This window comes from Juglans microcarpa x Juglans regia, chromosome 2D (assembly GCF_004785595.1).
Source record: "Juglans microcarpa x Juglans regia isolate MS1-56 chromosome 2D, Jm3101_v1.0, whole genome shotgun sequence".
Classification (NCBI taxonomy): Eukaryota; Viridiplantae; Streptophyta; class Magnoliopsida; order Fagales; family Juglandaceae; genus Juglans; species Juglans microcarpa x Juglans regia.
Window position 1 is genome coordinate 28440666 of NC_054596.1, and position 288358 is coordinate 28729023.

General features: G+C 37.4%; 8 protein-coding genes, 2 long non-coding RNA genes and 4 other non-coding genes across 17 annotated transcripts; 8 read left to right on the forward strand and 6 right to left on the reverse strand.

Annotated features, from left to right (window-relative positions):
- Positions 1-18526: 18526 nt before the first annotated feature.
- LOC121251326 lies at positions 18527-18637 on the reverse strand. The gene has a single exon (XR_005937993.1). It is a non-coding gene; the product is annotated as a small nucleolar RNA R71 (small nucleolar RNA).
- Positions 18638-24871: 6234 nt separating this feature from the next.
- On the forward strand, positions 24872-45262 carry LOC121248696 (E3 ubiquitin-protein ligase MARCHF1-like). Its single transcript, XM_041147235.1, has 2 exons — positions 24872-25545; positions 44830-45262. Exons 1-2 carry the CDS (start codon positions 25082-25084, stop codon positions 45047-45049), a joined length of 684 nt encoding a protein of 227 aa, XP_041003169.1. The 5' UTR covers positions 24872-25081; the 3' UTR covers positions 45050-45262.
- A 25171-nt stretch (positions 45263-70433) lies between these two features.
- On the forward strand, positions 70434-70540 carry LOC121251304. The gene has a single exon (XR_005937972.1). It is a non-coding gene; the product is annotated as a small nucleolar RNA R71 (small nucleolar RNA).
- Positions 70541-87351: 16811 nt separating this feature from the next.
- Positions 87352-91731, reverse strand: LOC121250336 (putative pentatricopeptide repeat-containing protein At4g17915). 2 transcript variants are annotated; one of them, XM_041149438.1, is made up of 4 exons: positions 91489-91731; positions 89106-90870; positions 88043-88172; positions 87352-87795 (listed from the first exon to the last, which is right to left on the reverse strand). In XM_041149438.1, exon 2 carries the CDS (start codon positions 90832-90834, stop codon positions 89464-89466), a length of 1371 nt encoding a protein of 456 aa, XP_041005372.1. In that variant the 5' UTR covers positions 90835-90870; positions 91489-91731; the 3' UTR covers positions 87352-87795; positions 88043-88172; positions 89106-89463. The 2 variants fall into 2 exon arrangements, with proteins under 2 accessions (XP_041005372.1, XP_041005374.1); XM_041149440.1 differs by having other exon boundaries at positions 88039-88172.
- Positions 91732-113969: 22238 nt separating this feature from the next.
- Positions 113970-117722, forward strand: LOC121248990 (60S ribosomal protein L11-like). Of its 2 annotated transcripts, XM_041147630.1 has the most exons (5): positions 113970-114129; positions 114225-114332; positions 114505-114547; positions 115428-115623; positions 117291-117722. In XM_041147630.1, the coding sequence occupies exons 1-5, from the start codon at positions 114127-114129 to the stop codon at positions 117487-117489; spliced, it is 549 nt and encodes a 182-aa protein (XP_041003564.1). In that variant the 5' UTR covers positions 113970-114126; the 3' UTR covers positions 117490-117722. The 2 variants fall into 2 exon arrangements, with proteins under 2 accessions (XP_041003564.1, XP_041003563.1); XM_041147629.1 differs by lacking the exon at positions 113970-114129 and having other exon boundaries at positions 114219-114332.
- Positions 117723-124021: 6299 nt separating this feature from the next.
- On the reverse strand, positions 124022-145421 carry LOC121248991. The gene is made up of 3 exons (XR_005937560.1): positions 145411-145421; positions 128815-128822; positions 124022-124446 (listed from the first exon to the last, which is right to left on the reverse strand). It is a non-coding gene; the product is annotated as an uncharacterized LOC121248991 (long non-coding RNA).
- LOC121251302 lies at positions 129731-129837 on the forward strand. Its single transcript, XR_005937970.1, has one exon. It is a non-coding gene; the product is annotated as a small nucleolar RNA R71 (small nucleolar RNA).
- A 2946-nt stretch (positions 145422-148367) lies between the features above and the next one.
- LOC121248992 (chaperone protein dnaJ C76, chloroplastic) lies at positions 148368-159562 on the forward strand. Of its 2 annotated transcripts, XM_041147631.1 has the most exons (9): positions 148368-148842; positions 150403-150531; positions 150630-150759; positions 151388-151508; positions 152278-152359; positions 154293-154346; positions 156539-156577; positions 157745-157844; positions 159332-159562. In XM_041147631.1, the coding sequence occupies exons 1-9, from the start codon at positions 148606-148608 to the stop codon at positions 159460-159462; spliced, it is 1023 nt and encodes a 340-aa protein (XP_041003565.1). In that variant the 5' UTR covers positions 148368-148605; the 3' UTR covers positions 159463-159562. The 2 variants fall into 2 exon arrangements, with proteins under 2 accessions (XP_041003565.1, XP_041003566.1); XM_041147632.1 differs by lacking the exon at positions 156539-156577 and having other exon boundaries at positions 148498-148842.
- Positions 159563-162799: 3237 nt separating this feature from the next.
- LOC121250715 (ras-related protein Rab11D) lies at positions 162800-167084 on the reverse strand. Its single transcript, XM_041149909.1, has 2 exons — positions 166648-167084; positions 162800-163362 (listed from the first exon to the last, which is right to left on the reverse strand). The coding sequence occupies exons 1-2, from the start codon at positions 166866-166868 to the stop codon at positions 162930-162932; spliced, it is 654 nt and encodes a 217-aa protein (XP_041005843.1). The 5' UTR covers positions 166869-167084; the 3' UTR covers positions 162800-162929.
- Positions 167085-171930: 4846 nt separating this feature from the next.
- LOC121249418 (gibberellin-regulated protein 12-like) lies at positions 171931-183081 on the reverse strand. The gene is made up of 2 exons (XM_041148129.1): positions 182922-183081; positions 171931-172218 (listed from the first exon to the last, which is right to left on the reverse strand). The coding sequence occupies exons 1-2, from the start codon at positions 183079-183081 to the stop codon at positions 172037-172039; spliced, it is 342 nt and encodes a 113-aa protein (XP_041004063.1). The 3' UTR covers positions 171931-172036.
- An 8663-nt stretch (positions 183082-191744) lies between these two features.
- Positions 191745-194895, forward strand: LOC121250251 (pheophytinase, chloroplastic). Its single transcript, XM_041149304.1, has 6 exons — positions 191745-192242; positions 193611-193722; positions 193841-193934; positions 194062-194239; positions 194320-194389; positions 194476-194895. Exons 1-6 carry the CDS (start codon positions 191764-191766, stop codon positions 194785-194787), a joined length of 1245 nt encoding a protein of 414 aa, XP_041005238.1. The 5' UTR covers positions 191745-191763; the 3' UTR covers positions 194788-194895.
- Positions 192222-207296, reverse strand: LOC121250253. Its single transcript, XR_005937737.1, has 4 exons — positions 207287-207296; positions 206033-206038; positions 199018-199037; positions 192222-192353 (listed from the first exon to the last, which is right to left on the reverse strand). It is a non-coding gene; the product is annotated as an uncharacterized LOC121250253 (long non-coding RNA).
- Positions 203894-215892, forward strand: LOC121250252. Its single transcript, XM_041149305.1, has 7 exons — positions 203894-204057; positions 204436-204549; positions 212336-212458; positions 212539-212776; positions 213652-213766; positions 213988-214152; positions 215650-215892. The coding sequence occupies exons 1-7, from the start codon at positions 203962-203964 to the stop codon at positions 215684-215686; spliced, it is 888 nt and encodes a 295-aa protein (XP_041005239.1). The 5' UTR covers positions 203894-203961; the 3' UTR covers positions 215687-215892.
- Positions 215893-246172: 30280 nt separating this feature from the next.
- On the forward strand, positions 246173-246279 carry LOC121251306. The gene has a single exon (XR_005937974.1). It is a non-coding gene; the product is annotated as a small nucleolar RNA R71 (small nucleolar RNA).
- Positions 246280-288358: the final 42079 nt, after the last annotated feature.

Here is a 288358-nt window from a genome sequence, read left to right on the forward strand (position 1 = left end):
TATAAACTTTTCGTTTTCTTTTCGTAATTTCTAGAAAACTCCAGAAGGGCATGAACGTAATACTTACCTGGACTCCATGCTACTTTCATACCATGCAGTCCATTCATGTGCGTGTCAGCTGGTAACCTACATGCATATATAACCTTAACGCCATTCTCTATCTAATGCATAAGCAACTTAAACTATAAATAGAATTACGCTATACTTGGAACACTCTCCTTCTATTACGTGCACTTACATGCCCTTAACTACGTTAAAACCTTCAGGGACCCATTGCGGTCACCGCATCTTCCAACTCAGGTCTTGCCTCGAGTATTCATTCACTAAAGTGAACCCATGGTTCACCTTAGGATTAAGACACTAAGACCTTTGTCTCATTCTTCTTATTAACCACGTTCCGACGCATGACTCAGACCAACTAAGTCACGCATCCCTTCTTTAGACAGTACACTCGTTATCTTCATGCATCTTAGCCCATACTAATCCTCATTCTCATCCATACAAGCCACACAGCTCTAAGCCAACTCTAAGGTTTAATCACTACGCAACTCTATTGTGGACAGATTACCCATTACGTATGGTGAATCCGTCTGGTACACGTGTCTCACCAGATTACACATGTACTTTACTCTTTTTATCACCTAAGATCAATATATAACATGTTGATCACCTGCCCGTAGGGATGAGGACCATATTCCGATACCAACATTCTCTTAACCTGGCCAGCATGACTCTTCATGCTAGCCGTTCCTTCTTACAGTTCATCCCAACACTTAACACAACAAGACTCTGTTCACAACTATGCCTTGCGTCACGTCACATAGCTCGAGACTACTCTCAAGCTACACCGTGACCTTGTCACGTCACCTGACATCCTGTTACGTCACTTATACGCCAACTTTTACTCATCACGAGTACGATTCCTCACGTTCCCATTACGCCATTCAAAAGCTAATTCCTTATCCATCATAAGCATGACTGTCAAAAACCACGTCACTTCGTGACGTTGCCTAATCATGCTTCCATTGCGTATTCTTACACTTATTCTACTACTTCACTCATATTCCTAGCCATAAGTCCATCACGGTGACACTTGTCACCATAGACTACAGGCTATGCCATAACTATTTCGGGACACTGTTCCACAGTTCTCGACACTACTCATCACGTTCCACGTCCATCAACCACAACCATCCTTTTGTTTGCGACACGTCACACGGAGTGTCGCTGCCTTGTGGAGTACACTCCACGTATACTCCTTTTCCACATGCTACAACCTATCAGTAATATGGCAAACCCGCCATACAATACATCACTCTACCACATGGAGTATACTCTTCGTGTACTCCATTCATACACGCCATGACCCATCACCTATATGACATACTTGCCATATGGTGCATCAATCCACCATATTGAGTACATTCCACAAGTACTCCCTTCATACCCATCACGCCACATCACCATTATGGCATATCTACCACAAGGTGCATTACTCCACCATATGGAGTACATTCCACATGTACTCCCTTCATACACACCACGCCACATCACCATTGTGGCATATCCGCCACATGGTGCATTACTCCACCATATGGAGTACATTACACAAGTATTCATCTCGTTCCACAATACGCTAGGAGGGTATATTTTACATATGCTCTCCTTATCTCACACTACACCACACACAGAGTACACTTAGCGTGTACGATTCCCACTCCACATGCCACGTCACCAATACCGCACATACTCCACAACCGCATTACACGGCACAACCACGCCATAATTACAGCACAAACTTCACAATCATACATCATCGCACACTTCACAACACAGAATGCCCAACACTTTACAGCGCACTACACAATAAGCCCAACACTTCACAGAGCACTACACAGCGCATCTCAATACAACCCAGTCATTCCCCTAATACTAACAGCACAGTCCATAACCTAATTAACTAATCAATATCTAACATAATTAATGAGAGATAGAGAGTTATACCATCGACGGGATAACCCGTGCATTGCTCACTGATCGTCACAGCCGATGACGTCGGAGAGGTCGTACGTGGCAACTAACCCACGTACGTTGACTGTTTGGGCGTTTGGATAGCTAAGTGTGGTCTTGGAAGGGCTCGTGAAGGACTCGTGATGGTGGCAGTGAAGGGCAGTACACAACGTACCTAACCGTGTACAGTGGTGGTCTGTCACATGCAGTGATTGTCCATCACGTGCAATGATTACCCACTACGTAAAGTGGTGGTTTGAACCTAGGAATTGGCTAAGAAAAATGCGGTGGATCTCGTGGTGGCGTCGAGGTGGCGCCACGGAGGCTCACAGTGGCGGTTCAAGGCCGTGAAGGGGAGAAAAGGCCTTGGGAGAGTGAGAGAGAGTGTGCATGCATGGGTGACAGATCGGGGCCGTGGTTGGTTGGGTTGACTTGGTGGTTGCCTGAAGAGGCTGATGACGGTGGTTGCCCACCGTGGGTGGAGGTGCACGGGGTGCAACCCGTACGTGTGAGGAGGAATGTCCGTGCATGGAGGAGAGGCCATGGGCCTCGGGTCCAAGGGAGGAGGAAGGGGAAGGGGAGGAGAGGTCCATGGTGGCCGTGGGAGTCGCGCACGGCGGCGCTAGCAGTGTCTGTAGCTCGAAGCCGTGCTAAACCCATAAATGGGTTTCGTGCGTGCGTGCGACGGAGGGGGAAGGGGGGCTTCCCGAGACTTGGGTTCCATGGGAGGGGTTCACTTGTGAGAGGGGAGGCCGTTGGTGGCGGTGGTGGCGCCGGAGGACGGCGCACGGCGGCGCTAAGGACATCAAGCCCATTCGGGCTTTATGCTTCCAATGGAGAGGAAGAGAGAGCGAGAGAGGGAGAGGTTGCTACGGGGAGGCTCGCTGGAGGGAGATGAGTGCGACGGTGCCGGCGGTGAGAGCTGACGGCGCACGGCGGTGTCGGGCTGAGGCATGAAGCAGTTCAGCGTGAAGAAGCAGCATGCTGCGTACGCCGAAGGGGAGAGGGAGGAGAGAGAGTGGGGAGGGAAAACTGAGGGAAAGAGAGAGGGGGGTCTGGGTATTTAACCCAGTCCTTTCGTCTTGGGGTCTACAAAACGATCCAACGTTGAGATATTAAAATGCTGATTTGAAAATGCGTAAACATTAACTTAATTAAAAGCACTCAGAGGAATTAAGGTAAATATTATTTTAAACTAACTTTAGTTTATGAAATAATATTTCTTCATCATTAATAAAATGATGAAGTCTTATTTAATATCTTTAAGAGAATAAAACCATTAAATTAATTAAAGCCTTCAATATAATTTAAATCCCATAATATTTCAAATAACGGGAATCATTTTAATAATTAATATTAAAATGATCTCCGACAATTATAATATTTTGGAGCTCTTCAAAATATTATAATTGTCTCATTTAAAAACAAGTTTAACTCAACGATACTAGAAATACCTCATATAAATATTTTCAGTACATTTTAAACACTGGGCGTACCTTAGAAGTCACGTAATATCTCGAGAGACACGTCGTCATGGTTTGGCACACATGACGATGCTCGCAGTCTCCAGAAAGAATGACAGACTGTTGCATAATTCTGTCATCGGAATTTACTTACGTCAGAAATGATGAGTCTTACATAAGAAAGAGAGAAGCTTATGTAATAAAAAAGGAGCGGGGGTTACACGTAACCTTTTTGCATCTTTCCATACCAAAGGATCGTGTGGGGGTTGACGCTCTTCATGTGGTAAGGCTTTCCTTAGAAAAATATTGCTCCGTAAATCTGCATCTAACACATAAGTGCGATGATGCTCCAACCATTCCATCTGCTACCTGTGAGCACTCATCATTCGATCCATCCTTACTAGTTGATTTCTGCGACTATGTTCACGTCTCGCTCTAATCTACGCTACCGAGGATACAGACATGCGAGGGGTATTCCTATTATGAGCCATGCCCTGTTCATGAGTATGGTAGGTGCACATATCATCACTAGAATTCATAGACAACAATGAGACATCCACACACAAGAAATCAAGGTACAATCAAACAATCATTCATAAATGAGATTCATGAATACACAAGTTCTAAGTTACAAACAAATGAGGATATTTTGTCCTCATCAAATCTTCTCTTTCCCACGTCGCTTCTTGAAAAGCTGGGTTGTTCCAAAGTAATTTTACTAAAAATACTTTTAGATTCCTTGGCTCTTGGTCTTTGTTATCCACCATCTGCACAAGCCATTCTTCATAGGATAGATTTGGCTGAAGTTGTATACTCCCAGCTTCCATTACCACAGGATGCCTTTCCCTAAAACTCTTCTTTAATGAAGATACATGAAAGACAGTGTGCACTCCTTGCCTCTCAGCTGGTAGATCCAATCGATATGCCATTGCACCAAATCTTTCCATAACTTCGAATGGTCCTACATACCTGGGACTCAATTTTCCTTTCTTCCTAAACCATATGACTCCCTTCATGGGCAAAACCTTGACATGCATCCAATCTCCCACATTAAATTCTAAATTCCTCCGTCGTTTATAGGCATAACTCTTTTGACGACTTTGGGCTGCTTTCATCCTTTTACGGAATAGTTCCACCTATTTTCGTACGTCCTGAAAGTATTTCGGTCCTAACAACATTCATTCACCAACTTCATCCCAATATAGAGGGGATCTGCACTTCCTTCCATACAACGCTTCGTAAGGTGCCATCTGTATTGTAGCCTAAAAGCTATTATTGTAAGCAGATTCTATCAATGACAAATGGCTTTCCCAATCGCCACTTAATTCCATTACGTAAGCATGTAACATATCTTGGGATGTTTGGACAATACGCTATGTCTGTCTATCTGTTTGCAGGTGATAGGCACTACTAAATCTCAGATTTGTGCCCAATATCTTTTGTAAACTTTGCCAGAAATGTGAAGTGAACCATATGTCCCTGTCAGATACTATAGACTTAGGCACTCCATGAAGCCTGACTATCTCCTTAACAAAAAACTCAAGAAAGCTTGTCCAACGAGTCTGTATTAGCAATCGGTAGAAAATGTACACTTTTGTTCAATCGGTCAACTATGACCCAAATCAAACTATTCCCTAAAAATGTCCTTGGCAAACCTATCACAAAATCCATAAACACATCTTCCCACTTCCATTCTGGGATCAGTAATGGTTGCAACTCTCCAGCTAGCCTCTAATGCTTAACCTTTAGCAGCTGACAAATTGAACATTTCGCAACAAACTCTGCTACTTCTCTTATTATTCCATCCCACCAAAATTGTCCCTTCAATTCTTGGTACATCTTGGTGCTACCAGGATGAGCAATATATGGTGTGTAACGAGCTTCCTTCAGAATCTTTTCCTTTAATTCAGGAACAGTAGGGATCACTTTCCTCTCCTTGTAATACAACATCCCATCTTTACTAATCAAGAAGTGTGTGGTCCTTTGGATTTCAGAATTTTCTATGGAAGTTTTTCCAATTTATCATCCTTACCCTGTCCTTCCCCATCAGTTAATGGTACAATCTCATGCACTACCGTTAACCTAATATCTCTTGGCGGCTTTCCTATCAGCAATTCTTGCATTCCTACCAAAAGTGATTGCACGTCGGCCTGAGTCTTACGACTAAGGGCATCTGCTACCACTTTGGCTTTTCCAGGGTGATACTTAATCTCACACTAGTAATCACTGATCATCTCAATCCATCTTTTCTGCCTCATGTTCAGGTTCTTTTGACTAAACAAATACTTGAGACTTTTATGGTCAGTGTGCACCTCACACTTTTCTCCATAAAGGTAATGTCTCTAGATCTTTAGCAGAAAGACTACGGCGGCAAATTCCAAATCATGAGTAGGGTAATTCTGCTCGTGATCCTTGAGTTGTCACGAGGCATAAGCGACGACTCGCTCTTCTTACTTTAATACGCACCCTAAACCCATCTAAGAGGTGTCACTATAAACCACATACGGCTTATGAGGATCTGGTAAAGCCAACACAGGTGCTGTGGTTAAACTCCTTTTGGCTTCCTGGAAGCTCCTTTCATATTCCTCACTCCAAACATACTTGGAATTCTTCTTTGTCAATGTCGTTTAGGGACCAGACAATTTAGAAAATCCTTCGACGAATCTTCGGTAATATCCTGCCAAACCCAAAAAACTACATATCTCGTGGGCATTGGTCAGTTTCTACCATTCCATTACTGCTTCTATCTTAGCAGGGTCCACAACCACACCTTCACTGGAAATGACATGTCCCAAAAATTTCACCTCTTTGAGCTAGAACTCACATTTGTTGAGCTTAGCGTAAAGCTGATGTTCTTGTAAAGTCCTCAACATTATCCTCAAGTGCTCCCTATATTCTTCATCACCTCAAGAGTAAATCAAAATGTCGTCAATGAACACTACTACAAAGCTGTCCAAATACTGCCTAAATATCTGATTCATCAAATCCATGAATGTTTTTGAGGCATTTGTCAGTCCAAAAGGTATTACTAAAAATTCAAAGTGTCCATAACGAGTCCGAAAAGTTGTTTTAGGTACATCTTGATCGTTTATCTTCAATTGATGATACCCTGATCGTAGGTCTATCTTAGAAAATATTGACGCTCCTTGCAATTGATCCAACAAGTCATCGATCTGAGATAAAGGATACTTATTCTTAATAGTTACTTTATTCAAATCCCAATAGTCAATGCACATCCTCATAGTCTCATCCTTTTTTTTTACAAATAGGACTGGTGCACCCCATGGGGATGAACTCGAGTGAATAAATCCCTTTTTGAAGAGTTCTTAGATTTGAACCTTCAACTCGACCGGGGCCATTCAATAGGGTGCCTTGTATATTGGGGCCACAGTTGGCTCCAATTCAATTACAAACTTTGTTTCCCACTTTGGGGGTAATCCAGGCAGATCATAGATAAAAACTTCAGCATACTCTTCTATCATAGGAATCCCTTTGACTCCTTTAGGTTCCTCTATTGCACTAGTCATAACCACTAGATATGCATCGGCTCCTTCCTTCAAGCCTACTTCACTCGTCCTACAGTTAAGGTTGAGGGAATTGACTTCACTACTTCCCCCATATAACAAATTTTTTCCTTCGAGGGTAACTTGAAGATCGCCTTCCTTCTTTGACAATCTATTTCAGTATAGTGCCTAGATAGCCAATCCATTCCTAAGATCAGATCGAATTCCATTAAATGGAAAACGATCAAATCTGCAGTTAAGGTCAGTCCTACGACTTCCAACGGACAATTCCTAACTATACGAGTGCATCCAACTACCTTCCCATCCAACACGATGCTCCAGAGTCAAACAAAGCACAAGCCAACTGTTGCATCAACTTAACCTTGCCTACAAGGGTAACTAAGGTTACTTAGGAATTTTTAGCAAACACAAGCTACCAACTACAATAGGGTTGGAATGTTACCAGTGATTACTCTGGCATCCATAGCTTCCTCAGCTTCCAAATCCACTTCTCCTGGAGTGATTGCATAGACTTTAGCCTTCACAAGGGTCTTTCCTTTGCTTCCTAGCGTCGATGCTCCTCCCGTCGTATTACATGGACAATCTCAAATCATATGGCCAGTTTGACAACATCTAAAACATGCTTTGGTGGCAAAACGATATTCACCATTGTGTCTTCTTCCGCAACTAGGACATGGTGGTGGCGTAATAGGCACCACATTACCGACTACCATCTCTTTTCCTTTATTTGAAGTATACAAGATCTTCTTCTTTCCCATATTCTTTCTGGAGAGTAGGGCATCCCTTTCTTACAATCATTCTAAATTTGAGAAACCGAACTCCGCTGCTTTGCCTCTACTATTGAAGCAACATTTGCCAGCTCTTGGAAATTCTCAATTTGCAAGCAAGCAACTTGGTTCCGTGTTCTTGGTTGTAATTTGTCTTGAAACGTCCTAGCTTGTATTTTCTCCGTACTAATCAAATGTGGGGCAAATCTTCCTAACTCCATAAATCGAGCTACATATTGCTATATTGTCATACTACCTTGAGTCAAGTTTGTAAACTCTAATGCCTTTTGTTGCTTAGCTATTTTTGGAAAGAAACAACTATTGAATTCCTTCTTAAAATGCTCCCAAGTGAGAGTGGTGACATCTTCCAATTCTTGCACCAAAAGTTGCCTTTTCGTATCCCACCATATGCCAACTTCTCCCTATAGTAAGTGTCTAGCATACTGGACCTTCTGATTCTCTATTCATCCACTGATATCAAAAGTTTTATCCAAGTCGATAAGCCACTTATTGGCTCTTAGAGCTCATTTCGTACCCATAAAGTTAGGATACCGATATACCAGAACTCTCTCAAACGGGCATCCTCGATTCTCGCCTCTAGGCGGCTTTTGCCTCACATTCTACCCATGCTCCATTTGATATCTCACTACCATAGTCATTTGCCATATGGTTTCTGCAATTGCTTGACCTCCTTCCAATGAAGGGTTCCTGGCCTCCTGATCTCGCTACCTCGGAGAAACATCATCGTGTCGTCTGCACACCATTGGGTCCTTTCCTCCTGAAATGCACAAAACCAATACTTATTGGCTTCTCCTAAAAGTAGAGAGTTACTCTTTCTTCACTTCAAAATTTGAGTTCAACTGCATGCTTATACTTCGAACGTGCCTCCTTAAGGATTGAAACCTATAGCTATAAAGTTCAAGCCTATAACTATTGGATTTCAATCCTAGCATTACGTACCATGTATTCCTAGGACAACTTGTGGTTTATCCAAAGACGTAACTGCTTTAATATCACCACTTATGTGACGCTCCTAGCTCTTGCTTGGGATTGAACGATGACTGAAGCATCGAGACATATAATATAAAGCTACATACCCCTCGTACACGATGGTTAAAATGCAATGCACTTGTTGATATCTAATAGTATGCAATATATAGTAGCGAAAATTCTACTTAGGTCAAATAAACAAGACATATATCATGGTACCGAAGCACATAAATCCCAAAGCAGAAATTTTCATAATAGTCATCAAAAGACTTAATTGTTCCAAAAGAAATTCCCAAAACGTGGGACCATCACATTAAGTGTCATCAAAATAAGTCATTCATCAAAAGGATCCCATAATATAAGTCCTTTACTAAGGCCGATCCTACTTGGCCTTGTCCTGATTCATAATCCTCCTCAGTTGCTCAAAAAAACTGCAATCCCCTAATGATGAATTGGTCGGCAGCTTCCAACCTTTACAAAATAGATGGCTCCTAAGAGACCTCGTGTCTCTTCGGAGTCTCCTTAGGAATCTGGGAGCTTATCTCTTGCATTTTCCCATGAATATCCTCTTGGGTTCCTATTACAACTTCTACTATTCCGAGTAAGACAATGGTAGTGAAAATTACAGCAGTGTGATTTCGAGAAATCTCAGTAAGTCAAAAAATAACATATAACAGATAACGTAAGCATATATAAGCAAATGAAAGCAAACTCAAAATGAATGCATGGACATGAAACTTTACTTATGCATTTGACTTTTTGAAAATATAGTGTACATTATGGCTTTCATAATCATTTTATTTCGTAAAACATCTTTTTGTCATTTCATACTTGTTCATTTAACATACTTGTGAGCTCGGGTTCTTGTTCATATAACATAGTATAACATAACTTGGAGCTTAAAGACTTTCTTTGATTTTTAACTTATAAATGGATACCTAACGGCTCCCCTATGCACCGTGTGTTCCCCGCTAGTTACTACATCAATCATTGGCCCACTTTGACCAAGGTGAATATGTCTGACTTTTAATTATTCATATTATGGCAGTTCACTTTTTGCCTTCACCGTAGGGCACCCACTAGTTTTAGGTGCAATCCTGCTACAGTATCCTTTTCTTTTAGGAACCATTCGAGGTCCGCCAACTATACTTTGTTGACTCAGGGGTAACCACACCATTTTAGACACTACTAAGTGGACAAATGAGTTCCACTAGGGAATTTCTCTATCCTAGCCTTTGGGGTGATGACAAAACTTTTAAAATACTCATTTTATTTTTGAAAGATTTCACAAACCCAAGCATGTGGCATGAACTATGAAACTTTGGACTTTCATGGGACACATGCAATGCCGAAAGTTAATCATGACCATATAACAAACAATCATGCATATCCATGGTACATTTCACATTTTTCATAAGTCTAAGGCATTCGATCAACAAACAAAAAGCAAACATTCATAACTTCACATGTATCATGCAATGACCGAGATACATAAACATTAGCATGCATGAGAATTAATTTTATGCCTTTAAAACTTTAATCATATCATGCTAACCCTTCATCTATGGTCATGGCTCAAATCTATTATTCTTGAATATACATTACATCAACTTTCATGAAATTAGAATCTTCTAATGTGCTTAACAAAACTTTATAAATGAACTTCCATGTATAGCTAAAACATATGAGTGAGCATGCTTAGGAAAAACAAGCATTTCTTTGAATTTAATAATTTTAAAAGATTAGGGCCCCGTTTAGATTCATAAATTGTTTCATCTCATCTCATCTTATCATGACAACTTTCTCAAATTTCGACACAAAATATAATAAACAATTCAACTTTTCAAATCCCAATTCAACTTTTTCAAATCCCATAATAATAATAATATTAAAAAAAATAATATTCGAACAATATTTTTTTAACTTTCATCTAAAATCATCTTATCTCATATTTGAATCCAAACCAGCCCTAGGTAATGCGACAATCTTCATGAATATGTTAAGAATCATGCAAAAATATGAAACCCTAAATATGGCTTTCCACTCCATATTCATGATATAAGATAATCACAATGAACCATCATAGGTTGATCATTCACACAAGGATCTGATTATATCACATAGAAGAACATCATCATATCAAGCATAATCATACAACCAAACAACAAGTAAGTTCACATTGCATATACATAAAATACCAAGTACAAGTTAGAAGTTTACTTATAAAAATCAACAATCGATAAATAAGCAAGTTGAAAATATATATACAAAAATCATTAGGTTCGGTTATTTAAAACCCTAACCCATGTTTATGTGTAAGCTCATGACATCTAGTCTAAGGAAAAGCTCCCTAGATTTCAGACCTCCATTCCTCAAGTCTGAAACTTGCATCAACTCAAGCCCTAGTTTAAAATAAACCCCAAAACCATGTGTGTATATATGTGAGCTCATATGGGAAACTCCACAAAATAAGAGCTAATTTCCTCTAGCTCGAGTGTGTGTGTGTGTGAGAACATGAGTTCATGGTGAACTTGCTAAAACCAAAACTTGTCTCTCATGGCGGTGTGTGGGGTGAAATGGAAAGGTGGTTTTTGGCTTCATACCTTATGTGATTTCCTCCTTAGAAAGTATCCTTTAACTTTGATTGCCCTTAAAATGATATTTGAAAGAAAAGAGAGTAACTTGGGTGGTGTTTGGATGGTGAGAAACTGATGGAAAGTAGAGCGAAAGGTGGTGGCCGAATGCTTCAAGAGAAAATCCTCCAACTAACTAAAAAAAAAAATAGGGCTTTCTGGAACCTCTCCCTTTTATAGACATCAGAGGCTTCTTGTACAAGCTAAGTTTCCTTGCATGGATGCCATTTGACACCTAACCCTTGAGCCTCTTCTCTTTCTCCATCATTTGATTGTGTTGGAACCACAAGAGAGCTTTTAGACAAGTGGTGCCTCCCTCTCAAAATCAAAACCTCCATCCCCTAATTGCCCTTCATCTCGTGTCTTGGTTCAATGAACCTCACGGTAAAATAGTCTTTTACCTAACTAAGATCTTCCTCAATCCTCTACAAGTGTGCATGTGTGCCAAGTGGCACATGGGGAGTGTGAGTGTGCATGATGGCCGAAAAGTCCATTTCTTCCACCAATTTCTTGGACATTGTGTGATTGGTCATAAAGGTGGCAAAAGTGCACAAACCTCCTTGCCCTAGCCATCCACCTCAAGGGATTCTCTTACAAAAATCCTTCTAGAAACCCTGTAGGCGTGTAGCCCCTTCTTCCAACAAGATCTTACCTTTTCCCAAGACGACACTATTCACCTTCCATTTGCCTACATGACACATGGCAAAAATCAAATCATGTCCCTCTATGGTTGTCGTGCATGCCCTTTGGGCTTCCCTCATGTTCCAACTTTTCATGTCACTTCATCTTCCTTCTAGAAACTCTCTCCCATAGTGACAAGTGTCACCATACTATCACCTCACAAGAAAGCCTTCTTGCATGTATGACACATGGCAAGAGGGAATCCATTCCCTATGGTAAGCTTGTACCCTAATTCCAATGGGCTCCAAAGAGCGTTTCAACCCTAAAGAAACCCTACACACTTGTAATCTAATTTAAACCCTAAAAGCTTCGAGAAAACCGAAACCCCACATGGTTTCCCCAAATCCCAAAGTTTGCCTCCGAACCCTAAATGAACCCAATTTTAGCTTAGTGTTTAATTACTTGATTAAATAACTTTCCACATGCTAGTAACCACTCAAAGTCATGTTATTATATCATTATTTACTCTTTTAAATCTTGAAATTTTTATTGGGTCAAGAAAAATAGAATTTGGGCTTGATAGCAACCCAAACCGCATTGAAACCCTAAATGGAAGTCCATTCAGTGAAGGCCCATTAAGGCCCAAGAAATTTAGCCACCAAAGCAAGGCTTGTGGGGGAAGTTCCCCCTGCCATGGCAGTCCTATCACTGCCCAAAGCAGCCCCAAACAGTGCATCTTGGGAAGGCCAAGGGCCACCTTTCCCCTCCCTTGAAATTTTTATTGGGTCAAGAAAAATAGGATTTGGGCTTTATAACAACCCAAACTGCATTGAAACCCTAAATGGAAGCCCATTCAGTGAAGGCCCATTAAGGCCCAAGAAATTTAGCCACCAAAGCAAGGCTTGTGGGGGAAGTTCCCCCTACCATGGCAGTCCTATCACTGCCCAAAGCAGCCCCAAACAGTGCATCTTGGGAAGGCCAAGGGCCACCTTTCCCCTCCCTCTCACATAATAGCTTGTAGCAGAAAAACATGGGCTGGTTTTGCCTAACACTGCCATCATTCACACTCCTCATATCACCCTCCAGACGTTGAAGAGGCATCTAGGTCCTTTCCCCATTCATTTGGTCACTTTCCAACCCTTTTCTTGGATAGAAAACCATATAAGCTCTAGGAAAGATTTTCTGCTTAATTTACTTCACTTTTTGAAACTAATTTAAGTATTGTCTCATAAAGTACTCTTGATTAAAGTTATTCCACTTTGAGTCTAGCTTCTGTTTGTATATTTTTTGTAAATGTTCATGGTCATTTGTGGGTCACAAGTTGGTTTAAGCATGAAGAGGTCATTCTAAAAGATAATCTGGATAATGTGTGATATTTTTATGATTTTGTCCAAATTATTGGCAAGATCTTGGTTTGATTGTTATGTGGAGTATAGTTAACATGCTAGTATATAAGTTTGATGAAGATTTGTTGCATGTTATAAGCTTTTGATGAGAGTTTTACTTAGATCTAAAAAGATGAAAACAAGAAGGTTGAATACATATTATGTTTTGACTAAGCTTGAATCTTTTGTTTTGAAAGCATACTTTAATGACTTTAATATTCACATATGATGTTCCTACCACTTTAATTTACATGTTAGGATGTTAGTTTGAGGATTTAAGGGTAAAATTTTCACATATAGAGGGATAAAATGATAATTTTACTCTAAGATAGTATTTTTATGTTTCTAAATTGTTAGTGATGAGTTTCCGATGTTTAGAAATCTCTAATTATATTTTCTCATATTTCATGCATTTTAATCCATCACGCAACGATCACTGTAAGTTAGCTTCTAACTTATTGTCAGATTACTTTGTATGTGTGTTGGTAAGGGAATAGTTGTCTATGTTCTTAAGTTATTAGATTTGCCATGCTATGCCATGTCACTACATGTATGTCTGTTACATATTATATTCTGTCATGCAATGTTTATCTATTATACTTTTTATTCTTTCACAAAATGTTTATCTGTTACACATCATGCAATGCCATGAAATGTTTGTCTATTTCATGTTATGCTATGTGACGAAATATTTGTCTATTTCATGTTATGCCATGTGACAAAATGTTTATTTATTTCATGTTATGCCATGTGACAAAATGTTTATTTATTTCATGTTATGCCATGTCATGAAACTAATACATATAACAAAGTAAACATGTAACAAAATATCATCTTTTCGTTTCTTGTAAAAACTTAACAAACTTAATACATACAATAATATGGGTGGACACCTCATGGCTACCCTACAAACTGTGGGCTCCCTACGAGTTACCACATCACATTGCCGACCCTCTTGACCAAGTATGAGTACATCAGAATCCATATGATACGATACTTTGCAATTTGCCTTCACCGTACTTTACAATGTGTTACAACCACTAGCATTAGGTGCGGTTACTTCGCTCCATAATCCTTGAAAAAAACTCATTTGAAGTTTTTTATTGTACTTCATAATTCAAGGGTTACCACTCCAATTTATTTATTTCAGAGTGGATAGAGTAGTTTTACTAGGATATTTTCCCATCCTAGCGTTGGGGTCATGACAAAATCATTTCTTTTAATGCATAACCCGAAAACATGTGACATGTGACCATGTAATTTCCATGTAACAACTTCATGTATTGATGCCATATATCAAGATTGCATCATGTGCATCACGTTCATCACGTATACTTTGTACAACATGCAAAAGTTCAACAAAGCATATACCATTTCTCAGAACTCAAAACATGTCATTCGAACCAACCATTGAACAAGCAACATTTGAACATAGCATGCCCGTATAAGATATGAATAAGTCATAGCATGTAACAACTAGCAATTCAATAATCCAAATTAAGCAACTCAAAATGTAGAGTTTACACGTAAACATAAATACATTATTCAAGAGTAAGTTAGAGGTTAACTAATAAATTTTCCAAAAGATTTTCTAATGATCAAGCAAGCTGAAAGTATATATTTTCAAACTATTAGACTTTGGATAACAAGCATCAATCTAAACATGTGTGGTGTGTACTAGGGTTTATGCTCTTAACCCTAATCGACTATAAACTCCTTTTGTGACTCTTATAACTCATATACACGGTTGGAAGAACACAAGTGTGTGTGTAAGATAAGTATGGTTGCCTTCTAGTGGTCGAAACAATTACTCCTTCATTCTCATGAAGCTTACAAGAAGGTTACAACACAAATCTGAAACAAAAAAATGTCCATTTGCTCCCTCTAGCAAGTGTATGGATGCCGGCTAACAATGCCCCATATTTATTCTTCCCTTAGCTCCCACTTACTCTCTCTCTCTCTCTCTCCCTCTCTCCTATCATTACTTTGCTGTAGAATCTGAAAAGTTTCTGATGCATAGGCGCCAAGTGGCGTCCCTTACTTGCTATGGCCGAAAGTCCTGTCTTCATCTCCTCATCATTGTTTCTCTTAGAAACCTAAGGGACTCCTCATGCATGAGGGACGAGTGGTGCCTTCTGTTCTAGCCGAATCCCTAAGTGTCTCCCATCATTCCCTTATGGTCTAGGTACAATGAACCTATGGAAAGAGACATGCATGGTTGCCAAGTGGTGTGCTCCCTAGAAAACCAAACCTCTCCTCATGATTGCATCTTCTAGAAATTCCAAGGTGTTTATGCATGAATACCATGTAGCGAAATCAGTGAAGGTGGCGAGTGTCCCTTAGTATTTTTGAAACTCCATTTTATCCTACCTTCTTCCCTTTTTGGTCCAGGTACAATGAATCTATAGGATGAAGTTACATGACTACCAAGTGGTATTGTGGTTGCTAGGGCTGGCATGTGCCCTAGATGAGCCAAAATCCCATGGGTTTCTTCCTTCTTCACATGACTTGTTCTAAAAGCTTGCAACTTCATTGCATGAGAAACAAGTGGTCAGTGTCTCTTAGAAAGGCAAAACTCCCTTTCCCTAGGAGCCTAATGATTATGGCTTATGAAAACTCAAGAGTCTTCTATCCAAAGGGGCGCCTCTCACTCATTCCAAAACCCTAGTTTGGGCTTCCAAAACCCTAAATTCTTATAGGGCTGAAAATTAGCTAGGTGTTGGGCCTTTCCTTAGGCTTGGTTGCTTATTGCACCAAAACAACATAGTCTAAGTCAATCTCACATTCTTAGCTTTCTCCAACTGTTAGACTTAAGTCCATCTAGATCAAAATAGAAAATGAAGATACAAGTGATAAGTTTTATTTTTATGTGATTTTTATTACTTTTTTATTTATGAAAAGTGTCATTTTTTCTTCAATACTATTGATTTTATTTTATTTCTATATATTTTTCTTTATTTTCTTGGATTTCAAAGAATGAGAAGATTTAGTGCAAAAGGAGAGCATTTTTGTATAAAAGAAGAGACTACGGATCCAAACCGATGAGAGCCGACGAGATCTGAAGAGAGCCGAGGAGATTTAGGCGACGAGACTCAATGGCGACCAAAAGGTGTGACTAGAAAGCGCAACCAGAATTTGCGACAAGAGTTAGGCGATGCGAGAGATTTTACCTCATGGGCGCGAAGACTTGGCGCAAGGCTCCGGGTAGTTAGATTAGTCGACCAATCTAAACGACCAAGTTAAGCAACCAAGCAAAGGCGAGCAGGTTTACCGCTCGTTAGGTTGGCGAGATGAGTCTTTCATCCCTGTTGAGAGTCTTTCCTCTCGGTAGGCGAGGAGACCAATTATATTCAGCGCACATAGGCATCTACCCAGTGGGACCCTTACGAGTTCCGCAATCTATCTGCTGACCACCAAATCCTCCCGAACTCTGCTAATCAAGCTGCATATCACTGAATCTTCCATTTTAGACAATCCCATTATTCTTGAGATAATTTCTTTTATGTTAACTTTTATCTTTAGAAACTATTTTCTAGATCTTTAGGTTAGATTGTAGCAGCATTTATCTTCTTTCAAGATTTAAATTTTGACATCTATTAAATCCCATCCTGTGGGAACAATAGGGGGAGTTTTTAGAGTTTGAGTTCTAGAGTAAAAATAGTCCAGAGTTTATTTTTTAAATTTCTTTCAAGGAGGCATATCAGGGGAGCAGAGGCGACGGTTGCATGCTTCATCAACTGACTCCAACGAAGAACACTAGTTTTATTGATTTTGTTTTCAATTACATTATGAACTAATTTTATTTCCTAGAACTGTGATGTAGTCTAGCATTGAACACACAATTTATATTCTAATTTATTTTATTTTAATATTTCTATGATTGAGTGTTTATTCCTTTTTACTAATGCTTATAATTTTCTAGCTAATTATTGTTCGACCTATTGAATCACAATAAGACTGAGATGTGATTTGTGATTAAAACTCTAGGATTAAGCACCATTAGTTGAGCGAAAGTAGAGATACTTTACCATAATTAGTGTGATTTTCAGGAAAAATCCAAAGAACTTAATGAGTCTCAATTTAATTAAATTCACATAGAGTCATGGAGTTTATTAATTGGACATGATCTTGGTATTGTTTGAGTGAAAATATTGAATAGTTATGAAATTTTTATCATCAACTTGGGATAATTGGAGTTCTATAACGAGGAAGAATAAATTGTGTGGGATTTGTTAGTGAAATCAAACACTGTAGATCTATTCTTATTATCTTTAAAATCTTAATTTTAATGGTATTGTATTCAGTTTAATTTAGATAATCCTCTTTAAATTTCAGTTTTTCAAATAGTAATTAATTAAGTAAATTTTAATACTCAATAGTATAATTATTCCTTGTGGGTTCGACATCCGTTTTATTTAAAACACTTTACTACTTGTTAAGATTCTGTGCATTTGCAGATATATTTTTATGCGAACAAATTTTTGTCACCGTTGCCATAGAATAATTATTTGTTATTGATATTAATACTAGTTAGATTTAGCTAGATTTTTACTACTTTGGATTTTATTTTATTAATTTAAATAAGATTTTAGTTTATTTTTTCTTTTTAGGAATTCGAAGTGCTTGCCCCAATCTAAATCCTTAGATCATACACTTTTCGATCCCGAGATTGAAAGAACCTTACATCGGATTAATAAAAAAAAAAAAAAAAAAAAAAAAAAAAGGAGGTCGCCACATCTAAATTTAATATGGCCAACCAGGAGCATAAGACGTTAAGAGACTATGTTATGTCCTTTGTTAATGTGGCAACACCTAGTATAAGGCGGCTAGTTATACAAGCCAATAACTTTGAGATCAAGTCGGCCATCATTCAAATGATTCAATAAACCGTCCAGTTTGGGGGGCTGTCACAAGAGGATCCTAATGTCCATATTGCAAATTTTCTAGAAATTTGTGATATTTTTAAGCACAACAGAGTGACAGATGATGAGATTCGACTGAGACTTTTTCCTTTCTCACTTAGGGAAAAGGCAAAAGGTTGGTTGAACTCTTTGCCGCCCGGTATCATCACCACCTGGGAGCAGTTGGCACAACAATTATTTAGCAAAATATTTCCCTACGGCCAAGACAGCAAAGTTAATGAATGATATCACTACCTTCACCCAATTTGAGGGTGAATAATTATATGAGGCATGAGAGTTATACAAGGATGTATTGCGCAAGTGTCCATCCACATCATAACCTCCCAGCCTGGCTTCAAGTATAGACATTTTACAATGGTTTGAGACTCACAAATCAATCTATGCTTTATGCAGCCACAAGAGGAACATTAATGAGTAAGACCCCTAAAGCTGCATATGAACATCTAGAAAAGTTTGCGTCTAACAACTATCAGTGGGTTGTAGAGAGAGCAATGCCAAAAAAGGCGGCAAGCATCATTGAGCTTGACTCAATGTCTGGGATTGCGGCTCAGTTGGCAAATCTATCCAAACAAATAGGTAAAATGAACATTAATGCTATTCAAACTAATGTTGTTTGTGATCATGGAGCAGGAAATCATTTAAGTGTAGATTGCTAAGTGGGAAATCCTTTTGCCCAACCGAATTATGAACAAGCCCATTATGTGTGTCCAATTTTCAACGTCAAAACAATCATTATTCAAACACGTTCAATCCCGGATGGAGAAATCACCCTAACTTTTCATGGAGTAATAACCAAGTACCGATTAGACCACCTCAACAGTTTTCACAGCAAGAGAAGAAGCTGATACTTGAAGATATGTTCATGCAGTACATGCAAAAGAATGATATGGTGATCCAATACAACTTGACTTCAATCTGCAATCTTGAGGCACAAATCAATCAGCTCTCAAACATGCATACCAAGATGACAATAGGGACTTTACCGAGCAACACTATGATCAATCCGAAAGAATATGTCAAAGCCATCACATTGAGAAGTGGGCGGACATATGACCAGCCAAAGATAGTAAATACTGAGTGAGGTGCAGAAGCTGCGAAAATGTGGAGTACAAAAAGAAGGAAACCGAGTACGAGGTAAAAGAAGCAAAGCAGGATGCGACCGACTAGCAAGCTGAGAAGACTAAAGAGAATAAAGGGATTGCAAAACCCAAGAAATCCAGGGAATTTATTTCTGAAACTTATTATCCTTCAATTTATGATTCCTCAATTCCTTTTCAACAAAGATTAAGAAAAAAAGGGATTGATAATCTATTCTCTAAAATTGTTGGTGTTCAAACTTAACTTCTTGCTTTGTTTGAATCCTACATTTTCTTTCTATCCCTCACCCTAGCCTTACATTACAATCTTAATAAAAACCTATTGATCCCTGGTGATAGTTTCTGTTCTACATTAATAGATAGTGATTTGAAAAGCAAGGCTATAGAGTGTTTAGAGATCCTTTATTTATTTACTTGTTTACATAAAACTATCCAGAGAGCTAATGATGAAGTGAGAATGATGGGTATGCATGAATGTGGGGATGTATAATACAATGAAATTGAGTTTTGAATTAACTTTTGGGACTTGATTAATTGTGAATGATTCCTTTGAATTATAAATTTTAGTCAATCTTTAAGGCAATAAATTTTATGAATCAAACCAATACTTGTTTTAATTGTCTTTCTTTCCTTCTTTGCTCGAGGGTGAGCAACGCTTAAGTTTGAGGATATTTGATAAGTATTATTTTTATGTGATTTTTATTACTTTTTTATTTATGAAAAGTGTCTTTTTTCCTTCAATACTATTTTATTTTATTTTATTTCTATATATTTGTCTTTATTTTCTTGGATTTGTAGGAATGAGAAGATTTAATACAAAAGGAGAGCATTTTGGTACAAAAGAAGAGACTAAGGATCCAGACTGACAAGAGGCGACGGGATCTGAAGAGAGCTGAGGAGATTTAGGCGAGGAGACTCAATGGCAACCAGAAAGCGTGATCAACAGGCGCAACCAGAATTGGCGACAAGAGTTAGGTGGTTAGATAAGTCGACCAGTCTAAATGACCAATTTAAGCAACCAATCTAAACGATATTGTGTGACCCTTTCGAGTTCCGTAATCAATCTGCTAACTACCAAATCCTCTTGAACTCCATAAATTAAGCCGCATATCATTGAATCTTCCATTTTAGACAATCTCGTTATTCTTGGGATAATTTCTTTTATGTTAACTTTTATCTTTAGAAACTATTTTCCAAATCTTTAGGCTATATTGTAGCCACAATTATCTTATTGCTGGATTTAAATTTTGACATCTATTTAATCTCATCTTATGGAATGAATAGTGGGAGGTTTTAGAGTCTGAGTTTAGAGTAAAAATAGTTTAGAGTTTATTCTTTAAGTTGCTTTCAAGGAGGCAGATCTAGGGAAGCTGAGGCGAGAGCTGCATGCTTCATCAACTGATTCCAATGAAGAACACTAGTTTTATTATTTTTGTTTTCAATTTCATTATGAGCTAATTTTATTTTCTAGAGTTTTGATGTAGTCTAGCATTGAACACACAATTTATATTATATGTTATTTTATTTCAATATTTCCATGATTAAGTGTTTATTCCTTGTTCTTAATGCTTGTAATTTTCTAACTAATTATTGTTCGATCTATTGAATCACAATGAGACCAAGAGGTGATTTATGATTAAAACCCTAGGATTAAGCACTAGTTGAGTGAAAGTAGAAATACTTTACCGCGATTAGTGTGATTTTCAAGAAAAATTCAAAGAACTTAACGAGTCTCCAATTAGTTAAACTCATATAGAGATATGAAGTTATTAGTTGGAGAAATTTTTTATTTTGTTCAAGAGAAAATATTGAATAGTTAAAGGATTTTTATCATCAACTTGGGATAATTGAAATTCTATAACGAGGAAGAATAAATTGTGTGGGATTTGCTAGGTGAAATCAAACATTCTAGATCTATTTTTATTATCTTTAAAATCTTAATTTTAATGCTATTGTCTTCAGTTTAATTTAGATAATCCATTCTTCAAATTTTGGTTTTCCAAATGGTAATTAATTTAGTTAATTTTAATACTCAATAGCATAATTATTCCTTGTGGGTTCGACATCCGTTTTCTTTAAAACACTTTACGACTTGTTACGGTTCTTTGTACTTGCAAATATATTTTTATGCGAACAATAAGAGTATGGAGCTAGCTTAGATCAGGTTGTCACACTTTATTTGAAGCTAACCTACCATTCTATGTTGGAAATCCTCTTGTCACTACTCTGCTCCTAGCTTTCTAAAGTAGTTGACTTCTTGAGCTTTTTGGTGAATAAAGTCTAAAAAATTAGTTCTCGTCCTACGTCCAGGTCCTTTAAATAGGGTGGGATTGTCATATGTCCTTTTTTACTCCGGATCTACAGTAAGGATTTCCTTTAAATAGTGTGGGATTGTCAATCTTTCACCTTTCATCGCAGAACCACTTTGGATGTGACTCTTTGGACGAAGTGCGGCTTCAGCATAGAGTATTGCCACTTTTCATAGCACTTCTATGTACTTTCGGAAAGCTCTATCACTTACTCAGTCTCTTGTTTGGCGGGTAACTCTTTATCTTGTCAGAGTTACTGGTTTCCATGGCTTCTTGTTCTCGACTTCTCGTTAAATGGCATTTTCGTGCTCGGCTTTAGTGAAACTGCACACTTATCTCCACTTTGCTTTGGGATGCTTCAACTGGGCATTTGCAAGATGCTTGCTCTCCAATGTGCTGGACTAGTTGCACTTGCAGCTCCTACTGCTAATTCTTTAGACGATTGGAGTTTTTCTTATCTTTGCCTTCCACTCAACTCCAATAATGGTTTTTCCCCTTTTGCGCTTGGCGGTCCCTCACAACAATGGGTTTGGTATTCTAAGTGTTGTGACTAGAAGGGATAGTTCGATATAGTGGGAAAGTACATTGATGTACATTATCACTATATTATAGATATAGTGAAAAATATGAGGTCAAAGTTAATTTTTTTCCTCAACTTAGATGGTAATGGGTCCAATGACCAAATGGTTGTCTCTAGAGAAATTTAGAAATCATGTGGCTAGAATGGGGTTGAAAATACCTTATTAAAGTAATCTCATGGCTAACATACATAACTCTAAAAGTTTTGGGATGCCTAGATTAATGTAGTTATAAGGAATTGCCCAAATAATGGGTTAGTCATTTGTAAAGTCACTGATAAGATAATTAAGAAAAGTCTCAAGAATGGCCTTTAGAGGAAGTACTAATGAAAGTTTAATGTAGGTTAACAATATATGCTTTATTTATTCGGTTCAAGTCATCAGATGTGTCAAGAATATTTGTTATGTCATGGATAATTGATGTGGTTCACTAAGGATATAATGAATAAAAGTCTCCCATAATATGTGATCAATGGGAGAACATATGGTAAAGGGTGTGGTCAGATAAGACAATGACAAACGTATGCGCATGTAAAGGCTTGTCATGCTCTGATGCCAATCTACAGGAGTTGAATATGAGAGTTGAGTAATAGAAAATTTATGTTGGTATTAAGGTAAAAATACTCAACTATATTCATCACCATTGTTGTGTGTTCAAGTAAAAGATGTAGATGTGAGGTGTCATCACACCAAACAGTGTACCCCATGGATTTACATCATCTCCATGGTGATAGTTCTCATGAGAGTATTGGTTGAGGAAGTGTCAAGAGAGCCAACTATTTGATTTGAGTCAAACGGTTGTGTCAACTAGTACTTGTGGTCTATAAATAGGGACTAAGTGTACACAATTAAATCATTTGCATTTCCTCTATCAAACACCAACTTGTAAGACAAACACCCTAACGGGGATTGTCACCATTTTCGTTCAAACACCAAACCTTAACCTGGTTTAATTTCACAAACTTTTGAGATTATCTCATCTCATCTTAACATCCAAATACCAATTTCGAATTTTCAACATTTTTATCTAATTATTACCTAATCTTAACATCCAAATATCAAATTCAAATTTTTAACTTTTCCAAACTTCTAAATAAAACACAAAAAGTAATTCAAATTTTTTAAATTTTAAAATAAAAATAATATTAAAAAATTACATTATAACCCTCTTTTAACTTTATAATTTTTTTGTTTAACTTTTTGTCTCTCATTTTCCAAAATCTCATAAAAATCTTAACTCAAACTATTTTACTACTATTCACAAATTATGTCATTACTACTAATAGATTTATCATCTTATTTCATCTTATCTGTGTAATCAGCCAGACCTGAATATGTACAAAAATTACATTTCAGTTAAATTATTTTAGAAGAAAATTGTTCATTGTGATTGTTTGTCATTTCGTGTGTGTGAACTGCCATGGAATCTTCATTCTATTCTCAATCCGCCGATTGGAATCATGTGATCAATATATGTATTCACTTATAATTAAGACGTACGCATCAATCTCCCCAATTTTTGCATTAATCTTGTATATTTCCAACTTCAAGTTGACTTTTAGGTTTCCAGCTTATAAGTTTGAAGGGGACGTAATTAGAATACTAATTATGTTTGTTTTTTCCTTTGTAAACCCATGGGCTAGTCTGGTTTTGTTCTATATATGTTGCTGGTTGCCATCATTTGGTGATGTTATCACATTAATCGGAACCAAACAAGCTGCAATTAGGCTGGTTTATTTTCAAGATTAAATTCAAAATTTTGAAAACTTTGAAACCCCTCATCTTATCATTAGAACTTTCTCAATTTTTTACGCAAAATAAAATAAATAATTTAATTTTTTCAAATTTCAAAATAAAAATAATATTAAAAAATATATTCTAATAATATTTTATTCAACTTTTTAACTTTAATCTTAACTCATCTCATACCTCAAAATAAACGAGACCTAATTTCTACTGAACAATATTCTAATCTCTCTCTCTCTCTCTCTGGAAGTTGATCCATTAAATCTATGCCCTCATCGACTACATATACCCGGGATATTTAATTGGATGGTGCCAACTTCCATCCACCAAACCCGCGTTCGGCCTTATGATGTAAGTAGGAATATTATTCGGTATGTACAAGGTTTCCTTAATAATTAATTTGTATTGTATTATAAATTATTACTTAATATAATATTAAATTTTAAAATCTTATATAAATAACTATATATTATTATTATATTCCATTGTATTAGTAGTTATATTAATGCTATATCACTATATATTATAATATTCTACAATATATTAACACTATATAATTATTATATACTATAAAATATATATATATATATTATATAATTTATCGAAAAAATCAAACCGAATCGAACTGGAACCAGTAAAACTTAATATATCGGTTTAAGAGTGTAATCGGTTTGGTATCGATTCTTCAAATCTCAAAATTAGTATATATCGATTAACCTGTACACCCCTAATTTCTCATGCGAACAGTTCTTTCAAATATTTTATATTGAACGAATTATCAACGTGGAATTTAAGCATTGGGCGGAGTAGCCATTCACGAAGTCTTACCAATTTAAAAAAAAAAAAAGAGAGTTTGTATCTTTTGTATCAAGTCTGATTACTCTTTAAAATATTAGCGAAATGAATTGTCTGGTCATTTTAAATTAATCCTTTAAAATATTAGATGAGATCAGGATCTTCAAGTTTTGGAGGAAGTTTGATGAAAGAGAATATCAATTCGAAGCTAAAGAGAAACTGAAAGTGGAGAAACAATGAAATGAAGAACGAAGTCAATCTTTCTCAGTACAGTGATTCAGGGAATGAATTAATGGAGAAAGATAATGACAAGATCAAGGCAGGCATCGAGAGTTTGCAAATTAGTTCAGAACCAAAAGGAGCGAGCGGTAGTAGTACTACTACTTCATCGAATCCACAAAAATCAGAGAATATGATCATTGGGATAAGAGATCAAGAGATCAACAAGTTTTTAAGCACAGAAGATGAGAAATCAAAACCGGATCAGACCGATACTACCATCAATATTGACGTTGGAAGCAACTGCAATGAAATGAGTGCTGAATTACTTGATGCAGAAAAAGACTCCTGCAGAATATGTCATTTGAGCTCTGAACAGCTGTCTAGGACTACGAGTCTAGTCCAGCTTGGTTGTGGCTGCAAAGGTGAACTGGGTATTTCACATCGGCACTGTGCCGAGGCCTGGTTTAGGAGCAAAGGGAATAGGTAAGTTTTTCTACTTTTTCATATTTCCCTGTTCCCGATATTCATGCTTTTCTACTTTCGAAACAAATATGCTTTGTCTCGCACTGAACCATTATTTCAGCTATTTTAGCCCCTTGGTTTTCTCATTACCTAGGACGCTTAGGACTACAGAAGCTGCGTTTCTTTTTCCCCTTTTCCACTCTCTCTCTCTCTCTCTCTCCCTCTTGTATACGATATAAGAAGATGGGAAGTGTTGCTCTCCGAATCGGGTAGGATTGAATATAAAACCTAAATTTCTAAAAACTCTGGTACTAATTAAGACAATCATTAAATACCATTCCGACTGCCACCTCGAGAAAAATGTCAGAATAATCACAAAAGAATTTACTCTGACGTTTTTTCGGGTGGAGCCATACCGTCCACCTACCGCCAGCCACAACCACCATGAGCGGAAATCGAAGCTCGTCGGAAAAACAATCCGACCCCTGATCCAGCCTTGAAATGGTTGGATCAACCTTGAAGGGGCCTCCAAGGCCGAACCGATGTCACCACAGCACTAGACTCCACCGGTCTGATCTGCCAAATTCAGTGCCACTACGATGTTGGATATTGCATATCTAGGGTAGTGCCAGATCCTATAAATTCAGCGCCATGGAGGTGCTGGATTCTGCTTGTCTGGAGCTACCCAACCGTTGGATTGCCCTGTTGATTTTGGCTATCTTCACGAGAGACCATGGTGGCCGGCTACCACCTCAATATCGAAGGTGGGCTTATAGTAAGCTCCAATGGAGAGCTAATGTACCAGGTTTCCCAATGGAAACCAAGTCCTAACTTTAGATTTTCTCCAAGAAGAAATAGCTTTTCTCACTTCGACTCATGCTTATCTAGGAATAGGCTCTAGCTAAGAGACATTTTCTGCTGCTAGATGTAGTTTCGTTTGAATATGAGTTTTAATGAGAAATCTATAAATAATAATGAGATAGTTTGTGAATAGTAATCAAATTATTTAAGTTAATATATTTTACGAGATTTTAGAAAATAAGAGAAAAATATTTGAGAAAAATATTATAAAGTTAAAATATTATTAAAATTTAATTTTTTTCTGAGATTTGAAAAAGTTGACTTAATTTTTTTTTGTTTGAAAGTTTGAGAAAGTTGTAATGATTATGTAATGATTTGATGAAAAAAATTTTAAAATTTGAAAACTTGAAATTGATTTTTTTGTATTTAGATGTTGAGATGAAATGAAATGAGATAAGATTGGTTAACACTATCTGTGAAACCAAACAGAGCCTTAGACCTCATTGTATTTATTACAAGAAGTGTTTGGGTAAAATATTAAAACCGATATTAATCCTCATATGATGGAGGTCCTATCATTAATACTGTTAATATAAATAAAAAAAAAATGCACAACAGGCTCAAAGGAGAAAAAGAGTCATTCACAGCCTACAATGATGATTCGGGCCTCGATCGGTGTTGTTTGGAACCCTTGCAGTGGTCGCACCTTGCGACTATACAAGGTCGGTGTGTACATCCATTGTGATGGCTAAGAAGTAAATACAAGGAAAATAAAGAAAGTGTGACACATAAATTTACGTAGTTTAGCATAATGCCTATGTCCACGAAAGTTTGGAGAGGAGAAATCTACTATAATATGATTGTTTACAATCTTTTATAGCCTCTCTTTTCTCACTATACAATGGAAGTCACATATCTATTTGTTAGAGGAGATCTTCTAGCTGGAGCTCTCGTCGTGAGGTTGAAGATGCTGAAGAGGTCGAAGTCCCCCCGAAGTCAAATCAACACGTTTTCTTTTATTTGACCATCCTTTCCACGCTTGGTAGTGGTAAGGAAGATTGTTTTTTCCCTTACATGTTTGCCATCCTCTCTTCTTTCTACTTTTTCCTCTTTCTATTACTTTCTTGCTAACACCTTATCTTCTCTTGTTCCCTCATTGTCTCCCCTTCCTCTCTCCTTGTTTTGTCTTCTAGTGGGATCATTTGCTAGGTTGGGCTGGGCGTGGTTATCTGGGTTTGGGATATTTTATCTCATTTAGTTACTCGCGATTCTTAAAGTCGATTTATTCCAAAAAAGACATTGAGAATCTTTATAGATAAAACATGTAATCAAAATAATCCGTTGAAGTCCATAGATAAATAAATCCTGGGAGCGAGTTCTTGGTTATCTGCTTCACTTGCGTTAGACGGGAGATGGGCTCGACCATGTGAAGTGCGAATTTGGAGATTGACTTCAGTGGGAGATGTGCAGGAGATAGGCTTGACCTCATAAAGTGTGAATATGGAGCTCGGCTTTGGCAGGAGATGTGTGGGAGATAGGCTTGACCGCGTAAAGTGCAAACATGGAACTCGACTTTGGCTGGAGATGTCCGGGAGATAGACTCGACTACGTAAAGTGCAAGTGTGGAGCTCATCTAGGTGAGATAAGCGGGAGCTGGCTCCACCGCGTTAGGTGCAAGCGAGGAGCTCGTCTTGGGGCACGAAGACCGGACAGTCAAGTGACCTTCCTGCCTATTGGGTGCTTGAGGAGCTGGGTAGGCCCTAGCCTTTCTCGTTTGTTGACTCATTACCGAATATAACTTTGCATTTGCTGAAGGAGATGTAGTTTCAGGAGTAATGCTGGGCAATCGAAAGGCTGGATCCAAATCACAACAAAGTCAACCTAGTTAGCATAAATAATCCAAATCACAAATGTGAAGTTTGCAAACCTGAATAACTTTGCTAGGGCATGGTGAGGGTTGGAGGTGTGCTGACAAGGCCAATGGGTAGCCATGTTTTGGCGATGATGAAGATTCGGGTGCTCGCGATGCCAAGCAGCTTATTCTGATGGAGTCATATTAAAATGCTTAGGCGATGCCCAAGTGGGGCTATGTAGCCGGTGTTCCACACCACAAAACCAATTATGTTAGTAAAATTAAAATTCACACAAATTTTGGGAGAGACAAACCGGGATGTTTTAGCCGTCGTAGCTAATTTTTGCTTGCTGCAATTGTTTGTTGTTGATTGTTGTTCCTTCCCCTTATTATTATTTTACTTCATCACAAAGCAAAATCCACTATGATCGTGTAAAGCACTGTGGCCAAGCATGTTGTGCCCGAGGAAGGCTGTGTGGCCGCACAATTGCTCAGCTCTAGACCGGGAAGCCTGTTGTTGTGGAGCTTGTGGCAAGAAACTTTTTGTCCAAGTAATTGAGGTGAGAAACTTCATGTCCGAGCAAGTGGGGTGGGGGAACGTTATTGACCGCGGAGCCCAACCAAGCTCAAGTTGTGCAACTTCCAGTAGCCCAGAAACTTTGTGCACAGCAAGTGCCCGCCTATGTGCATGGTGGGATGGTGGTGGCCAAGGAATCCTGTTGCGGGCGAGGTTGGAGCTAATTGTTGCTGAAGAGTTTGGGTCGTGACTGAGGAGTGTGATGCATGAGTCTAAGCTAGTGAGGCCTTGATACATGAGTCTGAGATGTTGAGGTCGTGATGCATGGCGGGCTGGTTGCCTGTTTGCATGTGGCCAAGATGATTGTTGCCTACTGCATGCATGTGGTCCAACGTCGACATATGTATTTGTTCAAGGGGTACACATGGTCCACTATTGGGATGTGCAGCTGTCTGAGGTGTGCATGTGATCCAACGCCGAGACAAGCAAGCCAGAACACGCATGGTGGGGAGGTGTATGGTCATGATGCATATGGCCGCTCGTTTGCCCGCGTGCAGTGGTTAGGATGAGTGGTTAAGACTCGTATGGCCGGGACGCACATGGTGGGAGGCTTAAGGTCGTGATGCAGATGGTTGTTGGTTTACCTGCATGCAGTGGCTGAGATGAGTGGCTGAGACACACATGGCTAAGACAAACATGGCCGGGATGCACATGGCGGGACAAAAATGGCTGAGATGCACTTGGTGGGAAAAAAAAAAATGGTTGAGATGCACCTGGCAAGAGATGCATGGCCGAGATGGTGTCCAAGCAACTTGCCTTTGGCCGAGCACCTGCTCAGGCCGGGCAGTTGTGCCCGCCAATGGGTGGCTGAGGTGGTGGGGTGCCCGCCACTAGGAGGTCGAGACTCATACTCTATGGTTCATACTTACCCTGCCGACGATAGAGATCATAGACCATCTTGGTGGTGGTGGCCAGCTACCTGCCGGCTTGCGGGACCCACAAGAAGTGGGTCTCCCTTTGGGGTGCGCGGTGCAACGTGCACGACCTTCATTGCCAGGGGCCACCCCGGTTGTGGTAGAAAATGCATGCAACCCATATGGTGGCCGCTAGTCTCCACCATTTGGCACACTAACAGTGGGTCAGGAGCATCTTCGGCGCACAATGACATGCACCCTTTGGCCACCATGTGCATGGCCTCCATGGTGGGAGACCCTAGAGGGAACAGAACCCTGGTGTTGCTCATTGAGCTCATAGGGGGAAGCCCCAAGCCATTCGGGTGCACAAAAACGTGCACCCGTTCCACACTCTAAACAGAAACCATCGGCATGACATAACATGTAACAGACTCTACGACAACACGACGTAGTAGAGAAGCGAGATTCGCAGCTGCCAACCCTAAACCCGCAACGTCAAGATCATCTATGTCAGCGACTCGCTACGGACATTGCTATTGGTGAGGCAAGTACCAGATAGCGATGATGAAGAGGTTGAGTTGCGCCCCTGCCCAAGTCATAACGTGTTGTATGATTCGGACGACGACGCGTTCTACTACTAACCCTAGGACGTCATGTCGATGGATATCAACGCACCGCCACTGCCATCGACCAGCAACGATATGTCCAGTAGGTCAATCTTTGGTATGCCTCCTAATCTTGACACATGGTCTACCATTCCAGGAGAATGTTAGTTGAGATTATTACGGTGAGATTTGATTATAAATCTCAACAAGTTAGATAACTTGACATACATTATACATTATACAAATGCATGCATGCCAGTAACGGCATGAATGCATAATCATAATCATAAAAAAGCATGGCACAACTTGACATGTAAACATGGCATGAACTGACATGATTTAAATTGAACGTGGACTGAACTTGAAACTGAACTTGACATGACGTGAATTGGAACGTGAACTGATAGGCGAACTGAAACATGATTTGAACGTGAACTTGAAACATGACTGAACGTGAATTACATGGACTTGAACTGACATGACTAAACATGAAATACATGCACTTGGAATTGACTAAAATAGCGTGACATGAAACTGATCGTGAAATAACATGAACTAAAACTGAACGTGAAACTAAAATGAACTGGACGTGGAAGTAAAATGAATTCTAACAATCAAAATGATTTCACCAGTTGTTTTGTCAGAAATAGTGAACAATCAAAATGATTCAGGCCAACATATTCCGTCAAAGATACTCAAACAATCAAAATGGTTATGGCATGAGTATTTTAAATGAGATACGATAACAATCAAAATGATTACGTCACAAGCATTTAAGTAGATGTATTCTAACAATCTAAATGATTACGTCGGAAGTACCTCACCTGAATTATAAATGGAGATGCTCAGAAAATTATAGTGATTACGTCACGAACATCACAGGCATGACTGACTGAGAAAGTACTATTTTAGAGAAACACTCTATACTCATAACATACGTGACGTGAAACAAAATGATAAATGACTTGACATACGTAACGTGACATATACGTGAGATCCATGACTTGACGTAACATGAAACAGATAAAAATAATGAAACAGATAAATAGATAGCATTACGTGACATGGCTTAACATGTAATAGGTAACATTACGTGACATGACATAATATGTAACAAATATTATCATGTGACATTGCATAACATGTAACAGATAACTATTGCGTGATATAATATAACATGTGTAATAGATAAACATGTAGTGATACGGAGAAAAGCACGAAACACGAGAAACTATAAGTAGGTGTGATGCCTCCAAACTCCTGCTTGGGATGTAACAGAGACTTGGAGCTTTAGGACATGCAACACAAGGTTACATATCCCCGTTCATGATAGTTATTATGCAATGCATCCTAGTATACAACTAGCAATATGCAATAATCGCAGCGAAAAATAGCGTGACCTATAAAAATTTATGCCAGAATGCACTAAACATCCCAATAATATTAATAACCATAAGTTCAAACTTGAGGACAACATTTCCTTAATACAAAATACATAATTCAAGTTCTATGGTTAGATCAACTCTTTCATATGTTCTAAAGTATGAAGAGTAAATGCGTATGAGCATCAAAATTATATCTAATTTTTGCTCAAGGTTTGGCTCATCTTCAACCATCTGTATCTATCAGTCCATCCTGATCTTCTTCTATCGGTCTTGACACAACTTCTATCATTTCAGAAGGAATGATAGTGGATCCACAAGGATGAGATTTACTTGAAATCTTAGTAAGTTAAACAACAAACTTGCGAAGAGGTAAGATATGCATGATTAATGACAAACACGATATGCGATTAATGATATGCAGAAAAAATCCGTATGTCTCCCATCTAGGTTCCTCACTATTTTTTAGAAAAAATTTAATGCACATTTCTTTTAGAGAAAATTTTTCACTTTCTCGTTTCAAAAACATGATATTTCGAAAGAGAGTATTTTATACCTCATTGCTTTCAAGAGTATAATGTTTCATCATTATTAAAGCCATCATTAACATACGTATGGTAGTAACACGGTTCCCCATATGCACCGTGAGCACCTGGTGGTGATCGTAGTACAACTCATGTTGACACTATGCCTTTGTCTGCATACATTGTTCTCAATGCATTGGTAACATAACATAACATCTTCATAACATCATAACAAATACACCCATTAGCTTTAGGAGTTATAAGATTTGACTTTGCTTCGATGTTCTTTAAAAAGAACCCATTTGAAACCCGTTGACTGTTCTTCGTCAACCCAGGGGTTACCACTCTATTTTTACTCACTCTAGAGTGGATGAAGGAGTTCCACTAGGATAATTCTTCATCCTTGCCTTTAGGGTCATGATAAAAATTATTTTCATGCAATACTTGAATAAAATCTATTTCATGACATGTGCATATGTAGTAAACTTCATGAAAAATGACATTTATATGCAATATGCTAAAATGGTGAGAATTTCACATGTCATGTAAGCAAATAATCAAATGTTAAATGATGTATCATATGATGTTTGATGCCCAAAGTGGCATATAAAATATGAATGTGATGTTTATCTAAGAATCATAAATAAATTATCTAAGAGTAAATTAGAAGTCAACTTACAAACTTGTCGGATGCATAGAAAATTGGTGCGATTATAATAAGAATTGTTCTAAGTTAGGAATTGCATAAGGAAGATGTTCATAATAAAAATGGCTCAACAGCTGGTATTTCCAAAACAACCCTTATACATAGCAAAATTTCACTAAGGCCCCAAATTTTTACTATTTGCATTTCGGCCTCAAAACTTACCAAAATTCACATACCCTATATTTTCTATATTCTACATCCATATATGATCTTAGAATTTTAGGAATCGAAGTGCAACTATGCTAATCATACTCAACATGTGGCATGCATTTCATTAAGGCCTAGATATGATTTCAACTATTCAACCTCTATGGATGCATGTGTACTCAAATTCATCAAGTGCCTAATCTTAGCGATGATTAAAACTTAGGCATCATGTCACACAAGTTCATCCCAAAACTTAAACATGGTTGTAAGACCTTAATTCTCACTAAACCATCCATTAAGCATATGCGTGATGTTTTCTAGCTTTCCTTACCCAAAGATATTTCAAAACTTAGTTAAATCATGGTTTTTCGTTCTTATCTCAATCACAAGGCTTTTCTAAATGTACATTATTCAAATCTAGGTAAATTAGTCAAAACTTCATAATTCATCATGGAAGAGAGCTAGAAGATGTTCATAAGTGCAAGGGTTGCTTGATTCAGATTTTTGAAACAAAAATCCATAAGACGAGCATGCCATAGCCAACAGTTTTGGGTTTCCTTCAAAGTTGTCCAGATTTTGATCCCTCTTTTGTCCGATCCTCTTGGTCTGTAGTGGGAGCATTATAACAATCATTTGAAGGCCTTTTCAGGTCAGGAAGAGAGGCATGGGTGTCAGCCAAGTGATCATGCTTGGGTAGAAAAAGAAAGGGGTGAAATGGGTGATGGTTCAACCAAGTGATTTCATTGACTGCCTCTCTTTGAGCCAATCGGTTGGGCGGCCTTGGGGAGGTAATTGGGTAAGCTTTATCTTGAGTGCTTTGAAGCACTTCCAAGGGAAAAAAAGGATAAGGAGGTGGTGTGGGGTAGTGACCAATATAGGTGCAGAAACTTCAATCGAAATCCAAAGCCACTCAGTTTGGTTTCAACTTAGCTTGTAATGGAATTGGTTGGGTTTCTTGGCTTGGTTTCTTGGAGCCAATTAGTCCAATGCTAGAAATAAACTAGGAGAGCTAAGGAGAGGTGTAATTGATGAAATGGTGTAAAAGTTGTGGACTTGGGGCTGATTTTGTGCAATGCACATGAAGGTGCAGCAAGATGTCGATTGGTGGTGACTTGGGCATTGACATGGCTTTGCTTCTATTAACATGTGTTTGGTCCAGTCTAAACTTCTAAATTAGTCTAAGAAAAAATAAAAATCAACAATAAAAATAAAAAAATTCCAGATTATATATGTGGAAAATAAATTAAAGAAAAATGAAGCTAAAAATATGGTTTAGAGGTTACTAATCATTTTTTAGATGATTAGCATTTCTTAACTTAAGTTAGAAGCTTAACCATGGTTAGATGGAAACCTTAGGGGCATGTGACACAACTTGGGTTTGAGAGAAACCAACGGTATGGTGTATGTGAGCTCCAATTGGAAGAATGAAATAAAAGACAAGGCTTGGGCTTCAAAGGTTGGGCTTTGGTTGGGCCAAAAGTTCAAGCCTTGGATGTGGGTTTTGGAGTGAGTTATTATATGGATCTTATATCCACATTTGTGGGGCCTATCCATGGACTCAAAGTCATACTAGGTTGGATCCTAATCTATGGGTCTTTCCTCAATTTGGTCAAAGTCTTGAATCTTACTAAATTAGGCCCAATGGCCTTATTCTTACTAAGTTGGGTGTAATACCTTGAGTCCAATAAGTTAGGCCCATAGTAATTATGCTCGTGGCTCCTAAGTTGTCAAGAAGCATAAGCGACAATGCCTTCATCTTGCAAAAGCACGCATCCAAGTCCTAATTTAGATGCGTTGTTGAATACCTCATAAGGCATAGGTTGTTCGTTCTGATAGCACTAAAACTTTGCTCACATCTTTCAGCCCAGACATACCTGGCATTCTTCCTTGTTAGGGTGATGAGCGATCTTGATAATTTAGAGAAACCCTCTACTAACCTTTGGTAGTAACTGACTAATCCTAAGAACATTTGGACCTTGTGTACTTTGGTAGGATGTTGCCTATTCACTACGACTTCAATCTTACTAGTATCAATCACTACTCCTTTACTTGAAATCACATGCCCTAAGAATTTCACTTGCTAAACTTGGCGTACAACCTATGTTCCTTCAATCTTTCTAGCACTAAGTTGAGATGTTGCCTATGTTCCTCTATCTGAACCTTTGGGGCCATGGTATGGTGCTCTATGAATGCGAAGTGGTGGTAGGTGCCAATTCTGTAATGAACTCTGTTTCCCTATTGGGGGTAATCCTGATAAGTCGTCTGTGAATTCCTCAAAAAATCCTCAACTATAGGTATCCCCCGAATCTGCTTATCCCTACTGGAGTCTTCAACTGGATAGGCCAAAGTACCGTTAGCAATGCAATTTCTAACTAAAGAGGGAATAACCTTTATAGTTCCTCTACCAACCTCAAGTGAGTCAAATACAATCTTTTTCATCCGGCCGTCTAACTTGGCATAGAACTTGGATACCCAGTTCATTTGTAATATCAAATCAAACCTCAAAAGACTAAAGGTAACAAGTTCTGCTTCCATAATCCTTCCATCTAGACTTAGAGGGCAATTCCTAAGGACTCAAGTACACGCGACTATACTTCCATCAGGAATCGTAACTACTTCTATTAGAGGTAGTGATTCTTATATTGGTTATACGTTCGTTGCAGGCATGAAAGACCTCGTTGTGCAGAGTCAAATAAGGCAGGTCATAAATTCGTATAACGTGATATTACCTAAAGCATAATCATCAACTACCATATACCTAATAGCTAAATTAAAAAGGCTAGTTTTTATAAAAAGAGAAGGGTACTAACGAAAATACCAATAACGACTTCTGTTTCTTCAACTCCTAGTGCTTCCTCATCTATATCACCAGTGGTAATAGCATAAATGCAAATTTGGGCAGGTGGCCTCTGATTCAGCTTATTACTAGGGTTAGGATCATTTTTTCCTTCTTGTGAATTTTTAGGGCAGTCCCGAATCATATGGCCAGGCTAACCACGTTTGAAGCATACCCTTAATACAAATTTGCATTCTCTGCCATGAACCTTTACACACATTCAACAAGTAGGTTTTAGGGTAGGCATGATGCCCTTTCCCTTGTTAACTCCTTGCACCATCCTTCTCTTATTGCTACTTCTTCTTGCAATGAAGGGAAAAGGCCTCTTTCGTTCTTGGCTAATCTGAGCTACTATTTTTGTTGCTGTGCTTCTGTTATTGCGGCCGTAGTGACTAACTCCTGGAAGTTATCAATGCAAAAATTGGCTATGTAACTGCGAATTCAGGATTGTAGTTCACTTTGAAACTTTTGAGCCTGCATCTTTTCGGTGGCTATCAGGTGTGGAGCGAACCTTCCTAACTCCATGAACTTCGCAACATATTGCTCGATTGCGAAGTTTCCTTGTACTAGAGTTGCAAACTCTTGTGCCTTTTACTGCTTCATCGATTTTGGAAAAAATTGATTATCGAACTCCTCTTTGAACCTTTCCCCGGTCAAAGCTGCCTTTTGGTATCCCACCAGATACCAATTTTTCCTTGTAACAGATGCCATACGTACTGCACATTCTACTCCACACTATAGCCATTGATCTCGAAGGTCCTATCGAGATCGAGTAACCACTTATTGGCCCTCATGGGTCCTTCAATTCTCATGAAGTTAGGGTATCTATATATCCTAAATTTCTCATACGAACATACTTTATTTTCCACTTGCTCTTGCCTTTTCATCTGAGGGTAACACTGCTGCTAATTTTGTCTAAGGATAATCTCTTGTTGCTGCTTCATTATCTCCGTCATTTGACAAATTGCATTCACCAGATCATGTCCTCCATCCAACAGGTGATCTTGCTCTCTGCGGGTGTTAAAACCTTCAGCGTTCCTTTCTTATCTGCCACATGCAATCTTGCTTTAATCCTTTACCTCTGGAGATGCATGTTTATCATATCGAACTCCAACTTCAGGATTCAAACCTATCCACACTAAAGATTCAACCCTACATTATGGCATATCATTCCTAAGGTCTTGTGGGTTTAACCAGAGACAAAATTGCTCTTATACCACCCTAGGACGCCCTCAAACACGCGATTGGGATGTAACGGAGACTTGGAGTATTGGGACATATAACATAAAGTTACATACCCCCGTTCATGACAGTTAATATGCAATACATCCTAGTATGCAATAATCGTAACGGAAAATAGGGTGACTTATAAAATTTATACCAGAATGAACTAAACATCCCAATAATATTAATGACCATAAGTTCAAACTTAAGGACAACATTTCCTTAATACAAAATACGTAATCCAAGTTCCATGGTTAGATCAACTTTTTCATACGCTATGAAGTATGAAGAGTCAATGCGTATAAGCATCAAAATTACATCTAGTCTTCACTCAAGGTCTGTCTTCTCTTCAACCATTTGTATTCAGCGGTCCATCTTATTCGTCCTCTACCAGACCTGATGCAACTTGTATCATTCTGGGGGAATGATAGTGTGTCCACAAGGATGAGATGCATGATTAATGATAAACATGAGGTGCATGTAATGACATGCAAAGAAAATCTGTATTTGTCACCCATCCAGGTTCCTCACTATTTTTCAAAAAAACTTTAATCCACATTTCTTTCAAAGAACATTTTTCATTTTCTCATTTCAAAAACATGATACTTTGAAAGAGAACATTTCATACCTCATTGCTTTCAAAACCATAACATTTTATCATTATTAAAGCCATCATTAACATACGTATGGTAGAAAAACAATTCCTCATATGCACCATGAGTACCTGCCTGTGATCATATCACAACTCATGTTGACACTATATCTTTGTCTGCAGACATCATTCTCAATGTATTGGTAACATAATATAGTATAATCATAACATCATAACATATACACACACCTGCTTTAGGTACTATAACATTTGATTTCGCCTCAACATTCTTTAAAAAGTACCCATTCAAAGCACGATTACTGTTCTTCATCAACTCTGGGTTTACCACTCTATTTTTACTCACTCCAGAGTAGACAGATGAGTTTGACTAGGATAAGTCTCTATCCTAACTTTAGGTTCGCGACAAAAATTATTTAATGCAATGCATGAACAAAATGTATTTCATGACATGTGCATATATAGTAAGCTTCATGAAAATTGATATTTATATGCAATATGCTAAAATTGTGAGAATTTCACATATCATGTAAGCAAGTAATCAAATGTTAAATGATGTATCATATGATGCTTGATGCTCAAAATGATATTTATAGTATGAATGTGGCGTTTATCTAAGAATCATAAATAAAGTATCTAAGAATAAGTTAGAAGCTAACTTACAAACTTGTCGAGTGCTTAGAAAATTGGTGCGGCTATAATAAGAGTTGTCCTAAGTTAGGAATTGTAAAAGTAAGGAAGATGTTCATAATCAAAAGGGTTCAATAACTAGTATTTCCAAAACTGCCCTTATACTTAGCAAAATTTCATTAAGGCCCCAAATTTTTACTATTTGCAATTGGGTCCCAAAATTTACCAAATTTCACAAAACTAATATTTTCTATATTTTACATCCATATATGACCTTATAATTTTAAGAATCAAAGTACAACTATGCTAATCATACTCAACCCGTGGCATGCATTTCATTAAGGCCTAGATGTGATTTCAAGTATTCAACCTCTGTGGATGCAAGTGTACTCAAATTCATCAAGTGCCATTAGCAATTATAACCTTAGGGATAATTAAAACTTAGGCATCAGGTCATACAAGTTTATTCCAACACTTAAACATGGCTTCAAGACCTTAATTCTCACTAAACCATACATTAAACATATGCATGATGTTTTCTAGCTTTCCTTAACCAAAGATATTTCAAAACTTAGTTAAATCATGCATTTTCATTCTTATCCCAATTACAATGCTTTTCTAAATGCACATTATTCAAGCTTAGGTAAATTAATCAAAACTTCCATAAGTTAAGCATAAACTAATAAAAAGCAATGCATGGCAGACAATCAACACAAGATAGACTTAAAGTCTACCATGGTATGCTTCCAACCTCAAAATGAAACCTTCAAAATTCATTTCAAGATGTTAGTGAATCATATAAAATCATATTAAGTCATGACATGGTTAAAATGTTAACCCAAAGTAATTTATTTCATCAAAACATCGAAGCTGACCCGGTTTGACATTAGCATGCTAGAACTTAATTAAAATCAATCAAAATCTCATTCTCATGCCGTAAATTAAAGCCTAACATGCCATTATAGCACTTAACAAAAGAAAGGGCAAGATTACTTACAGAAATCATGACCCTTAAAGCTCCCAAAATAAGAACACTCAAGAACTCTCAAGAACTTCACTCGGTTTCACTCTATTACTCACTAAGGAGGAGAAATGCACTCAAAACTTAAGAGAAGGTTTGGAGGAGAGGTGTGGAGAAATGAGGAAGTGATGGAGGTATTTGTAGGCTTCATGGAGGGTGAGAGGCAAGGGGGACATTGGTTTTGGCTACAAGGAAGTGAATGTGAGCGGTGGAGGTGGGAGATGGAGTGCTTGAGTGCAAAATGCCAAGGGTGGCATCACTTGGTTCAGTTCAATATCATCTAAAGTTTCATAACTTAGTATGGAAGACAACTAGAAGACGTCCACAAGTTCAGGGGTTACTTTATTCATATTTTTTAAACAAAAATCCACAAGACAAGCTAGCCATAGCCAACGGTTTTGAGTTTCCTTCAAAGTTGTCTAGATTTTGATCCCCTTTTTTGCCCCATCTTCTTGGTTTGTATTGGGGAATTATGACCATCATTTGAAGGCTTTTTTAGGTCAGGAAGAAATGCATGAGTGGCTGTCAAGTGATCATGCTTAGGTAGAAAAAGAAAGGGGCAAAATGGGTGATGGTTCAACCAAATGATTTCAAATGAGTGCCTCTCTTTGAGCCAATTGGTTGAGCTGCCTTGGGGAGGTAATTGGGTGAGCTTTTTCTTGAGTGCTTTGAAGCACTTCCAAGGAAAAAGAGGACAAGGGAGGTGGTGTGGGTTAGTGACCAAAATAGGTGCAGAAAATTCAATTGAAACCCAAGGCCACTCTGTTTGGTTTCAACTAGGCTTGTAATAGAATTGGTTGGGTTTCTTGGAGGCTTTTCCATTACTAGAACTGATCTAGGAGGGTTATGGTGGGATGTAAATGATGAAATTTCCCTTGAGAAAATGGTATAAAAGGCGTGGGCTAGGGGCTGATTTGGTGTAATGCACATAAAGGTGCACCTAGGTGCCAATTGGTAATGACTTGGGCATTGGCATGGCTTTGTTTCTATTGACATGTGTTGGGTCAAGTCTAAACTTCTAAATTAGTCTAAGAAAAATAAAAATCAACAATAAAAACCAAAAATTTCAGATTATATATGTGGGAAATAAATTAAAGAAAAATGAAGCTAAAAACATAGTTTAGAGGTTACTAATCATGTGTGAGATGATTAGTGTTTCTTAACTCGAGTTAGAAGCTTAACCATGGTTAGATGGGAACCTTAAGGGCGTGTGGCACAACTTGGGCTTAAGAGAAACCAATGGTATGGTGTATGTGGATTCCAATTGGAAGAATGAAATAAAAGACAATGCGTTCGGCTTTGGTTGGGCCAAATGTTCAAGCCTTGGATGTGGGCTTTGAAGTGGGTTATTATATGGACCTTATGTCTAGATTTGTGGGACCTATCCATGGACTCAAAGGCATACTAGGTTGGATCTTAATCTTTGGGTCTTTCCTCAATTGGGCCAAAGTCTTGAACCTTACAAAGTTAAGCCCAATGACCTTGTGCTTACTAAGTTCGGCCTAAGATCTTCACTCTTACTAAGTTAGGCCCAATAACTTTATGTCATTTACATGGGACCTATTTTCTAGTGTGCTCCAAGAAAGGGTTAAAGCTTTATATCTCCCAAGTTGGGCCTAAGGCTTTTTAACACCTTATCATTAGCCCATCACATCTTTTGTGCATTAGAGCCCTAAAGTCTTATATCCATCAAGTAGGGCCTAAAATCTTATGTCTATCAAGTAGGGGCTTAAGTCTTATATCCATCAAGTAAGGACTAAAGTCTTATTGCCTCTTCTAAGCCTTTATACTTAAAATGCTTGGGCCTTAGTAAACCCCTATTTGAATGGGTTAAATCCATTCAACATTTAACCCAATTGCTTAGCCCATCAACATGCCATGTATCATGCTTCCACGCCTCTCGGCATTTATCCTTAAAATTAATAAATTACTAAAAATTCTCCAAAATAATATTATTAAACCAATCAAGTTCCAAAAAATTAGTTTTCTTCAAAATCAATATTGCATTAGAATCTTCTAATAATACTACTAAAGCCAAAGTATGTGGCCCTTTTGCCAACTCGGGCATCCTAAATTGCTCTTATTCTCAAATAACCCAACTCCTAATTAACTAGGATTAAGGCTACTAAAGTCAAAGCCTAACGACTTTTTTAAGCGGGGTGTTACAGTAGGGATTATCACTAATAATTTAGTAACATGAAAAATGCTAATTTAGAGTAAAATTACCATTCTACCATCTACATGTGAAAAAATGACTATTTTATTCCTAACTTAAGGATTTCACATCCTATCTCCAAAAATACCAGAATTTACATTCCTCATGTAAATTTTGTTATAAACTTAAATATCTAATTAGATAAATTTAAAACTAATCACAATTATAAAAAACACCATAAGGCCAAAATTTTCAAAGCCCATATCTCTTGATTTTGTTACAATTTCATCCAACTTCAAAACTCATGACCAAACCAAAAACTCCATGATATAACACACTATCTTGTTTATTGCCCAAATTGACATTTACATGGTTAAAATAACCAACCAATGACCACGAAATCAAACATGAAACATACCCACCGGAAATAGATTCAAATAGGAAAACTTTCATGAAGGAATCTTAGTGAGATAATACTTTCAAGGGCTTCAAAAATTGGTGGCAAGAAAGCTCAGAAAACTGGCCGAGAGAGGATTCTAAGTGTTCTCTCCAAGAACGGAAATGAAAATGGGTGAGATGAAATGATGACCTACACACCTAATACACTTCTGAAGAGTAAAATATGGGCTTGAGTGAAACCTTGATGGATGGTGATTCGGTTACAAAAAGGTGCAAATAGTGAGTGGTTTTCGATTAAGGAAACTTCCAAGAGAAGGGTGGTGGTGAGGTGGCCTTTGGCCTTCACATCTTGCACAACTTTGGGGCTATCATGAGCAGTGGATGCTCAACCCTGAATGGGTGGAAACTTTCTCAATAAGCTTTGCCAAGGTGGCCAAAATTCGTGGGCCTAATGGGCCTTAAACAAGTGTGCTTCATTTTGAGTTTTAAAGAAGGTTTGGTTAAGGTTTGAGATGCTATCAAGCCTAAATCTAATTTTTCGTGGCCCAATCAAATTTCCAAGGCTTAAAAAGTTTAATAATGATCTCATAATAAAAATTTGAGGGATTAATAGCATGTGGAGGTGATTTTATCGAGTAATTAAACATAAATCTAGAAATCGAATCCAATAGGGTTTTAAAATCAAATTTGGGATTTGGGATAACTGTTTAGGGTTTTCGTTTCCTCCAAACTTTTGGGGTTTCAATTTGATTCTAAGTTTTTAGGGTTTGAAACTCTCTTTGGTTTGACACAAAATGGATGATTAGATGGAATAGTATTTTGCTTAGAAGGCATGATCTCACACATTGATTTCCTTCACATTTCCATCTCATGGTTCCTTTTGGTGTCAAGTGTCCAATACTATTCTCCAAGTGTTGCTAAGATCTTGTCAAGTGTCCAAATAAAACTTCTCTAACCTAATTTGGATATTGCACACTATGATTTTAAAAATACTGCACTTGATACTACTATTAAGGTTACTATTCACTCTAGTAAAAGTGAAAATAAATTTTACACTGTAAAATTCTAAACATACACACTAAACTAACTGTGCAATTTATTTATCGAGATTCAACTTTGAAGTGCCTCGAAATAATCAAAACGTGTTTTCGAACTAGCATTTTGTGGGAAAATTGAAAATTAGTTTATTGCACCAAAAAATCCTAAATATTTCTCTAAGTCTAATGGCACAAACCATTCTGACATTTCTTACTATCTCAGATAAATAAGATTGCAATTTTGGCACCATAGTGAGAGGAAACACTGACTATACTGATAGACTAAAACTTACGCGATTGATCGATCTGTGAAAACTTATTTCATAAGGTTCATAAAGCTTATAGAAATTCCACCATTGAATTTCTAGTGGGCTGTTACACTCTCTGCTCGTAATTCACTCGAAACCACCTCCTAGAAAACAAACCAAATCCACCCATACTAGTAACTAGACCATATACCATTTTAACCCGATCAAATAACTACTAAAATCTCCAATGCTTGCGGTACAAATCCAAAACTACTACCAAGTATTCAATCATCTGAAATCTCTCCCAACAGTGCCAATTCAACTTGCTTAGATTTTTGCAAAATATCAAGAATCCATTAAAATCTCCATTAATTGATCAAACCAAACATCAACTTAACACTAATAAAGTCTAGGAATTTACCTACTGTCAATGGTGACCTAGCTTGTCAATGGTGACCTAGCTTCTGTTTGAGGGGTTGGTTCAAACTTGAAAATGAGGAACTTCCGTTTGATTGGACCACGGTTTCGATGTGGTCGAGTTTCTATCATGGTGACATCATGAAAAGTGTGTCTGGTGTGAGAGAGTGATAGATAGATGAGAGGGACAGAGAGAGAAACTAGGTCTCGTTTGCATTCAAAACACACCTCAACTCATCTCATCTCAACATTATAACTTTCCCAAATTCTCACACAAAATATAATAAGCAATTCAACTTTTTCAAATGCCAAAACAACTTTCCCAAATTTCCACATAAAATATAATAAATAATTGAACTTTTATTCTACTATTCGCAACTCATCTTTGAATCCAAACCACTCCTGAGTAGATGAGAGAAACAATCGAATAGAGAGAGAAACCGAGAGACTTATCGGCACCAGTGTGCTCGTGGTGCAAGGTTTTGGGCGGCAATGATGAGCTACGACAAATGGGGTTTTAGAGAAAGAAAATAGAGAGACAAAGGAGAGAGAGACCATGGGAGGAGCTTACTAGCTTGGTGGTGCTGAGTGGTAGTACGACTTGTAGTGTGGGTGTCATGGAGTGTGGTAAAGGCATGACGCCGATGAAAGAGAAAATAGAGAAATGCAACAGTGGCATTTGACGGCGGAGGAGTTGGACGAACATGTCTAAAAGAGTGGCCAAATCATGGGAAAGGGAGGGAAATTGAGTGAGAAGTAGAGAGAGAGAGAGAGAGAGAGAGAGGAAGGCTTATAGGTGCGGTGGAGCATGGTGGCAACGTGCAACCTTTGTTTATGTAACGGCGGCAACGGAGGAGAGATGTGAGAGATGAGATAGAGAATAAGAGACAGAAACAGACACTGACTCTCCTTACGAACCCTAACTACACATCTGTTAGTCCTCTCACAATAAGACTCTCCTTACGAACCCTGACTACTTGACTGACTTAACCATCACTTACTATTGTTCTTAGTCACTAATTTGTCAAGAGGGGTAGCTAAGATCAACATTTACAATAATATGAATAAAATACACGTTTACTTCTGATATGAAAAAAATTGCTTGGGATATAATGTGTTAGAAAAAGGGTTTCATGATACTTTGCTGAATTGTTTTGTGTACATTTGAGCACCATGGTTCATGTTTAGCCATCAGCTATCATTTAAGATTAATACGTAGATTAAAGTTATGCATATCTCCTCTACCATACGTCTTATCACTTCTTTGATCTCGTATGCAGACTTTGTGAAATTTGTGGCGAGACTGCAAAAAATATAGCAGCCATTGAGGACACTACACTCATATTAGGGATGAATGGGATTAGGCCGGTAATGGCTAGCACCAGGAACTCCTCAGAAAGTGAAATCTCATGCTTGAGAAGACGTCATTTTAAGGAATTCCTAATGGCTTGTCTGATTCTAGCCTTTATACTCCCATGGATCTTTTCACGCCGACTCTAGGCTCATGTCATCCATTATTTTCAATTTTGCTTTACAAGGGTAGCTTGATTCCTTAGATTCAAATCCTTTTGCTTGCTTGTGGTTTTTATATGTTCGGTATTGAGTGTTTTGCAACGACATGGCTTTTCTTAAATTTTCGATGGGCATAGGTATCAACTGGTCTGAAAACATTTCGTATTTATTAAAAGTTGTTGTATAATTTATTTCCTTTAACATATTGTTGTTTTTAATTAATACTTGGTCATTAGGAGAAATTTCCTCCTAAATGTATAGAAAAAAATAACTCATGCTAAAATTTGATTTTAATTATCTTCTTGATGGGAGATGTGTTTTGGTGTGTCTTGCTCACGTCACAAGTGAATCAAACATGGGAGATGTCTACTAGGGGCCGTACTGACTTTTGGAAGTTTCGACTTTATCCAGTTTTTAGAAATTTTGGTCAGTAACCTCTCGTATTGCCCAATTGACATTTGCCCCCTCCGTTATTGATTTCATTCATCTCACTTAACAAAATACATGTGGAAATATGTAAGGTTGACACGAGTAAAATTTTTTATTTATTTTAAGAAAAATATTTGTATTTTGAAAAAATAAATAAATAATTAATTAATTAAGAGGATAGGCGGTAGGCCACTATTGAGGGGGCAGAAAACAGTCACCCCATAACGTCCCAGGTCATAGGGTGGCCTAGAACATGGCTAACACTTGGCCTTGGTTGTCCGAACCACGTAGTTCAGCCACCATTGGATTCAGCCATTATGGCGGTGGCTCTTTTCATGGCCATCCTATAGGTGATAGAGTTCAACCTCCCACATAGTGGCCAAGACAAAATTCGGTCACCGGAGTCAGCACCCCATGGTGGCCTTACCACCTATTGTTTCTTACACTTTTTATTTTCAATTTTTAAAAATGAAAAGTTTTTTTCTTATATTTCAAAATATAAAAAGAATTTTCTATGTTGCAATCTTACAAACCCCACTTGTTATTCATTATGTCAAGTGGAATGAGTTAGTAATGGTGAGGGAAAATCTCAAGCTTGTCATAGTAAGAGGGTTATACCTTAGAAAAAAAAGTACATGGGACGAATGCAAAGCAGGGCAAAATACTAGGGATTGCTCTATTTTTTTCCTAATCATGGTCCATTTAAGGAAGATAGCTTACTACAACAGGTTCAGAGGTATATGTTATATACGTGAAAGGAGTTTTTGCCACTGGGGAATGCTAATAGACTAGGTTATTTTTATTAGAATCCTACCAAACATTGAATTGGTTACTTACCGTTGCACAATAGAGCTTGCCAGTTAATTTTGATGTGTTTTCTTAGCTTTCCAACATTCCATGAGCTAAAGATGACCACTAATTGCTAGAAGTGTTTTTAGGTCTGCCTTTCGAAGGAGGGATGGTGTAGGGTATTAGTTATTCATGGAGGAAGGCACTAAATGATGAGTAATTTCCTCTAAATCTAACAATATATGAGTAGAACTAGAACCACCACCACCAATGGGTATTGTACCACTATCATTTGTAACCACTTGATCCAATATAATTAGGGATGGAACATGGATAATTTTATTGCACATAAATTGGGTTTAATGGACCACATTGGATAAGCCCATGAGCTATCATTAATGAGGTTGGTTAGCCTAAAAGTACAATTTAAAGGCCCTTTAAGGTTTAGTGGATGATGTTGGGATGATATCAATGAGCCAATATTTTTAGTAGCCTAATTGAGGTTTATTGGACAATTTGGAATAGGCCATGGGCCCAAAACATACTATGGTAGATTATGAAATTTTTATTCGGTTTATTAATTAGGATAAAAGCCCGTTTTAATACTTATGGACTAACTGGACCTATATTTAATTGGTATTAGACCCACAAATTTATTTATAAGCCCAAAATTATTTATTGGACGAGTTAAATTCATTACGGACTATAAGATCAGCCAATTAGGATTGTTTAGTAACTTGGCCCATTAAATTATAGGCAAATCCTAGAAATTAGCTAGAACCTTCATATGGCCCAACCCAGTGAAATTATAGGTAAGCCTTTAATAATAAGGACCCAAGAGCAACACTTAGTGAATCAAGGACCAGTTGAGGACCAAAGCCTATGAAATAAGCCCAAGACCCATAGGAAAGGGCCCATGACCCAATTGCAAAAACCCTACGATATTGCTATAAATTCCTAGACTTGTTGTGAGGATCGCACTTAAGCAATGAAAAAGACCCCCTCCTAAGGAGGAAAGGCAAGCGACAAGAGATAGTCGGGTGAGTAAATTGCAGCTAGTCCAAGAGAAGGGTGAGCAACACAATGTATAAAGCCTAGCTGACATAGTCTAATATTGGGTGATAAAGGACTTTTCATCCTGTGTCAGGCAAGCAAATATTGTTCTAACCATACCAAGACGAGCAATGGGCAAGGACAAACTTGACGAAGACGTGGGAGCTCACCGAGATAACCCGAAGTTGCTTAGAGAGGTGGCAGGTGTAGTACATAGAGGCCCATACATAAAAGATGTAACATCTGGAGTGAGCCCGCAAGAAAAGAATTAAAAACCTGCATGCCATATTGTCTGATCTTAGAGGTATGGTCTAGCGCCACTTGGGAGACCCTTACTAGGGAAAAGATTGCAGGGTTTGACCTAAGGTAAAGTATAGGACACACCTTGTTCCAGTCAGTCTTTTCCATCTTATAAGACCAAAGGGAAAATGGACGGTTGAGATTGAAAGTCTCTCATTCAAGCATATCTGGAATCAAATGAACATCAAATCTAGGGATGACAATCCTATAGCATAAAAGGCATCAGACAAAAGTCAAAATTTCACTTTTGAGATTGTCAAGTGTTTACCCTTTCATCCAATCAGAGTCTTCAAAAAAGCAAGTGACTTCAAAGCGTGCGATTGAAGGATCGACATCAGTGCTACTGTAAATCTAGTACTATTTAGGTCGGTTAGCTCCTACGACCAAACTGGGAATGAGGAGTAAATGTTTGTAACTATGTTTGTAATTTTAGGGTTTTATATATTCTGTAACTCACATCCTTCTTACATGAAAGTACATTTCTTCATTATGTTTATCAGTTATCTTTAAGCTGTGAATTTGAGATGATGGTTTTGAATGATGCAAATTGATGATGATGTAAATTATGGGTATTGTGTCTTACCGTGTGCCAATAATTATGGACGGGTTGAGGAGTCCCTACGCCATTCCAACAACATGTTGTCACGAGTTTCATATAGGTAGAGTGATACCTTCTTATGATCTAGGTGGAACGTCTTCGTATTGGACTCACTTGATAACACAGGTGGATAGAGACCCCAGGTTGATTATGCATGGTGTCCTTGTGTGTGTTGACAGGTTTGAGTGATTCTCCAAGTCAGTTGGATTGGATTTGGTGAATGAGTTCACACGTTGGCTATAATACCCCGCCCAAAAAGCTCCTTAGGCCTTGACCTTAGTAGTCGTAATCCTATTTAATTAGAAGATGAGCTACTTGAGAATAAGAATATTTTTGGATACTTGAGTTGGCGAAAGGGTCGTATACTTTGGGTTTAGTTAATTATTAGAAGATTTTAGTGAAATATAATTTATTTTGAGGATATGAAGCCAGGAGGCCAATAAGGGAATGACACATGGCATATTGAAAGTTTGCCACATTAATGGGCTAAGTAATTTATGTTAAAAACTTGATGGATTAGGGGAGGCCTAAAGAGTGGTTTACTAAGGGCCCAAGTTTTTTGGGTATAAAGGCTTAGGAGAGACACTAAGGGCATAGACCCAACTTGGAAGACATAAGACTTTAGGCCTCACGTGATTGACTCAAGGCTATGGGTCTAACTTCTTAGATCCAAGATATTAGGCCCAACCTAGTAAGTGTAAGGTTATTAGGCCCAACTTAGTAAGGTTTAAAGCTATTGGCCCAATTGAGGAAAGACCCAAAGATGGGACCCAACTTAGTGGACTATTTAGGCCATGGAAAGGGCCAATAAATCTGGATATGAGGGCATACAGAGGTTCACTTCCAAGCCCACACATAGAGGAATAAATAGTTGGCCCATTTAGGCCCAACCGATGCCCAAACCTTGTTTTTCATTTCAGTCATCCAAATGGGACCCACATACATGATATCATTGCTTTTCCTTTTTCCACAACTCAACCACATGTCCCTAGGGTTACCAATTCAACCATGGTTAAGTTATTAACTTGAGTTATGATCACTATTCACCTCACCATGAATAGTAAGTCAAGCATCATGATTTTTTATAATTTTCTTGGAACCATTTTCTTCATAATATCAAATTTGAATTTTTTGTTTTATGCACTTGTTTTGCTTCACTCTTAGATAACTCTTGAACGATAGGCATGGACCAAAGACATTTCTTATGAACTAGAGGCATGTCAATGCCAACCAAACCACCAATCAACACCCTTGGTTCTTCATTATATTATGTTATTTAGGCAACCACGGCCCGTGGTTGGGTTCAAAGATTCTCGGCCCACTCCACTGGCATACTTTTTAACCCTTCCGACCCCGCTAGTTGCTTAGTCTTTTGTTCGTATCTTTAATATCGGCTTCCTTTCTCCATGTTTCCCACTGCGCTCTATGCAAGTCTCTGGGTTCTAAAAGCGGCTACAGACTGTCAGGCGGATCGGTCCTGTTGACTATTCGACACCCCTTCCTGACAGATGTTCCGTCCCCTACGCAGACTTGGGGACCCTCGGGCCAGGTATTGGGTCAAGGCCCAGTGGGCATTAAGTAGTGGGGAAAATCCCTTACAATAACCCTACCAATTCCTCTCGGAGGAGTCTGAGGAGAATTCTCTCTTCATTCTTTAACCGTTCGCTTTACAAGATCTTCTAGCCCTCTTTACTGTGTGCCAAGTGACCTTTTTTACACCCACGTGGAAATTGTAGTGTCAGTTACACTTTTGCATTGAATGGTGCCCTTTCGATTTCTACGTCATGACTTCACGTTGTACAACCATTAACTCTGCACATCGTATCAGCAGATATACTCTATAACGGCTGCAATAATTGAGGGATTCTGGTTCTCTAGGGGGACACGTGGTGAAACGTGCAGTTATGGCACCTCGGGAGGTCAAACATCAACCCCAACTATATAAGGACCCTTCTCCACATTGGGAAACCCATTATACTCACTCTAGCTTTTCTCCTTCATTTTGTGACTCTTACTCTGTTGCTTGAGTTCTCAGTTCCTTTGTCTTTCTTCACTTTCCTTCCAAAGTTTCTTTGCATTTTCTTCTATCTTTCATGGCTCCGAAGAAATCTTCACACCCTAGTGGGTGACGGGTCCTCTGGCGGTGCTCAGGCCGCTGCTGGCCGTGGCGGTTCCATCCTGGATGATTTCACAGGGTCGAACCACCAATCCTCCGTTGTTGGGGTCCTAGACCCATAGTTTTCGTTCTTGCCCTTTTACTTATTGTGCCTCACTCGTTCTCGTCCTTTTGCTTACAAGGCTCAACTTCAAAGCCATTCTCCATAGCTGTCGGGTGGTTTCAGGAGTCTCCTGGGTGATGGTCATCACTTGTGCAACTCAATTAGTTGCCTCATTACATCCCTGGAGATTTAGCTTGCTGCTCGTACAGAAGCATAATTTGATCAGGCTTGGTTGTAGTGGTGAATGGCTTTTGTCTGGTAAGTGGTTCTCAACGTAGGAATCAACACCGAGATGTTCTGATTCTTGGTGGTATCTTCGTCGTCATCGGAGCTTTTCAGCCTACCCTATTTCAGACGGGTCCGAGATAGTGTGGTCTTCTGGTCCTTTTAGATTATCCCTAGCCATTTTACGGTCTAGGTCTACGGTTGTACATTGGAACTTGTTGCGACTTGTTCCCTGTAGTTCTACGGCTTTATGATGTAATTTATTCCTTGTAGCTCTGCGACTTTATGATGTAATTTAGTCCTTGTGGCTCTCAGTATTCAATAAAATTATTTTTCCTTGATTCTACCTGGCTATATGATTTCTGAAATTTTCTCGTTGTATCTCTTTCTTTTGGGTTCTTCTGTCTGTATTGTTCCGCACTTATAGTCCTCCCTGCGTGTTGTTGTTGTCCCTACTTGTATCTTTTGTCTCGGTATTTGGCTAGTTTACAACCTCGACCTACTTCTTGCTTGTTGGCACATGTGCGGCCTTCTGTGGGACCTTTCTTCCCTTTTGAAGATCCTTCTTACTTCGGGCAGTCGTGGGACTACAACCCACACTCCATCAGGGAGAGTTCAGGCTACCTCAAATTAGCCCGCCCCTTTTGGTTCCCCAATGAGGTAACTTCTTCAGGCAGCAACTGGGGTAGTCCGCTCTTCCATTGTGATAGGAGCTGGGGTAAATTCTTCGGGCCGCCTAAAAGCAGGACCCACTCTCCTATGCGGGAGGGATAAAGTCTCCTTTAGGCCGGCCTTTCCCTATTGGGTCCCATAGGGAGGTAAGTTGTTCGGGCAATCTGTTACTGGACCCACTCCCGCTCGTTAACATCACAGGGGTAGGTAACTGTTGTGCTGAAAATATTTGCAAGTGCATAGAATCATAACAAGTAGTAAAATATTTTTAAAGAAAACGAATGTCAAACCCATAGGGAATAATTATGCTATTAAGTATTGAAATTGACTAAATTAATTACTATTTGGAAAACCAAAATTTGAATAATAGATTATCTAAATTAAACTGAAGAAAATAGCATTAAAATTAAGATTTTAAAGATAATAGGAATAGATCTAGAGCGTTTGATTTCAACTAGCAAATTCCACATAATTTATTCTTCCTTGTTATAGAATTTCAGTTATCCCAAGTTGATGATAAAAATCCCTTAACTATTCAATATTTTCTCTCGAACAATACCAAAAATATCTTTAACTAATAACTCCATATCTATATGTGAATTTAACTAATTGGAGACTCATTAACTAATGGTGCTTAATCCTAAAGCTTTAACCACAAATCAACTCTTGGTCTCATTGCGATTCAATAGATCAAACAATAATTAGCGAGAAAATTACAAGCATTAAGAACAATGAATAAACACTCAATCAAGAAAATAATAAAAATAATACAATAACTTAGAATATAAATTGTGTGTTCAATGATAGACTACATCAAAGCTATAGAAAATAAAATTTGTTCGTAATGAAGTTGAAAAGAAAAACAATAAAACTAGTGTTTTTCGTTGGAGTCGGTTGATGAAGCAAGTGGCTCTCGCCTCTGCGCTTCAGATCCGCCTCCATGAAAGAAACTTAAATAATAAACTCTAGACTATTGAAATCTAAAGCTCAGACTCTCCTCCCCTATTCATCCCACAAGACGGGATTAAATAGATGTCAAAACTCAAATCTAAAAACGAGATAAATGCGGCAATAGTCTAATCTAAAGATCTGGAAAATAGTTTCTAAAGATAAATGTTAACATAAAAGAAATTATCCTGAGAATAACGGGATTATCTAAAATGGAAGATTCAGTAATAAGTGGCTTGATTTACGGAGTTCAGGAGGATTTGGTGGTCAGCAGATTGATTGCAGAACTCGGAAAGGTCCTATAGGGTAGATGCCGTGTGCCCTGAATATAACTGGTTTCCTCGCCCAATGACCAAGATGTAAGGTTCCTGACCGAGATGAAAGACTCATCTCGCCAACCTACCGAGCAGTAAAACTGCTCGCCTTTGCTAGTTGTTGCCCACGATGTCGTTTAGGTTGGTATTTTAAGTTAGTCGTTTAAACTAGTCGTCCAGTCTAACTGCTCGGAGTCTTGTCGTCAAGTCTTCTCGCCCAAGAGGTGAAACATTCGCTCATCGCCTAACTCTTGTCGCCAATTCTAGTCGCCATTGAGTCTCCTCGGCTTTCTTCAGATCTCGTTACCTCTCGTCGGTCTGAATCTGTAGTCTTTTCTTTTGTATCAAAATGCTCTCCTTTCGCACTTAATCTTCTCATTCCTTCAAATCCAAGAAAATAAAAAATTATATATATATAGAAATAAAATAAAATCAATAGAATTGAAGGAAAACTGACACTTTTCATAAACAAAAGAGTAATAAAAATCACACTTATCAGTAACATTTTGGGTAAGGTTGGTGCCTACCTTTCCCCATTGTATTCCGTTGGGAGGTAAGTTATTTAGACAGTTTGTTACTTTACCTGCTTCCGTCTATTGACACTTACAAGGAAGGTATAGTTTCTAATTTCTAATAGATGAGGACTAACCCGCAATCCATCGCGAAAGGGATAAGGCAATCTTAAGGCTTACTTTTCATTGTGGTATCCCACGGGGAGGTAAGTTTCGACAGCGATATAGTTGACCGCTCTTCACTGTGATAGGCGCTAGGGTAAGTTGTTCAGGTTGCCAGGGGAGCATAACCCTCTCTCCATCGTGGGAGGGGTGGAATAGCCTTCGGCCTAATTCCCTCCTTTCGTCCCGCAAGAGGTATGTTGCTCGGGCAGTTTGAAACTAGACCCGCTCCCGCTTGTTGATATCGCAGGAAAGGTAAGTGTTGGGTCAGGCTGGTGTTGATACCACTCTTAGTTGTAGGGGAGGTCAGGGTAATTTATTTGTAGAGTTGAAAGGCCGATCATGCTCTCCTCTATGGGAGGGATAAGGCCACCTTTGGGTCAACCTTTCCTTATAGTGTCTTAAGGGGACGTAATTTCGAGCAGCTTGTGACTGGACCCGCACCCGCCTGTTGATGTTCGCAAGGAAGGTAAGCTTTCATGTTCGGGCCACTGAAGGCTGACCTGCACTCTGTCACGAGAGGGCTAAGGCAACCCTTAGGCCTGCCACGAGAGGGCTAAGGCACTCTGCGGGGAGGTAATCTGTTGATGACCTTGGTGCAGTAGATTTCGTTAATTGCGCACCACTTTTTTTTGCTGGCGCTTTACTGGTAATATGAAAGTGTGGCGTAGATGTTTTGTATTGTCCTGAAAAGTTGTATTTTCATTAAATAAAAAGAAAATACAAGCTAGACGAAGAGGTGTTACAATATTAAGGAAAATGGAATCCCGGGCAAGCAAGGTCATCATCCATCCTTCCTTCCAAAGCCTTCATCGCCCCTTCCCCCCTCGAGACTGGTAGGGCAAGTTGTAGATTAAGGCCTATCGTGACTTCTTTGGTGGTGCCCACCCTACTCTGTTCCATTAATGTCGTCGAAGGACGACCCTCCATCCTTCTATTTTAGCTCTTGGATGTAATATTCTCTTGCTAAGACCAGCTCTCCTTGGACTTGGCCCAAACCTTGGGAGTTGGAAACTTCATTTTGAGGTGGTAGGTCAATGTGACGGCCCTTAAACTGTTGAGGGTGGGCCTCTCGACGATGGCATTGTACGACGATGGAGTCTTCACTACTAGGAAATCGACCATAACAGGGGCTGTCTAGGGGCTACTCCCCACAAGGATGGAGAGAGTGATAATTCCCATAGGCTGGACAACAGTTCCAGAGAAACCTTTCAAGGGCATAGGGGCGGGTTGCAGCTGAGCGGCCTCAATACCCATTCTGGCAAAGGCTCCCCAGAACAGGATGTCCACGGAGCTCTCGTTATTGATGAGGATTCTGCGGGTGGTGAAGTTGGTAACAAGCATCGTGACTACTAGCGCGTCATCATGGGGGTACAGGACCCCTCTTCATTGGCCTCCTTGAATGAGATTGTCGGGGTAGGGTCACCCCTCCGTTGTTTGGCGGGATTATACTCAACCAAGTACACCTCGTGGTATTAGGCGTGTTTGGCATGATACCCCACCCGCGATTCCTCCAACTATGGTTCGAATTTCCCCAAGAGGGTGCTCTTGCCTTGGCGGTGAATGGAGGTGACCTAGCGGTGGCTCTGTCGCTTGGGGCTATTTGCCTACCTATTCTGGTCACCTCGGTCCCAACTCCTTTCTCTCGATCTTCCCCTCTCTTGCTCCTACCTCTAGGCTGGGGAGTGGTGTCACTTTTCCTGTTCTGCATATTCCCTCCTCCCTTGCTGGGAGAAGCAATCTTCGATATTGTGTGAGCTGGACCGATGATACGTGCAGTAGCAACTCACTGTCCCCCAATGGTGCTCCTTTGGAATGGCGAACATGGGCCGGTCGTACCGTAGTCCGGGTCCTTTTGCCAGGACTTCCTCTCTTCGCTTCTCTTGGGAGCCCTTCTCCCTTTTTCATAAGGCTTGGCCTTGGTTGGGACCTTCACCTTCTTCTCTACGCACTCCACTTCCTTCCTTTGCGGCTCCGTCAACACCTGGAGAGTGTCTTCTGCAGTGATGAAATTGTCGACCTGGTCCATGAACTCTCGCCACGTCGTGGGAGTCCTTCTGGCTTGCACCGCATAAACTGGGATCATGGCCAGACCCCTCACAGAAGCGCTGTCAAGGTTATCTTCTCATCTTGGTTGTCGGTGGTCATGCGCTCTTTGTTGAACAAGGCTAGGTAGGACATCAGGCTTTCATCCTTTGTATGTTTGATGGTGAGGAGGTACACGCCGGACACCGTCTCCTTCGACTGGACATGAACTAGGTTAGGAATAGTCTGACCAGTTCACTAAAGCTATTCACTGATCCAGGTGCTAGTGACCCGAACCATGCACATCCTGACCCTTTCAGGGTCAATGGAAATGCCCTACAAGCTACTTCCCCAGGGAAGCCATGCAACATCATGTGAGCCCTGAAAGTTTCCAGGTGCACAAGGGGGTCCCTTCCTCCATCATACATCTCCATAGTGGAGACTCTAAACTTTGGCGAGAAAGGCACCACCATTATTTCTTTAGTATAGGGTAGACCCGTGCTTGTGAGCAATTGGTCCACCGTTGACGATGTGCCTACTTTCCTCGCTATCTCCTCATATTTTCCTTTGAGGCTGCGAAGCTTGTCCTGCATGTTCTTCTGCTCCTCTTCCTTATTAAGTCCCGCTTGCATGTTTCGAGATCCTACGGGCTCAGTGTCGCTGGATCCCGCCTCGCCGTCTTGCTCCTGTTGGGATTTTCTAAGCTCATCATTCTCCGTGTGGAGTGTCTATACTGTGGAGTGTCTATACTTCACTGGTTAGTTTTGTTACCCACTCCTCTATGGTTTTCATCCTTACTTCCATAGTGTCTCTCGTATCTCTTTTGAGTTGTTTGGAGCGGGTTGTGGCAGGCATTAGAAGGACACGCAAGATCCATTACGATCCCAAAGACGGCGCTACTGTTAACTTCTATGACTTGATGCCTAAGTTTTAATTATCCCTAAGGTTATAATAACTATTGGCACTTGATGAATTAGAGTACACTTGCATCCATATAGGTTGAATGGTTGAAATTACATCTAGGCCTTAATGAAATGGATGCCATGGGTTGAGTATGATTAGCATAGTTGCACTTTGATTATTAAAATTCTAAGGTTTTATATATATATATATATATATATATATATAAGAGGATGGTACCTCAATTTTATTGATTGCCTCAAATATGGTGGAGGAATACCGTGGTAACAAACAGGATATTTGGGGTTTACATATAATCCTAACAAAACCTAGCCCAAGTATCACAAACAAATGAAAAGTAAAGAATTCCTATACAATCCACTAATAAACCAAAACAAGTTGTAACAAGAATAAAAACTACACCTTAACAATAAAATCATGCAACGTGTCTCTTGTGCCGAAATGACTTACTATATGTTGTTCAAATCCCACAATCCACCTCCACTTTAAAACCCAGCACCATACCTCTTGCTCCGAATTGAAGGAAGACCCCATTTGTCGACTCTGATCAAGCCTCGCAGAGTCATATATGGATGCAGAATATAGAAAAGATAGGATTTGTGAAGTTTGATAAATTTTAGGGCCCAATTGCAAATAGTGAAAATTTAGGACCTTAGTGAAATGTTACAAGTACAAGAGCAGTTTTGGAAATACTTGTTCTTAAACCCTTTTGATTATGAACATCTTCCTTCCTTACGCAATTCCTAACTTAGAACAACTTTTATTACAGTCGTACCAATTTTCTAAGCACACGACAAGTTTGTAAGTTAGCTAACTTATTTGTAGATAATTTATTTATGATTCTTGGATAAACATCACATTTATATTATAAATATTATTTTGAGCATCAAACATCATATGATACATCATTCAACATTTGATTATTTGCTTACATGACATGTGAAATTCTCACCATTTTTGTTAACGTTGTGTTTCGCACACCTTTGGGTCAAGCTCCGACAACTTAGTTCTTTGAAAACGGGCTTGCAAAAGGTAGAAAAGACTGTGGTTTTGAGATGGTAGCCTAGGGGTTGGGTAACCTCCAATGCCAAAGTTAGTAAATGTTCTTGGTGGGTAGTGAATAAGTAAGAGAGTTTAGGGATCAGATAGATATTCTCGTACTTGGGATTTGCTATTATACTTCAGGTCTAAGGAGCAGAGAGTGCCAACTCCCATGAAGTCCATGCCCTCCGTACCAACTTGTGTCAAAGTCTTTAAATGCGGTGTAGCTGTGCGACGGCGTCGTTGATGTGGCGTGTTGTCCGGGTGGCGGAGCCATTAATGCGGCGTGGTAATCCAACCTCCTTATCTCAGTCTCTCTCCGCTCTGGTCCATTCATGCCTTCTCTATCAATAGATCAATGGCTCTTCGTATATCACACCTGCTGTGTGGCTGGGCACTTGAGGACTGGACACTACTTAAGGGGTCTTAAGATCGACGAGTCTCATCCCCTGCAACACCATCCCTCTTACAGGTCATGTTCAGAGGAGCTCTCCCATGGGCTTGGTTAGGAGCTCTCTACTTTGGGCCGAGCTTTTGATCTTGCTTCCTTTGCATAGATGGGCCTCCTCGGCTTAGTGGGGAGAAAATCCGCATACAATTTTAGCATACTGCATATAAATGTCATTTTTCATGAAGCTTACTACACATGCACAAGTCATGAAATACATCTTTTTCAAGCATTGCATGAAAATAATTGTTGTCATGACCCCAAAGGCTAGGATGGGGGATTATTCAAGTGGAACTCCTTTGTCCACTCTAGAGTGGATAAAAATGAAGTGGTAAATCATGGGTTGATGACGAATAGTCAACATGCTATGAATGGGTTCATTTTAAAGTATGCCGGAGCGAAGGCAAATGTTATAACACCTAAAGTTGGTGGGTGTATATATTATGATGTTCTAATGATGTTCTGATGATATTATGTTATGTTATGTTACGAATGCATTGAGAATGATGTTTGTAGACAAAAACATAGTGTCAACATGAGTTATGCTACAGTCACTGGCAGGTACTCACGGTGCATATGGGGAACAATGTTGCTACCTTACGTATGTTAATGAAGGCTTTAATAACGATGAAATGTTATGTTTTTTAACGCAATGAGATATGAAATGTTCTCTTTCGAAATGTCATGTTTTTTAAACGAGAAAGTGAAAAATGTTCTCTAAAAGAAATGTGCATTAGATTTTTTCTGAGAAATGTTGAGGAACCTAGATGGGAGACAAATACAAATTTTTGTTTTTGCCTATTATTGCATGCATCACATATTTATCATTAATCATGCATATCTTATCTCTGTGTAAGTTGGTTGTTTCACTTATTGTGATTTCAAGTAAATCTCACCCTTGTGGACCCACTATCGTTCCTTCTAGAATGATAGAAGTTGTGTCAAGACCGGTCGAGGACAAACAAGATGGACCACTAGATATAGATGGTTGAAGAGGAGCTGGGCCTTGAGCGAATACTAGATATAATTTTGATGCTCATAAGCATTGACTCTTTATACTTCAAAGTGTATGAAAGAGTTGATATAACTATGTAGCTTGGATTAAGTATTTTGTATTAAGGAAATGCTATCTTTAAGTTTGAACTTATGGTTACTAATATTATTGGAATGTTTAGTTCATTTTGGCATAAATGTTTATAAGTCCCCCTATTTTCCACTGCTATTATTGCATACTACTATTTGCATACGACGATACGCATATTAAGTGTCATGAACGGGGGCATGAAACCTTATGTTGCATGTCACAACACTCCAAGTCTCAGTTACATCCAAAGCAGGGGTTTGGGGTGTTACAAAAAAGGAGCCAAAAAAAAGTCCCAAAGATCAAGCCAAAAACCTAACTATTCACATAGGAAGTGAAGATGAATTCAAATCGGCTACACCTTGATTCTTCATAGAATTTCTGCACCTACTTTCCTTACTTCCCCACACCACCACCATTGTCATTTTTTCCCATGTAAGTCCTTGCTTGTCCACTTACCTCCCTAAGGTTGCCCAACCGATTGGCTCAAAGAGAGGCACACCTTTGAATCACTCGGCTAAACCACCTCCCTTTTCATCTCTTTATTTTTTCAATTCAATCATGATCACTTGGCAGCCACTCATCCCTCTATCCCTCACCTTACAAAGTCTTCAAATGATGGTCATAATGACCTCAATTCAGACCAAGGAGATGGGACAAAAGGATGCAAAAATCTGGACAAAACTTGGAACCGCATACCGTTGGCCATGGCTTGTTTATGGGTAAGTTTTGTTTTATTTTTCTGAAGCAAGCCATCCCATGCACCTATGGCCTTCTTCTAACTCTTTTTCAAGATTTAATCAAGTGCCTTAGGGTATTATTCAACTGAACCAAGTGATGGCACAATGGCATCTTGCACTCAACACTCCACCTCCCACCTCCACCAATCAACTCCCTCTCTCTTCAAGTCATTGCCATGCCCTCACCCCTCCATGGAGTTCTATAAATACCTCCCTTCACTCCTCACTTCTCCACGCTACTCTCTCTAGCTTACCTTTGGTGTTCTTGAGAGCAAAATGTTCAAAGTGTGAGGAAGGGTTGAAACCGAGTAGCTTGAGTAAGGATCTTGAAGTGAGTTGAGTTTTGGGTGACCAAGGGCCACAACTTTTGTAAGTGATCTTACCTTATCTCTTGTTGAGTGTTAGATTAACATGTTAGGCATCAGTTTATGGCATGAGAATGAGACTTTGATTGATTTATAAATGGTCTTACTCAAGGTGTTGCATATCGGTTCAGATTTGGAGTTTTGATTGAATAAATTGTTTTGGGATGAAATTTTAGCCATGACATGTCTTAATATGATCTTATAGGTTTTACTAATGTCTTGGTAAGGCCACTCTATATACTACTGGGCCTACCTTTACCAATACTTGATATAGCCTAACATAACTTGGGCTCAGCTTCATTGGCAATACCATGAGGTATACCCATTCACCTTCTTCGAAGGTTAAATCCCTTCTTCTTGTATTGGCATAGCTCTTCTGCCTACTTTGTGCCATCGTCATTATCGTTTGCATGACCCTTACTTGCTCTTTCATTTCATACATTAGTTCTAGCCAGACGAGCTTACTTTCCCCAACCATCCCAACATAGACGCAACATACACTTTCTTCCGTATAAGGCCTCATACAGGGTCATTTCGATAATCCCCGAGTAGCTGTTATTGTAGAAAGACTCAATAAGTGGGACATGGTTCTCCCAAGAACCCTTGAAATCTAGCACATGCGCCCTCAGCATATCTTCCAATGTCTGGACATTCCATTCCGACTATCCATCAGTCTATGAATGGTATGCAGTACTAAACCTTAACTTGGTAACTGTCGCCGTTTGCAGACTCTTCCCGAAATGGGAAGTAAATCTCGGGTCTTGATCTAACAATATGATCTTAGGCACATTGTGAAGCCTAACTATCTCCTTAACGTATAGTCATCACCGTGTTATATTTAATTTTGGGTCAAGCAAGAGGTATAGAGCACTTAGAAACCTTGGGCTTCAGTTAATTATTTATTTGTCTTGTTGCATTGAGCATCTAAGCCCATAAGAAAGGCCCAATAGGCCATTGGATTTTGGACAGCCGTGTTGTGCTAAAGCCTAAAACCCTAGGGGAACAAGGGGCACATGCCCAACACTCCAAAGGTTTGGCAACATGTCACATATAAGGCACAATGAACCTAGACTTGATTAAGGGAAATAGGGGTCAGAGACTTTAGGGTTTCGATAACCCAAAAGCCCTAGCACGCCTATCATGACAAAGGCCACCTGTTTTCTACATTTTTCACACATGAAGAAGTTTTCTAGAAGGAAGAAATCATGAGATGCCTAGGGAAAGATAAGATCCATCCCCCTAGACTCTCGACCAATGCACCCACTCAACAATCACCCACATTTCTTGCCACTTGTCAAGACTATGAGAGTCCCTAGATGAATGCATAGGGAAGTGGTGCAAAGGGGATCTCAAGAGACTTAAGCACATGTCTCCAAGAAGCCTTAGGATTTCAGCCAAAAGGGGGTTCACACCTATCTAAGAGAGACCAACCCACTTTTCACCAAGTGTCACGCATGCATTGGATGGGGTTCTTTTCTAGAGGATGCGAAGATTGGAATGGGAAGGGAAACTGTTGTGCTAAAAATATCTGCAAGTGTTCAAAATCGTAACAAGTAGTAAAGTGTTTTAAAGAAAACGAATATCAAACCCACAGGAAATAATTATGCTATTGAGTATTGAAACTGACTAAATTAATTACTATTTGAAAAACCAAAACTTAAAGAATGGATTATCTAAATTAAACTGAAGACAATACCATTAAAATTAAGATTTTAAAAATAATAAGAATAGATCTAGAGCGTTTGATTTCACTTAGCAAATCTCACGAAATTTATTCTTCCTTGTTATAGAATTCCAATTATCCCAAATTGATGATTAAAATCCCTTAACTATTCAATATTTTCTCTTGACCAATATCAAAAATATCTCTAACTAATAACTCCATATCTCTATGTGGATTTAACTAATTGGAGACTCATTAAGTTTTCTGGATTTTTCTTGAAAATACACTAATCGCTGTAAAGTATCTCTACTTTCGCTCAACTAATGGTACTTAATTCTAGAGCTTTAATTACAAATCACCTCTCAGTCTCATTGCGATTCAATAGATCGAACAATAATTAGCTAGAAAATTGCAAGCATTAAGAACAAGGAATAAACACTCAATCATGGAAGTATTGAAAATAAAATAACTTAGAATATAAATTATGTGTTCAATTCTAGACTACATCAAAAGTCTAGAAAATAGAATTAGTTCATAATGAAATTAAAAAGAAAAACAATAAAACTAGTGTTCTTCGTTGGAGTCGATTGATGAAGCATACGTCTCTCGCCTTTACTCCCCAAGATCTGCCTCCTTAAAAAAACTTAAATAATAAACTCTGAACTATTGAAATCTAAACCTCAGACTCTCCTCCTCTTCTATTCATCCCATAAGACGAGATTAAATAGATTGGAAACATGATAAATGCGGCTACAATCTAGCCTAAAGATCTGAAAAATAGTTTCTAAAGATAAAAGTTAACATAAAAGAAATTATCCCAAAAATAACGAAATTATCTAAAATGGAAGATTCAATAATAAGTGGCTTGATTTACAGAGTTCGAGAGGATTTGGTGGTCAACAGATTGATTGTGGAACTCGGAAGGGTCCCACCGGATAGATGCCGTGTCCACTGAATATAACTAGTCTCATCGCCTACCGAGAATAAAGACTCTCAATTGGGATGATAGAACCCTCTCACCAACTTACAAAGCGGAAAAGCTACTCCCTTTTACTAGTTGTTGCCCACAATGTTGTTTAGGTTGGTCTTTAAAGTTAGTCATTTAGACTGGTCGCCCAGTCTAACCGCCCGGAGCCTTATCGCCAAGTCTTCTCACCCAAGGGATAAAATATCTCGCTTATCACCGAACTCTTGTCGCCAATTCTGGTCACCATTGGGTCTCCTTGCCTAAATCTCCTCGGCTCTCTTCAGATCTCGTCGCCTCTTGTCAATCTAGATCCGTAGTTTCTTCTTTTGTACCAAAATGCCCTCATTTCGTTAAATCTTCTCATTCCTTCAAATCCAAGAAAATAAAAATAATATAAAGAAATAAAATAAAATCAATAGTATTGAAGGAAAAATGACACTTTTCATAAATAAAAGAGTAATAAAATTCACATAAAAATCACACTTATCAAGTACCCCCAAACTTAAGTTTTGCTCGCCCTCAAGCAAAGAAGAAAAGAAAGACAATTAAAATAAGCATTGGTTTGATTCATAAAATTTATTGCATACAAAATTGTCTAAAATGTATAATTTAAAGAAATCATTCAAGATCAATCAAGTCTAAAAGTTAATTCAAAACTCAATTCCACTGCATTATCCATCCTCACATTCATGCATACCCATCATTCTCACTTCATGAACTCCACAGGCTCGCTTTTCAAATCACTCTTCACTAATGTAGAATAGAAACTATCACCAGGGATCAATAGGTCTTTATTAAGCTTGTAATGTAAGGTTAGAGAAAGGGCAATAAAGAAAATGTAGGATTCAAACAAAGCAACATAACTTAATTTTGAACACCAACAAACAAATAGAGCATTCTCACTTCTAACATCTCTTCTCAATCATTGTAAATCTCTCAACATACCTCTCTTTATTGTTCTTTCAATTATCTCTCTCTTTACCCCTCTATTCGGCAGGTTGGACCCTTTCTTTTCTTTTCTTTTCTTTTCTTCTTTATGGAAGTATTCCATACCTTTTCAACTTCCTTTGTGGATGACTCTCGTCGGCCTATTCTTGTTGGCCACATAGTAGACGAGTTTACTTTTCACACCCACAAACTTATAATTTTGATAATATGGCTATAATTAACTTTACTTGTAGACCTTCTACCTCTCTTGCCTTTCATGCTCTTGTGAGTCTGTGACTTTGTGTCTACTTAGTTCTCTTGAAAGGTAAGGAAATCAGTGTTTAAACTCAAATAGGGTAGGGAATATGAGGTTTACAAGAAAGAAAAATATAAGGCCAAAATATAATTCAATAAAGCTCAAAAGGGTGGCTAGGGATAACGATAATAAACAAGTAAGCTTGAAAGGCTTAATTGATCCAAAAAATACCTTAATCATTTCCCTAGTAATATTTTGTAACACTCAGACCCAGTCAAGCTCAATTTTTTTTGTATTTATTTTTTTTCACCGTCACGCACGATTGCACTCCCATGCACGTATGCCTCTTTACTCCTCAGCTTTAGGGTTTTTGAAATCATATCCTGGAACTCATAGAAATCAACGATCTTAAATCTCATCAAAATCACTTTTAAAGTAAATTAAATTGGTATTAAGCAAGGTTTTCTTTAAAAGAGTAAACAATATTGTTGTGTTTATTATTATGATCTAGCTTATTATAGATTTAGCTATTTAATTTTAAAATATTTTGCGATAAATATATTAGCTAGAATTAAATTTTATAAGTTGATCTCATTAGTAAATAAGTTAGATTTTGTGTTCTGTTCAGACTTATTATTGGGACATTGATGAATTTAGAAAATGTGATGATATTTTAGGGTTACGTGAAGTTAGGTTTCTGAAGAATTAAAATAGTTTATTTTAGCATCTTAGGCTTAAATATTGAAATTGTGTTCGATTGGAAATTTATGATAATTACGTTGTTATGTTATAGATGACAATTAATAATTGTTCGGCATTTTGAGGAAATTCCTGAAAAGCTAAGAAGTCCAGGTAAGCTGGGTTCATATGCTAGACTTTGCATTAAAATAAAATGAGCTGAAGTTGATTTTTGGAAAATATACATATTTGGTTATGAAAATAAATTTGAACTGCCTCAGTTATTTGTTCTACATTACCCATGAGATTCCGTTTAAGAAGAAAGTAGTTTTTGTCATGACTGGTGTAGACATGAGCTTATTTTTGACATTCTGTTTCTAAACTGTGCAAAAGAGAGCGAATACGTAATTTTGTGCATAAATTATATTTTTTTTGAGATATGATTATGTTCTGTTTTGAAGGTGTTTTGTACTATGATATAATATGATGTGATTTCTGAAAACTTCTGGCATAACATTCTGTTTCTGCTTCCGTTCCGTTCTGACCTTACCACGGGTGTAAAACTGTGGCCTCTATTCGGGTTGGTACCAACGTTTTTGTTTTCTGGTGCACTCACTTTGGAAACAAAGTGGTTTTTTGCGTGGTCTTTCCTATGTGCACACTCAGGGCTTTCGCTCTGATATATTTTAAAAACATATTCTAACTCTGCATTCTGCATTCTGAAAGAAAGTATTTTATTTTGCATTCTGAACTCTGTAAATGCTCATATTTACACACTAGTATATGTCATTTACTTACTGAGTTATTGATAACTCACTCCTTTTCTCCAAATATTTTTCAGATAATTTTGATGGTTCAGTTGGAGAACAAGAGTAGGAAGTCTTAGTAAGGTGTGATGATCATAGTGGAATAAGTGCTTAAGAGTACAAGTGCTTATTTGAGAGTCGTAGTTAGTAAACGGATTTATTTTTTGGTTATTTTGATTTGATGAGTTAATAGTATTTTTTTGAGTTTTTGGAGAGTCTTTCTAATTTATTTTATTGAGAATTTCTTAGTTGTCCCTATGAAGGAACTTAAATATTTGGGTTGATTAAAAGGATTAACATTTTATGGAGTTTTCTGGATTTTATAGTTGCGTTATTGAAGTTGATATTAAGTATTAAGAGTTAACTCTTCGGACCTTCAGGATCAGGACGTTACATATTCTTTTTAGGATTTCACCTCGAGTGTAGTCAAATAAGTTTTAGAGTAAGTTGAGACCATAAAAATTCACAAAATTCACATAAAATTTCTCTAGGTATACAAAACGATTAATGATTATAAGAAGCATTCATTGAACATAGAAAATATCAAATTAAGTAAGATAAAGTAAAAAATTAACAAGTAGAATTAAGCAATGAGAATTTTTCCTAAAAACTATAATCAATTTCAATCATATTCTTATCATAGGCTTTTTATTCATCAAACCATACTGATTTCATCATCATCATCATCATCATCATCATCATCATCATTATTATTTATTATTATTTTTAAAAAAGATTAAAATAATATCACTTCCCCTCAAACTTAAATATCACATTGTCTTCAATGGGAGAAAGGAAGAGAAACTAAAGCAAAGAATGAGAGAAGGTAAGAGATGCTCCCCTGATTTTTTCCAGTTCTGCCAATTGAATATTTTCCTTGAAGGTGTAGCCGTATACTCCTTGGAGATCTCCTTGCCTCTTAATTCCTACAAGATGAAAGCAAAAGAATAATATTAGGCAAAAGAAATCAAACAAAATAAAAATTTGGGTTGCCTCCCAAAAGCGCTTTATTTAAAGTCTATAGCTAGACATTGTCCTCTCATCATTTATTACTGGCGAGATCGATGGAACACGTTTCCTAGTTGAAGTCTTCATCCACATAGGGTTTTAATCTCTGTCCATTTTCTTTAAATGTGCCTTTTGTCTCATGATGAATTTCAAACGCCCCACAGGGAAAGACACGGGTCACCACAAACTATCCCGACCACCGAGAGAGCAACTTTCCTGGGAAGAGTCAAAATCTTGAGTTAAATAATAGAACTTTCTGCCTGACTTCGAGTTCCCTTCTCAGAATATGCTTATCGTGCCATTTTTTAGTTTTATCTTAGTAAATCCGTGCACTCTCATAAGCATCATTGCGGAACTCATCCATCTTGTTGATCTACAGTATTCTCTTCTCAATAGTCACTTGTAAATCAAAGTTCAGTGTTCTCGTCGCCCAATAGGCTCTGTGTTCTAGCTCCACGGGTAGATGGCAGGCTTTTCCATAAACGAGCCAATAAGGTGACATCCCAATCGGTGTTTTGAATGTTGTCCGATAAGCCCATAGCATGTCATCTAACCTTCTCGCTCAGTCTGTCCAAAAGACACTCACAGTATTCTCCAGTATGCGCTTCAACTTCCGATTAGACACCTCGACCTGGCCACTTGTATGAGCATGGTATGGTGTCGCCACGTGATGGATAACTCCATACTTAGTCAGTAGCGTTTCAAATTGGCGATTGCAAAAATGCTTGTCGCCATCACTGATTATGGCCCTTGGAGTGCCGAATCGGGAGAAGATGTTCTTTCGCAGGAAATTCACTATGACCCTCGCATCATTGGTTGGCAAGGCAACCACTTCCATCCATTTGGAGACATAATCTATGGCCACTGAAATAAATTTATTAGAATATGAGGATGGTAAAGGACCCATGAAATCTATACCTCTAATATCAAATAATTCAATCACTAAAATATTGTTTAAAGGCGTCTCATTTTTCCTAGAAATGTTGCCAACCCTTTGACAATGATCACATAAATTAACAAAATTAAAAGAGTGTTTAAAAATAGTTGGCCAATAAAAGCCACATTGTAAAACTTTCACTGCTGTTTTTGCTCCACCAAAGTGGCCGCCCGCTTCCAATGAGTGGCAATGTCTGAGTATGCTCTACATCTCCTCCTCGGGCACACATCTCCTGATTATCTGGTCCGTGCAATGTCTGTATAGAAAAGGTTCCTCCCAAAAATAATATTTCAAGTAGGAGAATAACTTCTTTTTTTTTTATATGTCATCTCGGCAGGTAGAATTCTAGACACCAAATAATTTACCATGTCGGCATACCATGGAACGACTTGTATGGCCATTAATTGCTCGTCCGGGAAGGTTTCATTAATTGGAAGTTTCTCCTGGCCATCCACCTCTTTAAGCTCAAGACGAGATAAGTGGTCAGCCACTACATTCTCGGTACCTTTCTTATCTTTTATTTCCAAATCGAACTCTTGTAATAGCAAAATCCATATTAAAAGTCTTGGTTTGGCATCCCTCTTCGACAGGATGTATTCAAGAGTTGAGTGATTGGTGTAGACGACCACTTTTGAACCTATCAAATAAGAACAAAATTTTTCAAAGACAAACACAACTGCTAACAATTCTTTTTCAGTAGTAGCATAATTAAGTTGAGCTTCTGTTAAGGTCCAACTTGCATAATAAATAACATGAGATTTTTTTTCTTTTCTCTGCCCCAAAATAGCCCCTATAGCATAATCTCTAGCATCACACATTAATTCAAAAGGTAAACTTCAATCTGGTGATACAATGATAGGCGCTAAAATTAATTTCTTTTTTAATGTTTTGAAAGCATGCAAGCATTCATCAAAAAACTCAAACCGAGTATCTTTCTAGCATTTGATCAATAAAAGGTAGGGGAAAATGATTTTTCCAAGTTGCACCATTTAGTTTTCGATAGTCTATGCATACTCGCCATCCCGTGACCGTTCTCATCAATATGAGTTCATTGTTGTCATTTTTATCACGGTTATCCCTCCTTTCTTTGGAAAGACTTACACTGGACTTACCCATGCACTATTTCAGATTGGATAAATGATATCGGCATCTAAAAGCTTCAATACCTCTTTATGCACCACTTCTTGCATCGATGGACTCAATCTCCTCTGGGGTTGGACGATCGGTTTAAAATTATCCTCTATTAAAATCTTGTGCATGCAAATCGAAGGACTAATTCCTTTGATGTCCTAGTGGTCCAACCCAAGGCCATCTTGTGTTCCCACAAGACTATCAGCAACTTCTCTTCCTCTACATCACTAAAGGAACTATTAATAATAACTGGAAAAGTAGAGTCCTGGCTAAGAAAGCGTACCTTAAATTTGATGGAAACGGTTTGAGTTCTAGCTTGGGTGGTTCCTTACTTGGAGATGTCGGCCGATATGAGTTTAGCTCTTCCACTTTTGGTTTTATTGAAAGAGAAAGGGATCGTGTAGCTTCCAAATATCTCTCACACTCTCTAACCTCTTCATCTTTGGATTCAATAGATGTAGAGTGAGTAAGACATACCTCAAGTGGTAGCTTTGAAAATTCAGCTCCATAAGTCTCGCCGGTTATGACCACGTCTCTGTCACTTATTTGAAAACAAGAATGTACTTCAGAAGGGAATTCCATAAATTTCAGTACGTAAAAAATGACATGCTCCTCGCTGACCCTCAAAATGAGTTTCCCTTGCTGGACATCAATTAAGGTTCACCCCGTCGCAAGGAAAGGTCAGCAAGTATCAAAGGGAGCTCCTCGTCCTCCTCCATATCAAGTACAATGAAGTCGACCGGGAAGATAAACTTATCAACTTTCACCAGTATGTCCTCAATGAGTCTTCTCGGGTATTTAATAGATCTGTCTGCCAACTATGGAGAGATAGTGGTCGGCTTTGCTTCTCCAAGACCTAGTTTCCTAAAAACAGAGAGATGTATTAGATTAATACTTACCCCTAAGTCACATAAAATTTTATCAAAATATGAATTTCCTATAGTACAAGGGATCGTGAAACTGCCCAGATCTTTCAACTTAGGCAGCAGCTTCTTTTGTAAAATTGCACTACTATCCTCGGTTAGCATTACAGTCTCATGCTCTTTCAACTTCCGCTTGTTTGATAATAAATCCTTCAAAAATTTTGCATATTTAGGGATTTGCTCTAAATCTTCAATGAGAGGAATATTAATATGCAGTTACTTAAATATACTCAGAAATTTAGAGAATTGATTATCAATCTTATTTTTTCTTAATCTTTGCAAAAAATGAATTGGTGGATCATAAATTGAAGGAGAATAAGTTTCAGAAATAAACTCCCTGGATTTCTTGGGTTTTGCAACCCCTTTATTCTCTTTAGTCTTCTCAGCTTGCTGGTTAGTCGCATCCCGCTCTACTTCTTTCACTTCAGACTCAGGTTCCTTCATCTCGGATTCCATGTTTTTGGCAACTTCTACATCTCACTTGGTATTTAATGTTTGTTGCTGGTCATATGTCTGCCCACTTCTCAATATTATGGTTTTGACATGTTCCTTCAGATTGGTCACAGTGTTGCTCGATAAAGTCTCTACCGTCGTCTCGGTAAGGATGTTTGAGAGCTGATTGATTGGTGCCTCAAGATTGCGGATTGAACTCGAGTTGTCTTGGATCACCATATCAGTCTTTTGCATGTACTGCATAAACATATCCTCAAGTGTCGGTTTCTTCTCTTGTTGTGGAAACTGTTGAGGTGGTCTAATCGGCCCTTGATTATTGCTCCATGAAAAGTTAGGGTGATTTCTCCATTCGGGATTGAACGTGTTTGAATAAAGATTGTTTTGACGTTAGAAATTGGACACGTAATGGGCTTGTTCATAACTCAATTGGGCAAAAGGATTCTCCACTTGGAAATCTACACTTGCATGACTTCCTACGCAATGATCATAAACAACATTAGTTTGAATAGCATTAACATTCATCTTATCTAGTTGTTGTAATAGATTTGCCATCTACGCCGCCAATATGGTAATAGAATCAAGTTCAAAAACTCCAGCCGACTTTCTTGGCACTACTCTCTCCGCAAACCATTGATAGTTGTTGGATGCCAATTCTTCTAGAAGTTCATATGCAACTTCATGGGTCTTACTCATTAATGCTCATCTTGCAACCGCATCAACCATAGATTGATTTGTGGGTTCCAAACTATTGTAAAATGACTGTACTTGAAGCCAAGCTAGGAGGTCGTGTTGTGGACACTTGCGCTATAAATCCTTGTATCTCTCCCATACCTCATATAATGATTCACCCTCAAATTGGGTAAAGGTAGTGATATCATTCCTTAACTTCACTGTCTTGGCCAGAGGGAAATATTTTACTAAGAATTTTTGTGCCAACTCCTCCCAAGTGGTGACGATGCCAGGTGGCAAAGAGTTCAGCCAAGCTTTTGCTTTTTCCCTAAGTGAGAAAGGAAAAAGTCTCAATCGAATTGTATCATCTGTCAATCTATTGTGTTTAAAAGTATCACAAATTTTTACGAAATTTGTAATATAGACATTAGGATCCTCTTGTGACAGCCCCCAAATTGGACAGTTTGTTGCATTATTTGAATGATGACTGGCTTGATCTCGAAGTTATTGGCTTGTATAGCTGGCCGTTTTATACTAAATGTCGCCCCATTGACAGAGGGCATACATAGTCTCTTAACGTCTTGTGCTCCTGATTAGCCATATTAAATTTAGATGCGGTGACCTCTTTATTGTTCTCTTTATTAATCCGACGTAAAATTCTTTCAATCTAGAGATCGAAAAGTGTATGCTTTAATAATTTAGATCGGGGCATGAACTTCTAATTCCTGAAAACAAAAAATCAAATTGAGACCTAATTTAAACCAATAAAATAAAATCCAAAATTAAAAATCTAGCCAGTATCAATATCAATAACAAATAACTATCCCCGGCAATGACGCCAAAAACTTCTTGTGATAAAAATATCTGTAAGTGTACAGAATCGTAACAAGTAGTAAAGTGTTTTAAAGAAAACGAATATCGAACCCACCGGAAATAATTATTCTATTGAGTATTGAAATTGACTAAACTAATTACTATTTGGAAAACTGAAATTTGAAGAATGGATTATCTTAATTAAACTGAAGACAATAACATTAAAATTAAGATTTTAAAAATAATAAGAATAGATCTAGAGCGTTTGATTTCACATAGCAAATCTCATACAATTTATTCTTCCTTGTTATAGAATTTCAATTATCTCAAGTTGATGATAAAAATTCCTTAACTATTCAATATTTTCTCTTGAACAATACCAAAAATATCTTCAACTAATAACTTCATATCTCTGTGAATTTAGCTAATTTGAAACTCATTAAAATCTTTGGATTTTTCTTGAAAATCACACTATTCGCTGTAAAGTATCTCTACTTTCGCTCAACTATTGGTGCTTAATCCTAGAGGTTTAATTACAAATTACCTCTCGCTCTCATTGCAATTCAATAGATCAAACAATAATTAACTAGAAAATTACAAGCATTCAAAACAAGGAATAAACACTCAATCATGGAAATATTGAAAATAAAATAACTTATAATATAAATTGTGTGTTCAATGCTAGACTACATCAAAACTCTAGAAAATAGAATTAGTTCATAATAAAATGGAAAAGAAAAATAATAAAACTAGTGTTCTTCGTTGGAGTCGATTGATAAAGCATGCGGCTCTGGCCTCTAGTCCCCCAAATCTCCCTCCTTGAAAGAAACTTAAATAATAAACTCTGAACTATTGAAATCTAAAACTCAAACTCTCATCCTTTTCTATTCATCCCACAAGACGAGATTAAATAGTTGTCAAAATAAATCCGAAAACAAGACAAATGCGGCTACAATCTAGCCTAAAGATATGGAAATAGTTTCTAAAGATAAAAGTTAACATAAAAGAAATTATCCCAAGAATAACGGAATTATCTAAAATGGAAGATTCAGTAATAAGCGGCTTGATTTACGAAGTTCGGGAGGATTTGATGGTCAGTAGATTGATTACGGAACTCGAAAGGGTCCCATCGAGTAGATGCCGTGTGCATTGAATATAACTGGTCTCGTAGCCTACCGAGAGGAAAGACTCCCGACCGAAATGATAGAACCCTCTCGCCAGCTTATCGAGCAATAAAGTTGCTCGCCTTTACTAGTTATTGCCCACGATGTGGTTTAGGTTGGTCTTTTAAGTTGGCCGTTTAGCCCAGTCGCCCAATTTAACCTCCCGAAGCCTTGTCACCAACTCTTCTCACCTAGGAGGTAAAACATCTCGCTTGTCACCTAACTCTTGTCGCCAATTCTGGTCGCCATTGAGTCTCCTCGCCTGAATCTCTTCAACTCTCTTCAGATCTCATCGGTCTGGATCCATAGTCTCTTCTTTTGTACCAAAATGCCCTCCTTTCGCACTAAATCTTCTCATTCTTTCAAATCCAAGAAAATAAAGAAAAATATATAGAACTAAAATAAAATGAATAATATTGAAGGAAAAATGACACTTTTCATAAATAAAAGAGTAATAAAAATCACACTTATCAGACACCTAGGATGATGCAAACCCTAGTCCCTAGGAATCTCGGCCACGACACTCACCCTCTCACGCCACTTATTACTCATTAGGGTTTCAAGAAGGCACATTAAAGGAAAGGGTGCCTAGGGAAGATGAAAGATCTTTGTACAGAAAAAGAGGTGGCAACAACATACACACACGACATTGCCAAGTGGCAAGCATGCACTCGCCCACTGTCCCAAGGATGATTAGGGTTTAGTGAAAATACCCTTAAGCCTTAAAGGTTCATTGAACCTGGACATAGAGGAGGGACTCAAAAAGGCATTAGGGTTTTAGCTTTTGGAGTTCAACACACCACTTGTCAAGAAACCTTTGAGTTCCCAATAAAAACAAAGATATGGGAAGTTGAAGAGGGAGATTCGCCCAAATGATGAGGGATATGCCACATGGCGCCCATGCATGAATTTCATATATTTCCAAGGTGAAGTGTGAGAGGAAACTGAAGGGGCCTATAAAAGGGTAAGGGTCGATGGTTAAAAGGCTTTTTGGGTGCCATTTTAGTTCATGCTTTGCATTTTTGTTCTCCCACATGCCCAAATCCACTTTCTCTCTATTTTATCTCCAAACAAACACCATTCCTCACTCTCTCTTCTTAGTCACAAGCAAGGAACAAGGTGACAACGACATTCTCAAAGAACACATTGCACGGTACCACTCTAGCCCTCACAAGTCACACACACAAAAGGGTGATGGGGTCACTAGGGCTTCAGATCCAAGGAACACCACCACCATCATGCCCAAGTGTTCAACCTTTCTTTGGGAGAATTTCTTGAGGGAAAAGTAGGGTTTTCTTAAGAGGGGAAGCCCAAACTAGGAGAAGAGATTCCAACCTTATTTCTCAGGAATCTCGGCCACCTTGCACAACACGCACCTCACCATGCCCTCATACACAAGCCTAAGACCTTGCCGAGGTCAAAAGGAAAAACACAACCTCCCTTAACCAAGTACCTCTAGGTCGAATGCTTGGAGTATCACCATGAGTAAAAAGAAATCCTAGCACGACCACCCACGTTGAATTTAGATTATGTCTTCTTGTTTCTAATATTTTGAACAAACACGTTTATAGCTTGCTTGATCATATTTCACTGCTTTGAATTTTTATAAGTGGACTCTCAACCTACTTTGGATAATATTTGTATACATCGTGTGAACTTTGCATTCTTATGTGCTATCATATGAACTAGTTGATTGATTATAATCTCTTGCTATGCAATACCTTGCAATTGGATTTGCATGATGTTCTTGCTATGTTTACTTGTACATGATGTTTCGGGTATGCTTAGAAAAATTAGCTCGAGTTGCTTGTTATAACATGTTTGTGTAAGTCTCAAATGATTCGGCCATGCATATGTATTTGGGTTTAAGATATTGCTCTTTTACTTTGGCATCTAATGAATGTTATTGCCTATGTTTGTGAAAATTGAGTATTTGAATGTTCTAATATTCAATATTGTATCACATGGTTAAATGATTCTTGGCATTTACATGTCCACATGATGCATTAAAAGAAAAGTATCACAACTTTCATGTCACATTCATTTGGGTTGTGTATTGTTTTCAAAGAAAATAGTTTGTACATGTTTTATCACAACTCCAAATGCTAAGACGGGAGAATGTCCTAGTGGAACCCCTCTGTCCACTCTAGAGTGCATAAATTGGAGTGTAGCCCTAGGTCGACGAAGTAGTGTCAATGGGCCTTGAATGGATCCTTGTGGGAAGAATACCGAACCAGGATAGCATCTAAAGCTAATGTGTGCCACATGTGTTATATACAGTGAAGGCGAAATGGCGAACTACCGTATAGTAAGGACTATGATGTAATCACAACGGTCAAGTGGGTCGTTGGGTGATGCGGTAAAGAACGGGGAACCAACGGTGCATAAGGAAGCCATGAGGTATCCAAATTACATGTTACAAGAAGTGTACAAGGCAATGAGTTAAATATGTGTTATTTGTAAAGAGAAATGTGCAAATGGAAAAAATGTTTTATTCAAAAGTCAAAAGATCTATGTTACACATCTTCAAAAAAAGTCAAATTGCATGAACTAAGTTTTGTGTCAAGTACATGTCCATTCCTTCAATTCATGGCTTGCCTTTATATTCTTATGTTATCTATTGTATGTTGTATGTTTGCTTAATAAGATTTTTTCAAATCTCACTGTGGTAGTTTCCACTACCATTCCCAACCCGGAATGGTAGAAGTTGTTACAGATCAAGAGACCGGATATGAAGAAACTGTGACGCCCCTAATCCCCGCTTAGGATTGGATAGTGACTGAAGTGTCAGGACATGTAACTCAAGGCTACATACCCCTCGTACATGACAAATAAGATGCAATGCAGCTATAAATCTAGTAGTATGCAGTAATTCAGATCGAAAAAATTCTTTTAAATACATAGGGCCGGTGGTAATGTAATATCATGGTATCGAAGTGTAGGCATCTCAAAAGTTCAAATTTCAATAAAGTACTCCCAAAATAGATAATTGTTTTCAAAAGTTTCCCAAAACACGAGACCATCAAAAAACTGATTTCACAAAAAACCCTTAAGTCATTTCTTTTTCTACTACTCTTTCCATGGCCCCTTTTTCCAAAAATACAACTTTAGTCTGGCTTCTTTCTTTTCTCCAAAAATCGGTCATTGTCCCAATTCCTTAACCTCTTCATCTCATTAATGAGCCGCAATGCCTCAGTAATGAGCCGCAATGCCTCAGTAATGAGCCGGTCGGTGTTCTCTACCCTATCCAACAAAGAGGGCTCCATCGAGCTCTTAATGTTCATGGGTACCTCCTTGATGGTCGAGGGTGCCATCCTCTTGCGTTTCGTCATGGTTTTCTAAACCTGTAACAACTTCTACCATTCTAGATGGAAAATGGTAGTGAAAATTACCACAGTAAGATTTCAAGAAATCTCAGCAAGTAAACAATCAACATACAGCAGATATCACAAGCATATAAAATAAAACCACAAATGAATGCATGGACATGTACTTTGACGTAAAACTTTGACATATGCATCATAAACTTTTTCATAAAACATCTTTTCATCTTTTAAACTCCTAACACATGTTCATATCATTTGAGCTAGGGTCCTTGTTCTTGTCATAACATATCATGTCATTTCTTATCAATTCATAACATATCATATTGTGATCATATCACATTCTTTTGTGTCATTTCATATCATATCATAACATATCATGTCATATTATATCGTATCTATGACACGGAGCTCAAATGCCTTATTCATTTCATAATTCACATGGTTGGATACTTCACGGCTCTCCTAAGCACCATGTGTTCCCCATAAATTATCGCATCAACTAATGATCCACTTGATCGAGGTGACTACATCATAACATAAACATATTCTTTTACAGCAGTTCGCTTATTTTGCCTTCATTATATGACACCCACTAGGTTTAGGTGTAACCTTGATCTGATATCCTTTCCATAAGGAACCATTCGAGGCTCGTCGACTATATTTTGTCAACCCAGAGGCCTCCACTCGACTTTGAACACTCCAGAGTGGACAAGGAGTTCCACTAGGGCATTTCTCCGTCCTAGTATTTAGGGTCGTGATAAAACATGCTTTGACCTTTCTTTTTGAAAAATAGACTCAAATGCACGAGACATGAACACATGATGCTACACTTTATCATACTCATGCAACATCGAAAAACTGAAACATATAGCCTAATCAGCAACATGCATCTCACGATATGGCTTGAAAATATTAAAAAATGCAATCATATGACGATTACACATAAGCATAGTCTAATCATACTTGCCAAAACATAAAAAAGATTTCTATACCCTTAATATAGCCTTGGCCGATTCATACAAGTCCTCCAAACATGGATTTTCATTATCACAGCACATGTACTCATACTTCTACGCATTCATATATCAAAACAAGCATGCATAGCACATATACATGTCAAAACCGAAACCTCAACATGGCATATTCGAAATATACTTCAACAAATCATCATGAAAACATGGCATCTCATCCTTTTATCAAAACTGAGCATATATATAACAAGAAAACAATATTCAAGCAATGATAAACAAATAAGAGTTCACAAAATATATACAAGTGTTGTCAAGAGTAAGTTGGAAGTTTATTTACAAAAATCCAACGTATAAAATAGCAAAATCTGAAAAACATATTAAGACATATTAGAAGATGACTTGAGAAACCCTAATCTCGAAATAAGGGTGAGCGTGTGTCTAAAGTTTTTTGAAAATGCTTTCTCATGGAAAAACCCTAGAATTCGAAACCCTCAAAGGATAACACCCTAGCCTTTCTTCCAAGTGGTGGTTGTGGCCTTCATTTACCCTAGACCTCATTTTCATGTGCTTAAAACAAGAAGAACATTTTGGGTTGCTTCTTTCCTTGAAGAAAAACCCTAGTTTCTAAATTGAAAGTGTGTGTTCATGTGAAAGAAACCTTAAACCGAAACATTGTGTGTGTTCTCTCTCTTTGGCCGTGTATTGGGTAGCAAGAAAAGTGAAATAATCCTTACCTCTGTGTGCTCTTCCTCTAGTTAAAAAGTTGAAGGAGAAATCTTGGTGATTTTCAAAATAGTGAAGAGAATGGTGGTGTTTGGTTGGTGAGAAAATGTTAGAAAGTTTGAGAACTAGAAAGAAAAGTACTGGTGGCCGAAATCCTTAGAAGGAAAGTTGAGAACTTGAGCAAAAAGGCCTCCATGACTTTCGGCTATGTTCTTATATAGAGCTTTCCCTCCTTGTTGAAAAATCCAAGAGCCATTGCATGCTTGACACTTGGCAAAAAGACTCTTCCCATTCCATCATGATAGGATTGCATGGGAAGCCTACAAGTTGCCTTGTGTGGGTTGGCGTGTGGCTCTCAAAAACCAAAACCCTCTCTTGCCTCACCTTCTAATTTTGCCCTTCTTCACTTGTCTAGATACAATGCACTGGGTGTCTCAAAAGTAAAATCACCAAAATGATATTTCTTGAAACTCTACTCGTGTGCATGGTTGCCACGTGGCAAAAAGGGTGTGTGTGTGTGTGGCTTGCCAAAAATCCTAGGTCACTTCAAGTTACTTTTTTCTACCCAAGGTGTCCCTTGGGTCTCCCCATGTAGTTGTCGTCGCCCCCCCCCCCCCCCCCCCCCCTCTCTCTCTCTTGCTCTTCCAAAAAGCTTCTTCTAGAACATGCCTTTCTCTCTTCCCAAACAAGATATTCCTTGGAACTCCAAAAGTCCCTTTTCAAGCTTGACAAGTGTCACTTTTAGGGGAATGGGACATGCAAGTGGGCATGTAAGCCCTTGGCCGAAACTCTCTCCCTCTTTTCTTGATTCTTCCACTCATTCTTCTAGAATCCTTTTGCATGATGGACATGCGTCACACTTGTTTCTTTCCAATGTTCCAAATGATGAACTTTTAGAACAAAAAGGCTCCTCTTGCCATGTGGCGCCTCCTTCTTCCTAGAAAGTCATCTTGGGCTTTCCAAAAACCCTAATTTCTCTTGGTGGCCGAATCCCTTATGGGCCTTCACCTCTATTTTCTCTTGTGGGCTCTTCAAGCTTAGAACTCCAAAGTCCAAACAAAATAGAACATCCCTCAAGGCATTCCTCTAACACCTAGCACTTATCCAATAACTAAAATAGTATCCAAAATAAAAATATGAACGGAGACTTGGTAAAGCTCGGGATGTCATAGAAACGCAAGAGGCCAGCACCCTAGATAGTCAAGGAGGCCACGAAGAGCCCTGAGCACTCAGTGGAGCCATCCTTAATAGAGAGGCTAGAAGCCACTGATCAATTCATAACTGAAGTGTTACAGCTCTTTAAGGAGTTGAGGAAGATAATGAACAAGGACAAAGCAAAGTAGAGAAGACCTTGTATGATTTTAAGATGGATCCTTAAATTTGTAGTTAAAAGAGGGAATGGTTTTAGTTGTTATCCTTTGGCCCTCTTGTATTTTGGGATGTTCAAACAATGAAATCTTTTTGGGATATTTAGTTTTATGGTACCATGATATTTTACAAAATTGGTCTAAATCTTACTTAGATTTACATGAATTTCCAATGCGATTTATTGCATACTGCTAGAGTTACAATAGGTGCATTGTATCTTAACCATCATGTACAGGAGTATGTAACCTTGAGTTACATGTCTCAACGCTTCAATCACCATCCAATCCCAAGCGAGGGCTAGGGGGATGTCACATGATATAAATGTCATTTGAGCATGAAACATCATGTTATATGATACATTGAGTACATGACTACTTGCTTACATGACATATAAAATTTTCATCATTTGAGCATATTATAGAAAATTGTCATTTTCACATTAAGCATACTTACAAACGCATGTCATGAAAAATATTTTCAAGCATAGCATTAAAACTTAATTTTTTTCATAACCCCAAAGACTAGGATGGGGAATTATCCTAGTGGAACTCCTATATCCACTCTGGAGTGAGTAAAACTTGAGTGATAACCTATGGTTTGACGAATAACAGTCAACGGGCTTTGAATGATTCTTTTTAAAGAATACCGGAGTGAAGTCAAATTTTATAGCACTAAACACTGGTAGGTGCATGATGTTATGATGTTATGATGATAATGATGTTATGTTACCAATGTATTAAGAACGAGTCTATAGACAACGTAGTTTCAACATGAGTTGTACTACGGTCACCAGCAAATACTCACAGTGCATATAGGAAACTGTGATGATACCATACGTTATGATGTTAATGTTAGTGATGGCTTAATGATGATGAAGTGTAACGTTTTTTAAAGTTGAATTGAAAAATGTTCTCTGTAAGAAAAAGTACATCAAAGCTTTTCTGAAAATGTCGAGAAATCTGGATGGGAGACAAATACTGATTTTCTGCGTAGCATGCATTTCATATTTATCATTTATCATGCATAATTTTTTTTTTTTTTGTGCACGTTGGTTGTTAACTTACTGAGATTTCAAGAAATCTCACTGTGGTAGAAGTTGTATAAGGACTAAAGGAGACCGACCAAGATGGACCAATGGATAAGATTGGTTGAGCAAGAGCCAAACCTAGAGAGGAGATTAGATCTAATTCTGATCTTCATAGCACTAACTCTGCATATGATAAAGTGTATGAGAGTTGATTTAATTGTTGAGACTTGGCTTTAAGAATTTTGTATTGAGTATATGCTACCTTTAAGTTTTGAACATGTGATGGTTATTAATGTTATTGGGATGTTTTAATTCATTCTGGAATGAGTTATGTTTAGTCACATTTATTCCGCTAAGATTATTGCATACTGCTAGTTGCATTCTACAATACATTACATATTAACTATCATAAACAGGGGTAAGTAACCTTGTGTTGCATACCCCGACACTCAAAGTCTATGTTCCAACAGAGGTTTGGGGGCATCACAACAAGTGTGGTCTTATTCCAATCAAGCCCTAGTGGCCAAAAAGCATATATTACCCAAGATTGTGCTTCCTGAATGGCGGGTAAGTATAAGTCGCAGTGGTGGTTGAACACTTTCTTAAGTATTTAAAGGATTCCTTCTTACTATCTACCCATCATGGACTCAGACTTGGAGAAAACCCTAAGGGTAAATGTTACTCAAATCTCGATTTTGAGTACGGTTCACCCCTTCATGGCCAAACTCATAACTCTATTATTTCCATGATCTCCAACAAACCCCCTTTGCATGTGCATGTGTGTAGGAGAAGTGAATGAGGTTATGGCTTGAAGGCTCTTACCATGCAAATCTTTCCAAAAAGTATTCTTGAATCTTCCTTATATGCTTGCATGAAAGAGTGTTTGGATGGAAGCCATGTGACGTGTCTCTTCACTTTCCCTCATCATTTCTCTTCTATAAATTCTAAAGGTCACTCAAACCATGGACACCATGTGTCAAAGCCCCTCTGATTCTCTCTTCTTCATGCCCTAGCCGAAAGCCTCTTCCTTTTCCCTCTCATCATTGTTTTTGTTCGAAACTTAAGGGACTCATCTGCATGGAGGACAACTGGTGCTTCCCTTTAGGTGGCAAAAACCCTAAGCTTCCCTCCATCCATTTTTGGTCTAGATGCAATGAACCTACAAGGTTGGAAATGCATGAGTGCCAAGTGGCATTGTGGGTGGCATGTGCCCTAGCGAATGCCAAACTCCATCTCTTTTTCTTCTCATTAGATTCTTCTAGAAATCCCATGAACCTTATGCTTGTATGACAAGTGGCAACATGGAAGTTGGCTTCCATAGGGTTGGTATGCACCCTAGTAAACCAAACCCTAAAGCTTTTCCTCTTCCTTCTTATCACTTCTTCCATAAGCTTGGTTGTTCATTGCATGCTTGCCAAGTGATAAGCCCATTGGCAAAAACTGAAACTCCCATTTCTTAGGTGCCTCATGATTGTTTTAGAAACTCAAGGATTTCCCTTCTTACTAAGCTCCAAGTGGCGCCTCCTTCTTATTCCCAAAACCCTAATGGGCTTTTCTCAAACCCTCATCTTTAAGTGGCCAAACATCTGTGGCCCTAGGACCTTCCCTTGGGCTTGGGCACCTACTCCACTAAGTAACAAGGTCGAAAGAAAAACATTTGCTCTACCTTACCAAATTCTAGTTCTAAGGCTCCTTGGGTCATCACGCACTTAGGCTCATTTTGGGAACTACTTCCAAACATCCCCTGATAGATCATACAATCAAGATCCTATGGTTACAACTTTGCTAACATGTATGATCCTATGGTTACAATCGTACAATCATTTTAGGAACAAGATTTAAAAAAGTTGTAACCATACAATCAAGATCCTATGGCTAAAGTGACAAACTAAACCAAATACAAACTCATTTTGATCAATTGGTTTCTATCACTTAATAGATCATGCAAAATCATTTTATAAAATCCTAACATGTGACAACCCAAACCACAACTTACACAAAAATCATGTAAACACTTAATAGAACAAAAATCTACAAAAATTTCATCAAAACTTCCAAGGTTCAAACACCCAAACCGAACCTTTCCATCATCAACACCAACTTTCATCCATCTAACCTCCAAAAACAATTAACCAATCTCTCCCAAGTAAAACAAGACTCGATACTTAACAAAATAGAAGAGATTTAAGCTAATGAAATAACATACAAAGGCTGGAAAATCAAGAAGCAAAGCACCAAGTTTTTAATCTCCAAGGACTCTCATGGTTTTGTTGTTGGAGGAAAGGAAAAAAAAATGCATAGTGTGGGAGGAAATGTGAGGGTGGCATGGGGAGTGTATAAGGGCTGACGTGATGGTTGAAGTATCACACAAGAAGTGATGGTTAACTTGTGAAACCTAATGGAAGTGAGGGCTTGATGGCTGCCTAGTGGGGTAAAATTGAGGAGGGAAAGGTTGCTTGTTTGACCTTCCATAGTGGCACTATTTGGGGTTAAGTATGAGGTGGGAAGTCAGTTACACTATGGCCTTGCTAGTGGAGGGAAGCTTGTGGAAGAAGCTTGGGGTAACAAGGGGTTTCGGTAGGACTAAAGGGGGTGTAACCGAATGGCACTCCATTTGGGGTTTAAAGATGGTTTTGGTTAGGGTTTAATCCAAATCCAATCTTTCTTGGTCAAATGCAAGTGCCGAGATGAAAGAGAGTGGATGAGGGTGTAAGAATGTGTACTTGAGTGGTTGGTTGCTTGTGAAAGTGGCTTAAACCAAGAGGGACTCACATGATCAAAACCGAATGCATGATTTAGTGTTTGGAAGATTTAGGATTTTGGCTACCCTACCCATTTGGGGTTTTGGTTTGCATCCCTAGTTTGGGGTTTCATTAGATTTGAAACCCTCTATTAGTTGGCCAAATCGTATATAACATCCTCTTCCCGTAGGCTAGGAGTGTCATGTGTTTTTCATAAAATAAACTCGGTAAGAGAGCTTTAACGCATTCAATGTAGTTGGTTACAAACTGATAAACGTGCATATCAACTCACAACATGCATATCCATGATTCATGAAGAGAAGAAACATGAGGCAGATTTATTCTACTACATTTATTCTATTAATGGATAATAAAATAATAATAATAACCTCAATTAAAATTATAAATGTTACTAATAGAATTTGATAAAAAAAATCATAATAGTAATATATGTTAAAGATAACATATTTTTTATAATACTTTAAAATTTAAAGAAATAAATAATATATTGTCTAATTTAGGCTCAACATGACACAAACCTAAATAAATAATAGCCCATCAACATCCGATAACAATGGCCCATTCCTAATTTAGACCCAATAAGATTATCTATATTCCAACCATAAAAATATTGGTCCGGGTCGTTATATAGTATTTGAGTGGATGGAATAGTAAATGGTGTAAGAGAGCATGATGACAAGGCTTGATTTACACTCCATCACTTACACACTTATACTGCTCTTAACAAGTATCCATAGGATTTCTAGGTAGATGGCTAAGATTATGTCATGTGTCTAAAAAGGTTTTCTCATGATCCTAAGTGGATTTGAACATCCTACATAGCAATTTGACAGTTGTTTGAACTAGATGCCACACGGCACTCTCTCAAAGGGTTGATATTCACCTGAAAAAGTCAAAACTTTTTATTGCACCATAAAATCCTAAATATTCATACAAGTCTAATGATGATATTAATTTTTTAAAATTATACTCTTGAGTGCTTCAATTAAAGAAAAATGAAATTTCGTCTCCGTAGTGGATCGGGATCCGCTTACGCCAATGGACTAAAACCTAATCGATCGCTCGATCAGTGAAAGTCTTTCGGGATTTCATAACGTTTCTAAAAGTCTAAATAAATTCAACAATCAAATTTCTTTCAGGATGTTACAATGGAGGTAGGTTAGCTTCTAAGACAGTACTGAGAATGTGGGGTAAACGTTATGGGTACATTGTAAGATTTAGCCTTACATATTCTCTAATTTTTTCCTTTTCTTTCCATGAAAATAATATGCAGATTCTTCATTATGTTTGTAGATTTTCTTTACACTGTAATTTTGAGATGTTGAGTTTGAATGGTTCAGATTGATGATATTATGGATTTTCAGGTACGTGAGTCTTACCGTGTGTCAATCATCATGGACAGGTAGAGGAGTCTCTATGCCATTCCTACTACACGTTGCTACAAGTTTCATACCGGGAGTAAGGGCCTCGTGATGATTTGGGTGGAACACTTTCCTATGGACCTCACTTGATAGACGGGTCAAGAGATTTCCCAAGCATATTTATGTGTGGTGTCTTCGAGTCAATTGACCAGGTAGAAAGTGTCCCCGGGCCAATCCAGTATATCTTGGTCTGTGTTGGATGATTTGAAACATGTGACTCAGCTTGCACATTGACCGGGTGAAAGTGAGTTCCCGAGTCGAACGTTGAAGTGATTCCCTTCTAAATTTATATGATGAGATACGATATGTTTTATGTGCTTCAATAGAGGATGGTGCCTCCCCTCAGTGACAATTATGTATATTCGAAATTTGCACATAGGATAATTCCTCATATGGCGATATATCGCCATGCTTATATACTTGTGTCTTATTCAAATAGTGGTTCATTGCCATAACTATGAGTGCATATGTTTTTGCCTAGAGGGTGATTCCTCGCCGCGCATAAATGTGTTCACAAACATTTTACGTGAAACTATGCATCACATCTTCACGTGCATTGTCTCTCATTAGCAGTTGTCATAGCTATTTAACCTGCCTATGGTTTCGTCTATCAGAACCTTAGAGTTTGATGCAGAGGTAGCCCTAAGAAAGGTTCTCGAGAAAGAATGACTAACCCTGCCCAATTGATAGTAACGAAGGCTTGTCTCTGTTAATAGTTGTTTGCATTTTTTGAGATATACTATTTAGTCAAGCAATAAAGCATGTTTGGTCTATCGTACCTAGACATAGAAAATGAACAGTTGGTATTGAATAATATCATTTCAAAAGTGACAGTGACAGTGACATATGAATATTTGTGTTTAAATGAATGAACCTATTTTCAGTTTAGATACTGGTACAAATAGCATTTAGTTTTTGACTAAACATTTACTTGTTTCACTGCAATATTCATATACATGTATATTTGCTTACACGTGCAATTCCTTATGAAAATTGCATGTCTATTTCCAATCTAAATCTGGGGTGTTTCGACCAACTAGCACCCTTAGCACCATTGACCAGGTCCTTTATCGAGGAACGGGGCGCCATATCCAAATTTTTATCTCTCTCAATTGATATGAAGCAAGGACAATTGATCATTCAACCCAAATAATTGAGAAAAAAGTAATCTCATAAATAATATTATTAATCTTCAATAAGGTTTCATCATCAATCTCAATTGAAAATTTAGCTAGACATGCTTATAAAACTAACTAGAAAATCTAAATGTAAATAAACATCACAACAATATTTTTTAAAAAAAAAAACTAGAGAAAAATATTTACAGTGTTCTCTAGACTTCACTGCAAAACTGAAGATATGAGACGCTGGATCACTATTTTTTCTCTTCTATTTCGTCTGTCCCGTGTGAGTGTGCGCCTGCATTGCAGCCTTGTCCCTTTATTTCGCATACGTCGATGCTTATCTTCTGTATTATGTCCTTCTCGTCATCTTCACGTTTGCTTTGTTCCGTGCATTTCTGGAGTGCAGCCCCTCCCACGTGCTCCTGTAGTGCTTTGCTTCTCTTTTTTTTTTTCTTTTTTTTTTTTCTTTTTTTTTTTTTCATTTTCCATCCGTTTTACATTCGAGACTTGTCCTTTTTTACTTTTTCTATTGAGTCGAGCTACTCTGCTGCCCAAAATAGCCAGCTCAATCTGACCGCTAGGTCAAATTCAACATTTTATTTTTTTTTAATTTTTTAATTCACATTTTATTATCATTTTAAAATATTTTTAAAAAATATAAAAAAATATCAATACACAAATAGTCACTTCTTTAAATATTAAGTAAAAAAAATAAAATACATGAGAGAGTAAAATGAGTGGGTAAAGTAACATTTTTCTTCTATTTTCTATAGAAGTCTATCTTTTGACACACACCTCAACGAAATATACTAATATTAGCCTTACAATTATTCTTCAACTTCAATTCCTAGGTTAAGATAAAATTAGATTTAAAAAAATATATTTCAAAACTAATAAAAACACAAGAATTAACACTACGTATTACATAATTGTGATAATATTTATTTAAATTAATAAAATTATCCACAATTCGACTAATAGTTGATAATATAATCGTGCTTGTATTCAGGTGGGGTGGATATGAAATCAAACTCAATTTTCCGGATTCTGGATCGGACCCAAGAAAACACAAAACAAAAAAACCGAACTGAATGCAGAGCCCTAAGCACCATAAGGCAATAGACTTCGTTTTTCACTTAAAATTAGCATTCTCAATTACCCGAATAGGGATTTTAACTTGCATGTTTAGTTAGCTACATATTATTTGATAGAAAAATGTTGGATGTAACCGGCTGGAGAAACTGCAGGGTAACCGTGTCCCATGTGGCACTAAATACAACGATATCGTTTCATTTTTTTCTAAAACGGTTCAACGTTCCTTCATCTTCTTCTCAGCGTCTTCAATCTCCTCATTTCTAACTTTCAAACAAAAATGCTCTCTAAGCACAAAAGTTTATTCATCTTCCCCAAGCACTATAAAAAATCTACCTTCCAAAGCTTCGAGAAAAATACAAATTTCAAATAATCGAATCAAATCGAGAAATATCTCAGAATCCAAAAAGAAAGCAGTTCCAAAGAACCGGCAAGAACGCCTTCGATTCCAATTTTGAATCTCACATATCCAAAATTGAAAAACACAGAGGGAGAGGGAGAGGGAAAGGGGAACGTGTTGAGCTAAGCGGCAACAACGTGAAACGAGCTTCTAGTTTCGCAGTCGAGATTTATTTTCATTGGACAGATAAAAAGAGTAAAAAACTAAAAGAAAAAATCTTCTTAAAATAAACTGTGATGCTAAACGTGAAACTATTTACCTTTTGTAATCTACAGACAAAAAATTTTAAGGTGGAGGCCATTTCTCATAGAAAAAACCTTGAAAATTTCATGCGAAGATTTCTGCAGTCCTTAGAGCTTTTTAAGGAGAATGAGACGAAGAAGCTAGCAATTTTCACAGCATTTGCTCTCTCTCAGAAGCTTTCTGGTCTTCCACCAAAGACTATGTTCCAACTACTGCTTAAGGATAACCTTGTGGACAAAGGGATAGTTCTTTTATTTATTACAGATTTCTTTGAGGAATATCTGATTGAAAATAGTCTTGATGATTTGATTTCTATAGTGAAGCGGGGTAAACTGGAAGAAAATCTTCTGAACTTTTTCCCATCTGCAAAGCAATCTCCTGAGGATTTCAACGGTTCCTGTCTTCTTCATCATGTTCTCTAATTTCCTTTCATCTATTTTTTTTAATAATATATTAACTGACATGGCAGCCGATTCCCCCGCGGTGGTATATACATACCCAAAAACTTAGATAAAAAGTATCCTATTTCATTCACACATCAATCAGACTGGATGAATTAAACTTGAGTTCCCGTCAGTTCCAAACGAGTTAATCAGGTTACAAAAACAAAAATTCGTTTCATTAACGACCAGAATTATTAAATACAATTGTAATGCAATTCATCATAACGAATCGGAAAATGGTTCCACTGGAGTGTTAACATAGGAAATTGGCCTGCTCACTAAAATTATTTTCAACCGCAAGTCAACAAAATTTTAAATAATACTGAAATCTTTTTCTTTTCCTGGCCTTCCATGAAATGGCTTGAACCAAGCTACATCAGAACCAAATCTAAAATCGATGTCAACCCCGAGTTATTCTCCATTCTATGAACTTCATCATGTCTGTATTCCCAACTCAACGCCTTTTGAACTTCATCAACCCTAAATCAAAGCAATTCGAATCTTGGTTTTATCATAGAATATTTTGCCCACAGATAACCATTGAGAGACCTTGGTCAATTTGCCTGCTGATGCTGGCTGTTGGCCGCCGTACGGCTGTCTGAGAAACAATTTAACAAAGCTCTGATCAAGGGAATTTGAGCATAAAAACAAAGTAATCTGGCATCAAAACAAGCTTGCTCAAGAGCTTCAGTTCATAGTGGATTTGCATGGCTCTGATCAAGGGACAAATCTCACAGAAATGAACAAGGTTTATGTAAAGAATTATGTTTCTCGAGTCATTGCACAATCACATAATGGACCTTTAAACTTAACCAGTAGACCGTAAAAGCCAAGTTCTTACCTACCTGAGAACAGATCATCAATCCCAATGCAAGTTAGACGTTCTTTTTGCTCTGGTTCTTGCAGAAGCATTTGATCAAGTCAACTGGGATTGTACGTATACGGGGTGGCCAACAACTTATCACCCAAAGGATTCTGTAGATCAGAGTAGGAAGAAATTAAAATTAAGAATCCTGTAATAGTTGGGGGAGCAAAAATCAAGTTTCCTTCCATCACTGACAAAGGTAAGAGAAGCAGCCAGGATGAACTGTAGATTATATGTAGTATGCTAAAGTTTCCAACTAGCAGAGAAGTTTCTTCACACAGTTAAAAAAGAGAAACAAGTTAAAGGCTTGAAATTACAAACATATATGATAAATAAGGCTCTCAGTACAATTTTCTGGACATGAGAATCCTTAAAACACCATATATGAAGGAAAATGTGAGAGCTGCCTGAATAAATAGAAAACAGTAATTGAACTGACAACTGGTGGGTCATTCAACTTGTAAAGAACAATTTGCATTAGCCTATCAAATGTATTGATCAGCGTTCGTTTATAGAGAACCCAAGAGAAAGACTAACAACTGGATTGCTTTTCCATCTCTTGGGGGGAGAAAAGCTAAGACAACAGTAGAATACAATATTTTATTGCAGAATTTTTTATAGAGCACATGCCAACTCCAAGAATATAAACACAGAAATCACCCAAGTGTTCAAATTGTCAAGCAATCCCGATTAATCAGACATTATACTTATGTGCTAAGCGAATCAGAAAAATTGTCTAGTAATTTACTTCAAGGAAAATTTTCCTCTGTCAAGCGTTTCTCAATGAAGGCATTAGAGTGGAGAACATGGAGAACCTAAGGTTCATCCAGACTGACCACAAACGACTCCAACCATCTTCCTGTCAGATATAACCCAAAGTTTATAAGTAAATTCTCTGCATTATTAAGAATAAAACAGAGGTTGTTTCACAGAAAAGAAAAAAAAAAAAAGAGTAATACAACTGTTCCATCAAGGAAGATCTCAATGGATTCACAATTTTATGTTAAGTCTACCAGCAATCAATGAAAAAGAAATAGACCCACCTGAGAGTCCATCAACTCTAAGCAACAGCAACGACCAACAGTTGCCCTTATAACAATCATCCCAGATGTGCCCACTGCCCAGTATTAATTGGATATCCCAAAAGTCTTTCTAATCTTCCTCCCACTTGCTTCACGATTCAGCATACTAATCTGTTTCTGGTTAAAAGCCCTATTACTCCAGAACACCTGATAGTTATCACAATGGCACCGAATGTGCTTGCTAAGATCTTGATCCAAATAGGATAGCACTTGAAAAGCCAAATGCAAATCATTAATGTAACAAACAAACCAATTGAATTTTCAAAATCAAATGATTGATGTAGTCACCAAGCTGAATTTTTTGAAAAAAGAAAAAACATTAATGAAATAGACGAGCCAATCGAATTTTTGAGCGAAGCTTCCTGGCTTCACTTGTAAACCCTGAATAACAAAGACCATCAAGGACAGCATGTTGGGTAGACTTGAGAATTTTCATGCCGCCTTTTATGCAAGTCAGCAAAAGCTTGGACGCACAACGGAACCTCCCTGCCTTACAAAGATTGTGCACAACCGAGGTGTACGTAAAAGAATCCCTAATCTCCATAGATTCAAACATTTTCATTGCACCATCAACAAGACCAGCTTTACACAACCCATCAATCATACAATTACATGCAACCAAGTTTGAATCATAGCCCAAAGTATTGATAAAACTCAAATGTCGTTGAGCCCCTTCAATATTGCCAGCCTTGCACAATCCATCAATTATAATTGTGTGGGTGTACTTGTCACAATCCAAACCTCCTTTCTCTATCTCATCTACCAACTTAAAGGCTTCTTCCAACTTACCTCCTTTACAATACATATTAATTAGGGTGTTATAAGACACTAAATCAAGCTCAATGCCATTCTTGACCATCTGCTCCATGTAATCATTTGCCTCTTTTATCTTACCATTCTTAACTAAAGCACTGATGACAGTGCAGTATGCAAAGCCATCAAATGTGTAGCCTTTATTCTTCATCTCTGATAAGATCTCAAGCCCTTGTTCAAACTGCCTAGATTTAAAGCAGCATTTCATAACTGTAGTGTAGGTTATGGCATTTGGTTGATGACCCGAGTCCCCCAGCTCCTTGAGGATCCTTCTTGCTGCCCCTAATCTGCCTGCCTTGCAAAGCCCATCAATTAGAATATTATAAGTCACTAAATGGGGAACAAACTTATGACGCTGTAAATTCCTAAATAATCCAAGGGCATTATCTGTGTAACCATTTTTACAAAGACCGTTGATCATAATATTAAATGTAGCAGGACAGGGAGAACGATTGCTAAGTATAATATCTCGGAAAACCCTATAAGCTTCATCCGGTTTTCCTGATTTAAAGAAGCAATGCATCAAAGTGTTGTAACTCCATACATCAGGAGGTATACCCACTTGAAGCATTTCTTCAAATAGATCCAAGGATCGTGGTAACAAGCACTTCCTGGAAGCACCAGCTAGCAAACAATTGTATGTAATAACATCTGGACTTATCCCAGCTTCTCTCATTCTATGAAGAATTGAATAAGCTGCATCAATGCTGATAATTCTACAATATGCATCAATCAGTGTATTGTAAGTTACCACATCCGGAAGTACCCCTAATCTTATACCATCAATTATAACCACCTCAGCTCTTTCCAGTTGCTTAGTTTTACAAAATGAAGCTATGCATATATTCAACAACCTAGTAGACAATCTGAAAGTCATTATTTGCTTCACCCCCCAAGTAACTAGCAACGAGACCTGCAATCACAAATACCACGTGTAAGATATATTGCATTAATTACATATTATATAACTGATAACGAATAAATCAACTAGCAAACAATTGAATGTAATAACATCTGGACTTATCCCAGGTTCTTTCATTCTATGAAGAATTGAATAAGCTGCATTAATGCTGAAAATTCTACAATATGCATTAATCAGTGTATTGTAAGATACCACATCCGGAAGTAGTCCTAATCTTATACCAGCAATTATAACCACCTTAGCTCTTTCCAGTTGCTTAGTTTTACAAAATCAAGCAATACATATATCCAACAACCTAGTAGACAATCTGAAACTCATTATTATTATTATTATTATTATTATTATTAGTATTTTTAGTAATTTTTTATAAGACCTGTTTTGAGATAGTGATTTTATTTTAGTGAGATTCTTCCGCCCTCTTCAAACCCGTATACCTCTCAGTGTTAATTTCCTAGTTGAAAACCTTCCTAATTGGTAATCAATTCACACAAGCAAAACCCTAGTATAAATCCTCTTTTCCCCACAACAGTCCCTCCAAGAACCTCCCCACGGAAAATCAATTTTTCTCCTACATCTTAAACCAGAGCTACACAGCAACCAAGCACCTACCTCTCGGAAACCACCACAGAGCACGCCGACGGTGATCCCTCCTTCCTCCAAGACGTGCGTCGACCCCTAAACCTCTCTCCGTTGCTCTCTCTCCACTGTCAACAATCAAACAGCCCCCGTGTGTTTAGCTCAGCCCACTGTCGACCACAGGGAACGTCGGGACAGGACACTACCGATCTCTCTCGGTGAGTTGAATCCTTCCCTGTCGCACGATGCTCCTCTCGTAAGCCACTGTGCTTCGTTTTATTGTTTTGTTTTCAGCTTTCCCAAAAAGTGCATACTTTTTTTTTATTATTACGAAAACACCCTCCCTTGGCCTTTGAAAGCCTTGGACACTAGTAAACCTTAATTTACACCTCGGTCCTCATTTGCAAGTCACAGCAGGATGACAGGATGTATGTATATTGGGCTTTGGCTGATGTAATTCTCGTGTTGAATTTAATCTCTTGTTGGTTTTATTGTATTTCAGAAATTATTATATATTTTAGAACATTGGCATTGAATTAGCCAATTACTTTTTCATTTTTAAATTTAGTAAATATCATTCATATTTACTTCACATTAAATTAACTAAATTGTTTTCTTCCAAACTATAAGCTACAGTAAATTCATTCTTCTTTTCAAATATGAAAAGAATTATAACAAATCTAAAAATATTTTTTGAAATTATTATATTATAGATATGTGATTTTTATTCATATGAAATTTTATCATCTATATACATATGAAATTATTATATTATAAATTGTTAAATTGTAAAAATAAAAATGAATATGATTGTTGGAGGTCATTGAAAATTATAAAAATAAAATATAAATTAATTAAAAAAATATAAATAATAAAAAATAATAATATTTTATTATTATAGAAAGTGTGATGACTAATCTAATGTAGACTTCAAATTTTGAATAATTAGCTAAAAATGAAAAAGTTACATATTAGTTAAAATTTAAAGAATATGATAACCAATTCAATGCTAATGCTCTTATGTGGCTTGACTTCACGTGGACTTATGTTTAAATTGGGCTGGTTGCTTTTACAGAAAAGCCCTTTAATATTGTTTTATATGAGCTTAATTTTACTTGGACAAATATTAGCTCAAAAACCTTATTTTTCAAAAAATGCTTAGGAGTTAAATTATGTTATTAAGTATTAATATTTTTACAAATCAATTTACAGGAGTATTTTATAAGGGTTTAGATTTTATTTTCTTAAGCGTTTAGAACATAATTAAAACTATGTTATAAATTGAGATTTTCACAGCTTGTCTAATAGATCTGTATAAAGCCTAATTTACAATACTAAGTATATTTGAAAGATTAAATATGGTATTACCATTTAAGTAATTATATGATATTTATATTTATTGAATTCAGAATATAGTTGAATATTTTGTTAGATTAAAGTTGATGATATGTATTTAATTGAGTAGAATGATACGACACATTCTTTTAGAAATTTAGTAACGTCTAGTACCTAGTAAAGGTAACAAGCTACGAAGTAGGATCTAAGAAGTAACGCTAAGGGCTAAGTAGCATGATCATAACTTTATGTGTGCTATAAATATTCTGTTTTTGCATGAAAAATGTGATGTTTACCTATAGGACTATGTTCATTTGGGTTCCGGCTTGGGAATCCAGGTATACCCGAACTGAAACATGAGTTTCAAACTCGGGCCGAAACTCGGATGAATCTGAATTTTTTAAAACCAGCATTCCAGGTTCCGGGTTGAACCCTTTTTTTTTATTTACATAAAAGCCTACATTGTTTATCTGATATTGATGTAGCATTTGAATGATTTTATAAAATCAAATCAAATCAAAATGCATGCGACATACACAATGCAATCCACTACATATTACATTGTTTGAATAAATTTGCTAAGAATATTACAAAACACATACATTGCTTTAATCAAACTCCAATACACAAAAATAAACTACAAAACTTGGTCTTCTGTTTTTTCATACTCTTTGTTCCTTCTTGCTACCATCCGTTCTTTTTTTTTTCCAAAAATTGGTCTTATGTTAACCTAACGTGCTTCTAAGCTTTTTTTCCTAAGCTACTGCTAGGGGTGAAAGTTGGTCGTTTTGAACAGAGAAACTGACCGAACCTGGTTCAGTCCAGACCGGACCAACTTGAGACCAAGACTTGTCGATCTCAATCTCGAAAATAGGGGAATGAGATTTTTCGGTTTGGTCCTAGTCCAGGGGTTTCCCACCTCAGACCGGACCGACCAAATTTAAGAAATATATATTATAAAATAATTGTATAATTAATCATGTAATTTTCATCTAACATATCACCATTAAAAATATAAAATTTTAAATATGTTATTAACAAATTAATATTCCATCAATTAACTTGTAACAACCCGATCCTAAGATTAGGCCATAGATAAGTTTTATGTAACTATAAATATTTTATTATTATTATTATTATTATTATTATTATTATTATTATTATTATTATAATTTTAACAGATTTTACATTCGTTAATTTTAATAGGGTTATTGTTATATTGTTATTGGTATTTTATATATATGACCCTTTGGATTTTTCAATAGCCACTAGAGTTCTTCTGTTTCTTTAAGCCTTGTTTCTTCCTATCTCCACCCCTCATCCTTATCTCCTAATTGATTGTATCTCCTAATTGATCATCCTAATGGAAAACAAACTCAAAAAATCTGATCATCAATCCTCCATTCTCCCTCTATAAAATTTCATGAAGCCTCTGTATTCAATACAACACAAAACAATAGACCTTCCCCATGCACATCTCAGCCTTACTTCATAACAAACCACTGTCGCATGGAACAAGCAAAACACAAAGCACACCCATGCCATGGAAAAAGCCAACCACCACCCCAGTGAGCCACCCGTGATCTGGACTGTGGCCAAATAACTCTGACACCCCGCCATTCATGTAAACTTCCACCGCTAGCAGCTCCAAAAGTCGACCAACGTGAGCCTAAAACATGCACGAACATAGCCTTGTTTTACACCCATCGAATAGAGCACCATTAGCAGCAATTGGAAATGGGTCGCGACTCGACGACAGAACCACCGCAGCAACTCCACTGCCCAGACCATGCATGACCGTGAAGACCTCCAAGCACTGTCACACTGTTAGGGATCACGATCTTCTCCCTAAACACTAAGGACCAAGAGCTCGCCTTGGTGGTGATGATGATCAAGTGACCTTGCGAACTTGCTTGGCCTTCAACTTCCGTGGCAATAAAGGGTTCCTAGGTTGATGAAGGTTTAGTGTTTGAGTGATTGAATGATAATGATGATGGAATGGGGGTGTTCTAAGTGTTTGGTGAATGCAATACAATGTGGGTCGACTATGGCTTGATCTTGAGTGTGGTGCCGAGTTGATGGAGGCTAGGGTTGATGGAGTGAAGTGAGGTTAGAGTTTGAGATGGTTGGCTAGGGTTTCGGGTGCAAGGCAACTAGGGTTGCCGAAAGGGAGATTGGGAGATGTTTTAGGAAAGATTCCTAAGTGGTAAGAATCTTTTTAGAAAGGAAGAGGGATTCGGGTTTAGCTAGTATGATAAGTCAAGAATTGACTTGAGATATTTTAGGAAGGGAGAGATTTAAGGAATTGATGATAAATGACAATTCCTTAAATCAAGGGATTGGATTTGGAAGAAGTCAAGGCTGCCAACAAGGTAAAAGTTACCTTATATGGACTGAGGGATGGGGCAAAGGTTGGTGAAAGTTAGAAGAAGGAAAGAATTGTGATGTAGCCGAATATGGTAAGTAGAGTATTTCGGCTAGGGCTAAATGGGATTGTAACACCCCGCTTTACAAAAAGACATTTTATAATATTCGGGGAGTCAATGTGCTACTACTAAACTTAAACTTAAAAGCTTTTATTTTTCTTACAAAGCGCTAGATGCAAAAGATTTCCATAAATAAACAAACTTCAATAAATACTGAAAATCCAAAATAAAGTCTGCGGAAGCACTTATTTTAAAAAAAATACGAAGTCTCATGTGCTTCTCAAAATAATTTATTTAAACCTTAAACTATAAAACTAATCACAGCATAATTTGTCTAGGCCCCTGCCTCACCTCCTGGGTTCAAGTCCTATCATGCAGACTCATCCTCATAAATGTCATCACCTGGGTGGTTTAGAAACATAAAAATATACAAAAAAATGAGTCGAATACTCAATAAGCAACACATCATACAGTAAACATAATAAACATAAGGTTTCTTGGAAAATGTGCATACTCACAAATTCATATGTAATTAACATGAATATGAACATGGACTTATCTTTCACTTATCATAGGCCGTTACCCACTGTTGACCCCCGTGAGTTAGGGTTAGCGAATCTAAATAGATTCTGATTCCGCCCATGGCCGCGAGTTGTGGAATCCATACATAAAGAAGATATACTGGGTGCACCACTAACATGCACGACCTGGCAATGCAATATGCCCATAACATAGGTACCGTCTTCATACCATAACATAGGTCATTACATATTTTATCATAATCATACTTGCATACTTGTCATTTCATAGATTTCAAATGAAATCGCATTTTTCATAAATGTCGTGATACATGTTTCCTTACATGAAAGCATGACCTTTCATAAATAATTTTATCCGTAACCCTCAGATAAAATCATAACTTTTCATAAATAATTTTATGCATAACCCTCACATAAAATCATGCATGACTTTTCATAATTATTTTAATGATCTTCACATAAAATCATGATTTAGGTACGTAAAAAAAAGGCTTCCAATGAAGGGCATACATGCATAATATTTTTATATAAAAAAAACAAGCAGTTTACCATACATACGTGTAAGGGTATGATCATGCTACTTACCTTGCAATGCTAATCCACTATTTTCAGCACGTAGTCGGTCGCCTATAAAAAATAAACACGAAATTTTTCATAAATTTCTAATCAAACCTGTGACTTTATTTAAAACCTAAACTACTAAAATAGTCTATATTTCCTAAACCTAGATTCTTCTTAACACTAAAATATTCTCATCTTTTAATCCTAAATAGGCATGGGTAATTTTGGAAAAACAACATACTAGACATGGGCATTTTGGGAAAACAATACAAAGGGGCATTTTTGTAATTTAACTAACCCACCTAAAATTTATTTTACGGGTTGCATGCATTCAGGATGGGTTTACGTGTGAGGCAAAGGGCAGGGGCTTACCTTGATCAACAACTAGCGGGCAGCTCGTAGCTGGGCGCGATGGCAACTCCGGCGAGTGGGCCACTATGCAACTAAGAGAGAGAGAGACGGAGAGTGAGAGAGACGAGATGAACGAGAGGAGGAGGACACGGCTTGAGGGAGAGGAGGCAGGTTACCGAGAGAAGGCTGTGGTATTTTCACCGTGCGTTCTGAGGAGGTGTTGCCAAACTTGGCAATGTTGACTGCTATGGTGGTTGAGGGTGGTTCATGGCTGGGCAGCTTGCAAAGGGAAGAGACGTGCTTTATTTTTGGATGCAAGAACAGAGGTATTTCAATGAGGTTGCTTTTCACTATGGGTTCACTGCTGACTTTGGTGGTGAGGACTACTTTATGGTGGTTCTCGGTTTCACGTTGGCTGGGCAGTGGGCTGGTGATTTCATGGCTTCTACATTGGACGTGGACTGACCAGGTGCTGCGGCGTGGTCTTCATGGGTTGGGGAGAAAACGTGGCATTGTTGGATAGATGTGAGGTGGCTCACGGTGCAGTTTATGGAAGCTGGACGGTGGCAATGATTCGTTGCCGTGAGGTTAAAGCAGATGAGAGGAGTTAGGGCGCATTGGTCGTGCGTGCTGGTTGGTGCTGTGTGGGTGCATGGGTTTGGTTTCCATGGTAATTCACGAATAGGAAGCAGCATGGGAGGCAGTGGCTATTCTTTTCATGTGGGAGGGCTAACAATATTTATAGGCTTAGCTGGTTGAGAATCAAAAGGAAAACCCAAGAGAAGGAGAGACGTGCATCTGCATGTGAGTGGAGCGGTGGGTAAAGACTTATAATAGTTGGTATGGTTTAGGAGTCTTAATGGAGATAGAACTCTACAATAATCTGCTAAGTGGGAGACGTGTGGCAAAGGGTTTTGTTTGAGTTTTTTTGGCATTTGACTCATCCTCTAAAATAATCCAATATGTTCCACAAAATTTCTCCGTACATAAAAATTTCCACCTTAAAAATATTATTTCATGGGAAGCCCTAAAACAAAATCAATATTTGCCAAAATAAAAATCCTAGGCCCGTAGTCTATTTTAAAAAAAAATACTCAAACACTCAATTGGGCTTCTAATATAATTGGCCCATTAACCTAATTTTAGCCTCGATGAAATTATCTATAATTTATCCATAATAATATTGGGTCGGGTCGTTACAGGGATGGATGAAGGATAATTATGGAAAGTAGGGCAAACACAAGGGTCGGTCGAATGGTGTATGTGGAAAGATCAAATGGGTGGATGGATAGTGTTGTTGGTAAAATAACACTAAGAACTCACAAGAACAATGCACATAACATAATAAGATCAATGAAGAGAAAATGGAAGACAAGAGATGAACTAAATAATACTCATAAGATTGATAACTTGAATCACAGTTATTCATGAATTGCAAATTGTGATTCTCTTTTTAGGGATTCATGAATTATATCCCAAAGAGCCCAAGTGCTAAGCACCAAAAATGATCTCAAGAACAATAAGCCGTCCACAAAGGGAATTATCAAAATATGTAAATAAAATGACTAAGGGTCCTATTTATAAAAATAAAAATAAAAGGAAAGCAAATAATATAGGTTGCAAGGGTCAAGGTGGCCCATGGCTTGCATTGGCCCATGGATGGGCTAAGATGGTTCATGACCCTCGGTTGGGCTGGTCTGGTCCATGGTTGGTGGGCACGACATGACTTGCTGATGGGCATAGTATGGTGTCATGCAAGGGCCTGCTGGTGGGCATGGCATGGTGTCGTGCAAGGCCTACTGATAGTCTTAGCAGTGAGCCATGTGTGCGTGCTGCATGACCTAGACAGGTGGCCTGGGCGTTGGCTCGGCATCACCCAGGCTGGTGGCTTGGGCGTTAGTGCTACAAGTCATGGGCTGGAACCATGCGCTGGATGGCATGCCTAGTGGGCATGCCACTGGCCTTGCCTGCATGGTACTGGCTGGAGTCATGTGCTGGATGGCATACCTGCTAAGACATGCCACTAACCTCGCTGGCATGATGGGCGTGCGGTGCATGGATGTGTGGTGCAGCAGCATGTGTATGGGCGTGCGCAGGGCCATGCGGCTCAAGGGCATGCGCATGGGCGTGCGCATGCCAGGCTATGCCCTGGGCTGCGCACGACCACTAGCCTCGTTGGGCCTATGGCCAGGCATACGCATGTCATGCGCAAGTTGGCCTGCTTGCTTGGCGCCCCGTGCATGTCAAGGCAAGGGCCAAGGATGCATGTAGGCTGGCCGTGGGGCTGTCCTTGTATGTCAAGGGCAGTGTCAAGGCGTGGCCCTGAGCCACTTTCCTAGGGGTTCTAACCAATGTTTTGAATACCGTACCGATCAAGGCACTAGAACGAAATATTTCAGTATCGGTATCGTTTCGTGTACCGTTTTGAGATAGTCGATATATGAATAAATTATATATATAAATATATATATTATATTCCAAAATAACAGTCTATATATGAATAAATTATATATAAATACATATATATAAATTATAAATAGCCTAGTCTGAATTGAGGGTCAAAAAATAAACTTGTAGTTTGAAAAAATGAAAAAAAAATTGAAGGCCGAAATTGAGGCCGGTATGGGCCAGTATTTGGGCCAGTACGAAACGTGTAGGGTACCTATACCGGTGAAACGTGTATTTGGGCCGGTACGAAATGTGTGGTGGCGAAAATTTCGGCCGTACCGGCCAATATGGTACGAAATTCAAAACAGTGGTTCTAACACACATGTACACCACGCTGCGACTTCTTGCACCCGTAGGCAAGCACCTTGATGCTGCCAGTCCAGGTTGTTTCGCCACCACCCATCGCCTGGGATAACTTAGGCTTCACAGAAACCGTCGGCCGATTATTTCCTGTCAAACCCACATCTTCCAGGTAAGCCCACGACCACTGCCAACCTCCTCTCTCTCTCAGTTGTTTTCAGCTTGACAGAACTCTCCCTCTCTAACTATCGCTCCCTCTCTCGGCGTCGCACTACCCTGCCTAAAGGAACCCAGTCGCGCCGCCTTGACTCCCAACCGCCTGAGCCACGGTGCCATGCAACTCCTCCCCTCGATGAGTTTCGGCTCTGTCCCACGCCTCTCTCCCGAGTCTCTGTTTCTCTTCATATGATATATATTGTGTTTTAGGTTTTCAATAGGTGTTAATTGATAAAATTACAATTATGCCCTTTTTAATCTAGTATCTTGAAGGATTGTTTTAAGTATAAAAACATTTATAACCTTACATTTAAGTATATGTTAATTATAAATATTATTACGTCATTTTATTTGAAGTTGAGTTGGGCATAATATTTCAAGTTGAGTTTAGTTTTATTAAATAAATATATTAGTCATAAGCTCATTTTTATAAGAAAATGCTTAAAGAATTTGAAATATATTTTTAAAGTATATTATTGAACCTAATATTTTAGTTAATATTTCTCTTGTCTGTCTAGTAAGATTTTAATAAAATTATTATGTTATACTTTAAATAGGAAAATTAAGGAATATATTATGAGTTTTGAATAATTATGTTAATAAAGGAAACCTATTTTAAGAATTGAGGGACTTATTTAAAATAGCCCAAGTATTCTACTAAATTATAATATGTTATTAGTATTTAAGTAATTTAAAATATCATGATTTATTGATTATGGTGTTAAGCAAAAGATTTATTTGACTATCTTCTAAATTATGAATTTAATTACGTAGGATATTAGTACATGTTGTTTCTAGACAGATTTAGTGATAGTTAATACTGCATATAGGTGACGAGTTATGAAGTGAGATTCAAGAGGAAGCACAGCAATGTAAGTAATTTGATCACAAATTAGTATCATCACAGTTCAGCTTATATATAAGTATTATTCAAGCTAGTTCATTGACAGCCATTATTATGCACCACTCATGCAAACATGTTATCCAGCATAGCATACAATCATGTCATTCTGCATCATGTTCAAATTCAGAAATTATAATTATGTATGTATTATGTCATGCATCTCATGTGTATAAGACATGTAAGCTATCTTAAGTTCAAATGCAAAATAAGATCAGTTCAATTAATCAGATGGTCATTCAGATGCATGGTACCAATGCAGTTCAGTTTCAAGGTGAATGTGCAAGTCACAGACTCAAGCGTGATCCACCATAGTATGCCAGAATATTATCAGCAGTTCCCCTCGCGGCCGAGGGACGTGGGGCCGGTGCACAACCGCGCACACATAGTTAAGTGTGTTGGCCAGTCAGATCAGTCATTTAAGTCAAATCAGTCGTTTAATTCAAATAAATTATACATGCATAGCATAAATATCAGTATGATAGTCATGAATTTTAAACTCTCAGTATGAAAACTTTTATGAAAACCTTATGTTTATTATATTTACGTTCTAATGGATTTCTTGTTGAGTTTTCGATTCATTTTAGTTTTTTTTTATGTTTTTAACCACCCAGGTGAGGATGATGAATACGAGCAGGAGGTCAGAATTAGGAGCAGTTGATTTAGTTTCAAACCTTCTAGAATAAATTGTTTTTATGATACAAATTTTATTCAGTTTATTCATTTAATATTTTTGTAATACATTTTTTTTCTACAAAATAAATCCTAAGTTCATTTATTAATTATGAGATCTGTTGTCGGGTTTATTTTATGAAAAATACATGACACTTATAACCCTACGAAAATGGGGTGTTACATAACTAATTTATAATATCAAATAATTAATTATATAAGTTAGAAATGTAATTTTCATCTAATTTATTATCGTTGACCATATAAAATAATTTTTTATTCAGTTAGTTACATAATCCACATTAACAATTCACTTAATTTTAATTTAGTATTTTAAATCATTTTTTTATTAATTTATATAAAAAAGAAGAAGAAAAAAAAATAATTGGGCCGGATCGACCGGACTAGACCGATAGCTACCAATTCGATTCAGTCCCTAGGGATGTTCAATCCAATCGAGTCTGAGGAAATTGATAGACCAAAAATTTTGATCCATCACCCCCTGGACCAAACTAGACCGATTTACACCATTAGCTACTACAAATCATGTAACATAAAAAAGTAAATATTAACTATAAAGTATTAATATGAACTTATTAATTAATTAGAATGATAAGAAACGTGACTATGCAACTATAAAGTATGTTGAATGTAACTAATTAATTCCCTTAACCACATAAAATGAAAAATTATCTAATGATTAATGGATTTTGTGTTAAAAAAATGTAAGAAGAAAAGTCCTTTTAAATCAAGGATTGCATTGAATTTAGATTGAAGACTGCAAGAGTTACTACTATACGCGGTAAGAGATGGGAGAGCCTAGCTAACATAAACACCATTACAATAGATGTAGAGCAATCATAAGACAAAAAAAAAAACTTCACGAACTCAACAAACCCTTCATGCTTTACTAGCCTAAAAGACAATTCACACCTAATAAAAAACTTAGCAGTTGACATTCTAAGTTTTTCTATATCATACTTCATTAGACCTTGTGGGCTACTCCGCATCCCTCTTAACACTAGAGGATTAACATTTTTCAACTCCTTTAACTCGAAGAGGGGAAGTCTCACATGCATTCTAGAGGCGATATATCATAGATGAAGTGTCATTCTTGTAGTGTCAACTGTATAACTTAGTGCAATAGTTGCACTGAGCTTTTGGGTTATTATGGTCAATAGGTTGCACTTTAGTAAAGTATTCACAAACCACCAATTGGTTCCTAGGTATTTTTTTTTTTTTATTTCTTTGGTAAATGCGGGATGGAATGGATAGGATGTTATGTATATATGGATGAAGGTGTTGGAAGACTCTCATGCTGCTCCAAATCCACTGGAATTGAAGATGAGTCACCACCAACCCTCTGGATTGTACCGACATTACAACTCACAAAATCTTCTTCCATCTATTATTGAGTAATGAAACACAGTAGAATAAAAAATCAAACACAGCAAACAAATAATCTTAACCTATGTGAATGTTTCATTGGTAAAAAATATTTAGAGGATTCACAAGTTAGATATGAAAGCCCCAATTCTGATCCTATGCTTGGAAGGGCACTTGCGAAGTGAGAGGTTTTTAAAGTTTTAGGTTTTAGTATTGAAAGCAAACCAGGGAGTAATGGAATTCTTACAGGGCTCTACAGTGCTATCCCTCGCAAGCTAGCTTATGATGCCCACTTAAAAATAGAGAAATGCTACCTCAAGAGATTTCAAAGTAAATTTACTGCATGATGTGGTGCATGGCGGACATTATATCTACTTTTATCATATCAAGTTGATGAAATTTTTGTAGTTAAAAGTATTTTTGAAATTGAGGAAGCAATGCCCATATCTACTTCTATTTAGATGGATTGAGTTTAATTACAATGATATTTTTTCAAAACCCATTTTTAGTTTTGTAGCATGACAAACTACAAACGAGCAATTCTTTCTTTCTTTTCAAAACCTATTATATTTCCTTTACATCTTCATCATTTTCAAAACTGAAGCCTGATCAATTTCCACGTAACAGGGAAGGTTAAAAGATGCTAAATTTTCTATAAAAAGATTTGAAGAAAAGAAAGAGAAAAAATATATTTGGGTTAATTAAACCTCAGATAAGATACTTTTGTCTCACATAATTCCTTTTGTTTTCTGTGCTTTTAAAAGATGTTTTCCATTTTGTAGAGAACCCTACAATCAACTTGGGCTTTTTTCCTTCCAACATTTTCTCAACAACCAAATAGATTAATTAAAAAAGGCAAAATAGAGAATCAACGAATCCATAAACAAGTCGATACCCAATACAGAATTCATAAACAACCCAAACTATTATCAACCAATTGATTATCCCATCCATTCCTCACACACAAAAACATAGTTATAGGGAGAGAGAGAGAGAGAGAGAGAGAGTACCTAAACAACGCCCTAAAGGCAAAGGTATAGTGTTTTTGAGGATGACAGAGATGATGAAGATTCGACCACTATGATGGGGTCACAAGGTCTGATGATGGATGATAGGGTTTTTGCTGTATAACTAGAGAGAGAGAGAGAAGGGGGAGAGAGAGAGTGTGTGTGGGGAAGTTTTTAACCCTCAAACAAAAAAAGGACACCATTTTCGGTTACTAACGTGGCGTCATTTTGACACCAAGTAATTTTTTTAAAAAAGACCCGGGTACCTAAACCCGGCACCCGGGTTTCAAACCCATACTCGGACCAGGTAGGTCCAGGTTTTGCAACCCAGGTTTCGGCCCGGGTTTGTTCCAGGCTGGAATTTGACTTCCTGGGTTTCGGACCGAGCTGGGAAAAAGCCCGGCTTGAATGAACAATCTTATTTATCTATGCTACGCTACCAGCCAATTCAAGATTAGCCCATTTTCATGAATCTCGATAAATTACGATGATATGCTTGTGAATGAGACTATGTATGCTATGCTGATATGGATTGTTGTTAGAATGGATGATATGTTATGAAAATCACAAGTATGACATGTAATGTTTAGATCACTTTATGCTTTGTCTATACTATGCTATGTTGCGTAAGACTCATGTTAATATGTCATGTTTAATGTTATGATATGCACAAGAATATGTCATGCCATGTAAATTCATGAAGTCAACACGTTCACATGCATTATGAAATTTAATAAGAAAACACATGAATGACAAACAAGCTTTAAGATTGGTCTTATGTTATGGGTGGATGTTTGATTGAGCTGAGTTATTGCATATTTTATACATTTAGAACCAATATATTTTATTTATTTCATTACATTATTATTAGTTTTAGATGGAAAAATGGTTAAAATGAATAAATCCGAGTTGTGATTTAAATTGGTTAATAGTATGATTTATGCTTAATTTTATAACTTGTGATTTAATTGGACAATGTTCATTCATATGCACAACATATTATTTTTTTTTTATATTCTATTCTTCTTTTATTTTATTTCATTTCTTTTCTAATTTTTATATAGGCAAAGAAATGCATGAGAAAAGTCAAAGAAAAATGCAAGCTCTTCGTCTCTTACATGCAAATATCTCACACGGAAAAGCAAAGGAAAAAAGAAAAAAGAAAAAAAAGGAAACTCACACACGCAAACGCAAGAGGAGGAATTCAAAAGACATGTGGCTTCTCGAGGGCAAAAAACTCACGCAAGCACGTTGGGTATTTTCTTCTTTCTTTTTCATACGGACGCAAAAAAAAAAAAAAAAAAAAAAAAAAAAAAAAAAAAAAAGAAGAAGGAGAACGCACAAAGCGCCACTTGAAGAATCTCAAGGATCCAACTGCTACGCTCCAGCCCTCTCCTCCATTGCCTACCACCTCCATTTCCATTCATTTGGCTTACTCTTTTCACTCTCTACTATTTATTTAATTTTAGTTTAAAATTTGTGATGTATTTTTGAGATATTTGACTTAGACCTTTGGGCATTTTATTTGCTGTTTATTTACTTCGCATTATTTATTTTTTTTGTTTCTTTAAGCTTTCATTTAACAGTGATTACAATTTCTATTGATTGATTTTGAGAATTTGTGATTTAAATACAAGGATGAACTCTAGAATCTTGATTTTGGGACTTTTCAATTCTTAATTCGTATTTTGTCAATTGCTTTCTAATCTAGTTTAATTCTTAGATTTATCTCTTAGTTTCATTGCATATTAGATTAATTAAAGCTTAATTAGGACTTCAATAATTTTATTTTTATTATTTAATTTTCAGATTAATTAAGATTGTTTAGCTTAATTGATTCCTTGATTGTTAATTTTAATTTGTTAATCTTTTACATTTCATTTCGACACTCAAAAATCTAAAAATATGAATCTAGTCCATGACTAGTGCCATTTTCATTCCCGTTGCACTCTTCCATTCATTGCAAATACCACCACTTTCATTTTTTCTTTGTGAATATTTTTACTATTTTAAACGAGTTTGATTTTAAGTAATTTTTCATGAGGAGTTGATCTAGGAATTTATTCTTAATTATTACGCGACACCCTCCTGTACTTGAGATAACCTTTGTGCTACTCATTTTTGAGTGAATCAATGTGCAAGCTACGAGCTTAAACGTGGTCCACCACATGCAAGCTATTATTTTTTGAGGTGATATCGTGTTTCACCCCAGGTTATGTGATATGTTGTGCGGTGCTACGGACTTAAACGTGGTTCACTATATGTTATGTGATAACAAGGATCCAAACGTATTTCACTACATGTTATAATATGTTATACAATGCCACAGACCCAAGTATGGTTCACCACATACTTTATGCAGTTAACTACAATTGGACTGATGCACGTATGTTATGATGACCACTAAATAAGTGAAATACGAGATGAATAATTATGTACGAACGATAAAAAAATGCATGAAGTCAATCATTCATGCATCCATGTTACATGTATTGTCATAATTATGTTTGATTCTACTTATGATATTGATGAATGATCTATATGTTATGTGCATTGCCTAATGTTTGATTTGACTCATTTTTTTGTTTCTCCGTTTTATGTTTTAATGTCCTAGATGAAGATTTTATGGATACAGAGCAAGAGTGCCAGGAGTAGAATAAATTTTCAAAGACTTAGTGTACTTTTATGAGATTGAATCTCTTTACTGGACATTATATTACGAATGTACATAATATTCCTGACCTATAGGAAGGGGTGTTACCGCTCCCAAAAGAAATCCTAGGTATTTAGTTACCCACAAAAGAAATCTTTGGTATTTTGTTACTTACATAGACACCATCTCTCCCCATGAATTCACAAAATCCCATTGCATTAACACTATTAGTGGCGTAAACTTCTCGACATAACTAGGATTACATGGATATGATGGAATTACAAATAGTAGGATAAATAACTGAAAGCCACAATAAACCATCCTAACATTGCCCCACGAGTAAAATTCGAAAACAAATTGCAAACAATATTTTTAAATAAAAAGCTTGCAAAAAAGGAAAGACAATTGCAATAAATATTTATCTGGTGAATGCGTTCACTTCTCCGTTCTAGTGCCTATCCACTAGATCTTAGAGAGAGGGAGAGGGAGAGGCTATTAGAGGTCTTTTTCTCTTTTTTTTTTTTTCTTTCTTTTTCTTTGATGCCGAATATGATGAGGGGAGCGGTGTTACTGTGCCGCTTGCATAGTACCTCCACAGATGATCACCTGACTTGGCATGCCACTTCACATAATATTAAATTAAAAAAAAACAAAAAACAAAAAAGTGGCTGAATGTTATAAAATCGGGCAAAGAAGACGAGCGAGAGAGGCAGAATCCCTCGTGGGTGCATCACCCCCTGTAGTCGCCTCGTCGCCATCCCTTCGCCAGCCCATCGCCATCCAGTCACTAAACACCATCACACCTCATGAGTGCCTTCCGTCGCTGAACTATCGGCTCCCTCCTCCAGATCTGGCAGCGCTTTGAACAAGTGAGTTTATTCTTCCAACGACAGATCTAGCCATATGGTGACAATAATTTCTTCATTGTTTGTTTATTATTCATATGTTCTTGGTGTTTTGTTTGTTGTGCTGCTAATTTTGTGTGTGTATAGGGCATCTCTTGCTTGCTTGAATAAACTATAATGAACCCAGTAATTATTGTGCACACTTTGTTAAATTCCTTCCCTGTATAGTCACAGTTTGCTTGGGTTGTAATCTGGCTAGCAAGAATTGTAAATAGAAAAAGAATAGAAAAGCACATAAGGTGTTTGAGAAAATGTCAAGGCCAGTTTGTATTATCACGCTGGGAGTATTCGAGGTCCCTCTTCCTCCAATCCTCAGTTCCTTATAGTAATAATGGATTTTTCATCTGTTTTTAATCAAACCATTAGGAATATTAGAGGATTTGGTTCGTGTAGAAAACATGTACGATGGTTGGTTGGTGTAGAAAATGATTTGAACATCATTAGAAAATATGCATACCATTAGATTTGAATATCATTACAAAATCTCCAATTGTTTCCCTTTAAAATAATGATTTGAATATCATTAGAAAATTTGCATGCATGGTTGGTATAGAAAACATGTATGATGAAATACAATGTGGATAAAGTCAATCAATTAAGCTTTTTGTTTATACTACTTTTTTCATTCAATTTATTTTTGAACTATGTCAGCCATAGTCCAATCTGCTCTCCCAAAAGCAAGAGCGGATTCAAATATTGTTACCATTGCATCTGGCATCTTTGTATTATCTGAAATAATGATGAAAAAACGTTGTCTTCAAAACCTTACAATTATTATTCTCTTTGTATATGAATAGCAATATCCGAGTCACGTAGTGGTAATAGCACAAGTCAGAGAGGTCAATAGTTAAGTACCCAATTTGTTACTGTGGAATTAAAGTTTGTCAAAGAACTGCGCATACGGAAGAGAATGAGGGGCGGCGGTTTTTGGATGCCAAAACTATATGGTGAAATTTTCTCTTCTTGCCCCCATATCTCGTTGATAGTTTTGTTTGCTAAAATTTAAGTGAGAATTAATTTTTGTAGGCTGGTATGACCCTGAAATACTATCATATTGCCAAAAAAACTATCAAACAATTACTATACTCAATTGAGAGGTTAAAAGCTAAAGTTGAAAAGATCCAAGCAACAATGGATATTCAAACCTTGAATTATTGACTAGAAATAGCGGCCGAGAGGCACAAGAGGCAACTGCAGAAGTCTACCTATGTTACAACAATTTCATTGTCGTAGTCTTGTTTTTTTTGGGGGGGGTTACTTATATCTACTTGGGTTCTGTTCAAAGGAAAATATTAGTCATATCGATGTTGTAATAGAAATAGTAAACTTGGAAAGTCTACATGTATGTGGAAGATCTTTGTATTTGTTGAGACTTGACTATCTCATGTATGTGGAAGCTCTTTGTATTTGTTGAGATTTGAAAAGTCTATATGTATGTGGAAGCTCTTTGTAAACTTGAATATTCTCATGTATAAATTTCCAAAATGGATGGACTTGAATATCCTGGAAGTCTTGTGCTTGTTTTTTCTATCAATGATGGATGGAGTTTAATATCCTGGAAATGTGTAACAACAACAGATACTACTTAATTAAATGAGTCAAAGAACATTTATTACAAAAATCCATTTACAACAAAGGATTTAAAATACTTTAATCAAAGATAAGAGTATTGTTACAAAAGGCCAACACTTTCATTACAAAAAGCATCTATACTATACAAAAGCGCAACAGGTGTTTAAAACACTTTCATTACAAAAAGCACCTATATTGTACAACACTTTCAAAACACTTCATTATAAAGCTAGTGTTGTTCATCATAAATACAACACCATCATGACTGCCACTATCTAGGCTGGTATAGATCATAATCCGGTTGCGTCTGTAATGGATGTAGAGGAGTTGTTGAGAGAGTAGAAAAATAATCTAACGCATGTGTCCAAACTTGGCTTTCTTGATCATGTAGCCAGGATACCTACAACAATAATCAAATGACATTTTTTTGGGTTCAGTAGATAAACAAAAGAAAAGAATAGGAATAAACAATGGAAAAATTGACTTTTTATGTGTACCTAGTGTTGTGGAGCCTCATGTTTTGTGCCGCTCATATTATAATTTGGTCTATCTTCTCTTGATAAGTGAGTACTCCGCTATGCATATCAACAAATATTGAGGTTAATATGTTAAATTAGAGCTTGTCAAAGGAAATGATTTTTAAACTCAACAAAAGTGGTGCAATATCTTACCTTAGTTGTGGGCAATCTCCTTCTCCCTCTCTGTTTCTTGAGAGCCTTCTTAACGGGATGCGTTCTTCTCTTAGTTGGTGGTCTCCCTTTACTCTGAACTACCAATGGACTAAAAACTTTACCTATCGTGCCATCCATTGGAGTAGTTGGACTAGTTGTGGAAGTACTTTCTCTTGAATAGTCTTTCGAGTACTCTAGCTTCAATTGTTCTAGCTGACCGATCAATTTCACACAGTTTCTCTCGATCTTTGCGGCATTTGAACACAGTTGATAGAAGCAATTTTGGACTCGATCATACATTTGTCCCTTGGGGTTACTCATTGCCTCGTAACTTCTTTTTACATAGGTATATTTTCTCTTTATATCATTCATCCACCAATCCAAAATATATTTTGGTGGTACTTTACTCTTGCCTAACTGTGCCGGAATATGAGGATCATGTTTGCATAATATTCTCCTAAACTCAAACAACTTGTAATTGCATGTAACATCTAAGGGATCGTATTCATAGATGCTCACAATGTAGTTTGCACCATCGCCTCATAAATACGAGGTAGTCAAATATAAAAACCCTCGAAATTCTTCATGAACTTTCTTAAACTTGGCAATTGTACATATTTTTTTTAAATTGCTTCTTAATAGGATAGCGGTGGATGCAAGGAATCTCAATGTTAAATGAATTGAAGTCAGCAATTGCTTAATTCTCCACCTTCCTTCTAAGGGTTGAATCGTACTAATCAACAAATTGTTTCAATGTGGTCCTAGAGTGAATGTAGTTATCGAAAAAAGTATTCATGTTTTTACTACATTGTATAGTTGACATTCCAGCCCTAAAGGGGCTTTTAACGTACGCCACCCAAAATTGCATATCAGCATATAGAGATCCCAACCAAGCATTATCACGAAAATCATAGGTGTCAAGCAATTTGCACCATCGTTCTTCAAACTCCTTCTCAGTTAACGAGTCATACACACATTTGTGTAGAGTACTATTGATCTCATCATATCGAGAATGTGACTCAAACTTCTCATGAAGTTTTTTCATGATATGCCACAAACAAAAGTGATGCCTAGACAATGGAAATACCCTCGCAATTACAAGTTGCATTGCCTTATCTTGATTTGTAATGATTGCATTTGGTGGTTGGTCATTCATACACTTCAACCATGACTCAAACAACCACTCAAAAGTATGTGCGTCCTCATTGGATATCAATCCACACTCGAATATGATTGATTGACCATGATGGTTCACACCTACAAACGACGTAAAAGGCATTTTAGAAGCATTGGTAAGGTATGTTATGTCAAATGTGATCACACCTCCGAATGATTGATATGTAGCTCTATTTCGGGTGTCTACCCAAAATACATCTTTTAACCTCATGTCAGGGCCCACATCAATTGCATGGTAAAAGTCTGATTTTTTTTTTTTTTTACATATCCTGGAAGTAGTTCATTAGAGCTTCAACGCCTCCAACTCTAATGCGAAGCTGTTGTGCTTTGTCAAAATAGTTTCGACACTCCTTTTCCCCAAATGACACATTCTCATACCCCCCGCTTTAACAACTACACTCTTAAAAGTCTTTGAAGTATGTATTCCTGCCTCATCATTTATTTCAAGCCTATTAGCCACATGAGCATCTACCTTGTTAAAACATCTAAAGTGTTTTGTTTTTCCCAGACTACATACATGTGTGTGATCCAAGATTACACTAGATAAAGTGTATCCGCCACCCTCATTCAAAACTGCATTAACTCTTGCTTTACACCCTACTCTCTTTGTTTGTCTTGGCTTGAGGACATTGAAAGCCTGACTCTTTGTTGTGCCTTACCGTGCACATACCAATGTAAACCATCTAACATTCTCATCGTCATTTTGTTTAGAATTCTTTCTACGCACCCCAAACCCCTTAAGCTTAACATACTTCATATAGTAAGACCGGACTTATTCCTCACTAGAAAATGTCATTCCAACCTTGGGGTCTTTGACACCATCATCAACCTTAGGTTCTTCGACACTATCATCAACCTCGGGCCCATCATCAACCGCTAATTCATCATACTCATTATCTGATAACTCGATGTCGGAAGCCATATCGACTTAGCCTTGGAACTCTAGAATCCTAAAAAAAATACTAACTAAACAAATTGTGGAAGTTATTTTGCCAAGTCATGATCCAAAAGTTATATTCCCTTAAGAATCATAACTTCCACTTGACTAAGGTCACGGGTTACTATTGTCAAATCCTAAGTTGTCTTTAAGTGGGTTGTTACATCAATTAGTCTCGATTTGGATTGGAAACTCATCTTAACTCATATCATTTTATCATTATAACTTTTTCAAATTCCCACATAAAATATAATAAAATATTCAACTTTTTCAAATTTCAAACTAATAATAATATTAAAAATTAATATTTTAACAATATTTTATTCAACTCATCTTTGAATCCAAACGGGACGAGTCAATAAGCTTTAATATACCTTGTATCTTACAAAATGAACTTCCCACTAGCAAAATAACAGCTTCTTTTAAATATCTTATTCCAAAATAACTGTTTCTTACAAAATGTGGCTAAAGAATGGGTCTACAACCCCGAAATTGCATTGTATTGTTATACTATTGATTGTACTATTTTGAGAAAAGTTAAAGTGAAGCATAAGTGTTAATTTACTATACGTACAGATATCAACGTCTACATCTTGATCTGTAGGAGTATAGCAAGAGTTATCCTCGTCAAGAAGTTGGTAATATAGTTGTACCTAACAAGGGAAGACACCTACAATTAGGTGTTATGTCACCCCTAATGACTCGATAGAATGATTATCACACATTGGCGGCACCTTAACCCATTTTAGTTTCAGATTACCAGATTGAGTTGTTAATTTCGTGCAACCCTCATCACTATTTGCTGCAATTGAAGAAATCTCATAAAAAGTCTTATTCAATTTATTCATTCGGTGTGCAATTAGACTACAACTAAGATCATCATGGCTACTTCGAACAAGAGTGTAATCTCGTTTCAAGTCCGTCATCTGCCTATCAAAGATGTATTTTAAAGGCAACTCATCCTTGTTATGGAATGTCAACACACGGATGGCATACTTACACATCATGCCCTTAAAATCAAACAACCGATATGTGTAGCTTGCTTCACACTCTTCATCATTAAAGTGGATAACATAGTTTGCACTTTTGAAAAATTCATCCATAACTTTGATTGTATTAGCCATATTATATATAAGAAATGAGCCCTCATAGCTAATCATCCATGTGCAACAATATATCAAACCTTTAAACTCTTCTTGAATTTATTTAAATTTAGCATTTGTATAAGGTTCTTGGAACCGCCTCTCAATGCGATAAAAAGTTATGCATGGAATTTGTGTGCGGAAGAAACTAAAATTAGCTGCACTCTTGTTCTCAATCTTGCCTTTAAGTGCATTATCATACCTATCTACAAACTTGTAATGACCCAGTTTAATATTTCTAACATCAATTTGTGGATAATTTTATTGAGCCTAAGTTAAGTTTAATGGGCCTTATTAAATAAGCTCATGAGTTATTAATTTATTGAGCTTATCTAGGAATTTTAATTAGACTCATAGACACCCAAAATTTTATTTTAAGGTCCGTCAAAATTTAGCGGATGATATTAATGGTTGGCATTTTAGAAGTCTAATTGAGATTTGTTGGATAATTTTGAATTGATTACGAACCATAAATTATTATGGCCGATTATGAAAATTTATTGAGCTCAATAATTAGATTTAAACCTATTTAATATTTTATAGAAGAAATCAACCCAAATTCATGAGAACCAAGCCCCGATTTGTCTATGAACTCCAAGTCATGCACATCTTCATCATCAAAGTTTACTAAGATTACAATTCTACATGAGCCCACTTCATGTTAAAACTTTTTAAACCAACAGTATATATACCTGTTTCTCCTTCGTGAGAATATTCCAAGCCAGGAGAAAGCCCCACCTAACCTTCCTCAAGTTGACGTGAGTTTTTCCTTCCCCGCTTTGATTATAATTCAACATGATTACAATTCTATATAATTTTTCTTATATAAATACCATCTTGAACATGTTGGAAACAAGCACACAAATGTCTATTTCATGTTTGGATCCGCTATGAAAAGCAGCCCAATTCAATCGGACACGGCCCAGCTCATCCCAGTCCAGTGGCTCTCTCTTTCTTCTCTTAATTTTTAACGAGGAATGCATTATATATAATAAAAATAAATTTATAAATTTATAAATTAATATTAATTTTAAAATAAATAATAATTACAATCATAAATATATAAATACTATACAATTATTTTAAAAAATAAATAAATATAAAATTTACATAAAAAAAATAAATTTTAACAATAGATTCTATTCTTTTTTAAAATGACTCTACGATACTTTCACACTCTTAAATTATACTTAGAATTACTTTAATTTTAAATTTTAAATTATTTTTATTATAAAATAAATCTAATATATAATATATATATAAATTTATTTTTATAAAATCTACCGATAACTGTATCTATAATCGACGATTCGACAGGCACATATGCACATGAGAAATTTCAGTACTGAGGGCATTGTCGTCAATGAAACCTGTATATAAAATGCTCAGGCAAAAACCCTAGCCATCCGTAACAAGCTTCCCTCCTCTCTCTCAATTTCGGCTGCTGCAGACTCTCTATCCCCAACTACTCTAATGGTGTCCCTCTCTTATCTCACTTATTTCCACTGTATCTCTCCGCCAATTTTGAACTCTTCTCTAATTCTGTTTGTGTTTTTGTTAACGAAATGCAGGCTTCCGAGAGGAAACTGAGTAATCCCATGAGGGAGATCAAGGTCCAGAAGCTCGTCCTCAACATCTCCGTCGGTGAGAGCGGTGATCGTCTCACCAGGGCGGCGAAGGTATTCTTTCATTCATTTTTCCCTGCATACATTCATTTCTGTCCTTCGTCTCACCAGAGCGGTGATCGTCTCACCAGGGCCGCGAAAGTCCCTTGTTACCCACCTTTTTCTCAAACGAAAATTTATATATTCGCTGTTTTTATTTAGGATCTCATGCTTGTTTCATATGCAGGTGTTGGAGCAGCTCAGCGGTCAAAATCCAGTGTTCTCCAAGGGTAAGGTTTTTGGACATTTTCATTGTTGCTTGTTTGATGGGAAATATTAGATCTTTGGTTATTTAGAAGTAGCATGTGGTTCTCTGGCGTAGGTGTTCCGAGTTAGATAAAGTTTATGTTCGGGTATCGTTACTTGTGTTGGGCTTCTTTAACTTGTAAGGTGCAATATTCTTGTTCTTATGGTTTCCTTTGAAATCAACGGCGGTTGTGATTTGTGTAGCCGCTGAGAGAAGGATGCAAAAGTAAAAAAAGGTTTGCACCTTTTTATTAGACTTTTTGTTGAGGATCCAAGAGAGTTAAATTACAGATTGGGTAAATGGAGCCTAATGAGACTAACGTTGGGCTAGTTTATTTGGTTTTCTGATTTTTGAAGATCTAAAAAGTAAATGACGAAGTTCTGATTTTTGAGTTTTTTTTTCCCTCAATAGCTATTGTTTGATATTTTCCCAATTTTGGTAAGGCTCTGACGTCAAATGTATGAAAAGAATATCTACTGTTTGACATTGTCAACATCAAGTAGGTGAATTCTAGGCTTGTTTCCTTGCAGCTAAAGTAATTCCAGATTTCAAATATTATATATTGATTCAACTAGTGTGTCTATGCCTTTTGGTTTAAATTTGAACATATTTGCTTTGGGCATACAAAGTTGAGCTGTTCGTAGGTTCATGCCTTGGTGAAGTTCCTTGTCATTAAAGAACTTCTCATTTTTTAAACAGGAGAAATTACGAACCTTAAAAATGTTACAAGTGAAAGAAGGCTCATGAAGTGATGGCTTATGTTTTTTCTTCTTTACTAGATTCATCCCATGTGCTTATGTGTTTGGTATCTTTGATTAATTCTGTACTGAGGTTTATTTTTATTCTCTGCCACAAATTGACAGCAAGGTACACTGTGCGGTCCTTCGGTATTAGACGTAATGAAAAGATTGCATGCTATGTCACTGTTAGGGGTGACAAGGCGATGCAGCTTTTGGAGAGTGGTTTGAAGGTGAAGGAATATGAGCTGCTGAGGAGAAACTTCAGTGATACTGGGTGTTTTGGCTTTGGCATTCAGGAGCACATTGACCTGGGAATCAAGTAAGTTTATATGTCCTGAAACATGAGTTGTATGCCTCTTACTTTAATAGGTTGGGCTTTCATTTGTTTGTTGGTGAATCACCCTGTGGTAAATTTGTGTAATTTTGAAATTGCCAAACTTGAATTTGCAGTTGCACAGCACAATCTCTCTCTCTCTCTCTCTCTATATATATATATATATATCAAAAACTAAAAGAAATAAACCATCTGTCCATCAAAGAAACAAAACTATCTAGAATTTTTTTTTATCAGTAAACAGGAACTTTGTGATGAGAAATTGGCATAAGCTCAAGTACACAGGAACATATACAAGAGCAACACCTATGCATGATTGACAAAACTATGTAGAAAAATTTATTTAACATAGTGCGTGCTCTTTTCATTTTGAGGCTGTGATCTTGGAGAAGTCTATAAGGAAACCTTTTAGGGCTAGTTTGGGTAACCAAGTATTCAGTCATTCTTAGATATTTCCTTCCCAAACATCACTCAAAAGCATTCTTCAATTTCAAATCTTCTACTTTTTCATATAATCATTACATAATCCTTACGATTTTTCCAAACTTCCAAACAAAGCTCAAAAAATAATACCACTTTTTCAAATTTCAAAACAAAAGTAATATTAAAAAATTAAAATCAAACAATTTTTTAATTATATAATGTTTTTATCTACTTTTTCTCTCTTCTTTCCTAAAACCCAATAAAACATTTTAATCCAAACAATTTCACTACTATTCACAGAATTCTCATCTCATCTTTCTTTCTAAACATGCACCGAGTATACAAACAAGCGCTTAGAGAAGCTCAAGCATGTATTTTCTAATTCGTTGGAGTGTTTTTGATGCATCATTGTGCTCCAGCATCGTCGTAATTTGTAATTTAATTGATGATGCCGAAGTTGGTGTCTAGCTATATTTGATCATGTTTATCATGGGGTTGAATTATCTGTTTGGGTTATCAAATACTAATAGCATGAGTTAGTTGCACAATAAAATTGACCAATTTGATTCTGTCGCCCACTATTCTTTTACTGTCTGTGATGGGTAAGGTGTTGTGGGGGGTGGAGGGTTGTAAAATAGCAAAGGTGACATGGCCAAGATACAAGATTGCCTGGTTCATTTTTTTTCCTTGGGAGAATATGGCATCACAACATCATCTTTGACCATTTCAGGATGTGCATTGTTTCAAATAGGATGAGATGGGACTCACAAGTTGTGTAGGGATGGGATGGGATGGTTAAATAACCACTCTATACTGGTATAGTGTATGGGATGTTATTGCCCTCCACATAGTTATATCTCATTTGTTTTTAAGAAGGTTAATTTTTAATGATCATCACATCTAATCGGCTGAGATTCATGTTTTCTTGTTTCTTTTTCTACATCTTGTAGGTGTTTCTATTGAATACTTTGTGTACTTAGGTTACGCCCTTTGTGGTTATTAATAAAATCCTCGGTTACTTTTTAAAAAATGTCTTGATCGTGAATGCTGTTCTACATACAATTTATGGTTGTTGCAGTCCCATTGTTGTATCCTTGTTTAGCCGACCTGCACATTTGCTTGCTTGACGGTCCTTGCACTTGTGTGATAAGGATACTGTGATTTGGATTGCAGGCATATAATTCCATTTTTTTTTATTGTTTATTATCGTCATTATCCCTGTGTCTCAGGTATGATCCTTCAACTGGAATCTACGGTATGGACTTCTTTGTTGTTCTGGAGCGCCCTGGTTACCGTGTTGGCCGTCGTCGCCGATGCAAATCTCGTGTTGGGATCCAGCACAGGGTCACAAAAGAGGATGCCATGAAATGGTTCCAGGTCAAATATGAAGGTGTGATTCTTAACAAGTCTCAGAATATCACAGGTTAAGCTGGGAGATTCTTGGGAAGATGACCCAAGTTTTGAGTTAGGTTGATGTTATTTAGACCAGTGTCCTTTACTATTATCTTTCGTTTTTCAAAGTTTTGAGAAGAGCATGGGATGTGTTTTCTGGACCAGAATCTGTTAGTTTATTTGTTCCATATATTTTCAGCGGCACTATCCACTATTGTGATAGTTTTAGATAATTGATAATGAATGGTTTGGATTTGGGATTTCATGCATTAAGCAAGTGCATCAGCTTAACTCTTGTATCAAGTTCGTTGCGGTATAAATCCCTGTGCTATTTGATGACTGATTTCACCGAGCCTGTAGTGCTTAACGCTTTGTAATTGCTGAGCCTTGGAGAATACGCCATTCTGGGTGGCTGCAAAATCAGGGGCGGCTGAATATTGCTGCTTAAGGTGAAATTTTATTTATTTTTGAATTTTTAATATAATAATTGGATGCATATTGTATTAAATACAGTTTTGAAGCTTCTTTCAAAAAGGTTGCAGCTAGGGATGTAAAAAATAATAAATAAATAAAAAATTAGAAAATCACCGGTGTGTTTGGTCTGATTGTAATTGGTCCGTGCGGTATCAGTTTTTAGGGATCGAAATTTCTAGACTGGTGTGGTACCAGTTTTATATTTTAAAAATTGAGTTAAACGGATCGGTATGCATATTTATAATTTTTTATATTATATCTAATTTCTTATATCATATTGTATTATATATTTTATATGTTAAATTGTTAAATAATATATTTTAAACTTATATTATATTAGAATTAACATGAAATTTTAATCTTATCATTTAAGTGTATTAATCTAACAACGTAAAGTTAATATAACATCTTATGTAAGTTAGATGCTATTTAGATACTAATTATACTATTTTAGTCTTATTATTCTAGTTTAGTAAATAAGTTAGATACTACTTATAGTATACTAGTATAATTGAACATTAATGAATTAGTAATTGTTAATAATAAATAGTAGATTCTAACAATTAAATTTAGTATTGAAAAAAATTATAATATTAAACTTATGTAAACGGTAAATCGGATCGAAATTGAAAAAATCTAAAGTTTTGGTTTTAGTAATGAATTGGTCTAATTTTTAAATTTTTAAAATTAGTATTAGTTCAGTTTTAAAATTTATTCAAAACATGACCAAACTGAATCGGTTATACTTTAATAGAAATAAAAATTTAATCCGCTAAAGTGTGAACAAGAAAATGAAATAAATTAATTGTCTTTTCTTCTCTCTCTTTCCCAACTATCATCATGCCGTTGTGTTGGTATCCCAATTCAAGCATCGCCATTTCCACCTTTCTCGAAGCTTAGTTATGGCAATCTTTCTCTTTTCCTCTTCCTTTTCCTTTCGTTTTAACAAAGTGATTTTGAATGCCAACAATTTGCTCCAAATTCATGAAGGAGATTGGCAAATCCTTGAAGAAAATCAATAAACTAGCACGGTATATTTTACATTCCTCATCACTTCTTACAGGCGTTGTTCTCTACACTTCGGGACCCGGTAAAGAGTGGTGACAATATTCCTATTTTGCAAGAGGATTTTTATCGGTCCGACCATGCAAACATCTACTTCAACAGTTGCCACAGTCTATAAGATCTCTTTGTTTCAATGATTACTCTCTTCAAACAGTTGGACAAAAGTATGAGTCCTAATTACTAAGCTAGAAAAAAAGCCCACGCTCGAAATACCGATTAGAGTGAGTTTCTAGCTCATGATTACTTAGGAAGAAGAGTTTGAAGATGTTCAGAATAATTTGGCCAACAACCAAGGGATTTGATCGGGAGATTTTTTACTAGGGTGGGATAATTCGGTGATGAACGTGCTCGGAATAAGATGATCAATATAAGGTGCTCGGATTGGGAGTGTTTGCAGACTCAAGTAAGTTGCCCGTTGTTATCTCGAGGGTGACCCTTGTTCTGTTATTTTTGTTTTCGTTTCAACTATCGGAGGGCAGCAATGGGCGAGCTTTAGAGTACAAACAACCTAAGTGCTCGTTAGTTGCTTGAGTGTTAGTCTTGGTGCTCGTCATGTTGATCTCATTATGTTCGTTGTTCAGAGCGAGTTTCATTGCTCGCTCGTTAGGATACCATGTTGCTCGAGAAGAGTTTGTTGATTTTCGTTTGTGGGGGGAGGGGGGCAAAGTACCTATCATGTTGGTTGCTTAGGGTGAAATGTAGTGCTCAAAGTGAGCTTTAACGCTCATCCTTGACAAGACATGTGCGGGTGGACTATGTGTTGAGCAGGTATGTAACCAAATTTTCCCTGTGTGGTCAAAGATCTCCCAATTAGATTCCCTTGGTTTCTAGCCAAATTCTTCTGAGCGCCTTTAAACTCTTCCTGCTTGGAATCGTGAGCTAGAAATTCACTTTGCTCGGTATTTCGAGCAAGGGTTTTTTCTCAGCTCGGTATGTGCAACTAGAATTGGCCTTGCTCAGTATTCCCAATCGAGAGTTTATTTTCATCTTGCTCGATATTCACGAGCAATGTGTTGCGAAAGGCTATAAGTTTCACTTTGAAACAAACTATAACTTTATGGCATGGTTGAAAACCAAGGGATCTAATAGGGAGATCTTTGACCAAGCCGAGGTAATTTAGTGATGAACGAGCTTGGAATTAGATGATTGGCATAAAGTGCTCAGATTGAGAGTGGAGGAAATAAGTGTGCATATGGAATGATTGTTGTCACTTGGGAGCTCAGGCTTGGGAGTTCGTTAAGTGCTAAAAAAATGTCGAACATGTTTCTCAAAAACACAAATCATTATTAATTACTAGCTAATGCATGGCAACGTTCCAAGGGAATGATTTTTTTTTCCAATTTTATCGAAAGCTATATGCTATTAATTCAAACGTTCTTATCTTATATCTATATATAAATACTAGCAATGATTCTACATGCAAGGCACATATGCCCGGTTGAAACACATTACCCAAATAAAACGGTGGATATGATAACTTAAAGAGCATTTATGAATTAATGCATATATTGAAACCTAAAAATAAGAATTGCATTTTGTAAAATGATAACAATATTAGTTCCATGAATATTATTTATTTTTATAAGTTGTTGTAGAAAATAATATGAAGATATATAGGAAAAATAATAATATTTCTAAATCTTAAAGAAAATAAAAAAAATATTTTTATGAATTATTGTGTAAATAGTACTCACACTGGGTGAGTAACAAGATCTTATATTGGGAAAAGCAAAGAGTGCTCGCAATCGAGGGCGAGCACATTAAATAGTAATAGTGCTTGCCCTAAGGCGAGCACTGCAGAAGTGTGATGGGGCGGGGTGCATTGGGCAATCAACGAGTGCTCACAACCCATAAGAGAAGATATTCAGGACTAAGGGAAGCATAAGTTCTTGCGTAGCTCGGTTATCCCGAGCAATGTTTTCTCTAATTGGGGCAAGCACCAGGGGGATCATCAATTAGAACAAAATTGCTTGCCTATAGGTGGGCACAATGAAAGTGAAAGTGCTCGCCCCTACGCTAGCAACATAAAGGGAGCATGAAGCTCACATCTTGGAAGAGCAAAGTGCTGCTCTAGGTGTGCGTTTGGAGAGTAAAAGTGCTTGCCCCCCATGTGGCTCTCGTAAAAGTATGCACGCAACGTATCTCACTTACCTCTCTTCCTATGCTCAGTTATTGTAATGACTGGGATGAATTTCTTTAGACCTTAGAAAACATAGTAAAATCCCAAAAAGATATTATGAGTTGAGCGATCAACTAGGTTCTAGTATGACAGTATAGTCAGATCCCAATCCACTATAATAATGAAGTTGCCTTTTATTTAATTAAGACACTTAGGAGTAGAAGTTCGCGAAATGAATTGCACCATTAGACTCATAGAAATATTTAGCATTTTATGGTATAATAAAAAAAATTTCAATTTTTTGGGTGAATAGTGACCCTTGGGAAAGAGCCACGTAGCAACCAGTTCAAACAGTTGTCGAATCGCTATGTAGAATATCCAAATCCACTTAGAAACACTGGGATTATTTTTTGATTGGATACATGGCACAATCCTAGCCACTCATATGAATAGTGTTAGGACACTTGTCACATGGAGTTTGAAGTGTGATAAAATGAAGGGTAAATCAAGCATGTGATCATGCCGCCGATGTCAAACACTATTCCGTCGAACCCAAATACTATTTGGTCAATCAAAAGAGTGTTTCAATCCAAATGAAATTCAACCAAAACCCTAAACCCTATGTGATGGCCGAAATCCAAAACTTGGTTTCCAAATCCTAAACCGCCCAGTTTTTGATTAAGTGTTTAATTAATCACTTGATTAAATAACTTTTACATGCTATTAACCACTCAAGTACACACTATTATATTCACATCCACTCTCCAACATCTTGGTAATTACATTTGACAATAAAAATTTGATTTGGGCTCAACCATAGCTAAAACCCTAAATGAAACTCCAAATTGAGCCCACTTGGTTAGGCCCATCTTTGGCCCACCAAAACCAAAACCAACACCAAGCCCAAGCTTCTTGAACAAGTTTCTTTCTCCACCCAAGTCCACCATATGGCTTACTTGATATCCTAAAATAGTGACTCGATGGAAATAAAAAAGGCCACAAACCACTAGCCATCCATTCGACCCAGTTTGCAGCAGAAAATCATGGGTTGTGCAGGCCATGGTTTCACCCTCTTTTTGGCTGCCAACCTCCCGGTCACTCAGCCACCCCCATGTCAGCTCCTCTCATTTAGTCTCAAGCCCTTGACTTTTGCCTCCACACTCAAGCACATTTCTTCCTTTTTCTAGTGAGATACAGAGAGAGAGTGAAGAAGTAGTTTTTTGGCCATTTTTCCTCTAGCTTTCCAGCTCTTTTTAAGTCAACTTTTATTGCTCAGTCTTCTTTTAATTTGTTCTATTTTGATTCTGGTTTACATGGGTATATTTTGGGAAATTTCTCATGGAGTTTTGATTGCTGAAAGTTTGGTGTGATAATGTAGAAGTCTAAGTGTTGATAATTTTGATGTTTGTGTGAAACTTTGAAATTCTTGTCAAGTTTTGGGTGAAATAATGAATATATCTTCTATGGTGAAGTGACAAATTTATATGCAAATTAGGGCTGATTCAAACCATGTTAGTCTTCTTATAAAAGAGTATTTCATGTTCTCAATGTGATAGAAACTAGATGACTTAAAACAATTTTTGTTTTGGTGAAGTTGTGATTTTTACTATAGAAACTTGATCTAATGGTTTTGATCTTCATGTATGTTGTTTTTTATGCTTTTATCTATGTGTTAAGATTTTATTTTTGAATATTTATGGTTTTGATATTTGTTGGAAGGATGTTATACATACCAAAGTTTGTTTAAAACTCAATCTAGAGGCTCTTAGGTTTGATGCTTTGTTTGGATGAAACTTTTGCCATGTCATACTATATTTAATACTAGAATCAAGTTAGAATTTGAATTTTAGGTATATGGTTGTATTTTTTGAAGATTTATTGCATGAAAATCAAGGATCTGGTGGTTTTGTTTCAAGTCCAAAGCATGTTATACTCAGTTTCATCGTGTTTGTGCAACCTGATTGTGTTAAGTGGTATTTTGTGACTTTTGGTTGTTTAATCAAGTATTGTATCACTTAGTTTTGAATGATGAGCATGTTAGGAGAGTTTTTAATGGATTTTTGGAATCCTTGGAGTTAATTTAAAAGTATTAGACCAAGAACATCAAGGGTTGGCTCTATTTAACCTAAACTTGGTGTTTTGGCATTTTTGTTGATATAGTGAATTTAAGATTTTTGTAAAATGTGTAAATTGGTGTCTTAGCATGATTTTAGAACTAATTATGTGATTTTTGAGAGTTGATAAAATTTATTTAAGTATGTAAGTGTGTTAGGAGGTCAAGTGGCAACAAAATCATGTTTTTTCCTAAAACATGAATCTGCCAAAGAGTAGCTTTCATAGTTGTGGATTGTTTTAAATTTTTCTGGTTTGATGCTTGGATTTAGGATAAAATTTACATTAAGAATATAAATTTTAGTGAGATTTGGAGTTAGTATGCAAAATCCTTATTTTAAGAGCAAATTCGTAATTTCCCACAAATATACGGGTAACTTTGCAAATTTAACCATAAGTTAGTAAGTTTTATGTTATTAAGGTTTTATTGAGATATTATAACCTTAGAAAATATCTCATTTTAGTTCACTCACTTTACGCTCGTTTTTTGTAATGCTAATCACTGTAAGTAGGCTTCTAACTTACTCTTGACGTATTTAAGTATGTGTGGTGGTAAGAATACATTTTCATGTTTATTATGCTTGTTATAAATTGTTATAATATGTCATCCCATGTCACTTATTACTGTACATGCCATGAAATGTCATGTTATCTGTTACATGTTTATTTGTTACATAACATAAATGCCATGTCGCATCAATTGAGTATGACTATGAAATATTTTCAAGTCATTTGGAATCTTATATTTTTATCTTGAACCCATATGCTAGCATGGGGAGTTATCCTAGTGAAACTCCTGTAACGCCCCAATGGAAGGCCCAAGCCACATGACCTATACTTCAGCAAAACTAATCAATGATACAATTGGAGCCTCGTTGGAATATTACAAAGAGCAAGAACTTATCATTCCCAATCAATGTGGGATCCCACACACCTATCCTTATCACTTATTAGAATGGGGTATCACAATCTCTCACCTTTATATTTTCTACGTCCTCGTCAGGCCAGTTCTTCGTAGGTGACACAACTCAAGTATCACATTTCTGGTTGGGATTGACTCTGATACCATTTGTAACACCTCAATAGAAGGTCCAAGCCACATGAGGTATACTTCAAAAGGACTAGTCAATGACACAATTGGAGCCCCATTGGAACATTATAAAGAGCAAGAACATCTCATTCCCAAGCAATGTGGGATCACATACACCACATACCCTTATCGCCTATTAGAATAAAGTATCACAACTCCTCTGTCCACTCTGGAGTGTTTAAAATGGATTAGAATCCCCTTGTTGACATGAAAAAGTCAAAAGGTTTTGAATGGGACCTAGGTAACTGGTTTCTGGAGCAAAGGTAAACACCCAACGCCGACAGTGCCAAAATTACACTTTAATCATTTCAGTTATCATGACGTACTCAGAGCTAGCACAGATGCATGTGACGTGATGCGGTACTGACAGTAGTACATGGCCCTAGGGGAATCATGGAGCATCTACAGTTCACTTTTAATCAAGCACGTATATGTTAACAAGGTCCCATGTTCATTTCAAGCCATTTCACATTCATCTCAAGTCATTATTTTTCAAGTCGAGTTCATGCCATGTATTTTCAAGTCATGTTACGCATATTCAAGTCCATATCATGAAGCATAAATTTCATTTACTGTCATGCATGCCTATTCATATTATTGGTAGCTTAGGTGTTTTACTTGTTGAGGTTTTATAAATCTCCCTTGGTAGTCCCAACTACCATTCCTCTTGGAATGGTAGAAGCTGCGACAAGGTTGGCTTGACCAGAATTGACTAGCACTAAGTTTGCTATAGATGATCATTTTCGATTGATAGACTACTGGGTAGATATTATTATACTGCTAGTGAGAGGTATTAAGGGAATTTTGGAGGGAAATCCTGAGCCCCTATGGGCACCTTTTTGTGAAGCATTTCTCACATTTAAAAATCGTTCCGTTTTAGCCCTTCATTTCATGGAAGCAAATCCAACGCTATTGGATCAGGTCATAAAAACTTTGGGAAGTACAAGATAAGGATTAGGATCACATAACCTATACCAAGTATTTTTCTTTTGAGGTTTAAGTGGGCCTATGTTTTAAGGACCCTTATCTTTGTTTATGAATGTTCCAACTTAGTCTTTTGAACAAATTGTGTGATTATTGGTTGATGTGAAAATGATGAAGTTATGATTATGTTTTGGGTATAGTGTTATGGTACATTGTGTATTGCTCAGAATATATATATATATTCGATGCATTTATTGTATAATGTTAGATACCTTCCAGGTGCATTGCATCATTAACTGTCATGAACGAAGATATATAAAGTTGTGTTGCAATGTTTCGATGCTTCAAAGTTCTATTAAATACCAAGCAGAATTTAGGAGTGTCACAGTTATCCCGAGCAGGGGCTTGTGAAGACAACCTTGGGATAATCCCAAGCAACAACTTAGTTTCTTTCCTACTCAGTATTCACAAGCTACGCGTTGGCCTTACTCAATGATCCCAAACAGAGTCTTGTGGAGATAGACCTTTACTCAGTAATCTCGAGTAAGGTATTCTAGAGATTGGCCTTGCTCGGTGATTTCGAGCAAGGGCTTCATTTTTCTTGCTCGCTAATTGTGAGTTACACATTGGCACTGTCTATCTTGAGCAAGGGTATACTTTCATCCTATTCGGTGTTCTCGAGCCGGGTCATGTGAAGACGACCTTGCTTGGTAATCCCGATCAAGCACATACTTTCTTCCTGCTTAGTGACTGCAAGAGTCTTGTGAAGACGACCTTGCTCGGTGATTCCAAATAAGAGCATACTTTCTTTGTACTCTATGACCTTGAGTAGCATCTTGAATTGATTAGCTTCTTGAGCAAATGCTGATTATAGAGCAAAATAAAATTTGGCCTTACTCAAGATTAAGCCCTTACTGTGTTTTCCCGTGCTAGGAGCTATTTTTGTCCTATAAACCCATTGTAGGGAGGTGGGTGAGTGCTTTCCTTTCCATCCTTAAACACTTTTGCTTGTCTGGGAGACGAGCAGTTTCCTTTCCATGATGCTAGCCGCGATGTCGAGTTCTTTTGCTCTCCATGTTACTTGCCTAAAGCTCCTGCTATTATGGAGCATGAAGCTCACCACCTCGACAAGCGGTGTGGAAAAGTAAAGTGCTCGCCTCCGAACACTAGGAAGGGTTAAAGTGGGCAAACAATATGGAGCACAACAAAGCTCGCCCCCAACTAAGCACCAGAAAAAAAAAAAAAAAAGTATTCGTCCACTATAAGAGCACTAGGGAGAGAAAAGTACTCGCTCCCAAACGAGAACTAGAGAAAGCAAAGTGAGCACTAGAGAGCAAAAGTGCTTGCCCCTAGGCAATTATAAGTTAGAGCAAAATTACTTGCCTTGTGCAGGCACCACAAAAGTGAAAGTCCTCTGCACCACGAGAGCATAAGTGCTTGCCCCTCAGGCAGGTAGGGGTGAGCACCAAGGGATTGCACATCAATATATTTCACTTAACATTATTGCTTGTGGATTTGAAATATTTAGATTAGACTCTTCCTTTTTCAATTTAATATTATTAATTTGTAGGTTTGGTTTATTTTTCTTCATTTGAAATTATTAATATGTATGATAACAAAAAATCAAGCACGTCTTGCACGTGCATGCATGCTTAACTAGTTAAATATAAATAAATGGGAGAGTGGAGTCATGTTATGTGTGTACCAATACTAGTTCTATAAACCTGACATGCATAACTATACATAAACAAGTCATGCGCACTCGGGGGAATATCAACCAAGTAATATGCATGTGTGAGGGACTTGAACACTAGTTACCATGTTATTGAAAAGAACTCTATATTGTTGGGATTAACTAGTTATCAGCGGCTAAGTTAAAGTGAAATAATGGAAGCAACACAAATAATAATAATAATAATAATAATAAAGACAATCACACACAGAACACCAAGATCTAATTGGTTCGGCTCAATGTGAGCCTACGTCTATTAATGGGGTTGGTCTCAATGAATTCACTATCAATAAATGTGGAGTACAAGAGATCAATCATAAAATCCTCAATCCCAAAGACCCAATACACGTAATGAACTCTCAGGAATCTCACAAAAGGATATCTCTTTCTCTCTATGTATTTTGGTTGCTTAAAGTCCTAATACAATGAAAAATAACATGTATTTATACTGTACGGTGTGGAAAACCCTAATTACAAACATTCACTCGAGCGGTGTGTTGAGCGAACAATCTTTTTGGCATTCATTTGAGCTAACTGTCGAGTGAATGTCGAGCAAACAATCTGCCTGGGATTCGCTTGAGTGGACTGTCAAGCGGATGTTGAGCGAACAATCTATTTGGGGTACGTTCGAGCAGACTATGAAGCTAAAGTTCGCTTAAGCCAAGGTTGAGCTACAATCGAGTTAGGGTCGAGCCACAGTCAAGCCAAGCCTCTGGAATGGTATTTTCAACTGGAATCAAGCCACACTCAGCAAATCTCCACCTTGGCTTGAATTCTGTCAAACCTAAAACGAAATTCATTAAACCAAGAGTCAACCCCCTCCACCAAATCCCTTAAGGGAATTATAGACCCCGAACACCAATCAAGTCCAAAAAAAGGTTGAACAAGTATATTGGAACTGGCTTCGTCATCATATCTGCTAGATTCTCAGTGGTAGCAATCTTCTGAGTTGCTATCACACCCTTTGTAACAACCTTTTGAAGAAAATGATACATGATATCAATGTGTTTGGTTCTCTCATGATACATTTAATTTTTGGTCAAATGTATTACACTCTAGCTATAACAAAATACATAAATTTCGTCCTGTTGTAGTCCCAAATCACTGATCAAATCTTTCAACCAAATGGCTTCCTTCACAGCTTCTACTGTTGCTATGTATTCTATTAGTTGATAAAGCAATAGTGAATTGAAGCATTGCTTTCCAACTAATAGCAGAACCACACAAAGTGAAAACATACCCTATTAATAATCTTCTCTTGTCTAAGTGCCCCAAAATCAACATAACCAACAATCCAAATTTGATTCTCTATCAAAGACTAATCCAAAATTCAAAGTTCCTTCCAAGTACCCAAGTATCCATTTCACTGTCTGCCAATGAACCTTACCTTGATTACCATGTACTTGCAAACAACGCTCACTACCAAAGAAATTTCTAGATGTGTACAAACCATTACATACATAACATTGCCCACTGCACTGGAATAGAAACACTAGCCATGAACTGTTCCATCTTGTCTGTCTGAGGAGATAGAGATGCTGAAAGTTTAAAATGTATAGCAATAAGTGTACTTGCTAGTTTGGAATTAGACATTCCAAGTCTTTCAAGAATTCTCAATGTACTTTCCCTGGGACAAGTACAACTTTCCAGCTTTCCTATCTTTGTGGATCTTCGTCCCCAAAATCTTCTTTGCAGCACCTAAGTCTTTCATTTCAAACTCATTACTGAGTTGGGTTTTCAACAAGCTAACATCAGACAAGCCTTTGGGAGCAATAAGCATATCATCAACATAAAGTAGCAAAAAAATGAAAGACCCATCACACAACTGCCTGTGATAAACACAACTATCATAGCTACTTCTCAAATAACCATGATCAATGATAAAAGAATCAAAACGCTTATATAATTGCCTCGGAGACTGCTTCAAACCATAAAATGATTTCTTCAATCTGCACACATGATCTTCTTTACCTTCAACAATGAAAAACCCTATGGCGAATGATATAAATGGTCTCCTCAAGCTCACCATGTAGAAACGTTATTTTAAAATTTAGTTGTTTTAGCTCTAGATCATACAATGGCACCATGGCAAGCAACACTCCGATTGAATTATATTTCATAACTGGAGAGAAAACTTCATTGAAGTCCACACCTTTTCTCTGACTGTAGCCCTTTGCAACTAAGCGTGTCTTGTACCTTGCATTTGCAACACCCTGGATTCCTAATTTTCTCTTCAAGACCCATTTGCAACCAACAATCTTCATCTTCTCAGGCAATTTAACCAAATCCTAGGTTTGGTTCTTATGAAGAGACTCAATCTCTTCAGTCATCAATGCGCACCACTATGTAGATTCCTTACTCTCGATAGCTTTTTAATAACTGGAAGGCTCTTAACCATCAATGTCCTCTGCTATAGTACGTACATACATAACCATGTCTACATGAGCATATCTCTGAGGTAGCCTGATCTGCCCCATGTCTACCAGTAGCTATACTATAGTCTTGCTCACCTTGTGCGCCACTATCACAATTAGAATTGCTCATCAGCAGTAGCAAGATCTTGAGTGCTACTTAACATCCCTTGTGAAGCTTCAACCTGCAACTCCACCTTCTTAACATTACCCTGCTCTTCACTTGTTGTAACAACCCGGTCTTTCTTAACATTACCCTGCTCTTCACTTCTCCAGCGGCCGCATCAACCATAGATCAATTTATGGGTCCCAAACCATTGTAGAATGTCTATACTTGAAGCTTGGCTGGGAGGTCATGATGTGGACACTTGCACAATAAGTCTTTGTATCTCTCCCATGCCTCATACAATGATTCACCCTCAAATTGGGTGAAGGTAGTAATATCATTCCTTAATTTCGTTGTCTTGGCTGGAGGGAAATACTTTGTTAAAAAAATTTTGCTAACTCCTCTCAGGTGGTGATGATGCCGAGCGGCAAAGAATTCAACCAAGCTTTTGCTTCTTCCCTAAGTGAAAAAGGAAAAATTGTTAATCGGATTGCATCATCTGCCACTTCGTTGTGTTTAAAAGTAACACAAATTTCCTGAAAATTTGTAATATGGACACTAGGATCCTCTTGTGACAACCCTCCAAACTAGACAGTTTGTGGATCATTTGAATGATGGCCAGCTTGATCTCGAAATTATTGGCTTGTATAGCTGGTTGCCTTAAACTGGATGTCGCCCCATTGACTGAGGGCATCGTATAGTCTCTTAACGCCTCGTGCTCCTGGTCGGCCATATTAACTTTACAGGCGACAACCTCTTTCTTTTTCTTTTTATTGATCCGACGTAAAGTCCTTTCAATCTTGGGATGAAAAAGTGTATGCTCTAACGATTTAGATCAGCGCATGCACTTCTAATTCTTGAAAAGAAAAAGATCAAATTGAGATCAAATTAAATCTTTTTTTTATAAAATAAAATCCAAAGTAGTAAAATATAGCTGGTATCAATATCAATAACTATTCCCCAGCAACTGCACCAAAAACTTGTTCGCATAAAAATATAATCTGCAAGTGCACAAAATCGTCACAAGTACTAAAGTGTTTTAAAGAAAACAGTTATCCAACCACAGTGAATGATTATACTATTGAGTATTAAAATTAACTAAATTAAATACTATTTGGAAAACCAAAATTTGAAGAATGGTTTATCTAAATTAAACTGAAGAAAAGAACATTAAAATTAAGATTTTAATAATAAAAATAGATCTAGAGCATTTGACTTCACCTAACAAATCACACACAATTTATTCTTCCTTGTTATAGAATCTCAATTATCCCAAGTTGATGATAAAAATCCCTTAACTATTAAATATTTTCTCACGAACAATATCAAAAATATCTCCAACTAATAACTCCATATCTCTATGAGAATTTAACTAATTAGAGACTCATTAAGTTCTTTGAATTTTTCTTGAAAATCACACTAGTTGCAGTAAATCATCTATGTTTTCGCTCAACTAATGGTGTTTAATCCTAGAGTTTTAATCACAAATCACCTTTCGGTCTCATTATAATCCAAAAGACTGAACAATAGTTAGTTAAAAAATTGTAAGCATTAAGAACAAAGAATAAATACTCAATCATGGAAATATTAAAAATAAAATGATTTGGAATATAAACTATGTGTTCAATGCTAGGTTACATCAAAGCTCTAGAAAATAAAATTAGTTCATAATGAAATTAAAAATAAAAAGAATAAAACTGGTGTTCTTCGTTGAAGTCAGTTGATGAAACATGCGACTCTCGCCTCTGCTCCCCCAGATCTGCCTCCTTGAAAGAAACTTAAATACTAAACTTTGAACTATCGAAACCTAAACTCAGACTCTCTAAAACTCAAAACTAAAACTAAGATTACCAACCAAGACTCCTTATTCATCCTATAAGACGGGATTAAATAGATGTAAAAATTCAAATATGAAAACAAGATAACTGTGGCTATAATCTAACCTAAAAATCTGAAAAATAATTTCTAAAGATAGATGTTAACATAAAATGAAATTATCCCAATAATAACATGATTATCTAAAATGGAAGATTCAGTTATATGTGGCTTGAATTGCAGAGTTCGGGAGGATTTGGTCGCCTATAGATTGATTTGGAAACTCAGATTTGGTGGTCAACAGCAGATTGATCCCAATCGGAAGGAATTATCCCACCGAGTAGATGCCGTGTGCGCTGAATATAATTGGCGTGGAGGTCACAAATGAATGGGCATAGAGGTCACAAAGACCACACGGCCCACTCCTTGCCTACCAAGTAGAAAGACTCCCAACCGGGATGAAAGACTCCTGTCGCCTTTTCTAGTTGTTGTCCACAATGTCGTTTAGGTTAGTCTTTTAAGTTAGTCGTTTAGGCAAGTCGCCCAATCTAGCCGCCTAGAGCCTTACCAAGATCTTGTGGCACAAATCGTTGGTCTTTGTGATCTCCAAGCCCGTTCATTTGTGACCTGCACGCTAGTTATATTCAGTGCACACGGCATCTACCCGGTAGGATAATTCCTCTCAACCGCAATCAATCTGCTGCTGACCATCATATCCGAGTTCCGCAACCAATCTGTTGGTGATCAAATCCTCTTGAACCCCTCAATTCATGCCACATATCACTGAATCTTCTATTTTAGATAATCCCATTATTGTTGGGATAATTCTTTTTATGTTAACATTTATCTTTAGAAACTATTTTCTAAATCTTTAAGTGAGATTTTAGCTGCAGTTGTCTTGTTTCAAGATTTGAATTTCGGCATCTATTTAATCCCATCTTGTGGGATGAATAGGGAGAGTTCTGAATCAGAGTCAAGAGTTTTTATGTTTTAGAGTCTGAGTCGAGTTTAGAATTTATTCTTTAAGTGTTCTTTCGAGAAGGCAGAACCAGAAGACAGAGGCGAGAGCCGCATGCTTTATCAACCAACTTCAACGAAGAACACAGTTTTATTTTTTTCATTTTAATTTCATTATGAACTAATTCTATTTTGTAGAGCCTTGATGTAGCTTAGCATTGAACACACAGTTTATATTCTAAGTTATTTTATTTTCAATATTTTCATGATTGAGTGTTTATTCTTTGTTTTTAATGCTTGCAATTTTCTAACTAACTATTATTCGATCTATTGAATCACAATGAGACTGAGATGTGATTTGTGATTAAAGCTCTAGGATTAAACACCATTAGTGGAGCGAAAGCATAGATGCTTTACCGCGACTAGTGTGATTTTCAAGAAAAATCCAAAAAACTTAATGAGTCTCCTATAAGTTAAATTACACATAGAGATATGAAGTTATTAGTTGGAGATATTTTTTATATTGTTCAAGAGAAAATATTGAATAGTTAAGAGATTTTTATCATCAATTTGAGCTAATTGAGATTCTATAATAAGGAAGAATAAATTGTGTAGGATTTGCTAGGTGAAGTCAAATGCTCTAGATCATTCTTATTATCTTTAAAATCTTAATTTTAATGCTTTTGTCTTCAGTTTAATTTAGATAATCCATTCTTCAAATTTTATTTTTTCAAATAGTAATTAATTTAATCAATTTTAGTACTCAATAGCATAATTATTCCGTGTGGGTTTGATATTCATTTTCTTTAAAACACTTTATTACTTATTACGATTATGTGCACTTGTAGATATATTTTTGTGCAAACAGGTAGCACACTAATTCCCCGAGGATTTTCAAAATAACTTTATTGGGTAGTAGGATGTTACACTTGTAGATAAAGTAAACTCCTTTCTCAGATTAAGCATGGATTGTTCATCAAATACAATATCCCTGCTAATTACAAACTTGGGGTGATTTATGATTAGTACACCACAACCTGAATCCTTTCACCCACTGACATATCCAACGCATATGCCATTCTTTGTCCTTGGCTCAAGTTTTTTTTCATTATCATTAAAATATGTAGGATAACAAAAAATTTTCAAATTTGAATAATTAGCAGGAGTATCAGACCAGACCTCTCATTTGGAGTTTTCAATTCAATAGTTGTGGTTGGAGAGTGGTTAACCAAATTGCAAGTTGTGTTGATTGCTTTAGCCCAGAAATCTTTAGACAAGTCGGCATTCGAAAGCATATTGCGGACTCTCTCCAAGAGAGTCCTATTCATCCGTTCAACTACTTCATTTTGCTTTGGAGTGTTTCCAATTGTGCGATGCCTGACAATACCTTCATCTTTGTTGAATTCATCAAACTCACCTCTGCAAAGTTCCATACCATTGTCAGTTTGAAGTCGCCTTACCTTCTTGCTTGTTTGATTTTCAATTAAAATCTTCCACTGTTTAAAGCTAGCAAATACATTGCTATTTTGTTTCAAAAAATAAGCCCAAACCTTTTTTGAGTAATCATCAATAAATGTGAGTAAATACTGAGCTCCACCTTTCGATGAAATAGAAGATGGACCCTAAATATTAGAATGAATATAGTCTACAGTATTTTTGGTTCTGTGAACCCTTGTAGTAAACTAAACCTTGCACTATTTTCCAAAAATACAATGTTCAAAAAATTCAAGTTTCCCTATCTTTTGATCACACAACAGACCCTACTTACTCAGAATAGACATTCCATTTTCGCCCATAAGACCCAAACACATGTGCCACAAACGGATAATGTCTGAGTTTGGATCATCTAAAACAAACATTGCAACTGCACTTGTCATTGTACTACCTTGAAGGAAATAAAGATCATCAATCTTATCTCCTTTCATTACGATCATGGAGTTCTTATTGAATCTAATAGCTCCACCTTCACCTGTGTACCGGAAACCCAGAGAATCAAGAGTACCCAAAGAAATAAGATATTGCTTCTAATTTAGGATATGTCAAACGTTAAATAAAGTCCTAACAATCCCATCAAATATCTTAATCCTAACTGAATCAATGCCAACAATCTTACAAGCCATATCATTCCCCATTAGAACGGAAGAACCATTGACTGGCTCATATGAAGTGAACTAGTCTCTCTTGGGACGCATATGAAAAATACAAGCTGAGCCCATAACCCACTTGTCACTAAAGCGACTATTAGTGCTGCTAATTGCTAAGGCAATATCTGAGCCGTTAGACTTATCATTAACAACTTAACGGTATTAGAGGAACTAGTACCTTCCTCTTTATTTTTCGGTCTAGGACACTCATTCTTGTAATGACCAAACTTATGACAGTAATTACAATTAACATTTTTCTTGAACTACCCCTGGATTTACCCATACTCTTCTCTGAACCACTTTCACTGGATCTACCATTGCTAGAGGAACCTTTAACAAACAAACCACTAGCTTGATTATATGTGTCCTTCAAATTCAATTTAGTTCTCAATTCCTTAGAATTTAAAACAAAATTCACATTTGCCAAGGAAATCGTATCTCTACCTTTGCCATAGCCATCCATCAAGATCTCGCACAGAGCCTAGCGCTTTAATACCAATTTGTTGGGATTAACTAGTTATCAGCGGCTAAGTTAAAGTGAAATAGCGGAAGCAAAACGAAAGAAAACAACGACAATCACACATAGAACACCAAGATTTAAGTGGTTTGGCTCAGTGTGAGCCTACGTCCACTGGCGAGGTCAGTCTTAATGAATTTACTATCAACAAAGATGGAGTACAAGAGATCAATCACAAAATTCTCAATCCCAAAACCCCAATACACCCAATGAACTCTCAGAAATCTCACAAAAGGATCTCTATTTCTCTCTCTGTATTCTATCTACTTAAAGTTACAATACAATGAAAAATAACATGTATTTATACTATATGGTGTGGAAAACTCTAATTACAAACATTTGTTCGAGCGGCGTGTCTAGCGAACAATTTGCCTTGCATTCACTCGAGCAGAATGCCAAGCAAACAATCTACTTGGGATTCGCTCGAGCGGACTGTCGAGCCAAAGTTTGCTTGAGCCAGGGTCGAGCCATAGTCAAGCCAAGCCTTTGGAATGATGCTTTCAGCAAGAATCACGCCATACTCAACACATACTTTCTTATCATTATCTCATCAACCACCTGAAGGGCTTAAATCTTGTTCATGCTGCTAACTACGATTGTCTACCTACCTTAACTGAAAAATGATCACATCAAAGCAAAAACTTAATAACTTAATAACCTAAAAATTAAAAAAGAAATAAACTATATAATTAGTGAAAGACTTGCAATTAGGAAAATGAACTTAAAAATTGAAAACAAAAACTTAACAAACTAAACTTTGAAAAAACAATTAAGAAGAGATTAAACCAATGAAGTTAAAATACTTAAGAAAATAAAGCAAAAACTTAACAACTGAGATTAAAAAATAAAATAAATAAGAGTTTGGAGGGAGAATTTCCATTTTCTCACGAGTCCACCAGTGGAGGAGGAGTTTACATCCTAGCCTAGTCGCAAGTCTACTATTATTGCCCTATCATGATCATGACCTAAGTTGCAGAAGGGGAAAAAATAGAGAGAGAGAGAGAGAGGATTATCTCCCGTTTCAACAAATGAAATTAAAATATTCACAACGAGTGGCCGTTGCCATGCACCCCAAGAGGAGGAGGAGGCGATCTCCCTCCTCATATTGCCCAAAATATTACTCAATAAGTTAAACCATCAATGAAACTTTGATTCTAGACTATACAAATCTTCGTTAACATTTTTGTCATAAATTTAGGACTTTTACAAGTGCTAACACGACAATAAAAAGCCAACAAAAAATGTACCCAAAGTTTCAATCCAAGAACCCAACAAAATTCTGAGCTACATGAATTATAATTTACATAACCCTAATAGTCACATCTTATTTCATAACCCATCATAGAAGTCCTACAAAAATGTAACGTTGAGTGCGTAAGGTATGATGCCTACAATACTAAGGTGCACTATTATTTACAGTTGATTAATGAATAAATGGAGTTTGTTGAGCTCATACGAAGAAAAATCCATCTAGTCTACATGCTCCATCATTCGTTTGAACTCTTGGGCTTCCATCAACATCGAAATGGTTGAAATCGATGGTTTATATAGTTCTTGATTGACTTCGATTGGCTTCCTCCTTCAGACCCTTTTTCAATTTCTTTGGCCTCTAATGGTGTTTTGGAGGAGGAAGACAATTGTGAATATCGGTTTGGTTTTAGGAAACAAATATGCTATATCAAATTTGAGAAGATTAGTGGTGCAATCATATGTAATTCCATTACACTGGAACACCAAAGGAGACCAAAGTGTCAGCCTCCTATTGGGTGGTGTAAGGCTCAACTTTATACCAGATACAAATTTAAAGATTTTCTCTTACTGAAATCAATGGAAGAGAGATTGGGAGTGCCATTCCTTATCTTGATCATGCACACTACAACAAATATGCCAATTTGCCAAGAGTTCTTTTTCTACAAGGTGGGAAATACTTAGTTGATTCCACACAATGCTTTCCCCGAAAAAATATTACCCCATTTGCAACCAAACCACTTGTGGCAAGTGAAAAACAGTGAGTAAAAAGTCTTGTTGTGAGGAGAAAACACACATGGCAAATTATAATTCCCTTTTACACTTTGAGCTCCCAAAATAAAATTTTTAGGGCAAAACACAAATGATGGCTTTAGCAACATCTCAGCTTATAGATCAATTGCAACTCCAAAACCACCCTGACTACAAGCATCTACTTCTCAACCTCTTATTTAAGTCCCCTGATCATGCAAACCCTCTCAATCAGGAAATAGAATCTCCTAATTTGTCATTTCTTACAAATTAGGGCTTTGTATTCCCAATCTCTCATAGTTCTCGTCGCCCTCCTCTGAGGTCCCGCCACTATCACTAGGTGTCACCACGACCAATCCATGAGGGAATGTATACAACAAGATCACAGACAGCTTCGAATTTTTTAGAAGATAATTTTCCTATCATGGTCTTCAATTTATGTAATTATTGTGTTATTTAGGTTTCTTACTTGCTGTTATTTTGATGATGCTTGAGTTGGTGAACATGGTAGCACGATTTTACATGCTTTGTTTTGAAATAGTTATACGAGTATGAATTTGGATCTCCAGGGTTTGTGTGTGTGTGTGTTTATTACCTTAATATTTGAGCATTTCTTTTGAATATTTTTGTCTTAGTCTCCTTTTCTTGCTTTTAAAATTGTATTTTTCTCTGAAATCTTTTTCGACAAAATTGTTTGTCGAAAATAGTATTCCTTCGAAACCATTTTGTGAGAAATACTTTTTTTCCCACGATTCACAACCAAATGCTATCATATTTCCCACGACAAAATGATTTTTTTACAAGACTAAACTTGTCAGAAAAAGTTATTAATTTCCATGAACCGTAGTTGTCATGGGTAATAATACTTTTTATCGGCAATTATTTCCACGATCTACCTATGAGCTGCTTTGGTGGAAAATAACTTTTTTCCTAAAATAATGGGGCTTTTCCACGAGACGCCTAAGTGACAAAAAAGATTTTTGTTGTAGTGTGATCTGGATACGGAATGACTGTGTCAACAAGTATAGAGTTTCCTTCTATTATGATCCTATCAACTTTGAGAAGATTGACTTCTTGGATAGCAAGTGTTGATGTCAATTCCGATACGCCCACAAACCTGCTCACCACCTACAAACACACGGACAAGCTAACCCTTAGTTATTCAAGAGAGAGCCTCCAATGCTTAAGTCATATCCTTTGTTCCTCTGATATGGGGGATATAGAAAAAGGTAGATGAGATAGTTAGGTGGATGATCCTACTCTTTGGTTTACCTCCCACTTGCAATATATTACCCAAAGTAACTGCCTTTCCTTTCCCTAGGCGATTTGACGTCTAACCATGCTCTAACTGGGATATCACTGCATTTACTGTGACATCCTCTTTTGGCCTTCCTAGCATTCGAGGTCTGGTAGAGGCATGTCCCTTGAGGGGGCACTTCACTGCATTTAATGTGGTAACTCTCCCTACCCCACTCCAGGGAGGAGCTTTACAACGTTTAATGCAGTAACCCCTCCTGCACCATGCCAAGGAGGGGTGTACAATTTTGACTTGCCTTGTGCCAGTCAAATTAGTAGCCGTCCTGTAGGCTCAACTCTCCCCTTCCACACCTCATGAGTTCGCCTTAGTGTAGCTGGCTAGGCCTCCTTCGTTTGGGTCACCCGAAACCTACAACTAGGCCCATGGGCCTTAGCCTACTTAGTGTTGCCCATTTTTCCCTTGACAGTAAGGAAGCCTACTTGTACTTCAACACAGATAGGAAGGTGGTGGTGGGATGAATCTTTGCTTAGAATTAAATAATGTGTCCATGGCTATTTTGCACACCCCAACTACAATGGCAAATTCATCTCGGATGGCAGCAACATGGTTGAACTTTAAAACATGGGCATGGTGGTGGCTGCCAAGGGGGGTGGATAGGGTTTGTAGCCTTTTGTTATAGGTACCATGGTAGGTAATGCTTCTGAGATAGCTTGGTGACCTGGTGAGCCGTGACGCTCCCAAATTCCTCTTGGGATCGGACGAACATCTAAAACGTCGAGACATGTAACACAAGGTTACCTGCCCCCATTCATAATAATTAAAGATGCAATGTTCCTAATATGCATCTAGCATTATGCGATATTTACAACGGATAATTTTTTTCTTTAGCAATACTATGCACCAAACTGAAAATATTTTAAATACTTAAAACATACTTCATACAAAAGGACATACTAAACAACTGAGATCATAACGCTAGTCCAAAATGGCTATGATCAAAAGAGTACTGGAGATGCAACTCCATAGTACAAGTAGTAATTTAAGTTAACTACTATATTAATATTGACATTGCACCGTCGCTCAATCAACTGTGTCTAGTTGGTCAAATCTCGGTTCTCCTTCTAATCCTATAACACGATCTACCATTCGGGAGGAATGGTAGTTGGGACTACCACAATGAGGTTTGATTACAAATCTCAACATGTTAACAAAAATCCTCAACACAAGTTAATGATGCATGCATGGCAGTAAAAGTATGAATGCATAATCAAAGTCATAAGTAATCATTAATCATAGCATTACTTGACATATAACATAACATAACTGACATAACTTAAACTGAAGCGTGAACTAAACTTGACTTGCTTAAACTAAACTGGACTTAAACTGAGACATGACTTGACATGAGCTTGAAATATTGTTCTTTAACTGATTAAACTCAACTTCTTGGGTGCTACATGGGTCGCCTAGAGCCATGTATCCTTGCCGATTATCATATTACAACACAAGTATCTGCACTAGCTGTGAGTGCGTTGTATGTGCCACACTCACTGTGGACCCCACGAGAACTTAAATGTGGCTCCATCGGCGTTAGTGTTTGGCGCACTCTGGTGACCAGCTAGTTAGGCTCCACTCGCTACCCCTTGACAGTATTTCGTCAACTCTAGGAATTTCATACCTATTTAGACACTCCAGTGTGAACAAAGGAGTTTCACTAAGATATTACCACATCCTAACACTTAGGGTCATGATTGACATAAATAACTTAACATGAATGTTTTTAAAACAGACAAATTGTATTTGAGACGAAATGTGACTGGAATATGAAAGGCAGAAGCCCTGGCTTAACACAACATGACTTGAATGTAACTTAAAAGATATGACTTACTTGAGATAAAAGCATTTCGTAACATGGCATAACATGCAACAGACAACATACTTAACATGGCATAACATGTAACAGACAGCATACTTAACATGACATAACTTAAAAAACATACTTAACATGACATGCTTGCAATAATGAATATTACATGACATGGCATACTTAACAAGATGTACTTGCAATGTATAGTAAAATGTGACAGAATATCTTGCATAACAGATGCACAATTCATGACAAAATAAATTATGTGTGACAGCTAAATATGTAATGACTTAGCATGGCACATAAGGTAACATACATACATACACTATAGTGATTTATGCACAAGCACGATCATAAGGAATTGAAAGTAGTGATTTCTAAAAGTTAGAACTTAATCACTAACAATTAAAAATATGGAAAAATATTAACTTAGAGTAAAATTACCATTTCATGCTCTACATGTGGGAAAATGAACATTTTACCTCTAACTTAAGAATTTTGTATCCTAACTCCAAAAATCACCAAGATTTACATACCTTATGTAAATTTTGTTCTAAACTCAAATATCAAGTCAGAAAAATTTAACTAAACACAACCATGAAAACTCTATAGAGGCCACAACATGCATAGGCTTTTTCTCTTGATTTTTGTTGCAATTCTCCCAATTTTAAAACTCACGATCAAACCAACTTTTTGCAGTAAAGATCTTCATATACTGAGTTAAAAAATATACTTAAACATCCATTAAAAGAAATGCTAATCATCACCACCAAATGTTTTAGTAAAATGATCCAAACTTTTTAACCAAAAACAAACCCTTGAATTACAAGTTTTAACCTTATTTAAAACATCTCCAAGAATTCGAAAAAAAATCAAATCTTACTCCTAACATATTCATAACATCATCCTAAGATCAACTATGTTTTAAATCATCAAAAAAAAGTCATCACAAATCACAAAACAACACTTGGAGTTTTTGGTTCTACACTTAGTCCAAAAGCAGAAACTTTTTCTTAACTAGCTTTGATCAATCTCTTGATCCATGGCTTAAAAGGATGAGATCTTCAAACTAAAATATCATATGGTTTAAAAAAAATGTGTCCTAAAGAAGATCCAACCATTAAAGTTAAAATCACATGGTTAAAAATCAGTAAAACATGGATCTAACCCAAAAATATCAAATCTTTGGTCTAACCAAAATCCTTTTGCATGGAAAAATTATATCTTTGAAACTAATACTAAATATCTTCAAATCAACATCCTAACATGCATATAAGAGGCTTAGGATCATCAAATAAAAATATCAAAGCCATTGGAGTAAGATTAAACCATGAAATACTCAAACTTTCTCAAAATAGATACTGTTTTTCCACTTCCAGTTTCTAAGTTTCTATATTTAAGAAAATATTTCATCAAAACCTTTATTCATGCAACAAATCTTTAATGAAAATTCATAAACACTTGTTAAAAACACTCCATAAAATTTTTGAACTAAGATATGTCCATTAGCTTGGTCAAAAACTCCAAAATATAACACACTCTCCAGTTTAACGCCTAGAATGACCTTTCCATGGTTAAAAAAACTTTTGAATAACCAAGTGACCACTAAATGAAAGAAATAAGATATCCACAGAAACTATACTCAAATGTAAACAACTTTTATGAAAGAGTCATTGCGAGAAAATACTTATAAATGGTCGAAAAGTGCCACACAAAAAGACTCAGAAATCTACCCAACAGACCACTTTTGGGTTTCTCTCTAACAATGGAGTGAAGAAGTGATAAAATGAAGTGAAGTGTATCTTGCACGACTTTAGAATTTTGGAGGAGGGAGGTATGTACTTGAATGACCTTTGAATGGAGGTGCATACGTCACATAAAGTGAAAAATAGAGAGGGGCAAGGATTGTCTGTTGCTACCATGAGGTATGGAGGGTGATGAGGTGGATTTCCCCTCTCCCATCAAAGCACTATTGGGTACAAACAAGGGCAGTGAATAGACTTCCATGTAGGGGAGGAAAATTCTTCAAGAAGTTTTACCAAGGTGGCCAAATTCGTGGGCTTTGGTAGGTTTCAACCAAGTGAGCTTCAATTTGAGGTTTAGAGAGGATTTGGTTAGGATTTGGGATGCTATCAAACCCAAAACTAATTTTTCTTGACCCAATAAAAATTTCAAGGTTTAAAGGGCTAGATAATTATGTCATAATATGAATTTGAGGAATTAATAGCATCTGGAAGTGATTTAATTAAATGATTAAACACAATGCTAGAAATTGGATCAAATAGAGTTTGGAGGCGAACTTTAGGGTTTGGGCTTACGGTTTCGGTTTTAACCAAGCTTTTGGGGTTTCAATTGGATTCCAACCATTTAGGGTTGAAACCCTCTTTGGTCTGGCACAAATTGGTTGATCAGATGAAAAAAGAATAGGGTTTCGCTTAGGTGGCATGATCTCACACTTTGATGTCTTCATGATCCAAGTCATGGTTTCTCTTTGTGCCAAGCATCCAATACTATTCACCAAATATGGCTAAGATCTTGTCAAGTGTCTAAATAAAACTTCTCTAACTTAATTTGGACATTTCACACTGTGATTTTAAAAACACTGCACTAAATGCTACTGTAGAGGTTACTATTCACTCTGGGAAAGTGAAACGTAAACTTTGCACTGTAAAATCCTTAATATTCATACAAACCTAACTATGCAATTCGTTTATTGAAATTCAATCCCGAAGTGCCTCGAAATAAGCAAAACTTGTTTTCGAACAAGCGTTTCGTTCGAAAACTGAAAATGAGATTATTGTACCATAAAATCATAAATAATCAACCGAGTCTAATGGCATAGACCATATCTCAGTCTGAAACTTCTAACTACATCAAATAAATAAAATCGCACTTCTGGCACCATAGTGAGTGATAACTTTGGCACCATTGAAAAACTTACGGTATTTCCCGAGGTTTCTAAAGCCTATAGAAATTCCACCAATAAATTTCTAGCACGCTGTTACATGAGCTTTTCCCAATAGGTTTGGGATGTGTTTACCTAATTTATTGTGTAACATCTAGAGGCAAAGATCTGGAAGGGATGACTCATATTGGTTGAAAATGTTATGGATGAAGTTTGGAGTTACTATGGATTAGGTCCAGTTACTAATGGGTGTTGACTCCCTGAACTTTTACACGAGGAACGAAGTGCCACAACCAGAAATTGTTTCGGCTTAAGAAGGAGAGAGAGAGGGGGGGAGAATCAAACCTTCAAATGAGTGAGGGAGAGAGAGAGAGAGACGGGGGATAAGATTTCATTACCTAGAAGTACTTCTATTTTATTTGCTAGAAACTATATGTAAGGGGATTCCCCATACTAAGCCCAGGAAGCCTGTGGATGAAAGAAAAGTAAAACCAAAGGCCTAGCCTAGGGCAAATAGTCCTCAACCCAACCCATGAGAAAAGTCCTCAGGACGTAACCTGCATGAGGGATGGTGCTGCAGGGGATGAGACTTGTCAATCTAAAGGCCCCTTGAGTAGTGTCCAGCCCTCAAGTGTCCGCCCGCATCGCAGGCGTAATATATGGGGAGCCTTTGATCTATTGACAAGAAAGATATCAACGAACCATTAAGAAGACAGTCTAAGAGAAGGAGCTCAGAGAACCATGCCGCATTAATGGCTCTACTACCCAGGTAACACGCCACATTTATGACGTCGTAGCAGATCCACTTCGCATTTATAGATTCTGACACAGGGAACGGTATGAAAGACGCAGACTTCATGGGGGCAGGTAAGATCTATCCCTCCAGTATGGGAACCGCAGCCAGATCGTGCTTGTTCTCCGCTAAGGCAGGAGCCCCCACTCAGGGAAATTCGAACCATAGTAGGAGGATTCGCGAGCAGGGGTGTTACCTCCTCAAGCAGGAAAGCACACGCCAGACGGGCTCGGTATCATGAGGTGTACTCGGCTGAGTATCATCTCGCCAAGCTTCAGAGGGGTGACCCTACCCCTGCCATCTCTTTCACGGAGGCCGACGAAGAACGGGTTCTATACCCCCACAATGATGCGCTAGTGGTCACTATGCTTGTCGCCAACTTCACCACCTGCAAAATCCTCAACAATAACGATAGTTCCATGGATATTCTGTTCTAGAGAGCCTTTTCCAGAATGGGCATAAAGGCCGCTCTGCTATGGCCGGCCCCCATGCCCTTAAAAGGTTTCTCCGAAAGTTTGGTCCAACATGTGGAAACCATCACGTTGCTCGTCCTTGTTGGTAGCAACCCCTGCACGGCCTCTATCATGATCGACTTCCTGGTAGTAAAGACTCCATTGCCAAACAACGTCATTATCGAGAGGCCCACCCTCAACAGCTTGCGGGCTGTCACATCGATCTACCACCTCAAAATGAAGTTCCCAACTCCCCAGAGAGTGGGAAGTCTGAGGCGAATAGGTCTTAGTAAGAGAATGTTACGTCCAAGAACTAAAGCAGAAGGATAGTGGGCTCGCCTTGGACGACACTATCGGGAAAGAGTAAGCTAGGCACCACTTAAGGAGCCATGGCAGGCCTCCATCTGTGACTCGCCCTGCCAGGCTCGAAAGGGAGTAAAGGGCAATACACGACCCTAGAAGGAAGAATGGACGACAACCTCCCCGATCGAAAACTCTGTTTCCCATGATCTTGTAATATTTCTTTATCTGGCACGTAATTTCTTTATATTTAATAAGAATGTGACTTTTCAGGACAATGCAAAACGTCAACTTTAAACTTTTATATTACCAACAAAGCACCAACAAGACAATGTGTGACTAACAAAATCTACAATGACAAGGTCATCGACGAATTAATAATTACCTTCCCACGGGGCACCATGGAGAAAAGTAGGCCTAAAGGTTGCCTTATCCCTCCCATAGTTGACTACAGGTCAGCTTTCGAGCTCGAAAGTGCAGGCTTACCTTCCTTGCTGGCGTCAACAGACAGGTGTGGGTCCAGTCACAAACTGCCTAAATAACATACCTCTCTGCTGGATAACATGAGAAAAGGTATGCCTAAGGGTTGCCTTATTCCTCCCTTAGTGGAGAGTGGGATCAGCCTCACGACTTCTTAATAAATTACCTCGTCTCCGCCACAACGAAGAGTGAGATTAGCACAAGCCTGACCCAACACTTATATTTCTTGCGATATCAACGAGCAGGAGCAGGTCCAATCTCAAACTGCCCAAACAACATACCTCCTGTGGGCCAAAGAGGAGAACTAGATCGAAGGCTGTTCTACCCCTCCTGCGATGGAGAGAGGGTCATGCCTCCTTGACAACCCAAACAACTTACCCCAACTCCTATCGGGCGAAAAGCAGCCAGTTATATTGCTGTCCGAATTTGCCTTTCTACGGGATACCACAGAGAAAGATAGGACCTAAGGTTGCCTTGCCCCTTCCGCGATGAAGTAAGTGAGGGTTAGTCCTCAGCTACCCTAAGTCAAAAACTATACCTTCCTCGTAAATGTCAACAGGCGGGAGCAGGTTTAGTAAAAAATTATCCGAATGACTTACCTCCCTGCAGGGTACTATGGGGAAAGGTAGGCCTGAAGGTTGTCTTGTCCCTCCCAGGGAGGAGAGCGGTTTTAGCCTTTACGGCAACCCGAATACTTACCTCGACCTCCACTGCGAACGAAGAGTGAGTTCAGCACCTGCCTAACCCAAAATGTTACATTTCCCAGTGATATCAACGAGTGGGAGCAGGTTCAGTAATAGACTGTCCGAGCTGCTTACCTCCTTGCGGGATACTATAGGGAAATGTAGGCTTAAAGGTTACCTTATCCCTCCCACAGAGGGGAGCGAGTTTAGCCTTTGAAATATTTACCCCAACTCCAATCACAGCGAAAGAGCAAACTGGCCCCATGGCCATATGAAGAAATTACCTCCTTTGGGAATCAAAAGGGGCAGGCTGACTTGAGGCATCCTAACCTCTCCCCAATGGAGTGCAGGCTTAGTCTTTCGGCTACCCGAAGTAAAATGAATCTCCAGTAGGGAAATGGCGTCACACAGAAAGCTACACAGTGTCAACGAGCAAAAGTAGGTTGAGTTTGTGAACTTCCTGAATACCGGAACAAAAGGCACAAGCGTTAACAGCACGGACAACAGCGACACGACAGGAAGAGTAGTGAGCATGATGCGGACCAAAAAGCCCAGGTTTGCAATATTAACTACTATCCTCGAAAGAGTAATGATAACCCCATATTTGATGAGCAGAAGAAATATGAAAAGCCAAACAAAGAAGGGCCGATATGGCTCCAGACTGACCGGGCAACTCCCCATCAATACGGATGAAGGAGGCAGATCTAGCCCGAGGCTGTCTTGCCTCCCCACATCAGGTTAAGGGACTAGCCCCACCGGAAGATTATACGATGAAGGAAGGATGAAGCGGAAGAATGAAACAACAAGGCGGGGTAAAACACAACTGAAAGATGAAGTAAGGAAACCAGCGCAAAGAGAATCTGGAGAACTTACGCTTCACAAGATAGAGTCATTAGGACCCCAAGAGATCGGCCATGTAACAAAGGCCGACGAAAATGGCACGAACAAGAAAGCCATTGGCTATCGGGGCTGACAGGTTTAAGTAGGGTGCTAGCGGGGTGGGTCACAAAGTCCTCAAGCCCAGCCTCAGGTTGCTGCCACATGAGAAGAAAGAAGGAAATGGCGGAAAAGGCATGGTCGGGTATGGTCATCAAAACAACAAAATGTAGCCGACTAAAAAAAATAATAATAATAAAATAGTTTTGGGTGCGGCTAAAGCAAGCGAGTACATCTAAACTAGGAAGGCATCGACAATAAAACTCAAGAGCCATGTCCCAAGGATAACTGTCCAGTAAAGACAAACAAGCATTGCACAAGCGAGAGAATGGCCTGCTAGCAGGATGAGTAGGAGCCTTACAGACTTCTACGCCAAAATTCCCCCAAGCCAGTCACCAAAACAAAAGAAATGAGAAAGATCGGAAAAGAAAAGAAGTAAAGAACAAGGTATTTTTACTAATTAATATATACAAGTCGTTGGGCAAAAAATTGCAAGTACATGTGTATAGCCAAAAGAAAAAGAAAAAGGAAGAACAAAGCAATAAAGCCTTCAAGTCTCAGTGCCGAGAGCACAAGCCTCGATAGTAGCAAGAGCAGGATTATCCGGCTCTGCAGTGACCGATGCAGGAAAAACTGGATCTGGGAAAGCATTGGGCATCTCCTTCCTTCCCAAGTCGCGATTGGTTTTGAAGGCCACTGTGCTAGTAGGAATCTTGGGGGGCGAGAATCAAACCTTCAAATGAGAGCGAGAGAGAAAGAGGGGGGGGGGGGGGGGATAAGATTTCATTACCTAGACGCACTTCTATTTTTTATTTGCTAGAAACTATATGTAAGGTGATTTTCCCCCATTATGCATAGGAAGTCTGCGGATGAAAGAGAAGTAAGATTAAAGGCCCAGCCTATGGCAAATAGTCTTCAACTTGGTCCACGGGAAAAGTCCTATGGATACAATCTGCAAGAGGGATGGTGTTGCAGGGGATGAGACTCATCGATCTGAAGGCCCCTCGAGTAGTGTCCAGCCCTCAAGTACTTGTTCGCATAACGGGCGTAATATATGGGGAGCTTTTGATCTACTGATAGGAAAAATATCAACAGACCATCAAGAAGATAGTCTGAGAGAAAGAGGTTGGAGAACCATACCGCATTAATGGCTCCACTACCTAGGCAACACGCCACATTAATGATGTCGTCGCAGATGCACGCCGCATTTAAAAACTCTGACACAGATAATAGTATGAAGGACACAGACTTTATGGGGGCAAGCACGATCCCCCCTCCCAACTTATAATATAAATAACAGATCTTAAGTACAAGGATATCTCTCTGATCCCTAGACTGTATTATTTATTTACAACCTTCTAAAAATATTTACTGATAGTAGTATCAGAGGTTATCCAACTCCAAGGTCGCCCACTCCATGTTACACTTATCTCTATCTTTTACAAATCCGTTTTCAAAGACTTGAATTGTTAGAACTTAGTCTAAAAGAGCTTGTTAAACACGATTATACGTAGGATGTAAATCGACCTTTAGAACCGCCACAGCCTTTCTCAACTTATATTTCTTAGAAAATAAAATATAAAATAATCAAAAACTCCTAAAAATTTTTTTTTTTAGCAACTCGGACTCGTAAAGATTTCTTGAACGGTATCTCTCCCGCGCTGGTAGTTTTTTCCGTCACGCAAAGACAAAAGCGGTTGCTTGGAGCGTGAGGGAACAATAATCCACGAGGTGACACGTGCAACTAAGCTGCAGAGCTTGCTTTGGCCACCGTACCATGCTAGCCAGAAGAAGATTCACCTTAGGTTTCTCCTGATTTTAAGGACAACCTTTGGCTCTCAAACTGCCATGTCAGCACTGACACCATCTCACGCATAAATTTCTTCTCTTAATTTCTTTGGACAAATATTTCAAATATTCAACTACCACTCACGAAAACTAACTTAAAAAAAAAAAAATATCGTTCATATCAATTTCTCACTCTTCCTTCCTTTCCCCTGTTTCACTCAATCGCATGCTCATAATGGCTCAACTGCTTTCTCCTGTATGCACAGAATCTCTGAAATTCCAAAACCCATTATTGAATATTTGCTCATTGAGCTCATGGCGCATGTTAGAAAGGATCAGAACTCCTTGGACTGTGGTGGGTCGTGGTGCCAAGAGAAGAGGTACTGGCAGACTCAGGGTTGCAACTGACGGCTCGGCTTCCACCGAGGCCGTCGCCGATGATTATTATGCGGTTTTGGGTCTGGTAATCTTCTAATTTCTGAATTCGGTTTTGTTTGTTTCATGAAAAAATGTGGGAAGGAAAAAGTAAATCAGGACTTTATGATTTAAGATTTTCATCGTCGGTCAAAAAATATGCTCCAGTTAAGTAACAGCATTAGAAAATTTTTTGAGTTGTTACTCTTTCAAATTTCTTTTTATTTGGAACCAAAAACAACGACTACGTAGTGCACGCAATTTTGTTCTGTTTGTTTCAATTTCCTGTCTTTTATCAGCAACCAAACAAAGTTTATTGTTGATACTTTGTTTTGTATTGATTGTTTTGAGCCAAAATATGTGTAAGTTTTTTTTTGCAAACCAAAATGTGTCAATTACTAGGACATGGGAGTTACTAGATGCGTATGTTGTGGATCCCGAACGTGGGCTTCAATCAGTATGTGTCCGTTATAAGAACTTTCCGGTTGTAGCAGTCCAAACAAATGGTTATTTGCTTGTGATTGTATCATTTGAATGGATGTTAATTAAGTTAGAGAGCAAGTCTTCAATTCTTAAATGTATAAAAAATGTATAAATATATTCTTACTTGCGTTGAACAAAAAATGATAATGTTCGGCTTCTTATTCTTGAAATTTCTGGAAAGCAGAAAAACTGAAGGATACCAGTGATACCCTTATGTGCATGTTTATCTTAACGAGGTTATTTGTGAGCAAATATCATTTCTTGATTGATACCTAGCTAGTGTTGGGTTTGTGGAGCTTGGTTTATTGTTGTGGCTGCCCGACTTGATGATCCAACCTGACAATGTTTCGTTATGGCCTTTGAGTGGATTTTCAATGAGGCTTGTGCTATAGAGCATAAGCTTGGGCCGATATGCTTGTGCTATGCAATTTAAATGCATAGAAGCTAATGGTAGGGACATAATCTCGGTAAGAGAAATGATATTTGCAATCTTGGGGTGTGCAAGTCTTGTGCACTTCCTTTGAAAAATGTAGGTAAATCTGGAATCCGTATGAAAAAATCATATTTTTATGGTGGAGCCCACCTTTTTCAAATGGAGTATGCGGGACTTGCACATTTTAGGACTGCATCTAACATTACTCTCTAGGTAAATATCAATTAGAGTTCAGATAAGTTTGAAAGTATTTTTTAGGAGAAAATCTGAACTTTTGAAGTATTAGGTACTTTAGACACAAAGTAATATAAAAAACGCAGGAAAATGATTTGGAAATTAGTTTTTAGGATTCTGACATATGTGGATATTTTTTGTATCACTGAAGACACATGAGGGTCAGATTATGTAAATTCAATAATAAAGCAGCAAAAAAATAAAAAATAAAAAATAAAAAACAAAAAGAAGAATTTGAACTTGTTCAATCAGAGGGAAGTGATTGTGCATGGGGAATAAGTTAATGGAAATAGTTATGGTTGTGTTTTGTAAGAGTGTTTGTTTATCGCAAATCAATTTGTTAATCCTAAGGTTAACTTTGCTTGTTTGTGAGTACTGCTTTTTTCTGTAATAATTATATTGCAGTTCTTTTCATTTCTTTCATTTGTTGTGTCTAACCGTTTGGCCTGATTTTACTAGCTTCCAGATGCGACACCTGGCCAGATCAAGAAAGCTTACTACAATTGCATGAAAGCTTGTCATCCAGACTTGAGTGGCAACGATCCAGAGACCACAAATTTCTGCATGTTCATAAACGAGGTCTATACGGTGGGTTCTCCTTTCATGTGAAATGCTTTAAGCTTGTAGGAGAATCTGAGTTAAACCAATTGTTGTGCTTCTACTATAAATGGACCATTGTAGTGCAGGTGCTTAGCGATCCTGTGCAGCGCATGGTTTATGACGAAATTCATGGCTATTCATTGACTGCGATCAACCCTTTCCTAGATGATTCCTGCCCAAAGGATCATGCATTTGTTGATGAATTTAGCTGTATAGGTATGTCAGGACAATGGACTTCTAGCTGTAAAACAACAAAGTTTTTAAGTTCTCTGGAATGCCTAGTTAAATTGAGATTTTATAGCCAAGTATCCCCATGTCTCCAGAATATCCACAATTCCCCTTCTTTTTGATGTCAGCATCATCTCTTTGTATTCCTTTTGATATTTGAGAAGTAAAGAATTTCTATTACTCGCCAAGAATGGTTTTTGTATTGACTACAAGTGGAAAAAACTTAAGTAGGTTTTGATGCTGGCATCTGAGGGGAGTAATAGGGCTATGCTTCGTAGATATAGGGGATTCAAAGCTTCATAAATGGGAACCTTCATAGGTTTCTGCTGTCCATCTTTATGGTAAGATTCCAAAATGTTATTTCTAATTATACTGTTTAAATTCAATTGCAGCAAAATGTTATTGTGCTTTTTAGCTCTACATCGAGAAGTAACATATAATTGTAATTTCTTAGCAAAAATACTATAAAAATGTTAGTTCTGCTTTAGTAAAAAGTTATATTAGACGACCATTAATATTTAAATTTCAGTATTGCTGGAGAACTAAAAATATGAGGTGAGGATATACTTCCTTTTCCATTGTCAACGTTAAAAGTCTCCACCTCTTTTCCTTACAGGGTGCAAAAATTGTGCCAATGTGACCCCAGATGTCTTTGCAATTGAGGAAGACTTTGGGAGAGCCAGAGCCTACAGCCAGTGCGGAAACCCTGAATTGGTTCAACAAGCCATTGATAGTTGGTAGGTCTTGTGTTTCATTGATATTTCTGTCCAAATGACTTTGATACCCTTTTCCAGTGATTTAGTTAATGTAATCAGCGTATTGATGATGTAAACTCAATTAATTTTCTTCTTCTTCTCATCTGTTGTCTCTTTAGGTGAAACTGAAATTTATCCTTTTTATCATCAACTAGCATCATTAACAGCCAGAGTTAAAGGCTCTAAAGTATTTTCTACTTTATGCTGTAGATGCATTACACTGTATCCAGCTTCTCATTACTATTGGAAATGTGGTGGGTAATTCCCTTTAATTATATGCGAAGGTTGAAGCCATAAATGATGCATTTCATTGACTTTTAAATCGTGTGACTAAAAGATTTCAGTTGCTATGATTGAAAGAAAAGAAAGTATGGAGCTTCTATTAAAAGCTAGGAGAGATGTAAAGGGTGCTTGCAATTTTGGTGATGCTAAACCAGTGTCCTTGAAACCATCAGCATAATCAATGTGTTTTGGCAATTTGCTGAAAGGTACTTCAGAAATATAGGCTTACTAGAAAGTGACTAGACAATATACCACAGTTGAACCAAGCATATGAGTTAAGTTACATTAGTACTTGAAAAAATCTCCACACTAATGTTCAATTTATCACCCTTGTTGATCCTGCTGCTAGAAAGTTCCAATCTAACATCTTGAGTTTATGAAATTAATCATGATCATGGTATTTGTTTCATGTTGGGAAATTGCTATGTTGAAAGAGTTCAAACAATTAAAAAAATCATCTGTATTTCAGCCCAGTTGATTGCATCCATTGGACATCTGCTGCACAACTATCCTTGCTAGAAGATGAAATGCGCAGGGTAGAAAGAGTAAATGTAAGCCTGCAATAACACTATGCTTTCTGTTTCATGCTTATATAACTATATCTCTATGTTCATATTTTATTGTGAATGTTGAATTGATTCACTTGATATAAGCTCTTTTATTTTAATTTAATTGTAACTGATCTTTGAATTTAATAAGTAGTTAATCCTTGAGTTTCATGTTTTTTGATTCACTTATTTGGTGTTTCTCATGTACACATCATGTGTAATTGGACAGTACTTCTTTTCCTCATTACTAGAATTTTAACTTTTGTATAAAAAAATGATTTATAATTGCTGATCACTGTGAGGTGCAATTACTTGATGCTTAGTTTTGCTTGAATGATTGTTTTAACCGTGATCTTGAATGTGGTTCCCTTGAAATTGTTGAGCTTCTTCTATCAATAATTTAAACTTCTAAATATCACATTTTTCTAATTTTTTGGTTACTTTTTGATAAATACTCAATATACCAGTTGGCAATGTGATGAAGAGCTGTGATTTTGGGCATTACATGTAATCTTTCATGCCATTGAAGGTTATAGAAGTTAAGTGGAGGACCCAGAGAGAATGCATGGTCTCCCTTAAGAAGGTTTTAATCAAGTTTCCCCTCACCATCGCACCCCCACCCCCATCACAAAAATAAAAAATAAAATAAAACAACCCGTTTATCCCTACCAAAATATCTAACAAAAGAAAAATTACTCGAACATTAGACATTTAGCTCCAATTCTGAATTGATTTTTTATAAGTTTGGCCTCGAGATTTTCCAAATGGAAAAATATATGTTTTTCTATGACCTGTCAGGCATGATTTCTCTCCATTACTCTTGAGTTTCTTCAATCTCTCACTTGATTTTCTTTGTTTTCTCTCCTTTGCAACACAACTCAGAAGGGAAATATTAGGGCTGAGCAAAAATCTGAAAATCAGACTCAGAATCCGACTCTGCTCCAAGTAGGACAAGTCGGAGCTATGATCTTTTTTTTTTTTTCATCATCAAAAGCGAGTTACAATGTGTAAATCCGACTCCGCTTTGATAAATTTGAGTCAAAATCGGATCGGAACCTATGGAAGTCGGAGTCGTAGTTTGGAGTCAAACTCCGACAAAGTTGGAGTCGGAGTCGGATTTAGGGGATACCAACTCCGATTCAGTCGGTGCTCACCCCTAGCAAATATTGAGTTTTTTGGCTAAAGATGGAAAACTATGATCAATAATTCATGATCATTCACTATCGTAAACGTGCACTAGTTATCCACTTAGCTGATGAATTTTCATTAAAATCATTTGTATAATGTGTTTATAATATCGATTTTTTGGTCACTATAAATAGCATGTTTTACATAAGAAAATTTCTATTTATAAGCCGGTGTGGATAACATACCTAGTAAAGATGGCATAATTTGATTTGGAAGAGAAATTTTAAAATTTGAATCTTACAAATCAAGTCTTACCAATTAAGTGATGTAAATAGTGTGCTCTACACACTGACTTGAGAATAGAATAACTTTTTACATAATATATAAAAGTTTGGCACCCATAGACAAAATTTTGGCTTGGCCACTCGAGGAGCTTTGTGCTGACGGTTATAGTGGCAAATTTTTCTGTTGGACTTCATTGTTACTAATTATAGTATATATTGAATTCCCCTAAACTAAATTTTACTTGCTAAAATGTTCTATGTACATAGTAATTCTCCAGTCACTTGGTGTACCAACAAGAAATTCTCTTGGACTCTTCCCTTCTATGGAAACATTCTATGTATTTAAATTTGGTAGCTTCACCAGGATATTGAACCAAAGGACTTGTCAATGAAAGAGTTTTGCTATTTATTTATGATGGGAATGTAATTAATGTTCTTTTTCACCAAAAAGTTATTAATGCTATACCATTTTTTCTTGTCATTTGAGTAACTGAAGAATGTTGGGTTTCCTAATTGATCATCAGGTTGCATTGATGCTTTCAGGAATGGGATCAGCCTCTGTGGATGTTTTCAGAATGGTGAGAATGTTATTTTTGGGACAATGTTACCAATCAAAAAATTATCGGGACAATGTTATCAGTTTCTAGAATAAGATTTTTTTCCTTCTTCTTTTCTAATTTAGTTGGATTTAGGACTTAATTGAGTTGGTTGTAGTTATTTATAAGTCATTCTTGTAAAGGTTTACTAAGTTCTTCTTGTTAAATTGGCATACATGTCACAAAGACTTTTGTTAACAGAAATGTGATTTACTTCATTCCTCAGGTTTGAAAACACTTGATTTAGACTTAATTGGAAGAGATAAAATATCTAAATCCGGAATAAGACTTGAAACGCCCGATGGTTTATGTGGTTTCAGAGTTACAGCCACAGGGTCTATCTCCATAGGGTAAGACAACGCTTAAATTTCGTCAAGAGACGTAAGAAGTTACAAGAACAGCCATTCACACTTAAAAACCTAACCCTGATTACACCCAGAACTCTGTCTTTCTTACTTTACCTTTGGGATTCTCTTACTATGTTCTGGGCTGAGATGGGAGCTGGAGTGGATGTGAATGGCAGATGAGTGGGAAGCTGATATGCAAAGGAATGAAGGGGGGAAGATGGCAGTTTAGTTAGTTGGGGATTTGATACGTTGCCGTTTTCATTAAATAGAGTTTTGTCTTTTCGTGTCGGTCTACCAAGTTAACACCCTATGAGGCAGTGTATGGCATCTAATTAGGCAGTGGAGGAATTATTGAAGACCAGGGATCAGATTTTGGCCACCTTAAAACATAATCTGTCAGCAGCTCAGGAAAGAATGAAGTTTCAATCTGATAAGAAGAGGACAGAAAGGAAATTTTCAGTTGGAGATTGTGTGTATCTTAGGCTTCAGCCTTACAGACAGCATTCATTGGTTGCTAGGCATAATTTCAAGCTTTCTCCAAAGTTCTTTGGACCATTTCAGATCACATATAGGATTGGTCAGGTTGCTTATAGACTTGATCTTTCTCAGCATGCTTCACTTCATCCTGTATTTTATATGTTTCTTGCTTAAAAAAGAAAGTGGGGCAGTATGTTTCACCTCTCTCCACACTACCACCAGTTGATATTCAGGGTGAGCTGAGCCCAGAGCCTGAATGTATTTTACAGCATAGACGCAGGAAGGTTCACAATAGAGCTGTTGTGGAAGTTTTAGTGCATTGGAAGGGAGCTGGAGTGGATGATGCCACTTAGGAATCCTACTAGCAGCTTCGTGATAAATTTCCTCACCTTGTGGGCAAGGTGCTTTGAAGGGGAGGGGTATCTTACGGGCTGAGATGGGAGCTGGAGTGGATGTGAATGGCAGATGAGTGGAAGCTGATATGTGAAGGAATGAAAGGGAGAAGATGGCAGTTTAGTTAGTTGGGGATTTAATGATACGCTGCCATTTCGTTAAATAGAGTGTTGTCATTTTGTGTCGTTTTGTATATAAGTCAGAGCTGATAAGTGGAACGTTGCCATTTTTCCAGAAATAAATACAGAATTGTAGTTAGGAAGTGACGTCATTTTCGGTGTGATGTGTTGAATTGTTGTAATTGTATACAGAAAGTTGTCCTTTTAATACAAATAAATACACCACAAGCTGGGAAGGAGGCCAACTCTGGAATTCATACAACCCATTTCCCTCTCTTCTTCTCTCTCTCTATAGATATATATCTCTCCCTCTCTCTAGTTCTTGCTCTTCCTGGAGGGTGACTGCCTCGAAACAGTCATTAGCGGAAGGGTCCATTACAAACTCAAAATAACTGTAGTACTAACATAACCTGGTCAAGACGATAGAGAATGTAAACTGGATCCTAACACGACATGGCTTGGAAAATGAAAAAAAGCTGTAGTGGTTTGCTATCCACAATGGGATGATCGAGCATCTGAATTCATGAAACTAATTGGTCGTATAACTTGAAACAGTTTCCTTTCTTTCCCTTTGTAAGGAATTTTTATTAAATAGAAGGAAAGGGCAGACTTAGCAAATGGGGAATATAGAAGAGTTGTGCAAGAGAAAGGTATCTTGATCGAGATCTGTTATTGTCAGGTCATTCTATGGTGAACTTTGAACTAGTTGTTAATTTACGTTTAGTACTTTTCCCCATTAACTCTCCTTTTGGTGTTCATCTTCTTAAAAGATCTCTCAGTTGAAGTAGAATCAGCTTCCAGCCTATGTTCAGTGTATTTGTTACTGTCTTTGTGGCAGGCAAGCAGTCGGTGGGAAAAGAGGCAAGCAAAAGTTTTGGTAAAAACTCTTATATTCTGATATGTTCTGTCTTTCTTTTACTCTTCTTTCTTTCTTCGAAGAAGGGGGTCTTATGTACTGTTTTAACTTCATTTTCATCTTATTCGAAGCTGAGGTTTTGTTAATTGTTCTTCTTTGTAAGTGTATGTGGGGTATTGTATATGTTGAGGTTTTCTTATACAATGTATCAATCATCTATTTACATTTTGTATTGTTGAACCACATGGGATAGATTGCCTTACACCAACTTTGGAAACATTCTTTCTAAATGGAGACCAGCTCAGTTCAAGCGATTTGTGATTCATATGCAGTCATGAAGCAAAGTTCAGCTAAATCATTAGAGTTTTCCTGCTAGAAGTTAAATTTACAGTTTGTGCATCATTGCATTGTAGTTATATTTAAACTCAGCTTCCACAAGGTCTGCAAGTATTGATTAGGTGATTAAACTCACTCCTATTAACTTAAAACATTTAGAACAATTAGTGATTTGACATGATGTCAATCCCATGTGTTGAGATAGATTGAGCGGAGCCCCATTCATTGAGGGACACTCTAACTCTACACATGAAGGGGATTGTTAGAATGTTTGATTGACTGATTAAATTCACTACTCAACATATTAAGCTTTTTGCATATAACCAGAAAAGCAAATGTAAGGAGGAGATGATTGGTTCAAAGATTGGAATTGGCCAAACAATTTCCTGTCCATTTTTTACTATATTATTGTTGTCTTCTTTTATCAGTTTTTTTCCTTGGGATTTTGAGTCAGAAAACTTCCAATCAAATGTACCAAGTTTGAATCACCAAAAAAATATTTGAAGCACGTACTTTAGCAGACATGACTCGCATGGCCTTGGGAATTCCTGCATTACATTCTACGTAAAAGAATGGAAAAGTTTACTTATACCACACCAAGTCATACCCGAAGCTCTTTCTAAATAATAAAATTGAAAAGCTTATAAATGCTCTGTTTGGATTGCCAGCTTCTTCACTTCTCCTTTTCCTAGGAAATATAACTTTTGAAAGTCCGGTGGTTTATACATCTAAAAGCCTACATGCATTCTTTTTTTTTCTTCTTCAAATTTTTTTTTCGGTATATAGATGTGCACATATTAGTTCTTTATTTGATTAATAGGTATAACAATGATAATCCTGAATTTATTGCAGCAACAAGCTAAATTGAGAATGATGAACCAGAAAGATTCTGGACAAGGTGAACAATTCTGGAACAATGTATGGGGCAAGCCCAGCGACTACAAAAATTCAGGTATGATGGATTCTGTGAAAGGAGATTTCTAATTTGTTGACTGACATATAAAAACCATTCCGGCTAATTATTTAATAGCAGTTCTGTTTTTATGTTCATTAGTTTATTTGTTTTTATTTAAGTTTTTATTGCCATCTTCCTAGTAATTTCTGAGAGTAAACAGGTTATATATAACTGATAAAATCTGACTACAGAGCACAAAATATTTCTCTTATGTACAGTGAATCCAAATTTGATCTTTCTGAGGAAACTTATAGCAATTTCCCCTGTTGATCAGTGAATATTCCAGGATACATGCTATTTAAAAAATCATCATATATCGTTATATTCATTTTTAATATTTTCTTCTCCTTGCTCTTCCAACTTCTCCCTTTTCCTTGATCAGTAAAGGGGAGAAGTGTTTGCATTCTTTAGTGATCATTCTGGTTCCTTGATACTTACCTTGGCTTTAGAGTAAGTTTTAACTTCTTCTTTTTTTTTTTTTTTTTTTTTTTTGGCACCGGGTGTCCGAGAACAAAGTCCCAACTAATCCCAAGGATGCACAGGCCCTTGGCAAGGAGTTTCCTGCAAGTGTACCTAGGGCAATTCAAGGGGAAGTTTCCCCAGTCCTATGACCTCTAGAATTGTTTGCACCCGAGAGGATTCAAACCTTAGATCTGGAGGGAGCATACCACCAAGACCAAGGCCCTTACCTCTTTAACTGCCCCTTATTTTTTGCTGGATGCCAATTTCTACCTGACAAGAATATGCAGAAAAAAACAAAATGTTGAATATGATACTTTCTAGCACAAACTGAAATTTACATAGATTTAGAAGTTCAATTATCCATGAGAGAAATAAAAGAGAGAAACGAACTAATTTTCTTTTGGTAACTTCTCAAAGATACCCCAACCCTTCTTCAGAGCCAAAAGTAGTGCCCAATCAATCTCTGGATATTACTAATTGGAGAGTTATGGCAGTCATGATTGAAAGGTCTGCACCGAATGATGAAGCAAGGAAATGATCTTAAACATGATGGTCAAATAGTAGAAGTTGCCCGACATACACTACTATGACATGATCATCACAGCCATTCATCCTTTGTTAAGCTCTGAAAAATTCCACAAGATTTTATATGTGCCTTCATGTTGCTTGATTTGCTTATAGTTTTTCTGCGCTTGTAGTTTGAATTGCTTGAATTATGGTACCTTCAAATTTTAAATTCTGCATTATGATAATTCAGTCCTGATCAGCAATGTGCAATTCGTCGGACTGTGTCATAAAATTCTAAATAGAGGCTAATGAGAATTAGGGGCTAAGGTCACTGATCACATTTGAGTCATACCAAAGTAAACTGCTTGCAGCTTCTGGCATTAATATTTCATGTATGTATATACATTCATGCATGTATGTATAACTATATCATTAGTTTTGTAAAATCTACTATTTATTTAAGGGTATATATCTGCTCGTAAGTGTTACTCAATGCTGACTAATGGTTGTTGCAGAGGATGAAGTGAAAGAGAGAGCAAAAAGAGCCGCCGCAGCAGCTCGAAGATGGAGGGAGTACTCAAGGAGGGGTGTTGATAAACCTCCCACCTTTAAACTCCCGGAGGCAATCTCCGATGAGGAAAATTAGCCACTGAATTCTAACTATACCCCATTTATATTTACAGAATGTAATTAATTTACCATTGGGTTTATAGTCAAGACCATGACAACTCCCATTCCTCGTGTAATCATGTAAAATAGATACTCATTTTGGAATGGTATACAAAATTGACTAAACAAAAAAAAAAAAAATGGAAAACAAATTATATATGGTTGCTTATGATTTGTAATATGGCCATATATTCGAGCCGGGTCGGATTGAGAGGTGTGTTGAGATCATCTCAACTCATCTCATTACTATTCATAAATTTCAACTCACAAATCTTATTACTATTCAGAAACCAATACGGAATTTTCATATTGTTGCTAACAATTAATGATTCAACTATATATAGAATTACCCCCCAAAGAAAAGAAAAGAAAAGAAAACTTGATGATACTAATGCTTGTTATTCAGGTGAGATCTTTAAGTCAACCAAGGAAATCACTAGGCCTAACACCTAATGGTTCTTAAACCTATCTCAATTCATATTGTAACTTTTTTAAATTTCAACACAAAATATAATAAACAATTCAACTTTTTTAAATTTTAAAATAATAATAATATTAAAAAATAATATTCTAATAATATTTTATCATCTTAACTCAACTTAGTTCAACAAGCATTAGGTGTCAGTTCAACAATCTAATACCTAATGTTTGTTATTGAAGTGAAGTTTGGTTCTTAAACCTATCTCAACTCATCATTATAACTTTTTCAAATTTCAACACAAAATATAATAAACAATTTAATTTTTTTAAATTCTAAAATAATAATAATATTAAAAAAATAATATTCTAATAATATTTTATCATCTTAACTCAACTCAATTTAACATCTAAATGCAGACGATTTAAGTCTATAAATGAATCAAGTTGTTCATGCCACTTGTACAAGCTCGGCTCGCATTCAGGTTATTTAATATTAAATGCATTAAATTGGTATAAAGTACGCCTGAATTGATTTTGTTTATAAATAAACTCGAATAAATTCAACTCGACTCGTTTGAGCTCATTAGTGTGAATTAATGATAATGCTTTAGTCACGCTTATCTATATGTTGTTATTTGTTATATAAACATGTATAATGTACATTTTAAATGTTAGCTAATATGTTATATACACATATTCACTTGTATGCATGATGCAAGTTATATAATATGTACGTGTAAAATTTTATATTTGGTTTATTGGTTATATGGTATGTATTTTAGTGTATGTTATCAATACAAGTATATATGTTTGCTGAAGAGTTAGTAGTTATTATATAAATTAAATGGATTCAATTATCTAATACATATGTGAAATATTATGTATTGCAATATCAAAATTTTAAACTATTTAACAAGAGAAATGCTTTAGCCACAATGAAATTTTATAAAAGTAAAATTCGCAAACTGGCGTGGGTTGATGTGATTTATCATATTGTAAAGTTACTTTTATTCTATAGTAGATCTAACGCATTGCATTAAACTTATTAGTTTGTTAATGTACTTTTTGAAGTCTTTTTGTGTTTGTAACACTTTCTTATTTTACAATTATGATTCACATTGCCTCGTTTGGATAATTGGAGTATATCAGAATTCTGTGAATAATAGTGAAATAGTTTGATTTAACATATTTTATTGGATTTCGAGAAATGAGAGAAAAAGTTGAAGAAAAATATTATAAAGTTAAAAAATTATTTGAATAAATTTTTTTAATATTTTTTTTTGAAGTTTGTAAAAGTTGTATTGGTTTTTGTGTTTGGATAATAATTAGGTAATGATTATATGAAAGAGTTAAAATTTAAAATTGAAAAGTGTTTTGTATTTGAATAATGTTTAGGAATAAAATTACGAGAAGTTTTGAAAATTTTGAGAATTATATGTCTCATCTTTGTGTCCAAATGTTTCCTTAGGCCTCATTTGTTTTTACAACCATTCTCATCCTATCTTATCTAATTATTACAACTTTCTCAAATTCTCACATAAAATAAAATAAACAATTCAAATTTTTTAAATCTCAAAACAAAAATAATATTAAAAAAATATATTCTAACAATATTTTTTTAAATTTTTAAATTTTATCTCAACTCATCTAATCTCATATGCGAAAACAAACGAGGCCTTAGTCAATCGGCACCTATTTAGTAGTATCACATCAAACTACGTCAATTTGTGAATTTATTTTTATAAGATCTCTTTGTGACTAAAGTAATTCTCTTTAATAAATTGTATTTATTAAGTTAATAGTTAATGTACTAAGTATGCTCTCCCACACTTACAAAATTTCGTCCTCAAAATTTAAAATAACGTGGATAGCCTCAAAATTTAAAATAACGAGGATAGCCAAATAGTGGCGTTGCCTGGTTGTTGAACAAGTGTTAATAATTTTTCCGTATTTCGATTTCTAATTCTCAGGATACTTCATCAACCATGTGATTTCTCCCTAAGATCTTGACTAACAGAATCTTTCTATTTTTCGATTGCTGCTCTTTAAAGTCTAGTATAATTTTATTGTGGCTATTGGCACATTGTTATTTACCCTTTTGATTTCCTCACCTTTTAACTATTGTACTTTAATTATTCTCACAAGTGTTGCCACATACCACGTTCACCTCCCACCATCCTTTTTAAGGCTCGTTTGGATCTTTAATTCTTCTCAACTTATCATTACAATTTTTTTAAATTTCAACACAAAATATAATAAATATTTCAATTTTTTTAAATCTCAAAATAATAATAATATTAAAAAATAATATTCTAACAATATTTTATCATCTCAACTCAACTCACTTCAACATCCAAACGCAACCTTAGTATTCTTGTATCAAGCTTTTTTTAAAAATAAAAATAAATAAAATAAAACCAACTTCAAAAGTTTATGGGCAATACCACCATCATTATAGACGGATAAAAGTGGGTGAGAATGTAATATCTAAAGCTTCTCATTCTCAAGCAATGCACGGGTGGACGACTAGTTGTATGTTATTACAATGCGTATCTAGCACCAAAAGAAACCTCCAAATATAGAGTTTTCTTTCGGAAAAATTATTCTCATCAGCTACTATTCACTACTTCAATCCTATGAAAAAAAATACACTGTAGTGTAGGATGTGGAAGTAAATAGTAGCTGATGAGTAAAAATTCTAAATCTCCTTCAAGAAATTGTCTTATGGTTGTTACATGTAACCTCGCCTCATATAATGCTCACTTCAGATGTCATCTAACATGCAAATGATACAGGCAAAGAAAACTGCCAAGTGGTATCAACTTCCAACAAACAAAGATCCAGTTCATATAATATTTAGTTAACCTATCCTTTACGGATATACAACCTTCATGCGTGAAGCCTTTTAGGCAAATTTCCAAACAATTTATCAGACATAGTAGCTTTTATTCTACAAGAAACTATATGTGTAATCAATCTACGAACAATTGAAAATTGCCGTAAACTGCTAGAAAGTACCAACCCCTAGTTTGAGCAGCACCCGATTCTTTTTAGAACTGATTCCTCTTTGACATTTATTGTTTGTCCTCTGGATGGTAGAGTGGAAGCACTTGCATTATCACCCACCTCAATCACCCTCCTGCTCACAATCCGGTATATCTGGGTGAGGATTTCGGTAAAAGCACTTTCCACATTGGTAGCATCCAATGCAGAAGTTTCCATAAAGTAGAGGGACTCTCTCTCTGCAAATGACTTTCCGTGGTCTGTTGGAACAGCTACAAGGTGTCGAAGATCCGACTTGTTGCCAATCAGCATGACAACAAGGTTAGGGTCTGTGTGCTCCCTCAACTCCTTCAACCACCTTCCGACATTCTCAAATGTTGTATGCCTAGTGACATCATACACTAGCAGAGCACCTACAGCTCCTCGGTAGTAAGCACTAGTAATGGCGCGGTACCTATGAAATAGAAAGAGGGCAATCAATCAAGGTGGAAAGTAAATATCAACATTCTAATAGTGTGATAATTGAAAACAAAAATCTATTTGTAAGCCCACTAATTGACACATATACACACCACTGATGAAAAAATGTAGCCAGACATCAAAATGGCTAAAGATTAAGGATATCTCACACTATTGATAAATTTAAAAATTTAATTTGCAATTGTAGCAGCATATGTGCATATAAATTCAACCACTGCTTATGTGAAAAGAAGAAATACCAACAAAATCATCAAGTAATTATGGTTAAATACAAAAAAGCTCATCTGTGGAAGGCTTCAATTGAAAAATGTAGATAGTCATATAACAAACTCAGCTTCGTGATAATAAGGAAAAATGAGCAGAAAATGCATAGGCAAGGGGGCGGGTCACTGCTGATGGGATCAGAAATTTATATCATCTTATGCCCTCTAATTGCAATCATTTGTTAAACATAGTAGTGACCACTGCACCATTACTAGCAACATTTGTGGGGATATCAAATAGCTGCAAACATTCTGTTTTTAAGGATCGTGATTCAAATCCTCTTAATTTTGTCCATTGACCCTTTCTTACAGATCCCCATCATGGTCTCAGTAACGTATACAAAAATGCTTTTTCCCACATTGAACTTACCATAGCACAGAATTGTCGGCTAACTCATTCGACTCCAACAAAGAATTCTATCTTGACATCAAGTTTGCACTTAAACAAACTATTTTGAATTCAAAGCAAAGAACATCTGAGTGCTGAAGCATCAGAGACAGATTAGGAAACGCTATTCTTCCAATAACAGATTGAGCTTGGCTTAGCCATAGTTCTTACATAGCTAAGCTGGGAAAATTTAGAAGTCTGTGTACACCCCAAGTAAGCTCCCTCTATTCCATAAAACCCTCCCAATTTAACAGCTAATTTTTCTGACTTGAACAAAGTTTCTTCAAAGTATTAATTTGCCAAACCAGCGTGCTGATGAGTCTTGTACTTCCTTCTACACAACCCTAGTCATTGGGGGAGCTGCTTTAAATGTAATGATGTCTCGATGCTTAGGGATAGTAGTAATCGAACCTTAATCTGCTATGTTTTTCCATATCTTCTTCAAAGTAAACCCCCCAAACCTCTCTCTCTCTCTCTCTCTCTCTCTCTCTCTCTCTCCCCTTCAAATGAGATGGAGCTGGATTCTGACCTAGTTCATCTTGAAGTGCTTTAACTCTCTCTCTCTCTCTCTCTCTCTCTCTCTCTCTCCCCTTCAAATGAGATGGAGCTGGATTCTGACCTAGTTCATCTTGAAGTGCTTTAATGGGATGCTCAGGACACGTAATATTTTGTGCCGGAGGAAGATTCTCCTTTACAGTACCTGAAAGTTCTGATGGGCTTTGAACTGAACTACCATGGTAATTTCACACATTCTGATGGACAGCTTATCAAGCACCTAAAAATTCTGATGGACAGTTATTTACTAACAAAGAGGGAATATCTTGTGGCAGCACTAACCGAACCCAGACTTATAAATACAATTTCCTATCCTTGAAAACTAAAAAGGAAAATATTATTAAAAGATAGGCAAGTGAAACAGGGATTCGGTCACATAAAGAGGATAGAAAGCTGGAATGCATAAATGAGTAATTGGTGATTGCTCAAATAGTGTGTTTATATATATATATATATATATATATGTAATTTATATCTCTATGCTAATCAAATGAGTGCGACTAGCATGCAAACAAGCTCACAGAAACACATATTTATTAACAGCCCTACTTTTTGATGATGTGTGACCTCAATAAGAAAGTCCCCATGGTGAATGGTCCATATGATTTAATAACTCAATAGGCTGGATCCATATGCTTTTTAAGACGTGTAATCTCACGAATAAACAAGTAATATTCTAGGGCAGACCTCCAAATCTCAAAAGTTATAGGCCATGGACAACCATTTTGGAAATGCCAGAGAAAAGTTACAGGCCAAACAACATGCACAGTACTTGAACCAATGAACCATTATGGAAGGGTGTTTAAGAAAGAGATAATAGTCATTTAATAATAAAACTTACCATTACACTTCTCATTTTTCATTACATTACGCAACTTTATTGTTTGAAACTCTAGGAAAAGTTCCACACAAGCAGTGTAGACATAGTGCATCACTAAACTCAGTTGCTCAAACATGAGTTCCAACACGTAAATATTTAATCTTCAGATAAATTTTCTCATAAAAATATTAAACAGCTTCATTTGTATCTGATATTCCAGCCACTCACTTGCAATAGTCATGACCATTTGACGAATAACCCTGACTAGGGTCTTTTCAGTCTCTCAGCAACCATTTATTCAGCTCATATAAGTTGCAATCAGGTTGTTTTGCCTTTCATGAAGAATTTGTGAAGCCAACAGACAAGCAAATACACTAACGATCCATTAGAAAACCCCAACCTTCTAAATGATCTATCTATAAAGAAAAATCCTAACAAACTCATATATGTATATATATTTATATTTCTTTCCGTAAGAACCAAAAGTAAAACTTAATTTTGCTGAAGGGAAATGAAATTAGTGGACAGAATGATGGGATAAAGACAATTCAGGCGCTATCTCATCTGCATACAAACAGTTCAAAGGCCAATAGATCAGTCCGAAGAGGAAAAACAGTTCCCCACGACAATTCCAGAAGAAACTAATTATATCAAACGAACATAAGAACAAGCGCCTCATAATATTTTATTGATCAAGCGCATATGATTAAACAAAATATCATAATCCACTTCATATGATTATCCTTTTTTTTTAATAAATATTTTTAGTTCATGGGCAACAGAATTATGTTTCTTTACAAGCCTCCCGGATTTCATTTAAATAATCAAACCCAAAATCAAGGTAATATATATACTTTTTTCTTTGGTTAAGTAAGGTAATATATATACTAAGAAGGAAATTTCTTGGGCTAAAACCTATTGGATTGCACATAAAAATGCAAATCTATGTTATTATAAGCAGAAAATTCTGAGAGGAAAGAATTAGCCTTCTTGGCCTCAAAACCCATGATTTTTCACAAATAAAAACCGCAAAGTATGTACCAGAAACTATCAAATTTCTTGCTCTCACTAGTACAATAAAGTTTCACACATAGATATCAAAACCCAAGGCACAAGTATAAAATCTTCCAAGTAAGAATCATGAATCCAGGAATTTCATGATAACCTATTCAAAGCCCACATGGAAAAATCCAAGATATTGATACAGAGAGGGAAAAAAAAGGTAACCCACACCTTTCTTGGCCAGCAGTATCCCAAATCTGAGCCTTGACGACCTTCCCATCAATATTCAAACTCTTGGTGGCAAATTCTACTCCAATAGTAGACTTGGATTCCAGATTAAACTCGTTCCTGGTAAACCTCGAGAGCAAATTGGATTTACCCACTCCAGAATCACCAATCAAAACTAGCTTGAACAGGTAATCATAATCATCTTCAGGTTTGTATACAGCCATGTATCAGTGCTCAATTTCTTTGTTCATAGACGATGTTGTTTTTGTTAATCTGAAGTTGGAAATATTTGAAACGAGGGAAAGAAGAGCTTTGGAGGCCTATAGTTTACTACTTTGGACTTATTTATCAAACGTTCATTAGAAGTCTAGAATATCAATATGGGAACTGACAAGAGACTCGCAAACTGCAGTAAAGTAACGCTATTCACTTTTTGATCTATCGTCTTTTCGTGAATACAAAATATCAGCGTTAATAAGTAAATAGTAATAAATATTTTTTAATTTCTTGTTAGAAAATAATAAAATAATAATAAAAATGTTGAAATTAATCTGTTTGTATATCTAAACCTGTTTATATAGTTACGATAAGTGTTACATTTATAGAAAAATTTTATAAATATAAATTTATAAATTGACTTAGGTCCCATTTGGATACAGAAATATTTTCAACCCATATCATCTTATCTTATCTCATTTCATCTCATCATTACAAGTTTATTAAATTTTTATGTAAAATATATTAAACAATTCAAATTTTTTAAATTTTAAAATAATAATAATATTAAAAAATAATATTCTAACAATATTTTATTCAATTCATCTAAAATTATCTCATCTCATATCGCAATCCAAACAAGTCCTTAGTTAGATATGATACGTTAAATCTACTCTATAATAAAAATAATTTTACAATCTAACATATTACATTATATCATACTAACTATAGTCAAGTGAAATCTCTATAGTTAAAATATTTTTCTATCGTTATACGTGGACTAATTAGTCACTCCCATCAATAATATCGCTCTTAACATTAGAATTTATTCACATTAGAATCTCTTCGTGTTTTCCATCCAAAAAAAAAAAGAATCTCTTCGTGTTTTTGTTTAAACCATTAGACCTAAGAGTGAGATAAGAGTATTACGATAATTATTATTCTATAATTGAACCTTTTTTTTTTTTTTTTTTGAGTAGTTTAACTGAATCATTTTAATTGCATTAAACATTTTTATAAATAGTATATGACTCATTTTATGGGTCATCCGTTATTAATTTAGATTCTATATTTTGGGTAAAATCTCTAAAACATTCTGTATAAATAAGAAGAAAAATTTTACTCAGCAATCATACACCACACACTTGCTGAGGGAAAAAAATAAAAGAGAAATGATAGTTACAATCGTGAGTACACAAACGTCGTCTAATCACTTTGATAAAAATGAATAAATACAGGACTTATATGAAAAAATAATAATTTTTTAATAGTAGACCTCATTCTTTTTCAAAATAACTATATAGCATTTGCGCATTCCATGACTGCATGTAGCATTACTCAAAATAAAAATATAAAAAATAGAAATTCACATTAATAGATATGTAGTATACAATTACTTAGTAGAAGAACTCAAATAAGAATAAGTAGACAGTATATCATTAATTACAACCTTTCACCTCACAAGCCTACTAATCTTTGAGTTTTTACAGTAAATTCGATGATAGTGCACGTATTTTCAAGCTGGTTGGTCTCACTAACACAGTAAAGTTTTGGATAAAATGTTTGAAGATTTTAGGGTTAATTACTATTGAATATTTTTAAAAGTGTGAAATTATTTTAAATGAGATAATTTTAGTTTTATTGAATCTAAACCTAATTTTAAAAGTTAGTGCAACATGATTGGGCGGAGTGGTTCTCCGTACTCAATAATATTTTATGATGATTCATGATTATCTTATTTTATTCGGAGGATGATTCCTCACTATACTTGTAATGTATGTGATTCCAACCTTTATTTACATGAACATTGTGCATTCATATTCATTGTCACTATCTTGTATTGATAGTGATGTCATGAATAAATAAGTTTCGTTGAAATCTCATCGTGGTCCTACTGCAGTTGTGTCTCTCAGAACCGTAGATTTTGAGGCAAATGTTGCTTTGGAGGGTTATCTCGACGAATAAGGACTAGTGCAGCTTGGGGAATAGTCACGAGAACTTATCCCCATTAAGTAATAATCTTTTATAATAGTTTAAAACGTTTATGTATTTGGAATAGTCATGGTTTGTTATATTGTGAGTTGGGCGAATAACAAATGATCATTTGTAATTATATTTTGGATGAGATGGTAGTGACTTATGGAAATTTTTATTAATGGACGAGAAATGTACAAATTCTCTGGTACTATTAATAGTAGTTTATGACTAATATCTTTTAATAGTTTGCTGCAACTTTGATACACGTGTGCTTGGTATATGAGCGCACAAGATTCCCCCAACATAGGGATGTAGCAGTTCGGCATGCATCCTAGGTACTGCAGTTGCTCGCCAAACCACAATTGGGGCCACAACTACCACATGAGTAAAACATGTTATCTATTAAGTTGTTGTTCAGGATATTTATGCCAAAAGACTTACATATATATTTTTGTAAATAAATGTTTCTGAAATGCCACTTTGTTATTTTGATATTTTGTTTTGTTTTGTATTTTGTAATTAGCTCATATTTACACGATAATATAAGTTTACTACTAATTGAGTTGTTGATAATTCACCAAATTATCTCTATTATTTTTTAGATGATTTTGATATTTCGGTTGAGAATCAAAAATACAAAGCATGAGCGAGATTAGTTGAGAGTAGCGGAATAACTGCTTAAGAGGCACAAGTTGATTAACATACCAAAATAAGTGTCAAAGGGTACAAAGACTATTAGAGGATCTTATTCGGAAAATAGCTTATTTTCCTTTGAATGGTATTTTGGAATATTGATACATGTATTGAAACTTTGTGGAGTTCTTTATTATATATTTTGGAGGAGTTCATTGACGTCTCCGTGGAGGAAGGTATATTTTTGAATAAATGAGCTTTATACGTTATAGAGCATTTCCATGTATAATTTGGAGTCTATGTTTGTATTGTTGGGATTTGATTTTAGAAGTAAGAACTCACTCCCTAACCTTCTAGGTATAAGGTGTGACATGATTAGATCCTCCAATTCCCATCATAGATTAAGGGTGTAGAACTGGGCCGGATTTTTTTCCGGTCCGGTCCGAAACCCGGAAACCCGGGCTGGTAGAAAAATCTTATACCCGCCCAGATCCGGTTACGGATCCGATTTTTAAGCCAGATATCCGCAACTGGATGCTTTTCTTTTAAGCATAAGCAGCTCCTTATTGTGTCCATTGGATTAAAGCACCATTCCCTCTGCTTGATCCCAATACGGGCAAATTAATTTACCCAACGCAAAAAATTTTATGAGATCGATGCTCTCTCTCTCTCTCTCTCCCTACTCTCTCCCCCGGAACCCTAGCATCCCTAAACGAAATATATTGCCGCCAATGACTAGCAGAGACCGTGGCTCGATTCTTCCTCAAATGTTTTGCATAATCGCTGCCCTCACTTAGAGGCTTCGCTCTCTCACCATTGTCTTTACCAAAGGCTATAAAATAAGATCCACAAGGTTTCCCTCTCTTTTCCTTTCTCCATTTAGTTCGTTCCTGTTTGGTTACTTAGAAAACTTGGGACAAATGGGTTTCAAATCTGGTTACTCACTCTCTTACAGTGCAGCTTCTCCCAGATCTGGGTTTACATTTTTGTTTGAGTTCATATCTATATGAGCATCTCTCGCTTTTTAGATGTAGATATGGATAAATCAGATCTGGGTTTACATTTTTGTTTGAGTCCATATCCATGTGAGCATCTACTTTAAATGTAGATGTGGATATATTAGATCTGGGTTTTCATTTTTATTTGAGTCTGTAACCATTTGGTTTGTGAATCTTGGTTGCTATTCTAGATTTGAACGTGTTATGGGAGTTTTTGAAATTTCATAGTTTAGATTTGGTTTGTGCGAAATGTTTGTCTTGGTTTTGAAGTTCTCGTAGATCTCTTGCATATCGGACTCGTTCTGATAGCCGATAGTGAATGATTTGAATCTGTTCTGGTTGTTTGTTCTGTCCTTTCTATTTCTCGATAATCTTTTGGTTTGGATCTCTGCGTCTGGGGTATTTTTCTATTTGTTCTTTTTTTTTTCCTGATCTCTGGATGTTGGGACTATGTTCATTAAACTTTTTTTTCCCTTTTTGGTTTGGATCTGGGTCTGGAGAAATCTAATCAGAAATTCCAACGTATACTCCAGTTTAATAGGCCTCACTTGATCTATAGTCTCATTCAGGTATGATTATTTTGTGTGAAGTTCATGAAAACTGTCCACATGACTCAAACTATGAACTACATTTCTTCTCACCATTATTTCTCTTTCTGTTTCTCTGAGATGGGCTTTAGAGAAGACAATGGTGGTGTGTGAAAGATGAAGATAAATATTGTGTTATGCATCTTCTATGGCCTGCCATTGTGCTTATTATGCTTTTTCACTCTCTCCTTTTTTTTCTCTAATATACATCAATATCAGTTGGGATATGATTTTTTCACTAATTTCTTGATTTCCAGTTCTTTGTTTCCCACAGCTCACAATGAAGAGGATATGGGACTCGACTTCAAATGTTCTTCCATGGTTCTTTGCTGTTGCTTTAAATTTTTCACTATTTGTTCCTTGTAAGCAACAATATAAAGTATGTAATGTATTGTGTATGTTGATGTCTATTATTATTTATTTTGTTTTATAAAAAATTGAGTAGGCAATAAAAAAAGTTTTAAAAAATGCCAAAAAAATATTCATTATATATATATAAAAAAAAAGGAATAAATTCCGGATATCCAATCCAAATTTGGATGAAAAAGCCTTTTAAAAAATGTTTAAAAAGTTTTTTTTTTAAAGAAAAGTATTTTAAAGTGGTAAAAGCATATTTTAAAAAAAAAACAAAAACCCAAAAAAAATGAAGTATAAAATCTGGATATATCCGGTTTGAAACCGTATATTCGGGTTAAATCTGGATATCCACCCGGGTTTCAATCTGATTTATCCGGGCAGATATCTGTCCGCTTTTAAAAAGCCAGATCCAGATCTGGATCTTCCCAGATATCCGGATCTGGATGCATAGCCCTAGCATAGATAAAGATTTTCTTCATTTGAAAATAAAATGGATAATTTCCATTTAGCATAAAACATGAGCTATTTTGATCATTTCAGTTAATAACATAATGTGAAATGACTAAAACATCCTACGATTTACACTAAATGCATCCGATTTATTAATGGATTGGCAAATTCATGTCATGGGCACTTGGGCCGACCTTCCTTAGTTTTCCAGTTGTTGTAGCATGGACATTCTTCCTTGTTCCCATATGTTCCCGAGGGAACACAGAGACATTTCTGACAACATTTGTTGCAGAAGAATAAACATGGCTTCCTGTGATGTGTTTTTGAGCATCGGTAGTTGCAGGCCCTCGGACACGCTGAAAGGGAAACAGAAAGAAAGAAAGAAAAAAAAAATCCAAAATAAATTAAAAGCTTGTGAGTGGATTGATGTTTTTATCTAAACCGTATATTAAAGAAGAGAAATGATAGTTGTAAGTATGCAAGCGCTACGCAATCACTTTAAAAAAAGTGAATAAATATGAGACTTATATAAAAAAAAAATAATATTTTATAGTTGATCTCACTCTTTTTCAAGTATGATGACTATACAGCACTTGTACACTCTACGACTGTATATAACATTACTCATTAAAAAAACTTCATATGAGAAATGAGGAGATTAAAAGAAATTAAAAGGTCAAGGAAACTTATTAATTTCTTTTGGACCTTCTTGACGAACCGATTCCTCCCCGCCAGCCTATTCATATATAATGAGTGGAAATTTTGTGTTAAAAACACTACATGATAATAGGATTATTGTGAAACATTAAACTCAAAAGACAATGGATTCATATAAATAAATATAAATATATATATATATATTTATATATATATATATATATTTATATTATCCAACGAGGGCTCAATAATACAATTTTGGAGAATGCATTCAAAATTCTGAAAGGGAAAAAATAACATCAATCACACTATAAGAAAACAGGTCATTTTCAACGATTTTAAGATCGCCAATCAAACCCAACATTTTGTCTTTGTTTCATTCAGTGTATTAGGTATGTTAGAGAGAGAGAGAGAGAGAGAGAGAGACTCACGTCTAAAACCTCAATGGCAAAGGCGAAGGTAATTAGGATGAGAAAGAAGGAGAGATGAAGCCATGACAGCCTTGCCATGCTTTCCTTGGCAAATAAGTTCTTCAAGTATGCATACACATCCATTCATACGTACATATATATACATGACTAGTCGGGTGCACAACATTACTCTCTCAATGAACAAATTAATGGAGATCGACTGTCGAAAGGCCATTGGCACGAGCATGGAAATATTTTTAGGAAAAATTCCTCTCACGGAAATTGAAAATCTGACAATATAATTAGGCATTAATATAGCTTCAATTGGTTACCAAAATTGTATATATATATATATATATATATTTTATTTCCTTAATTATTTTAATAACAAAAATCCTGCCAAGAAAAGATAACGCCATATATATATTTAGTTAATATTTCCCAATATCATGATCAGTATAAGTTGAGACTGTACGTGGATGTGAGCTGGATAAAATCCGGCCTAGCCTGAAAATCTGGAAGTTCAGACAAGCATGGTGTTGGGGAAATCAACACAGCGGAAGGGATAAAAGCAGTAATAAAAGAGTACACTCTACGCACTCAGTGACACCAAAAATTTAACGTGGTTCGGCAACTGCCTACATCCACAGAAAAGAGTTTCACTATTAAATAGTGGTACACAAAAAAATATTACAGAGGAGGAGGATCACACTCCACTCAACTCAACTCTTTTCTTTTCTCTCAGAGCTCTCCAGGCTCTCTCTATTTTCTCTTCTTGGGTGTATCAGAAGCTCTCGCATGGAGCTTCAATTTATAAGCGAATGTATATCGCATTACCGTGTGAATGCATTTAATATGCATTCAATAGACAGTTGGGCGCTAGGCGCTGGGCGCTGCACGCTGGAGGTTGAGAAGCAAGCAGTCATTGTTGACTGCTTGCTTGGGGCAGGGACTTCAACAATTCTCCCCCTCCATGCCCATTTACTTAGATGCTATCCATCCCAGCTATATCTCTGCATAGCTCAAGCTTCTCACTTGTAACCACCTTCGCCAGCATGTCTGCTGGATTCTCTTTCGTATGGATCTTCACAAGCTTCAATAGCTGTTGTTCCATCGCTTCGCGTATCCAATGATAGCGGATATCAATATGCTTAGTGCGGGAGTGGTACATTGAATTCTTGCTCAAATCTAGAGCACTTTGACTATCACAATGTACCTTGTAGTCTTCTTGACTAACCCCTAGTTCTTGGAGGAAACACTTCATCCACAACATCTCTTTTCCAGCTTCCGCTGCGGCAATGTACTCTGCCTCAGTTGTAGATAAAGTAACACACTTCTGCAATTTAGACTGCCAAGAGACAGCTCCGCCTGCAAAAGTGAAGAGAAATCCTGAAGTAGATTTCCTGCTATCCAGATCTCCTGCCATATCTGAATCTGTATAGCCTTCCAAAACTGGTTTAGCTCCCCCGAAACACAAACACATCTTTGATGTACCTTTTAGGTACCTGAGAATCCACTTGACTGCTTCCCAATGATCCTTTCCTGGATTTGAAAGGAATCTGCTCACCATGCCTACAGCATGAGCAATATCTGGTCTGGTACAAACCATTGCATACATCAGGCTTCCTACTGCTGAAGAGTAGGGAATTACTTTCATTTCTTCAATCTCTTTCTTTGAAGAAAGACACGAGCTCTTGCTCAACTTGAAGTGGTTAGCAAGTGGAGTATTGACTGGCTTAGCATCTCCCATGTTGAAACGTCTGATGACCCGTTCAACATATTTTTGTTGTGATAGCCACACCCTGTTGACATTCCTATCACGAACAATCTTCATGCCCAAAAGTTGCTGTGCTGGGCCTAAGTCTTTCATGTCAAAGGACTTGGATAGTTCCTTCTTTAGTTTGTTAATCTTGGACCTATCCTCACCAACGATTAACATATCATCAACATAAAGAAGGAGTATGACAAACTTGGCATCCTGGAACCTTCGAACATAGACATACTGATCTGCAATAAGTCTCTTGTAACCATGACTCATCATGAATGAGTCGAACTTCTTGTACCATTGCCTCGGCGCTTGCTTGAGGCCATAGAGACTCTTCTTTAGCTTGCAGACTAAGTAATCTTTCCCTGGAGCTTCAAACCCTTCTGGTTGCTCCATATAGATTTCCTCCTCCAAATCTCCATGGAGAAAGGCTGTCTTCACATCCATCTGTTCGAGTTCCAAATTCAAGCTGGTTACCAATCCGAGTATGACTCGGATTGACATCATTTTCACCACCGGGGAAAATATCTCGTCAAAGTCGATTCCCTTCTTCTGTTGGAATCCTTTGACAACCAATCTGGCTTTGTGCTTTATCAGCTTTCCTTGGCCATCTTTCTTCAGCTTGAACACCCATTTGCTCTTTAGGGCTTTCTTTCCTTCAGGAAGTTTCACCAACTCATAGGTCTGATTTTTCTGCAAAGAACTCATCTCTTCTTGCATTGCCTGCACCCATAGGCTTCTATCAGCATGAGTTTGAACTTCCTGGAAGCTCTCCGACTCCCCCTCATCAGTAAGCAGAATATAGTCTGATTCCGGATATCTCATCGACGGAATCAGTAGGTGGCCTCTTGCTGATCTTCTTGGTTGAGTTTCATCAACCAAAGGAGGTTCATCACCATCTAACCCTTGTGGTGGTACACCAGCTGCTGGTGGAGGGGGTTCTTGCTCCCCCTGCTCAACACCCTGAGCTTCTTCTTCTGCTTCTGGATCTCGATCCTGCATATCCTCATTATCTGTGGTGAACTGTAATGGTGCAGGATGTGTATAGGAACTAAGCTCTACTGACATCGAGGAAGCTTCAGTTCCTATATGCTGGTTTTCATGGAACACAACGTCCCTACTTCTGACAATTCTCTTTGTCACTGGATCCCATAATTTGTATCCGAATTCTTCATCTCCATGTTCAACAAAGATACATGGAGTTGACTTGACATCGAGCTTCTGTCTCAGCTCCTTGGATACGTGTGCAAAGGCTTTGCACCCAAACACTCTCAGGTGAGAGTAAGAGACATCTTTTCCAGACCAAACCTTCTCAGGAACTTCAAATTCCAGTGGTGCGGAAGGTGATCTGTTGATCAGGTAACAGGCAGCACGAACAGCTTCACCCCAGAATGGCTTTGGTAACTTAGCCATACTGAGCATGCATCTTGTTCTTTCAATGATGGTCCGATTCATTCTTTCGGCTACACCATTGTGCTGAGGGGTATATGGGACCGTCTTCTCATGTTGAATATCGCGATCAGCGCACTATGCAGCGAACCTTTTGGAAACATATTCTCCTCCATTGTCCGTTCGCAGGCACTTCAACTTCTTTCCCGTCTCTCTTTCCACTAGGGTGTGGAAATTCTTGAAGTGCTCAAAGACCTGATCCTTTGACTTCAAAAAAATATACCCAGACCTTTCGTGAGCCATCATCAATGAATGTCACGAAATATCTGTTACCTCCCAATGACTCTTCTTCCATGGGACCACATACATCAGAGTGTACCAGACTCAACAACTCTGATCTTCTCTTTGTAGAGGAATTGAACGAGACTCTGCGTTGTTTGCCAAACAAACAGCACTCACAAGGGTTTAACGCTATTCCTTTGGCAACCTTGATGAGTGCCTTCTTCGCAAGCGTATCCAACCCTTTCTCACCCATGTGTCCGAGTCTCTTGTGCCACAAATTCGGTGATGCCTCGTCTTCCGCTGCATTGAGGCTATCAGTATCAATCTTCACATGGGTCTTGTATAACGTACCGCAAATATGTCCTCGGGCGACAACCATGGCACCTTGTGACAACTTCCAAGTGTCATTACTGAAGTAGCTGTCATAGCCCTGTCGATCAAGAGCTGTTCCCGAAATCAGGTTGAGCCGAAGGTCAGGAATGTGTCGAACATCTTTCAACACCATGGTACAACCAACGTTGGTTTTTATCTGCAGTTCGCCAACTCCCACGATCTTCGAGGAACTGGCGTTTCCCATCCTTACCGTACCAAAGTCTCCTACTTTGTACGTAGTGAAAAATTCACTATGGGAAGTGGCATGGTATGATGTTGCTGTGTCTACCACCCACTCAACATCATGGCTTGCAACGTGTAGACACGTCTCGTCACTGGTGGAGAGTATTGCCACATCTCCCGAAAGAGTGACAAGGGTTTCACCATCTTCTTTCTTCAGCTTACTGCTTTGACCTTTTTTCCTTAAAAACTTGCGGCAGTTTTTCCTTATGTGGCCTTCTTTGCCACAATGGTAACATTTCATGTTACCCGTCTGCTGGTTCCTGCTATTGCTGGACCTTCCACGTGGTTGAGACTTCCCTCTGTTTCTGCCTCCACTTCTCCCTCTATCATCACCTCGAGGCCTTTCTCTACTCTCGGTGACAAGGACATGAGTTTGATTCATGCTTGTCTCTTTTCGTCTGGCCTCCTCATTAAACAGGGCATCCTTAACCATCGTCATGGTAAGTTTACCATCTGGAGTAGAGTTACTGAGGGAGACCACCAACGTCTCCCAACTATCTGGTAACGAACTAAGAAGTAGCAGGGCTTGTTCTTCATCGCCAAGATTCAGGTTGACGGATCCGAGCTGGTTAACTAGGTTTTGAAACTCGCTAGTGTGCTCGGCAACAGAGGTGTCGCTCTTCAACTTCAAGTTAACAAGCCGTCTCATCAAGAGGGCCTTGTTTCGAGCAGTCTTAGCTTGATACATATCCTCCAACTTTTTTCAGAGGCTATATGTATCTGTCTCCTGGGCCACGTGGTGAAAAACACTATAGTCAATCCATTGTCTGATCTGACCGATAGTCTTCTTGTGCATCTTTCTCCACACTTGATCTGTAACTTCATCTAGCTTCTTTCCTTCATCTTCCAAAAGGTCAGACAGATCTTTACAGTTCAATAGATCCTCCATCCGAGGCCTCCAAAGACTGTAGTTTGAGGCAGTCAGCTTTATCATGGCGCCTGATGCTGAATCCTCCATGGATTTAGACTGATTCTAAATACAAAATGCAAGTACAGGAATTTTGAAGTGGAATATCGCAAAACGGACAGCACCATTGTGTCCGGAACGCTTGATTTTGTTGGAAACGAGTCTTGTTTTGTCAAAATCGGACTCAGATAGCACAAGCCAAAACAGGAACACTGTCGCGCGTGTAGCACGTGGCGCGACTAACAGCGCGTAGGCGCGTGTTCTTCACGCGCCAGAACCTCACTGGAGAGCGTGGAACGCATAGGCGCGTGTAACTCACGCGCTTCTGGGTCAATAGAAACGTCAGGCGCGTGAACTTCACGCGCAAGGGCCTCTCTGGAGCGCGTGCGGCGCGTGCCAAGAGTGGGTCTCACGCGCTCGTGCCTCTCCTGGGCGCGTGCAGCGCGTGTCGAGAGTGGACTCACTCTCCGATCTTCAGACGGCGCGTGGGGGAGCGTGCGGCGTCCTTTCAGCCTCTGGTTTTCACCGCTTTTCTTGTCTCGATGAGACGAACACAGTGGTATGCTCAAATTTAAAACTGAGCTACACACTAAAAACGAGTTTTCTGTAAAAAAAAATTCTTCCCAACAATAGCTCTGATACCACTTGTTGGGGAAATCAACACAGCGGAAGGGATAAAAGCGGTAATAAAAGAGTACACTCTACGCACTCAGTGACACTAAAAATTTAACGTGGTTCAGCAACTGCCTACATCCACAGAAAAGAGTTTCACTATTAAATAGTGGTACACAAGAAAATATTACAGAGGAGGAGGATCACACTCCACTCCACTCAACTCTCTCCTTTTCTCTCAGAGCTCTCCAGGCTCTCTCTATTTTCTCTTCTTGGGTGTATCAGAAGCTCTCGCATGGAGCTTCAATTTATAAGCGAATGTATATCGCATTACCGTGTGAATGTATTTAATATGCATTCAATAGACAGTTGGGCGCTAGGCACTGGGCGCTGCACGCTGGAGGTTGAGAAGCAAGCAGTCAACAATGACTGCTTGCTTGGGGCAGGGACTTCAACACATGGTCGGTTATCCATCCTCCCAGTAGAGGATGAACGGATCTAGGAGGTAATAATATAGTAGATACCAACTATGTAAAATAGAAACTAAAATTCTTTAATTTAGACGATGTCGTTTTGTTTAATTAATTGAAAATATTTATATAATTCAAGTTCCAGCTTTTTATCTAATTCGCCATAGTGACATTGATAGAAGTTGGTTTGTTAATTTAACTTAATTATTCATATTTTTATATTTTCTTTATCTTAATTCAGGTTTCCTTATTGCAAGAAATTAAATATGTGATGTGCTTTTTTTTTTTTTATATATAATTTTTATTTGTGGAGGTGTCATAATTCATGTGTGCTTGCTTGGGAACTGGCAATTTGGAGTTTAGGGTGCATGAATCTTGAATTTGTTTTGAAGTTTATTTGTTTAAAGTTTGGGAATTTGGAGGATTTTTATTTTGTATGTTGTTAGCTTTTGTAACTTGTTTATAATATGTGTTTGTGGATGTTAGTGTTATAGTTTCTTTCCTGTGTTTGATACATACATATATTGTTTTAAATTCATTTTATTAGATTATGCTTCGTTTGTTTTCGCAGATAAGATGAGATGAGTTGAAATTAAAATTAAAAATTGAATAAAATATTGTTAAAATATATATTTTAATATTATTTTTATTTTAAAATTTGAAAAAATTAAATTATTTTATTTTATTTTACGTAGAAATTTAAAAAAATTATAATAATTAAATAAAATAAAATAAGTTAAAAAAAATTGTGAAAACAAATCAAATAGAAACTAAAAAAAGTGTTCATTTCGCCTCACAAGAGCTAAAAGTCCAGTTGGTCGGAGCCTCATTTGGTGGGCTGGGCTGCTCACTCACCCCTTCAACAGTAGATAAAGAAGTTAGAGTAAAAATGACATGGGTCCTTTGAAATACCCTCGCTCGAGTCACAAGCTAACGCGACCTATTAAAATCAAGTACGGCTACATCTATAAATAAATTATATGAAAATAATCACATAAATTAATATAATTTTATCTATCTATTAAATCTATTTTATAATAAAAATAATTTTATAATCTGACGAATCATATCAAATCATATCAGTTTATGGGATTACTTTTGTGTAATCCTATTATATTTTAAATATAAAGTATGTTCTTGAGTTCATGAAAAAAAAAAGTTTACACTTCTTAAAATAACTGTGTATTCTCACCTTATTGATATTTTCGGAGATTTAACCAAATATGAGCTTGAAGCAAGCCGAAAGAACTAAAACCTTGCTGCTGCATAATTCACTCCTTCCCGGCCGCAACGCTCTTTTGCAGAAACCTACAAGCAGCAAACAGCAACCCTTGTTTCTAGAAACGATGTCACAATGCAGCTAGCAAGCATATTTATCCGTTGATTTTTATGAAATTCTTCCATTGGAGTATACTAAGCAAGTACGTGCATATTTCTCCACATGATGCTAATGCAAATCTGACTGAGGAAGTTCTTTCTTGGCTCATTAACAAATAAAGTGGGTCCGCCAATCATATCATAAAGCAAGAAGACGTTTATATTTAGTTGAGTAGTATCCAATTACAAAGCCTCTCGTTAGTTTATTTTAGCAGTTTGTCAAGCTTTGGTCAGTCGAGTCGATGATCCATAACTACCTAAGTAGGCCCGTGCGATCAATATAACCAAGTTTTTCATTGCAGAAGCCGAAGAGAGTTTAATTACAATCAGGTTTTGCTCTTTCTCTCATTATTTCCTTTGATTTCTTTCATTATAAACAAGAAAACATGCCTGAGGTTGCAGGCCTACTCTCTCCCTTCCTCCAAGTGTTTTTCCAAAGAGTGGCATCTCGAGAGTGAGTTGAGATTTTTTAGTGGTCGAAAACTCAATGATAGACTCCTAAAGAAGCTAGAGATAGCACTTCTTTCAGTATATGCAGTTATGAGAGTCCTACCTAACGCAAAAGGGGATAAACCAATCTTAGAGTTGAAGAAAAGACAAAGACGACAAGCACTCCAATGGTCTTAAGAACCAACAGCAGGAGCCATCGAGTGTAACTAGTCCAACATCTGGGTGATCAGGCACCACGTGGCAATCCTACTAATATGTCCCAGAGCGATAGAGATGAGGAAAATCTGCCACGGTAGACAAGCTAGAAAATTAGCATCCCATGAGAACAAGAACAAGAAATCAGAGAGACAGATGAGCTTGGACGAGTTGTGCACTACCCACCCAAGGTGAGAAAGGATTACTCGCCAAAGAGTTCAGAAGGGACAAATACTAATGCAACCAGTCATGAGAACTTTTGGGGATAGCACGGAAGAGCTCAGAAAGGGTGTCAGTATTGTACTCAAAGTCATACCCCATTCGAAAGGTCTCGATAGGACCGGGTCTACAATTAAAGGTGAAGGCATGGAATCTTATCAACTGGACGTAGAAGTATGGCCCAACGCCAACTAGAGAACCCTTGTTCAAGGTGGGATGGAGGAGTTGGCAGACCGTATGGGTGTGCAAACCATACCCTATTCACATGTCTCTATCATCCTACAGTATGACACAACAGGGAGAAAGACTCTTATCCTAACATACCTGGAGTAAAAGATACGTCAAAAAGAGCATCTGACATTTCCACTCTATTTAAAGAATTTGAACGTAGGGCAAAATCTCACTTTCGAGACCTTATTCACAGAAAGAGCTCAAGAAGCAACTACTGCGGAAAAGCAAGGAGCAAGGAGACAACAAGAAGACTTCTGACATAGAAAGATAGGTTAACTTTTGAGACAATGCTAGATAATGGGGATAAATATTGTGTATGGGTGACGTTTAATATTAAAATTTATTTTTAATATGGCATGATTTTTTTTTTTAAATACCCTCGCTCGAGTCACCTAGCGTGATCAATTAAAATTAGAAACTTTTTTTTTCTTGAACTCAAGAACATACTTTGTATTTCAAATATAATTAAACAAAACGACATCATAAGAGTACTAGAGACCGAGCTCCTTAAGTATTAATAGGAACTAAAGCAACTACTAGGCTAATCCATTGAGTAGCTCGAGCAACTCAGTTAAGGATGCCATAATAAAATCTTAAATAACTAACTGAGTCTAATGACGTAAACCATATTGCATTCTAACACTTTTAACTATCTCAACGAAATAAAATTGCGCTTCCGGCACCATAGTAAGTGATAATATTGACTAAAACCTACGTGATTGGTTGATTCGTGAAAACTTATAGAGTTTTTAAGGTGCCATTTGGATTCGAAGAAGAGTTGAGATGAGTTGTGAATAGTAGTGAGAAGAGTTGAGATGATTTGTGAATAGTAGTGATATGAGTTGAGATAAGTTGTGAATAGTAATGAGATGAGTTGTTAGTTGATATGGTTTTAACTTTTTTTGAAATGAAATAGTTGTTATTTATAAATATATTATAATAAGTAATAATAAATTATTAATTAACTAACTACCTAATTTTTATTTTTTTTAATATAGTGAATAATAATATATTCCGGATTACAATTTTTTTGTAACGGAATTTTTTTGTAAAATATCAAATAAAAATTGATTAATAAAAAATGTTTTAAAAATGATTTTTAATTGTTTCCAAAATCGTTAAATAATACTAATATATATAAATTTGTTTTATATATATAATGGTAAATGATAATAAATTAGAAAAAATAACATCATTAAATTATAAAATCACTTCTTTTTTTTTTTTTTTATAATTTTAGCAGTATAAAATTTACATATCGACCAATCATTGCATTAAACTAAATTTACATATATAGCTCATAAAATTAGCAACCATATTTTCTAAACAAATTTGGTACAAACTTCCCCATGTATGAAAATAAGTAATATATTGCCACACCAAATTCAAGTTTGTAATACATTTGAATCTCTAACTACACCCTTATAATCTCAATATTTATTACATATATATCAATGATCACCCCTAGCTTCCCACATACGAATGGCAATGTCATCCCTAATTCCAGCCATAGCTCGGGCTGATTCGACGGTCATGTCAGGATGACGTATTGAAGCTGCGGTGTCACTATATGCACGACCGCTTGGACTCAGCTCCCTATTTCTCCAGTCCTCGAACAACCAGTCATTCGGCGTCGTCATTCTAATAAATTTGTGTAACATACAACATGCAATGATCAGATCCCCTTGCCTCCCGACTTTATACTCAGGCATGAGTCCTAAAATTCTAAATCGTGATTTCAAGACCCCAAATGTATGTTCTATTACGTTACAAATGCATGAATGATGATGATTAAAATAATCCTTATACCCCCTAAATCCCCTCTGACCTTGACGGTCACTTCTATGATATCTCTCTCTGGGATAGGGGGCATAAATCCCCGAGTACATGGGTACGCTGAATCGACTAGATAATAATGACATGTTACATTAACAGGAAAATAATCAGACCCTTACCAATCATTCCCACAGATGTAACAAAGTACATATAAAGAGAAAGAATTTGCAAACAAAAATTATTATAATAATATAAATATTTTTACCCTCGAGAGGCATTGGAAATTGGTTGCGGCCCTGACTCAATGCATCGATGAATACGCGTGCATCATGCGAACTTCCCTCCCAACCAGTGTACAGGAATGTGAACTTCATGTCCAAGTCGCATATACACAACACGTTTTGGGCAACTCGCCCATGTCGGTTGCGATATGCCTCACGTACCTCTGCAGGTACAACATCGTCAATCATCGTCCCATCAATTACACCAATGCATCCCTGCAAACGATGAACCCATCTAGATATGATTGCATACGGTTCAAATAATTTATTAAATAATGACCCAATATACACCTCACTTATAATTAATTATCTACCATAAACAACTTACCTCAAACCAAGGGTAACACCTCGGATTGGCTGCGATTGTTGGGTGCATCCCGGATGTGTGAGTTGGGTAAATAAGATGTGTCCCAAGCCTACACAGAGACTGCATAACTTTCTTTACGTGGGAGTTAACAGTTTTCGTTGAATGTTAAAATTGCTGCCCCACTCCTCGTTGTTCTTCTCCAGCCGCCACTACCGATGTGAACATGCCTAATTGTTCCTCGACGGTCACCCCTTTTCTAGTGTCCTTCAAAAATCTATTTGAATGTAACAAGCTGCATAATGCATGAAAGGCATCAACCTCCATTCGAAATAACTAGCGAGAATTCGTTGGATTCCCATTCAAAACTTTCAAAATATATTGATGTCCCTGCAGACCGATATTATGTTGTGGCTGTCTAAGATGTTGTTGCGCTTGTCTACCGGCCCTCTGAAATGCGAGTGTCTCAAGATCATCAATTGCAAGTTCATCTCCACTACTATCAATCGAACCCACATCAGTAACAATGTCATCTGCATCAAGGTTCATGTTCATCGAGTAGCTTCCTGCAAACCAATTCGCATGGTGCACAGTGGGTTAATTCACACTTTTATTTTAACAACAGTTTTAAGTAATCTCCCAAGTTTACAAAATAATCATGCATTATTATAATCAGATAATTATTATGCATTAAGGTGAACAATCATGCATAATCCAAACACTGCCTTAACCCTTAAAATCAGGCCCTCATCTACTTCATCTAAATGAATGGTCCAGACAACAATGGTAAAAAAATTAGCAGTTTATAAACTCATCAAACCAATAAAGTCACAATGGCCTAAAGAATAAAATACAATTCATTATAAATGCTAATTTAACAATTACGGGCCCAATCGTCCCTCCCCGCAGCATCCATTGATAAGAAGAATTGCCGTATATCTGGGTTTAGTAATTCCTTAACTGCACGCACAAACTGTTGAGGTTCCAGCCTTGGGGAAAGCTCGCTGAGCAATGTCGCACAATGACTAAATCGGATCATAACTGCCATTGGTGCGATCACTATGCTGTGATCCTTTGTTGCGCTTTGCTGAATCCACAGTTTCCTGATCCTCATACTTCCTACGACGCGCAATCTGCGTGCGTTTCACCTCCTCAACAGCCTCAGAAAGTTGTACCTCAAACTCGCTCTTTTTCTTCTTCGTTCTACGTGATGATTGTGTCGGTCCATCGATTGAAGGTGACCCGATCCCCATCAAGTCAATAAAGTCATCATTGTCAAGGAGCAATCCCTGTCGATTGCCAAATACGGGAGGCCGCCGAACTCGCATCTCCTGATCAAGGCGGCGCTCGTCGTCGCTATCTGCGGGCAACTGTGTTGACGCATGTTGCATAGTCCCGTATGCAACAGAAGTGCCAAATATAGTGCACAGCTCCTCGTACTTTGGACAGGCAAAAGTACGAAACCTCCCCCATTTGGATTTAACCTAACAATCATTGCATTATACATACATGTTAATAATCAGCTAAGTAATGAGCAAACTTGCTTTTTGGTTAAAGAAAGATGGTGGGAAAGTTAAGTTTTACCCTGATAGCATTTTCCCAGCAGTCGTTGCTCGCGACTACTGTCTTCGTGTCGGGATCCCAACCCATCCCGGTTTAGCTCAATAAATCGGTGAACAAACGTTGTAAACCCTTAAGCCTCGTAGGTTTGCCTCGAACCTGGTTTGCGTCAAACACTTTTACACCAACAGCGGTTAGTCGCTGAGCATAAATTGAATGCTCTCTAAACGTGATCTTTCCACCCTTTAATCTACCTTGAAGGGCATCCTGGTAGAGCATGTCAATGAATATATCCTCCATGCCATCGCCCCAAATCTCAAGATCCCGGATCGTGTTTTCCGGATCATCCATTTCGAATAACTAAGAAATTGGTAATATAATATAGAAAAAGACATTGGTCGTCAACTATGCAACATTAAAGGCAATATGCAGGAATATGAGTAATGACCCAGAATTAAAATATGACCCATACCTGTTGATATGGGCGATGTCTAGCAGATGAGCGTAAGGAGTATCGCTAGAAGATGAGTCATGACGGAAGTTTAAGGCCAAAAGTAAACTTTGTTATATAAAAATACGCTACAGTAGCATAACAAATAACAAAAATTAAGTATGCATACCACTACCACATTTAGGTATGCATACCAAAAACAAAAAGCAAAATAGACAACAATAATAATTTTTTTAAGTGAGCTGAAATGAGCCCCCAAGCAAACAACCACATTCAAGTATGCAAACCCAAATCCAAACCGCACCACATGCATGGCAGTAGCAGACCAAAATACAGAAAAAAAAAATCCCACTACCACATTCAAGTAGGGGTGTGCAAAATTCTGAAAATTCCGACTTCGTCCGACTTCTGCTCCGACTCCGACTCCGACTTTGTCGGAGTCATCGGAATTCGGGGTCGGAATTCGAAGTAGCTCCGAATATGTATTCGGAGTCGGAGTCGGAGTCGGAGCTCCAAGAAGCTCCGATTCCGACTCTGAAATTTTTTTTACTGTACACTTGCGCTCGAGCGAGGTGTCGAGCGCAAGTCGAGCACACGTTGTATTGAACATTGGCTCGAGCGACATGTCGAGCGGAAGTCGAGCGAACCTCTCTGGAAGAGTTCTGCTCGAGCGACATGTCGAGCGGAAGTCGAGCAAACCTCTTCCAGAGAGGTTCGCTCGAGTGACATGTCGAGCGAAAGTCGAGCGAACCTCTCTGAAAGAGTTCCGCTCGAGCGCCACGTCGAGCGCACGTTGAGCTCCGATCTTATGTCGGAGCTCCTATAGGAGGTCGGAGCTCCGATAGGATGTCGGAGCTCCGACCTCTGATCAGAGTCGGACTCCGACTCCAATTCGGAGTCGGAGTCGGAGCTCCAATTTGGCTCCGACTCTTGTCGGAGTCGGAGGTCGGAAATGATCACTCCGACTCCGTCGGAGTCGGAGCCCAGCCCTACATTCAAGGACCCTTACCAAACATAAACAAAACACACCATAATAATTTTTTTTTAAGTGACTTCAAATGAGGCCCCAACCAAAGATCCAAATTCAAGTATGCATACCCAAAAAAGAACCATATGCACGGCAGTAACAGAACAAATAATAGGAAAAAAAAAAAAACCCCACTACCACATTCAAGTATGCATACCAAAAACATAAACAAAATCCACCACAATTAATTTTTTTTTAAGTGACTTCAAATGAGGCCCCAACCAAAGATCCACATTCAAGTATGTATACCCAAAAATAAAACCACATGCATGGCATCGATGCAGAACAAATAACAAGAAAAAAAACCATAACCACATGCACGGCAGTTTGGAACAAATAACAGGAAAGAAATTAGGCCCCAACCAAACTACCACATTCAAGTATGCAAATCCAAAAAAAAAAAAAAACCACATGCACGGCAAACCATAAACATCACAGCATTATGCATTGTTAAATAATCTCATTATGCATCATCATTATGTAATTTCAAACCATAACATCTAAACAAATGAAATGGGTAAACATCATAAATATTTTCTAAACACCTAAATTTACAAATGAAAATAAGAATAACATGAAACTTAGCACTATCGTGCTCATGAGCACAGCTTGCATAATATGGATAATAATCTTTCTCGGTCAGTAACCACTACACAACAAATTTTCCCAACAAATTCATCTCCCAACTAGAGTCACGCCAACAAAATTTTGTGCATTGCATATATAACAGCTAAAAATGATTTGAGATGAGTTAGATTCACATACTTGGAAGGACCGTGTTTTTGGAGCCGTGGTGGTGATAGAAATACCTCGTGGGTGTTTATGGTAAGATTTTAATCTTGAGGTGCGCTGTTTGAAGATTTTATGAAGGGTGGGTTTCATTTGTATAGCGCGATTTGTGAATTTATCATGCAAGAGGCAACGTAAATAAAATAATTCTACAGTATTAAACGCGAATCTCACGATCAAAACCCTAGAAGTGTGTTCGCAGGCTTTGGATCAGGGGGCAGGGGAATCTCTATAAAAGGAAGGGGGACGTGATGTGGTACGGTTACCAGGCAGTACCTCAAACCCAGCTCGATTGGTGGGGATGGTGTCTCTCACGCGATCAACGGACCTGGGTTGCCTTCGCCGTGGGTCTTGAGATGCTTCCAATTCGTGCGATTAGTTGGGCTGCCTTCCAATTCGTGCGTATAGTAGTGAGATTGCAGATGAGATGGCCCCCTCAGCTATGCCATGAAGTGGGCTGAACTGGTGAGCTTTGGTGTTGATGACGGCAGGAGATGGGTCTAGCATCGAGTGAGGAGCCCTGCGTGGTGATGAAGATGAGGGGTGCGTGAAAGGGGTGGGTGAGGGATTTGAAGACCTCTGCGTCGAGATGAGGGTGCTTTTCGGGCTTGGGTGAAGGGGTGGGTGAGCTTCATTCACCTTCTTCATTACACCCGTGTAATGGAAACAGTTGAAAGGTAAAGTAACGGTAAGATAGATTTTGTCTTATATGAGAACACATCGGCACCTTTTCTGTCAAACGAGTTCAAAAATATTGAAGTCATCTTCAATATTACTTTCCGTACGAAATGAGCTGAAGTCTCCTCAAGTCTCCTTCGAATCCAAATCGCACCTAAGAGGTTCCTAAAGCCTATAGAAATTATACCATTGAATTTCTAGAGGGCTGTTACATCTTCCCTTTCTAAAAAAAGATTTCATCTTCGAAATCGATGTAAGTACGAACAATCAATAATACTAAGGAGAAGACACTGCTCACCAAACCTACTGTCCATCACTGGACATATTGTCGCTAGTCGGTGCCAGTGGTGGTGCGTTAATGTCCATCGGCGTGGCGTGTTGGGATAAGTAGTAGAATATGTCGTCGTCTAAATCATACATCATGTTATGCACTGGGCGGGGGTGCTGCTCGACCTTTTCATCATCGTCACTATCTAGCACTTGACCTTCTACCAACAAACATCTACGGTGAGTCGATGACATAGGCGAGCTTGATGTTATGGGCTCAGCATTGGCAGCTGCGGCGCGCTCCTCTGCTTCTCCGCTGGACTCAGCTTGGTCCCGTTACATCCTTACTTTGAAGCTATCTTGATCCATCCAAGTGGTCGGGTGAAGAAGTAGATAGCGCTATTCATGAGGCAAAGCCTTCTTCTCATAGCCTACACCATTCTTATCTATATCCATAATATGGGTTCATAGAATAACTACTACCATTTAAGAGAAGAATATAATACTCTACAAATGTTACTGCCTAAAATGAACAAGTTCTAGACTAACCATCTAGGACACTGAATTCTTACTTAAGTGAAGTTATTACTTTCATTGCTGCTCAAAGAGTTATTCACCGCATATATTTCTACCACTGAGATTCTGCCATTCATTAACTTGATCTATTTACAATCAACAATTGGCATCAGAATCCTTCCACAAAGTAGGTTGAGTCATACTGGCATACTCTCTAAATCTAAAACTTCATGTGTTCGCGCAATTCAATTTGGAAGAATTTAATTCATATACAACTAAATTCACTTTCTCTATTTCCTCAAGGAATCCTATCTACCTAAGACTAACTTATTTCTTTCATAATCAAAATGAATCATTCCTCCTCCTAGGTAGTACCTCAATAATCGTTTAGGTGTTAATCTAATCTCAAAACTTTCTCTCATATAATTGACATAGCTCTTCTATTCTTCATGAGCTTCTTCTTATTCCGACTCTAATTAAAAGAATATGTTCCTACCATTCATGTAAATATTTAAGACCAAGATTTTACTCACATAATTGTCTCCAATATAAGGGTGATCGATATTTCCACAAACACAATGCTTCGCCAAAAACTATTTAATGGCAGCTGGATAAAATTGCTCTTATAAGTGAATCCTATTAAGGATAAAGCTTCTCCCAATCACTTTACTCTTCTGAACACAAATTCCATTGCATCCTCAGAATCAAAACAAACACCAAATACGCAGAATACTAATTCATCATCCTTCAATATCCATCCTTATATTACGAAAATGTATTCTATATCTACATTGGTATGAACAGTAATACTCTTAATGAGAATTGTTACTCTTACCGCTTGGTAACAATTCGGATTTTGAACTGAACTTTCGTGCAATATCACAATCACTAAAAATAGGAATTCGCTAGAATCAAACAGTGTACCTACTACAAATCTTAAGGGCTTGACATTACTTCAAAACAATAATAATGTAATAATACCATCAGTTACAATCCAATCAATCTTGACTAAACTTAATAATATATAAGTCTTAGAAAAGAATTGCATACGCTCTATATGTTCTTGGAGCTTCATCATCTACCTCTCTAGGAGTGACTGCATACACACGAGCTGACATTTGACTATATTTGGCAAAATCTTTTGGCTGCGAGTAGAAATTTTTTACACAAGATTTGTTACGGCAAAATTTATGCTTTTGCAGCAAAAAGTTCTTGCTGCAAAATGTCATATTCCTTTTGTAATAAATATTGAATTAATTTGATTATATATATATATATATATAATTAAAACACTTAACGATACATTGCAAGTAGTAATTTGGATCAGTAGGGGATTTGGATTTTGGTTCTGAGGCGTCTCTGGATTCTGAAGCTTTTGTTGGTTGGGAATTAGGAAGACTTTTGTTGCTCAGGGTCCGGCATTGCTGCAATTATGAGACAAAATAAAATACGAAAAATAATTTACGCATAATATTTTATACAATTATATTTTAAATAGAAGATATTTTTATAAAATATTTTATAAAAAAAATATCATTTTATAAAAATATTATTATTTTATATTATTATTGTAAAATGTATTATGTATATATCATTACTCTTATAGGTTTGACAAGTGGAATGAGACACAAAATTTTTATTTTATTTTATTTTATCATTACAATTTTTTCAATTTTTCATGTAAAATATAATAAACCATTTAAATTTTTTAAATTTCAATTCAATTTTTTTAAATATTAAAATAATAATATTAAAAAAATAATATTTTAAAATTTTATCTAAATAAAAAATTTTCAACTAACTATCCAAATTATAACCAAGATTTGTTGAGGGTGTCTGTTTTCTTACTTATCTATCTTACTTATCTATCATGTTGTGGATGGCGTGCTGACATGGCTCCTGAATATGGACTTTATGGTGTTTGATTAGATGGGGAGGCTCTATGTTGGACCGCAACGGCCAAAGCCTTCATCCTGTCTGTTTTCCTCTAGAGTTCCTAAATATCTCTTCAACATCCTGCACATAATTACCAACTGTACCACTTCATTTGTAATAAGAGTAAAGATATACACAACATCTTTTATAAGATGTTATATAAGAGCAAGGAAAAATTAAGATGTTTTATAAAAATATTCTTCAATTAAAATATAATTATATAAAATGTTATAAAAAATATTGTGTATAAATCATTTTTTTTTTTACAATACTTTCATAATATATAAAGTGAAATGAAGATATTTTTATAAAGAAATCTTAATTTTATATGATATTTTATAATAACATCTTTTATTTTAAAACATAATTATAAAATATATTATAAAAAATATTTTGTATTTATTATTTTTCTTGTAATAAATGACCTACTCCAAAATATCTCCGCATTTATCATTAGCTTTATGTGTGTGTACTGGATCTTGCATCTCAGTCCAAAATCCAAAATAAATTGTTCTAATAAAAAAAAAAAAATAGTTTTTGTAATTTTTTTATTAAATAATTAAAAAATTGTTTTTAAATTAATTTATGATTTTTTAGAAAAGGAATATTAAGGAGTTTAAAAAAATATTTTTTAAAAAAAAAGAAAAAAAATTTCACACTCAGTAACTTTTGTCGATGGTATTAATCGGCGGGTGGAGCAGTACTTAAAACAATAAAATAAAGGAAATTCCGAGCTATATGTATTATCAAATCTTTTATCTTCTTGGAATGAGCGTAGGAAACTACAGAAACAAGCCGATAATGGGAGGTGGAGTAGCGGCGTCTTCCCATAAATTCCACTCAATTGGGCTAGTGCGTTTTCAGTTTCAATATAGACCACATGAAACGAGAGGTTTGAGAAAGCTCTTCCATGGTGATAGGTATCCTCCTCCTCAATATCCTCATGCTGATATTTCCTGCAAAAATATTAGTAGCAGCATCACCAACTGCAGTACTAGCAGTGCTACACCCATCACAGCAATTTCCACCGCTTCTGAAGGTGGTAGCAATCTGTTGGAGTTGGCAGAGATAAAGGAGAGCTACCGTAAGTGGCAATGGAAGGGCCAATATTCCATCAATTACTTTGTTTCTCATTCTTTATCCTCTTCTTCTTCGAATTCCAACCCTCCTCTTCTTCTTGTTCATGGTTTTGGAGCTTCGATTCCACACTGGCGCAGGTAGTTGCTATAGCCTTTAAAATCTACCGAGTTAGTGGAAATTCACATTAGCATGCATATATACTATGTTGTTATTTTGTAGCATATTTGTTTCTAGTCTCTATTCGGCCACTTATCCACATCCCTATCTTTATCATTTTCCTGCAATTCATTTGAGCCCCACAAATTGCACAATTAACAGCGTGCACTCTCAAAAACAGTGTCAACCCAAGAAATAAACGCTTCTCAAAAACTTCACAAACAAGTATTGTCTTGTTTCTTTGTTCCTGTTACCAGAAGAATTGTGTGAACGTGAAGCTCAGCAGTTACTTGGAATCCAAATTTCGGAGGAATATTACTTGAATTTTTTATTTTTTATTTTTTGAAAGGAAGCTATGAGGCTTTTTCCATTAAATCAAATCTGAAATACATGGAGGAATTTCCTCCATAGTAACAATTACATCAGAAATGACTAAGGCATCTTGTGCCAAAACATGAGCCATAACACTGTCACTTCTCTTAACATGAGTGACATCCCATTTAACAAAACTCCTAAGTTTCATCTTGGCTTCAGAGACAAACATAGCAAAGCTGGTCAGCTGGTCCTCTTCTTTCTTCAATGCTTGAACTGTTTGTAAAGAGTCCCCTTCAAGAATAATTTTGGTTAACCCCAAATCCAGACCAAAACTTACTGCTTGCAGAGCCCCATAAGATTCGGCCAGGGAAGGATGAGGAAATAGGCATTGGTTTCTCCTTAATGTAGCAACTATTCTCCCCTCATTATCTCTGACTACTATGCCAATCCCAACTTAAGCTCGTGTTTTGTCAACTGCTGCATCCCAATTAAGTTTATAAACATGCATTGGAGGTGGCTGCCATTGGATATTGTTGCTGTTACTAGGCTCTGAAGAGACTCTTCTCTGCACTTCCAACTCTTTCATCATTTTCAAATTCTGTTGGGCCACAATAACCACTTTATTAGGATGCCTAAACTCTTGGTTAAAGATGAACTCATTTCTAGAGGAATATTACTTGAATAAAGAGTCTGTGGAACGCTGGAGATTTACAATTAATATAAAAGTCCCTGTTCTAATATTTTTTTATTTTTTATTTTTTATTTTCTAGAGTATATCACGTTCCGAAGCACCATGTAACTTTGAGATGATTAGGGAATCCAACGGGGAAGAGGGCGTTATCTTTTTTGTTAAAAAGATAAAAGAATAAAAATGAAATTAGGTGCTAGTAAGGGAAGAAATGGAATTATCTTTTTGTTTTTTAAAGTGCATAATATTGTCTTTTGCATTTACATTAGTGTATATAAAAGTTGTATAATAAAAAATTTCTGAAGTACCGGATCTCATATTTTTCACTAACCTGTGGTTCCTCCAGAAATATTGGGACGTTGGCTCAGAATTCCACCGTATATGCCATTGATCTTCTTGGCTTTGGTGCTTCTGATAAACCAGCAGGCTTTAACTATACCATGGAAACATGGGCTCAGGTCTACTTATCTTGAAGCTTAAACTTGAATTTTATGGGCCTATATGTATGTACGTGTGTATGTCAACCCTTTAACATTGCGAATTTAGCCTCTAAAACTTTAACTTAACTTTAAACAGTTGATATTGGACTTCCTGAAAGAAATTGTTCAAAAGCCAACTGTACTGGTTGGCAACTCTGTTGGAAGTCTTGCTTGCGTAATTGCTGCCTCAGGTAAGCTCTACCCTTTTGTGGGTGAAGAAAGAATCCTTGTCATTTCTGCAATGATAATCATTAAACCTGGTTGGCTCTTAGATATGGTATGTGGTTTGTCTCATTCTGTTTTATCTTCTCTGATTAGAATCTAGCAGAAGCCTAGTTCAAGGGCTTGTACTGCTAAATTGTGCTGGTGGCATGAACAATAAGGCAATTGTAGATGATTGGAGAATCAAGCTATTATTACCTTTGCTTTGGCTGTTTGATTTTCTTCTGAGGCAACGGGGAATTGCTTCAACAATCTTTGAGAATGTTAGAAAGAGGTATCATATTTGTTCCCAGACTCGTAACAATGGAAATATAAGAGGAATGAATCTAAAGAAATGCTATGTCCCTGATGTAGAGAAAACCTGAAGAACATTTTATTGTCTGTTTATGCAAATAAGGAATCTGTGGATGAAGAACTAGTAGAGGTAATACTATCATTTCCTTGGTGCATCCACATTTTCTTAGAAGATATCTATGCTAAGTATACATGTTCTGACCCAAAAAAATGCAGATCATTATGGAACCAACTGAGGATGCCGGTGCACTAGATGCTTTTGTTTCCATTGTGACAGGGCCACCTGGGCCAAGCCCTATACAGTTGATGCCTAGAATCTCCCTACCTGTGCTAATATTATGGGGGGATGAAGACCCATTTACTCCTCTTGACGGACCTGTTGGTAAATACTTCTCTTCGCTTCCTTCTCAACTTCCGAATGTAAGTCTCTTTGTATTGGAAGGGGTAGGGCATTGTCCCCACGATGACAGGCCTGCCTTAGTCCATGAAAAGCTTCTTCCCTGGTTGGCTCATCTTCCTGCTTCATGAGTGGATTGTTAACCATCTACTACTTTCCCTTTGTCTTATTTGTTATACTTTTATATTGGAGTTTCAAACTAGAAAGTCATTACCCTTTTCAATTGATTGATTTTGATATATCATAATGTACATGTCATGCTACGTAGTAACCAAATTTTTTTCATATGTTTTGTTTTGACAAGTTATTTGAACCTTTCTGCCTTTCTGGAATGTGGAGGAGAAAAAAAAAAAAAAAAAAAGAATATGAAACTCAGCTTGAAGGTTTTTATCCAAAGTCTCATTTTGCATCTCTAAGGTATTATACATTTTTTAAACGATACCCAAAATTACCACAATAAAAAAAAACTTGGTAGTCCTATGAAATTTTCTTCAGCATGTAAATTCCTAAAATATAACTTAACCCTAAAATCACGAGTGAATTATCTAAAATGCACTATTATAATTGTTGATGCATTTTTCGGTCATGGTTGAAAGCCACAATATCCTCCTCTCATGTGATTTTTTGCGGTGGTTATGTGCTCGGAACTCTCATCCATAGCTTCTTTAATCATAAATAATTAAAAATAAAGGAGGTCAGTGTTTACGTGGTTCGGCACTGAGACTTACGTCCACATGCCTGTGGTGTAAATTTACTATAAGCAGAGTTTTATACAAGTTTTCATCTTAAAAGCTGTTTACAAGAGTTCTCATGGAGTTCTTTCTAGTTTTCAAGTTCTCCCTCCAGCTCTTTGGTCTTCATTCTCTCTTCAAGGAAACCAAAATCGGAAGTCACCCCTCTTTTTGCCCTCGTCCTCTTTTATAGTCTATATCCTAGCTTTTTGTCTCATCTTTCAGTTTTATGTTTCATCTCCCTTATTTTATATATTCTCTTCGAGCTTTACATCTCATCATTGTTGTACATCCAATCATGTCTTTGTTGGTGCCTTCCTCTCTCTCTTTTATACATTTGCATACTGGCCTTCAATCTCCATAAGCTCTTTGGTGGGCTTAACTCTTGCATTCATTTTACTCTTAACAGTACCCCTGATTCTCAGGATTAATTTGTCTTGCTACGAGGCCATCAATAATCCAAAACTCACTTGTCGTCCACATTTTTCCTCTTTTGTTTTGCTTTGTTTTTTTATTTTTATTTTTTATTTATTTTTATTTATTTTAGCTATTTGCTATTTCCTGGTGCCTACGGCCTCATCGCATTCCTAGTGGCAGTCATATACACTAGGCCAATCTTGCAATTCCCGAGTGGGCGGTAATCTTGAAGCTTCCGATATCACGACTGGAAGAGGTGGGCCATTCGCGGTGCTAAACGTTTGAGGCATCTTCGAGGGTGAGGCTTGGAGAAGACTCACCCATGATGATGCCATATCATGTGCGGATTGCCTAGCCTTCATCTCGCTCGGTCACCTGATCATGAAAGTTATATCTCAAGAGTGAGTGTCATAGTCGAATAATTACCTTCATCCCAAACAAAACTCTTCCAATTATTGTTGGAAATAAAGTGAATATTTTGAACAAGAACAAGAGAATTATCTGGATCTCTGGAGTATGTATCTCCTTTTTCTTAATTCTTCATCTTAACTTTTCACAAGTACATAACCTTGTTATTTATACCAGTCTCTTAGACTATTTTTAGATAATGCAAATTACTAAATACTTTTGTGGTACGTAGACATACATGGTACCTAGCCTCCTTGATACTCACCCATACATGTATTTAGTAAATCAAGAACACATAATAATCCTAGGAAAATATGTTAACTTTAATACTCCTCCTTAATGTGTTTTTCAGTAACTCCAAGCATATCTTTGAAAAACTGAAATTTGTCCCTTGGAATGGCTTTTGTAAAAATGTCTGCCAACTACTCTTCTATGTTGCAAAACTTGAGCTGAATTTCACCACTTTCTTCTACTTCACGCAAATAATAATATTTGATGGCAATATGCTTAGTTCGATTGTGGTACATTGAATTTTTTGAGATTGATATAGCTGACTTGTTATCACAGTATAATTCAACCGAACCCTGCTTCTTTTCTCCCATATCACCCAAACTTATTTTCAGCCAAATTGCTATTTGCAGCCCCTATTGCTGCCACATACTCATCTTCTGCAATAGACTGTGCCACATTGTTTTGCTCTTTGAACTCCAAGAAAGAATTCATGAGCCAAGGCTAAAACAATATCTTGCGGTGCTCCTCATATCATCTAAAGATCCTGCCCAATCACTATCAGTATAGCCAACTAACTTTGCATTTGAACTAGTCTTGTACCAAATGCCAAAGTCAATTGTTCCCTGCAAGTATCTAAGGACTCTCTTTGCAGTTCGAAAGTGGACTTGAATTGGACTTTGCATAAATCTAGACAAAAAACTTGTAGCAAACATAATGTCAGGTCTAGTGGCAGTTAAATAAAGCAAACTACCAACTAAACTCCTGTAAATTCCAGCATCTCCTTTCTTGACTCCATCTTCCTTCTTTAACTTCTCACTTGGAACCAATGGAGTTGCAACTGTTTTGCATCCAAGCATCTTGAACTTTGACAGCATATTTTCTATGTACTTTTTCTGTGAAATGAAGATGCCTTCTTTTTCTTGACAAACCTCTATTCCAAGAAAGCAATGTATGAACCCCAAATCACTCATCTCAAACTCATCATGCCATTCTTTAATCTTCTGATCATGGCTAAGTTGTTTCCTGTAAAAATCAGACTATCCACATACAAGAAACAATAAGAATGTCAACTTCTCTTTGGGTTTTCGTGTAGAGTGTAGGCTCACTCTTGCTCTTGACAAACCCTTGCTGTACAAAATAGCCATCAACTTTTCCATACCAAGCTCTAGGAGCTTGTTTGAGTCAATACAAGGCTTTTCTTAGCCTAAATACATTCCCTTCTTCCCCCATGACACCTTCAGGTTGATTAACATAAATTTCATCTTCAAGTTCTCCATTGAGGAATGCTGACTTGGCATCATGCTGGTAAATTTTCCAGCTTTTCTGAGCTTCAAGTGCCACATCGAATGGTGTCTAACTGAGCAACTAGAGCAAAAATCATTGTAATCCACTCCATACTACTGAGCATAGCCCTTGGCTACGAGCCTTGCCTTGTGTTTTTGAATGGACATGTCTAGATTTAGTTTACTTTTGTAAACCCATTTCACCCCAATTACTTCTTTGTCAATAGGGCGATTCACCAACTCCCAAGTATTATTCTTCTTGATCATCTTTCTCCTCCTCTATGGCTTTAATCCACACAACTTCCTTAAAAGTTACTACAAAATTGTTAGGATCCATAAAAGAGAAATTATAGTTTTCATAAATCTCACTCAGAGGTCTTCCTCCTAGGTGTTGTTTCTGGTGAGGAAAAGTCTTCTTCTTCAGTCACTTGTGAAGTTTCTCCTACTTCTTCTACAACATTTTGGTCTTCAGAAGAATTTTCCTCTAGAATTGTGATGCTCGGCCTTGTTACCTGCTCTCCCTCCCAATTCCAGACTGCATACTTATCAAAGACAACATCCCTGCTTGTAATGAGATTCTTTGTTTCAAGATTATAAATTCTGTACCCTTTTGAAAGAGTGCTATAGCCTAGAAAAGTTCTCTTCTTTGCTTTCTCCTTTGGCTTGGTTCTTTTATGAGATAGTACATGAATGTAGCACACACAACCAAATACTTTCAGATATCCTGCTAAAGGTTGTCTACCACTTCGAGGTTCAATTGGAATTTGATTAGGCACAACTTTGGTAGGACACCCATTTAGAAAGTACACTGCAGTGTTAACTGCTTATGCCCAGAACATCTTTGGCAAGTTCTTCTCATGAAGCATGGATCTTGCCATCTCATAACAGTTTTGTTCTTCCTCTTAGAAACTCCATTCTACTGTGGAGTATAAGCCACTATCAACTGACGTTCAACTCCTCCTTCTTCACAGAATTTATCAAAGTGATGAGAATTGTACTCAGTCCCTCTATCACTTCGAAGAGTTTTCAACGTGTGACCACTCTGAGTTTCTACAAACTGCTTGAACTTCTTGAAGAAACAAAAAACTTCAGATTATTCTTTCAAGAAATACACCCATCATTCTAGTAAAATCATCTATAAATAGCATGGAATACCTATTTCCATTTTTATAGGGTGTCCTCATAGGACCACACACGTCAGTATGCACAAGCTCAAGAGGTTTTGTGGCTCTCCATGCACTGCCAGAGAGAAAAGATTGTCTATGTTGTTTGCCTAGCATACATCCTTCACATACAAATTCTTACTTTCTACTAGAGGTAAGTCATTGATCATACATTTCTAACGAAGAAGCGTTAAGGCATTGTAGTTGTAATGCCCAAATCTTTGATGCCAAAGTGTTGAATCATCAGTTGTAGCCGCCATAGCTTTAGGACAATGCAAAACAATTGGAAAGTTTCTACTTCCTCCTATGTTTACCTCAACAATCTCCACATTATGTTTTTCATCAAAGATTCTACACAAATTTCCCTCAAAGTGCAAAGAATACCCATGTTGCATCATTTGACCAACACTTAACAGATTTTGGTCTAAAGAAGGAACTAGAAGAACATCTTTAATGAATCTAGTACCTTTCTTTGTTTGAACAACCACTGTGCCTTTGCCTTTGGACTCTACCAAATCACCATTCCCCATCTTAACCTTAGGTATCGTTTGGATTTGAAGATGAGTTGAGATGGATTGTGAATAGTAGTGAGATGAGTTGTGAATAGTAGTGAGATTTGTGAGTTAAAGTTGATGAATAATAATGAATAGTAGTGAGATGAGTTGAGAGGAGTTGAAATGAGTTGAGATTCCTTACGAATACAAACTGGGCCTTAGTCTTGACAAAAAGATCTAGGTCAATGAAGATGCTCTCCTTAACTGCCATATGATTCCTACAACCACTATATTATTGACTTCTTCTACTATAGCTTGGCAAGTAAAGACAAATGCTCATGATCTTCCTCAGAATAGTTAGCCTGATGCTCTTTTTCCATATATCGGTAATCTTTTTCTTTATGACCAAACTTCTTATAGTTTGTACATAAGGGCTTCCCATTGTGAAAATATTTTTTCTCCAAAATGATTGGCTTTTTTTGTAGATACCACAAGGTGGATATTCATCATTTTTAGCCTTCCCTTTGTTTTTCTTTTGAGAAGTTTCACCCTTGAACTAGAATTTATTCTTCTTTTTATAGTTACCTGATTTTGGATTCTTCAGGTTGAATTTGGATTGTAAGGCATTCTCCAGAGACTCTCCACTCCTTCTGCTCAATCTTTGCTCATATGCCTGCAAAGATCCCATAAGTTCTGTAATGGTTAAAATAGACAAGTCCTTAGATTCTTCAATGCCACTACATGGTCATATTTTTCAGTGAGACTAATCAAGAATTTCTGAACAATCCTCTGCTTAGTAATATCTTCTCCATATGCTCTCATCTGATTCACAAGCTCAATCATTCTGGTGCTATACTCCATAGTATTCTCAGAGTCCTTCATTTTGAGATTCTCCATTTCTCTTCTCAAGTTTTGAAGTTTGATGGCATTGATTTTTGAATTCTTGTTGCAAAATCTCACACGCCTGCTTGGAAGATGTGGCTCTTATCAACCTAGGAAAAATGGCATCACTCACTGCTTGTTGAAGCACAAACAACGCCTTCGCATCCTTTTGTCTCTCATTTTTCTCAACAACTAACTTTGAAATTTCTTCTGTAGAAGCTGACACCTCTCTTTCGGTCACATCCCAAAAGTCTTGTGATAGAAAAAAAGTTTTCATTTTGATACTCTAGTAATCATAGTTCTCACATACCGGCTACCACTGGCTCGAGTGCTAACGCCTTGATAAGATCGAACCTGGCTCTAATACCACTTGTTGGAAATAAAGTGAATGTTTTGAACAAGAACAACAAGAAAATTATCTAGATAATTTGGAGTACGTATCTCCTTTTTCTTAATTCTTCATCTTAACTTTTCTCAAGTGCATGACCTTTGTTATTTTTACTAGTCTCTTAGACTAATTTTAGATAATACAGATTACTAAGCACTTTCTTGGTATGGACACATACATGGTACCTAGCCTCCTCGATACTCACCCATACATGTATATAGTAAATCAAGAACACATAATAATCCTAGGGAAATACATTAACTTTAATAATTATGAAACTTGAAAAACACGTGCTAGTTCACAACAAATAGATCAAACATCAACCCCCGACCCCCTCCAAAAACATATCAATAATAACAACATCATTAAGTTCTAGTTTTACTCTTGATATTGCAGCTATAATTGTATAGATCGAAAACATATTTATCTGCATCGTTAAAGAATAACAAACCTAATATGGGGATGTGACACTTGCAAGGATCATTAAACTCCGCCACAAGTTCATCTCCCAATTGGATATTACTTTAAACTCTACAAAAGATTAGCAATTACTACATGGTTAAAAGAAATGACAACCATTGCAAAGATGTGATGGTAATTAAGAGAATTTTGTAAATGTGGACTGGAGAATTGGCTTTCCAGATACAGATTTTCAAAAACAAAAACAAAAATAATAATTATATCTAGTTTAGAATCGTGCATGTAATCTATGTACTTGATTTTCCATGAAGGTGAAGTGCTTGCCACCTAGACGAGCATTGCAAGGGATAAAGTGATCGTACCTCAGGCGAGCACCTAAAGGGAGTTAAAGTGCTTAGAACCTTGGCGTGCAATGGGGACACTCTGGTGAGGAAAGTGGAAAGACAGAGCTAGTGCACTAGGCAACAAAACACTTGGAACCTCTGCGAGTGCTAATTTCCAAGGCGAGAACGATGGGGGCAAAGTGTCAAAACCTCAGCGAGCAACAACGAAGTGGAAAGGCGAAGCCTAGTACCATAGGTGAGCACAAAAATGGAAAGGAAAATAACTCATATCCTAGGCGAGCACCATGGGGGCAAAGTGCTCGCCTCCATCCAAACACCAAGGGAGGGAAACTGCTCATACCTTAGGTGAGTACCTTAGAAGCAATGTGAGTGAGTTAATGTGCTTGCCTCCTTGGCGAATGATAGAAAAAATGAAAAGTGTTCATACCCTAGGCGAGCTCCAAAGGGAGTTAAAGTGCAACGATGGGAAAAACAGATAGTGTTCATAGCTGAGGTGAGTGCTTGAAACCTCTGCGAGGAAAGGTGAAATAGAAAGTGCTCGTACCCCAGGCAAGCATCGGGAGCATTGCGAAAAGGGGAAGTGTTTGCCATCCTGGTGAGGACAGTGGAAAGGCAAGGAACTCGTACCCCAAGCAAGTACCACAGCAACAAAGTGCTCGGAACCTTGGCGAGCAACAAAGAACTGGAAAGTGCTCGCTTGGGGGCAATCACCTCATGAGCAATGCGGAAAGGGATAGTACATGCCAGTTCGACAATCAAAGTGGAAAGGTGAAGTGCTTGTACACCAAGTGAGCACCAAAGTGGAAAGAAAAAGTGCTCGTACCCCATGCGAGCACCATAGGGGCAAAGTGCTCGCTTCTAGGTGAGCACCATAGAAGGCAAAGTGCTCGCCTCCATTTTAGCACCAAGGGAGGGAAAGTGTTCCTATCCCCGTCGAGCACCTTAGAAGCAACACGTGTAGGTGAAGTGCTCATACCCAAGGCAAGCACCTCGCAAGTTTTACAGGCCTAGTGTTAGTAACAAGTGAGATTTTCCATGAACTGTCAAATATTTAAATGAATTTTGTGGTTTGGGGTTAGTTAGTGTCAAACTAGATATATAAATTGATGATAATATGCAATGAATAAATTTTTTTACATAAGCAAATAACTCTGTAAAAATTTGAAATGAAGGGCAATTCCGTCTACACAACTACAAGAATAATGCTGAAACCGATGCAAAACTTGCTCTTTTATCGTAGGTATAGATATCAGTAAAAATATGAGTAGATGCTAACGGTACAAATTAATTTGATGAAGAAAGTTGATAAACTCAAAATCAATGTCAAAGTAGTAAAAATGATGAATGATCAATAATATTTTGTGTTTACCTGGTTTGAGATCATGTTCTTGTGCAATTATTTTTTGAGGATTAACACCCTTTACTATACAAGTTTAAAATTAATAACCTCATTGTCTTAAATTATGATATCCTACTAAACGTACCATTCTCAAAAGCCATCATGCATTAAAGTTTTTTTTTTTTACATAAAAAATTCAAATTCAAATAAAAAGTAAAATTATAATACTTTTAATTTAAAAAGAAAAAAGAAAAAAGTTAGGGAGACGGTACTTCTCTTTCAACCTCCATGGATGATAGAATCTCAGGACACCATGGGTAGCCGAACTTGGGCACCCCGTGATGATCCACGTGTTAGCCACCACCATAAGGTTGGCCACCCAGCAGCTAAATCTAATTGCTTCAGTGTGATTTTTGAATAAAATCGACGCCGACTGACGTCTGAAAAAAGAGGGGAGATACCGTCCGTAACTGGTCAATGGGGAGAAGGAAAATCGGCCATATCGACTCTGGTGGTTCTTGATCAGAGTTTGGTTCTCCTGGCGGCAAGCTGCTTTTGAGAGAATAGATAGAGAGAGAGAGCATAGAGAGAGAGAGAGAGAGAGAGTTGTAGAGGCTGAGTTGGGAAGAAGGCTTGGGGTAGAAGAAGACCCCATCGCGTCGGTTTCTATTCACCCCGAAGTCCCTCCTGCCCATCGTTTTCTTTTTTCTTTTTTATTTATAATAATTTTTATTTGAATTTTTTTAAGTAAGAAAAAAAAATTTTAACACATGGTGGTGCTAGAGAGTGATACATGTCTTCTGTTAATTAGAATGAACAAGATTTATAATGGAAGAGGTTAATTCTAAAATTGTAATAATACGTGGTTTTAATTATAAAAAAAATAAAATAGAAAAGAGCCTAATTTCAAACGGATAAAAGATAAAGGAGTTATTGATCATATATCCCGAACAAAAAACGGATTCATACTTACTTCTTGGCCAAATTGTGAAAGATCTTCAAAGATATTTATGCTTCATGATCCACGTGGCATCCAATATATCTTCCAAAATAAAATGCCTACCCCATACGTCGACTTCTTTCCCTCCAAAAATATCACCCACTCACTGCCACTTGTAATTTAATCAGCATACATATCCACAGGCTTCCTGCTAAGTTTTACGGGTCTTTCTTCTGATTCCTTTGAACTTGGCAGAGCCATTCCAATGGAGACTCAAGTGGCGAGACGTAGAATCAACTTGATCTCAGCTCATTTTGCTCCCAGTACTGATGATGTTTCCCTCACCAACGTCCTCCCCATGGTATATTTTCCTTCTCTCTTCGCTACTTCCCCGTTTGAATCCCGAGAAACTGCAAGAAAATGAAAGGAAATATATGTTCCAGGATGTTGCTAGTCAGCATTTTAAATTACAAGTAATAAATAAATGTTAGGCAAAACCAGTATGTATATATCGGAAATTAGAACTTGTCTCCTGTCTCAGGGCGTTTCGTTGGACGAAAATTTTTCTACTTTAGCCAAAGAGAAAATACATATACATGCAGTCGTTATGTGACTTTATCTGCAGTATCATTCCATTCTATTTTTTCTTTGAGTCTTCTGTGCCAAGGATGACTCTCTCTGGCTTTTCAGTTTGTTGTTTTCAATCTCTCGATTTATGTATTTGCCCGTTCTGTAACAGAACTGCAGTAGTAGTTTGAACTCTGTTGTCCGAAGGGGTGATAATAGGATGCATTTTGCACGGCAAGGATCTGCTTCTCAGGGTTATTTCATGCGGCAGGCTAACATTGAAGAGGTGTGTTTACCATTTTCTCACTCACCATTGTGTTCTTGTAATTTTTCGAGTAAATGATTTGTTTCTTTTTAATTCAAATGTCGCCTTAAGAGAAAAGATTCCTAACAAGTCTTGAAGCAACCTTTTTCTTTTACCCACAAAAATCTACACTAGTTGCAATAGTTATTAATATAGCCGCATATATATATATATATGTCCCCCCCCCCCCACACACACACACACATCTCTTGCCTTTTCATGTATGAAAAAAAGCATCCTACTTTTCTGGCCGTAAAAGGCCCTTAAAAAATGGCGAAAAGCAAGTAAACTCATAAGCGGACAAAAAACAAAAAATATCTTCCTACAAAGTTGGCAAGATACTCCATTGTCTTATAATTCCTCAAAGTATATAGAACTAATATTTGGATTCTCAAGCACTTGGGATCCAATATATTTCCCACAAAACATCCTTTTCTTTTTCTATGAAAATAAACTTTTACTACATAGGAAAATCTTGCAGAAAATTAGAACAGTAGTCATAGGGAAGTAACAAAGGAAGAAGGAAAACATTGTATGTAGGAGAGAAAAACAAGCATTACAGTTGTAATACTAGCTGTAGAGGAAGTAAAAATGGATATATACAATTGGTAGCTATCAAGACTAATGATATACTATTTACACTAAGTGCGAGAATAATGCACGACTAGAATAAGGGAGAGAGAGATCCTAGCAGCCATTCATTGGGAGAGATATCAGCAGCAAATCATGAAGATATGTCTCTTCATTACCCTCAAAGCTCAAGGTGGGATTGGCCCAACAAAGAGCTTGCTTCGGTTTGGCGTGAACTTGGGACTGCACAAAGATTTCGTAAAAATGTCGGCCATTTGATCCTGTCCAGGGACATGAGCGAGATTGATAGCACCACAAGCAACTTGTTCACGAACAAAGTGAACATCTATTTCGATGTGCTTAGTGTGACGGTGGAGGAACAATGGGCTTTTAGCAATGTTGAGAGCACTTTTATTGTCATGGTGTAGCACCACAAGCAACTTGTTCACGAACTAAGTGAACATTTATTTCGATGTGCTTAGTGTGACGGTGGAGGAACACTGGGTTTTTAGTAATGTTGAGAGCACTTTTATTGTCACGGTGTAGCATAGGGGAAGGCAACAAATGGCCAGGATTCTTGAGTAGGTGCATATACCACACAAGCTCTGTTGTGGTTGGGGCTAAAGCTCGATATTTAGCTTCAGCCGTTGATTGGAAGGTTGTAGCTTGCTTCTTTGCACCCCATGATAGTAGATTATCACCTATAAAGATTGCAAAACTGCTGACGGAATTAGTCTGGTAGAAATTTGATCTGCAATAGGACTTTGCTGACGGTCGCGAAGTTGTCTCCTGACGGAATGTTGACATTTCGCGATAACTCTTCATTGCAGTAATAGATTTCAGATCAACCTCTTCTCAGGATAAGTGCAGATTCCTTGGGACTCGATTTTCCCACTTATGACTTATCTAAACAACCTTTAATACCTCTTAGATAAACTTAATATTGTTATAGATAAAGTCATTAAATAAGTTACATTCATCCAAAATTACCAACTTAATAATAGGATAAACTTTATCATTTGTCACCTGATCCTATACAAACTTATCAATTTAGTCACCTAGTCCTAGTTAAACTTTTACATCTACAAGAGAGATTTTTGAGTAATCTCCAAACTCCTTACAAACAACGAAATTCACTCAGTAATTTTCCAGACCCTTTTCATTTACAAGAATCTGTTATTTTTATTATGGCTACACAGTAAAACGTAGCCGTTTAATACAACTAACCAACTGAAAGCAATGATTATTTACAATTGCCAAAACGCTCCGTATCATTAATCGCAACGCACAGTTTCAATCTTCAAATAGCCGTTAAGTTTCAAATAGTAGTTAAGCCCCATGATTCCTTCACACTTGCCACTGCTTCCTACTGCTTCTTCAGAAAATCACCCAAGACAAATCTTCTACAAACCTCTCTAAAAGAGAGCCATTACATTCCCCCTCCCTTAAGACTCTTGGCCACAAGACGTTATTAGAATTTTTCCCACCTTAGAGAACCTTACCCACTAGGTGTGGATAAAAGCCTCTCAGGTTCCATAAGAATTCCCAAGAACTGTCTTCAACATGAGCTTCCAGCCATTTGATAAGGACCTTAGTAATGGACTGATTACCTTGTTTCTGCATCCTCCTCTCTAAAATTAACTCAGGCTCTGGTTGAATCTGTCCAGTTGCATTTGTTGGGGGAAGTGTTGGTAGTGGTGAAATGCTTTGACCCAGCTTCTTTTTTAAACATGACACATGGAACATAGGATTTATGGAAGAAGAAGATGGCAACTGTAACTTATAAGCAATAGATCCTATCTTTTTCAAAATCTAAAAAGGTCCATAAAAGCGAGGAACAAGTTTCATATTATGCCTCAAAGAAACTAACTTTTGTCTGTAGGGCTGTAATCTCAAAAACACCCAGTCACCAACTTGAAAACTCCTCTCAGACCTTCTTTTGTCAGCATAGAACTTCATTCTATGTTCAGCCTTATGGATGTTTTCCTTCAACAAGGATAAAATCTGCTCTCTAGACTTCAATTGGAGATCCACAGCTTGATTAAGAGAAGTACCAGGCACATATGACAGCAACTTAGGTGGGGGATATCCATAAAGAGCTTCAAATGGAGTAATGGCTGTAGAGGAGTGAGTTGTAGTGTTATAACACCACTTAGCCATTGACAACCATGCAGACCATTCTTTAGGCTTCTGTCCAGCATAGCATCTCAGATAAGTTTCCAAGCTTTTGTTCAATGCCTCAGTCTGTCCATCTGATTGTGGATGGTAGGCTAAGCTAAAATCTAATGAAGTACCCTGTAAAAGAAACAATTGCTTCCAAAGGAGCTGGTAAAAACTGGATCCCTATCCGAGACTATGGATTTAGGCAATCCATGGAGTTTTAAAAACACCAGAAAAGAAAACTTATGCAACTTTAGTGACTGTGTAAGGATGTGATAAAGGAAAGAAATGAGCAAACTTTGTCAACCTGTCAATAACAACAAACACCACAGAATAGCCATTAGAGGATGTCAACCCTTCCACAAAATCCAAGGAGATGTCATGCCAAGGAAAATCTGAGTAGGCTAGGATATTGCACATTTTCATGTTTATTAACTTGGCAGATTTCACACTCTTGCACTAGTTTCTTAATATCGCGCCTCATGCCCTCCTAAAAGAAGTCCAACCTAGCCTTTTTAAGAGTTCTATGATAGCCTACATGGCTTGCCTGTAGGTTATTATGAATGAACTGTAAAATTTTTGCCTAGAAAGGTAAAGATGGTATCACAACCTACCTTCCCTTCCTTAACAGTAAACCTTGCTGCAAAGAATAGTGTTTAGGACCCTTTTGCCCTTGCTGTAACTTAGATAGGATCTCAGAGGTTTTGGGACACAAAGAGTAACTATTCTTGAGTTCCTTTATCCACAAAGGGGTAGGGAAAGATAATAGAGCAACCGTGGCTAACTCTTCTTCATTTCTTCTAGAAAGTGCATCAGCTACAACATTTTCCTTGCCTTTCTTATAAACAACTGTTAAATCATATCCAATCAACTTAGAGATCCATTTTTGTCGTGTCTCAGTCCCTACCTTTTGTTCAATCAAATACTTGAAAGCCTGCTGGTCAGTCTTCACCTTAAAAGTATGGCCAAGTAGGTAAGGCCTCCACCAAGTCACTGCAAAGACGAGCTAACTACTCTTTCTCATAAGTGGACAGCAACAAGGCTTTACCCTTCAAAGCCTTGCTGTAGAAGGCAATTGGATGGCCCTTTTGCATAAGAACAGCTCCCAACCCAATACCTGAAGCATCACATTCAATAATGAATGTTTTTGAGAAATCTGGTAAATTCAAAATTGGAGGATTGCTGACAGCCTTTTTCAAAGCTTCAAAGGCAATTGAAGCCGCTTCATCCCAATGAAATGAGTTCTTTTTCAACAAGCAGATCAATGGGGCTGCAATGGATCCATAATGCCTTATGAATTTTCTGTAATAGCCTGTAAGGCCCAAAATCCCTCTCAAGGATTTCAAAGTTTTGGGGCTAGGCCACTGCACCATGGCCAAGGTCTTGGAAGGGTCTGCTTGAACCCCCTTCCCTGAGATAATGTGGCCCAAATATTCGATTTTAGAAGCCTTAAACTTACTCTTTGACATCTTAGCATACAAGGTGTGTTGCTTCAATATTTGCAAAACAGATTTCAAATGATGAATATGCTCTTCTATATTCCTGCTATAGACTAGTATGTCATCGAAGAAAACTAGCACAAATCTCCTCAAAAAGGGTTTGAATATGTCATTCATCAACCCTTGGAAAGTTGCTGGTGCATTGGTAAGCCCAAAGGGCATTACCAAGAACTCAAAAAAGCTGTTTTGGCCCTTGGGAATGTCTTGCTCTCTAACTTGGATTTGATGATATCCAGCCCTTAAATCCAACTTAGAAAACACTTGTGCACCAAAGAGTTCATCTAACAACTCATCAATGACAGGTATAGGAAATTTGTCTTTGATAGTTTCTTGATTGAGTGCACGATAATCAATGCACATCCTCCAAGTGCCATCAGCTTTTTTAACTAGTAGTACATGTGATGAAAAAGGACTTTGGCTGGGTCTCACCACCCTAGAAGCCAATAATCTTGAACAATCTTCTCAATTTCTGCCTTTTGGTAATGGGGATACCTATATGGCCTAACAGAAACTGGATTTGCCCCATCTTTAAGATTAATAGGATGGTCAAAAGCCCTATTAGGTGGAAAGCAAACAGGTTCTGAAAAAAACCTTTGGATATGCATTCAACAAATCAATAATGACCCTAGGAATGCACTCAGGTGCTGCTTTCTGATCTACAACCACTAGTTGTAAGATCCACCCTTGGCCATTTACAAAATTAGGTTTAAGCCATTTGTCTCCCATTAGCATATCAACAGTGCCAGTGCTAATTCCTTGCAGCACTACATCATCCTTTCTCAACCTGAAACTCATTGACATCTTACTAAAGTCCCGGTGAATAGGCCCAGGGTTTTGAGCCATTGCACCCCAAGAACAATGTCACATCCCCCCAATGATAGCACGTGAAATGGGACATAAAATTTAGACCCTTGTATCCTGACTACTTCTTCACCTTTTCCTCGACTCAGTACTTTGGTCCCATCAACAACCCTGACCTGCAAGCTTGAATCCCTCTCAATCTTCAACTTAGCCTCTTGAACCACTAGTGGATCCAGGAAGTTATGAGTACTTCTCGAGTCCACTAAAATTTCAACAGCACAGGCCCCAATTCTCCCATGCATTCTCATTGCACTGCTGAACTTAGCCTCTTGAACCACTAGTGGATCCAGGAAGTTATGAGTACTTCCCGAGTCCACTAAAATTTCAACAGCACAGGCCCCAATTCTCCCATGCATTCTCATTGCACTGCTGGTAGAACAGCCTGAGATAGCATTAATAGACACCTCTACACCTTCCTCCCCTTCTTCTTGAACTACAACATCTCCCTCTTCATCTCCCAAACACAACTCATCTTCATTCACCATAAAGGAGTCTGAAACCTCTTGACCAACTTGCAAAAGGTAAACATTGGGATTCTTACATTTATGAGTGGGATTTCACTTCTCATCACAGTGATAACAAAGTCCCCTCCTTTTCTCATCCATCTTAGAAGAGATAACCTTCTAGATTGGTATAAGACTTCTTTGCACTATGGTACTATCCACACCCTTTTCTTGTTGGATCTTGCCTCCACTCAACCCATTATTTCTCCAAGATTTCCTAGAAGCCCATAAGTACTCTTCTTGAATCTTGGCAAGGCCAAAATCTGCATTCAAATTGATAGGATTGAGCATTCGAACAGGCAATCGAATCTCATCCTTCAATCCACTCATAAAACAGCTCAATTTGATCCTTTCTGACAGTCCTTGAGCCTATCGGATAAAGACTCAAACTGTGCTTTGTAACTAGCCACATGGAAGTTTGCTTAAGGTGAGTTAAAGCTTCCATGGGATCATCATAAGTTGTAGGCCCAAACCTCACTAGGAGGGCCTTTACGAATGAATCCTAACTATTGAAAATGCCACCATCAACAGCATCTTGATACCACACGAGGACCTCACCCTCCATGTGATAAGAGGCCATAAGAAGCCTCTGATTCAAAGAAATCTGGTGGTACTCAAAATATTGAGTTGCCTTGAACACCCAAGCAGAAGGATTGGTTCTCTCAAAGTTAGGGAAGTCCAATCTGACTCCCCGAGGCAAGGGACCCCTTTCATTAAAATTTAGTGGCATACCAAAGGTTCCGTTTTCAGGATTCACACCTCCCAAAGAACCAGAATTATGCTAGTGAGATTCAATTAAAGATTGTAGCATATCGGTTAACTGGTCTAACCTGCCTGTAATCCTAGAAATTGTAGCATGATGCTCCTCTAGTTGCTTTTGCATTCCTTCTTGCTGCCGTAAAGACTCTTCTTGCCGTGCCTTCATTGCTGCCGCCGTTGCTGCCCTTGTACTATCCGCCATGAGAGGACTGCCCAGCTAATACCACTTGTAATGGCCTTCTTGAGGTAAGAACCCAGTAATGTATAGGAACAAGAACAATAAAGCATTAAATCGAGAACCCAGAAAGAACACAAGATCGAAACCAAGAAATCGACTTTGATTCCTTGAGAGAGATTTTCGAGTAACCTCCAAACCCCTTACAAACAACAAAATTCACTCAGTAATTTTCTAGACCCTTTCCATTTACAAGAATCTGTTATTTATACTAAGGCTACATAGTAAAATGTAGCCGTTTAATACAACTAACCAACTGAAAGCAAGGGTTATTTACAATTGCAAAAACTCTCAGTATCATTAATCGCAACGCATCGCTTCGAGTAGCCGTTAAGCCCCGTATCATTAATCGCAACGCACCGTTTCAATCTTCAAATAGCCGTTAAGCCCCACAATTCCTTCACACTTGCTACTGCTTCTTCAGAAAATCACCCAAGACAAATCTTCTACAAACCTTTCTAAAAGAGAGCCATTACAGGGTATGGAGCTATAGGGCCTGATGCATGAGAACCATAAGATGGAGGTTGAAGAAGAGGGTAGATGGGCACGTAGAGGTGGGAGGTGGTCCAAAAACCATAGATCTAATTTCTAACAAACAAGGAAGAGTGGGAAACAAATAGGGAAAACAAAGAGAAGGGAAGGGAAAATGGGAGGTTGAGGTCGAGAAAAGGGGATGAGAGGGTCATCCCTCTTCCCTGAGCGCCACCAAGGAAGGGGAGTATGTTTCTCTCAGGGGAGGACGACCTCATTTGGGGGTACATAGTCCTGATAGATAATATATACCCCTCAAATTATCTTCTTCTCCAAATATATCTCCACACATGCACACCCAAAGACATTCGTGCAGTTTATCTTTAATGTTGTTGGACTTGGCCGAGTAACTCTAGATGAGATTATGAGATTCAAGGGGCAAAATGTAGAATAAACATTACCGCATCTCATTTTTTACCAATTCATGATATTTCTTACTAAAAATTTAAATGAAAAGTTTTAAAATTGACGGGCAGCATTCTAAGTGAAAAGTTATAAGAAATATTCTTGCTATGTTCAGCAACATCCATTCCAGCAATAGTCTATCTTAAATGGTGATACAAACTTATCAATTATTTTTCTATTTATTTTTGTTATCCCAACTTTTAATTACACTGAGTTGACTTGTGCATTTGTCTTCCTTGTCTCAGAGGAGTCACAACTGCGATAGCATTTTAGACTCTGTGGTCCGAAGGTGTGATAATAGGATGCATTTCGCAAGGCAAGGATCTGGTTCTCAAGGTTATTTCATGAGGCAGGCTACCATTGAAGAGGTGTTTTCAAATTTCTTACTCTCCATTTTGTTGTATAAACTTTCGATGAACTGAGTTGTGTTTTTGTTACATTTTTCCAGGTCACTTCAGCACAGTCTGATATGCCTCACAAATCCTCCGGATATGAGGGCTCTTATAATATTTTTGAAGCACCATTATTTTCTGGACCCAAGAGGAAAGAACCGAATTTGGCACACACTGGTCAACCCATGGTGCAAGGTTGCATATTGACCATGCCTGAGACTCCCAAGTTTTCTAGACCAAGTGGAAGAAAGAAGTTGCATGATGAGAAGAGAACACACTCTTCTGAATCTGAGGGTTAGTAGCTAAGGATCTCTTACTGCTTTAGCATTTAATAGCATTAGAATGTAGCATTGGCTTGTAAATATATATGCAGTGGAGACATGGTTGTTTACTGCTTGTTCTTTTAAAGATGAGCAGGCTGGCAATCTGTAAAATCAATTTTCAGATCAAATCTTTGGTCCTCATACCCTCAAAATAGCTAGCTTCACCATGAGTCTATGACCTAAAATTTTCTTATTGCCTAGCAATACTTTATTTTTAATATAAAATAAGGTGATACTTGTTTTTAACTACAAAAGAGGAGGGGTCTTGCCACTGCAGCACTAGGGGCAAAGCATTGATCGAGAGATGGTGGTGCTTCTCCTCCAGGTAGAAGATGCTACCCGTTTCGCCAAGTCTTGCACTATAATGTTTGCACTAAGTGGAAATTGGCATATTTTCCACCGATGATTTGGTGAACACTCATTCTGATTGGCTGAATGATGGTAGGATCTGCCAGTCACAATTGAGGAAGGGGTTGGCTGGTGTTTTGAAGATGATATCTTAGTCACCATCAAGGATAACTTTTTGTAGTTAGAACTTTTGTGCGTCAAAAGCTACTAGGAGCACTGCAATTGGTTCACTAGTGGTTGGATTAGTGGTTATGATGTGACAAGTGCAATGATGGAATAAAATAACATAAAATAACCTTCAAGTAGAATTTGAAGAACAAATAGGGATTGTTAAGATATAATCAAATAACTAAATTTACTTCTTCTTATTAGCTTAAGCTTTTGGGATAAGTGGTGACTTAAAAGGATGTGGTTTCTTTATTTTCAATTTCAATCGGAGTGCATGATTCTTTACATTTGCCGTACCAGTAGATTTTTTATCTTTCCTTTTTCATGCAGGAATTGAGTGGACGCCCAGGATGAACATTGCAGAATCAGGACGCAATTATGTTATGATGGTAGAAATTCCAGGCGTCAATACCAATGACATAAGAGTGGAGGTTGATGACCAAAAGTAAGATGTATTCTCTGCTTTAAAGGAAAATGGTTATGTTAAAGTATCAGTTGGCTCAAATACTGACACTAGCAAAGAATGGTGAATTAATCATTTATGTAATACTGCCCTGTTTGCACACTCCTGAATTGTTTGGCCAAGTCAAGTCTGTGACCAATATCTCAATCTGGAATTTGAATATTTGAAATTGATCTAATAAGAAGAATACGACTTAATGACAGGTTAGCTGTAAGGGGTATACGGTCAAACCAGGACTGGAAGGTGGCAGGTTGTTCAAATGGCTCAATCTCCTCATATCACAAAAGAGAAATTTCACAAGGACCATACCAGGTCGTTTGGCCGCTTCCTGCTGGTGTCAACAAAGACGGTGTCTCAGCTGAGTTTTTGTAAGTCATAGCTTTATATCCATGCATTTGTTCTACTCAAAGGATGGACTTCAGAAATTATGCGTAGCTGCAAAATTATGTCACATTTGCTCTCTATGACATTGCATATCTTCAAACATGTTTGGCACATGGGAAATACTATGAGAAAAATGTTTTGCTTTATAAATCGGTATTTATTTTAGAAATGAATGGAGTGTGATCTTTTTAAATTTTATATATATCACCTTTTCACTCGGAATCCTTATATATAACTGTAGTGAAAAGTTTTATAATCTTTAGATCATTAATGGAATTTTTAATTTGATATTTAACTATAAAAAGGTTACATTCTTTAAATGTTTTAACAGGGGATGCTTGTAATTGGATTGAACATTAACCCTGTATTGTCAAAGAGCATATCTAGAACTACATGCATAAAGAGAATAGCTATGACAATGATCGAGGGATTTTGGGTGAAATGATACCAACTAATAAAAGGGTAGGGCTTTCATTAGTGTAAAAGATATTTCAAGGAGTTGACATTTTTAAGTCTTCTGGATCAACCACACAAGACCTGACTGTGATAAAATAATAATAATAAAAAATCGTGGTTATCTTTATGAAGAGAATATTTATCGTCCATACATGGCCGAGATATTGAATTTACAGTACACAACATACAAATAATTAAACTGAAAGGCGGAAGAAATTGTATTAAGGGAGAAGTAGGCAATGAGATGTTCTAATGCGGATTGTATAGTTTCTCCCATGTGTTTATCTTGCTGAATTACTCAAAGAACTCAGTTGCCAAAGCTATCAGCACGCAGGGAGTTCTTAATTCTTCTAGTCCCCGGTTGGATGTCAGGGCACCCACTCTCTTCACCAGTATTCTAAGTTCTTGACTCAATTGATGAATAGCAGTTTGACCTATTAATCTTCCATTAGAATCTTAAGCTGGAAACTTCTGATTGAGTCAGTGTTTGTAGCCAAATTTCATCTTAATAAAATGTACTGAAGTCAGTTTATTTTGCTAACAAAAAAAAGTCAGTTTATGTTGCTCCTAATATATATATAAGCTTAAACTGTTTATATGAATTTGATATGTTGGTCATAGTAATTTATATAGCTACTAGTTTCCTGTTGCCTTCATTTACGACACATGAATGTGATGCACTATAGAAAATAACATATATCATTTAGCATCTTTAGGCTAACATAACTAATTATTTTGGTTTCTACCAGCTGTTTTAACTATAATTGTTTGAACAAGATCTGGCTCAAGTGTTGTGATGCCTGGTTTCGATCATCCACATGCATACTTGACTCAACCGATATTTGGGTCAGGGTGACCCTTGAATCTATAAGATTTACTGTGCTTTCCAGCCTAGTCAATGCACTCCCATGTCATTAAATAAAAAAAGTAAATAAAGGACTGGCAGTGTTGTAATTCAGAATGGGTACTATTTTGACATTATTTCACACACAAGGTGCTAATCTTCATGATTTTGTTTGCTGCAGGAATGGATTTCTAGAGATTATTATTCCTAAGCTATGAGATGATTGTTGGGAAGAAGGATGCATTCTACGAGTATACAAATACTTGGTTTGTAAGCTATCCATGGTCATTGTCTTGAACATATGTTTTGTATACATGTAAGCAGTTCAACTCTCATAGCGTCGTTTAAGTAGTTAATCGTTGAAAAACAGGAGGGATTTTGTGTTACGCACTGACAAAATTCTACTTATAGAACTTTCATCTTACCGCTCTTATTTTTCCCTACAAATTGAGTTACACCGGACCATTGAAAATTTTATCTTAGACGTAAGAAAATGCAAGGATTGGTCTAGTTTTGATATTACTCTTGTGAGAGTGACAGTGTTGATGCATTTTTTTCGAACATCAGAATCCAATAATACAGTTGAATGGCCCGCGATAATGGCTTGAGCATTGATACAGTGTTATGATATTTATCCTTGAAATAAAAATTTATTAAGCATATAAAATATAAATAAGGAGAGATAGATTTACATGGTCTGACATAAAATCTTCAACGGATCATTTAAGGATGAAATTTATTATGTTTAGTATTTTATAATTTTTCATAACCTTTCATAACTCTCAATATAATAGAATAAATAAGGTTGAATAGAGGTTGAAAGAGATGCTTTCTTCTCGATAATAGCTATCAGCAGTTGTCAATGTAAGAAATGGCGATAATGCATAAACTTCAAGTAAACAAAAGGGAAATCACGTTTATCACAAGTATACCGAGGTACCAACCTCAAGGCAAAATAAAGTAATCATGATTCATTGTAAACAACATTGAAGACCCAGTGCCCAAATCGTACGATTTCCTAGACCCTAGGTTCATCGTAAATATCACCGAACAGGTAGTGCCCAAATCAACATAATATATCCTTTACTGGACCCAGGCCCAAATCAACACTTGAAATCACTTAACCAACCATATTTGTTTATTAATGTCTACACTATGGCTCCCCATAAGTTGGTCGTACAAACACCCTAGCTCCCTTCGCGGGTAACAACAACGCATAGGACTTTGTAACAAGTGAAACCAAGTTTCGCATCCGACTTGCTCGTGGCCAAGTGTCCTTTACCTTCCACCAGTAGAGAGGCAACAACATCGACTTGAGAGCGTTACCATTTCACCCAATCTCTTTGTCACCCATGATAATCTAGGAGACGTTAATCAATTCTTAGATGCTCTTGAGTAGCTAAAGAAGCTCCACTAAGATAAGACCACATCTCGATTCGGGATCATGATCCCAAACACACCCAGAACTCCCCTTAATACCAAAAGGTAAGAACTTTGAAAGAGTACATCAAAGTAATTAATAATTTGTAATAAGAAAACATGCACGTGGGAAAAATCATGAGAAATTCATAGACATTATGTAATGAACCAACATAAATTCGATAAAAGAATTTCTTTAAACCTTAGAAACTTCTTGAATCGAGTGATTGATTAGGCTTTAGTCAGTTAGTGTACTCGAATTCCAATCCACTATGGAGATAGAATTTTCCTTTCTATCTAATTGAGGCACTTAGGAGTATAATTTTACGAAATAATTGCACTATTAGACTCATATGAATACTTAGGATTTTATGGTGCCATAAAAAATTTTGAATTTTTTGGGTGAATAGTAACCCTTTGAGAGAGTGCTACGTGACATTTATTTCAAACAGCTATCAAATCTCCATGTAGGATGCCCAAATCCACTTAGGATCACTATAAAACTTTTTCTTGGACATATGGCATAATCCTAGCTATTCATTGGGAAATCCTATGACACTTGTCGAAAGGAGTACAAGTGTGTAAGTGATGGAGTGTGAACCAAGCTTGTCATCATGCTCTTTTACACCATTCACTATTCCATCAAACCAAACACTATTTAACCAACCCAAAGAAGGTTTCAACTCTTATGAAACCCCAAAAATTTTGAGGCAAATCGAAACCCTAAACCCTTTCTGGAAGCTAAAACCCTAAACATGGTCGGTTTGTAACTAAGTGTTTTTTCACTTAGTTAAGTCACTTCCACAAGCAACCAACCACTCAAGTACACACTCTTACACTCTCATCCACTCTCTTACACCTTGGTAATTATATTTGACCAAGAAAATTAGATTGAAATCAAACCCCAACCGAAACCTCAAATGGAACTCAAATGGATGCATTCGGTTAGCCCCATTTTAGTCCCACCGAAACTAGCTTGTTTCACCAAGCTTCCTCCACAAGTTTACACCTCTTACAAGGCCATCCATTGGCTGCCATGACACCTCATTTTGACACGAATAGCCCCATTTTAGTGTCTTGGTATGGTTTTAGAACTAAGGATGTGATTTTTTAGAGTTATTATATTTGGTTTAAGCGTGTTAGTGTGTTAATTGTCCAAGTAATAACAAAATCATTGATTTTAGCCTAGGAGTGAATCGGCCAAGAGGAGTTTTCATAGTTAGGTTTAGTTTTTAAAAATTTTAAGTTCATATTTGGATTTAGGATGAAATTTACATGAGTAATGTCAATTTTGATAAGTTTTAGAGTTTGTTTGCAACTTCCTTAAGTTTAGAAGCAAATTTGTAATTTCTCAAAAGTTAGGGGGTAACTTTGCAAATTTGGACCTAAGTTAGTAAGTTTTTTTTTTTTTTTTATGAGGACTAAATGAGATATTATAACCCTAGAAATTATCTCATTTAAGCTTACGTTCTTTTTACTCTACGCTTACATTTTATACGACATTTTGTAAGTTAGCTTCTAACTTACTTTCGGTATTTTTATGTATATACGGTGGTAAGATTTCATTGATTATATTCATGCTCATTTATGCCTATTTTAATTTTTTTGTAACAGGCCATGCCATGTCATCTATTACACTATTATTCTATTATCTGTTACATGATTATTTGTTACATGTCATGTTATGTTAGTTATATGATTGTTATGATCATAATTTTTTGCCATGCCATGTTATTTCTAGTGGTATGATTGTTTTGGTCACAATGTTATGCCATGAAATGTTGTTTTAGTCATATGATTGTTGTGGTTACTATGTTATACCATGTCATGTTATTTTAGTTATATGATTGCTATAATTGCAATGTTATGTCATGCCATGTTATAGTGATATTAGGATTGTCCTATTTATAATGTTATGCCATGCCATGTTATTATAACCATTGATTATGAATATCTATCACATGTCACGATTACCATTTATCAAGCTAAATTGTACTATGTTCAAGGAGTATATGATTTGTCTGGTACTGCAGTGAAGGCATATGTGCTGCCGGGTACTACGGTGAATGAGTAAAATCTACCTTAATATAAAGGGTACTCAGTGTGAAGGCATGCAAGCTACCTGAGTACTCCTATTCTAAGTTAGAATGCATGAATTCAACTTATACAAGCAAACGTGCCATGTTCATGTCAAGTCATGTCACGCATGTGTAAGTCCACATCATGAAGCATACATGTCATATTTACTGTCATGCATGCTTATTCATATTGTTGGTACCTTAGGAGCTTTACTTGCTGAGATTTTATAAATCTCACTGTAGTAGTTCCAACTACCATTCCCACCAGAATGGTAAACAATGTGTCAGGCAATGGAGAAATAATGCATATCAGACTGGACGATGTTGAATAGGTCGAGGAGGACCCTCAGCAAGCTTATGGAGTAAATCCTTGAGTTTTTGGAAATTATTTTGGGAAGCTGATAACTGAGCTACGTGAGCGGCTTGGCGCTTAGATTAGTTTTATGTTTATCTATAACTAAGTAGTTACTACTTCAATACTATATTATTATGTTTACAGATTGATTGGATCAGTGATGTCACTTTTGAAATTTTGGATATGAATGGTATATGATTATATTTTGGGATTAGTTTTCTGGTATATTAAGTATTGCTCAGAGAAAACAATTATCCGTTGCGAATACTACATACTGCTAGATGCATGCTAGGTGCATTGCATACTTAACTGTCATGAATGCGGGTATGTGACCTTGTATTGCATGTCCCAAAGTTTCAAACTCCGTCCAATCCCAAGCGAAGTTTGGGGGCATCACACATTACCCAACATTACTATCGTCGTCGTAAGAAAGAACCAACCTTAACAGCAAGTTATCACCAAGTGTTGTGTTGAAGATGCTAGCCTATTTGTTCATAGAAGACATCGAGCTTAGCCTCCTTCTCCTAGGGGATCTCAATGTGAGATAAGGAATGATGCAAAATATTTCTTATATGGACAGTCCTATCCATCATGGGCCTACAACTCTCACCTCCAATTGGTTGATGAAGTCTACGAATCTCAATAATCCAAGTGTATGCTGGATGAAGGGTGGCAGGAGCTAAGTTGATTGAGTGGACAAATCTTGCACGTCATTGTAGTTCTCCTTGGAAATAGAAGCTCAATCTACTACCTATGAAAATTGCCCACGAGGCGTTAGGCTAGATTGTGTGGTCAGACACACGGTATTCGAGTTTGTACTCCTCTTCTCCCATGCGTACTCTGGTAGAAATATCATTGTTGGGAACATACATCGATAACTTACCATGCGTACTCTGGTAGAAATATCATTGTTGGGTACATACATCGATAACTTACCTGCTACTTTCTACATACTCCAATGCTATCTCTGCGCATTCCAGTTCTTATACTATATTGTCTGTTACTCACTTGGAACTACTTTCGGGCTACACGTTGCTCACCCGCATTGTTGCTTACCCATTACTCACCTTAATGCTTTTATTTTTTCTGGGCTTCCCCCGCTTTGTGTATCTTTACCACTCTCTTCACTTGCTTGACATAGAACGTTCATCTCTTTGGTCGCCTTGTTTGTTGCTTGCCCAATGTGACGTGTGACGACCCAGACTTAGCCATGTCCTCGCCTATTATTTTCAATACCTTTAGCCTTAGTAGAAATTGACCCAATAGGAATGATGAGGTGAGCATTTAGTGAGGGACATGGGTCCCATCCTATTGTCAGTGCATTAGGCGCCCAAGCCCACAATAGAGGCCCAAAGGACCAAGTGACATTCGGCCACTAGAAGGCCTAGGGTTTAGAAACCCTAATTAGGGTTTTGAGCAATGAGGGAGGCGCCAAGAAGGAGATAGTGACCTTTAGATTCCCTAAGGTAAATCATTGTGACTTAGGGAAGGGGCATTTCAGTTTGGCCATGTCTTGCCACTTGGCAAGCATGCTGGATGGCTTCTAGAAGAAGCCAAAGTGATAGAGGAAGACAAGGCTCGGCACACTTAGGGCACACACCCATCTCACTTACCAATACACCACATGGTCAACATGCAAGCCTGTCTTTAAGGCTCCATGAATCTAGACTTGATGTTAGAAGAAGGGGGAGAGAGAGAGAAAAGAGAGTTTCAGACCCTAAGAGCCACATGCCAGCCATGAACTTATGCATGTGAGTTCCTAGGAGATTTGCAATGATGAGGACGCATGGGAGACATAAAAAAATTGAAGCACAAGTCTCTAAGAAATCCTAGGATTTCGACTAAAGAGGATATATCCCCAACCAAGAGTAACCAACTGCCATTTTCGCCATATGTCACGCATGCACATAGTATGGGAGTTTCTAGGATAATGCAATCATGAGGAAGATGAAGAGATGCTTGGGGAAGAGGAACACACACCTTTCAAGGCTTCTAGAAGAATCTTTATGGAATGAAGACAATAGGGAAAGTCGGCTAGGGTAAACATCCACACACACGCCACTTGTCAAATGGAAACCATGTACAAGCCTAAATCCCAATACATGATGACACCCCTTTAGGGTTTCGATCATAAAGACCTACACGCCCTTGAAGGTTCATTGAACCTAGACCACATGAGGAAGAAGTCAAGGGCCATTTAGGGTTTAGATTAGGGTAAGGGACATGCCAGTTGTCATGCATGCTAAAGCGTCTCTTGGTTTTCCCAAAGAAAGGCAATGATGAAGAGGGGAAGATGGAAGTTTCGGCCAATGGTGGAAGGGGCATGCTACATGGTGCCTATGCATAAGGGCCCTTCGGTTTCCACAATTAGAATAATGATAAGAGAGAGTGAGTGTGTGTGTGGGAAAGTGAGAAGGTATTTAAAGGCCTCATTAAAGGGCTGGTAACCTACATTCCTCAAAGGATGCCCCAAAGTCATTTGGTCTTATTTCTAGATTTTTCACCTCCCCCTTCTCTCTCAAACTCATCCACCCTTTGAAGAACAAGCCCCTCACATGCACCATACTTTCTTTCCATCCAAACATCTCCCAACCCTCGATCATAGGAAGAAGCTTTGGACACCACCTTAGGCGGATTTGCACAGTGAGAAACCTTCACACTTCTACTCCACTCACTTCTCTTGAGCACACACGTGCTCACAAGGATTTCCTTTGGTCTAAGGGATTCAGTTTAGGTGAGTGCAAGATGTGTAACACCACCTCGTCTCGAGTGGTGAGGATGATGGGAATGTTGGTTCAATCATGATGAGTTTTGTCAAAGCATGAGAAATTAGGGTTTCCGCCATGAGAAATTGAACCTTTACTAGCCAAGCACGAGAGTAAAAGAAACCTTTGAGAGGTTGGGAGTTATGATCACCATTAGGGTTTCAAAGTGAGGATTTCCTTCCAATGAGGTTTCGGCAATGGAGGTTGATGATCACATGCACAGTATGCACACCAAACACACACCACGAACACTAGCAAGCCACTAAGACCAAGTCATTGTCAATAAGCATGATCACCTTTCGGTCTAGGGCAACCCCTTAAGGCCTGAGCACATAAAGATTCACAAAAAGTAAGGAAAAGAACCCTAGAACAAAATGGGATAAACCCTAGCATGCCACACACATTCTTGGATTAGGGTCTCAATGATTTCACTAAGTCTAATAGTTTAAAACCTACACTTTTCAGCTTGCTTGATCATGATACTTTTCTTTATGTCGGATATTTGTAAGTTAGCTTCTAACTTACCCTTGGATAATGTTTGTATGTAGTGTGTAAACTTTGCATGTTGTTGATCAAATTGGATTAGGGGAGCAAGGAGCCCAGGATGCGTAGAAGAGCTGTGAGGTGTCTACCCATATTGTGCATGGAATAAATTGTTATAAGTGACTAATGTGAATTGGATAAAGAAATTTTTATATCTTAAAATTGCAACACTGTTACATGGATACACGGTCAATGATTTTGAAAAGAGTACAAGCATGAAACAAGTTTTCAGGTCAAGTACATGTCCATTCATTCATTCTAATGGTTTGCCTATGCATGCTTATATTATCTTCTTGTATGTTATTGGTTAACTTGTTGGAATTTCTTGAAATCTCATTGTGGTAATTTCCACTACCATTCCTCACCCGGAATGGTAGAAGTTACGACAGGTTTAGGAGAAGAAAATGGGGAAACGCAAGATGGAGGATCCCCCGACCATTAAAAAGGCCTTGAAGAGCTTTGGGTGCTTGGTGGAGCTGACCATAGAAGAAAGACTAAAAGCAGTAGATTGCTTTATTTCTGTAGTACTTAAGCTTTTTGAGGATCTACGGAAAATTATTGATAAGGATAAAGCCAAATAGGGTCCTTTTAGCTTGGTTATATGAAAGCCATTACATTTTGTGAACTTGGTATTTTGAGATTTATGGTTTAAACCCCTCTTTTGTATTGGGAGATTTTGAATAAGTACATTTTGGGATTTCGTAGTTATTTTACGTTGGTACCATGCATTAATTGCTCTAATCTTACTTAGTATCAAACTTTTTTCGTTGCTATTATTACATATGCTAGAAACATGTTAGGTGCATTACATGTTAACTGTCATGAATGGGGTGTGTAGCCTTGAGTTATATTTCTCGACGCTTCAGTCTCTATCAAATCCCAAGTGGGGTCTGGGGGCGTCACATGACGCTTGACTTGCTCATTTGCACTCATCATCCTGTGCCTTTGCTTGCCTTGATACCTTGCACGCCCGGTTTTCGAACTCGCTTAGTCTTCCTTTCTCATCCACCCACCTGGCAGTGCTGTCACTATGCCCACTTCGCATTTTAGTATTGCCCTTATATTTTTCTGTAATACCCCGCTCCTTCCTTCTTACGTACGCTTCTTCTTTCTGACGTACGTTCCTTCTTTCTGACGTAAGCAAGTTCCGAGGACGGAAATTATGCAACCGTCCGCTCCTTCTCTCTAACGACTGTGAGCCTCGTTATGCGTGTTGAACCTCGATGGCGTGTTTCAAAAGATATTATGTGACTTCTAAGGCATGCCTAGTGTTTTAAATGTAATGGAAATATTTATAAGGAGTATTTCCAGTGTTATTGAACTAAATTTGATTTTAAATACGACAATTATAATATTCTTGAAGAGCTCCAAAAATATTATAATTGTCGGAAATCATTTTAATATTATTATTCAAATGATTTCATTTAAAATATTATGGGATTTAAATTATGTTGAAAGTTTTAATTAATTAAATGGTTTTATCCTTTTAAATATATTAAATAAGACTTCATCATTTATTAATGATGAAGGAATATTATTTTATGAACTAAAGTTAGTTTAAATAATATTCTACCTTAATTTCTCTAAGTATTTTTAATTAAGTTAATGTTTACGTATTTTCAAATCAGTGTTTTAATCCTTCACCATTAGATCCTTTTGAGGATCCCAAGATAAAGGGACTGGGTTAAATACCTAGACCCCTCTTCCTTCTCCCTCACTTTTCCCCAGCCCTCTCTCTCTCCTCCCTCTCCCTTGCGGATTGCACTGCACGACACCCCCCATGCCCGAATTCCTCCACCGCCCAGCACGGCGCTGCCGTGCGCCGGTGAGCCTCACCTCTGCCACCACCGGCACCTCCTCCCTCCGGTGAGCTCTCCCATGTTGGCCCTTCTCCCTCACGCTCTCTCTTCCTCTCTCTCGACAGTGTATAGCCAGAATGGGCTTCACGTTGCTGCGCCGTTGTGAGCCGTCCTCCGGCGCCACCACCTCCACGGTAGCTCCTCCCACCAGCCACCACCCTCCACCAAATCTAGCCCCCACCATGCAGCCCTCCCTCTCCTTTAGCGGTAAGTAGCCGAAATGGGTTTTTAACCCATTTCCCCTCCTTGCGCAGCCGTGTGCGGCCACCCATCCCTCCCCCTTCCTCCTCCACGTGGCTCGAGGCCCATAGCCTCCCTCCACCACACGAGCTCTCTCCCTCCACCACACGAGCTCTCTCCCTCCTTCACGCACGGGTTCTCCCATCTCCACCGCCGTGCGCCGCCACCCATGGTGTCCAACCACCGTCATGAGCCTCCTCCAGCCACCACCAACATATCCCGACCACCCATGGCCCCGATCTGCCACCCATGCATGTACACTCTCTCTCACTCTCTCACGGACTCTCCCTCATTCCCAAGCTTGATCTGCCGCCGTAGGCCACCATGGCGCCACCCTAGTGCCACCACGAGTTCCACCGCACCTCCATCAGCTCCTCCACGGCCAGCCATGACCAGCCAAGCCCCCTCCGATTTCCCCTATTGGAGACCCACGGCCTTAGCTCCTCCACGAGCCACCGTGTCTTCGACGAGTGCCACCTCGGCCTTAAACTTTTAAAAATTGCCACTAAGGCCTTAATTTTTTACTATTTGCAAATAAGCCCCAAATTTAACCAAACTTCAAGAACCTCATATTTTCCATATTTTAAAACTATCTATGCCCTTTTAGTTCCAAAAATCAAAGTGGAACTAGTCCAAAAACACTAAACCCATGGCATGCACTCTAGTTGATGCCTAAGTGTAATTTCAACTATGGACCCTTATGAATGCATGCATATTCAATTTATTTAAATAAAAATAATTACTAAAATCCCTAATGGCATGTTAAAAACTTAAACTGGAATTAAATCATGCATTTCCCTTCTTATCCCATTCACAAGGTTTTCTAAATGCTCATCTTTCATCCCTAAGTAAAATAATTCAAAACTTCAAAGTTAAGCATAAATTAATCAAAATAGTGCATGCTTGGATGATCAACATAAGATAGAATTAAAACATATCATGACATGCTTTCAACCTCAATTTAAACCTTCAAAAATCATTCTAAGACATTAATAATTCATATAAAAATATGCTAAGACGTGCCATAGCTAAAATTCCTACTTAAAACAATTTAAACACTTAATCCAACCTTAATGGACTCTGTTTTGATTTAAGTACGATAACCTTTTCTAAACTCAACGAAAAATTTCTTCAATACTTAAAAGCAAAACCTAACATGCAAACTAAGATCTAGAGTAAGAAAACTTACAATTTTCGTGGCCCTCTAAAGGTCCCAACACAAGAACTCTAAAAAACTACCAAGAACACTCAAGACCTCGCTCAGTTTCTCTCTATGGCTCACTAAGGGAGGAGAAGCTCTCAAGATCTTAAGAGAAAGCTTGGAGAAGAGGTGTGGAGAAATGAGGGAGTGGAGGGAGGGTTTTATAGGCTTCAAGAGGGAAGTAAGGGAAGAGAGGCACGGCAATGGAGGGGTGTGGGATTGGTGGAAGTGGAAGGTGCATAATGAGTGCCACTGAAACCAATTGTGTGTCATCCTTGTGCACTGAACAGTGCCCTATAACATCATGATCTCATTAAGGTTAGGTGCTGCAATGAACAATGGCTTGTCTTTGCCTCTAATGACATGTGTTGGATCAAGACTAAACTTCTAATTTAGTCTAAGAATGATGAATAATAATAATAAAAATAATAGGGTTCAGATAAAAAATGTGAGAAATAATTAAAAATGAAATTAAGCTTAAAACATGATTTTAGAGATCACTAATCATGTGGAAATTGATTAATACTCTTAACCCAAGTTCAAAACTTAATTTGGGTCCAAAAAAATCCTTAGGGGCATGGGATACAATATGGACTTGAGGAAACCAATGGTATGATGTATGTGGGCTTCAAATAGAAGTATGAAAATGCAAGACAAGGCCTTGGGTCTTGTTGGGCTTAAAAAGGCCATGAGTGGGCGTTGCATGGCTTATGGGCTTTGGGTGTGAGTTGATGGGAGGCCTTAGTTCCAGATTTTAAGAGGTCATGAGAGGCCTTAAAATCCACAAAGGTGAGGCTTGAAAGGCTTGCCTTATCATAAATGGGCCATAGGTCAAAGCTAATACCAAGTTAGGCTCAAATGGCCTTATGCCTTTGTAACACTCCTTTTCTGTAGGCTATGAGTGTCATGTGTTTTTCATAAAATAAATTCGGAAAGAGATATCATATTTAATAAATGAAATTAGAATTTATTTTGTTGAAACATGTCTAATAAAATGTCTTCCAAAAATATTAAATGAATAAACTGAATAACATTTATGTCATAAAAGTAATTTTATTCTAGAAGGTTTGAAACAAAATCAACTGCTCCTTCTAATCTTTGTCTACCTGCTCGTGTTCATCATCCTCACCTGGGTGGTTAAAAACATGAAACAAACTAAAATGAGTCGAAGGCTCAACAAGAAATCCATTAAAATGTAAACATAATAAACATAAAGTTTTCATAAAAATTTTCATGCTGAGAGTTTAAAATCATGACTGTTCATACTGATGCTTATGCTATGCATGACTTGATTTATCTGATTTAGCTGACTGATCTGACTGGCCCACACACTTAACCTTGTGTACTAGGTTGTGCACCGGCCCCTCGTCCCATGGCTGCAAAGGGAGCCGCTGATAGTATTCTGGCATACTATAGTGGATCACGCTTGAGTCCGTGGCTATCACATCCACCTTGAAATTGAACTGCATTGGTACCATGCATCTGAATGACCATATCATTAATTGATCTGATCTAATCTTGTACTTGAACTTAAGATAGCTTATGTGTCTTATGCACATGAGATGTATGACATAATACATACATAATTATAATTTCTGAATCTGAACATGATGCGGAATGACATGATCGTATGCTAAGTTGGATGACATGTTTGCATATGATATGAGTGGTGCATAAATAATGACACTGGTTCATGCATGTGGGCTCTGTTTTAGTGGTCTTTCGGCATGTCCGCATTCGTTGCATCTTTCCATTGCATGGAGATGCTCTGTTTTTGTGGTATAAAACAAAGGCTACGTCGATATCCCTTGGGCTGATTTGGTGGTTCTTGGTGGTTGGTTGCTGGTGATCAGAGGTTATGGTGGTGGTGCACCGGGGTAGCAGTGCTGCGGGACTAAATGTAGGGCTGTGGCCGTGGGTTGTGGGGAATTCGTGAGGGTGCAGCTTCGTGGGAGTTTGCTGCATGGATAACTCGGTAGTGGGACTACTTTCGGTGGTGGTGGTTGGCGACAAACGACGTGGAGGGGCTGTGTGCTCTGTTTTTGTGGTATAAAACAAAGACTACGTCGATATCCCTTGGGCTGATTTGGTGGTTCCTGGTGGTTGGTTGCTGGTGATCAGAGGTTATGGTGGTGGTGCACCGGGGTAGCAATGTTGCGGGACTAAATGTAGGGCTGTGGCCGTGGGTTGTGGGGAATTCGTGAGGGTGCAGCTTCGTGGGAGTTTGCTGCGTGGACAACTCGGCAGTGGGACTACTTTCGGTGGTGGTGGTTGGCGACAAACGATGTGGAGGGGTTGTGTGCTCGTGGCTTGCCACTTAGGAGTGTAGAAGAGGTGGAACGGTGTTGCAGTGACAATAACACGGTGGGATTGCCATGGCTTTGTTTCTCTCTGTCAGGTGCAACGGTGGGGTGCTTTGGGCTATCTTCTATATGCTTTGATGAGGATCTCCACTTATATATATATATATATATATATCTGTATCTAGATGACTAGAAACCCTAGAGAAAAAGAGAGAGATAAAATCTGGATAATGTGAATGTATATCTCCTATGCAAGCTGCAGCCGTGAATGTCGTGGGGATAGGAATGTGCATACCATGGAGAAAACTAATGTCAAGAGTAACCCTAGTAGAGGGAGGTTCTACGTGCATGAGCTGATGCCTAAATAGGTGGTTGAAACCCTAGGAAAAATAGGAAGAAGCGTGCATGGCGTGATCTCATCGGCTTGGGCTTTAGGGCTCATTGCCTTGACTTACATCCAAACTAGTCTAATTCTTTCCATAACTATGTCAGGCTCGATACCAAAAAATAAAAATTCCACTTGTTCCATAAAATATTAGCTGAATTAAATCGAAATACCAATCCTAATAAAAGTTCATATTCCATCAATATAAAAAATTGGGCCCGTAACCTATTTCTAAAAATATACTCGAACATTTCAATTGGGCTTCTATAATTATTGGCCCACTAAGCTAATTTAGGCGCAATGAAATTATCCATATTCCAACCATAGAAAATATTGGTCTGGGTTTACAAACTCATTTCCTTATAAAAATTATGTACTTAGAATTTGCTATTACCTCAAGCAACCTACATACTTGTCTGTCACATCCTTTCCATGTTTCTATTTTACATCCTAAATATTTCAAAATTTTAAACCTCAAAATTAGTTGAGCCTAATATTTCAAAATTTTAAACCTCAATTATTCATTCCTAAATCTCGTATATTTTCCTAATCCTTTTACACGTGCACTTACGATCAATGATCACACGCTTCAGAAGTACAATACAAGCCTAAAGTGTATACTTCGACAACAAGATTGATAAAAAAACCTATTAATAATATCACCCAAACCATTATCTTTCTCCAAATAATAGTGAGTAACTGTCTCCACATAAAATAATAAATATACTTTCTCCATAAAATGATAAATAAATCTCTTCATATAATAATAACCTCAAATAAATAGTAATTTAAAATTCTCCAAAGTTCGGAGTCTATAAAATATCTCAATTCTAAAATTCTAAAAAAAAAAAAAATGAAATACCACAATGATCATGTAACTTCCAAATCAAACCTTGACATCTCATGCTATTCTCTAATAGCGCTGACCTAATCATTAAAACTTTAATGTGCATGTCTAAGGCATACGTGTACTTAAATCATCTTCTACTCATAAACATTAAATTCTCGTGCCTCAAAAATATCTTGACTTCACAATTTCTTTCAATAACTCTATTGCTAAATAGTTCCATGATACGACATTTTCCAAAGATCTTTTGTTCACCATTCATGCCAGGCGAGAGAATCATATTACTAAAAGAACATAATATACTTTCCATCAATAGTCATGAAATACCAATCACCATATGCAAATTTCCGCCATAACTCCAAAGCCTACTAATTACATTCCCTAATTTCTTTAAATAAGACTGTCAAATATAATTCAATCTCCATCCATTTTCATGAACCAGATACACTATAAATCTTAAAAGTAAAAGTTTCCCAACTTCACATTCCTTTAATCAATTACACGGTCATACCCATATATATTGACACATAACCCATAGTACACATAATATCTATAAAATCCTAAATATCTATGCTACAAAAATTTTTTGGTGCCAAGTGTCATATTCTAAGTTAACCAATAACTAGTGTTTTGAAAAAATTAAAGACAATAATAATAACATTAACTATGAGAATAGTAACAACATATATAGTGCTAACTACTGAAAGCTAATAAGCGACTTATCTAAATTTGAAATATTCCGATAACTCTTGAGCATGCCAGGAGCATCCTAGGTAACCTAACTTCAGAATTTATAAAAGTTCTTTTTTTTTTTTTTTTCAAAAAGTCTGCAGAATCTCTTGACCGGCTCTGATACCAAATAAAATGACATAATAGTCTCCATAATTAACATATACTTAAGTGTAAGGTTATAAATGTAATTATTCTTAAAACAATCCTTCAAGATACTAGATTAAAAAGGGCATATTTGTAATTTCATCAACAACTGCACTTAATAAACTAAAACCTAAATGACTAATATATTCTATAGAGAAATAGAGGGCAACGGGAGAGGCGTGTGAGGCAAGGGACTCACCGAGAGGAGGAGGAGCACGTGGCTGAGTTGGGTGAGATGACGGAGGCTCTGGGTGGCTGGGAGTACTGATGATGCGACTGGATTCCTCTGGGTAGTGGTGGAGCGACGCTGAGAGAGGGAGAGAGGGAGTTCTATTACGCCGAAACAACAGAGAGAGAGAGAAAGGTGGCGATCGCTGCAGGAGAGCACGAGAGGGAGAAAGTGATGCCAAGCGATGGCCTTTTTGGGTGGTCGGTCAGTGATCGATGACAGCAAGGCAGGATGGAGGAGACATGGGTTCACGCATGCGGGCTCTATTTCGGTGGTCTTTCAGCGTGTCCGCGTCCGTGGCATCTTTCCATTGCATGGAGATGCTCTGTTTTTGTGGTATAAAACAGAGGCTACGTAGATATCCCTTGGGCTAATTTGGTGGTTCCTGGTGGTTGGCTACTGGTGATCAGAAGTTATGGCAGTGGTGCACCAAGGTAGCAGTGCTGCGAGACTAAACGTAGGGCTACAGAATCTCTCGACTGGCTTTGATACCAAATTGTAACACCCCCTTCCTGTTGGCTAGGAATGTCACGTGTTTTTCACAAAATAAACCCTACAAGAGATCTCATATTTAATAAATGAAATTAGAATTTATTTTGTAGAAAAATGTCTAATAAAATATCTTCAAAAAATATTAAATAAATAAACTGAATAAAATTTACGTTATAGAAGCAATTTTATTCTAGAAGGTCTGAAACTAAATCAACTGCTCATTCTAATCCTGGCCTTGCTGCTCATGTTCATCATCCTCACTTGGGTGGTTAAAAACATGAAATAAACTAAAATGAGTCGAAAACTTAGCAAGAAATCCATCACAATGTAAACATAATAAACATAAGGTTTTCATAAAAATTTTCATACTGAGAGGTTAAAATCATGACTGTTCATATTGATGCTTATGCTATGCAGGACTTGATTTATTTGAATTAACTGGCTGATCTGATTTAACTGACTGATTTGACTGGCCAACACACTTAACCCTATGTGCTAGGTTGTGCATCGGCCCCACGTCCCGCAACTGCGAGGGTAACCATTGATAGTATTCTGGCATACTATGGTGGACCACGCTTGAGTCCGTGGCTTGCACATCAATCTTGAAACTGAACTGCATTGGTACCATGCATCTGAATGGCTATCTGATTAACTGATCTGATCTTATCTTGTACTTGAACTTAAGATAGCTTACGTATCTTATGCACATGAGATGTATGACATAATACATACATAATTATAATTTCTGAATCTGAACATAATGCAAAATGACATGATCGTATGCTAAGTTGGATGACATGTTTGCATATAACATGAGTGGTGCATAAATAATGGCTGTCAATGAACTGGTTGTAATAATAATAAACTAAACTGTGATGATCCTAATTTGTGATCAAATTACTTACCTCTTAGCGCTGCTTTCCGAATCTCACTTCGTAGCTTGTCACCTATATGAAGTATTATAAGTCACTAAATCTGTCTAGGAAACGTGTCCTAATATTCCACTTGACTAAAATCATATTTAATTACACTTAGATTAATACATAATAATATTATTCAAAACTCACAACATATTCTTTAATTTTATTTCTATTTAAAGTATAACATAATAATTTTATTAAAATCCTACTAAATAGACAAAGGGGAATATTAACTAATAAAAGGCTCAATAGTAGAGTTTAAAATACATTTCAAATTCATTAAACGTTTTTTTATATAACCATGATAAAATATTAAGCCCAAATAAAATGACATAATAGTCTCCATAATTAACATATACTTAAGTGTAAGGTTATAAATGTAATTATTCTTAAAACAATCCTTCAAGATACTAGATTAAAAAGGGCATATTTGTAATCTCATCAACGACTGCACTTAGTAAACTAAAACCTAAACAACTAATATATTCTATAGAGAAACAAAGGGCAACAGGAGAGGCGTGTGAGGCAGGGGACTCACCCAGAGGAGGAGGAGCACGTGGCTGAGCTAGGTGAGACGATGATGACTATGGGTTGCTGGGAGTACTGGCGACGTGATTGGATTCCTCTTGGCAGTGGTGGTGTGACGCCGAGAGAGGGAGAGAAGGAGTTCTGTTTCATCGAAACAATATATATAGAGAGAGAAGGTGGCGATCAATGTTCGCATAAAAATATAATTTCCATGTGCACAGAATCATAACAAGTAGTAAAGTATTTTAAAGAAAACGGTTATTGAACGCACATGAAATAATTATGCTATTGAGTATTGAAATTGACTAAATTAATTACTATTTGGAATATTGAAATTTGAAGAATGGTTTATAAACTGAAGAAAAGAACATTAAAATTAAGATTTTGAAAATAATAAAAAATAGATCTAGAGCATTTGACTTCACCTAGCAAATCACACACAATTTATTTTTCCTTATTATAGAATCTCAATTATCCCAAGTTGATGATAAAAGATCTCTTGACTATTCAATATTTTCTCTCAAGCAATACCAAAAATATCTTTAACTAATAACTCCATATCTCTATGTGAATTTAACTAATTAGAAACTCATTAAGTTCTTTGGATTTTTCTCAGAAGTCACATTAGTCGCAGTAAACATCTCTATTTTTGCTCAACTAGTGGTGTTTAATTCTAGAGCTTTAATCTCAAATCACCTCTCGGTCTCATTGCAATCCAAAAGATCAAACAATAGTTAGCTAGAAAATTGTGAGCATTAAGAATAAAGAATAAACACTCAATCATGGAAATATTGAAAATAAAATGACTTGGAATATAAACTGTGTGTTCAATGTTAGGCTACATCAAAGCTCTAGAAAATAAAATTAGTTCATAATGAAATTAAAAAGAAAAAGAATAAAACTAGTGTTCTTCGTTGGAGTCAGTTGATGAAACATGCGGCTCTCGCCTCTGCTTCTCCAGATTTGCCTCCTTGAAAGAAACTCAAATAATAAACTCTGAACTATCAAAAACTAAACTCAAACTCTCTAAAACTCAAAACTAAAACTAAGATTATGAATCAAGACTCTCTATTCATCCCATAAGATGTGATTAAATAGATGTCAAGACTCAAACCTGGAAATAAAATAAACGCGGCTACATTCTAGCCTAAAAATCTGGAAAATAGGTTCTAAAGATAGATGTTAACGTAAAAGGAAATTATCCCAAAAATATTAGAATTATCTAAAATAGAAGATTCAGTGATATGCGGCTTGATTTGCAGAGATCGGGAGGATTTGGTAGTCAGGAAATTGATTATGGAACCCGGGAAGATCCCATCAGGTAAATGCTGTGTGCGTTGAATAAAATTGGCGAGCATGGATGTCACAAATGAACTGTCGTGGTGGTCACAAAAACCACATGGCCCTCTTCTCGCCTATCGAGTGGAAAGGCTTCTCACCTTTGGGCGAGAGAAATCTCTTTGTTGCCAACGGGTAGTCTCTTCTTTTGTACCAAAACGCTCTCATTTTGCACTAAATCTTCCCATTCCTTCAAATCCAAGAAAATAAATAAAAATATATAGAAATAGAATAAAATCAATAGTATTGAAGGGAAAATGATATTTTTCATAAATAAAAGAGTGAGAAAAATCACATAAAAATAACATTTATCAAATACTCCCAAATTTAAGCTTTGCTCGCCCTCGAGCAAATAAGAAAAAAAGACAATAAAAACAAGCATTGGTTTGATGCACAAAATTTATTACCTCAAAGATTGTCTAAAGTCTATTATTCAAGGAATCATTCAAGATCAATCAAGTCCAAAAGTTAAGTAAAAACTTAATTCCACCGCATTATCCATCTCCACATTCATGCCTACCCATCATTATCACTTCATCATTTTTAACACCCTGCTCATTCTTTCTGACGTAAGCAAATTCTACTATAAGCCCCGTCATGCGTGCCGAATCTCGATGGCGTGTTCCTAAAGATATTATGTGACTTCTAAAGCATGCCCAGTATTTTAAATGCATTGAAAATATTTATATGCGATATTTTCAGTGTTATTGAACTAACCTTGGTTTTAAATAAGACAATTATAATATTTTTGGTGCTTAATATTTTTGAAAAGCTCCAAAAATATTATAATTGTCAGAAATCATTTTAACATCAATTATTAAAATGATTTCAGTTATTTAAAATATTATGGGATTTGAATTATGTTGAAAACTCTAATTAATTAAATGGTTTTATTCTTTTAAAAATATTAAATAAGACTTCATCATTTTATTAATGATGAAGGAATATTATTTTATAAACTAAAGTTTAGTTTAAATAATATTCTACCTTAATTCATCTCAGTACTTTTAATTAAGTTAATATTTACGCATTTTAAATCAGTATTTTAAAGTCCATCGCCAGATCGCTTTGAAGATCCCAAAATGAAAGGCCTGGATTAAATACCCAAGCCTTCTCCCTCACTTTTCCCTTCCCTCTCTCTCTCCTCCCTCTCCCTCACACATACGCTGCAAGCCCCTCCCTCTCGCCCAATTCTTACTCAGCCCAGCCTGGCGTCGCCATGTGTGACCCAATCTCATCGCCGCCACCAACAGCCTCCTCTCACGCCTGTAAGCACCTTCTCACCACCGGCGAACCCCATGCAGCCCTCTCTATCCTCCTATGGTAGCTCCACCAAAATGGGTTTTACCCATTTATCTCCCGTGCGCCGCCGTACACGGCCACCACGAGCACCCCTGACCTCCCCTTGGCCCGAAACCCATAGCCCCTCCCTCTCACGCATGGGCTCCCTCCCTCACGCAAGGGTTTCTCCCCTTTCCACCGCCGTACGTCGCCACCCACGGTGTCCAGCCGCCGTCTCGAGCTCCATCTGGCCACCATCAGCCTACCCAACCACCCATAGCCTCGATTTACCCCTCACACATGACCTCTCTCTCACGGACTCTCCCTCCACCTCACGGCTAGATCCGCCGCCCCCAGCCACTGTGGTGCCACCCCAACACCACCACAGTTCCACCAGCAACCCCCTAAGCGCTTCCATGGCTAGCCACAACCAGCCAAGCTTTTCCCCCCATTTCCATGCTTTGAGACACACGGGTTTCCCTTGGAAACCCACGGCTCTGCCACCCCAGCCACCATGAGACCACCCTCAGCCTCCCTTGGCCTTTCCTAGCCTAGCCCTAAACCCAAACTACCACTTTATGTGGTGGACAGCCACCATACATGGTGGACAGCCACTTTATGTGGGTTAGCAGCCACATACGACCCTTCCGACATCATCAACTGTGACGATCAGCGGGCAATGCACGGGTTATCCCGACGATGGTATAACCCTCTCTCCCTTGTTATTTATGTTATATGTTAGCTGGTTGGTTGGTTAGGTTGTGGACTGTGCTGTTAGTATTGTGGAGTTCACTGTATTGTGGGGTTCGCTGTGTAGTGTAGTGATGTGATGTGATGTGCTATGTATGTGAAGTGTTGGGAGTAGTTGAGAAATGTGTTGTGAAGTGTTGTGGACTGTGCTGTGAAGTGTGGTTGTGGAGTATGTGCTATAATGGTGACGTGGCGTTATGTGGATTGGGAAGAGTACACGTGGACTGTAGTCCATGTGGTGGAGTGATGCACCATATGGCTTGTATGCCGTAGTGGTGGTGTGTCGTGGTGTGTGTGAAGGAAGTACCCACAGAGTGTACTCCATGAGGTGCAAGATACACCGTGTGGCATGTTGTGAAGACAAGAATAGTTGTGTAGTTGATGGATGTAGAGCGTGATGAGTAGTGTTGGGAACTGTGGAACAGTGTCCTGAGGTAGTTAAGACGTGGCTTGTAGTCTGAGGTGACAGGTGTCACCGTGTTTGACTTATGGTTGGGAGTATGTGTGAAGTGGCAGAACAAGTGTTAGAGTGCGCAGCTGAAACATGACTGGGGAATGCCATGAAGTGACATGGTTACTGGTAGTTGTGCTTGTGATGGGTGAGGAGTTAGTGTATGAATGACGTGGCATGAACGTGACAAGATGTCACGATGTGACAAGAGTACGTGAGGGACCGTACTCGTGATGAGTTAGGAGTTGGCGTAGAAATGACGTAGTAGAATGTCAAGTGACATGACACGGTCATGGTGTAGCTTGAGAGTAGTCTCGAGCTATATGACATAACGTAAGACGTAATTGTGAATGGAGTCTTGTCGTGTTAAGTGTTGGGATGAACTGTCAAAAGGGACGGGTAGCATGAAGGGTCATGCTAGCCGGGTTTAGAGAAGGTTGGTATCGGAGTATGGCGCTTGCCCCTATGAGCATGTGATCAACGTGTTATATGTTGGTCTTAGGTGATAAAGGGGTAAGGTACATGTGTAATCTAGTGAGACAAATGTGCCGGACGAATTCACCATATGTAATGGGTAATCTATCCTGAGCACGGTTACACGGTGCTTAAGCTTCAGAGTTGGCTTGGAGTCGTGTGGCATGTATGGATGGGAATGAGGATTTGTGTGAGCTCAGATGCATGAAGGCAGTACGGGTGTATTGTCTAGGATTAGGATGCGTGACTCTGTTGGTCGCAATCATGTGTCGGAATGTGGTCAATAAGAAGAATAAGAGGAGGGTCTTATTGTCTTAATCCTAAAGTGAATCATGGGTTCATTTTAATGGATGGAAACGATGCTTTACGAAATGAAAGGAAACGATGTTTTATGAAAAACATGCTAAGTGTTTAAATGTATATGTATGTAATGGCCCTTCTTGGCAGCCCCTTTTTAAGCACCCAAAATATTAATTGTACGTATGTGAATGGATGACTATACGCAGTATCTATTGTATGTATTTTCCATAAAAAGAAATGTTGAGGCTTGTCCCTCGAGCTTTAACTGATGCTTTGACTGACGCGAAGAAAGTGTTTTAAACGTCCTTATGAACTGATTTTTTAAGGATGCGATGAACTGATGCTTTAAATGATGCCATGAAAGATGATGTTTAAGCCCATGCTCTTCAATGATGCTTTTCCATGAATGAACTGCTAAATGAAAATGACTGAAAAGGAAAGGACTGAACTGAATGAAAGGATTGAACTGAAAGAAAGGCTGAATGTTTAATGTATGAAAATACGTAATGGCCATATGAATGAATGAAAAGGGTACCGAATGAATAGGTAGATTGCAATGCCGAGTAAGTAGTACTGGTAGTGCACACAGTGCTACCCCTTGATTGAAAAGAGATTCCCAACTCGTGGCCATGGGCGGAGTTCAAGTCAAAAGGAAGACTGCTAACCCCAACACACGGGGCGTAACAGTGTGTACCGATCAATGAAAGTGATAAAAAAGAATGTATAAATGTATGAATGCATCGCATTCTTTAAGAAATAAAGGCACTGATGGGAGAAACGTTTTATGAAGAGAAAGCTTTTTTTTTTTAAAAAAAAAAGAAAAAATCCCGTCCAGTGATATTTTCAAACGAATGCATGCATGCATGTACGGATAGTATGTATGGAATGATGAATGCATGAATGAAAATCTTTGTTATTATATTTTAACTGTATGAAGTAATGCTTACGAGTCATCAACTCATTTTAATTTTTATGTATGCCCCTCTCCCATTGGAATTGAATGAGTAGTACGTGTTAGGACGGACACGGCCCAAGGGGAAGAGCACAGAAATCTAGGCATGAGAGTTTTAACTGTATGAGAGGCATTTTTATCTTAAGATTAATGTTTTTCGTTGTAAACCTCTTTTATTCTCAAATCACATTTTATTTTATCATGTAGAGTTTTGCACCCTAGGTATGGAAGCAAAAAGTTTTAAAACGAACGGTAATTCTCGTTGTCCTTTCTAAAACCACTTTATAAAAAGTCACACCACAATGATAGACGTTACATCATTAGCTCACTAGATAGTTTTATGCAAACAAATAAATAAATAATGGATCTCTAAAAATTCCATGGACTTGCTTTTCAAATCACTTTCTTCTAATGTAGAACATAAACTATCACCAGGGATCAATAGGACTTTATTAAGCTTGTAATGTAAGGTTAGGGTGAGGGCTACAAAGAAAAATGTAGAATTCAAACAAAGCAAGAGAACTTAAGTTTGAACATCAATAGAATAAATAGAGCATTCTCACTTCTAACACAAACATCTCTTCTCAATCTTTGTAAATCTCTTAGCATACATCTCTCTATATTGCACTTTCAAGTATCTTTCTCTTTACCCCTCTATTCGGTAGGTTGGACTTTTTTTTTTTTTTTGTATAAATATTCCATACTATGTCGATTGCCTTTTTGGATGACTCTCGTCGGCCTTTTCTTGTTGGCCACACAATAGATGAGTTGACTCTTCACACCTTCAAACTTACGATTTTGATAATCTGTCTATAATTACATGTAGACCTTCTACCTCTCTTGCCTTTCATGCCCTTGTGAGTCAGTGACTTTGTGTAAACTTAATTCTCTTGAAATGTAATGATATCAGTGTTTAAGCTCAAATAGGGTAGGGAATATGAAGTTTACAAGAAAGAAAAATATAAGGCCAAAATATATTTCAATAAAGCTCAAATTATCAGGTAAGCCTGAAAGGCTCAATCGGTCCAAAGAATGCCTTAATCATTTCCCCAGTAATATTTTGTCTAGAATTTTACCTTGAGTATAATCAAACAAGTTCTAGAGTAAATTGAGACCATATAAATTCACAAATTTTACATAAAATTTCTCTAGGTACTCAAAACAAGTAATGATCATAAGAAACATTCATTGAACATAGAAAATGTCAAATTAAGTAAGATCAAGTAAAGAATTAACAACTAGACTTAAGAAATGAGAATTTTTCTTAAAAATTATAATCAATTTCACTCATATTCTTATCATAGGCTTTTTATTCATCAAACTATATTGTTTTTATCATCATTATCATTATTTATATTTTTGATTTTTTTTTAAAAATAAAATAATATCCTTTCCCCCCAAACTTAAATATCACATTGTCCTCAATGGAAAAAATGAAGAGAAACTAAAGAAAATGATGAGAGAAGGTAAGAGATGCTCCCCTAATTATGTCCAGTTATGTAATTTGAATATTTTCCTTGAAGGTGCAGCCGTATACTCCTTGGAGATCTCCTCACCTCTTCGTTTCTGCAAAATGAAAGAAAAGGAATAATAATAAGTACAATAAAAATTAATAAGATAAATAAAAAAAAAACTTGGATTACCTCCCAAAAGCGCTTTATTTAAAGTCTGTAGCTAGACATTGTCCACTCAGCATGTATTACTGGCGAGATCGATATAGCACTTTTCTGAGTTAAAGTCTCCATCCATATGGGGTTTTAATCTCTATCTGTTTACTTTAAATATGCCTTTTGTCTCGTGATGGACATCAACCGCCCCATAAAGGAAGACTGAGAGCGCAACTTCCCTGGGAAGAGTCGAAGTCTTGAGTTAAATAAGAGAATTTTTTGCCCGACTTCGAATTCCCTTCTCAGAATATGCTTATCGTGCCATCTTTGTAAATCTGAGCACTCTCATAAGCATTATTTCAGAACTCATCCATCTCATTGATCTATAGTATTCTCTTCTCGCCAACCGTTTGTAAATCAAAGTTTAGTGTCCTCGTCACCCAATATGCTTTGTGTTCTAGCTCCACGAATAGATGACAGGCTTTCCCATAGACGAGTCGATAGGGTGACATCCTGATTGGTGTTTTGAATGCTGTCTGATAGGCCCATAACGCATCATCTAACCTCCTCGCTCAATCTATTTGAGAGACACTCATGGTTTTCTTCAGTATATGCTTCAGCTACCAATGAGACACCTCAACCTGGCCGCTCGATTAAGGATGGTATGGTGTTGTCACGTGATGGGTAACACCATATTTAGTCAGTAGTGCTTCAAATTAGTGATTGCAAAAATGCTTCTCACCATCACTAATTATGGCCCGAGGAGTGCCAAATCGGAAAAAAATATTCTTCCGCAGGAAATTCACTACGACCCTTGCATCATTGGTTGGCAGTGCCATCGTTTCCATCCATTTGGAGACATAATCTCCACCAAAGTGGCCGCCCACTTCCAAAGAGTGGCAGTGTCTGAGTATGCCATGGGACAACTTGTATAGCCATTAATTGCTCGTCTGGGAAGATCTCATTAATTGAAAAATTATCCTCGCCAGCTGCCTCTTTAAGCTCAAGGCAAAATAAGTGGCCAGCCACTACATTCTCGGTACCTTTCTTATCTCTTATTTCCAAATCAAACTCTTGTAGTAGCAGAATCCATCGTAACATTCTTGGTTTTGTATCCCTCTTCACCAGAAAATATTTAAGAGTTGAATGATCGGTGTAGACGACCACCTTTGAACCTATCAAATAAGAACGAAATTTGTCAAAGGCAAACACAACTGCTAACAATTCGTTTTTCAGTAGTAGCAAAATTAAGTTGAGCTCTTATTAAGGTCCGACTTGCATAATAAATGACTTGAGTTTTTTTTTCTTTTCTCTGCGCCAAAACAATTCCTATCGCATAATCGCTAGCATCACACATTAGTTCAAAAGGTAAATTCCAATCTGGTGATACAATAATAGGTGCTGAAATTAATTTCTTTTTCAATGTTTCAAAAACATGCAAGCATTCAGTAGAAAATTCAAACGAGTATCTTTAATCAACAGAGTGCAGAGAGGTTTAGTAATTTGGAAAAAATCCTTTATAAACCGACAATAGAACCTGACGTGACCCAAGAAGCTTTTCACGCCCTTCACATTGGTCAGTGGTGGGAATTTGTCAATAACTTCTATCTTTGCTCGGTCGACCTCAATTCCCTTGAAGGAGATGCGGTGGACGAGCACTATTCACTCCTTGAGCATGAAGTGACATTTTTCCCGATTTAAAACAAAATTTGTCTCCTTGCATCTCTGCAAAACCAAAGATAAATTAGATAAGTAGTTATCAAAAAGAATGACCAAAAATCGAGAAGTCATCCATGAAAACTTCTAAAAAAATTTTCATCGTGTCTAAGAAGATGGACATCATGCATATTTGAAAAGTGGTTGGCGCATTGCAATGACCAAAAGGCATGCGCCTATATGCAAAACTGCCGTAAGAACAGTTGAAAGTGGTATTCTCTTGATCCTCGGGTACAATGGCTATTTGATTGTAATCGAAATATCCGTCTAGGAAACAGTAGTAGGCGTGGTCAGCAAGTCTTTCTAGCATTTGATCAATAAACGGTAAGGGAAAATAGTCTTTCCGAGTTACATCATTCAAGCTTTGATAGTCTATGCATACTCGCCATCTCGTGACCGTCCTGGTTGGTATGAGTTTATTGTTGTTATTCTTGATCACGGTTATCCCTCCTTTCTTTGGGACGACTTGCACTAGACTTACCCATGCAGTATCTGAGATTGGATAAATGATCCCGACATCTAAAAGCTTCAATACCTCTTTATGCACTACTTCTTGCATTGATGGATTCAGTCTCCTCTGGGGTTGGATGATCGGTTTAAAATTATCCTTCATTAAAATCTTGTGCATGCAAATTAAAGGACTAATTCCTTTGATGTCCGAGATGGTCCAACCCAAAGCCATTTTGTGCTCCCACAAGACTCTCAGCAACTTCTCTTCCTCTACATCACTCAATGAACTATTAATAATAACTGGAAAAGTTGAGTCCTGTCCCAAGAAAGCGTACCTTAAATTTGATGGAAGTGGCTTGAGTTCAGGCTTGGGTGACATCAGCTGAGATGAGTTTAGCTCTTCCACTTTTGGTTTTATTGAATGAGGAAGGGAAGGGGTAGCTTCGAAATATCTCTCACACTCCTTAACTTTTTCATCTTCAAATTTAATAGACGTAGAGTGAGTAAGACATACCTCAAGTGGTAGCTTTAGAAATTCGGCTTCATAAGTCTCGTCGACCTTGACCATGTCTCGGTTGCTTATTTGAAAACAGGAATATACCTCGGACTAAAATTCTATAGATTTAAACACGTCAAACGTGACTTGCTCCTTGCCTACCCCCAAAACGAGTTTTCCTTTCTGGAAATCAATTAAAGTTCTCCCCATCATAGGAAAAGTAGGCCTAGTATCAATGGGATCTCCTTGTCCTCCTCCATATTAAGTACAATGAAGTCAGCGGGGAAGATGAACTTATCAACTTTCACCAGTACTTCCTCAATAAGTCCTCTTGGGTATTTGATAGATCTGTCTGCCAACTGTAGAGAGATGGTGGTCTGTTTTACTTCTCCAAGACCCAGTTTCCTAAAAATAGAGAGAGGCATTAGATTAATACTTGTCCTAAGTCACATAAAGTTTTATCAAAACAGGAATCTCCTATAGTGCAAGGGATTGTAAAACTCCCTGGATCTTCCAACTTAGGCGGCAGTTTCTTTTGTAAAATTGCATACTATAACACCCCGTATTTTAGAGTATTTTTATTGAAGGATTATTTTTATTAATTCAAAAATTTATTCTCTTGTTTTAAAATTGTCGGATTTTTTAATGGTTTATTTTTATGATCTTTAAATTGTGAAAATTAAATTTGATAGGTTTTCTTAATATTAATTATGGTTATGCATTTAAATTGTTCTTCATTTTAAATTAATTTATTGTGGGATTTAATTATTTTATTTTCATTTTATCATTATGTTTAAATTATTTTATTTGACTTGTTGTTTTAAAATTTTTTTCATTGGATCATTTTTGTGACCCAAGATGTGAAGATTGGACCTCATTTCTTTCCCTCCATTTTTTCTTTCCTCTTTTTCTTTTCTTCTTCTCTTTCTTTTTCCTTCATTTTCTTTTTCTCTCCCCTGCTCTCCCGCGCGCGAAGGCTTCTCTCCCTCTCTCCTTGTGCGTTGCTTCTCCTCCACCCAGCCACCGCCCCGCACCGCCGTGTATCTCACCGCCCCTCTCCTTCTCTTCCCCACCCTTCGGCGACCACCGCCCTCCAATCTCAGCCTCCCTAACGCCGCCGTTTGTCCCCACGCTCAATGCGAAGCCGCGGCCTCCATTTGCTCCAGCGCCGCCGTCATGCCACCTTCGGCCACCATTTCTTCACCCCTTCATCCTCGACCTCATAGCAACCTAATGCACCCATCCTCAGACCCGATCTACCACCAGTGAAGCACATTCTTCTACATTTCCGTTTTGGGCATTTTGGCATTCAACCCGCCCTCTACGCCATCACCCACGGCCAACCACCACTACCATTGGCTTCACCAACATCCTAAGCCCTACCCTATCAATTTTGGGTCTTGGTTTGTCCCCATTCAAAAGTGGATTTTTGAAACCCACGGCCACAGTGCATTTTGCACTGTTTTGTAGCTGTATTGCCACTTCTTGTACCTCATGATCCTTCGGAAATTATATTGTAGCAAAGTAAGTATTTTTCCGATGAACTATCGTGATTTAAATATTTTTTTGTACTAACTCATTTTATTGTGATCTGGTTGGTTATGCCGGACTGAATCTGAGGAGTATGGGGGTCGGATGGATTAGGGGACGGAGTTGTTTGTATGTTTAGTTTGTGTTGTGAGTTGTTGGTTGTTGTTTAAGGCGTCGTTTCATGTGCATGACCTATTTGCACGCATGATCATGTTTGTAAATGAAACTGGGTTTTCGTGTAATTCCATTCATGTTCATGTTTTTATTGAAAACTGGGTTTTCATGTATTAAAGGATTTTTGGGTGTGTGCGTATCACGACCCCAAGCCGAGATGGGGCATTATCTCGGTGGAGCTCATCTGGTCACTCAGGAGCGGAATATACTGAGTGACGTCCCCTGGGTTGTCGCTGGGAGACAACGGGATCGGACGAGATGGTAACGCTCTCGTGCCGACTCCGTGGCCCCTCTGCTGGCGGGGGTTAGAGGATGCTAGGTCCATTACGCTCTGGGCGCGGAATTGGACATCGCTTGTTACGAAGTCACACTCATGGTCGTTACCCGTGGTGTGGCAAAGAGAGCCAGGGTGTGCGGATGGTCCCTAGTGGAGATCATGGTGCATACGGTAAAATTGGTTAATGGACTATTTTCTGAAAAAATAGCGTGTGTTGGATAAATGGTTTTGTGTGGGTCATTTTCTGGGAAAATGACGGATTATTATTTTTGGGCCAAAATGGGATTTTGGCGTGTGTTGGAAAATATCCATTTTCGAGGAAAATGATATTTTGGTTTTGTCGCATATTTCTTCATATGCATGCTTGTTGGTTGCATTAATATGTTTTTATCTCGTGGTTATTTAGTTTATACTTACTTGTGGTACCGTTTTATGGTAACGCATATTTTGATGCAGAGGAAGATGAGGGTGAGCCTGAGGATTCGGCTCCGCCCGAGGAGTGATTGGGATCACTCGTATTTGTTTTGGGACTTGTATCATATTTTATTTGGGATGACTGTATAACTCTTTTAATCATTTTACTTATGTTAGTTTGTATTAAAAATTCTGGTACTTAGTTGACTTAATTATATTTATCCACTGCGTTATTTATTGTACATTGTTGCATGTTACACACACTTGATCACTTATCGTTGGGATGTGTGACCGTGTTGTCATCGTCTCGGTGTCTCGATTCCCGTATTTCCTTACATGGGGATCGGGGGCGCCACACATACTCTCCTCGGTTGGCATCACAATCTCATGCTCTTCCAACTTCCACTTGTTTGATAATATATTCTTCAAAAATTTTGCATATTTAGGCATTTGCTCTAAGGCTTTAATGAGAGGAATATTAATATGCAATTGCTTAAATATACCTAGAAATTTAGAGAACTGATTATCAATTTTATTTTTCTTTAGTTTTTGCGGAAAAGGAATTGGCAGACCATAAATTGAAGGAGAATAAGTTTCAGAAGTAAACTCCCTGGATTTTTTTGATTTTTCAGCCCCTTTATTTTCTCTAGTCTTCTCATCTTGCTAATCGGTCGCCTCCCAATCTGTTTCTTTCACCTCGATCTCCACATTTTCAACTTCTACATCTCACTCGGTACTTACTGTTTGTGGATGGTCATATATCCGCCCACTTCGCAATGTTATGGCTTTGACATGCTTCTTCGGATTGGTCACAATATTGCTCGGTAAATTCCCTGCTGTCCTCTCAGTAAGCATGTTGGAGAGCTGACTAATTTGCACCTCAAGATTGTCGATGGATGCTGAGTTTTTTTATCATCTCCATATCAGTCTTTTGCATGTACTACATGAACATATCCTCAAGTGCCAGCTTCTTCTCTTGTTGTGGAAACTGTTGTGGTGGTCTAGCCAGCCCTTGGTTATTGCTCCATGAAAAGTTAAGGTGATTTCTTCATCCGAGATTTAAAGTGTTTGAATACGGATTGTTCTGACATTGGAAATTTGACATGTAGTGGGCTTGTTCTTGACTCGGTTGGATAAAAAGATTCCCCACTCGACAATCTATACTGGAATGATTTCCTGCACAATGATCACAAACAACATTAGTTTGAATAGAGTTAACGTTCGTCACAAACAACATTGCAGACATAGAGTCATGCTCAACGACGTTGGCCGCCTTCTTTGGCATTGCTCTCTTTGCGGCCCACTAATAGTTGTTAGATGCCAACTCTTCTAGAAGTTCATGTGCGGGTTCAAGGGTCCTACTAATTAATGCTCCTCCTGCAACTGCATCAACCATAGATCGATTTGTGGATCCCAAACCATTGTAAAATATCTGTACTTGGAGCGAGGCTGGGAGGTCATGATGTGGACACTTGTGCAATAAATGCTTGTATCTCTTCCATGCCTCGTATAATGATTCACCCTCAAATTGGGTGAAGGTAGTGATATCATTCCTTAACTTCGTTGTCTTGGCCGGAGGGAAATATTTTGCAAAAACTTTTTGTGCCAACTGCTCCCAGGTGGTGATGATGCCAGGTGGTAAATAATTTAGCCAAGCTTTTTCTTTTTCCCTCAGTGAAAATGGAAAAAGTCTAATCGAATTGCATCATCTTGTGTTTAAAAGTATCTCAAATTTTTAGAAAATTTGCAATATGAACATTAGGATCCTCTTGTGACAGCCCTCCAAAATGGACAGTTAGTTGGATCATTTGAATGATGGCTGGCTTGATCTTGAAGTTATTGACCTGTATAGCTGGTCGCCTTATATTGGACGTTGCCCCATTGACCGAGGGCATCGCATAGTCTCTTAGCACCTTGTGCTCCTGGTCGGCCATATTAACTTCACAGGCAGGGACCTCTTTCTTTTTCTCTTTATTGATCCGATGTAAGGTCCTTTCAATCTCGGGATCGAAAAACGTATGCTTTAACGATCCAAATCGGCGCATGCACTTTTAATTCTTGAAATGATCAAATTGAGATCAAATTAAATCTTTCTTTTCTTTTCTTTTTAATAAAAAAAATCCAAAGTAATAAAAATCTAGCTGGTATCAATATCAATAACAAATAACTATTCCCTCGGCAACTGTGCCAAAAACTTGTTCACATAAAAATATAATCTGCAAGTGCACATAATCGTAACAAGTAGTAAAGTGTATTAAAGAAAATGGTTATCGAACTCATAGGGAATAATTATGCTATCAAGTATTGAAATTGACTAAATTAATTACTATTTGGAAAACCAAAATTTGAAGATGGTTTATCTAAATTAAACTGAAGAAAAAAACATTAAAATTAAGATTTTAAAAATAATAAAAAATAGACCTAGAGCATTTGACCTCACCTAACAAATCCCACACAATTTATTCTTCTTCGTTATAGAATCCCAATTATCCCAAGTTGATGATAAAAAATCCATTGAGTATTCAATATTTTCTCTCGAACAATATCAAAAATATCTCTAACTAATAACTACATATCTCTATGTGAATTTAACTAATTAGAGACTCATCAAGTTCTTTGGATTTTTCTTAAAAATCACATTAATCGTGGTAAAACATCTTCGCTTTTGCTCAACTAGTGGTGTTTAATCCTAGATCTTTAATTGCAAATCACCTCTCGGTCTCATTGCAATCCAAAAGATTGAACAAGAGTTAGCTAGAAAATTGTGAGCATTAAGAGCAAGAAATAAACACTCAATCATGAAAATATTGAAAATAAAATGATTTGGAATATAAAATGAGTGTTCAATGTTAGGCTACATCAAAGCTCTAGAAAATAGAATTAGTTCATAATGAAATTATAAAGAAAAAGAATAAAACTAGTATTCTTCGTTGGAGTCAGTTGATGAAACATGCGGCTCTCGCCTCTGCTTCTCCAGGTCTGCCTCCTTGAAAGAAATTCAAATAATAAATTATGAACTATCGAAACCTAAACTCAGATTCTCTAAAACTCAAAAATTAAAACTAAGATTAAGAATCAAGGGTCCCTATTCATCCTATAAGATGGGATTAAATAGATATCAAAACTCAAACTCGGAAACAAAATAAATACGACTACAATCTAGCCTAAAAATTTAAAAAATAGTTTCTAAAGATAGATGTTAACATAAAAGGAAATTATCCTAAGAATATCGAAATTATCTAAAATGGAGGATTCAGTGACATGCGGCTTGATTTGCGGAGATCGGGAGGAGTTGATAGTCAGGAAATGGATTATAGAACTCGGGAAGATCCCATTGGGTAGATGTTGTGTGCACTGAATAAAACTGACGGGCGTGGAGGTCACAAATGAATAGGCGTGGAGGTTGTAAATGAACAGGTGTGGAGGTCACAAAGACCATACGACCCTCTTCTCGCCTACCGAGTGGAAAGACTCCTCATCTTTGGGTGAGAGAAATCTCTTTGCTGCCCACCGTACAAGCCTCCTCCCCCAAATCTCATCGGCTCTCTTCAGATCTCGCTGCCTCTCATCGCTCTGGATCCGTAGTCTCTTCTTTTGTACCAAAATGCATTCCTTTTGTATAAATCTTCTCACTCATTGAAATCCAAGAAATTAAATAAAAATATGTAGAAATAAAATAAAATCAATAGTATTGAAGGGAAATTGATATTTTTCATAAATAAAAGAGTGATAAAAATCACATAAAAATAACACTTATCAATCACAGTGGGAGAGCACGAGAGGGAGAAAGTGATGCCAAGCAATGGCCTTTCTGGGTGGTTAGTCAGTGATCGATGACAACAAGGCGGGATGGAGGAGAAACGGATTGACGCATGTGGCCTCTGTTTCGATGAACTTTTGGCGTGTCCGCATCCATTGCATCTTTCCATTGGATGGAGATGCTCTATTTTTATGGTATAAAACAGAGGCTACGTCGATATCCCTTGGGCTGATTTGGGTGTTTCTGGTGGTTGGCTGCTTGTGATTAGAGGTTTTATGGTGGTGGTGCATTGAGGTAGCAGTGCTGCGGGACTAAACGTAGGGCTGTGGCCGTGGGTTGTGGAGAGTTCGTGAGGGTGCAGCTTCATGGGAGGTTGCGGTGTGGACAACTCGCCAATGGGATTACTTTCGGTGGTGATGGTTGGCGACACACGACGTGGAGGGGCTGTGTGCTCATGGCTGGTCGTTTAGCAGTGCAGAAGAGGTGGAACGGTGGTGCAGCGGCAATAACACATTGGGACTGCCATGGCTTTGTTTCTCTTGGTAAGGTGTAGCGGCGGGGTGCTTTTTGCTATCTTCTATATGTTGTGATGAGGATCTTCACTTATATATATATACATACATATATATCTAGATGACTAGAAACCCTCGAGAAAAAGAGAGGGATAAAATCTGCATAATGTGAATGTATATCTCTTATGCAAGTTGTTGCCATGAATGTCGTGGGGATAGGAACGTGCATGCCATGGAGAAAACTGACGTCAAGAGTAACCCTAGTTGAGGGAGGTTCTATGTGCATGAGCTGATGCCTAAATAGGTGGTTGAAACCCTAAGAAAAATAGGAAGAAGCGTGCATGGCGTGATCTCACCTGCTTGGACTTTAGGGCTCATTTCAAAGTATTTGGGCCTTGACTTACATCCAAACTAGTCTAATTCTTTCCATAACTATGTTAGGCTCGATACCAAAAAATAAAAATCCCACTTGTTCCATAAAATATTAACTGAATTAAACCGAAATATCAATCCTAATAAAAGTTCATATTCCATCAATATAAAAAATTGGGCCCGTAACCTATTTCCAAAAATATACTCGAACATTTCAATTGGGCTTCTATAATTATTGGCCCACTAACCTAATTTAGGTCCAATGAAATTATGCATATTTCAACCATAGAAAATATTGGTTTGGGTCGTTACAGCCTTCCTCACTCTTGGGCCAAATCTTTCTAAGACTGTCCCATAAAGAGTTAAAATCTTATAAGGCTTGGTTCAAGACTTATAAGTCTTAGCCCATAATATTCTAAAGGTTTAAGGGCCTTAAGTGTAGCACTAATGGGCTTGCTTACTAAATCACCCATACTTAACCCTTAAGCTTAACTACTAATGACAATAAGTGTCATAGTTTAATGGGTAAAACAAGTCTAACTAACTCCCTTAATAATAAAAATAATAATAATAAATCTTATGCTAAAAAAAAATATAAAGCCCAAAAATATAATATAGTATTAGAAGCTTATTCTAAGCGAGATTAAGGGTTAATCTTAATGGGTAACTTAGTCCTCAAAATCAGGGTCTTGGCATAACACATGTATGCATTAAACAGGTGCTAAGTGCAAATTTACCAACTACTCTCTGACTTAGAATGGGACCCTCGAATTCCTCTTCGTCATGTGTGTCGTAATAGTACTCATCCTCCTCAGAATCATAAAAAGTGTTTACTTTTTCCTCATTGAACCTCCACTGCCTGACTTCATTACTATCCAACTCTGGATCCCCTTCTTCGCGAATGCACACTCTACTTGATGATGAATCGAAAATCTCAGACGTTTCGATGGGTGGGGGAGGAAGGTACAATTGTTCCTAGCGTCTTTTTGCTACCTGGCTAGACTCAGGCTGATTGGGTGTAGTTGGAGGAGTCGATCTAATATGGTGTCTAAGCCATTGAGCCCTAGTCTCTGCCATCCACCTAATAGGGTCATATTGTTGGCACTCTTCATGTGGGAGGGTTCTCCAAATACGGATGTTACCTCTCCCATCTTGGTCATGGATGTGAGTCTTATGGTATTCCAACCTCTCATGCTGAGTCCAAAATGCGTCAATCATATGGTCTAGTTGTCTACGTTGCTGCTTAGCTCTAAGCCTCCGAAGTCGACTGGGGGTCATATATGTCCATTGGGCGACTCTATTGTTTTTGGCTAAGGTGCAACTGTAAACGATGAGAAAAATGCATGTCGCAGGATGAAATAATATGGATGCCATGTGTGCATGAATGGATGCGAATGCCATGATGCGATGTGAGGCCACACAAGTCACAAGCCAAACAAATAGGGGTATTTGTCCCTCATACCAACTTCCTTCTCCCAAGTAGCTTCATCAACATCGAGATTCTGAAGTTCCTTATCCTTCCAATATGTGATCTGAACAGGAATTTCTTCATAAGTTAGGTCAACTTATAGAGAAATATCCTTCGTATCTACAACTATTGGTGTTTGTTTCTCGAAGCTCTTCTTGAGGGAAGATATGTGAAATACGTTGTGAATTCCTTGGAATTCAATAGGAAGATTTAGTCTATAAGTGACCGCTCCTACTCTTTCCAATATCTCGTAGGGTCCTACGTATCTCGAACTTTACTTCCCCTTTTTCCCAAACCAAAAAACTCCTTTCATTGGAGATACCTTGAGGTAGACCCAATCACCTACTTCAAACTTGAGGTTCCTTCTTCGGTTCCTTCTTCAACGTTTGGCATAGCTCTTCTGCCTGTCTTGGGCAGCCTTCATCCTTTCCTTTATTATCTGGATTTGATCCTTCATTTCTTGAAGAATCTCTACACCGTAAATCTTTCCCTCTCCTACTTCATCCCAGTATAAGGGAGACCTGCATATCCTTCCATATAAAGCTTCATAGGGTGCTATCTGAATGGTGGTCTAGAAACTATTATTGTAAGCAAATTCTATTAGAGGCAAGTGATTCTCCCAGTCTCTTTTTCCTTGCAAAATGCAGGCTTTCAACATGTCTTCTAGAGTCTGAATTGTCTATTCAATTTTCCCGTCAGTCTGAGAGTGATAGGCATTGCTAAATTTCAACTTAGTGCCTAAAGCATCCTGAAGGCCTTGCCAGAAACGAGAGGTAGAATGCGTATCCCTATCTGATACGATCATTTTTGGAACGCCATGCCGTCACACTATTTCTGATACAAATAACCGAGTTAACTTCTCCATAGGGTCGGTATTTTTCACAGGCAAAAAGTGAGCACTTTTTGTTAGGTGATCGACCACGACCCAAATATAGTTATTTCCCTTTGAAGTTCTTGGTAGTCCGACTACAAAGTCCATGGATATATCCTCCCATTTCCATTCTGGGACTAGAAATGACTGCAATTCACTAGTGAGTCTTTGATGTTCTGCCTTGACTGTTCTACAAACAGAGCATTTATTAACACACTCCACTACATCCTTCTTTAAGCCTTCCCACCAAAAGTGTCGCTTTAGATGCCGATACATCCTTGTGATTCCTAGATGAGTCATGTATGTTGTCTGATATGCTTCTCTTAGTATCTTATCCTTGATCTCTGGATCAATTGGAATCACCTTCCGATCTTGGTAGTATAACAATCCATAATTCATGAGGGTGAATCCTTCTGGTCCTTCCTACCTCTCTACCTTCTACCTGATCTCTGCCCATTTGGGATCTTCCATCTGTCACTTCTTTATTGCCTTTCATTCTACATGTACAATTTATTGTACTGTGGTGAGAGATGCATCAGGATGAAGATCCTTAATCAATAAACTTCTCATGATGTGTAGGAGTGACTTAGAGGGATCATCTTTTCATGACTTTCGACTTAGCGCATCTGCTACCACGTTAGCCTTACTAGGGTGATACTTGATTTCACACTGGTAATCGCTAATCGTTTCCAATCACCACCTCTGTCTTGTATTTAAATTTTGCTGATTGAATAAGTACTTGAGGCTTTTGTGGTTAGTGTAGGTCTCGCAAGTTGCACCATACAAGTACTGCCTCCAAATCTTCATGGTGAAAACTACAATGGCAAGCTCAAAATCATGGGTGGGTTAATTTTGTCCATGGTTTTTCAGTTGCCGTGAAGCGTAGGCGACAACCTGCTCCCCTTGCATGAGTATGCATCCAAGTCCTAAGTTGGATGTGTTGCTGAATACTACGTAAGGCTCATGGGGTTCAGGCAGGGCTAGTACTGGTGCGGTTGTGAGCCTTTCCTTGAGTTCCATGAAACTTTGCTCACATGTTTTTGTCCAAATATACTTAGTGTTTTTCTTGGTTAGGGCAGTAAGTGGTCCTGATAGCTTGGAGAATCCTTCCACGAATAGCTGATAGTAACCAGCTAATCCCAAGAAACTTCGAATCTCATGCACTCTAGTTGGACACTTCCAATTTACCAAAGCCTCGATCTTGCTGGGATCAACTGTCACTCCTTGGCTCGAGATCACATGCCTTAAGGATTTTACCTCCTTGAGCCAAATTGACATTTACTGAATTTGGCGTACTACCTCTGTCCTTTCAGCCTTTCCAATGCCAAACAGAGATGTTGTTTGTGCTCTTCCTTACTCCGAGAGTAATTCAATATGTCGTCAATGAATACGACAACAAAGTTATCTAGGTAGGGTTTGAATACTCTGTTCATCATATCCATGAATGTTGCAGGGGCATTGGCTAGACTAAAGGACATTACTAAGAATTCATAGTGTCCGTATCTGGTTCTAAACGTCGTTTTAGGGATATCTTCTTCTCTAATCTTGAGTTGGTGATAACCAGACACTAAGTCTATCTTCGAGAACACCGATGCTCCTTGTAATTGATCAAACAGGTCATTGATACGCAGTAACAGATACTTTTTCATAACCGTTACTTTGTTCAATTCCCTATAATCAATGCATATCCTTAAACACCCATCCTTCTTCTTTACAAAGAGAATTAGGGCATCCTAAGATGATGAACTAGGCCAAATGAATCCTTTTTCCAGTAGTTCTTCTATTTGCTCATTCAGTTCCTTCATTTCTAAAGGGGTCATACGATAAGGTGCCTTATGGACAAGGGTTGTAGTAGGTTTTAGCTCTATAATGAATTTTTTTTCTCTATTGTGGGGTAATCTGGGAAGATTGTCTGTGAAAATCTGAGGATAGTCTTTAACTATAGGTATCACTTGAATCTCCTTACTACTATCATAAGCTTCCACTATGAATGCTAGGTAGGACGTGGCACAACTAGCGACGCACTTCCTTACTTGCAAAGCTGAAATTAGAGAGGGGGTAGCCTTCACAGTCCCTCCCGTATAATGGATTTGTCCATCTTTTGGTGTTTCGAAGATAATCTCCTTGATCTAGAAATCTATCCTAGCATAGTGTTTGGATAACCAATCCATCACTAGTATAATGTCAAATCCTAATAGGTTGAAGACGATCAAGTCGGCTTCCATCAAGCTTCCTTCTAGGCTTAGTGGGTAGTTTTTCAATACATGGGTACAGGTGACCATGCTCCCATTAGGAATTGATACTACTATAGCTTGAGGTAACATCTGGGTCGGCAAGTTACATGTGCGTGCAAACGCCGCGGACACAAAAGACCTCGTAGCATCAGAGTCAAACAAAGCACAAGCCGTATATTCATATAGCGGGATTTTACCTAAGGTAATCAACTACCAAATACTTAGCATCTAATTTCTAAAGAGGGGTACTTAAAGAAAAATACTAGTGATGACTCTTGCTTCTTCATCTTTAGGAATCTCCTCGTTTATCTCTCTAGGGGTGATAGCGTACACACGAGCTTGGGCAGCGGCTTCTAATTGGGCTAATTGTTAGGAGTGTTCCTTCTGCCTTGTGCATTCTAAGGGCACTCCCAAGTCATGTGTTGTGGTTGACCGCATTGGAAACATACTCCTAAACCCACTCGACATTCTCCACCGTGATTCTTTCCGCACTTCTTACAGTTAGTAGGTGGGGCTGTCATAATGCCTTCACCCTTGTTTGCTCCCTGTATAATCCTCATTTTGGCATTATTCCCTCATGCAAAGAAAGAAGAATCATTTTTTCACTCTAGGTTAATCTGGGCTGCCTCACTTCATTGTTCCACTTCTATTATCGCCGCCACATTAACTAACTCCTAGAAATTGTTGATGCGAAACCCGGTGTGGTGCCCACAGCCCCTGTTTGAGATTGGATAGTGACTGAAATGCCGGAACATGCAACACAAGGCTACATACCCTCGTATATGACAGATAAGAAGAAATGCACCTATGTATACTAGTAGTATACAATAAATAACGCAACGAAAAATCTAAAGTTCGTATAGGACTAGGCAACACATAAAGCAGTTGCCTTAGCACATGGTACTGTAAGACTAATTATAACTCAAACATTGCCTTAACATATCATATTTTTCAAAAGTACCAGTAAAAGATATGTTCATTATTTCTCAAAACATGAGTACAGGAAACCTTTCCCAAAACAAAGGGACCAATCACAAAAGGCCTTAAATCATTAGAAATCCAAACGTGTTTCTTGGCACAAGAAAACTTTTCACAAACTAGTCGGGCTTCTTTCTTTTCTCCAAAAATCGATCATTGTCCCGATTCCTTAATCTCTTCATCTCGTCAATGAGGTATAGTGCCTCAGAAATAGGTAGTTCGGAATTCTCAACCCTAGAACACATGAGACTTCAGACATACTCATTCTTACACTTGACATGTGACACATGAAATGCACATGAAATAATCAAGCGTAACAAATTCAAATCATGGAAGATAACATAGAACAGATGAAATATCAAAACAACTTCATGAACATAGAAGAACATGACTTGACAGAAACATCAAAGGCATATTAACATGGAGAAATTTCACTTTATTATGTTCCAAACTTGAAGCATAATAGATAAAGATCATGGCAAGGGTGAATCAAAGCATAAAATCATGACAACATCACATGAAACTGAAACACTTAACCCTGCAATAACCGAATCTTCATGGCAAATACCAACATAACCTCAAGCAAAACCAAAACATTGCTTGTGAATCATGGCATTTTCAACATGGATCCGAAACATATAACCTTTTTCATGATCTTATACAAAATCACACTAGAGTATTCAACCAAGTAAAACATAGAATAACAATCAAAAGTAATAATAACAAAGAAAACATTTTATGCAAATATATACACATGTTAACCAACCTAAGTTGAGTGATTACTTATAAAAATCCATCAAGAAAGCACTAGCAAGCTGTAAACGAAAGTACAACTTGTTAGAACAAGGGTTTTGAACCCTAATCCGTATGCATGAGTGTTTGAGGTTTCTAGGGTTCGTCACTTGCTCTTGGAAATACCTCAACCTTTCAGCTATAGGATTTTTTGAACTTAAAACCCTTCAAGTTCATGTAACCATGGCTAGGTCATGAACATGTGAGTAGTGTATGTGTGTGTGTGTTTGGCCAATTGTCTAGAGGATATAAGTCCTCAAAGTTTCGGCTTCTCCCCTCCTTGGAAAACTCTAGGTTATTCCAATATGAAATAACCTTGAAATCATGTGAGTCCTTCAAAAATCTCTAGCTCTTTGGAGATCCTGTCATCTCCTTGAGTGAGATGTGAGTAGTGTGAAGAAAATATAAGAAAACGAGGTCCTCACCCTAGATTCCTTCTGGTTTGGTGCCGTGGCCCTTCGTTGAATATAGAGAAGAGTAGTTTCTTGGTTGCTAGTGATCAACTGCATGAAGGATAAGTGGCGTGTAACTTCTCCCCTTAGCTAAATGTCCTTTCATTTTTTAAAAAGTCATGCTTGCATGTGTGAGACATGGCATAGGATTGTGTATGTCTCTTTGCTGTCCATTCCCTCTTAAATTCCCATGAAGATCTTTCATCTTCTAGTGCTTCTTCCCTACATGACCTTTTCAAATACCTAAGGCTCTCCTTTGTAACCCTAATGTGACATGTGGTATATGGGTGTGTGTCCTTGAGTGTAGTGACTGAAAGTCTAGGGCTAGGATAGTCATTTTATGCACAAGTCCTTTCCTCTTCCTTCTAGAAACACTCCTATTCTAGTGCATGTTTGAAAAGTAACAAAATATCAGAAAAGGCACTTGAGTGGGCATGTGGGTGAGGGAATCCGAAAATCCCTTTGTCCCTTGGGCTTCCCTATGAAAATCTCTTGAAAAGATCTCCTTTATATCTTCCCTAGGTGCCACTTCCCATGAACATCCTCTTGGAACTCAAACAATTACCAAATGGTATGGGGTGTGTGTGTGGGTGAGTTGGCTGAGTGGCCTATGGCCTTCTCTAGGTCATCCCATCATTTCCTACTTCTAAAAGCCTTCTTGCATGAAAGACAAGTGGCAAACTAAAAGGCTTATCACTAGGGTTGGCGTGCATGCCTCATTTGGCTTCCTAAACACTTTTCTCTCTCTCCCTTTAGCCCATTAACATGTCCAGGTTCATGGGCCTTACATGCATGACAAATGGCACAAGCCTCATGGCCTGGGCATGTCCCTATGGCTCTTCTATGATTTTTGGGCTCAAGCCCACTTAGTTGGCCGAAATCTAGGGGTTTGAGTGGCCTTTTCTCTTGGGTTTTGGATACTAAACTACAAGTCCAAGGCCTCTATAGATCTAGACCTAACTTTCATGGCCCTAAAATAATGTTAAGGCAACGAAAAAAATACGGATGAAATCTAACTAGGTTCAAGTTATCACACCCGGCTATGTAACTGCGAATCCGGGATTGCAGTCCTCCTTGGAGCTTTTGGGCCTACATCTTTTCAGTGGCAATAAGATGCAGAGCGAACCTTCCCAGCTCCATGAATTTCATAGCATATATTCTATTGTGAGATTGCCTTGTACCAAAGTAGCAAACTCTTGAGTCTTCTGGGTCTTCATTGATTTAGGGAAGAATCGATTTTCGAACTTTCTTTGAACCTATCCCAGGTTAAAGCAGTGATATTGTCCAATTTCCTTATCAGCAGTTGCCTTTTGGTATCCCACCAGATACCAACTTTTCCCTTTAGCCCTGCATACTGTACTTTTTTCTCTTCTGTACATCCACTGATCTCAGAGGTCCTATCGAGATCTAGTAGCCACTTGTTGGCTGTAATGGGTCCTTCGATTCCCATGAAACTAGGGTAACTGTATATTAGAAATTTCTCATACAAGCAAGCTCTGCTCTCCTGCATTTCAACATGCAGGTGTGGCTGCTGTTGGTTTTGCCTCAGGAATATCTCCTATTGCTACTTCATGGTTTCCGTCATCTAGCAAATTGTGTTTACCAAATCACTATCTCCATCCAAACAGCGGTCTTATTTCTATCGAGCATGGGACCCTTTAGGATTTCTTTCCCTTATCTCATGTGCCATTCTGCTTCAGTCTTCAAATCATGTGAGGCACGTGCATTAGATCCAATTTTTGCTGCAAGATCTCCATTAATATGCAATGCATCCTATAAATACATCTAGCAGTATGCAATAACTACAATGGAATATGGGTAACTAAATAAAACTTATGCCAGAATAAACAACAACATCCCAATGTCATTCATAACTATCATAAGTTCAAATCATAAGATAGCATAATCTTAGTACAACTATTCTTGATAATAAGTCTCTATGGCTAAATCATCTGCTTCATGTGTTCTAATGCACGAAGGGTTAGGGCTATAAACATGAAGATGAGGTCTAATCTTTTGTTGAGATCCAACTTCTCTTCAATCAATCGGATCCACTGGTCCATCATCGTCGGGTCCTGACACAACTTCTATCATTCTTAGTGGAATGATAATGGGTTCACAAGGGGTGAGATTTACTGAAATCTCAGTAAGTTAGACAACCAACATAAAGATAAATAATGCATGATGAATGATAAATATGAAATGCATGAGATGTAGAAAGAATAGTATATGTCTCCCGTCCAAATTCCTCAATATTTTCAGAAAACTGAGACACATTTTCTTACAGAGAACATTTTTCACTTTAACTGTAAAAAACATATATTTCATCACAACATTTCATTATTATTAGCAATTCACATTTAATCATAATATTAACATCATAACGTATGGTATCATCACAGTTTCTCATATGCACTGTGAGTACCTGCTAGTGACCGTAATACAACTCATGTTGAAACTATGTTGTCTGCAGACTCGTTCTCAATGCATTGATAACATAATATAATATCATCATAACATCGTAACATGTACACTCACTAGCCATAAGTGTCACAACATTTGATTTCACTCTAACATTCTTTAGAAAGAACCCATTCAAAGCCCATTGACTGTTCTTTGTCAACAAGGGGTTACCACTCCACTTTTACTCACTCCAAATTGGACAGAGGAGTTCCACTAGGATAATTCCTCATCCTAGTCTTTGAGGTTGTGACAAAAAATATTTTCATGCTATGCTTGAAAAATATAGTTCATGATATGTGCATATGTAGCAAGCTTTCATGTGAAAATGACATTTTTATGCAATATGCTAAAATGGTGAAAATTTCACATGTCATGTAAGCAAGTAGTCATGTACTCAATGGATCATATAACATGATGTTTCATGCTCAAAATGAAAATTATAACATGAATGTCGTATTTATTAATAAATCATAAATAACTTATCAATGTTTAAGTTAGAAGCCAACTTACAAACTACCTAAGTTTGAAAAAGTCATAGTGACTACAATCAAAGTTGTACTAAGTTAGGATTTGGACTACTCTGGAAGATGTTAATAATCAAAAGGTTTCAAAAATAGATACTTACAAAATACTCCTAAACTTTTAAAAATTGCCACTAAGGCCCTAATTTGTCACTATTTGCAAATAAACCAATGTGATGACCCAAGCTTGACTAAGCATTTTTGTAAATTATTTAGTTGCCATAGTTATTTAAGGGCCTTAGAATTTCTAGTTTTAAGAACAGACCTTAGATTTTGCTAACCCTAAAAAGCCTTGTGAATTTTGACCCTTATAAGGAAACCTAAGCCCATGACCCAAACCCTTGCTACCAGTGCCATGTGTCATACATGAGAGGCACTATGTGTCTAGTCATTATAGTGGACTAAGGGGGGAGAGATAAGTGTAGGGAAGCCAAGGGATGGCTTGCACGCCTACCCTATTGGGTTTTGCCATTTGTAATTCATGCACGAGGCTTCTAGAAGAATCAAATGACAAGATGATCTAGGGAGACTAAGGGATTTTCGGCCAAGCTCCTTCCCCACATGCCTACACCTCATCTTTTGGCAAAGATTTGAGTTCCAGGGTAGATGTTCTTGGAAAAGGGAGCCTAGGGAAGACAAAAGGGGATTTTCCAAGTGATTTGCATGAGAAATCGAAGGGACACAAGGGAATTTTGAAATTTGGCCCACACTCAAAATATCTTCAATTTTTGCCAAGTGTCTACCATGCAATGAGCTTCTAGAAGAAAAGATGAAAGTACTTTTGCACAAAGGACTAATCTACCTTTATAATTTCGGCCACCACTATCCCAAGCATAACCATCACTTGCTACTTGTCACTTAGTTACAAAATGGACTAATGGTACATTAATGGTCACCTTGGGAAGAAGCAAGAGGAAGACGAAGCAACAAAGTAGGAAGAAGTGGAAATGAGTGGGTGGCAATGGGCAAGGCACACGCCTATGCCACTTGTCACTCATGCCAATTGCTTGTTGGGAAAAGGAAGAGGCATGGAGTGTATTACACAAGTACCATTGGAGAATATTCACTTGCTTAAGAAAAAGGAAGGGCATAAAGTGAAAAATGAGGGTTTCAGCCAAGGGAGAGAAAGCCCTACATGCCACCCATGCATGTCTCTTCCCAATGCAATCCAAGATAGGATTCTAAGAGTCTTTTCGGCAAAGGAGAAAAAGGAAGAAGAAACACTTGCCATTTGTCTTTGAGGCAACCAATAGGAAGAAGAAGAGAGTTCTATAAAAAGGAAGAGCCACATGCCTATGGGCTTTTCCTCTTGGCTATTTTTTGAATTTGCATGAGTCCTCCTCTTCTCCACACAATTCTCAAACTCTCACTTGAAGATTCTCACACTTTCTTTCCAACCAAACAAGGAAGATTCGTTACAAGAGAGGATTTCAGCATTCTCAAGGAGAAACCACGGTGAGGACTCAGTTTCTCTTAGTCTTTACACACACATATCACCTTTCTAACTCAAGACGAGATTTGAATCTCAAAGGAGTTCAAATATGGAAAAACACACGTTTTCTACACGTTTTTATAAAAAGTGAATTAGAGTTTCCTACGAACTCTTGAAGCTGAATGCTGGAAGGTGCTAATCCTCCATGGTTTCGGCCAACTTCATATGTTCTTATTCCATTTCATGTTTTGGATGAAGACAAGTGAAATGAAAGGGTTTCTTGACCTAGAAACTCTAAGGGCCGAGTATTCTAAACTTAGTGATAACCCTAGAAACCCTCACACACTCAAGAACATAGATTAGGGTTTTGAAACACTCATCCTAATGAGTTCTATTTCAATTTACAGATTGCTTTTATTTCATTTCGTGGATTTTTGTAATTACACTCAATTTACTCTTTGTTAATGCTCGTATATGTTTGTGTAGATTCGTCTCATGTTATCTTTGTTTTGCTTTTTATGTCTTGCTTCTTTGTTTGAATATTCTAATATGATTTTGAACATGTCTATGAAAGGAATCATATGTTTCGTTTTGTGATGAAAAATAACAAGAACAACCTCTATATGTTTTGGTTTTGTTAAGAATAATGTTGACAATTTGACTTGATGATTTGGCTATAGCATGTTTTAGAAGTTTCGGATCTTAGTCAAACACCATGATTTCATGCTTGGTTTCATTATTCAATGATTCCCATACAATATGCTCCAAGTTTGTAATATATTAAAGTGATGTTTTCTCAAGATTTTGCACTTGGATGTTTCGGCCAAGACTCGTTCTCGTAGTTCCATATATGTGTTTTGATATCTCATATATTCTATGTCACTATGTCATGATTCAAACATGTTACACTTGATTATCTCATGCACGACATCTCATGTGCCATATGTCAAGTACAAGAATGTGTAAGTCTTAAGTCTCATGTCACATGCATTTGGGAGAAGTGATTTCAAATAAAAGTGTCTGAAAAAGTTTTATCACGACCCCAAATGCTAGGGTAGGGGAATGTCTTAGTGGAACTCCTCTATCCACTCTGGAGTGCTTAAGAATGGAGTGGTAATTTCAAAGAATTGTCGATGTGCCTCGAATGGATTCTTTTTATAGAATGTCGGAGCGAGAAAGCGCTTAACGCTAATGGGTGCATAAGGCATGTAACCTGACGAAGTATTGTTGAGTTAATATGAAATGACTCTGTTTATAACGTATTCATCACAGTGTACAGACCGTTGATGGTGCGACAACTAGCAGGAACATGTGGTGCAAAGGGAAACCGTGTTGTGTCCACCCTCTGAACAAGAACAATAGCTCATATGTTATGGATTACTTGATAAAAATCTCATGATATGATAAGGATCACTCGATGAAAATCTTATGATATGTTCTAATAAGACAAGTTCTGATTAAGATAAAAGTGAAAAAAGAAAGTCAAAGATGTTTTCTGAAAATGTCAATATCTCTGTTACAAGTCTTTTGAAAATGGTCAAATACATAAGTCAAGTTCCGGTCAAGTCATATGTCAAGTGCATGTCCATACACACATTTCATGATATACCTCTTGTATGCTTGTGTTAATTATTGTGTGTTGCGTGTTTACTTATTGAGATTTCTCGAAATCTCATTATGGTTGTTTCTACTACCATTCCCCAACCAGAATGGTAGAAGTTGTGCCTAAGATGGTCACAAGCTCGCCTGAGCCCTCCATCTTGGAGCGCCTTGAGACTATTGACCAAGCGATTACCGAGATACTCCAATTTATTGAGGAATTCAAATGGTGCAACAATCGGGATAAGGATTGGACCTTAGAGAAGCGAGTGAAACTTGAGCCCTTTTGATGGATTAAAAAAAAAAAAAGAAGACAAAGTTGGGACCCCATTTCCCATAGGAGGAAATGCTTATCTTGAGTTTTTGAGACTTGGTATCTTTTGTGAAGGTCCCGTCTTTCAGGAGATTTAAAATTACTCTATACTTTTGGGATACTATATATTTGTATGATGCATGTTTTGGGAAAACGATGATGTTGGGTATTTTGTTTAAGTAACGGTACCATGTATTTTGCAATTGCTTATCGCATTGCTTAGATTATCTGACTTTTATTATTATTCCATTGTATACTGCTAGTGTACTTAAGTGCATTGCATATTATCTGTCATATACGAGGGGTGTGTAGCCACGTGCTATATGTCTCGACGTCTCAGTCTCTGTCCAATCCCAAGCAGGGGCTGGGGCGCCACAACCCCAAATTTAACCAAATTTCATATACCTCATAGTTTACATATTTTAAAGCCATCTATGCCCTTGGAATTCCAAAAATCAAAGTGGAACTAGTTCAAAAACACTCAACCCGTGGCATGCACTCTAGTTAATGCCTAAGTGTAATTTCAACTATTGACCCTTATGAATGCATGCATATTCAATTTATTTTATTAAAAATAATTACTAAAACCCCTAATGGCATGTTAAAAACTTAATTTTGGATGAACAAGTTCAATCCAACACTTAATTATGGCTAAAAAACCTTAATCTCTATTAAACTAGTCCTTAAGCATGCATGATATCTCTTAGACTTTTTCATCAAGAAAAGTTTCAAAAATTGGAATTAAATTATGCATTTCCCTTTTTATCCCAATCACAAGATTTTCTAAATGTTCATATTATATTTCAAGCCTAAGTAAAATAATTCAAAACTTCATAAGTCAAGCATAAATTAATCAAAACCGTGCATGCTTGGATGATCAACATAAGATAGAATTATGATATATCATGGCATGCTTTCAACCTCAAATTTAAACCTTCACAAATCATTCTAAGACATTAATAATTCATATCAAAATATGCTAAGACATGCCATAGCTAAAATTCACCTTAAAACAATTTAAACACTTAATCCAACTTTAATGGACTCGGTTTTGATTTAAGTATGGTAACTTTTTCTAAACTCACCAAAAATCACTTCAACACTTGAAAGCAAACCTAACATGCAAACTAAGATCTAGGGCAAGAAAACTTACAATTTTCATGGCCTTCTAAAGCTGCCAAGATAATAACACTAAAAAACTCCCAAGAACACTCAAGACCCCATTCTGTTTCAATCTATGGCTCACTAAGGGAGGAGAAGCTCTGAAGATCTCAAGAGAAAGCTTGGAGAAGAGGTGTGGAGAAATGAGGGAGTGGAGGGGGTTTTTATAGGCTTCAAAAGGGGAGTGAGGGAAGAGAGGCACAGTGATGGAGGGGTGTGGGATTGGTGGAAGTGGGCGGTGGGTAATGAGTGCCACCAAAACTGGTTGTGTGTCATCCTTGTGCAGTGAAAAGTGCCCTATAACACCATGATATCATCAAGTTCAGGTGCTGCAATGAACCTTTGGGTGATGGGATACCGTGGTGCAGAAAGAAGAAAGAAAAGAAAAATTAAAACCAAGGCATGAAGTCATGCCATGATGTCACCGGGTAGGGATTTCCAAAGCTGGCCATATTTCACCACTAATTTGTCTCATCTTCTTGGATTTGTTTTGTAGATCTAAAGTCTACATTTTGATGGCTTTTCAGGTGAAGAAGTGATGCTTGGTTGGCTGCCAAGTGATCATAAATGAGTAGGAAATGGAAGAGAAATAAAGTGATGGTGGTTCTGTCGTGACATGCTCAACCTCCATCCCTTGCCAATTGGTTTGGGTTCTCTTTGGCAGCTCATGAGTGCTTTGAGGGTTCACTAGGGATTGGTGGGAAACGGAGTTGGCATGTGGGAAAGGCTCAAGGAAGAGGAGAAACACTAAGCCATTCGGCTTGGCTTCAACAAGTCTTTTAATGGGATCGGTTAGGTCCTTTTGTTTTTGTTCCTTGGGCCATTTTGTCTAAATCTTGGTCTGATTCTAAAGGGATGAAATGAGGTGTGATTGAAACTAAAAATAAGATGGAATTGGCATGGGCTATGGGGGCTGATTTAGTGCAATGCACATGGAAGTGCATATGTGAGTCGATTGGTGGTGATGGTGCAATGACATGTCTTTGCCTCTAATGACATGTGTTGGATCAAGACTAAAATTCTAATTTAGTCTAAGAAAGATGAAAAACAACAATAAAAATAATAGGGTTCAGATAAAAAAGGCAAAAAATAACTAAAAAGGAAATTAAGCTTAAAACATGGCTTTAGAGATCACTAATCATGTGGAAGTTGATTAATGATCTTAATCCAAGTTCAAAACTTAATTTGGGTCCAAGGAAATCCTTAGGGGCATGGGGTACAATATGGGCTTCAAGAAACCAATGGCATGGTGTATGTGGGCTTCAAATAGAAGTGTGAAAATGCATGGCAAGGCCTTGGGCCTTGTTGGCCTTAAAAAGGCAATGAGTGGGAGTTGTATGACTTATGGGCTTTGGGTGTGAGTTGATGGGATGCCTTGGTTCCAGATTTTAAGAGGTCATGAGAGGCCTCAAAATCCACAAAGATGGGGCTTGAAAGACTTGTCTTATCATAAATGGACCATAAGTCAATGCTAACACCAAGTTAGACCCAAATGGCCTTATGTCTTCCTCTCACTTGGGCCAAATTTTTCTAAGACTATCCCACAAAGACTTAAACTCTTATAAGGCTTGGTTCAAGACTTCTAAGTCTTAGCCCATAACATTTTAAAGGTTTAAGGGCCTTATGTGTAGTAATAATAGGCTTGCTTACTAAACCACCCATGCTTAACCCTTAAGCTTAACCACTAATGACATAAGTGCATAGTTTAATGTAGGCCTGCAACCCGCACATTTTTTGGACCGACCCGACTCGACCCGCATAGACAGTTTCTAGTCGAGTTCGACCCGGTTTTTTATTTTTATTTTTAATTTGGCAGTAGTTGGTTTGAACTTTGGGTGTGTACTGACTAGCCTCTAAGTATCGGCATCTCCAAGTCAAACAAGCACACGTATTTGCTTTCCACTAGTGTCGAAGAAAAGCTTATACCCAGAATCGACTACTTCGAAAATATCGGGTTTTTGCACAGAGACACGGTATCAATCGAAGATTCCCATAGCATACAATTATTGAAAAGGAAAAAAGAAACATGCTTTATCCTTGTTAAACGGCATCAAGACAAAATGTTCAGATTAAGCATATGTAACAAAGCAGGAAGACCCATCAACGTATCATCGTCTTATTCGAAATGTAAGGCAACGTGATGATACTGGTAATCATAAGCCACTGAATGCCATAGTCAACAAGGCCCACCGCCCGTGAAAGCAGAGAAAGCAAATGAGGTAAAAAATAAAGGAAAAGCAGAGACGAAAATACCAAAACTTGAACATCAGAAGGAGGAGAAGAGAAGAGAAGTCGATGCAAACCGAACGAAGCAAACAAAACGATCCATTGATTCTCTCCTAGTAAAACTTGTAGCTTTCGCCACGCCTCGTCCATCGGTCCAAGTAAATCATTCCAGAGTCTCGGGTTGTGGATGATAGCGTCGTGACAAAGAGAAGTGGGGAGGGGGGGAACGGAGGCGATGCAAAGAGAAGTGGGGAAGTGGGATGTGGGTGGCTAGGGTTTCGTGTTTTAAGAGGCTGGTTGTACGGGTCGAAGCCGAGATGTAATTAAAACTGATTTTTCGGTGCGGGTCGGGTAGGGTCAAGTGGACGAATTAGGCCAAACAGGTTTTTGCACATGCCTAGGTTAATGAGTAAAACAAGTCAAACTCCCTTAATAATAATAATAATAATAATAATAAATCTTATGCTAAAAACAAATATAGAGCCCAAAAATATAATATAGTATTATAAGCTTATTATAAGGGAGATTAAGGGTTAATCCTAATGGGTAATTTAGGCGGGGTGTTATAGCAACATAAATAAGTCAAGGGATTAGTCGAGAACAAGGTGAATTGTACTAATAAAAATTATCATTCAATAGTAATATCCATATGTCATCGTCACTTCTTCCTAAATAATATTGTACATTGTTATTAACTCATCACTTACATCATAATACAACGAACCATACATGATTTGTTTCCTAACTAAAATATAAATCTTAACAAAAACAAATATCTACTAATCGAAGCCAAGACTCCGTATGTACACCTCGGGTGGGGCTGATCCTTCTTTTGCAAGAAACTATTCCTCGGCTAAATCAAGATCTCTACGACTTTTAGTAAATGAAACTACTGGTGGGACCACCACCATGAGACTTGTAAGAAATTCTAGTAGGTTAAAACCCACGATAGTACTATTAATGAGAGACAATGGAAATGGATATGCATGCACTATTTCATATAAATAAATCTAGGAACACATTATATTTATGCATGGCGAGGAATCACCCTCCAAGTAAAAACATATGTATTCATAGTTAAAGCAAGGAATCACACTCAAAATAAATCTCAAATATATAAGCATGACGATGAATCACCCTCTGAGCAAATCTTAATATGCAGTCATTATTAACCTGAGGAATCACCCTTTCATCAATTCACATCAAATCAACATTATCCCATTACTTACATATCGACCAGAAATTACTCCACCTTTCGACATGGGTAATCACTCTACTCGGTCAACATACATAAGTACACCATGCATGATCAACCTAGGGACTCTCTCTGCCCATGTTATCAATTGAGGCCAATACGAAAATGTTCCACCCCGATCATCAAGGAGAATCACTCTATCCGTATAAAACTCATGGTACATGCTGTAGGAATGGCGTGAGGACTCCTCAACTAGTCCATGGTTAGTGACACATGGTAAGACTCAATACTTGAAAACCTCGTCATCATCAAATCACAACATCCAAACTCATCATCTCAAAATCAAAATGTAAAGGTAATGAAGAAAATGTATTTTCATGCAAGAATGTTGGTGGGTTATAGAATATGCAAAACCTTGAACTTAGAACATACTCACAAAAAATTACCTCAAATTCCCAGTATGGTTGTAGGAGTTAACCTACTTGAATAGTACTTCTAATATTATAGTAGCACAGGTGTCGAGCCTTCCATCACATGCCTCAAAATCGTTTGCTTTCTTCAAGACTCTGATTAAATGAAAGGGTAACACTTAACGATCTTAAAAATGAGATTTTAACTTTTGTCCGATACCTTTTATATTGTGGAACTATCAACCCTAGATCTGATGTCTATCAAACTCTAGATATTCTTGAATGAGAGACCTTTGATCTTGGCCATCTATTTGTCCTCTAGCATTGCAAGATGTTAGAGACTGATGGGGAACAAGGAGTGCACATCCTCTATAGTTTGCCTTAAGTCAAATCCCACAGTCCTCCCCTAATAAGGGTCTCCCATGTGGTACTAGACCATATCTCTGGGGTCAGACAATATGGCTTGCAGGTTCATAATAATTTTTCTCACGCTCACTCTAGACGTGACATGTCTTATGGAGTATGACCCTATGTATACACACTTGCTGCCCTTTGAGCACCTTTGTTTTATCTCAGAGAGTTCCCACATCTGCATCAAGGTTTTCCTTGGCCGTTGCTCACGCTGGTATGGTTAGCACATTATTTGCACTCTTGGCACATGGTGAAAAAATATTTTTATCACTAGGTGTTGGACCCTGTCAGTCAGACTTTCTACATAGTTCTACTCACCCTTATCCTAGACTAGCTGCACTTTGTTCACCCAACTATCTCCTCGTCACCTACCTTTCATCCTTGGGAGGGGATCTCTTCCCTTGCTTCAGTGCAGTCCTCATAGGATTCAACGTGGGTGATCATGGATAGACTGTCATAGTCGGCCCACTTCATTGCCTTACAAATGACATATCCGGTAGAGTAATTGGCAAAACTTTATGTTAAGGAAATTATTAGACTTCATGGAGTCCCATCCAAAAGAGTGTCAGACAAAGATGCTCATTTCACCTTAGGGTTTTGGAGAAGTGTACAGAAGGAGTCAGGAACGAAGTTAACGTACATCATAGCTTTTCATCCCTAGATGAATGGTCAGTCAGAGAGGACCATTTAGATTTTAGAGGACTTGCTCTGAGCATGTACATCAGATTTCAAACGGAGTTGGGCTAAGTACATGCCACTGATCAAATTCGCATAAAACAACAGCTATTAGGGGAGCATTGAAGCAGCATCGTATGAGGTGTTGTATGGGTGCAAGTTTCGATCGCCCTTGTATTGGGACAAGGTAGGCGAGAGAAGGACATTTAGCCCAGAGCTAACTCTAACTATGTGTGACAAGATAGTGATGATACGAAAAAGTTTGTTAGCAGTGTAGGAAAGACAAGAGGTATGCAGACCATAGATGCAAAGAACTCCAATTTGAATCAGGAGACAAAGTATTCCTTAGAACAACTGGTATAAAAAGAGTAATAAGATTTGGTAAGAAAGGCAAGTTGAGCCCGAGATATATTGGATCATTCGAGATATTAGAAAGAGTTGGAGTTGTAGCTTATAGTAGCGTTACCACACAATTTTCAACAATACATGATGTATTCCATGTCTCTATGTTGCGAAAATACTTCTCCGACCCTTCATGCATATTGGAATATGATTCACTTGGAGTCTAAGAAGACCTCACGTATAAGGAAATGCCCATAAAGATTCTGGAATGGAGGAATATATATTGTGCAACAAACGATCTAGATGGTGAGAGTAAGATGAAACAATAATTTGGAACACAAGGTGTAACCCCTTGCTCCCCCACAGTTAAGAACATCGTCATTTTTAGAAAAATCACAGAAGCCGGAGTGTACCAGTGACATTGACTTAAAATTTGCTTCTTCCTAGCACCTAGTACAAAAATTCCTTATAATAAATCAAATCGTTCAAAATACTAAAATTATAAAAGAGACTATGCGGCTTACTAAAGTTTGTTAAACTTTGTTAAATAAAAATAATAACTGAAAAATTATATATGATCTAGGCCTTTATCACACCTCCCTGGGTCAAGTCCTGTCCTGCAGCTCCACCTCCATAATATTCTGATATGGGGTGGTTTAAAAATATAAAACAAACTGAAATTATTCGAAGACTCAATAAGAAACCTATCACAATGTAAACATAATAAACATAAACTTTTTCACAAGACATTTCACGCTGAGAATTTAAAATCATTATTATTCCTACATATACTATGTCATGCATTATTTTTCTTGGATTATCTGACTTATTTGACTATTCATACTTATTTTACTGGCCAACACACTTAACTCTTTGTGTAAGGTTGTGCACCGGTCCCACATCTCGCTGCCATAAGGAGAACCGCTAATAGTATTCTAGTATACTATGGTGGACTACACTTAGGTCTGTGGCTTGCACATCCAACCATTAATCGCATTGGTACCATGCATCTAAATAGCCTCCATATAAACTAATCTTATCTTATACTTGATCTTATGAAAGCTTACGTATCTTATGCAATATGACATACATAATACATACATAACTATAATATGCAGAATGAAATATGATCATGGATAATGAATGGTATGCTTGCAAATATCATGACATGCATGATACATAAACATTGGCTTCTAAAGAACTAGCTTTAATAATAAGATATATAACTAGCTAATTTATGCTAATCCTAATTTATGATCAAGTTACTTACCTTGTAACACTTTCCCCAATATTTCTGACACAAAATCGATCACCTATAAAATAGGCACATAATTTTCATAAATCTCTAATTAAATATGCACTTTGTAATTAAAACTAAGATACTAAAATAACTTATACTTCCTAAAACCTAAAATTCTCATAACCCTGAATATCGTCTTTCCAAATAATTGATGTTCATATAATTCCTTGAATAGTTAAATCACCTTAACACTTTAAATTAAGTCTAATTAGAACTAAATGAAAACCTAGATATCGAGTTACATAGGAGAAAAGCATTATGTAGAGTGTGAGAGGGCTTTACGTAGAGTGTGAGAGGAACTTAAGGTGATTCCCGATGGCTAGGCAAACGGTACTGGTATGTGGATCGGTGAAAGGTGTGGAGCTGGGCAATGTCTTGGATGTGGGCTAGAGAGAAATAAGTGAAATCGAGAGAGAGAGAGCTTCACAACGTTGTCGTGGTTGGAAGGCTTCACATGCACTAATTTGTGGTTTTCAGTAGGACTTTTAGTTTGGACGGAGTTGGACGACTTGATGAGGCTGAGCTCGGGAGGGCCACGATGGATCTCGACTGAGATGGGGAGGCAGCTAGTTTCAAGACTGCTTCATTTTTGTTGAGGAAAACAGAGGACGTTAGTTGTTGTTCCCTCCGTCCATGTGTGTGCTTCGATAGGAGTGGCTTGAAGTTGGTTGACTTGGTTCCTTCCAACAGAGGCTTGCAGTGGAACTATGACAGAGTGTTTCTTGGTCTTTTTGTGGAAATGTTGTGCGATGGGTGTCATGAAGGCTTGGACGTGGCTTGTGATTTGGGGTTGTTTCCACGGTGGAGATGAGGGCTACAGTGGTTGGTAGCACGTGGTGTCGTAGGGGTGTGACAATGGGGTTGTAACCTAGGTGATAGAAGGGGGTGGCTTGGGAGAAACTATTGTGGGCTGTGGGCAAGAATCGAGCAACTGAGGTGGCCATGAAAGAATAAAATCAGTGGGGAAGAAGAACTTACGGTCAAGGTGAGAATGGTGATGTGTAGCTCTTAGCTTGGATTTTCACAAAGGAGAAGCAGGGGCTTATATAATGCTGGTTGAAGAATTTTAATGTGAATATGATTGTTGAGTTATAACCCTATTGAGAGAGAGCTCTATTGAGGGTGAACCCTAGTGGAAGGTGGAGGTGTGCATGACTTAGAGTTACAGACAAACCGGCCTTGGACCTAATAGGTTTGGGTCCATTTTAGTCCATAAATATTAATTGAACTTTGACCTAATTATTGAGCCTAATAAAATCCAATAATTTACCATAATAATTTGTGGGCTCGTGGCCTTTCCAAAATTACTTGATAAACCTCAATTGGGCTTTCTATAAATATTAGCCCATTAAACATAATTTAGGCCCAATAAAAATATTCATATTTCATCCTTAATAATATTGGATCGGGTCGATACACAAGGCCACCTCGGAGCAAGAGGAGGACATAAAGAGCAAATATCCTTCACTTTTCAACAAGGCTATGCCCGAATTTTGAGAACCAAATCTTTATAAGGATGGGGGATTGTGACACCCTGAACTTTCAAGTTTCTAGATTAGGAAAGTTAGGGCTACACTAGGACTATGGTTTCTAGTTTTAGAAAGTAAGTTTGGACTTAGCCCAGTAAATGGTCCCAGGCCATTAAGACTCCTAAGGAAATCACATCTTCTAACCCTATCCGAAAATCCTAGGATGACTAAGACAACAAACATGCTTCGGATTCCCCTTGGGCACAATACTAGGAGTCTTACCCACTTGGCTTTTCATCCCACAAACTCTATATAGGCCCTATACTCGGAAGACACACACACATACTTCACCTATCAAGTTGGTGTTGCACACCGCTTGCTTTCTCTCCAATTCAAGCCACACCCTACTCACTTCACAAGCCACACATTCAAACACCACCATCAGGCCTCCCCATGCTGTGTATCACACCACTCCATAAGTAAGTTTCTCTTGTATTTTCTCATACCATCACACACACATACCTGTCACGAGTTAACCACCCTCTACTCGAGCACATACACACACATATGTCACAGATTAGTCACTATTTTCCTAAGCAATCACACACAAGTCACGAGTTTAACCACCCCATAGTCAAGCACACCACCATCCACAACTACACCATTCTCATGGCATCATGAGTCTCAACCACACATTCATTGCATGTTCCAACCATCAAGGCATGTTAGACCACCCCTAGGCCGACCACAAGCCAAGGAGAATTAGGGTTTTGTAACCCTATGCCTCTCGTCCTCCCTATCCATGTTAGGTCTCGATTTTCCCTAAGTAAACTCCCACTCCACTTGATGCATTAAGACCCTAAGCATGTTATGATGTATCAGTGTAAGTAGGAAAGAAAGAAAGAGTCATATAGTACAAGCCCTAAACTGAGCAAGCATGTTTTGGCTAAGCCCCAAGCCGAGCATGTGACCAACCACTCATTTTTCCTCTCGGGTTGGTCATGACCTCGCCTAAAAGTCTTTAGCCTCGAATTCTCATTTTTAAATCTAGCGGATGATTTTTAAATTGAGCCAAGTATTTTAAAATCATCCAAAAATTTTAAAAGTCCAAAATTATTTAAATGTGGTATTTTAGTGTTATTGGACCAAGCCTAAAATTTTAAGTCAGCCTCTTTAATTGTGGAGCCTCAAAAATAATATCGGTTTAGAAAATCATTTCATTTAAATGATTTTTTCTTTAAGAGTATTATTTAATATGCTTTATTTTATTTTATGTTAAAAAGCTCTACTTATTTAGATGATTTTATTTCTCCTAAGAAATATTTATTAAAGCTCATCATTTTATTTGATGATGAAAAATATTATTTATTTGAATCAAGAATAAAGAGTGCATTTCCCCTTGCAGTTATTTTTACTCTTTATTTTCTATTAGGCTTTTATTTCAGTTGGATTTATCTCCACCATTGGATTTAAATCAACCCTAAGATTTAGGGCTAGGATCTATTGCCCAAAACCCTAGTTTCCTCCCCTCTCTCTTTCCTCTTTTCTTCCCCTCCCCCCATCATGCCGCCTCCCTCTCCCTCTCCCCTCATGGCCCTTGCCACTACAAGCACCCACCAATTGTGATGCCCTCGTCAGTAGGCTTCTCTCAGTTTGATGACCTCCCTCCGACGACCTCCCTATTTTCCCCTTCGCATCTCGCTCCCTCAATTCCTCTCTCTCTCTGCCACAGCCTTGCTATATCCCAGCACCACCACGAGCATGCAGCTAGCCACTACCTCTATGGTTGTCCAGCCACCCAGTTGACACCTCCTCAAGAGGCAGCGGGTAGCCAAACAGCCTCCACGACACCAATGTAACTTGGCTCCACCTCCGCTAGCACCTCCCGCACACCTAAACCACCACCCCTCGCCGTTTAGAAGGACAAGCCCCACACCATTTTTTCAGCCTCTACTCTGCCCTCGTCTTTGGCCCCATGCCGTCATGTGCCACTAGGTTGTCGCTAAACTCCTCTGTCATCGATATATGCTTCCCTTTGATCACTTATTTTCTCTTTCACACCGTCTTTGTTCCTCTATCTCTCTCGCTAGCCCTCTGTTGTCCCCTCTCCAGTACCACCACTATGGCCAAGTGAGGCCGCCACACCAAGTCCAGCTATGCACACCCCAAAAGCATGACAACAACAACCATGAAGCACCACCTTAGCAACACCTCAAGCCACATCTCCCCCACACAGCCTTTGGTTCAACTTCCATCCAACCCAACCCTTTAAGTTTTGGTATAACCCCTATTCCCTTTATCTCTCCTAGCTTACTTTGTTTATGTGATTGGATGTGTATGGTATTACGTTAAATTATGGATAGAATTTCTATAACTATTGAATGTGAAGTTTGTGTTTGGGTTGTGTGAAGTGAAGTGAAGGGGTGATTATGTAGTGGTGAAGTGGCCGGATGCATGTCAGGATGAACTAAGTAGTTTGATATACCATGTGAAGTGAGCTTTGGTTTGGATTGTAATGGAGTTGTAAGTGACCTATGAGGTTGTGTTTGTTTGTTTTATGTGGAGTTTAAATGTGGCGCCCTCAACCAACAATTCATCACCAACTATAGTTATTATCCCAACACTTCATAGGACCCTCGGCCACTTTACAGTTCACAACCAAATTGCAGTAAAAACATAGTTTAATGATTTCTCCAATGTTAGTATTCCAAGGGTCAGTTCGAGGTTTTACTTACAACACGAATGGGTAATTCTGGATGATCAAGCGCGTTGACTTAAAGTATCCCTCTTGGACCAAGAGAAAAGCTGTGGGTGTGTGCGTGCACAAGTCTCTGCGCAGATGGAAAAAGCGGTTAGTCAAATATGAATGTGACCTAAAAATAATATATGAGGTGAGTGGCAAACAAGCTTACTGTAGGGGCATTTGGAGGGGCAGAGCACGACAGCGGCAGTGGTAGCGCAAAGTGGCAGGGGCGGATCTAGAAGAAATAAGGGCAGTCTACGACTGGGAAGACTAAAGGGTGGCAAATCCGACGTACAGAGGGTAAAGGTAGGGAACTTTGTGGCGGAGGGTGGCAGTAGGTGGCGGCGTTGAGCCTTAAAGGAGGGATCTAGGCACGGGTTGGGTAGATCTGAGGGAGAAGGAGGCCGAGTAGAGGCACAAGGGTGAGGGTGTTGTCAGACAACCATTAGGAAGCTGCGGGAAGTGGTGGACCGTGGCGGTGCATGGTGCAGCTTAGGAAAATTTTCTCTAACTCACATAGAAGAGAACCAAAGAGAGAAGGCTTGAGAGATCAGTGATGGAGAATGGGACTGAGAGGGAGAAAGGCTTGGGATGAGTTCCAGATGGTGGAAGCTAGGCTTAGTTAGACGGTGACATGACTTTCAAAAGGTGAGATTTGGATCGCAGATTTGGGTGGTTTGATGTGAGATAGGCTACGGTGGCTTTGCGGTGTCGCGAGCGGCAACAAGTCAAGGCTTGGGCTATGGCGGTGAGCAGCAGAAGGTAGCAGAACAGAGGAAGCCGTTTCGGGGGGGGGGGGGTAGGGGTTTCTATGCAAGGCTACTGAGGCTGGAAGGACGATTCAGGAAAGGGTGGCCAGCATGATGAATGAAGTGGCGAAGAGAGAAACAGAGGAATAGAGAAACGATTGAGGCAAATGGGAGGTCCTCGGCACATGAGGGGGAAAGAAAAGAGAGATAGCCATTGGGGGAGAGGTGCGGCACTGGAGAGGGAGGGAAGGAGAGAAGAAAAAGAAATTTTAGGGTCTACCCCTTTTAGCCTGAAATGATGCGGCATGGGTAAAGGGTTAGGCTTCAAGTCTTGGATTGGGCTTCACTTGGGCTTTAGGCTGGGTTTCACATCCCCCCCACCTTTCTAAAAATTTCATCCTCGACTTACATCAATCCGTTGGACTTACATCCTTAGGGTTGACAAAAATCATTTTCCTAAAGTTTACACCATCTACAACCTTAAATCTGATAAGAATCGTTTCCTAAAAAACCATGCCAACCCTATAACCCAAATTCGATAATAATCATTTCCAACCCATGTGCATTCTATAACTTTATATAAGACAATCATTTTCAAAAGTATGCATAATTGATAGTTTTAAATCTCATAGAGAAATCCACTTCTTAAAGTCTCGAAATCTACAACTTAGATTAGATCAAACTTGCATACCAAGCTTGCAAAACCTAAAGTCTCAAATCTTATTAGAAATCATTCCTTAAAGTATGCAAGAATCTACATCCTCATATTGAATTAACTCATGTATTGAGGTCTACAAAGTCTATAACCTCAGATTTTATATATCTTGTTTCATAAATTGTACAGAATCTAAAACCTTAATTATCTTGGGTGATTAGAAGTTGTTACGATTATCAACTCGTCATTTCTCTCTCTGCCTTGACAAGATTGCCTAGACCACGTTGTTTCCCTTCGAGCTTCGATAATTCAAATCCAAGCCTAATTGCTAAAAGTTCAAGCCTACTATACTAAAGGTTCACGCTTATCATACTAAAAATTTCAGCCAACTTAACTAAAAATCCAAGTCTAACAACACAAATTTTTCAAGCCTATCGTACTAAGATTGAAGCCTAGAGTTCTAGTACTAAACCTACCAGAAAAATGGGTATTTGCGACCATTTTTTTGCGACGAAAAATGACTATCTGTGACGAAAACACTCATTTTAATTGGAAATAGTCATTTTGTTAAAAATAACTAGTCACAAATAAACAGTTTTCTTATCAAGGTTTGGGATGAGTTTCAAAGGGTGGAAGATAGGCTTAGTTCATATTTTGCATAAACACAATGATAGGAGATGTTTTTGCCATTAGTTGATGCAAAGTCATTTCTACATTCAAGTTCGTTAGCATTGAGATAATTTCAACCATAGAATTTACCCAACAATACCTCGGTAAAATATCACCGTTGATGCTAATGATCTTTTGTGAAATCTAATTTCTATGTGATATTAATCAAAATGAAATATGATGCTGTGGCTACTGTAACAATTTTAATTATCATAATCTTAATTGCATCTAAATAATTTATACTTAATTTTACCTATAATATATGTCATACTTCATAAAATTTCCACTCCAATAATTATCATGATAAGTTAGGCCGATGACTTAACCTAAAAAGTTTACATATTCAATAACCTTATTAATACAATTTTAATCTCTATGTTCATCCACATGCATCGTGGGAAGCAATAATAAAGATTTGGAAAATAATTTTTTGAGAAGTATTATTTTAATATATATATATATATATCATATCACTTAAATGATAAGAATTAAATTGTAAGATCCAAATATTAAAAAAATTATCTTTTAAATCAAATTATATTATATAAATATTTTATTAAGTGTGCTCTACATACTAACTTGAGAATAAAATTTTTTTATAAAATAATATAACAACAAACAAGTGCCCATAAAAAATAGGCTGTGTGCCACACGCCTAAAGGATTGATCTAAGTCAAATGATTAAAGTACTTAGTCACACACCAACCCACAAACTAAATGGGTCAACTAGGTCGTTTGTTGGGGCCAGGCCCAAAATCATAACCCAAACCAACTAAAAGTAATGCTAAAGAGTTTTGACACAATCATTTTTGTATACTCTTTATGTACTTTATTGATGTGATTAATTAAATCAATTATTTTATATTAAAAAAAGTGACGTAACTAATCACATTAGTAGAGTGTATAAAGAGTACGTAAAAAAAATGTCTGCACATAATAGTCTGGGCTTTCATTCTAGCAACACCAATCTAAGGCGGCAGGCGTCTTGATTCAATACGGCCGTTCATAGACCGGTGTCTCCATGCCCCTGATTGAGGCCCCATTTTTTTATTGAAAAATGATAGAGCCACCAAACAATTATACACATACTTAGTACTATTTTTTTTTTAATTTTTTACTTAATAGTTAAGTAAATAATTTTTTAATGATTCTATAATTTTTTTATTTTTAAAAGGGTTTAAAAAATAGTTGAATAAAAAAAAAAATTACACTATTATCTTGACTTATCTTATCTATGTTACTGGCCAACACACTTAACACTGTGTGTAAGGTTGTGAATCGACCCCACATCCTCTTGCCACAAGGGAAACCGCTAATAATATCTAGCATAGTATGGTAGATCACGCTTAAGTTCGTGACTTGTACGTCTACCCATAAATCACATTAGTACCATGTATCTAAATGGTCATCTTATTAATTATTCTGAGTTTATTTTACACTTAATCTTATAAAAATTTACATGTCTTATGCAACGTGAGATGCATATTATATATATAACTATAATATACGAAATGAAACATGATCATAAATTATGATGAATGACGTGCTTACAGATATCATGACATGTATGGTATATAAGCATTGGCTTCCAAAGAACTGACTTTAATAATAATATAAATAAGTAGCTAACATATGTTAAGCCTAATTTATGATCAAGTTACTTATCTCATAACGTTGCTTTTTTCACTTCGTAGTCTATCACCTATACAAAGTACTAAAAGTCACTAATTATCTAGAAAAGTGCATCCTAATATTCTATTTAATTAAAACATACTATCTTTATTCTCTAATTATATATACTTTAATAACATAATTAGAATTTATCAATATTTAAAACCAAACCCATAATAAAGCAAGCCCATGGTAAGGTAAGGCCGACTTAAGATCAAACCCACTGTAAAAGTAAGCCCAGCCCACGTCCATCCTATATGGGCCATGAATTGAAATCAAGGGCACAAACGTAAAACAGTTTAAAAGTCTATCCTATCAGGTTTATGACACGTTCAGAAAATGGCACTATTGTAATAAGCCGAAAAGGGCTAAAAGTCAAAAGGGCCAATTAACACTTGAAGAACAAAAGTGTCACACTGTCACTAGAGAGAAAGAAGGGCCATAACGTAATTGCACAAAAAAAACTCTTCGAGAAGTTTTACGGATAGACTGCACAAACAGTTGGATAAATGGTATTTGGTAAGAATGTCTATTTACTTTTTTTATAGGATTTTAGAATATTTTTTATAGAATATAAAATAGTAAATAATAAATGATAACAATAATTTTAATATCGAGTCTGTAGGTACGTTTTTGAAAGGCTAAAACCTGAAAGGAGTTCAAACTTTTAAGAGCAGCAGACCTTCACTACGCATAACGAGAGGTTGTGCGGTGAAGGCTTACTGAAAGGAGGGAACACCACACAGGGGCTGGTGGCTGGCCAAGATCAACGACGGCAACAACTTCCAAGTTAGCAGAGAAATTGTAAACACTGTTAGGCCGAGAAGATGGTGGAGAAAAGAGAGAGATCTAGTGTCAGAGACTCACCGAGAGAAAGGTGTGGCGGATCCGGGGTGCCTGAGCTACGATGGGAGGTGGTCGGCCGTAAATCTCTGTGTAGTCTGGATCGTTTTCTGGCGAGATGGCTTAAAATAAAGATTTTGTGATGTCTCGGTTTGAGGAAGAGAATGCTATGGTGCTGTCAGTGTGGGTTGTTGTCTTTTGAAATTGCAGAGGAAGAAAATATAGACGGGAGGAAATCGTTCGACAGTTTAACTCAAATTCAATCACTAAGTTCCGTAGGATGAAGAGTCGGTCATGATCACCGAGAAGAGAGGAAGGGCGGTGGAAGCGGTGAGTCTATGAGAGTTTGATGTTCAAACTGTACAAGGGAAAAGCCGATTGGCTGACGAGTGAAATTGCGTACGACGAGAACTTTGGTGAATTTGTGCTGGGTTTGGCTGACAGATAATACAGTAGTTGTAGTATTTAGAGAAGCAATCTGGGATGAATTAAATGTTAAATATTTTAACATCAATATTAATAATTGAATTTTTTGATTTTCAATGATCCACAATAATAAAATAATTATAGTTAAAAGACATATTTTTCTCCATCACAATTTGATAAAAAATCTGATCTAACTATAAGAGAATTATCACCTTAGCAACTTAACATCACAAGTGTCTATTGATGGCTAGAGGCACAATGATGTTATAAGTGAGAACTCTTAATCCGTCGGTACTGTCTATAGACAGCCATCAAGAAATCTAGAGACTTTGTGTCCTATTGTGATTAGATATATAGTTAATCTTACTTTATTGGAATTAATCTTATCCCATTATTACTAATCAATTAAGTAATAAACTTATCAGAATATGGGTGTGTGAGACATACAGTTTAAATAAAACTCTTACATTCTCCCACTTAGCCCATAAGCACATAAAATAATATTTTTTCGTTCATGGATTTATTACATGAAATTAAACATACTGTGCAAATTCATTTCCAGAAAACTTTAATAGCTCAGAATACAATGCATGAGTTCCATAATATTAATATCAAACCAGCTAGCTACCAATACGAGTCATGTCGGTCCTCTATTATATGACTAACAAATTCTCTTCCATGTACCACAACATCAGTAGTTTAATTTTACACAATCTTTAATTAGGAAAATTAAGGTTAATATTGTAATGCATTGGGTTCCATGAATTCATATATATTGTAGACATTATCTTGTCATCATTCATTTACACTATTTAATGCACATATAAAGTGAAAAGATAAGAAAACAAAAATAACTATAATAGATATCTTTCAATGTCCAGTAACAAAATACTCAGCATATCAATTATCTTTTTAACATGTTTATATCATTGGTATAAACCTAAGATCCATATTTTCAACATGTTCTTTAAAGTGTAATCATTGACGCAGTACTAATATGGACATTATTTGTTTATGTAATTTCTCTTTAACACTTAGGTATTTAAAATTTCATTAAATACTCATCATTTAGAGAAAAATATTCTGAGAGATTATTGCAATACTTTTTTCGCGGCTTGGCTATAAGTTGACAATTCAAGTTCTAAAATAAATTTCATCAGTCAGATATCATACATTGTGGCCTCAAAGCATACCACAAACTCTGTCACTATTGCAAATGAACAATAAGAAATTTGTCTCATACTTTTCCATAAAATAACTCTACTAGATAGCAAAATACATAACCATAACTGTATTTTCCATCATTAGAGTAATCCCGCAAAATAGGGTATGAATATCCAATTACCTTAAGAGTATCAGTTCTTCTTAAGGTAATAATATAGTCTTTAATTTCTTGTAAATAACCTTGCACTCTTTTCACAGATTTTAGGTCAAACATTTTTAGGTTACTTTGGTAACAACCAATAATGTCAACTAAAATACTAATATTCAACCTTATACAAGTTTGTGCAATCATCAGATTTATTATAACAATCATATACAAAATTTTCTTAATAACCTAATCAAATTCAAGGACACTATAAAATACTGAGCATGTCACATTTTATTTTTTAAGGTATCTATTGAACAACAATTTTTTATGTAAAATCTTCCAAAACTCTATGCAAATATGCTGAAACAATCCTAACAATTATCGTCTTGGTATTAAAATTCAATTCCAATTATGAATGATGTCTCATTTATAAATTTCATTTTTAAAGTTATGTAGAGACATAACTTTAATGTCATACTACAAACCACAGTTAATGCTGGCCAAAAAGTCATATACATACATGATCATAAATACAAATATTCTCACACTGATCTTAGAGTATATACATTAACAATAAATAATTTTATTAAATCTAAAAAATGTATTGGTATTATCAAATTTTAGATATTAGTTTTTAAAAAATATGTCACATTTTCTAAGTAATCATTTTATTCATTTCTTGTAAACTTCAAACTTTCACTCCATAATTATTTACACATCTATTTGATGTAACTCTAGACCATAATAAGCTACTAATGCCATAGTGATTCTTAATGAGTTCTTTCAGGTTTAATTGAAAATCTCTCTCTAATCAATGCTCATTTTTTTAGTAAAATCCTTAATTACAAGTCTGACTTTATATCGTTTAACATTACTTTTAAAATCAGGATTTTGTCTTCAAGACCCATTTATATTCGATTTTTTATACTTTTTAGACAATTAGAAGAAATTACAAACTTTCCATTGATTCATGGATTTCAATCACTCTTATATGCATCGATCTATAACTTGTGAAACCATATGCGAACTTTTACTTGTTTCTATGTTAAATTCAAATTTTGAAGATACATTACGTAGCCTAATTAAATAGCAAATCAATAAGATTAAATGAGGTTACCTGTTCTGATGTCTCCATGGCCAATTCTTCAGCAGTGTTTCTCTGATGAGGTGGATGATAATTTGCTTGTTCCATATTATCATTGAGATAATCATAAAAGAAACTACAAGAATTTGTGAAGTATAAGAATGCACTTCATGACAATCACATCTTTAGTTTCTGTAATCTCACTAGTTTTGCCAACCTTAAGGAATTTGAAAAATTTTGAAGACATACCACGTAGCCTAACCAAATAACAAATCAATAAGATTACATGAGGTTACCTGTTCTGATATCTCGATGGTCAATTCTTCAACAGTGTTTCTCTGATGAGGTGGATGGAAATTTGCTTGTTCCATATTATCATTAAGATAATCATAAAAGAAACTATAAGAATTTGTGAAGTACAAGAATGCACTTCACGATAATCACATCTCTAGTTTCTATACTCTCACTAATTTGGCTAATATTAAGGAATTTGACATTTCAATTTCCTTCAAATTCAAACTATAAATAGAAACAATACAGTCTAAATCATTTGAATCTCTCTGAGTAATTAATAATGTACCCATTAACTATTATACGATCCAACTTTCTTTCATTTGGATTGTAAAGTCTTACTTTAGATTGACTATTCATACATATATATGTTTTAAATCAAGTATCCTATTACTCAATAACTCAAAATATGTTTTTGAGGCTATTTATTAGGAACACAATTTAAGATATACGCCATTGTCTTTAATAATTTTACTGCACTTCGTTTCAAGAAGTTAACAAAATTGGTTACGATTATGGCTTGACTCATGATATTTTTTTTGGCACTCACTATTTCAATCCAATTCATGATTTTCGAATTTCTATCTAATTGCAATTCCTCCCTGCAAGAAGTACCTCAAGAATTACTAATGGTTTAAGACTTATCTGTAGCAGATAGATACATTTATACTATGAAAATCATCTATAAAAGTAATGAATTACTTCTATCTATCAAATATTATAGAGAAAAAAGTTTACATGCATCTATATGCATTATCTTAATAAACTCTCTATTCCTTGTACCATATTTTCTTAATATGTTTGATTTGCTTTCCTTTTATATAAATTAACACGCATCTTGAGATCAGAAAATATAAATCTGGAAAATATTTTATTTACTAATTTCTATAACTTTTCTTAAAAAAATCCTCCAAACTTTTATGTCACAAATTATGTTTCAAATTCTATGCCACAAATTGTAAAAGTTTTTCACAAATCATTTTTCATTTGGTTCCAATACATGCCTTAAGAGTGAAAAGGAAAACTTTTAACAAAAACACTATTACGAAGGCATGACAAATAAAAATTTTATTGGAATGAAAAATAGAACAAACATAAATTACATTTTGAAACAATTTAAAAATTTGAACATTTGTGCTCGAGTTAAACTACTAAAATAAGTATCAACATTTATAGAGTTTGATTTAAAACTTATACAGACAAAATAAATATGAACATTTGCACTCGAGTTTAATCTAATAAGAATGTATAAACATGTAGACTCGAAACTTATACAAAAAAATGTTTTCTCTTCCCTTCAAATCATATCTTATGCTTAGGGTACTTGAATCTTTATATGTCTTTGCTTCTTTCAAATTTCAATTGACACAATTATTATATTTTCATCATCATCATTTCCTTTTTTTCCCAAAAGATACAAATAATTTTTCATACAAATTGGTAAAATAAATTTGTATCTAGTTAACAACTATACTACCAACTTGTTCATATCTCTTTACTTTAATGAAATAATAATACCTCTAAAATAAACTATTACGTACAAAACTAAGAAATTCCTATAGTTTGATATGTAGTAATTAATGTAATTTTCTTAAATATTGTACTTTTCTGAACCTTATTATTATTCTTAATAATAATTGATGTTAAACTTAGAATAGATAAATCAGGGTCTAAAACTCTTAGTGTAAATTTGGCATACTCATATTTCTCTAAACTAGAGTCCATTTTATACAAGAAACCTTGTAAATATATTCATATACTTACTGCAAGAAAAACATTTTAATCATATTAATGCTTTGAGTTTAACACTCACAAACAATAACAAAATTTAAGCCATTATGGAAGAATTAATGGTATCATTGAGATCCCTCATTTGAGAGTGAACTCCATTGCACAAAATGTTCCCTTCAATTTTAAATTTTATGGATGAACTAGTTATATCATCATAATTCTCCTTTAGGAGTAAACTCTGACATACAAAGTATTCACCCTAATTTTATTTTGATGGATGAACAAGTAATCTCATCAAAATCCTCATTTGGGAGTAGATCTTGACATACAAAATTTCCACTCTAACTTTACTTTAATGAATGATCTAGTAGTGTCATCAAAATTCTCTTTTGGGAGTAGATTTTTATACACAAATTGTTCTTCCTAACTTTACTTTGATGGATGAACGTTTGATAGATGAACTAATAGTGTCATCAAAATCCTCATTTGAGAGTAGATCTGGACATACAAATTGTTCACTCTAACTTTACTTTAATAGATGAACTAGTAGTGTCATCAAAATCCTTCTTTGGGAGTAGATCTTGACATACAAAATTGTTCACTCTACCATATCCACCTTACTATGGAGTTTAATGATTTTTCTTCAAAATTTATGAAAATCTTGTACCTTTGGGCAATCAATCTTTCATTGATTTTGGTTTAAATTATTTGCCCCATATTAGATAAACAATTATATATGGCATAATAATTTAAATAAGAGCCAAAATAAATATTAAAGAATTCATACATATATTTAACAATAATAACATGGACATAAAAGAAAATTTTAATTTCTTTTTTTTTTCTTTTTTTTTTCCAAAATACCGCCACGACCAGTGGGCTTTAAAGCCTTCTGCCGTCATTACAGAGGCATCAGGGAGGAGGTTTTCAGCCTCCTCTCAGCACCAAACACTGTATTTTATAATATTGTTTTCCAAAAAATCAATCTCAAAGATGGATCGAGCCACCATATCGAGAATCTATACGGTGGCGGTGGCAGTTTCCCATTCCGGGGTGCCAACATGGCACTCCAAACACCTTGTGCCACCCCTTCCAGTCCCCACTCAGTGGCTCCATCTCTCTAATTTTTCTTTTGTATCAATGAAAACCCATAAAAAATTCTTATCAGCCAATCAGTGCTTCATAGGCCCTTTACGCTAACTTTTAAAGCTGCCATACGTCCCCAAGTCACCTGTAAGGGATTTCGGCCACCTTATACCATATACTTTCAACATATACAGCGTCTCCTCAACTACCAACACTACCAACATAGTGCAAACAATGAAGGAGAAAATAAAATAAAACCCAAGCAAAGATTGAAGCAGATGCATCAATACTTCATGGAATCATGAACAATCATGAGAGAGTTTTGCTTTTACAGAAATATATCAACATAAACTAGGAGAAGTACACAGTATTATGATGTTAAATCAATATACGATAATATCAAGTCTATAGTTTATCAAGACCATAAAAAATCTATAACCTAAAGCTTTGATACCACATGTTAAATATTTTAACATGAACATTAATAATTGGATCTTCGATTTTCTATGATCCACAATAATAAAATAATAATAGTTAAAAGACGTACATTTCTCGATCACAATTCGATGAATAATCTGACCTGACTATGAGAGAAAGATCACGCTAGTAACTTAGCCTCACAAATGTCTCCCGATGGCTAGAGACACAATGATGTTGTAGAAAATTTAGCTAATGTTTAATCTAATTAAAGATGTCAAAATTAGGTTTCTAGAAAATTTCCTTAAAAAGTCTAATAGCTAATTGTCATCATAAGCTAGTTGACTTGATCCTTGTTTTGGTCCTGGTCATCAAATTCTAAGATTTTCCTTTGAGTTTTTTGAAATGAACATTATGACAGCCAAGTATTCTTTTAGGTGCCACCTTGAAGGTTTGTATGGTCCAAGGTGTTGAATTCCTAAGGTTAAGGGTGTGGTGCAAGTTTCTTTAAACTTGGTCTTCAAGATTTTTGGCTCTAAGTTTGGTGTGTTGGGCTCGGCTTGGGTTTGAGCTTTCCTTATTAGGCCTCGGCCCACTTGGGTTGGCCTTAGGTTTGGGCGTTCAATTAGGCCTTGGTCCATTCGGTTTGAGCATAGCTTGTGGGCTTCTAGTTAGGCCTTGGGCCATTCTAATTTTTGTCCTTAAGAGTTGGATCCTCTACCTTCTTATGGTTTAAGCTCATTTTTCTTCTAACTAGGATTTTCAAGATGTTATGGGTTTGGTCCTTGAACACACAAATATAATAATTCTTTTAATATGGTCTATTCTCTACTACCCTTGTAATTCTCAAGATAGGCTTTTGGTGGAGTGTTACAATATAACTAGAACTTTTGATTTATAATGTTATCTATACATTAAATGGTTTAGTTTGATATATTTTTCTTATGTATTATTTTTTAATATATAACTTAAGTTAATTTATTTTATAAAACTTTATATCATAAGTGCTTTGTAATTAAAATTATTTGATTGAATAGTTAAATGGTTAGAATTTTAAGATTTTTTATATTAATCAAAAGATAAGAATTAAATTTTTTTTAAAAAAAGATTTTGAGCTGAGCTACTAGAGCTAGAGTCATTTGTGAAGAGATATGATCTGTCAACCATGATCCTCTCTCCCATGATTTTCTTTCATGATTAATTATTTACTCTGTTTTGTTTTTTCCATGTATAGCAGAATAAATATTGATTATATTCCATGTATAGCAGAATATACAGCCATGATGTTAGCTGTACATATCCGTTAGCCACACTTGTAATTTCTATTGAAGATGAATACAATACCAGAGAACGACAGGTTAGCCCTTCTACATGGTGTCAGTTGCCACAGAGGTATCACCAACGATGGAGTCTTCTACCTCTTCAATCCCACTTGTGTCAAATTCTCATTCTTTTGCATTTTCACCCTCTCACTCTCATTTACCTAATATCTCTATTAAGCTAGCCTCCAACAATTATCTTTTATGGAAAGCACAAGTCATTCCCATTCTGTGTGGCAATGGTCTTCTCAGTTATGTGCAGAATCAGGTTCTCTGCCCATCCCAAACCATCATCGGTGAAGATGGTGTGTCTCGAACCAACCTAGCGGCAACTACATGGTTGCGCACTATTAATTGATTCTTGGATGGATCAATAGTTCTCTGTCTGATGTCCCCTATCCCAAGTCATCAATAGTGAATCCTCTCATGATGCTTGGCATGTTTTAGAGAATCTTTATAGTAGTCATACTCGAGACTGTATTCAACAGATGAAGGGCGAGTTGTAGTCGCTCAACAAGGGCAGTTCCTCTTTAGAGGATTATCTACAAAGGCCAAATCTCTGGCCTTGTCTCTTTGAGGTGTAGGTAAGCCAATGGATGACGATGAGTTCATCATATGTATTCTTTGGGGCTTAGAATCCGAGTTTGATCCTATAGTAGCATCTTTGAATGCTCGGGATATTTTTCCGCCCCTTGAAGGGGTCATTGGCAAACTACGTGATTTTAAAATACGCCTTCAAGCAGCATGGGTGACTTCTCCCAATGTTGCTCTCTACACAAATCGAGGAAGAACCAATACAAGGTCTCGTGGAGCTCATGGTTCTCGTGGTCAACCACGATACAAAGATGCTCGTTCTTCACGCTCAATTGGAGGTAATTCCGGAAATCACACTCAAACTTTCTCAAGTCATGGTGGTCGAAGCACTGGTCGCGAACGTGGAGGCATAACTTGCTTTCGATGTGGAGGCCAGAATCATAAAGCAAATGATTATTTCGCATCAGATAAGGATGCAGAACAATTCAAAGCTTTTGCTGCTCTACAAATTGCCGATACTCCAAAGGATACTTGGTACCCCGATACTGGTGCCAATCATCATATGACATATGATACAAGTGAAGTAAAAGGTATTCATTCTTATGTTGGCAATGATTCTGTTATGGTTGGAAATGGAAATGGATTACCTATTACTGGTATTGGACAAGTCTCCCTACCTGCAACTGATATCATGCTTAATAATGTTCTTATTGTCCTTGATATTGAAAAGAAATTGCTATCTGTCTCTCAATTTACAAGGAAACATAATTGTTATTTTATCTTTTATCCTTGGGGATTTTTTCTTAAAGACATGAGGACAAAGCAGGTGCTACTTAAGGGCTCCATGGTCGATGGCTTGTATCCAATCCAGTTACGACAACATTCAAATTCTCCAGTTGGTTTGCTATCAAATAAAGTCCCTATGGCACTTTCTAGTTACGTCGATGATGTAGCTACTATATTTCCAGCATTTCTTCAATGAATGGTTAATCAGTTCAATACTTGTGTAAAAATAATTCTAAGTGATGGCGGTGGTGAATTTGTTAACCAAAGTTTACAAGCTTATTTTGTAGCCCTTGGCATTATTCACAGATTCTAATTTCCTGGGACACCAGAACAGAACGGATTGGCCAAACGTCGCCACCGGCATATTG

Coding starts and splice junctions, on each gene's coding strand:
- LOC121250251 (XM_041149304.1), top strand. CDS start 191,764: ATGTATTATCAAATCTTTTATCTTCTTGGAATGAGCGTAGGAAACTAC. Junction 192,243..193,610: donor TCGATTCCACACTGGCGCAG/GTAGTTGCTATA, acceptor TGGTTCCTCCAG/AAATATTGGGACGTTGGCTC. Junction 194,390..194,475: donor TGGATGAAGAACTAGTAGAG/GTAATACTATCA, acceptor AAAAAAATGCAG/ATCATTATGGAACCAACTGA.
- LOC121250715 (XM_041149909.1), bottom strand. CDS start 166,868: ATGGCTGTATACAAACCTGAAGATGATTATGATTACCTGTTCAAGCTA. Junction 163,363..166,647: donor GATACTGCTGGCCAAGAAAG/GTGTGGGTTACC, acceptor TCTATTTCATAG/GTACCGCGCCATTACTAGTG.
- LOC121249418 (XM_041148129.1), bottom strand. CDS start 183,081: ATGACGACGCCGAATGACTGGTTGTTCGAGGACTGGAGAAATAGGGAG. Junction 172,219..182,921: donor TAGGGATGACATTGCCATTC/GTATGTGGGAAG, acceptor TTTCCCTTTCAG/CGTGTCCGAGGGCCTGCAAC.
- LOC121248990 (XM_041147629.1), top strand. CDS start 114,219: ATGCAGGCTTCCGAGAGGAAACTGAGTAATCCCATGAGGGAGATCAAG. Junction 114,333..114,504: donor GTCTCACCAGGGCGGCGAAG/GTATTCTTTCAT, acceptor TTTCATATGCAG/GTGTTGGAGCAGCTCAGCGG. Junction 114,548..115,427: donor AAATCCAGTGTTCTCCAAGG/GTAAGGTTTTTG, acceptor ACAAATTGACAG/CAAGGTACACTGTGCGGTCC.
- LOC121248696 (XM_041147235.1), top strand. CDS start 25,082: ATGAAGAACGAAGTCAATCTTTCTCAGTACAGTGATTCAGGGAATGAA. Junction 25,546..44,829: donor TTTAGGAGCAAAGGGAATAG/GTAAGTTTTTCT, acceptor TCTCGTATGCAG/ACTTTGTGAAATTTGTGGCG.
- LOC121248992 (XM_041147631.1), top strand. CDS start 148,606: ATGCTCATAATGGCTCAACTGCTTTCTCCTGTATGCACAGAATCTCTG. Junction 150,532..150,629: donor TCATAAACGAGGTCTATACG/GTGGGTTCTCCT, acceptor ATTGTAGTGCAG/GTGCTTAGCGATCCTGTGCA. Junction 157,845..159,331: donor CAGCGACTACAAAAATTCAG/GTATGATGGATT, acceptor TGGTTGTTGCAG/AGGATGAAGTGAAAGAGAGA.
- LOC121250336 (XM_041149438.1), bottom strand. CDS start 90,834: ATGACTTTCAGATTGTCTACTAGGTTGTTGAATATATGCATAGCTTCA.
- LOC121250252 (XM_041149305.1), top strand. CDS start 203,962: ATGGAGACTCAAGTGGCGAGACGTAGAATCAACTTGATCTCAGCTCAT. Junction 212,777..213,651: donor ACACTCTTCTGAATCTGAGG/GTTAGTAGCTAA, acceptor TTTTTCATGCAG/GAATTGAGTGGACGCCCAGG. Junction 213,767..213,987: donor GTGGAGGTTGATGACCAAAA/GTAAGATGTATT, acceptor ACTTAATGACAG/GTTAGCTGTAAGGGGTATAC.